This window comes from Amaranthus tricolor, chromosome 14 (assembly GCF_026212465.1).
Source record: "Amaranthus tricolor cultivar Red isolate AtriRed21 chromosome 14, ASM2621246v1, whole genome shotgun sequence".
NCBI classification, from domain to species: Eukaryota; Viridiplantae; Streptophyta; class Magnoliopsida; order Caryophyllales; family Amaranthaceae; genus Amaranthus; species Amaranthus tricolor.
The window spans coordinates 3,121,947-3,410,304 of record NC_080060.1 but is presented as its reverse complement, the minus strand read 5'-3'; the positions used below and the strand labels follow the sequence as shown (position 1 = coordinate 3,410,304).

The window sequence follows — 288,358 nt, the reverse complement described above, 5'->3', positions numbered from 1 at the left end:
AAGATACGATTCGGAGGAAAGAGATAGCGCCAGTAAACAGACCATACTCGTACCCCTCAAGAAAAAAATAGGAAAAAAGTGCAGAAACAATTAAACCCATAAGTAAACAATTCATAATCTAAATACTTTATATATACTACGTTTCAGAGTCGTCTTCAAACTTTTAAAGACCCTCACCAAAATTAAATATAATAATTTCATAATTTCATAATAATTACTTGATATCAACAATTTAGTCTAGAACTTTATTGTGTTCACCGACATAATTATTATATATTATTACATAAAAACAACCATTTGTATATATATTAAGCTTATTAATATCCATGTTGGACAAGTGAACATTGTACTTGTATAAGCAACTAAGAGGAGCCACTTGCAATTGAATATTAAATATAATGTAATTAAAATAAGTCATTAGAAGCATAATTAATAATAAATTATATATTATCATATATTCATATTCATTGAGAAGTTTAATATTTTCTCTTAAGAGCAACACAATCTTCACTATAATTTCTTGAAAAACTCATTAATCCTCGTGATGTCGAGCACGGTCTTCGCTGTCCACTTGATCTCAATCATGTGCTCCGAGATGCACGCTGCCAAAACCCTGCCTCTCATCTCATTTATTAATTAATCCCTAATTAAAATGCACTACTACTGATTAATGACGTATGACAATTTTTCATTTTATAATCACAAATTTTATGGAGAGATTGTCTTTTTTGAGAGATCATTTCTAATTTGGTAAACTTATTATTATTTTTTGATTTAATTAAACTTTAATGAATTGGGCTTGAAAGACGTCTCTCAAAAAGATAATCTCTTTAAAGATCGACTGTTTTATAATTATATCAAAATTTTTATAATATATAACATATATTCGGAGATTCAACTATACATTAACTTAAAGTTTTGATAGCGTATCTTCCTTGACATGATTCACAATTCTTAATTAAGTTTTATTCTTTAGTACAGTTGATTGTATTAGTATTAGTTTATCATTATATTACATAGGGCATTTTAAAATACTTGTAATTCATTTTAACATAAAGCTTATGATAGAATAACAAAGAAAAATGTTATGTGTAGAATTAAAACTTTTAGAATAAGAAAGATATATTGATCACAACAAGATTTGAAAAAATTTATTAGCCAGTCAACTGAATTAACCATTTAATTAGAACTCGTTAAAAAAGTAGACTATCATGCATGTCCATAGATATAGCAAGCTAAGTCACAATATATTCGAAATTTTAGTTATTTATTTTTTTAGTATAGGATGAGCGGATCAAGAAAGGATAGGATATATTTTGGAGACAGCGAGGATCGAACTAAGGATTTTATCTTAGAAAAAGTACATATATTAATCGAAATAAGACCCAATTCTTAATAATAGTCGAAATTAAAACTTTATGTAGTTTTATTGACTATATATAAAAAAAAATTTGGGTAGTCTTTATCAAATTTTTAATTTTAACTATTTTTAAAAGAAAGAGTGAAAATGGTTCAAATTAAAATTTGCATTTTAAATTTGCCAAACTCTAAATTTAAGTTAATTTTATATTTTTAAATAATATTAATCATGATTTTCAAACAAGACTATTGTAATTCATTAACAATAAATTAGTTAAATGTTCCCGTAGGTTTTATTTGGAAATTGCTAGTCTGTCCCAATGAATTAATTAGTAGCAAATAAAATTGGAAAAATGAATTAGAATTCAATCTTTTCATGATTTTCCATCAATAATTTCACCTATTGATTAGTCATTAATAATTTTAATTTTAAAGGTATTTTCCAAGAATAAACCTCGTAACCGGACGACTTGTTATAGCAAGTTTTACTTTTTTAGAAAAAAATAAATTAAAATAAATTGTTGAAAAAAATGTTAAAAAATAGAGTATTTAATAAGAATTTCGAGTTTTTAATTATTCAGAATTTTTTATGTAAATTTTTTAATTTTATCTATAATTTTATATTAATTTTTAATTTATTTTTTTTTGTGAATAAATTACCTTCTATAGCAGGTCTGGGGTTACCCAAGCTTACTCTAGGAAAATACCCTATAAATTTGGGATTATTTAAGATTAATCAATAGGTGAGATTATTATAGAAAAATCGTAAAAATGTTGGATTATTCTAAGTAATTTTTTCAAGAAAATATTTAAGAGTTTTAAGAAAAATATAGATAATTAGTTATAAATGAATAGAGTTTAAAGTATGTAAATGAAATTAAAAGAAAATTAAATTATATTAATGACCTAGATTAAAAGAATTAGATAAATCATTATCCAAACATATAGGGGGTGTTTGGCAATTAGCTGTTGGCTGTTGGCGGTTGACTTTTTAGTTGGCTTATTTGACCAGTTGGAAATATTGGTTTTTTTGTTGGCTTTTAAGCTATCTGAAAAAGCCAATTGTTTGTGAAGATGCTTGGTTAGTTTAAGTATTGGCTAATAGCTGTTTATTAGAGAAAAGTGGGCCAACAAGCGAAAAATCAACCAAAAAAAATAGCTAGAGTAACTTTTTCATTTTGACTTAAAATCTAGCTTTTCAGCTGCTTTAAAAGCCATTAACCAAACACGTTTTTTAATGTTTAACCAACCAACAAGTTAAAAACTAAAAACCAAGCAAAAAGCTGAACCAAAAAACATGAACCAAACATCCCATAAATGATGCTTAATAAATGACATAGAACATAATAGCCAAATCATACTAAAAATCTAAATAAGCTTTTCAAATGAAATAATTTTTCTATGTTTGACCAAATCTTATGTTTGATCAACTATTGGATGGTATATAAGCACGTGATCAGCCAGCAGGCTGCCTTTGATCTCTTGCAAGAAGAACACTGTAGATACTAATGGAAACATGGGGTATAATTTGGCTAATTAACAAAATTCTTTTTAATAGCATCTTATCGATTAATCGTTTTTTGTTCGTTATTTAACGAGTACCCAAGTTAATTAAAGAATGTAATCACATAAAGTATTTCAAAAGATAAGAATTTAAATGTAGCTAATGCTTGGTTAACTTAATTAAAATGGTTAAGAATTATAAATTTGTCTAATGATTAAATTTAAACACTTTCATTCTACTCTTGAAATGAGAGTTTGATTTTAAACGGGGGCAAATAGATATTGCCATATCGGGGCTGGAGAAGGCTCGACTCCCTAATTAAGACACACAACTGATTATAATTTTAACCTAACTCCATATATATATATATATATATATATATATATATATATGTATAATAAGCAAGTAAAATTTTATAGTTAAAGAAGTAGTATAAAAAAAAAACTTAAAATTTGCTTGTGGAATGTTCATACGCATATACTCCCTCCTATTATTCTTAGGAGTCCCATTTGACTTTTCACGGATTTTAAGGAGAGTTAAAAGTGAGACCCTATGGATAGGAAAGAAAATGGTATTATGGATTTTTTAATATAAGGGAGGAAAATTAGTATAGGTAATGAAGAGTATAATTGAAAATAGGATAAAGTTACTAAGGGTATAAAAGTCAAAAACCTATACCAAATACAGAAATGAGACAATTAAGATGACTTGACCATAAAAGGAAATTGGATACCTAAGCTGAATATGAAGGAGTATTATTTTTTCTTGAGAAACCTAAATTCATTTTTGCTACCCATTTTCTAACTAATCCAATCCTTCCTTTAGCCTACCAAAAAAATCTACAATCCTTCATGATCCGATAAGTGCAAATTTATGGTCATAAAGTTAGGAAAAAGGCGGTTAATAGATGACATAGTAATTGAAAGGGGTTTTGGAAGGTAATGGGAAGCATTAACATTCACAAAATTATACAATTGTTAAGTAAAAACTTACATTTCCAACAAGAAATTTCAAAAGAAGTGATATCACTTTTACGACCACAAACAAAAACAATATTATACTGTAATTAAAGTTTTGGTTTAAAAGAGAATTAAAAATTAAATGTTTTTTCAACTTAAATCTGACATTAAACCAACTTGAAAATGTATTTTATTATGTAATAACTGATGTAAATATAAAATTCGATTTTAAATCGACCCAAAATACTTAATCAAATGATTCGAATGAAAACGTCTAACTCTAGTGTAAAAGAAGCATTATTTACCGAGGAGGAGGTCGGCGAAACGTACGCTTTGAAAGTTGTATTTAGACGGTTAGAGGCACCACTATTCATGTTGTTGCTCCTTTTGGCTTGTTCGGATGAGGATGCCAAAACTTGGTGTTTCCACCGTTCCTTTAGACCAGTCAATTTTACTAACCGACCACATACTTCTTGTCCATTCGTATGTGAGAAAATTGTGATAAAAGTAGTGTGAAAAAATAGTAAGTATAATATTTTACTTGACAAGTACAATTAATTAGTAAGTATAATATTTTACTTAATAAATACAATTAAGTTATTTAGATCAGTCAATTATACTAACTAACTATATACTTGTCTATTCGTATACGAGAAAGTTTTACGTGGACTTGGTTTATTCTATTTTAATATGGACTGACCTATTCATTTACAAAAATAGTAAATATTTTACTTGATAAGTATAATTAAGTAAAAGTCATAAAAAATACTCGTTATTCTTAGGTTGGTCTATGCTAAAATAGTGTAGACTATATTTATAGAAAGTTTTTACTTTTTTTAAACTGTCAATTTTTGTGTACTTATATAATACTAGAGAAAGTCTTAGTAAATAACGGTGATTTGTGAAGTTAACAAATTATCCTGATGTGGTACAATTTGATAGGACAATAGTTTTGTTATTTTACTTTACTTCTTAGGTTTTATTTATTTTACTATTATTTTTTTTCTTTTTATAGTAATTTACAAAATTTTATCATTATATTGCACTTAGTTCGGAAATTTAATTTGGAAATTTGAAGATAAGGTTCTAACATTTCCTTCAATTTTGAGTAATTTTTTCGGCAAATGATGAAATTGAATGGTCACTAAATTGTCCTGCTAAAAAACTTCCTATATGTAAAATGTTTGTTAATCATACTTCCTATATGTCTTACTAGATTGGCAACAAGTACATTTTGTTTGTGCAATCCAAGAAAAGCGAGAAAGAAGTGAAAGATAAGTTAACTGTGTTTCTGCTCGTCGTTATCATCATTTAATCCAATATATCCTGCTCATAGAAAAAATTATGAATAGGATCTGTGTTTGCATATATGAAAATTATTAAAATGTAAAATATAGCAAACCCCGTAAAATAGAGGAAGTATAGGGTTATATAACTATCACTCTTACTATCATGGGCGGATATAGATAGGGGCACAGGATGACAGGAAGGCATACGTCCATAGGTAAGAAAAATAAAAAAAGTAAATTTCTTCTTAGACTTCCACTACAACATATCTTGCTTTTAGTGAGATATATTTAGTGACTTTTAATTTAAATGTCATTACTTTAATTTTCTAAAGGTATATATAGTAAATTTAATGGTTATTAGACCCTTTAACAGTATAATACAAAAAAGCTTTTCGCGATATTTATGAGAAATGTCATTAAAGATTATAGTAACAATTACATATACCACTAAAGGCCAAATAAAGTGTCACTAAATCACTTTATAGTGAAATTAAAAATAAAAATCAATAATTATTATATTAAAAATATAAATTAGTGTCAGTTTTTTAATACCACTAAATTGAATGTCACAAAAGTATAATTTGTTGTTGCATTTGCCGAAACCTGTTTCCTTTCTTTCTCAATTCTCATTTTGCAAAACGACAAACAAGGCACTACACTGAAGTCTGAACAGAGGTCGGAGAAAAGCCAAAACCCTAAACGTCCCTGCCCACAACATTGCTTGGCGCTCGCCGGATGCCAGTCTTGGAATTCGTGTGTTAGCCGGAGAAGCGAATTAGCGGAGACCCTATCTTGATGACTTGGAGTGTTGGCTACTTGGCTGGACTCTTGAAGACTAGTTGAAGTCTCTTTGAGTGGACCGTGGAATGTTGTCACTTACCCCTTGTCTATCGACCAAACCACAACCGATCACCACATCTTTGACCAGACCACCACCATACTAAGTATGATTTTGAGCTCTCAAAAATCAGGGTTTTTAATTTCTTGATTTGAAACTTCAATTCAATTACAAGTTACACTACTAAAATACTAGTTATTATTACAATATTAATTAATTGTAGGATGGATTGATTTATGAATGCGCTAAACTGTTTTATTTAATCTATTAATAAATTTGTGGAATATGGAGTGTGACGGTGAACGTTTTTATAAATTTGTAAATGTGTTTGGTAATGAGTTTAACAACCACCTTTATATGAGCTTGAAATTGATGATTGAGTGAGAGAACCTAAGATTTGCTTAACCCTAATAATAGTTTCTCATCTATTGATACGAAAAATTGCTTCAACTTGCTAAATTAATTTACATGAGTTTTCAGATGAAGATTTGATATTCTTTGAGGAATTAATTAAAAGTGTCATCGATGATGAGAATGACGAGCAATTCTTGAATGTGAAGACTTTCAATGAATTACAATTAATCTTTTCGTTACCACTATTTGAAGTGAAAATGATATTTAAATGACCGCTTTAATCTTTCTTTGGTCTTAACTTGAAATTAATGTGCTTGTAGATGTCATTATTGAAAGAATGAAAAAAAATTAGCTGTTCATTTTATAAATGAAATCTGTCAAAATTTCAGAAAAATTTGCTTAACATTTCTTATATATATATATATATATATATATATATATATATATATATATATATATATATATATATATATATATATATATATATATATTGTAGAATTAGTATAAACTTATGGCTATTTATTTATTTATTTATTTTTTTACCTTTATTAATCAATCAACTCCAATATATATACAAAGCTAACTCTAGAATTACCTTAACTTAGGCAACTAGAATTTTAAGAAACAAAATATAAAAGATAACAACCAAAAATATTCCCACACAATATATTATTCCAAAAATAAATTATACCCACAAAATATATTATTCCAATAATCCCCTCAAGTTGGAGCATGAGTGTCAAAAATGCCCAACTTGGAGAGAAGATAGTCAAACTGTGACTTCCTAAGAACCTTTGTGAAGATGTCAGCCAATTGAGAAGTAGCAGGGACATACGATGGAGAAATCAAGCCTTCAATAATCGCATCTCGAACAAAATGACAATCAACTTCAATGTGTTTGGTTCGTTCATGAAAAATGGGATTCTTTGCAATGTGCAAAGCAGATTGACTATCACAAAACAATTTGATTGCCTTTGGGTGGTGCACGCCCAAACTCAACAATAAGCCCTTAAGCCGCTTAAGCTCACAAGTAACTGCCGCCATGGAGCGGTATTCAGCCTCTGCAGAAGACATTGACACAGTGAGTTGCTTTTTAGTTTTTCAAGAGATAGGAAAATGCCCAAGAAACACCAACCAACCTGTGATAGAGCGACGAGTAAGAGGACAAGCCGCCCAATCCGAATCACACCAACCTTGCAAGGTGAGATCACTATCAGCACTCAATAAGATACCCTGACCCGGTGTACCTTTTAAATACCGAACTACACGCAGAGCTGCTTCCCAATGTTCACTGTGTGGTTATTGCATAAACTGGGACAAGATACGAACGGAGTATGCTAAATCAGGTCTAGTGACCGCAAGGTAAATCAAACGGCCAACAAGCCAATGATACGCCTGTAACATCAGTTTTTTTTAAATAATAATAATAATAATAAATAAATAAATAAATATATTTCAGAAATTTTTTTTAAAAAAAAAAAAATAATAATAACTCTCCATTAACAAATAACTTCCTACTTCTCCTTCTAAATCTTATAAATAACCTCACTTACCTATTATAAATTAAACCAATTACCCTTAATTCATTCACATTATTACTCACATTTCCTTTTTCTCCTACAAACTACTTCCTCCATCTCCCATTTGCTTAAAATTCAGTCAAGAAAACGCAAGATTTCGATATTAAAGACAGCGGATTCGTAGACCGAGATTATTAGGAGCGTACGTTGTCTAGGATCGCGTGACAAGGTAATTCTCAATGTCCATCTAATTAGGACTATCCCGTTAGTATTATGTGCTAAGTGATAATTAATGTGTTTAATAGGATGCATGATTTTATATGACATTATTTTTTATGATGTTATGTTTTATATATTCTCAAATTATATTTACTATTATTTTTGTCAAACTTGAATTTATAATTACTTTTTTTGATAAAATTTATATTTTTTTATTTATATAACGAAATTAGATACGGTTTAATTTGAAAGGGAAATACTTATAATATTATTATTTTGATGAAAGTTATATTACTATTTTAATGATGTTTTTAAATGTGATTGAATTTGGGGGAAAAATATTATGATATTAATATTGCAATTGAATATTCTTGAGATACATTTTTCTTGGAAAAACCTATGATCATAAAATAAAATGTATAATGTATGTTTGATTATATGTTTGTTTCCTCGCGACTAATTATTAAAATATATTAAATCACGTAAAGTGTAACACGAGGGAAATGAAGCTCTTATATTTGTTGTGATCCAAGTATAAGGGTGATGAACAGGTTGTCCTGTTTGGTTAGTATAGCTGCCGACAGGTATTATTATTTCTGATACTTGATACGATGTTTGGTCTTCCTTTTATTTGTTGTAATCCAAGTAGAAGGGTGTGCACACTAGGGTTCCCTGAGACTGCTCTGCTAGCCTTGAATTATTTGCGGTGACGACCTCTTGATGAAGTAGGTATAGGGGTAAAGCCTCGGCCTACTGGCGTTCTCGTTCTCTCAAAATTTAAAAATTTGATTATGTGTTTGTCATTATTAAATATCAAATTAATAAATTGGTTTATGTGATATTATATATATTGTTTTCTCAAATTGCTTTCATTTAAACTCAGCTATATATTATTTTTTTTCTAAAATTATTTTCAATTTGATTATTTTTTTTTATTTTCTTAAATCCTTTTCAAACTTAATCGTTTTACGGGATGGAGTTGGAATTACTCAATTTTCTGATTTTGGGAGTTTTTCCTTTTTTTTTTTTGCATTCTTATGTTGCAGGTTATTGATTGCATGGGAATCGTGGAGTGAGGATCACCTAGAAACATAGCTTTTGTTAGAGTCGTATTTCAGTATAAATTTTACCTTAACTCGTTTAAATTTTATATGGACATAGATTGCGTTTCAGTCTTCTCTTATGTTGTAAGACCCTTTGTTGGATTTAAAATTATTAAGTTATTTCTTAGTCGTTAAGCCGTACATTTATTTTATTAGAAATAGATGCGGCGGTAACACTCCCATGAGTATTGGCTCATGTTTTTCATTAAAGGTGTTTTTAAAAGTCCGACCTATTTTGACGGTGTTACAACACCTCCGGATCCGCAAGATGTTTGCCTGTGGCACGACCAAGCTTGTGATTTTGCTCCATTGGAAAACCACTCGGCTTTGCCCCTAATAAACCTGCTTCAGAAATGATATACAAAGTATATTTCCATTGGCACAAAACAAGGTTTGAAGCACTATGAGCAACTTCTATACCTAAGAAATACTTTAAAGGACCAAGATCATTCATTTTGAAACAATCTCCGAGATAAGCCTTGAAACCAACAAGTGCAGTGGAATGATTCCCAGAAATAAAATAAGATCATCAACATATACTAAGACATTAATCTGAACAATGCCTTTAGTATAAGTAAAGAGAGAATAATTAGAGTAAGATTGTAAGAAGCCGTCCTTTCAAGGCTGCTACGAGCCCTGAAAACCAATACCTCGGGGCTTGTTTCAACCCATACAAGGACTTTCTCAGACGACACACCAATGACAGATCTGAACTCTTAAACCCAGGAGGTAATTTCATGTACACCTTCTCATCAAGATCTCCATGAAAAACGGCGTTATGAAGTTGCAATAGCAAGAAATGCCCTAATAGTAGTCATCTTTGCGACTGGAGCAAACGTTTCACTATAATATATCTCTTCCTGCTGATGATTACCAAAAACGACCAAACAAGACTTGAGACGTCCAATATCACCCTTAGACAAATATTTTGTCTTGTACACCCATTGACTCCCTAGAGCACGTTTATCGACAGGAAGGTGCTTTAAGGTCCAAGTCCCATTATCCTCCAAGTCTTTAATTTCTTCCTGCATAGATTGTCGCCAACCTTCATGTTTCATTGCTTCTTTAAAAGATTTCAGATCATGACCACTAACAAGAGCTGCTAGAAACTTACAATAATTCACAGATAACCTGTCACAATTTACATAATATGCTAAAGGATAAGGCGTACCTGAAGAAGCATTGGAAGATGGAGTGGAAGGGGACGAATTTTTAGCAAACACTGAGTGAGTCACATAATCACGAAGAAGAACCGAGGAAACTTTTTCCCGAAACCCACGCCTCAAAGGCTGACCTGCTGCCTTTCTACCGGTGTCAATGGGCTGGTCCCAGTGCACTATGGCAGCTTCGGGCTGATGCTGTTGGGCAGAGGCGGCCTCATCCGGCGGGGAGGTTGTAGCAGGGTCACCAACACTACTCGTATCCTCACTGCCACCATTGTGCACATCATGCTCCACATTGTCAATGTACTCCTCACACTCCACAAAATCATCATGTATATCATAAGGCAACTCAAAACCATGAGACTCAATATGAACATCTTCCGGTGTAGCAAAAGTGTAACACCCGAACCGACCTCTTAACGAAACCAAAACCGTAAAGGACGGGAGAAAATTCAGGGGTGTTACAAAAAGGGAACACATCCTCAATAAATTTGACATTCCGAGACACAAAAAAACTTTAGATTCAAGATCATATAATCTCCACCCTTTCTTCCCAAACGGATAGCCCATAAAGACACATTTTCGACTCCGATTCGCAAACTTATCTCCATGAGTAATCTGATTATGTGCAAAAAATAAACACCCAAAAGTATGAATGGCACCAAACATAGGAGGTTTATTCAAGAGGATTTCAAATGGAGTTTTATTTTGTAGCAATGGAGCAGGAGTTCGACACTGTTGCACCATTTTGCAAACCAACCGGACACTCAAAGTTTTTGGTGTCAAAAAGCCAAGATTTTTCTCCGGTTACGTGATGATTAGCTCTCGTGTCAATAATCCAAGCGGTATCATCAAACTTACCATTCAAACGATTATCGAAAATTGTAGCGTTACCTATTTTTGATGGTGGTGCAGGTGATCTCTCACCGCCGATCATGGTGTAAAAAAAATTAACAAGGCTTGGATACCATGTAGATTTAGTATAAACTTATGGCTTTTTTTTTACCTTTATTAATCAATCAACTCCAATATATATACAAAGTTAACCCTATAATTACCTTAACTTAGGCAACTAGAATTTTAGGAAACAAAATATAAAAGATAACAACAAAAAATATTCCCGCACAATATATTATTCCCAAAATATATTATACCCACAATATATATATATATATGTATATATTAGTACCCTCTAAAAATTTAAACTCTAAATCTGCCACTGCAGTTACCACAAAAAGTAATTAGAATTTTTCTTATGTGATCCCCGAGTACGTATCTTATAACTTTTATAATCAATAATAATAATAATTAAACAAGCTACAGCACCTAGAATATGTTAATTAATTAAGTGAAAAACGTACGTCCCCTATTAAATAAGTATGGTATTGAATGAGACAGGACTAAAACACTTAAAAAGAGCTGGCTCACCTCAAGCAATATAGCATTTAAATGTACTTGATGTTTCCTTGAAATTTATAAAACTTTTAATCGTTTAATTGTTGGCAAAAGTAGTGGTAAAAATAAACTAATTAGATATATGCGTGAATAACATCAAAATTATTCAGAAAGAAAACAAATTTATAAATGATATAAATATTGAAAATTTATATAAATTACCAAATTTCAATGTGTATCCAAGTGAGAAAATAATTCAAAATAATAAATATAATAATTTTAAAGAAACAAATAAAGTATTTTCTCTGATTTTTATCCAAGTGAGAACGCCACTCTTTTCAAACTCACTAAGATTATAATTTTTTATTAAATAGAATCATCACTCATTTCAAACTCGCTAATACTCTCTAATTTTAAACATGAGATCACAATATAGGAAGAGTTCAACAAATAATAAGAAAAGAGCATATTATATTTTAAAATAAACAAAGTCGTAAAGTCCACTATCACTCCATAGATGAAAGCCCCCAAGTTGGGAACACAAGGTGAAGGGATTCCATCCCTGCAGTTAAGTTAATGGAGTATCTCTTGACTCTTGAATTCCTCCCTCTTTTTGTTTTCTTTTAACAAGTTTTATATGAAACCGTCTTATTATAAGACCGACTTATATAAATAGTCCATTAATAAAACAAAAATTAAAAAACAGTAAAATTTAAATCGACACTTCTATGGGAAACAATTTTTTTAAATAGTTTGGGCTGACCCAATTAAAATCGTCTCTTGATGAGACGAAATCAATAAAAAATTAATTTTTTTTTAATTTAAGTAGATCCAGATAAAAATCAAACTCAACGTCTAATTAATTATCTGTAATAGATGATATTTTTTACAAAGTGAGACAAAACCCAATTCTTTTATGTCTGTTTTAACCCTAACAAAACCCTATTTAAATACCAGCAAACTCTCACCCACTTATTTCTCCCATGCAATTGTCTTCTTCACACTATCTCTCCATTCACCTCCCAATAACCAAAAAAAAAAAATATAATTATTGTTGTAAATTAATCTTCTAATATTTCAAGCTCCATCATTTGTCTCATTCTCCTCCATACTTTGTCTCCAAATTTTTGTTGTTGGTAGCAATTTTTGCATTTGATAAATCCATATCCATATATATAATAATTAGAAACATTTTTACATAATATATATTGCATTTGATATATTATATATATAGTATAAAACCTAAGTTAAATATATATACAAGTATAATAATGTCTAGCAGAAGGTCACGATCAAGGCAATCTGGAGGTTCCAGAATTTCAGATGATCAAATTCAAGATCTTGTTTGTAAGTTGCAACAACTTCTTCCTGAGCTTCATAACACTCGTCGCCCTGATAAGGTCATTATGCTCTCATTTTTTTTTTTAAATGCATGCATTTTTCTTCAATAATATTTTCTAGTTTAATTATTAATTAACTTAATCAATCTGATAAAGTATATAACATATTTTTGAGTTTGAACTATAAATTTAGATAAAGTGTATTCTAACAACTCGTTAGTTTAAACTGATAATTATAATAACAATTAAGAAATCAATTTAACCAAAAATTAAAATTGATGGTTGAGGCGACCCAAAATATTCTTAACATATACTCTATCGTAATAATTATCGTAATAATTACCTATTTGTTATTAGAATAGATCTTATCTTAAATTTAAATCTTAATTTGATGTACTTCTCAATGATTTTTTTAATTTTATTATAATATTAATTGTTGAATAAAAGTAGATCTAACTTTTGAAGTTTAAGTTTATTTAACACAAAGAAGTATTCACCTTTTCGATATACACTCTTTTGTATCTTTTTCTTAGAGATCATATAATTAATTAGTACTCAGTTGGTATTTACACTAACTTTTTTTGTTTTACAATTTTGCCAAATTTCACTTTTCCGAACAAAAAATTGCTATAATACTTTTAGACTTATTTAGCTCTCAATATACCAAGTGATCTGAAATCGAACCTCAACTTCTCACCAGGTTTACTGAGAGCAAATACATATTAAAGATGAGATTATTAGAAAATAATCAATAAGTTTGGTTATTCATAAAATGTTGGATTATTATGTAAATTTTTCCTATTTTTATAAAATAATCCTAAATGAGTTTGTAAAATAATTTTAAACACTAGTATGTAAATTTTGAAAAATAACACTAATCTAGTGAATGGCAATTGGCAATGGCTTTAATTTGTGTTGGAATCTATTAATTTAAAGAAAATAAATTCTTGAGATTGATGTCGGCATAATCACATTTTTTAAACTAAAAATGTGAAAGCAATTTTTGACTTAGCTGAATACTAACAAGCTTAAAAACATGGACTATAATTCAAATATGTTTGTCATTTTTATGCACAATACCCTCTTCTTGTGTTCACTAATCACTTTAATATGTAAAAAAGCACAATTATTATAGTTTAGTCAAGCCTTAACCCCAACTTACTTTTAATTGAGAGAAAACAATTCTCAACCAAAACCATATTTGATTAAATAATGGGTTTTTATTAGATATATATTTTTTTATTATATGATATGAAAGGCGGAGGGAAGAAAAGGAAAAAAAATAGTAATTGCTCTTCAACTGAAATAAGACCTGATTTTCAATGTTTACATTACATTAGATACTTATATATTTCTAAATATAAGCCGTTTTATAAATAATGAATGTGTACTCTTTAATTATATACTTTCTTAGCTTATTAAAATATCTAAAATAGTAATTAAAGTACTTTTTTCATAAAAAAACAATATGAATTTTGTTACTTAATCTAATTTCTGTCTTAAAGTTTATATTAGATTTCATTTAGCCATTAGAAAGAAATCAGTTCAAATATCTGCACGATTGCATTTAGTAATTTAATTTTATTTAGTTTTTTATAATATGTTTGATGATAAGGTTCATATTAGGGGTAGGGCATGCAACAGTCACTGGTCATCCTAGACCACTCTATAGAAATTATAGAGCCCTTTGTTTAAGGAGAAAAACAAGTTATATAAGTAATTTAGCATCTTAATAAAATGTTTATAAAAAATATTTTCTGTGAATATCTAGGCATTTAATTAATTCTTTTACTAACTCTTAATATAGATGAGGAAAAACTTAAATTTGTGATTGAGGCCACATGATATATTATATACTCCATTTAAATACGCCTCCCACGAGAATTCTTTAGACTAGAAGTATAGATGCAGTATAGGGTTTGACTAAAAGATTAATTAAGTTGATGGTTGAGGTTCCATAATATGTTTTATATTCTAACGACACATATCTTTATATCAAGGGCTTTCCTGAGGGTAATTTTGAGATTCAACCGCTTAGGGCCTAGCTTATGAAGGGACCCAAATGAAGTTAGTCCTTATAATTAAAAATAAATATTTGTATAAGTAGCTTCTAGCATGAATCGAACTTGCAATATTAGGTTTTCAGTTAAGCACATAAATACTGAACTACATAGTTGGAGAAAAATAACTGAAAATTTACTTATATAAGGATCCTTTTTTAGTTTTCGCCTAGGACTGAAAAATTGCCAGAAATAGCATTTCAGTTTATAATTGAATATTTGTTATGTTAATATTATGCAGGTATCAGCAGCAACAGTATTGCAAGAGACTTGTAATTGCATAAGACGTTTGCATAGGGAAGCAGATGACTTGAGTGAAAGATTGTCTCAGCTGTTAGAAACAACTGATACTAATCAAGCAGCACTTATTAGAAGCTTACTTATGCAATAATAATTTTATCTATTTTTGTCTACTTTTCTCGCTTTTTTTATTTTTTTTATTGTCCCTTTTTATATATTTTTTTTAAATCATGCTCCTTAGTTTCCAAGTTAATTACTGTTTAGTTAATTTTGGCCCTAGGATTATGTTACTATCTAGCTAGATGCTAATGGAAGTTAAGTTCTAGTTTTACAAGTTAGATTTCTCGTTGTTAAGCAAAGGCCAAAGAATCATATAATAAAATGGAGCTTCTTTTTGTGTGTAAAAAAGGAGTGAAATTTTTTTTTAGTTAATGGCCGATGCAATCAAGGAAATAAATCATCCAAAAGTTACAGTGACGATAGACATATATTTTATCATTTCTACTTACACAAGAGTTATTTGAGCTCACAAAATCTTTTATTATATAAGTTAGCTCTAATACCAACTATATCAAAGAATCATTTTAATATATAAAACTAATTTGATTATTGAACAGAGCTCTACAAAATGTTATATATTCTATCAAGTTAAATCAAATGAATACTCTAATTCAACAAATATATGATGATCTAAATAGTTTAATAAATCACACGTCTTTGTGATCTATATATTTCTTAAAATTTGCATCAAAAATACTTAAATGCCCTAATATTAAGAGAATATATTAAGCAAATTAAACTCGAGGTGGTGGAGGTGCTATTATATATGAGTGAGATCCAATAAAAATGATATTAAAATAAGAAGGATAAAAATCATTACACGCTCTTGATTTTAATAAGATAAAAATTTGTTAGGGCAAATCGAACTAAAAACACTTAATTATAAATGTGATTTGTTAGGGCAAATCCTTTTTATTGTAATTTGCACATCTTGATTTAAATGTGATTTAAATGGGATGAGTTACATCACATGCGAATGGTGTTATCAACCATTACAGCTATTTATTAATGTAATGATGATTTTAGGTTGGAAATCATCATTGAAATTAGGGAGTTCGTGGAGTCAAATATATACATACAACACTATACTCATGCATGTTGACTAATATCAAAACAACAGTAATTTAACATTCAAATTAACTCGGGATTTGTTGAGTTTTACATCCTTGTTTCATGTATTCTGTTTCTCCAGTGTAAGTGCAATTATTATTATTATTATTATTATTATTATTATTATTTATATGTTCCTTTTGGGTTTTTAGTGGTGTTTTAGGAATATTTTAGGCATGTTTGCTCCATTTCGGTACTTCATGACTAAATTGTGGGAAATTAAGTAAATCATGACATTTTTGAGTCGTTTTTTTGGGTTTTTGTGGCTAATCATGTTTACAGGACTCAAGGAAACAATCGAGCCTTTGAATTCATCGTGCTTCGCGATATAAATATCCAATCACTAAGTTTTGCAAAAAATGTGTCACCAGAAGGTAACGGCTGAGGTGGGACCTTGGGCCTTGACGGCTCGGCGGTGAAAAGAAAGATCAAGAGTTTTTTCCAGTGACAAAAGCCGACTCGGCTGTGGGTGAGAAAAGATAACCGCCGACTCGGCGGTATATGCTGGATCAAATGACATTTTCCAGAAGCTACAGCCGACTCGGCGTTGGGGCATGAAGAGGTACCGCCGACTTGGCGGTGAAGACTGACCATAATCCATATTTTCCAAAAGCTACATCTGACTCGGCTGAGGATGCATAATCGTGAACGCCGACTCGACGGTTTGCCAGGTTTAGTTGTACGGCGCGTTTTATTCCGGTTTTCCATTAATCCCTTTAATTTCCCTCATTAGTATAAATAACCCCCTAATGACTGATTAGGGCTTCTTCTTATTCTTCTCTCCTTCTTCATTTCATTAGACTTAATTACTCTTTAGTTTACATTTAATTTTCAGTTTTTAATTTAGTCTTTCATCATTAATCTTCCTTCAAGTATTGTAAGTTTCCTCTGGTACTTAATTTTCTTAGTCTTTAATTCCTTGTATTAGTTTTAATCTTTTTTTAGTGAACTTTAACTTTTGTCATTAATCTTTCTTCAATAACAATTAGTTTGTTCTTCAATTATTGCTTTTTGATTTAATTGTGGTGTTCTTGGTATTTAATTATTGATTTTCTTGAATTTGTCATTTATTTCATTCTTAGTCATGTCTAGTATCATCTTAGGGTTTGTTTTTATTGCTTTTACCATGATTAGTGAGTAGATCCATTTCCTAGGGTTAGGGTTTGAATCTATAAGTCAAGTATGATTTGATTCTTGAATGTGTCTATGAAACTCGGATTAAAGTGGTTAAATTGTGCCAATTAGACCTAAATTAAATATGCTTTGTTGGTCTAGTTAATAGAACTAGCGTGTGAGATTAGGATCAACTTTGCTTTAGGGTATATTTTAATTAAATTCTTATTAATTCGTTCAATAAAACTAGCGTATGAGAATCGAATTAGTAGGGTCTAAATCTAATAGTTAATCAACAGAGCGAGAGTTTGAGATAACAAAATCATGTTTAACCACGTAATTAATCCGACTTTTCATAGACACTAATGAGAATTTGATCATAAAAGACTTTAGGGGATTCCCGACACCCTAGGTCTCTTCATCATATAGTTTTAATCCACTTTTTCATTGCATTATTAGCTTGTTAGTTAAAAACCAATCTATACGTACACCGTGCGCTTGCGGTTAAATAAAATTTGCACATCATCCAACAATTGAAGACCTCCTCAACCTCTATCATTATTGCATAGACTAAGCAGCTCCTCAGTCAGAAGCCTCAAGCAAGCCAACAGCAGCAGATCACTAGTATAAGTGTAAGCAGCATTTGTGTGCACTTGGTTTTTATTATAGCAGCTGGCAATCCGTGCTTCTCTTGATCTAAGGGTGTAGAATATTTGATCATCAACGGTGTAGATGTGTTGTCTTAGGATCCTGTGTAATGTAACCCCAGTAAGTTATAACAGAAAGTTGATATGTAGCTTATGTTCTTGATTATGCCTATATATAGGCATGTTTCTACATTTGTATTCATTCATTCAATTAATTCAATAAGAATTTGTCTCTTATCATCTATTCCCTGCATCCTTAGCTTCATTTTCTAACAGGATTTCTATACGGTGGAAAGACTAACTTAATATATTTTCATATTTAGTGATTACATGTTATTATATTAAATTTTTAATGGTATATTATATATATAAAGACTTTAATGATATTTATTAGCAGCATAATAAAAAATCATACTAAAATTTTTTCCGACATTAATGTTATATGCTATAGTGATATATTGACATTACATATTTCACTAAAGGGCAAATAAAGTGTCAATAAATCATTTTATAGTGGAATTCAAAATAAAAGCTACTAACAATTATAATACTAAAAATATAAATTAGTGATATATTTTTCAATGTCACTAATTATATGCCACTGAAAATTAATTTTATTACAGTAAAACGACTAACCAACTTATCAAACAAATTAACCGAACTAGCTAATAATCAACAATTATTTATCAAATAATTTTTACTAAATATGATGCGATTTATTTGAGTATTGACTAATTTGCTGATAATTGTTAAGTTAGCCTGGCAAATTAATGCTTATTGGATAGAATTGTTGGATGGTTTAACCTGCTGCAAGTATTGACTGATTTGTCAGTTGTTAAGTTAGTTATTTAAGTTGGTTACAATAGAAATGTTTAGTAATCATTACTTATTTATTATTAACTGTTTATTGAAGAAAAAATATTTTATAAGACTAAATGCCAATAAAAAACTATTTATACCAAATTAGTAGTTTTCTTCTCAGCTAAATTGAAAATCATTTACTTTTACCATTAGATCAATCAAAATTTAAAAATCTAACTAAAAAATTAACGATGAAATGAAGCTAATTATCAAATACACCCTAGCTATACTAGCTTTACATTCAAAGAGTCCATGGATCCCCACTCAAATTAATGGGGAAAAAGTTATCCTAATTGATCAGCATAGACTTATGGTCAATTGTAATGCACTCAAAAATATACTGAAAAGCTGTAAGAGATAACCAACAATATATTGACTTCTATGCCTACCACTCAACTCTGAAAAATTGCACGAATCATAGAATAATTTATTCACACTCCCATGCATGCAGCATTTTTTTGTTGTGTTTAAAGCTATATTTTAATAACCTAACACCTTGGGCTATGCAATTTGACTTCTTCAACATTTTCTTTGACAAAATTGTTGGAAATTATGAAGCAATAGATATCTCAATTCATCATTTTCTACATAACTTTTGTAAAAAAAAGCTTCAAAAGGTTGTTTTATGGTTATGTAATTAGAGTATTTTCATTTTTTATTTTACTTTAATGAATCCCATAAGAAATATTCTTTTGGAGGAGATAAAACTTGTACATGATATCACATTTACCTATGACTTAGGAGGTGCAAATCTGGCACTCTAGCTAGCATTGAATGAACCGAATATTTATCTCTGCATGTGTACTGACTTAGCTTACTTTCTCCTGTATTATTTACTATACAATTCAATGTTAATATGATTTTTAATCAAATGACCTCAATGATATCCTAGCTACCCGAGACTACATTCCCCTACCAATAAAACAAAAAACATTATATTGCTCACAAGCTCATTCATATGAGCTATCCTTATAAGATTCTAATCAGTGGTGGGTCGGTTTCTCTTTTGTGATCTTTGCAAAAGGCTCTTAAAAGTTTTACACTCAATTCTTACGCCAATTCGGTTATTTTATCCCTCTCAATTGATTTTAATTCTGGGCAAACTCACATCTGAAATTTCATAACATTTGCACTTGGATGAGCACATCATTTGTTCAATGAACAGTGACTCTCTACACAAGAACTCTGAAAATTTGTTTCTCATCCGAGAACCAATACTCATTCGAGAACATGGGCTGCTCGTTCAAGCAAATTAACGACCTTTCTACTTTTTTATTTTGCTACTTTATGATATCATGTAATCTCCTCATCTAAGAAGCTTCCATACTTCGGAAAGTTATACTTGTTCCTACATGTTTCATTTTTTTTCTTGAACACTTCTTACTCCTCATTACATCTCAGGACCTATAACATGCTAACTTAAAAGCTCTCCCATGACTAATTAATAACACTTGGTCGAATATGCAAGTTCTTTGTTCAAAAAAACAATGTTAAAAGATTTAATTCTAAAATATTATAATCAACGATGCAAGTACTTTGTTGATACATTATATCAAAGATATAATACATCGTTGAAAACTTACAAGTTTATGCTTGAAGCAAATTTAACAAGGTTGTAAATCCTCCTACAAACAGTTCTTTTAATTTAACATAAGATAATTCGAACACAGAAAAACAACACAACTAGCAACGCTTAACAGAATACTTATGAGCCACCTTAGCTCTTACAATCCAACCATCAGATTATTATTTTTCGCAAATACAAAATGTAAATTTTTAGAGCTACTATTATGAAGATCATCTCGTAGTGAAACGATCTCAAAACAAATAGTTCATATGCTAATAATTTATATTATTGAGCTATTTAACTTATATATGAAGCGTATTTTTATAGGCTACGAAGTAGAAGACCTTCGAAAGTAATTCCAGGCCCGAAAGCTAACCCAAGTCCCCATTCTTCTCCTCCACCTTCTTTGCTTTTAAACTCATCTCTCATATATTCCATCACATAAAATATAGTGTTACTACTAACATTCCCATAATCCATTAATGCCCTTCTACTACAATCCAACTTATGTCCTTCTAACTTAAGGGTATGCTCAATTTTGTTAAGAATAGCTGGCCCACCAGGATGAACAGCCCAAAACAAGTCATTATACTCCTTTATACCAGCCTTACTCATAAGCTTCAAGCAGAAATCTTCAATATTATTCTCAATTTTGATGGGTAAGTCCCTACCAAGCTTAAAATTGATGCCCTCTTCAGTAAGACACCCATCTATCACATTATGGGTCCCAGGCAAGAATTGTTGTACTGCATAATTGAGCTCCATAAATGGGCTTTCACGGGTAAAATCTGGGTCTGACCCGATGATTACAGCAGCTGCTCCATCCCCGAAAAGGGCCGCCCCGACAAGGTCATAAGGGCGGTCTTTGCTAGGTGGACGGAAACCCAAAATGGTGGTTTCTGATGTAGTTAAGAGTACTCTGCTTCCTGGGTTGTTTTCTGCTATGTCTTTGGCGACTCTTAGGCCCGTTACACCACCATAACAGCCCAAAAAGTAGAGCATGACCCGACCCACATCGGGCTTAAGCCCGAGTTTTGTGGCGAGGTATAAGTCACCACCAGGAAGTCTTATTTCACTAGAGGAAACGTAGACAATGTGGGTTATGTCTTGGGCTGATCTGCCCCATTCTTGTATGCAGGCATTGCTAGCTTCTAGGGCCATTTCTACTACTGCTGGGTTAGCTATTTCGAGCCTTTGCCTGATTGTTGGTGATCCCTCGGTTGCTAGTTCTGGATACTCGTTCAGAATCTCCCTCGACATTACGGTGTATCTTGTCTTAACTGTCGTGGTTTTGCCTAATCAAACAAACAAAAACAAAACAGTTGATAGAAAAGAACTATTGAAATCAACTGCTCGTACAACTGTCATACCACACTACAAAAACATAATGATATTGAGATAATTTCTCGTGGAGCTTGAACAGGATGGAGACAAGATAGTCTCGTCGCCAAGGTTGGCTACGGGCATCAACCGCCACTATAAAAATAACTCATATAATTAGCCAATTTCTTTAATTAATTACGTTGAAATTATAAGTGGTTATTTTAATAGATTAAATGTACAAGGGTCAATCTACTAGAAATGATCTCACCATGAAACTAAAAATTGAAGGACTATTGATTGTATGACTTGCTTGGCTAGGTTTCGAGCCGATGGACTCTTTGGTCTTATACTCCTTTATGGGTATGTGTATCCGCTTTCCTTCTCTCCCCATACCCTGATTATTATTCCTATGAACGAAAATTAGATACGATAATAATAACGACTTTCTTGGCTAAGTTGTTTCTCTTGCTAAAGGGGTTCTTAGAAATTTTGTTCACCTAAGCCAAAGGTCAGGTTTTATTTTTTGTGTTGATGAAACAAAACTTTTTCATTTACCAAAAAAGTTAACTGATAATTAATAAGAATGAGCGACTTTTTAAACATGAAGATATTTTACTTACATAAAAGATTGCATTACCTCAATGCTATTGACTTCTTTTTAAGTTGGGATTTTGGAGGTTCGGATGTACTTACCTTGCCTTTGTTAGTGGTAACAAAGAGGTTTTTTCCAATTAAAATAACAAATATCATCTGCAACTTCACGTAAATAAAAAATGCACGTAAATTAATGAGTCATTTAACTTACATAATCGCTCTAATTTCTCTTTGATGACCTGATCATGGCAATTGGTGTCTCGGATGAAGCCTTCCACCAAATGTGCCTGGGGAATGAGTTGCTTAGGAAAGGCCTTGCCGATAGCAAGCACTGTCGCCTTTCCTGGAGTCGCAGTGCGATAAAACTGATTGCTTGAAGCACCATTTCCACCATTTTTCAACATCATGACAAATGATGTTATTGATTGATGGTTCTCTAAGAGACAAATTCAAGATTGATCAGGGTATGTACTTACTTATAAATGGAAAGATGAGATTAAATCTTGGACAAAAGTAGGTGTGCAAGAAGTGCATGATAGGTGCAAAGATTTATCAACTTCTATTTGGTTCACAACAATTAGCATCTTAGGACTAAAAGGCGTGATAAGATTTTCTAAAATAGAAACAATCTTTTTCTCATGTCTATTTTCTACTGGTTAGGTGCAAAGATGTATGGCATATTACATTTACCAATCTTTTAGGCTTCCCTGTACTTATGGTTGTACTAAACAATCAGATTAAATTCGAACTCGTGAGCTCTTATCACGTTGACTTCTAATTCTTAAAGTTTCTCCAATTGAACCGAGATTCTATAAGCTTGATTAACATTGGGAAACAAAGAGTTGTGCTCAAAAGGATTGACATTAGCGGTATTTGTAGTTTATGTTAACTAACATTAACAAAACTTAATCTATTCTTTGCTGAAAGTGCAACTACATGGATCTCAATTCTATTCGAACTTCTTTTGTTTTTCCTGGAGTTGATGGACTCTTTGGCCGTGCTCTTCTTTATGGGTATAAATTGTCGCCTTCTTTTCCTCCCCAGATCCTAATTATAGTTTTTTAATTGGCAGAATACACTGAATATGATAATGATGATTTATCTTGCTTATTTGGTTAATCGTATACGTTGTCGTTATTAGGAAAAACCCAACAATTGGCAATTTGTTAGATTGTTTAACCCTTTAGTTGCATTGACTTTTTTTAGTTATCAATGATTAAAGCAAATTGTCATGGAGATGTTAGGGTAACAAATAATTGGTTGATACCAATGAAATGATGCAAATCTTATTAGAATTAGCAATAAAAAAAAATAGTTTTGAAAGTCAAGTCATATTCCAATTGAAGAATAAGTATCAACTTTCTGAAAAATAAAATTCATTAGGTTTTTATCTAATTTATTTTTTCTCCCAGCCTATCCAATAATGAAAAAAGTAAGAAGTATTTTATTCAAATTGGGCCATGGGCGTATTTTAATCTCACGTAATACAAAAATTTTCAAATGAGACGATTTTATAGTGAGATCATATCTATTAGGCTGACCCAATATGCTTTCATTGTCATAATGTGATTAATTATAATCTTAAAATGATTATTTATAATTTTAAATTGATTATCATAAGATTATCACTTATAATTTTAAAATGATTATTTACAATCTTAAAATAATCAATTAAAAAATAAAATAAAATATATAAATCTGTCTGATTGTTGTCACAATTTTATACTGCAAAACGAATTACACGTAATATGTCCAGATTGATCAGTGAGATAATGACGAATACTCCCTAATTTGACCATTATTTAAAATTTGAAATTCAAATCTTAAAAAAGAAAAATAAAGAAAATAGGAGCGTCTCCAACATAAGAAAAATAAAAAAGAAAAGAAAAGGGTCCCGCCAGAATCTAACCGTTTAAGTTTCATCATCACTCAAACTGTTCAATTTTTCACCGTTTTAACCAATCAGAAAACGACACGTCAAACAAAAGCACAATTATTCTTTATTTTCAACGTTTAAGAATTTTCAAATTAATAATAAATAAAAATCAGTCTAATTTTCCCGCTCAACTCAGATTAGGGCTGGCAAAAGCTGACCCGACCTGCTAACCTGATCTGAAACCGACCCGAAATTAGCGGGTTTGGGTTTAGATTTTTGACCCAATTAATTAAATGGGTCAACCCGACCTGATCTGTTTATTAAATGGGTTAGGTTCAGGTTGAATATTTAAACCCGAAAAAAACCTGTTTAACCCATTTATTAAATGGGTCAATCAGGTCAGGTCGACCCATATTTAACCCATTTAATAACCCATTGAAAATTTTAATTTTTAAATAACTTAATATTTAAAAGTAATGTCATAATGTGATCCAGCCTGGCGAGTGGCGGCAGCGTTGTACTGTGCAAGAAATGAAGAAAGGCATTGCAAATTTGAAATTGAAATCAGAAATTGAAATCCGGATCCCTACTAAACTAAACCCTAAAAGATAAAAGATAAAAGTTTTATCATAAAACCCTAAACGGCTCCTCACTTCCGCCTCCTTCCTCTTCCTAAACTGTGCAACTGCGACTCATTCATGTTCTTCGCCTCTTCGGTCTTCGTCTTCCTCAAACTGCGGCTGCGCCTTCTTCCTCTTTCTTCTTTCTTCTTCTTCCTCTTTCTTCTTCTTCTTCCTTCTGCCGAACTGCCGAAGTATCTTAGCTCCATTTCTCCAATCATCATCTTCTTCTTCATTCTTTCGGTGTAAACTGGGTTAGTTCATTTTGGTTTACAGTTATTTTGGTTTACTTTTTTTTTTTTGATAATTTTCGTTTTACAGTTATTTTGGTTTACAGTATCTTCGCCTCTTTGGTATTTACTTTCGTTTTACAGTATCCATTTCTGGGTTCGAGTTTTAGTTTTTGTGTTTGTTCTTTGTATTCTGAGTATACTGATATTCAATCAATTTTGTGTTTGTTCTTGGTGTTCTGTGTATTCATTTTGTGTTTGGTGTTTGTTCTGTTATTTCTGACTTCTGTGTATACTGATATTCAATGTATGATTGTATTCTGAGTATTGCTAAGTTATTTACTGTTTACATCTGTGAATTATTATGAAATGTGAATATAATATATGGGTCAAATGGGTCAAATGGATCAAATGACCTGAAATATATGGGTTGAATGACCTGAAAAAAAAAAGCAGGTTAAATGGGTCATTTTCAGGTTGACCCGACCTGAAACAGATCAGGTCGGGGTTTCAATTTTTGACCCATTTAATTAAATGGGTCAGGTTCAGGTCAAGGGTCTAGTGACCCATTTATATATGACCCGAACCTGAAAACGACCCAACCCGACCTGTTTGACACCCCTAACTCAGATAATAAAAGTCTGGTGGTTTCTCTCCTTGATCATCTATCTTAACCTTCAATTTTCTCTCCTTTCCATTCTCTCTCTACGACACTTCTCTCTTTAAAACTGCCATAACCAACGATGGAGGAACCTTTGAAGAATCAACCATCTTCTTCTTCTACATCTGTAATTGCTGGTAAAATTCTTTTTGTTTCTTGTCATTCATTTTCCAGGGTTCTGATTTATCCAATTTTTCATTTTTGCATTTTTTTATGGATTATGTAACTGATTATGGTTTGATTTAATTTTTGAATTTTGTGAAAAGGAAAATCGAAACTTAGGTATCCGTTGCGTTCTGCTTCTAAAGTGAAGGATCAAACTAACAAATCTCCTGAAATTCCTAATAATTCTTCCTCTGCTGCTTCCAAAAGGTGTTAATTCTTTCTGTTTCTGTCTATTTCTTACTTGAATTATGATGTTTCATTCGTAATGTGTTTCTCTATTTCTCTTTGATATGCCATTTTCGATTTTCAAGTCTAGAAGTTGGCATCAAGTGTCTGACCACATAAAGCCCTCTAAATTAAGTGGCATCAATTTTTAGTGTTTGCCTTTCATTTCAAAAAATTTAGTTTATGTTTGAGTTTAATTACTTGTTTCTGCTCCACCATTATTGAATTTGACATGGTTTTGATCATTTGGATTCAACTGATCAAATTTTTGTATTTAATTCTTTGTGATATGTTGGATGATAGTTTGATTGTTGTGCTGTCAAACTCTTCTGGATTTGGATGTCACGTTGAAAGTGTTATTTTCTTTCCTTTTAAATTTAGAGTTATGACTTGTAAAGTGTTATAGATGGAGTTATTCGAGGAGAATTAGTCAATTATTCTTCAAATTAGTTTAGTTGTGTAATGGCTGTCAATTTGGCTGTCATTTATCAGAATTTCATGTAATGTCCGGTTAATCTTTAGGAAATAGTCAAATGGTTTTATCTCTTCTAAATTATGTGAAAAATTGTTGTTACGTGCAACTTGGTTGAAAAATACTAAAGCTGGACTATTTTATGAAAAAATCCCAAGATTTTAAATCAAATTGAAGTATCCAAGTGTCTTACACATGTCTGAATGTCTCAAAGCAACATGGCAAATGACAGTCTATAAAACATGAAGTAGCTAAAGTTAAGAATCCCATTGATATCTTGACATACAGTAGAGTAAATGCTAATTAAATCCTGCTCGATACTTGTTATAATTTGGTGTTCTAACAGTCTTTCAGCATCAAGGGATAGTTTAAGTTTTACCTTTATATAATGCTGATGAGACTTTAAGTTTGATAAGAACATCATGAAGATTTTGCTTGTAATTTGAACTTCAATTGCATTTTTAAAAGCAAATGTGTGTTGTATTAATGCGATGATGTTGGGACTTCAGTTAAAAATAATCGTTTGTATGTCTTTGTTGTGCCTCAATATTTCTCTCATTGGGTTTACCCACATGTCTTCTTCAGAGGGAGGACTTCCAGTATGAGTAAAAGCGTCAGTGTTCTTGAGCTCTCTGCAAAGGACAAGCAGAAAACTACCAAGCCCCCTAGAAGGCTGTCAATTCCTGCAAAGTCGAGTGTGAGCCCTAGGCACAAATCTGCCACCAACATTACTCCAATTTCAGAAGCCAAGTCTAGGAGAATGGCTAATAGACAGGAAAGATGTGAGACTCCATTATCTGATGTGTCGAAGTCATCTGTACGTAGGAAATTCAACATTCTGTCATCAGCATCATATTGGCTATCACAAATTAAGCTCTCCGAGTCTGCCGCCAAACATTCTATTTCATTTGGTTTCTTCAAACTAGCTCTAGAGGCAGGATGTGAGGTATTTCTCTAGCTGTTTGATTATGCTTTGCTCATTGTTGTATGGGAAATGCTGTTTAATTAACATTGAAATTTTACAATTATTGTCTATAAGTGGTACTGTTTTTAGGAAAATTGTTATGTTTTAAGGTGGGTTTTTGAAAACCGAAATAGAAGGTGGTTTTCTGAATTGATCACTGATTCTGGTACAGCAGCATACCATTTTCAGTCTATTGGATACTGCCACATTCTGTTTAAGCCTAGTATCTCTGATAATCTAATTGTTTATCTGTTTCCTTATCAATATACCACAATTTGACTCAGTCTGTAATCTGTTTCCTTATGGTAACTTTTTTCTGATCTTTTATGTTCCTGTTCAGCCTCTGCAGCGACTGCGCGAGGAGCTGAAATTCTATGTGCAGAGGCACGACCTTGCTGAACTTGGAGACTCTATTAAAAGCTTATTTGAGAGCTATGAAATTCCCGAGACCCTGGAACAAGTGCAAGAGTCTATTATCTGCTCTCAAGTGTCTGAAGATGCGACTGCTCTCTCCAGTGACGATGTTCAAAGCACCTCTTCTATAGCTGCAACCAAAATGCCCAAACTGAAATCTCTGAACGCTCTCACTGTAGCTTCTGCAGCAAAGGCTTCTAGTAAGAAGGAAAATGTGCAGAGGATCACACCAGTGACCAAGAGTCGAGCATCTTTTAGCCGCGAACCTATTAAGCCAAAATTAATCACAGAAAGTGGAGGCAACAATATAAAGAAGAAAGTACAAAATCCAGCCAAACAAACTCCAAATAATGTGGATAAGATCAACAAGCAGGATCAAAAAACAGTTTCGGAAGAAGGTACTTTGCATACTGGCATTTTATATAAACTCGAATACTACCTGTGGAAGCTAACATTCCAGTTTATATTTTGTTTGCCTACGCCTGCAGTCACAGCCAAACAAGTGGACATCGAGGAACCACTCGAGGGAAACAAAGAAAACATGGTAACATTAATTTCTCTCCGTTTTTTATTTTTTACTCAAATCTAGTTATATTAGTAAGGCAAACAATACGTAAGGTTGTTCTTGCCTGCTCTAAGTGGTGATGATGAAGAGCCAATCGAACTAAGCTACCTTTGCGCTCAATTTCACCATTATTTAATCCGAGCTCAACTCAACCTAAGCCAATTTTCGAGCTCAATCTCATTGAAAGTTTACTCCTATTTTATTGTGGATCATAATTTCTGTAAAGCATGGAAAACAAGCCTTGTTTTTCTGAATACATTTGGCTCTTTATGCAGGATGCTCCGCTTATGGCAGAGGTGATGTGACACAAGAATGTTAGGGGGTATGAAGCACAAAATGGTCTCCTAAAAATGCTGTCTTTGATTCTATTAGTACTAGTAGAGGTTGTCTTCAAAGGTTTTAGTGGAGGGCTTTCCTGTGTGTAGAAAGAAAGGTTTAAACAATCAGTTTGTCCTGCAACAAATTTTTTATATTTTGTCTACAAGTGGGCTTGAGTATTTGGAATATTGTGTTGGTATCTATTATATATACAGTGCTATACTGCTTTGTTAATATTAGGATTATGTACGTATTCCGTTATCAATTTATTACGTGATGAAAGAAAAAGAAGTGTACCATTCTAGTAGTTAGAAACTTGTTCAATCCAACATTAACTCAAACTCAAATATATAAATCATTTTAGTAAGGCTAATTCAAAACCAAAGATTTAGATGAAGGGATCTAATTTTTTAAACTGATTCGCATAAAAATAGTCAAATATAACCTATAACCACTTTTGGATAAACAAAATTTAGCCCAAATTGCAAATCAAATTAGGAGTGTTTAAGGGTATGCAAGGTAATTGATTGCATAGGGCCTTCTTTGTCTCTTGTATATGAAAAAGTTAATTAGAAAAAAAAATATATGTTAAGTATATTAATAAAATAAATACATTTAATATAAATAAGACGGAAAATAAAAATTTTGCATAAGGTCCTCGAATTTTTAAAATGGCTATGAATCAAATTGAATTGAATTGTAATTTTGGTATTTAATCTAATCTTTGGTCTAAACAATTTAGTTCGGTTTTTTTAAAAAATAATTATGATTTTCGATCTGATTTCGGTTTTTTTTTATTATTTAGACCAGACCAAATTATAATCCGTACAATTACTAAAAATCATAATTTTTTTTAAAAAAATAGGTCGATACCTTGATATTTGGTGATTATAGGTGCGAAATAATTGCATAAATATATTAATTTAGAAAAAATCTAAATCGTAAACCAGGCCGTTTTCTGATTTAATGATTTAAACAGTTCAATCTAATAAAAAAAATTTCAAATCAAAATTTTTAATTTGGTTTTATTTTAGTGTCAAACTAAACCTAATTAGACTGTGTAGGGGTCCCCTATTCACAATACTACCTAAAACTCAATTTAATATGATTTCTTTTATGCTTTTAACCTTTTTGTGGAGTATTAAAAATTTGATTCTGAAAAAGTATTCTTTTGATTAAAAAAAAACCAACTAATACATGATTAGGTGGATATTTTTTAGTTAATATACGTGACCAAGCAAATAAATTTGTTGAATGTAAAATGATGTGTATATAAATGTTTAAACACAAGTAAACGAATTAACAAATAATTATCCATGATACCGTGTTGGGCGACTATTCAATCGAGTATTGATTTATTGACCAATTCTATCGTTCATCTATATTTTTCTTGCTTGGTTGATAGCTAGAGTTGATAAAGATTGGGCCGTGGACTTAGTAGAAAATGGTTGACAATAATCCATTTAATAATCATATGATTTTGAGAAACAATAAAATTGATCATGAGTTCTAGGTAAGTCAACACTTATTACATATAAGTCTGTGAGTCCGAAAAGTGGCGTATCCAGAGTTAAAAACGAGCATTATCAATTTAAGTAAAACGTCTCTATTGGATTTTCGACCCTGGTCACATATATGAAAGACAATACAATAATCAACTCATTTAGGATATAGTTATATTTAATATTTATTTTTATTTTGAATTTAATTAAGTGATGTCAACTAAACTCATAGGCGTGTCTACGCAAATAAAACAATGAAATACTCACATGACCAATTGCCACCACCTAATAAATAACTCATCTATGATCTATATAAACTCCCATCTCAACGACTTATTACTCATTCCATTTTCACTCTTATCAAATTATTTCTTTTCCCCCCTAAGAAAATTCCACAAAAAGATCTTAGCACGACCGTGCAAATTGAAATGGCGACGACCTTAGTAGACTCGAAAAGCAGAGAAAGAAGGTACAAGAGGTTCCTTGCAAAAGCTGAAGGATACATCAATAAGTATCAGGCTTCGCATTCGGACGCACCACCACCATCCGCCACCGCAAGTGGTGGCGAAGGTGGCGGTAATAATGGTATTGAAACCCGCCATCTTGAGTTTCTGAAAAAGGCTCATGGGTTTTTGAACAAAAAGGATAAGAATAAGAAAGATGGTGAAGTTAATGATCATGATCATAGAGAGTATATGTCATTGGCTCATGCCATGATGGAGAAGATTAAGAAACATAAACAAAAGAATAAAAATAAACATGGTTATAAATTTGGAAGTGGTAATCAGGAAGAACAAGCGGTTGAGGAGGAAGAAGAGGAAGAAGAAGTGGAAGTGGAAGAAGATGAAGAAGGTGGTTGGTTTTCTGAATTATTGTCTGGGATTGCCGAGGCATTTGAAGAATGATAATGACTTGTATACTCAAAGTGTTGATTAATGATTATTTACTTTATAATTAATTTCTGTTTTAAAAAAATATTTATAATTAATTTCTTATTTTTAGTTGGAGGATAATGAGGGTGTTTGGAAAATGGTTGATTATAGTAGTTGATTTTATTAAGTGGTTTGATCAATTGATTTTGAATCCGCTATTATAAGTAGCTTATTCAAAAACAGCTTAATCGTATCAATAAGCTGTTTCAATCAACTAATTCACCAAATACTAGCATTAGGTGGTTTGACCATCCAACCTTCTATTTATATCAAAATAAACTAAAATTGTTTAATAAGCTAATTTGTCAAACACCCCCAATATTTTGTTTTTTTTGCCTTTGAGAAGGTACTATTTTAATTTTTTATACATGTGTTTTTATTCCTAAATATGAATTTGTATGTTTTGTGTTAATGAATCCAATCCATTTACCTTCGTATATTAGTTTTCCCAAAAACTTGTTTGTGGCCGCCTCACCAATGCGACCAAAAAATTTTTATATGTTTTGAATTCAAGACTTGAAAACACTCATTTCATGCAAGATTTAAAAAGCCAAATTTTACATTTAAACCCCCTACCCCAATCCTCAATCTTCTTTCATTAGATGCTTAATTTAATTTTTTAGCTATCGACTTCAACCGTTAAAACACTCATTCCGCCACTTAAAATGCTAATTTTAACTCTTAAAATTAGTTTTATTTTTGGGCATGACAAGCTCAAATGACACACAAATTAGTTTTATTTTTTCAGCAACTCTTGTATGAGACTGTCTCACCGTAAGACGAGCCCATACAAGCAACTTATTAGAAAAAAACATTAATAAAAAAATGGAATTTGAGTTGAACAAAGCAACACTTTTTTTAAAGATTTAGACTGATCTAATTGAGGCCATCTCACAGTAAAACAGTCTCAATAAAAAAATTAGTGTTTTCATTGTAACAATATACTAGTATTAGTTAATTGTTCGATTAGTGCTATTATATAGTTTCCATTTCGAACTTAACTAGGTTACATGTAATCGTCGGCTATTCTTGTTTCAAAAAACTATTTTCTACTACGCACTTGATACTTTATGAGGAATAAGTAGGGATGCAGGGGGGGCGGGTCTAATAGGAGACCCGCCCCATCCCCGCCCCATCGGTGCAGGGATGGGTCTCGATTTGATGGGTCATGGGGCGGGTACGGGTATAAAATTCATACTTACCGCGGGGATAGGAATGGGTTTTAGGTGATACCCGCCTCAAGATATGTACAAATTTTGAGACTTTGGATATTTGTTTGAGACTTTGGATATGTGTTTGTTTGAGACTTTGGATATGTAATTGTTTGAGACTTTGAATGTGTGTTTGTTTGAGACTTTAGAGTTTGGATATGTATTATGGGTTTTAAGGCCCAAATTATTGAATATAAATATGTGGCACAGATGGGTATTAAGCAGGGATTTGACGGGTGGTGGGGCGGTAAAAATGGGTATTAGACATGGATGGATGCCCAGATGGATGGTGGGGCGGGGATAATTTTAGGTACAAACCTATCGGGGAGGGGACGAGGAAAAAAATTATACCCCCGCGGGGATGGGAATGGAGATGGATATTACATTAGGGGATGGGGATGGGGATGGGGATGGGGATGGGGGATGGGAATTCCAATCCCCACCCCGTTTGCATCCCTATCTGTTAGTATAGAAAAGATTGAATTAATGATATTCAGTCAAAAATATATGGAGAGAATGATACCATCTAAGTTTGCATTGTATGATATAAAAAACTCTCATACTTTTTAAGGTATATGGTGTTTTCACTAATATATTGTACAAATAACTGAATTTATCAAATTGTTTTTGTCTAGAGTTATACACAATTAAAAACAGAAATTTAACATTATGAAAATACGTGAGAAGCCGAATAAAATAAGATCTATATCATACCATAAAATGATGAAATTGCTAAATTGGGTTTCAATGCAAGTAAAAAAAGAGAATAGAAGAAAGTACATAGTAAAAGAAGAAATAAATTTCTCTAATAACTTCCCCCCTTTTATCTCTCTATATGAGATTTACAAAAATTCTCTTATTATTTTGTAATCTTGCTTCTCTACGTTCTTCTTCATCTTCGTTCTCCTAAAACATCAAAAATGTCAGATCAAGTTGCAGAATCAGTCCCAGGCCGTCTCCGAACCCGTTTACCCGACAATATGGTACGTCAAATCCTAATCCGTTTACCCGCAAAATCAATCTTTCGTTTCAAAACTGTCTCGAAACCCTGGAATTCAATCATCTCAGACCCATCTTTCTATTCTTCCTACATTTCAAGCAATCCTTCCTCATCGTGGTTCATTGTCGAACAAATGCAACCCGCATATCCCCGTTTTATGAATTTTCCACCCGAATTAAACTTCCAAGAACTGGAATTGAAGATTATTTATAAACCATTTGATAAACAAATTTACCCAAAATTGTTAGCCTCTAGTAATGGCTTATTACTCATTGCCATCACCTGGAATATAAAACAATCTAATCCGAATTTTTTTTTGATTAATCTTATAACTAATGAGACGATCCAACTTACAGAACCTCCACATAATCATATTGGTCGGACGGGTCTTGGATTAATCACCCAGATCAACAAAAACAATGGGGTTTTAGAAAAATTCAGGGTTGTAGATTATCAACCAAGAATCGAGACTCAATTTGCTTCTTTAATCTGTTTTTCATCGGAAACCACAAATTGGGAGGCGAAATCTGCCAAATGTATAAATCAGAATTGGATGATTATTGGAGGTGTAGGAGTATTTGAGTTTAATGGGAAATTAGTTTGGTTTGATTTAAGAGTTGGGTTGATGATTTGGGATGATCCTTTTACAGAAGAAGATGAAGTAGTATGCCGGTTTATAGATCTTCCATTGACTGAATTTGTTGAAGGTAGTGAGCGGATTATCGATGGCGGCGGTGGTTATATTCAATTTGGTGAAATTAGTAAGAAAGAAAGTCTTGGTGAGTTTAATATGTGGAGATTGAATGAAAATGAAAAATGGATTAAAATATTAACGTGTATGGTGCGTTTTCCTTGTAGTTTCCCAAAACCTATTTTAATCCACCCTTGTAATGCTGATTTTGTCTTCATTAATTTGGGAGACTGTATTTTTCATCTGGACGTAAAAACTCCATATGTGGATGATATTACTTCTAGAATCGATAATATCCTTACTAATGAAGAGAAAATCCTTCCGGTTCAGCTCCCGAGTTGGCCAATTTCGTTTCCTCCATGTTTCTGTAAGTGAATATTCCATCTCTTTTTTAATACTAACCATTGGTTTGGTTGTTGAAAAAAAGCTGATAATAAAAATAATTTGTATAATGTAGCTTTTTGATGACGTGTTATTGTTGTGGTAAACTGGTAATCGAACTTTGATTATAATAAAGCTTTTTTTTTTTACAAATTTTTGTTATTATCTATACCATATATATTTTTAAATGATAATGTATTGTAATAAATTTTATGAATAAAATGAGATAATTTAAAGTGATCAAGCATAACTATTTAATACTAAACACTGGTTTGGTTATAGTAATAAAATAATATTTAATTTAACTTTTTGATGACATATATCGTAACATTGTGTTATTCTAATGGTAATTGAACTTTGGTTATAATAAAGCTTTTTTTTTACCAATTTTTATTACCACCTGATATCATACACTTTTTTAAATTATAACGTATTGTGATGAATTTCACGAGGAAAATAAGGTGATTTAAAGAGGTTAAGCATAACTACTAAATTGCTAAAAGATTTTCCGACTACCAAACGGACTGTAAGTTTACAAAGTATCAATAACTTTAAATTAAATGAATCCAATTAACAAAAATCTATTTGGTTATATCTTAACATAATATAGATTTAAGAATAAACTTTTCATGAATGATTGTTAATTATAGTCTTTTTTAATTGGCTTATTTTACCAGCAAATTTTTTATTTGTTTTCAAACTAGCTCAAGATATTAATAGTTTTATTAAAGGAAAAGTGGGTTAATTAGCCAAATATATCAGTTGACTAAAAAATCATTTTACCTAATATTATAATTTTTTTTGGCTAAGTCACCCATAATTAAGATAGATCGATGACTTTGAATCGAAATGGAAGGAGAATTAATAAATTGGCTAAAAAGCCATTTATCCAACACGATAATATTAACAAAAATCCTAAGATTGATTGATAACTTTGTATCGAAACGGAAGGTGTATTAATTAATTAGTTATTGTATCCTAATTGACTTGTTGATGATATTGAAGTAAATTAGGCTTTCTTCAACGTGCAGATGCCAGTTTGCTGAATAAACATGGTCATGATAGTTTGATGAAACGTAAATTTGATATAGCCTTAGATTTCTACACGAATTGCATTGACTTACAATACGCCGCAACTTGTAATTGTGAGGGGCTACTTCACGAATTTATTAAAGCATATCAGGCCCGAGCATCTGCCAAAAAACAACTGTGTAATAATGAAGGTTATCTTGAAGATTTGAGTAGTTCCTTGAATTTGTTGAAGCTTAGCTGCCGAAACTTAATAAAAGAACTAGTAAGGCAACACAACAACAGGACAAGTGCTCGTTGAAGCAGATTAGTCAAGGATATTCCATTTAAAGCCCATTTCCTATTTTGTATGGCCCGGCCCGGCCCAATTCTACTAGCACTTGATCCGGCCCTTATCCGGCCATTGCACATGCCTAGTCAAGGGTATTCCATTAGCGCTTTCAGATTTGATGTGCAACTTTAATCGATATACATATATAGAGAGTAATTTTTTATTTTTTTTTGAAAGGAAGGAAGAAAAATAAAAAGTAATTGTTAAAATGTAGAAACAAAATGATACCTAAATCTTTACATTTTTTAAAGAAGTTGTTTTTGATTCAAAAATGTAACTCTTCTTTTTAGACTTACATGATCATCAAATATTATATCAATCCAAAATAAGATAATACTGAAAAAAAAAAAGTTCATTTCTCTTTTCTTATTAAAGCTAAATAGTAAATATATTTGCTTATTAAAGCAAAATACTTGAAAACAGGGGAGACCTCCCGGCTCTCTTTGTCGAAAATGTAATTCTTTATATTTTTAGTTTTGACCCCTCTTACTAATTTATGATATATAATTTAAAGAGTGTGAAAACTTAACAAAAATTACTATGGCTCTATGGATTGAGTAACAATTTTATAACATAAAGTTAAGAGATTAAATCCTAATCTAAACTATTCTTTTTCAATAAACTGATAAATTTTTATCATAGTGTCATTACTCTTTAGAGTATTTTTCATTATTTTACATATATCCCTTTTATTGTGTATATTTATTTTTTTTGCTATCTTAATTTTAATAGTATTTTTTAGAGACTTATTAGGAGAATAATATAGTAAAAAAAATTGTGTGTTTTTCAAAGTTATAATATTAGGAAAGCTTCAACTCTATTTATTTAATATAATTTTTACTACGATTTAAGTTCATTTCAGTCTATATGATATTAATATTTTCATAATTTAACTATTTTTAATTATATAATAAATAGTTTATTCGTATATTGACTATTAGACCCCCTAATTTCAAGTTCTGACTTCGTCCCAGTTTGAAAATACCGAAAAAAATTGAAATAAATCCAACAGAAAGCTAAACCGAGCATTTTAATTAATTCGTTTGCTTATTAGAGCTAAAAATAAGAAAACCAAGTAATGTAATTTTCCTTTCTTTTCTTTTCTTCTTTTGCTAATACTCACTTCTGTACAATATTTTAGTAGAATAAATGATTAATAAACTGAATTATTCCGTTGATATTTTCAGATATAATAGTACAAAATTCAAGAAGAAATTAATATCTCTCACAATATTTCCCCCTTTCATCTCTCTGTAAGAGATTTACAAGATTCTCTTTTACTTTTTAATCTTGATTCTGTACAATCAATCCTTCCTACATTTCTTGTTGATCCTTAATTCTCCACTTCTTGATTCTTTCTACTGAATATCTCTCAAGAATTAAAAATGGCGGATGATAATAACACAGTATCCAATATACTTCTAAGAGAAATAATCTACTATTTACCAGCAAAATCAGTCATTCGTTTCAAATCTGTCTCAACTTACTGGAATTCAATCATCTCCGAACCAGACTTTATTCGTTCCTACATTACTCGGAATCCACACCCATCATGGTTCGTTTTTGAACGAACACTAAATTTATCGTCAAATGGCCGGTTTCCGATCGAGTTTATCTTCAAAAGACCCCCAAATCTTTCAACACTTTCTATTGATTTCCATGGGTTCGATCCTTATCCCTTTTTGGGTCACCCCGTATTGGTAGCCTCTAGTGGTGAGTTATTACTCGTTGGCCCAAAAATATCAGACATGTCGCAATGGGCACTATCTGGATACAATTTCTTTGTAATCAATGCTATAACTAAAGAGTGGGTCGCACTTCCAAAACCCGGATTTGTTTTCGATCATTCAAATCTTGGGTTAATCACCCAAATCGACAGAAATAATATGGTTTTCAGAGAATTTAACGTTGTGGCATATCTACCAAGTATTACGGCTAATCGGGCTATATTGTTGTGTTTTTCGTCGGAAACAGCGAAATGGGAAATGAAATTGACTAATTACATGCTTGGAGATCATATTTGGGGATTGTCAGGTAGAGGAAATTTCGAATTTAACGGGAAATTGATTTGGTATGATTTAAATGTTGGGTTGATAATATGGGATGATCCATTTAGTACTGAAAAAATTGTTGAATGCCGTTTAATCAGGCTTCCATTACAACATGTCAGATCCAATGAGCATAGAAAAGATGATGAACGGCTTATAAACAATGGTGGTGGACTTATTCATTATTTACGGATTAGTGAAGATTCCATTGTGAGTCTATGGAGGTTGCATAATTTAGAAGAAGAAAATTGGAACTATCTGTATTCTTGGGATTTGAGCCTGGTATATCCCTATTTTGGGAAAGTAATGCCTGTTTTATTCCATCCTTTTAAATATGAAGTCGCCATTTTTAGAAGAGGTAACACCTTGATTTCTCTGGAGTTGAGAACAGCAAAATTAAAGAGTATTGCAACGATCCTTTCACATATAAGCATGCATTTTGTTCCAGTTGTGCTCCCGAGTTGGCCCAGGTTCTTTACTCCGATCATGCGTAAGTAAACGAATTTTTAATCCATTATGTGTTGTCCGAAATATTGGGTTGATGACTCTGGCTAGACAGTCGGCTTTAGGTTTTTAGGGGTCGGAATTTCATGGGAGTTTCTAACAATGTTCAATATGTACGACTGCATAGGCGCTGAAAAATTAGGGACCTCAATATTAAATTACTCGGTATATGTTAAGTGTCTAAATATATGAAGTTGTTAAAAAAATCATAATTTTTAAAATTGTAGAGAATTTTTATAGAAATTGTAAACTTTTGCTCCACCTCTCATAAATTTGGATGGTTTGACACTTTGCAGATGCAAGATTCTTGAAAGAACATGGTAATCAATGTTTTGGAGAAAGCAAATATGATGAAGCAATATATTTCTATACACGAAGCATTGAATTCACAGAAAATGTGCAAGTGTACATGTTGAGGGGTAAAACATATAATAAACTCCATAAAAGCCATGAAGCAAAGGAAGATTTTTTGAAGGCCATAGAGATTGATAGTTATATTTACCAAACATATCGGACTGAAGAGGTAGAAAGACTCAACAATCAACATTTGTCCCTTTGAATTTGTACTATTTGGTGTAAATGTTAGTTGTTTGTTATTAAAAAATGTAGCTAGTTTCCACTTCACATGCTTGCATTGTTGCTTTTATGAGTAATAAGTTTTCTTAATTCTACCAGAGTACTCTTGAAATTTCATATCGAAGGTTACGTTTAAAACGTATATATACGGTTGAAAAAGAAATTTAAATTTAATTTGTCATGAATAATATAAAAGCTAAATATATTGTTATATTCGTCTCAATGTTTAGAATTTTAATATTCACTTTTTATGATTATTTTCCAACGAATTTATAGATATTGAAATTTAAATCATACTTCCTCTTATTCTTTTTAAATTGTACTCCCTCTTCTTTCTAATTAAAGTACTCTTTTTTCATTTCATTCAAATTTGGAGGGAAAATTAAAGTATTAGTTTTCCATTTCATTCAAATTATAATATTACACTCTAATTTTTAATTAATGAACTAGAATTATGTTTCAACAATTACAAATAAGGAAATTGACATTCAAAAAAATAAACTAAATTAATTTTTCATTTCTTCAAAGTTTTTTGGATGGTTACCGACAATAAAAATCTTCTCGCCACATATACATACAAATACTAAATCTTTTATTGACGTCAGATTAAAAGAACAAAGAGAATATGCTTTTAGCTATAAATCTTATTAATTAGCTACAACCAAACAACAATTTTGATTTGAAATTAAGCCATAAAACTAATTAATCCATCCTAAATTTCCATTTAAAATAATTTCCCAACATTTTCAAATACCAGAACAGCAAAAGCAAGAGCAGTTTCCACCAACATATTTCAAAATACCCATACTGGCATCACAACAAAACAGAAGCCAAAAATATTTCAGAAATAGTGCCACAACAAAACAAAGCAAAAAAATCATACCAGCACCATAACAGAAGCCAAAAAGACAATATTTTTGCCTCCAAAAAATTCATTGATTCTCTTTATAAAGGGACAAGAGTATCTAGTTTATAGCACCTATAAAACAACTAACATTAATAGAAGCCTTGTTATCATACATATCAATAATTAAGTGGCGAATTCAAAACTCTGAGAGCATAATCGACATAAAAATAATTTAAAAACGAAAAAAAAATCATAACTTCAAAGAAATTTTGATCACAGTTGGTTAGTGTGCACACATTTTTTTTAACATTTGGTCCAAAGTCAATCCTCAATGTTTCCTAGAAACTTTATCAAATAAAAATATTAATGTTTAGTGCCCTCATTTGCGGTCATGGGAGCCAATCAGATGAGGCAATGGATATGGGGTTGGCCGAGTGGGTATAGGCCGGGTAGCGCCCCATACCCATCAGCTACTCACTATTCAAGATGAGTAGAACTTTTCATACCCATATCTACTTACTACTCACCAAATACATACTCATATAAAGTACTTTAAAATTATAACTGATAACTTTAAGGTTATAATTTATTACTTTGAAATTGTCGAACGTTATTCAGTAAAATAATTAATCTTAAAACAAGAACTTTATATCCTAAAATTTCCCTTTAATTAGCTATTTAAACTACATATAAGATGTATCTTTCGATTAGACCTTCTCGTACAAAAATTTGTGTAAAATTATAAATGACAATTTTTAAGAATATAAGTGTATTACATCACCTTAATAAAAATAATCTCGTAATAGAATTTGTGCTACTCTATATTATCTCTTAATAAAATTATGAAAAAAAAGAGTAAAACTCAGTTTCATCTTTTTCTTGAATCTTTTTCTAATTGATCCTTCTCCAGATCTTCTTGATTCTTTCTAATGAAAATCTCTCAAGAATCAGAAATGGCGGATGATAATACAGTACAAAACTCATGCGGTAATCTTGACAGTACTATTTCCGATGTACTTCTTCGAGAAATAATCAATTATTTACACCCAAAATCAGTCATTCGTTTCAAATCTGTCTCCAGAAACTGGAATTCAATCATCTCCGAACCAAACTTCATTCCTTCCTACATTTCCCGGAATTCAATCCCATCATGGTTCATTTTTGAACGAACCCTAAATACATCGTCAAATGCCCGATTTCCGATCGAGTTAGTCTTCCAAAAACCCCTAAATCTTTCTACACTTACTATTGATTTCCATAAGTTGGCTCCGTATCCCCTTTTGGATAACCCCACACTGATAGACTCTAGTGATGGGTTATTACTTGTTGGCTCAGAAATATCAAGCATGTCGCAATGGCGCAGGGCATCTGAATACCATTTCTTTGTAATCAATGCTGTAAATAATGAGTGGGTCGCACTTCCAAAACCTCCCGTATTAATTCTCAATCATTTCTGTCTTGGATTAATCACCCAAATTGATAGAAATAATAGGGTTTTTAAAAAGTTTATGGTTGTGGATTATCTACTACTTACTATCGCTGATAGATTTATTACATTGATCTGTTTTTCGTCGGAAACAGCGCAATGGGAATATAGATTGACTAACTACAGGCTTGGAAATCATATTTGGGGATTGTCAGGTGGAGGAAAATTTGAGTTTGATGGGAAATTGATTTGGTTTGATTTAAGTGTTGGGTTGATGATATGGGATGATCCATTCAGTACTGAATATGTGATTAAAAGCCGTTTAATCAGGCTTCCATTAGAACATGTCAGATTCAATGAACAAACAAGATTGGATGATGAACGGCGTATCGACAATGGTGGTGGACATATTCAGTATTTACACGTTAATAAGCTTTCAATTGTAAGTCTATGGAGGTTGGATAATTTAGAACAAGAAAATTGGAACTGTCTGTATACTTGGGATTTAAGGCAGCTATATCCCCATTTTGGGAAAGTAAGGCCTGTTTTAATCCATCCTTTTGAAGATCTTGTTGCCATTTTTAGAATGGAAGACACCATGTTTTCTCTGGATTTAAAAACAGCAAAACTCAAGAATAGTTCTCCAATCCTTTCACATATAAACATGCTTTTTGTTTCGGTTTTGCTCCCGAGTTGGCCGACGTTCTTTACTCCAAACATTCGTAAGTAAACAAATTTTGAAATACACTATATAGTGTGCGCACATTTCTCCTTGTGCTCACCTTAGAGGGGCAAGGGTATGATCTGTCCGTTACAATTTCCTCCGCAAATTCTACCTTGTGCGGGGTACTGCGTCGATAAGTGTGACTATAATTTTATCTCTAGTATTGTTAATTCTGTTATAAATGATGCATGAATTTGAATGGTTTGATACTTTGCAGATGCAAGATTCTTGGAAGAACATGGTAATCAATATTTTAGTGAAAGGAAATATGAAGAAGCAATAGATTTCTATACACAAAGCATTGAGTACACAGAAAACATGCAAGTGTATATGTTGAGGGGTAAAACATATAACAAACTCCATAAAAGCCATGAAGCAAACAAAGATTTTTTGAAGGTCTTAGAGATTGATAGTTATTTCTACAAAGAATATCGGAAGCAAGAGGTAATAAATAATGATATACTCTCTTATAAGTCAAGTAGACTCAACAATCAACATTTGTCTTCGTCCTGCTGAGTCTCTACTATATTGCTAATAAGGTTGCTTAATTCTACTATAGTACTCTCCAAAACTCCTTGTTCAATACTCCCTCCTTTTTATCTTAAGTGTCTTATTTACTTTATGCACTCTATTCAATGCACTTATTCAATTCTTAATATATCGAGTTATGTATAATTAAAAATTATAAAAAGTTGATATTAATAATCTTTACCTGAAAATGAATCAAATAAGATCCCATATGACTATGTTTTAACTTATATATTAATAATAAAATGCAATTTAAGAGTGATAGATATATAGTGTCCTAAAAGTAAATGGGACACCTAAGGTGAATTGAAAGGACTATTTCTTATGTAAGGCTGAAAAAGAAATTTAAATTTGGTTTTTCATGAATGTAAAAGCTATAATATTTTTATAAGATACTTTTAGGTTCGTCTCGATGTATAGAATTTTAATGCATCGTATTAATAGAATTAAAACTTGACTCATACTTAAAGCTGTGAAAAAGGAAATGTATTGAAAAAAAGGATACAAAAATATATTACGTAAATATTATCCATAATTTATTTAAGGATGATGATATTTTTATTCTACAATTGTTGGATTTTATTGTTTTATGGGTCACTATATTGATGATTTAAATATTGATTATTGTTTTACCAAATCTGAGTCATTTATTTTCTCACTAATAAGAAAAAACTAAAATACACTAAAGGAAAAAATTGATTATTAGAATTCCAACATCAGGTGTTTCATTTATAAAATTTTTAACTTCGAAATATTATTTAAAAATCCAAAGTTTTAAAGCATCTTTATCTTAAAATTTCAACTATAACATATTATTGTAAGATACTTATTTTATTTAAATATATATATATATATATATATATATATATATATATATATATATATATATATATATAAAAGTTAACGGTTTTGGACGATTTTAGACGGAAAAACTTAAAAATATTACGGTTGTAATATTAATAAAGTGTTAAAACTCAGAAGTACCATTAATATTTTCGCTAAAATTTATAAGTTTATTTCAAAATCCTTCCAATTTGTAACTTATCATTCCCATAAAACTTGAATTTTTCTCCAAAATCACTTAAAGATAAAAAGTGTCACCATTAAATTTCCCCTTATTTCTCTCGTCACTACTTTCAAATTAATTTCTATTTCCAACCACGAGGTTTGTTGAGGAATGTAATAACCGGTGATTTTCACTTTGAAAATTATATTATGATTATATTCGACTATTTAATATGATTTACACCTTTACAGGGGTATTAAAACCAATTTGTATTTCATATATAAAATAAGTAACAATTATGGGGTAAAAAAACGAGTGGATTATATAAGAACAGGAAAATTCGTAGTGAAATATTTTCCAAAATCGATAGGATGTTAAGAACTTTGATGAACGATACTAATATCAATGAACTAACAAATGTTTGATAATGTAAAACTTGATAAAAGAACACAAAGATTTAAGGAGGTTCACACAATAATGACTACATTCTCCGTCGTAGTTTCTTGTTATATTATATCAATGGAGTATAAAAACACTCTTACATATGAAGTATTACAATTGAATAAGAGATAAAATCAAAAGGCTATGTGGTTGGCTTAGAGGTTGTGTTTGATGTGTGTATGAGAGCTCTCTATTTATAAGAGAGATCACACTAAATAACATTAAGTACATTAAAGCTATGAATAAATGATGATGAAACATCTCCAAGTACTTGAAGAGTCAAAAACAGCATCCTAGGAGCATCAGAGACTTCGCTCGACAAAAACAGGGGCTCACTCGATCAAGCGGGCTACAGAAAGTTTCTGGTTACATTCTGTCTGCTCGCTCGACCCACCTTGGAGCTTGCTCGGTCGAACGAACTGGTCGAGCAGCACTTCAGAGAGCTTCTGACAATTTTGCTTGACCTTGCATAGTAGAGCATCTTGAATTAAACCTTAACATTTCTTCATTAAGTCCCATAACTCCCATGATTAACTCATACTTCATTACCTCATTATTCCATACTTTAATCACCATCATAAACCACAAACATTAAGACTAAACTTAATACACCCATATTAACACACTCATTGGATTCCATTCCAAGAGTTATACATGAATACACACATTAATTTGTGCACTCAAGTCACACCATTCTTAACACGTAGATAAGATGAAGAGAGAATTTTAGAGATAAATATTAATATAGAGCAAATAAATGAAACAATTCTAAGAAAAAACTGAATGCAAATTAAACGAAACAGATAAAGTAGTGTAATCAACATTGCTGTACAAAAAACAAATCTCTTCTAAGTTCTACCTATAGAGTCATAAAAAAATTAATTTTATTAACCGATAATAATTTAATTTGGCCCGAATTAATCACATGTAAAAAACAAATAATCGGATTCTCTAAATATTTACTTTACATACACACACAAAAAAATTAAAATAAATACAAACTAAAATATCATATCGAAAACTAACCAAACACCTAAATGTACGCCTTTCCCCGTCGTTGATTAATTAACAAGTATAGTATGGTTTTGTTAGTAATTTGTAATAGATTATATAATAATATAGATATTGATAGCCAACACAGTTACGAGTATATGTCTACAAACAGGGGGATTTTCTTGGAAAAATTAATGTGAATAATACAAATATTTACTAATTTCTCTATAATAATATCAATTTTTGATTAATCATAATTAATACTAACTTAGGGGGACTTTTGCCAAAAATAATATCAATTTTTTTTTATATATAGTAATTTATTTGATACAAAAACAAAGCTAAATTAATAATTAAACATAAGCCGGTAATATCTAAGGAAAACACGTCCCTAAATTAATATTATTCGTGGTTAATCAGAAATTGGTATTATTGTAGAGAAATTAGCGAAATTTTGTATTATTCATCGTAATTTTTCCAAAATTTTTTAATTTGTGTTATGGGGCATACTCTCTTTCTTATATTTTTTGCAAGTAGGAGTATGAAAAAAAAAGAAGAATGAAAATGTGCATGCTAATATCTTCTGTATCTACAATTGACTATAAGTTCTAATTTTTTTTTAAAAAAATCACCGTGAATAATACAAAATTTTACTGATTTTTCAATAATATTATCAATTTTTAATTAATTATAAATAATACCAATTTTTGAGGTGTTTGCCTAAAATAATACTAACTTTTGGTTATATTAGGCTATTAGACAAAAAACACAAAGGTAAATTAATGATTAATCAACAAAAGTTTGTATCATTAATAGTAATTTCCTTTTTTTTATTACACAAGAGACTAAGGGAAAGAAAGGACAAAGTAAGAATCAAACTTAAACTTTTCTAAAAAATGGTATTTACTTTTCAAGTAAGACAAAACTGAATTTTCTATTACATTATGTTCTCTATGTGAATATTGAATATAAGCTAGTTAAGTTGATAATGTTTTAGTCATATATAGATATCTAAGGTCAAGGATTCATTGAATTACATCAAATTTAATTGAGGATGATTGAAATTCGAATCCGTAATCTCTTGTTTTGCTGACTTATTGTAACACTCTTAAAATAGGTCAAACTTTTGAAAACACCCTTAATGAAAAACATGAACCAAACCTACTCATGGGGGTGTTACCCCCACATCTATTTCTAATAAAATAAAAGTAAGGCTTATCGACTAAGAAATAACTTAATAACTTTAAATCCAACAAAGGGTCTTACAACATAAGAAAAGACTGAAACGTAATTTGTATTCATATAAAATTTAAACAACTTAAGGTAAAATTTAAACTGAAATACGACTCTAATAAAAACTATGTTTCTAGGTGATTCTCACTCCACGATTCCCACGTAATCAATAACCTGCAACATAAGAATGCAAGAAAAACAAGGGAAAAACTTCCAAAATCAGAAAATCGAGTAATTCCAACTCCATCCCGTAAAATGATTAAGTTTGAAAAAAATGATTTAAGAAAATAAAATATAATCCACTGGAAAATAATTTTAGAAAATAATATATAGCTGAGTTTAAAAGAAAAACAATTTGAGAAAACAATATATATAATATCACATAAACCAATTTATTAATTTGATATTTAATAATGACAAACACATAATAAATTTTTAATTTGAAGGAACGAGAACGCCAGTAGGCCGAGGCTTTACCCCTATACCTACTTCATCAAGAGGTCGTCACCTCAAATAATTCAAGGCCAAACAAATATACTTGGATCACAACAAATAGAAGGAAGACCAAACATCGTATCAAGTATCAGAATTAATAATACCTGTCGGTGGCTATACTAACCAAACAGCACAACCTGTTCATCACCCTTATACTTGGATCACAACAAATATAAGAGCTTCATTTCGCTCGTGTTACACTTTACGTGATTTAATATATTTTAATAATTAGTCGCGTGCACACAAACATATAATCAAACATACATTATATATTTTATTTTATGATCATAAATTTCCCAATAAATATATCTCAATAATATTCAATTGCAATATTAATATCATAATATTTTCCTCCCAAATTCAATTGCATTTAAAATCATTATTAAAATAATAATATAACTTTCATCAAAATAATAATATTATAAGTATTTCTCTTTCAAATAAATCGTATCAAATTTTGTTATCAAAATAATAATATAAATTTTATCAAAATAGTAATTATAAATTCAAGTTTGACAAAAATAATAGTAAATATAATTCGAGAATATATAAAACATAATATCATACAAAATAATGTCTTATAAAATCATGCATCCTATTTAAACACATTAATTATCACTTAGCACATAATACTAACGGGATAGTCCTAATTAGATGGACATTAAGAATTACCTTGTCACGCGATCCTAGATAACATACGCTCCTAATAATCTCTGTCTACGAATCCGTTGTTTTTAATATCAAAATCTTGTCTTTTCTTGATTAAATTTTAAGCAATTGGAAGATGGAGAAAGTAGTTTGTAGGAGAAAAAGAAGGTGTGAGTAATAATGTGAATGAATTAAGGGTAATTGATTTAATTTATAATAGGTAAGTGAGGTTAGTTATAAGATTTAGAGGGAGAAGTGAGAAGTTATTTGTTAATGGGGAGTTATATATATATATATATATATATATATATATATATATATATATATATATATATATATATATATATATATATATATATATTTAAAAAAAATTTATTTATTTATTTATTTATTATTATTATTATTTTTTTCAAAAAAACGGATGTTACACTTATGATGCTATGTTAATAAATCAATTCAAAGAAGCTTAAACTTAAGGTTGAGGTCCCATAATATGTCATATACTCTAATAGATAATACTCTATAATCACTGTGCTAATGTCACCTTATAAAATGATAGCTAGGTAGTTGATGATTGGATGACTATAATCGACATTAGACGCAAAGATATAAATTACTTCTGATATATATTTATATAACCAAAAGTGAACACTCCAATTGATATGATAATCTAAGTTGAACCATGTTTGAGAATCGTGTTATTGCAGAGTGTATCGCTTTCTTCAGGTAAGAAAATTAGGTTTCATTGTCATCTAAACTTTTCCTTTCCTAAATCTACCACGAAACAAAAAAAAGTTTTTTAACTATATTTAAAATCTATAACTAAATAAATTTAAAATTGACTCGATTATTTTTATAATTTACATGAGGTAAGATGGACCCATCGAAGAACTAACTCAGATGAAAATTGTGAAAATATAGCGCATTCATCAAGCAATTAATTTTTTGCTTAGCTTGGAACGATAGTGAAAGAATCATCTATTTCAATAAAATTGCTTCATTTTCTTTTAAATTTTTCTTATGAAAAAATAAAAGATAACCGACTTTAAGCTCAAAGTCAAGTATTGATAAACCAATATATTGGTTCATATTTTGCTACATCATAGTAAAAAATGTTTTACAAATTAATTTTTTTAAGACATAATCGATTATGCTTAGATTCAAATGAAAACGACTTTAACCAATTTGTAATTGTCTTATTGACCAATAACTAATCTCAAAACGACTACAACCCAAAATCGAACACCTTATCATCTTGTTTTCAACTTAACCCAATGTTATCCCACATTCAACTCAAGTCAAATAGTAAAGACAAATCGAAAATGTTATCATAATAAGATATTATTTTTTAATATATTTGAAATATTGTTTGAATTTAAAAGTTACATAAGATTTTCAAAGAAAGTTTCTTAGAATGTATTTTTGCAGTTTTTATGTTAAAGTATATACTAATTAATAAAGTCTCTTCATTACAATTTTTATTTCTACAATATTTCATCAAAAATAATCAAAAATTATTCAGAGAATGGCAAAAAATCATTATGATAATATTGTTGAAAAATTATCCAGATGTGCCTTAAAAAGTATGAAAACTTTAAATAATACTTATATTACCAACCTAATTTTCATTAAAAGCCCGACTTTTATTTATTTTATATTATAAGAAGTACTATAATATGTGTCTATTTAAAATTGATATTTATATATACTTTCCTACTAACAATTCTTGCATGGCTCGAGTTTCAATATTAGTTTAGAAAAAAGAAAAGTAAAACTTTGTTTTGTCTTTTTCATGAATCTTGTTACAATTTTAAATAACAGTACCCAATGAACTTTTAATTGATTCTTCTTCATTTCTTCTTGATTCTTTCTGAATTATTCTGTTGAAATTCTCACATATATCATCGTACAAAATTCAAGAAGAAATTAATATCTCTAAATAATAATTACAAAATTCTCTTTTACTTTGTAATCTTGATTCTGTACAATCAATCCTTCCTACATTTCTAATTGATCCTTCTCCAGTTCTTCTTGAATCTTTCTACTGAATATCTCTCAAGAATTAGAAATGGCGGATGATAATAGAGTATCCAATTTACTTCTACGAGAAATATTCAATTATCTACCACCAAAATCACTCATTCGTTTCAAAGCTGTCTCAACTTACTGGAATTCAATCATCTCCGAACCAAACTTCATTCCTTCCTACATTTCCCGGAATTCAATCCCATCATGGTTCATTTTTGAACGAACCCTAAATTTATCGTCAATTAGCAAGTTACCGATCGAGTTAATCTTCCAAAAACCCCCAAATCTTTCTACACTTTCGATTGATTCCCATGAGTTGGGTCCTTATCCCCACTTGAGTCACCCCACATTGGTAGCCTCTAGTAATGGGTTATTACTTGTTGGCCCAGAAATATCAAACCGGTGGCACAGGGACAGGGCATCTGAAAACAATTTCTTTGTGATCAATGCTATAACTAATGAGTGGGTCGCACTTCCAAAACCTCAGGAACCAATTTTTGATCATTCCAGTCTTGGTTTAATCACCCAAATTGATAGAAATAATAGGATTTTCAAAATGTTTATGGTTGTGGAATATAAACCCAGTATGGTGCCTAATCTTGGTAAATTGTTGTGTTTTTCGTCGGAAACAGCTCAATGGCATTTGAAATATACTAATGACATGCTTGGAAATCATATTTGGGGATTGTCAGGTGGAGGAAATTTTGAGTTTGATGGGAAATTGATTTGGTTTGATTTAAGCGTTGGGTTGATAATATGGGATGATCCATTCAGTACTGAAAAATATGTTGAATGCCGTTTAATCAGGCTTCCATTAGAACATGTCAGATTCAATGAACATAGAAGATTAGATGATGAACGGCGTATCGACAATGGTGGTGGATATATTCAGTATTTACACGTTAATAAACTTTCCATTTTGAATCTATGGAGGTTAGATAATTTAGAAGAAGAAAATTGGAACTGTATTTATACTTTGGATTTAAGGCAGCTATTTCCCCATTTTGGGAAAGTACGGCCTGTTTTAATCCATCCTCTTGAAGATCTTGTTGCCATTTTTAGAATGGATAACACCTTGTTTTCTTTGGAATTAAAAACAGCAAAATTCAAGAGTAGTGTTCCAATCCTTTTACATATAAACATGCATTTTGTTCCGGTTATGCTCCCCAGTTGGCCGATGTTCTTTACTCCAAACTTGCGTAAGTAAACAAATTTTGGAATATATTTTTACTTACACATTAGCCGCATTATATAAAATAAGCTTGAACAACGAATAGTGCCCATAACCGAAATGTAACAAGTATTTCAAAACGGAAGAAGTAGTATTGAGTGCATGCATTTCTCATCGTCCTCTCCTTGGAGGAGGTACGGGTTTAATTTGTCCGCTACCCCTCCTCCAAATCCTGACTTGTGCAGATAGTGGGGGAATGACTCCGATTTTGACTTTAGTATTGTTAATTATGTGTTAAATGATGTATGAATTTGGATGGTTTGACACTTTGCAGATGCAAGATTCTTGAAAGAACATGGTATTGATTGTTACAGAGAAAAAAGATATGAAGAAGCAATAGATTTCTATACACGAAGCATTCAATTCACAGAAAATGTGCAAGTGTATATGTTGAGGGGTAAAACCTATAACAAACTCCATAGAAGCCATGAAGCAAACAAAGATTTTTTGAAGGCCATAGAGGTTGATAGTTATTTCTATAAAGTATATAGGAGTAAGGTCTATAAAGTTCGTCCTGTTTATCTTTTTGGTAGTTAAAAGAGACAACAAACTACTATAAGTTAGAGGTGATATTAAAATACGACTCTAAGTTTGCACCATATAATACAAAAATATTATATTTATGAGTTATATTGTGTTTACATATAAAGCCATGAGAAGTAATTGTTAATGATACCTCAAAATTGATACCCAAATGTTTTTTTTTGTGTTTTTCGTTCAAAGATTACATGTAATTGTTTAGTGGTTTGTGATTCAAAAAAGTAGCTAGTTTCCTCTTGATATACTTAATGCTTTTATGTGTAATTAGAATTCTTCTACTATGAGTAGTCTTGACAGTTTATTTCATATTAAAGGTTATATTTACAATGTTCTATATATAGCTGGAAGAGAAATTAAAGTCGATTTTTCTTGAATAAGTATAATATAAAATCTAAAATGCACTTTTGTAATATTTTATTAGATTCATCGCAATGTTTAGAATTTAAATTTTTAGTTTTTATGATTTTTTATGCTAACGTATATAGATATTGAGGTATAAATCATATTTAAAAGTTGTGAAAAAAAGGAAATGTAACAAACAGAATGATATGAAGAGATTACGTAAAAATTATCGAAAATTTATTCAAGGATCATGATATTTTTATTGTACAATTGTTGCCTTTTATTGTTTTACCAATTTATCACTATATTCATTTAAATAATAATTATTGTTTTACCAAATTTGAGTTATTTATTTTCTCACTAATAAGAAAATAAATTAAATGCACTAAAAGATAAAAGTTGATTATAAGAATTTCAACTTTGGGTGTTTTAATTCTAAAATTTTCAACTTTGAGATATTATTTAAAAATCCTAACTTTAATAAAAATTAAAAGAATATATATATATATATATATATATATATATATATATATATATATATATATATATATAACCCTAAAATGATGTCACTTATGTGTTTTTACATTTTATATTTATTAACAATATTTTAGGTGTTATAATCCTAAGAAAGCTGAATGTAAATTAAACAAGATAGATGAAGTATTGTTACCAACATTGCTAATTGCTATACAAAAAACAAATCTCTCCTACAAAGCCATAGAAAAATTGATCTAGTTAATAGCAACCAATAATAATTTGATTTTTCCCTCCAAATATTTGACTGACATACAGGCACACAAAAATCGAAATTAACACAAATTGAGATATAATACCGAAAATTGACCACATCCAAAAATACAAAGCTTGCGAAATAAAAGGGATAAAAAGTAACAATTATTAATAGAATAGAAATCCGCTAAATTCTCTCATACCATAATTTATGTCAGTGAATTACTTACAAATATTAAAAAGATGAAAAAAAAAAAAAAACAAAATTGTTATACAAAAATGGGAGGTTATAGACAAAAAATCCTAGAGAAAGCAGAGAAATACCTTCATAAACAACTGGCATCCGATCCTTCAAGTGTACCCTCGACTACGGCTGAGGAGAATGTGGAGGGTGGATACAAAAAATATTTGAATGAAGCCATGGAAATTATGCATAAAAAGGATGGTGAAAAGCAATTAGGCGAAGATGGAAAACCAAAAATTAGCGAAGAAGATAACGATAAATATAAAAAGTATATGACAATAGCTTCTGGCTTGTTGGTCAAACACATGCTTAAACGAAGGAAAAAAAAGAAAAGAGGAGGACAAAACGAAGAGGGCGAGGGCGAGGACGAAAGCGAAAGCGAAAGCGAGGAAGAGGATGATGAGGATGAGGATGAGGAGGATGAGGATGGATGGCTTTCTAAATTTATGGAAGAGATTTCATCCTTAATAGAGGATTGATTAAAGATATACTTCACATTTAGGCTTTGTCTCTTGGGTGTGTGTCCCACCATATATTTCCTATTTTAAAGTTTGAGTTTTTGCTAGTAATTTGTAATAGATTATATAATAATATATATATTGATAGTTAACATAGTTACAAGTATATGTCTACCAAAAAGCGGATTTTTTTGAAAAAATTAACGTGAATTAATACTTATTTCTCTATAATAATACCAAATTTTGATTAATTATAATTAATACTAACTTATGGGGACTTTTGTAAATAATAATATTAGCTTTTTGTTTATATATAGTATATTTTCTAATAAAAAAACAAAGGTTAATTAATAATTAAACATAAGTTGGTATTATTTTAAGGAAAACACATTTCCAAATCGGCATTATTTGTGGTTAATCAAAAATTGGTATTATTGTAGAGAAATTAGCAAACATTTGTATTATTCTTGATAATTTTTCCAGAATTTTTTAATTTGTGTAACGGGTACTCTCAAGTCTTTCTTCTATTTATCGCAAGTAGGAGTACGAAAAAAGAAAAAAGCTAGAAGAATGAAAGTGTGCATGCTAACATCATCTGTACCTAAAATTGACTATTAACATGTTTTTTTTAGAAAAATTATCGTGAATAATATAAAATTTCACTGATTTTCTATAATAATATCAACTTTTAATTAACTATAAACAATACCAATTTTTGAGGTGTTTACCTAAAATAATACTAACTTTTGGTTATATTGGACTATTTGACAAAAAAACAAAGGTAAATTCATGGTTAATCAACAAAAGATTGTATTACTAACAGTAATTTTCCCTTTCTTTATTACACAAGAGACTAAGCGAAAGAAAAGACTAAGTGACAATCAAACTTATTCTTTTCTAAAAAGTGGTATTTACTCTTTAATTAAGACAAAACTCGATTTTCTATTACATTATCTTCTCTACTTGGATATTAAATATAAGCTAGTTAAGTTGATAATGTTTTATAGTCAAATATATTATCTTCTCTACTTGGATATTAAATATAAGCTAGTTAAGTTGATAATGTTTTATAGTCAAATATAGATATCTAAGATCAAGGATTAAATATCATGTACGACAAAATTTAAATGAGGAGTGATTGGAATTCGAATAAGTGACCTTTTGTTACAATAGCTTCTAATACTATGTCAAGAAACTAACTCAAAGAAGCGTAAGATTATACTTGAGACCTTATGATATGTTATATACTTTAACAAATGATACTATATAATTATATAATCACTAGACTAATATCACCTTATAACTCAAAAAAAATTATCACCATATAAAATGATAACTAGGCAATTGATGATTGGATGACTAATAGACGCGAGATACGGAGATACACTAAGCGAAACCTAAATTACGTTTGATGTATATTTATATAACCAAAAATGAACACTCCAATTGATAATCCAAGTTGATCCTTGTTTGAGAATCAGAGTATCATCTTAGCTGCAGAGTACATCGCTTTCTTCAGGCAAAAAAATTAGATTCAATTCTCACCTAAATTTTCCCTTCCCTGAATCTACCATGTAATAAAATAAAGTTTAATCATGTTTAAAATCTATAACTAAATAAATTCAAAATTGACTCGATTGTTTCTATAATTTACTTTAGGTAAGATAGACCCGTTGAATGACCAACTCAAATGAAAATTGTACGTTTGATATAAAACCAACATGGAACTAAAGTGAAAATATAGCTCATTCATCAAGCAATATATTTTTTACTTGGAACGAAGATTGTGAAAGAATCATCTATTTCAATAAAATTGCTTCATTTTCTTTTGAAATTTATCCTATTTAAAAAATAAAGGATAACCCACTTTAAACTAGAAGTCAAGTGTTTGATAAATTAAGATATTGGTTCATGTTTTGCTACATCATAGTAAAAAATGTTTTACAAATTAATTTTTTTAAGACATAATCAGTTATGCTACGATTCAAATGAAAACGACTTTAAACAATTCATGATTGTCTTTTCAATCAATAACTAATCTCAAAACGACTACAACCCAAAATTAAACACCAAATGATCTTCTCAACTTAACCCAATATTATCCAACATTCAACTCAAATCAAATAATAAATACAAATCGAAAATTGAATGCAACTCAACTCGATCTTTAACTAACAAACTTAACTCGATCTTCACCTTAAATCAAAATTTGACTGCTCTAACCATAGCGGACAGTGACCAATCGACTCCTTACACCTCAAATTCACCAAGCTGAATTTCAACAAAACCAAATTGCAAATGATTCAAAAATAAACGAATGCATACCTCTCAATCATATAAGGTAAGCATGAAAATCATATTATACCATGCTCCCATGTAACTTTATGGAAGAAAAAATACTCAACAAAACTCTCTCCATCTCTAGACTCAGAGTTTGCTCTATATACTTTTCATAAGTTTTTCTTAAAGTTTCCAACTACCTATTTTAGTAAGTCAGCCATTTTTCTCTCGATCTCTTTAGTTTCAAACTCAATCCCTGTGTCCCCCAAAAAGTCGAAAACTCCAAGAACATGGGATTAGACAAATCTGCCAATATTGAAATGAGGATGTCAGGGATGCATGCTAACACAGTAACTCCGTAGGTGACCAAATTAGCCGGAGTGTATCACTGTTTGACAAAAGCCGATAGACCAATGCCATGAGCCAAAAATATCTTAGAATGCAACTGCTTGACTTGAACCTATCGTTCACCTTAAATTTGCGTGAGATTATATCCAAGATCGTTTCACACAGATTCATATAATCAACACTCATTACTGATCTACAAAATGCAAGAGATTGACAGTGTTATGTTACAAAAGAAGGGCAGCACATTGATCAACAGTTATACACAACCAAAGCAAATATTTGCAGTTGGACAGAATGCGTGAAATTGAATAAATACACGTGGTTCTAAAATGCATACATATAGAGAAAGGTAATAGCAACATGCCTCGAAGCATTTAAATGCTCTGCCATAGCACCAGAGGATGTTGTTAATCAGCTGTCCAGCTCTGCTCCACAATTTCGCGGACTCTTCGATTGTATTCTCGCTTATTCTCACTAAACAATCTGGCAGCTTCGGAATTTGCAGGAGAATTTGGGTTTGGATCACAGAGCAAGGACTACAGAAACAGGGTATAGCATCACTATAGTGTTAGACAAGACATCAACGTTAATCCAACCAAGAGGCAAAGGAAACAAAAACGAACTAACATACGATCATAAACATAGCCAAATATTACATATAAAAGACCAACGAAACTTTCAATGGAAATTGTTATGATTTCGATATCCCATAAAGACAATCCAGAAAACTATCAGAAAACCTATCTAATACAATACAATGCAACCTGGATGTTCATGTGATTTTGTCATATAATGTGAAAACCACTAAATGACCAAAACGCCAGCTTAAAACTCGGCCCCCTCCTGCTTCCGAACAACAAAGGGAGGAGAAGAGGGTCTTCACATCAGCAAAGATTAGATTGAAAAAAAAAAACAGCATAATTAAAGTCCAAACTAGATCATAATTACCCCTAAGTTTAACTTCAAGTTTATGGACTAAACCTAGTGATTATCTGTAATTCACAATTTCATTAACGTATTCTTTCTCTTGTATGTTTCAATAAGGAAAAATCATGCCCCCATTGAACAAGCCCATACTAAAGGGCATGTACGATTGTACGCCATACAGTCACAAGTCAACCCCTCTTGGCCTATACAATATTACCAGCACTAATCTTTAACAAAGCCAGCTGTCATACCCTTTGCTGCTCCTGCATTGCAAAGGATGACACACTCGGAAATCAATCTAGGGTATTCTGCAAGGGAAGGTAAGCAACATCACACTTGAGAAAACTACCATTGTAATATAAAATAAGAAGTCAGTCGATGGCTGTTCAACTAGACGTCCAGAGAGGGAAGACTCTATCAAGAAGTGTGCAAGCAATTAGCAATGCCAAAAACTTAGCCCACTCCCCACCCCATCCCGCACAACCTAGAACCGAGTAAAAGTCAGTAAACAGCCATTCAACTCTGAATCACACGAAGAATGGCAACAATTGAAATGGAAAAGCTCATCCAACCTTAAAGAATAATCACCCAGCCGGATGATACCTCATTCCATGTATTGAATGTGTGTGTGTGTGTGCGTGTGTGAAAATTGGAATAGGAGAAAGACACAGAAGCCTCAATTTCAGTACGTATTAGGCGGGACTTGAATCATTTGATTACTAATGCACCAAATATATTAATAGCCATTTAAACTGACCTGTATTGATGTAAGAATAGCTGCAACATCATAAATGGGACTCCATTGGTTTTGTAGGATGTCCAAGCAGATACTTCCATCAGCATAAACTGGATAATTTACAACATTAAGTTACAGCAAAGCATAAAATTGATAGCTGAGTGACAAAACATCTAAGAGTGGTGAGGACACATACTATTAGGATGAAACATTCGAGAAACAAATCGAACAGTGGGGGGCTTATTTGGGTAATCCTCAGTAAACTGAAGAGTCAACTTAAACGTACCTGAAGTAAAAAAGAAAGTCAGTAACAGAACTTAAAAAAATAAAAATAAAAATACAAAAAAAAAAGGACAAATGCCAGCACAAAATTCTAGACTAATTACTAACTTCAAACAGAGTATACGCTCAGAGAGCAAAGGTAGCCTGCATCACCATATCAAGATTACTAAGCTTACTGCAACAGAAATTTCAGCACTGGGGTTGTTACTGACCATATTTTTGGACTGTGAAGCTCACTCAACTCATTGAAGAGGAGGGAGAAGCAGGAATTCCCAACAAACAAATCCAAACTTCAAAAGGATTTGGCTTATTTAAAAAAAATTACCTTTCTACCAAGTCCAACCAAACATTGACTCTATGTTTGTATAGAAACATTGGAGAGAAAAGAAAAGAAATGAAGGGGAAGGGAGGGAATGAAAAAGGAAGGGAAGAAATTCTTATTTGTTTAGGAGGAAAGAGAAGGGAAAGGAAGGGATATAAGGATTCTCCCTTCAAATCTTTCCAACTTTGAAAAAATTGATATCTTAACAAAAAACCATCCATCCAATCCCTCCAAATCATTTCTCTTCAAACCCCTCCCCTCCCATTTAATTATCCTGATCCCTCATTCCTCCAAATCCCTTTCTTTCCTTTCTCTCCATTTCTTTCTATCCAAACACTCTAAAAGAAAGAAAAAACCACCTTCTCATCCTCCACATTTTCTCATCCAACGCATCGCCAAGAGGCTCCTTACATGCACATTTACTGGGAAAGGCATTTCAGCACTTGGATTGTGACCAGCTGTATTTTTGCACTACAATGCTCACTCAACTTATTTTAGAGGAGGGAGAAGTAAGAATTCCCAACAAATAAATCCAAAGTTATTGGGTTCATTAAAGAGAAAAATTCTATAATTTCCCTTTTTACCAAGTCCCAACTCACAGTAAAACAAAGAAAAACTACCTTCTCATTCTCACATATTCTCATCCAACACTTCGCCAGGATGGTCCTTACCACCCCCATCCCCACCCTCACCTCCTAATACCCAAAGTAAAATAAAAAATTACCAAAACAAATCTGCATTGGCAAACAAGTCACAAATATTGGTTTCAATTTGGCTTAGTTCAATTTTGGGTGATAATGATATAAATTAGTTCAACAAAATTATATTAAATTCATCAAAAACCAATAAATTGTTAAATAAGATTAAGGAGCTTTCCGTAATCGAGTGATGAGTCAAGTGAGTTTGGAACGAGTGGGGTTGTAAAATAAGGGCCGTGTCATAATCTGGTCCAACATAAATTAGTTTGCAATTAAAAATAGATTAAGTTGTCAAAAAATTTTTCAAGCAGGAATGGATTAATTATTTTTTATTCAAAATCAAGTTATCCAAATCCAGATTTAGTTAAGGTCGTTCATTCATTTAGTGGTTTTGGGCGGGGTAATCTTCTGTGTACAAAGTAAATTATAATTAAGAACCACCTACATGAAGCCCATTAAATTTAGAGTATAATTACTTAGCCCAGCCTTCCAATCCCAAACATACTAACTTATAGCCACAAGACAGGTTTCCCAAAAATACAGTAAATTTACAATCAATTCACGAAGCAAGAACTCACTTCCTATCACATCTAAGAGTAGCATGGAGATTGGACCTATTTTCCTCATGTTAGAAAATACAGCCAAACTCAGTTATAGTCGGTGAAAATCACTTATAGTCTTAGTTTTAAAAAATGTGTGGGGGAGCACCTAGAGTAAAGCACGCATAAAGCATCAATTTTGATAAATTTCCGGGAAATAAAAACAACATAAATTCAGCCGTGTTGCACCTCGCCTTGCACCTCCAGGGCTCACCATGCCTTAGGTGGTCCGAGAACCAGAAATGCTCCACGTGATGCACGCCTTTTAACAGAAAAATTTTGGTGATAATCAGCTTTGGTAGAAAGTACAATCAGAACTGGCAAAGAGGGAAAACAATAGGACATCGGCCAAATTCAGTTCTCATGAATAAAAATCAGTTTCAATAAGAAAATTCAGTGTAGATTAGTAAATTATCAGCTTTCTTCAATAAAATAAGTTGTGCCATTTAGAATTTAATTGATTTCAATTCAGCATAAACAAGGTCTAGTGAGCGGAAAAAGAATGGATTTTAAATGTAGAATGAAAAAGCATAAAGTGACGGGCCAAAAAAAAAATAAAAAAAAAAGAAAGTAATAAGAATGAAAGACAAAAATGCATCAATGAAAAAGAAAAGAAAAAAAGCCATAGCAATTATTTTTTGGGAAACATACAATGCAGTCAACTTCAAGAGGCTAGCAGGTAATTTGAATCATCAAACATATTCACATTAGCAGTTCAGCACAACAAAAAGGCAACATTATGCAACAAGTATTGTATGGGAAATAAGGTAGACAAGGTTTTATATAAAACATCAGAATCTTATTATTGGATCCTAGTGATCAGTCTCACCTGCACAGCAAACTTAGCATTTATAAAGCTCCGTGGCCCGAGGCCCTGACATACCACATTTCAGTCTCGGAGCCATTACCAAGACCCTAAAAGAACAAAATAGTCCCTCCATCCAAAGATATATTTCTATTGAATTAAAATAATAGATTCATTAATAAAAAGGTGAAAATTTTCTTTGGAACAAAGGTAGAAAAGTTGAGAAATGAAAACGGGAAACTTAGTGCCTGAACCCATCACTTCTAGAAAAATAAAGAAAAGGATTCTTAAGATAAATTGTAGCTTAAATTGACATCAAACTCTAGATATTCTTTGATCTAGTTTAGTGTAGAATAATTACAAAAACCCGAAGTCCAATTATCATTTTATTCTCACTCAAAATTTCTTTCGTCTTAAAATGCCATCACAAGAAAATTTCCTCATTTCGCATTGCTCCCAATTGTTTCGATTTCATAAATGCCACCGCATGGAACAAATAATGAAGGTACCATCACTCATGTCGAGTTTTTTTCTCTTTTTGCTCTCAGTGATGGAGGGACCAATGCAATCTAATATTATTTAACACAATAGAAATTCCTTTCCAGGCCCCCAATCCCAAGAAAGCCAAAATTGATCACAAATGATTTAGTAGAGGATTGTGGCCACCCACTCCGAAAGACATGCACATTTGCACAACATAAGCATTTGTGCCAGACATAACATATCACATGGACAAGATATCAAGAACACAAAATCTGGTTTCCAACACAAACAATGTCATAGGAAGTTCATTCAAAACTCAAAGATAAACACAGTCGAGCAATAACAAGCTCAAAACTGTAGGCTTAATTTTCCAAATTCCAACCTTGAGTTCTACCAAAACTATGATGGACCCATAGGTAAAACCAACCACCAAACAAGGTAGACCAACCAAGTATCATTCTAAAGTCATTACAACAACTCCTTCACCTATTCAAATTACAGACTTCACATAGAGAAATCTCCTAGGAACTAAATTCAATAGTCTTTCTACTTTGTGCCATTCAAACTTCAAACAACAATTATATTGAAATGGGAACACTACATGAACAAAGATGTCAACTTGCCATCTTATGAGTGCTAATCTCCTCCCACCTAGCTTCAGAATATCTTAATTGTAATCCTATTCCAATTCCAAGATTGATGCTCCCAACTAAATTTGATAATTCCGACCTAGACATGAACTAACAAAATAAGTGCAAATAACTGATATCTTCCACATTATGCGAATGTCAAGGGGAATCGACTAAATCCTTTTATCATAAACTGTAATAATTCAAATAAGCGTACATAATACAAGTATATGAACCCTTAAAAAAAGGCCAAATGATGTATACAAACTAATATTTCTGTCAATTACACCTCAAAAGGGCATATACAATTGTCTGACAAAACTCGAACACTTAATTTTCCTTAACCTTGGCCCCTGTTTGACGGAAAGAAAACCTCAACTTCAATGTGTGTTGTTCCCATATCTCAACTTCAATTCTCAAACACCTTTTTCTGAACAATTAGACCTAATTTCCTAATAACCTTTCAAAAGTATATTAATCTTATCGAACTATCATTAACCAACTTAAGTTGATGTAAACATCCACATTTCCTTGACCCTTAACAACTTAAGACTCCCTCCTACTCAAATTAGCTGTACTATTCATCAAATACTCTTAATCTGTATTTTATTTAATCTTTAAATTAAAACATAATCAATTTAGATCTTGTTCGATTTGTGTCAATGTAAATTTATTAATATCAACTATTTGTAATTTTTAACCATGCACAATTAGACATATTTAAGATTGAATTAGTGCATTAACAAACGTGCACAATGAAATTGGACAACTAATTTGAGTTGGAGGGAGTATCAAATGCTCCATCAAATGTTGTCAAATATGTGTAGCTTACCACCAAATTGTGACTTTTGAATATTTCCAAGACAAACAGACATCCTAAAGCACTATTTGAGTTGTATAATGACAATACACTCGATTAGAGGACATTAACAAGACGCAAAATGACTATTTGCATCAGTGTAATCGGTAAATCCAGGACCAACACTCACGCATACACAGCCAGCAGTCCAGCAATTTGGAACATAAATTTCAAAAAAATATCTCAAACATTTGAAGGGCATGGGTCATGGTATGACCCGACGCATGAGCTATAACTTTGAAGTTCTATTCTATAAATTACTCACCTCCATCCCACGGAGTGTCATCTGGACTGCAAAATTATAACAAAGCACAAAGAAATGTCTTATTTTTCATTCACATAAAGTCATAACCACCAGATAAATAACAGAAATAACATTCACAATAATTACCCAAATATAACTGCATTCCAAAGCATTATGTTGTTGTCTTGTGGGGCTCCACTAATTCCAGCAGGAGGGTCTTGTTGCAACCTCTTGAAGTCTCTCATAAGCCTCTTTCGAGCAGGAGTAGACATCGTGACTACCTGCAATCACCAACTCTGTAAGCTGGAATGGATTCGTTATTTAAAGATGTTCAAATAAGCCACCAACATAGTTTGATCACCCACTCTTAACTTAAAGCTGAAAAAAATTCCAAAAAATTATATATTTCACGCATATCATCAAAGTATCCTCTTGTATAAAATTGTATTCTCCTATTTATCATTCGCAAACTTACCCAAAAACAACAATGTCAACCACTTACCACATTAAAAAGACAGTGCCCCCAAAAAAGAGCACAAATTCAGCTAACTTTTCATCATCACAAAATTCAGCAAATATTCACACGATTTCCTCCCAACACAACCTAACACATCATCCCTTCCGTAAAACAATGAAATTGGAACCCTAAAACCTAAATTTTCACTTTGATCCAGCTAAATTATTTATACACAAAACATCAGCACTAAATCAAAGCAAAGCTTAAAAATTAAAGCAAGTTAATCAGAAATACACGACAATCATTCAATTCAATAAATTCTAAAGTTCAATCAACACAAAAAAAACTGACAAATAAACAGAAAAGAAGAAGGAGGGAAAAAATTACGTTCGAAAAGAATCGAGCAGAAAGATTCTACACAATTGCAGCTTGTAGAAAAAGAGAGAAAGGAGAGAGAGAAAATTAGGGTTTTGCGGGAGTGGAGGATCGAGCGTATGGAGAAATTTAGTCACGGAACAAATGATAATGGCATCATATAGAATAGAAGTACTGTGGTTTCTGATATTTTTAGGGGAATAACGCTATTTATGTGTACGAGTGATGAACAAAGATGATGATTGAAGTTATGAGAGGGTGACTTTTAAGCAACTTGGCAATTTTCAGATTATTATATATAGGGAAATTTGCAAAGAAACACCTTTTAAAACCCATTTTTTGTAAAGAAACACCTTTTATAATTTTTTTTTGTAAAAAAACACCTTTTAAGAGACTTTTTTTAAAAAAAAACACCTTAAATCAGTTTCCGGTGACTTTTGTCAACTTTCCGGCGTTGACTATGCCAGTCAACGCCGGAAAGTTGACAAAAGTCACCGGCAACTGATTTAAGGTGTTTTTTTAAAAAAAAGTCTCTTAAAAGGTGTTTTTTTACAAAATAAATTATAAAAGGTGTTTCTTTACAAAAAAAAATTTAAAAAATTATTATTTTTTTATTTTGTTATTATTATTATTATTATTATTATTATTATTATTATTATTATTATTATTATTATTATTATTATTATTGTTAATTTTTTTTAAAATTTTAAAATTTTTTTTTTTATATAATCATAAAAATAAAAATTTTTTTAAAAAATAATATTAATAATAAAAAGAAAAATAAAAACAAAAATTTTAAATATAGTTAAAAAAATTAATAATAAAAAAAAATAAAAAGTATAAAAAAATATAAAATAACAATAATAATAATTAAAAAATAATAATAATAATAAAATTAAAAATAAAAATAAAATTAAAATTAAAATTTTTTTTTAAAAAAAAAAAAAATAATAATAATAATAATAATAATAATAATAATAATAAATATTATTATTCTTTTTTTTAAAAAAAATATTTTTTAAATTTTATATTTATTTTTAATTTTATTATTATTATTATTTTTTTTAATTATTATTATTGTTATTTTATATTTTTTTGTACTTTTTATTTTTTTTTATTATTAATTTTTTTAAAAATTTTTTTTAATTATATTTAAAATTTTTGTTTTTATTTATTTTTATTTTTCTTTTTATTATTAATATTATTTTTTAAAAAAATTTTTATTTTTATGATTATATAAAAAAAATTTTAAAAATTTTAAAAAAAAATTAACAATAATAATAATAATAATAATAATAATAATAATAATAATAATAATAATAATAATAACAAAATAAAAAAATAATAATTTTTTTTAATTTTTTTTTTGTAAAGAAACACCTTTTATAATTTTTTTTTGTAAAAAAACACCTTTTAAGAGACTTTTTCAAAAAAAAAAACACCTTAAATCAGTTGCCGGTGACTTTTGTCAACTTTCCGGCGTTGACTATACTTTCCGGCGTTGACTGGCATAGTCAACGCCGGAAAGTTGACAAAAGTCACCGGAAACTGATTTAAGGTGTTTTTTTTAAAAAAAAGTCTCTTAAAAGGTGTTTTTTTACAAAAAAAATTATAAAAGGTGTTTCTTTACAAAAAAGGGTTTTAAAAGGTGTTTCTTTGCAAATTTCCCTTAAATATATCACTAATTTATAAGTTATGATTTGTCTAAATATAAATATTATTAATTTTAAATTTTAATAATATTTTATTATACGTAATTAGAGAATTAAAAATTAAATTTATGTATTAGATTGTGTGAAAATTTAAATGTTGTAAATATTTTGAAACGGTTGAAGTATATAAGGATATATTCATTAAATTGGTTGTTTATAAGTCACTTAGAGCAAGTGTAAATAATATCGTTGAAACGAGTAGAGTATAATCGCGTATAATTGACTAACGAATTTATAAACAAATTGAATGACGAATTAATTAGGGCAGCACGGATTACTAACCAAACATTGAAGAATACACCATTTATTGAAAATGATTTGTTCATCATCAATAAAATAAAAATAAAGTACATATTTTAAAAATTATTAAAACCTTTCCATCTATAGTCATATAATTTTAAAATAATAATCATTCTTTAACTTATAGGAGTATAAAGTATGTGCAATCTATATTTTCAACCCAATTTAATAATCAGTGATTTCATTAAATATTAATAACACTCTCTACCTTTAAACCTCATTATTCCGAAAAATAATTTATATGCAAAACCCATTTCAACATGAACGAAAATAGTCTATATGCTTTCTTTTTTGGGCATCAAAATCAAATAGAATACTTTAATGAGTTTAATCTAGTCAATGCCAAAAGGTGCATTTTATGAATGATTATTATTAAATAATACTTCTATATCAAACTGTTGTACTATTTTTTTCAAGGGAAAGACTAAATGATATTCGATTTATCATCTTGCTTGAAAAAAATTTTCTGTTTTACTACTTACGGAGTCTATTAATAGATTTTTTAATAACCAAAAACACGTCATATAATACCAAGTTATTTACTTCATATATTCCCTTTCTACTAGAAAAAAATTAGGATTAATTAATATTTTCTATTTTTATGTAAGTATCTTGTAACTCCTGTACCTTCATGCATTTGTTCACTATATTTATTATTATACTTCTTTCGTTTTTTTACTTGCATTATTTATACATTTATTACTATTTCTTATTCAGTCTAATTATTAAAAAAGAACATAATTATATAACATTTAATTTAATTCATTTAATTATAAATTTACATAATATTAATTTTTTATAAGCGGATTGAATTGTACACTACAATAGTATGAAAGTACAATACAATAGTATGAACAAGTCCACGCATACTTCATATAGCAAATAACATGGATTGCTTTAGATTCATCACATACTTCCCCCTTTCTACTAAACTAATTGATAGGTACATAAATGAAACGAAAAAAACATTTAGGACACAATAACTAGAGTTTTAGAGTAGATCGACAAAACAGATACAAGTATAATTAAAATAAATCGATTAGATATATACGTAAAACTTGATCAACTAGATATTTACAAAAAAACTAATTGTAGAATAAATTGAGCAGGCACGTATTATTAATTGTTGCCTCGCATAATGATCTTAGAGACTAGCAAGCTAACCCTAACAATTACTCCCTCTGTTTCTAAGAAATAACACTATTTAACTCAAAAACCTCTCATATATTTAAATTAAATGATGCAATTTTATAGAGACAGAGGGAGTATAATATTTAGTACAGAAAAATTATGTGGGTCCGGTAAAAATCGGGTAGTTAATTTAGCATCCTGATCCTTCAGAACACTTAAGGGCACCAGAAAAACGAGTGAGACGTGTAGCATAAGTTCCAGGCTTAGAAGTGATTACATCTTGGCGTGTATAGCCGAGTTCCTTGTGTTTATCACCAGATTGATTAAAGAAAGCTCCATTCAACATTAGATCTTCATCTGATGTCCATAGCCAATCTTTCCATACACTATATGGTGCATATTCCCTCTTCGTTACCTAAAATTACACACATATTTATCATTTTTACAAGTTTAATTTGTGAAAAAGGATGAACCTTTAAGAAATTGATAGAAGTTGTTGGCGCACGCGGGATTTGTAGTTAAACTCAAATAAATATTATATTACATTTACTGAATACAAATATTTAATTATAATATTTATAAGAATATTGGTGCGACTCTTATTCCGCACTGATACACTTTTCACTTATATTTTTATGAGAGCTCATGTCGCACTTATCTCTTGTAAATCGGTGCAATTCTTTTGCCATGCTATTGCCGACATTTACAACATACTAGAGTGTTCTATCTAGCATTTGATGCTAGATTATTCTAGATATCAATTATTTTGTTTTTTTATTATTATTTTAATAGAAATTAACTCGACTAAAATCTTGAGATGATGGTTGAATTCCTAATATATGTTATAAGTCTTTGATGCCTCTTCACACAAGAGTCTTTTGGAATAAAAATGTGGTTGCAGCACATTCCCTAAGCATATATGATGCTATGTATTTCACTTGAAATGAGTGGCGAATGAGATTTGAACTCATTTTTCTTCTATTATGTTGGATTCTGATACCATGTCAAAGAACCGACATAGAGAAGTGAACATTCTGGTCACCTTGTCAAAAAAGGATATTGGTGTTCATAATCATTAATCACGATACTTTTAGGTTTTGTACATACATAATGAAAAATTTCAATTTGATTCATGCTTATACTTTTGGCTCATTTTTGGATTAGATTAATTATGCTCCGATCAAATTTGGCTAGTTGCCTCATCTACACTAGAGAACTTTCATGTTAGGAAACTAAATTGAAAAAAATCAAAAGGATGCATTGAGGCGACACAAGTTGTACAGATACGTACGTATCTGAATACTTCCTTCGATTTTTAACACTTGTAATGTTCGATCAAATAAACTCTCATATAAAATGGTCAAACGTATGCGTTTTGATGAAAATATTGATAAAGAATTACCTCTTTAGCAAAAATATTAGGTGGTGCAATAAAACGATTGCCATGAGAAATGATAGTAGGATGTTGGCTGCCTCCAATGGCATACATTTCCCAATGAGTATAGTCATTGTTAATAACATGGAAGAATCCAAATCTACATCTTGGCATCCTTTGGATTAAACGTTTCCCAAAGTGGTTAAAGGCTATTGTTACTTGCATTATTTCGTCTTGTGTCGAAGAATCTCTTGCTCCAAACAACATTACCTAACACCAAAGAAAAAAATAAAAGCTAGATATACATACTAATTCTTTTATCAAAATCTAAGGTTAAAAATTAGGTTAAAAACTAAGGATGTTTGGCAAATCATTGATAGCCGATGGCTGATTACATTGGCTTATTTGACTAGTTAGTTTTATTGACTGGCTTAATCAGTTGATTTTAAACCCGCTGCTACGAGCCATTTGTTCAAAAACAATTTATTCATAATAATAAGTTGTTTCAACCAGCTAACTTACCACTCACTAGCATTGGATGGTATAATTAGTTGACTACCCAACCCTCAATTTGTTTAATAAATCAATTTATCTAACACCCCCTAAAATAAAAAGGTAAATGTGTTCAAATGTAACAGGCCGAATTCATATTTTTTATTGTGTGTACATAGTTGCGAGTGGACACATGTACCATATTGGGTAACGTAGTTTAAAATTAGTAATCCTAAGGCTTCATTATTGTTCAAGTTAATCTAACATCATTTAGTTTCAAGGAACTAACTCAACCAAAAACTCAAGTTGATGGTTGAGGTTCCAAGCTATGTTATATACTATTGAGCCAAGTTCCAAATCTCACCTTGATGGAGGTGAGTTTGATCACCTCATAGCGTACTCCTTGGCTTGCACGTTTGAGAATGAAGTTGTGAGTGCAAGGAAGTATGAGAGCATATGCTTTGGGTCAATCAATAAAGTGATTGATGAGGATCGTTTAGAGTGCCTCAATGATGGGAAGGCACGAAGATTGGGAGACTGTGAAGGCTGCTCGACAGGTCGAGCATCATGGCTCGATCGAGCCAAGCAGCAGTTACAAAACAGTGGGTTCTGAAGTCCTGCTTGACTGGTCGAGCGGCATGCAGGTCCTCGACAGTACACGATTTTGTATTGTTGCGGAAATGTTTTGGCTTTTAAGCCATTTGTCCTGGGGTTCCCTAATGTGTTGTATGACTATAAGGAGTCTTAGGGCATCATTAGGGTAGGGTGAGTGATTCTAATACACTAGAAGTAACTAGGGTTTACAACCAAGAGAGTTCTTCCTTATATTAGAGAGTTGTGAGAGACCACCATTAAAGGTGAGGTCCTTGCTTTGAGAGGTTGTTCTTGAAGCTTGTAACGTGAGTCATTAATCTATAGTTGAGTATATTAATGATAAGATACTTGTTTTGAGGGGGAGGTATCCTTAGATACCTCATATATTGTGTGTTTTGTGTTCTTCAATGTTGTGCTTTGTTTTTGTGGTTGTTCTTTGCATTTGTTTTGTTATTGTTTCTTCACCATTGCCATAGCCCATTCAACATATACTCTCACGTCTCCTCACACGAGAGCCCTTTGGGCTAGAAGTGTGGATGCGACGCAAGCTCTTCTCATACATGCGCTAAATATTCCACTTTAAATGTGAGGTGGTTGAGTTCGCACCCGTGACTTCTTGTCACGGTAGCTTCTAATACTATACCAAAAAACCAACTCAATAAAAAACTTAAATTGACCGTTAAGACACCAGATTATGTTAGAGATTAAACTTACATCATTATGATCAGTGAAGTGACAATTAGAGACAGTAATAGCAGTAGAAGCTTCAATTGCATCAACCAAACCATCCATACAATTAGACATAGAAACATGATCAACCCAAATATTAGTAGATCCAAATATAGAAATCCCATCACCATCACTAGCCGTTCTAAACCCGTAATGATTAACTGAATCTCGAATTAATCCTCCTTTTCCCACCTTAATATCATGTATATGTACATTATGTATAATCACATTATCCACAAATTGTAACATTAATCCGGCTCCCCCGGCAATATGTACGTGTCCGCCTCGCCCATCGATCGTCTTATTGCTTGATACTAAGAGTTCTTCACTAAGTCTAATGCTCATTCCATGCTTAAAAATGATCCAAAGTGGCCCATCTTGGATTACTGCATGACGTAGAGTTCCAGGTTTAGGGTTTAACATATCGTTATCTGAGTTATCGGTTACTACGTAGATTGGTCCGCCTTTTCCTCCCGACGTCTTATGGCCGAACCCTAGCACGCAATCGGCTAGCTTTTGACGATTTTTTGACCAATCGTCGTCGCATCTCCAACATCTGTCTATGGGGTTTGCTGCTAAGCAAGGGCCACTATATTTTCCTAAGCGTCTTCTTTTATGGTTGGTTTCCTCCAAGGCCCTATATTGAAAAAAATCATAAAGGCCACAATTTAGTATATGAGTTTACTCTTACAACTTATTACAAGTAATATACTTTTATATATTGACTATTGCAAACAATTAGCTACCTAGTAGGATGAACTTTGTCGGGTTGAATTTAGGATACTAGTATAATGTGGTCTTGTTGAATAAATTGAACTATTATATATTGTTATGCTTTATTTGTTATTTATACACGATTCAAATGAAACTTTGTTAGGATGCAAGAGGTAAGAATCCAACTTAAACTCTCATTTGAAGATAAATATATTGATATGTCTCTAAGAGGTGTAAAAATTCAAGTAGAGTGAAACCTTGATTTTTTATTATTTGGATAAGGTTAAAAAATTCCTATAAATATTGGAAAGAAAGAATTAAAAATTTTGAGTAGTTGTAAATTTAAACATTTCTGTCATAAGGGTTAAAAAAAAAAAGTAAATCTTCAACTACTAGTAACTTAATATGCCCCATAAATTTTAATCTATTTAATCATGTCTTTCATGCTTCAATAGACACAAAATTTGTATACCCATGTTAATTTAATTTGAAATACTTTAAAATTTTTCATTGAAAAGTTTACCCAAGGATATTTAACTCTGATTTTGTATTTGATTGGGTCAACTAGATTAATATATGATAATGTTACATAAAAAAATTCCAAAAAATGTGACAATATTATTATAGCAACCAAGCTAAAAAAATCACCCAATCCACCCCCAGTCTGACCCTTTATGTCAAAGCTCGATAATAATACAACCCGCTATCAATCTAACTTGTTAATGACGGGTTAAATGTGACCTGACCCTTGACCCTCGATTGACCCACCCCATTAACCCCTCTACACATGAATAGAACATACTTTCGAACTTCAAGATTAAGCTTGTTAACAACTCCATGAGGATTAGGATTGTATGCCTTAGCTGCATTCCACTTCGCAGCATCCTCTTTTTTTATCCAATGATCATCATAATCACCAATGTTAGCCTCAACATGTTGAAGGTTCATCATACATACCACAAATATGAACAATAACACAAATCTTAGCATTATGTCTCTCATTGTGTATCTCTTTATTTCCTTCTTTTATCTTCTAAACAAACTTTGGTTATTATTTTTTCTATAATTTAATTAATTTATTCATTTTTTGTTTTTTTCCTTTTTTGATGAATAATATCCATAGGGATGATTCAATCCATTGTTTGTTGTAAACTTTAGGTTTAAAGGATTTTCTAAATTATTTTTAAAATGAGGAAGGAAATGGGAAGTATAGAGAAAAGAGGGGGTGAATAATTGACAAAAATAATAAACTAAAAAACATAGGGTTGTAAATTCTTTTTTCTTTCTTTATTTCTATATTTTAGCTTTTTCTAGATATTTGGAGGTACTAGCTAGGTATATGTAATCCTATTTAATTGATGGATATCAAAGAAACCACAAATGCTTTGTGGATTTTCTAGTTATAGTCTAGGAATAAATTGATCGGACTCATGTGCTTATTATATTTGATCCATAATTGTAGTTTCAATCTTATATTTTCTCCATACACGGGATGTTAATTATTCCCTTCCTCTCTAAAATATGAACTTATTTGATCATTCAGCAAGTCTTGTACGCGACAGTCTCACCGTTAAACGGGCTCATATAAGCAGCTCAAAATTAAACTTACAAAGTCGTTAAGTAAATAAAAACGGTTTTTTTCATTAAATTTTAAGAAATTAAAAATTGGACCAGTTAATATTAAGTTATCTCACGATAAAACAGTCTTAATCAAAAATTTGCCTATTTGATTAAATAATAGATTTATATGATCAATTAAAAGTTAAACATGTTAAATATTATACATATACAAGTAAAAACATATAGTTATAACAAATCTAAATCACAAACTCATTGAAAACCTAATTTTTTTACGATTACTAGATACTTCAATATTATGATCTTGATATGTCAGACTTTAAAGATGAAGGAGATTCAATATTTTTTTGATAATCATTTAAATTTATCATATTAGGATTAGGATATTTCTCTTACATTATGCATTAGGTTATTTATTTCCACTATAAATTTTCACCCGTTCACCCGTTCCCTTTTGTAATATGTTGTCTCATCGTGAGACAAGTCCATACAAAAGGCTAATTATGCTAAAAGTTTTTATTATTGGGCTATATTTTACCCATATTAGACATGTCTCACCATGAGACTGTCTCATACAAGAATTTGTGATTTTCCCCAATCACAAGTAATCAAAAAGTCTTACAATTCTATTGCCACTTCGTTGCCAAACAATTCCAATATGAACTCACAAATTCTTTTCCTGAATTTTCTACATTCATTAATTTAATTAGAATTTTGATCGAATATTTAATGATTGGTAAAGATCTTTAGAAATTAAAATTTATTACGTAGGAATTTATGCCGATGTTTTACAGAATTTGGCCTACGTCTTTCTTTCCCACCATTTTCTTTAAAGAAGCAAACCAATTTAATATCAAAGTTTCCGTTACATTTGGCAGAGTAATACCTTGAAAATTATTCAAAGAATTAAACAAATATAATACCATACTTTAATTAATTTGATGGAGTAATACCTTGATAAATAAATTATAAAGTAATAAGTAGATTCACATATATAGTAATGAAGATTGAGGAAAAAAATTTCCGACCTGCCGGATTCGAACCATCGACCTAAGGATAGCAGAACTACAACCACCTTGTTGCATGTTTTATTGACGAATATGGATATGTAAATATATTCATTAAGAATTGGGCCTCCTGCTGACAAAAAAACCCTGAAATTAAAGCTTAGTCTCTAATTATTTGTAAACTTTGCCTGTTGCCCATCAGCCCAACGTTACTCTCTAATGTAAATAATGGACTTGTGAATTAATTTTCAGTGACACGGTCTCTTTTAAAAACCGTCTCTAATTGGTCTGACCCAAAAATAAAAATATAGAGTAAGTTTTTTGATAGACATTAGGAGTATAAGTAGGCATTTAGAATGCTATAAGTACTTACTCGATGAGCATTAAGTATTTGTAAGTAGGCATTAAAGATATTGTAAGTCGGCATTAACGATATGGTAAATAGAATAGTAGGCTAAGTTTCTCGGTAGGCATTAAAAATATTGTAAGTATGCATTTTAAATACTTTTTGGTGGGCATTAAGTATATTGTAAGTATGTATTTTAAGTACTTTTTCGGTGGGGATTAAGTGTATTGTAAGTAGGAATTAAGATAGTGTAAGTAGGCATTAAGGATAAAGTAAGTGGACATGAAGGTTTAATGGAATGAGCTTGAAGAGACGGTCTCTTAGGAGACCGGCTGATTAATTTTACAGCTCATTCATTCTATGAGACTGTTTTACTGCCATGAGATTAACCTATACAATTAGTCTATTTCTGTAATTGATCACTTTAAAATTGCAAACGATCACTTTAACACACTAAATATACATGGATCAGCTAAGTCACATTTAAGTTTTTGTGTTATTTGTTAGATCGGTTACTTTGATTGGTTTTTGTCTATTAGTTGATAAAAAAAAACAATTAAGTGTTTGGTTAAATGACCGTAAAACAAGTGAAAATTTTTTTTTTAAGTCAAAATGAAAAAACTATTTTGGTTAGCTTTATTGGTTGGCATTTGATTTGTTAATCCAGTAATTATGTAGTAAACAACCAATAGTCATTATCTAATTTTACAAATATCTCTTGAAATTATTAGCTTATTTAGCTAGTTTAAAAGTCAAAAGAAAATCCAACAAAAAAGTCAACAACTTCAACAAGCCAGACAAATTAACTCAAAAAAAAACTACAACCAACGGCTAATATTCATTTGCCACACATCCCTATAACTTTTATAAATATGATAATTTGATTGTTAACAAATCCAATTTAAGTCAACTTTTCTAGTAATTATATTAAATTTGTTTCTAGTATTAATATCAATTATTTAATTCTATCCGAGTACAAACATAATCCTTCAAAACTTAATACTAAGCAAGTCATGAAATTAATTAGCACTTATCTTTAATGTTAAAAATGGATGTCAATATCAAGAGTAGCATCAATTTGATATGTTTACAATATGAAAGTGACATAAAATAAGAGTATGACTTTGCTACATCATACGACTAATACAAGTATTGTATTGTTGGTAGTATTTGTTGTTTATTGGCTTTGTGTAGAGTAATCCACCAACCTTCTGATTTCTCCAAAGGATGGGTCGCATTAAACAATTCAAGCCTGCCTCTTCGTCATCATCTTCCACCTTTGTTTTTCTTTATACTTTTACGTGTCAAACAAATAATCTCCACTATAAATGATTTGAAAATCAAAAAAAATAATCTCAAGTACAAATGAATTGAAGATCAAGAAAAATGAATATTTATATAAAAAGGTTAGCTAAATACTTCTTTTGAACTTTATTAGTTGTTACAGTTCCTTTAGCAACTATTGTTCATCAACTGATGATCTTATTTGCTATATATTAGTCCATTTATAATGTAAAACAATATAATTGATTCGTTTTAATATGTATTTTCATAATATTAACTTTTTATAATTTTTAATCATATAAAATTAAAGACATTAAAGATTAAAAATTGTGCTTGGCTAGCGTGAAAAACAGAATTGTAGCAAATATTAAAAATCAGAGGAAGTATTTTGGGTGAAAATTAAAAAAATAAAAATATAAATTAGAACAAAAATAAAATGAGAAATATTCAATAACACAGACTGAAAAAGAAAAATAAGACATTATTTTGAAATTGTGGGGGTAACTATTAGCAATGTTTTTAGCATCACTTTTGGTGATGTATTATTAACTTGCACAATTGGTTCATCTCCTATTTCATTCTTTGAATATTTGACTCCTTCATTAATTATAGTCAAATTTTTCAAAAGATAATGAGGCATTTATTTGCCAATAGCATATCGATTATTGATTGTTGGTTAATACAATTACTTGTTTAATTAGTTCTACATTAACATTAGTATTTTTATCATATGTTTATTGACTCGTATAATAAACTAACAAATATTTTTTAAAAAAAATAAATAATCCATAGATATTCTATTTTTTTATATAGGATGTTCATAATAATAAATATATAACCTCTTTGTTAACATTTATACAGTTAATTTTAATTTCTTCAGTAATTTAAAATACAATACATTATTATTATTTTTTGGTTAGAATTTTATAAATCAACAAACTTACAACTATATATTTGTACGAACACATATACTAGTAATTTATAAAATAATTGTTTAAGTTGTAGGGATGACTAATTAATTAGGTAATACGTATAAGATGATTGTTGTTAGAAATGGAATTTTTAAAGAAGCTAGGATTAATTGACTAATTAAAAATGTTATAATTAGTTAATTTCCTAATGTTTATGATCGCCTTAGGTCATTATGAAGACTTTCTATCAATATGTTGAAGTATTGAAAAAGATTTATATAAATTAATACTCATATAAGAGGATACCTTTTCATCCTTAATTGTTTTATCATACTTTTTGATTATTTTGTTTTCTTTCAATCCAAAGCTATAGGAGCAGTTATATATGTATTTAGATTTATATTTAAAATAAAAATAGGCCAAGGATATGAGGCATATAATGTGGACGTATAGTGATTATTAGGCGAATATAAAGTGGGTATAATCATAATAACTAATAAGTATCCGGTTGGTCATAGTAGATGGTGTTAAATATAAATCTAAACTTTTATATGGAAAATACAAAAGACTTAATTAACAAACATATATATAAATGATCTAATTCCAAGTTAAAATGAGACTGTTTGATAAGGTGCCCAAAAATATATTTGTGCGGGTTTAGTCCAAAGGGAATAATATCATACTAAAGTAACTAGATTTGGTTGACTAAGCAATCGGTATCAAGAGCCAAATGTTTTACTGGGAAATAAGTGTACAATAGAATAGCATCGTGAGTGACATACGAGGTTGCTAGTTTACAAGTTTTGGGTTTTAAGAGTAACCCAAGTGCATAAATGTAGGTATGAAAATAGATTTTTAATTTTAACTAAATCTATTATATTAATTTTCAGTGTTTAAAGTGCATAAATGTGTTTGGGTTTTCAGTGTGACCCAAGAGCGTAGTTGTGAATGGAATTAATTTTATATCTATTATCTATTAATTTTTTTATTCAATATTTACTTATTTTACCGAAAACTTGTAGAAGTAGTTTTATGAAAATAAATAAATAAAGCCTTACATAAATCATCTAATGATTTTTTCATTTTACTCCCATACATATGTCAAAAAATAATCCTTCCCACACTCAAGTAAGAGTTGAAATTATGTAAATGTTCCTTACTTTATAATTGTAAAATGAAAGCTTAGTCAACAAAAACTCCCACATGATTCATGTTATGGCAAAGGCAATCAAGAATATATCCACATTTGTTGACAATATTAAGACATTTTTGGCTTTTTGTCAACTGCATTTTCCAATTAAATATTAAATCCATGTCTATTGGTTATGAAACACACACCAAATCATGCTACCCCTCCGTTAATTTCTTTAAAAATGTATAGAAGTTATATATTATAAAAAATAAAAAATAATAAAATTATTTAAATTGTGTGACTGATATTAATAAAAAGTTAAAAACTTAAAATGTGTAGTAAAAGTAAAAAGTTGATAAGATTAGGCATTTTTATAGAAAAAATTATAATAAAATTAAAATAACAAACTAAATAAAAAAATATGATAAAAAAATATGATAATCTCTTAAAAACAGAAATATGACTTGTCTAACATTATCTTCAAAAGTCCTCATGATGGGGAACAGGATAGCATAGGGATCGTTTGGTGAAGAAATTTTATAGATTATCATAATCCACAAGCATTAAGTACAATTAATTATTCAGCTAATGTTTACATCAACCTCAAATACCGTATTGAATTATTGATCAATACTCCAAATTGATTTATTCTACTGAGAAGAGTTTTATTATATTGGTTAAACTTTTCACTTTTTAGTTGAATATTCGTGTTCGACCCTTAATATTTGGATATAAATCCAATATTTATGTACTTAAAAATAGAAGTACTTGAATATATATTTTATGATCTATTGCACAAATACTTATTAGTTGGTTTAACTAATTGTAAGTATTGGCCGACAATTGAAAGTTTTAGTTGATTCACTTGCTATTAGCTAGTTGTTACGGACGTATTTGATCAACATTATTTATTGGTCATTTATCTAGAGAAAAAGTTTATCAAAATGCAAAAATTAATTACGAAAGATTTTTTTATTTAAAGCCAACTTTTCAGCATGCTTTAAAACATTTAATAAATATTTATTTTAACTTTTTAACCAATTAAAATGCCAAAAATCAAACACCAATCCAAAGAGTCATTTATAAAACACACTTTTTGTAAACTCAACCAATTCGGGTAACAATGGGGCAAGCAGAGTTATTCATTCGAGTATCTTTGAGTTGGATCGAAATCGGATTTTGTGTAAATACTTTTTTTTACATAATTGTAAATCATTTTTAAAGTCAGTCAAATCGAATTCAGTAACAAAGTCAAGTAAATTTCAAATTATCGGGTCTATTTTGAACAACTCTAGGGGAAAGTAACTTCATCTCATCAAAAGCTATGGATCAAATAACAACTTTTGTGCAAACTTTTCTACAAGAAATCAATATTATTTAATCGATCTTCATACACAAAAAGCATATCTAATTTAATCAACTTGAGATTCAAGTAAAGTTGATTGAAATCAAATAAAAGGAAAAAAAAAAAAGAAAAAGCGACAATTTTTCTCAACAACAATCAAAATGCACCAGCATGAACCTGATTAGGGATGCAACTGATTGGATCTCTCAACTGAAAACCTCTCAATTTAGCATGATTCATGATATATTACATATATTTTTACAAAGATTTCATTACATTTTCAAATTGATATCCCAATAATAAGGCCAATAAAGAGAAGCATGATCTTCACCAGAAAGTCCATAGTAACAAGAATTTGTAGGCCTATCAGGATAATCAACATCCCCAATCTCAGAGAAGACATGGGAAGAAGGCAGAAGGCTCTTATTCAAGTAGTCTTCATCATCTTGTGAGATATCAGAGTGATCTGCTTCGAATGGGTAGGAAGATTCACCCGGCTCAGCGAAGGTGGAATGGTGAGTAGCATCCACATATTGAGGGCTATCTGAATCAATTACGTCGCTCTTAGCTGAGCATAGATCTTCCTGTTTGCAGTTAAAGAGTGAAATTTGGTGATCTGAACTCCTTGAAGCAGATTCAATAATGGGTTCTTCTTCGACTGTTTTGGGTTCTATATATGTTTCTGATCCCTGTTTGTTCTCCTTCAGAAGCAGTTTGTCTGTGAGCTGGTGCACCTATAAACATGCCCATCAAAATTATTTTTTACTAAAATCTGTTAGAGTATATAACATATTCTGGAGCCTCAATTATTAGCTTAAGCTTTTGATTGAGTTGGTTTCTTGACATATATCAGAAGTTAGTGCGATAGGAGGTCGCGGGTTCAAATCTCAACCACCCCTCATCGAAGTGAAATATTTAGCGCTAAGTATGAGGAGGGCTTGTGTTACATCCATACTTTTAGCCCAAAGCACACTCTCGTGTGAGAAAGTGTGTTAAAGTATATAATATATTTTGAAACCTCAACCAACAGCTTAAGCTCTTGATTGAATTAGCTCTTGGTTGAATTAGTTCTTTGACAAAATCCCATCAAAAAGAATTTTCACATTTGAACTATGGCTAATCAATGTTGTATACATTGATATCCAACTAAAGGATGCTAATGATAAGTGATAGTGTATGATATTTGCTACTGAAAATCAATATGAAATCAATTTTTTGCAATCACTAATAAGGATCGGGTTGCATATATTTGACCTCCAGAGTCCACTTAGACGGGACCTAGTTAATTGCATTGGATAATGAACATTTATATTGCACCCATAAATAGTTTAAACGATTCATGTGTGAGGGATGTGATAATAAACGTAAAACATAAGACTCTAATCATCAGCTTAAGATTTTGACATAGTAAACAAGAATGATCATTATACCTCAGCTTGTAGCTTCTCCTTTTCCTGAAGAAGATTATCATAATCAGCCTTAAGGCTATTAAAACAAGATTGTAAACTATCAAAATCCTTCTCCAATTGCTTATTTTTCCACCTTGCTCTTCGGTTTTGGAACCAAATAGCAACCTGCCGAGGCTGCAACCCAAGCTCCTTAGCAAGCTGAATTTTCCTATCAGGTTCAAGCTTGTTTTCGACCTCGAAACTCTTCTCCAAGAACTGGACTTGCTCAATACTCAATCGTCGTTTCTTCTCTGATTGATGAAAGTAATCATCAAAATCTTCATCCCTATTTTCTTCTTGATCATAAAAGAATGGTCTTTCGGATCTTTTGCCTCTACAAGCATCTTCAAAACTCACCATTGAGCTTGAACCTACCAAAAATCATCACACATGAATAATCTAGACTCCAATCACAAATTCTATGAACGACATATATTGGCGATGGTAATGATAGATTTATAATAAGCTGGTATTATATGAGATTGTCTCATCATGAGACGTTTTGTATAAATTACTCATTTTTCTAATTGATCAATTTAAAATTGTAACTTTTATAATACGCATATTGTTTAATTTTAGACTTTAAAACAAAAAATGTACATCAGGTCAGCATCATAGAGAAAACATCTCTTGTGATTTATAATTTAGATCATATCCCATGTTAATAAAGCAAACCAATCCATTTTTGATCAAACAAACTAAAAGTTATGTTGCTTTGGTGTAGTTTCTGCTATAATTGTTCTAGTGTGGAAAAGAGGGAACACAAGAACCTTTCTAATTCATTTATGTACTTATATAACCACCAATAGGAAACATTCAACCAAAGGCAATTATGAATGATCCATATTAAACTCAAAAGACCCAAAAGTCCAAGTTCCCAATTATATAAATTTTATTTTCAAAATCTACAATTGATCAATGATTTAGTGAATAAAAGTAGAAGATATCATAACAAGAAGTTGACTTTAGAAGAACTTCAAGCTCATAGTAATAGTAAGTAACTTGAATCATAAAGTACACTTCCTTCGTTTCCTTTTTTAATTTTTTTTAAATTATAGGAGAGAGAAATTTAAATTTGATTTTTAAAGCATATATTAAAGGCAAATATATTCATGTAGTATCTTGTTAAATTCGTCTCGATGCAGAGAATTTTAATATAATTTTAATATATAATTTTACGATTTTTCATAACATGATATCAAAGCTCAAAATTTATTTTAAAATGCAGCTATCATCATTTTATCTTTCTATTATTATATATAAGATCACTAATTTAATCAAACAAATTATAATGGAAATTCAAAATATAGTATGGGGCGCAATTCCCCAAGGCCGAACAATCACCTCACCATAAGACAAGATCAAATAAAAAACTTACTACCTCTCTTTTTAAAATTTTGCATTATTCGACTTTCCTCTTCCCTCAATATATAACTTCGTTTTCAATTGTTAATATATTTATTTATGTTTATTAAAGCTTAATAGAAGCAACAAATAAATATATTTTCAATCGAGATGATTCAAATAAGATTTCATATATACGTTTTAACTTATAGATTAACAATAGAAAAGTCAAATTTTGCTAATAAATAGTGCTCGGTAGTCAAATGGAGCAAGTTTTAAAGAACGGACAAATTATATGATTATAATTTGTATTAATTGAGATATTTAAGTCAACTCATGGTGACCATCTCATAGGAGAATTAGTGATAAAAGTATTAGAAAAAAAGACAGATCCATGAACAAAACAATTAAAAGAAGAGATACCCAGAAAAGAAGAGGAAGACCCAGAAATGAAAAAGGGTTCCGGAGAGTGAGAAGAACGAGGAAGGCTTTGATTGAAGAGCAAAGAACCATTAAAGACCCTATCCGCCATAACTTCTGCCTTCTCCACTTACAAGTAAAATTAGCTAAAAATAGCAACTATCAAGAAGCCATATTTGGTAATAAAAGATGGGTTTTTTCTAAAAATCACTACTTGATTATAAAATGGTGGATTAAGAGAATTCTAAAGCTTATGACGAAAGAAACTGGTGATGATAAGTTCAGTGATGTGGGAAGTGTGTGAACCCCTAATTTTAACCCCCATCACTCAGAAAAAGAGAAAAAAGATGGGGTTTTTATGAAGATTGATCAAAATTTGAGTTATTTTGGGAAGAATTCAGAGAAAAAAAAGAGGGAGAAAGGAGAAATGTTTGATTTTGTTGGAAAGATGGAAGGGAAAGAAAAGGAAGAACCTCCTCCTTTTTGGGTTTGATTGAAAGGGGGATTATAATAGTAAGTGAAAAAGAATGGTGGGCCCAACTTTTTTTTGTAGGGGGAATGGACATGGTCTGCTTGTAATCTCTATTGTACCCTTTGATTGAATTAGAAGGAGGTGGGGACACTAGAGGAGGGAGTGGGAGTGGGGAGGGCCGGAGGGGTGAAAAATTATGCCAACACTCATTAGATTCCCCTTTTATTCTTGATTTTGGTATTCTTAATAGATAAGTTTAGAGCAGGGTTCATCATGGGTTGAGTTAGGATTGAGTTTAATTTTATTAATTATTTTTAGTGGATTCTCATTAATTTAGACTTTTACGATTTGAGAATTTTGAATTCAGACTCAGATTTATAGAATTTGATGGATTTAGGATTTTAAATGGGTTTTGATTTAATTATTCATATACTTAAACTTTTTACATTTCAAAGGTTTTATTAGTACTAAAATGTGACTATGAATTGTATATAAGTCAAATTGAGTCCAAATAATATATGTTTGAGTTTAGAATAAACTTACAATTGATTTTAAATTGGCGGGTTTGAGTCTGAAGACCTTAAACCGAAACACAAAATCATTATTTTTTGGATCTGAATCCGAACTAAAATATACAGGGTTTCAAAAAATTGAACCTAAATCCTAAAAATAGGGGGTACAATAGAGTTTTACACCATGATCATCCCTAGTGTAGAGCTATAAATGGGACCTTTTTTCAAGTACGGGTCAAATGGAGTTAAGGTGGAGGCAAAGATCTTGCAAAACATATTGATTTATATGACTCGATCCAATTGATTCAATCTATGGTGTAGATGGTTAGAAAAAGTGATGATTTCAACTTTAGAGGAGGTAAATTGAATTATATAACTAAATTAATCAAAAATAAATTTTTTTTGATGAGATTTGAATCGAGCTGTAGTTATAGAGGCTTAAGATAGAGAGTAGTAATAAAGTGAAGTTTGGTCAAAGCATGGAGAGGTAAGAGTAAGACCATTACATTTCCTAATCAATAACTCTTGTATTAACAAATAATTATAAAATAATAAAATACATAATATTAAGATAAACAAAATAAGAGAAAAATAAAATAAAAATCTTAGAAACCCTTTTATAAAATAGAGATAATAACTATTTTTTAAATAATTATTATTTACCTATACGAAGTCCATAAAATTACCTTAAAAGATTCAGTGGAGTTATCCACTCAACTCTCTCAAGCATCAGAAAAATATGATGAATATGTGTATTTTGTAAGAGGGCAAATTGGTAATTTGGAGAAGTCTAGAGTACACGATACATGTTTAGATTGACAACGAGGCAACAGATAGAGAAGGACTATACAAAGGAATCTGTCCAAATCAATCGCCATCACATTCACCATTCACTATAGCGCCATTGGTAGACCTCTTGGATAACTCATTTATCGGGCCCATTTTTATTCCATTCGAGTGATTGAGTCGGTTTTGAACGGGTGTTATTCGATTCGATTGTATTTCGAATCGGTTATTTTTCGGCTGTGTGTTATAACGGATCTCACTCGAGTCGAGTCAGTTAGTCACGGTTCAGTTGGAGATCGGTTATTCAAGCTATCGGGTTAGCATCGGTTCGGTGTCGGTTGAAGTTCGTGTCGAGTGTCAATCGGTCTCAGGTTGTCATGGGTTACTAATTGGTTCAGTTTTGTCGGGTACAGATCGGGTTTGGGTTTTTTTTTTACAGAATTCGGCTACGTATTATTAATTACTATTGATTGAATCAATATCAGTCATTTTTTAATTGATGACAAGATTCCCTTTACTTAAATCAAAATAGTTAAAATGCAAATCAATTAGTAATTATTATTACTTTGTTACTTTTACTTGTTTGACGGAAAATTAAAATTATAATGTTCTATCAATTTTCATCTAATTCGATTAAAAGTAGTTAAATAAACATTGATCATTGATTATTAACTCTAAACATATGAAACCATGTATTTATAAAATTTAATTTTTTAAAATATCTAACACTTTATTAGATTAACGAAAAAGATGATTAAATATGAGTCTAACATACTTCTATGTTAAAAATTGGTTCAGGTTTACAGCAGTTCGATCTAAAATTTGTTCGGGTTAAGTCAATTTTAGCCGGATAGAATTCGGTTTCAAGCATGATTCGGGTCGGATATGACTCGGGTCGGTCATTATTAGGTTCGGGTAATCTCGGTTAATGGTTATGTGTCGGTTACAAAAATCGATTACAACTCAGGTTCAGCATTTCCATTTTCGGTTGTCAACCGGTTCGATAAACCTAAAAAAGGAACACATTTTCAGATCGATTTACTTTCGGTTTCGGTTCGGGTTTTCGAGTCGGGTCACTTTTGAACAGCTCTAGTTTTTCCGTTTCAATCTGTACTTACCATCTCATTAAGAGACGTCTCATTTGGACCGACCCTAAATATATTATAAAAAAATTATTATTTCCACGTACACGCTTTGGATTGACGTGAATTGGTTTAAAACGAAATGAGATATGTGCTTTGAATTGGAGAGAGCACTAAAATATAATTTTTAAATACATTGAGTTTACAAGATAATAAATTGGTATTTATCAGTTAATAGGAGATGTTTTTATTAAATAAAGTAGGCATTTACAAAAATTCCATATTGCAAGAAATAAACGGTCATTTTAGCTACTAATAATAAGTGATTTACATGTTAAAACAAGTTTTCTGATACATTCATTTCACAAGATATGCATTTTAACTAGTGGTAGTATGCGTTTTTACATATCAAAATAAGTGGTTTCACTACTTACAAGATAAGAAGTAGGCACTTTAACTAGTAATAGTAGGTGACTATACATATTAAAGTAGGTTTTTTCAATACCTGCTTACAAGTAAATAGTATTGTTATCTTTATCAACATTTTTAATTTTCATCATTAAACTCGATCATCAACTTTGCAACATATTAGTTTTTCATGTATTTTTGTTGTGTTTTTGTGCTAAATTGTAAATAAATTACGAATGTCGAAAAATTGATTTGAGTGCAGTTTTAGAATAGAGTTTTTACGCAAGGAACTGAATTTGTTATTTTGACAAGCATGCGTGTATCAAAATGGTTTGTTTATTTCCTTTTCCCTTTTTTCAAAAAAATAGGTTGAACTGCTTGTTGAGCGATTTCACTTAGACAATCTCTCGCAAAACTTGTAGCTGAATTCGATATTTCTCCCTTTGGGTTTTGTCTAGTTTATGCAAACAAATGGAGTCCAAAAACGGTTGTTAAATGGTGTTAAACACTTAAACTACTTCTACCACTGCCCTCTTCTTTGATAGGGCTATTGACTCCTAACTTGTAAAGCCCACTCACTTTATTACAACTGATAAGTCCAACATGCCCTTTTGGGTCTTCTTACTCTTTAGGCTCTTAGGCAGCTCAACAAGAGGACTTATAGCCGATGTGCGTTTGAAAGAAAAGAATTGTATTCCTTCTTTTAAACAAATCCTCTTATATGAGATTGTAATGGGAAGAACCTGTAGCCTATTTTGCTAATTGATCAATTTAAATATATAAGTAGTCACTTTAACACACAAAATGTACGTGGATCAGCCTAAAAGAGATAGTCTCATCATAGAACTGTTTTATTTAGGAATTTTTGTATTTTAAATTAGTATCTAGTTTCATACGTACCCGTGTCATGTACGGTTATTATAAGTTATTATTGCAAATTCGTAAAAATCAAGAAAATAAAATTATTATTATTATTATTATTATTATTATTATTATTATTATTATTAGTTCAAATGAAATTTTTACTCTTTAGTGACACATTTTAAAATTTTAGCTTATGATCACAAATGTTTTCTAACAAACATTTAATGATGAATCAATTTTAAAAGAGAAATATACCTTAGTTTTATTGAAAGAAGTTGAGTTGTTTTATAGAAAAATAAATGAAATGATATTTATACTTTTTTCAGATACTTTAAATCAAGTATTTTTAAAAAATCATAAATAATCCAGTAAAAATAATAGTGTACTATTTGCTTCATAATTAGAATAAAATTTTCAAACACACCCTATATCTTCAGGATTTTATGATAAATTATACCTAATGTTAGAAATTATTCTTCTTTCTCTTTTGGTGTTATGTTGATTGTTACTCTCTCCTATTTATATTAATTGTGCCATTAAAATTTTCACCAATATTAAAAACATGGGAATGAAGACCACATGGTGAGAAAGAGTATAAGCAAATATTTGGAACATCAATAATTAGATGATATTTGTGTAAATAATTAGTGATCATTTAATATAAATATGTATATGCAATATTAAATATGCGGAAAGAGAAAATAAAAGATTTGGCGAAAATAGAAGGGAGTAAAATATTTGCATAAAAGGGTTTCCCTCTCTCTGAACTCATGTGTTCTAATTTTAACACAATCTATCAATTACTATTAATTCACATTTTACTCCTAATCTGAAAATTAAAACATAATCTGATCATACTAACTTGATTATGTCTCAAGTAGTAAGTAGTTGCAAAAACTTTAACATGCGACGGTCTTATTGAAAAATGTGCCTTATACATAATTAAATAATCCAAAAAATATAGATTATGAGAATATTATTTTTTTTTTAAGTCATCTCAGTAAGAGACAATTTCGCATAAAATAGATAAATTTCAAATTTGCAATCAATTATAAACCAAAATCTATGAAAGAGAACCAGATGAAAATGTTCTGCACCGACCAACTAGTGACCAAAGCTACCACCTTAATTACCAATCACTTTTGGTCGGTAGAATGAACCACTTGTGACTTTTTTTGGTCGACTGCTTCTAGTCTACTCAACATAAATTCTTGTATGAGATGTTCTTACTATGAGACATGTTTTATATTTGGACTAAATTCCCTATTAGTAGAAACTTTAGCTTATTGCCCTCTTGTTTAAAGGTCATCTTACCGTGAGACGGTCTCGTACAAGACGGGCTGCCTACTCAATGTTCTAGTCAGCAGGTAGTCAGTTTTTGTTATTATTTGACTATATATCGACTAAATATGGCCACGTGAACCCTTTTTTTTTTTTTGGTAATGACTAGTCTTCACCTTCAGCCCTAACTCTTTTGTACTCTAAAATCACCACTGTTGTAACCTACATTGAAGTTCTTCAAAATTTTAACAAATCTTTGATTAATAAACACAATAGGTTACTGTATGTTTCGTTGTCATAAATAATGTGAGATTGGTAATAAACTTTTGTGTAATTTTGATTGGAAAATCTTTTAACAAACTCAATAGTTATTTTTGTTTTATTTCAATCATCTTAATTTCTTCACAAACTATTTCATCTACATTAACAATCATTTTTCAATTTCTTATTCGCTATCATTTAATTCCAACAATCATTTGGATCATTAGAAATCGAATTGTGTAGATAAAATTGAAAACGAGATAAAATGTATAAATGAAATTAAAATAAAACAATTTATCCTTTAATAAATAATAATGATGCAAAGTGATTAAAACGAACCAAATTACTATTAATGCTTTATGAGTAGGACAATAGGTCCAACCGTCCAAAAGTACAATATCAAACTCAAAATTGAGTAACTCTAAGTTAATAACTGTTATTTATTAACTTAGCAAATTACACTCATGTGAAAAGGTTTAATAAGATAGCATTTAAAAAATTATAATTTATCTTTTTATATTTTATTTAATTTTTTTAGTATATTTTTTATCAATAATTAACAAATCACAGTTATTCATTCATATTTTCTACTCAAAATTTCATATCAGCCCACAGCCCACAGCCCACTTGCATGTCTGCAAAATCCTGACCATATAGAGAGTATTTTGATCACCTCAAATTTTGGTTGCTGCGTAAATTTAGCTGACAAGTCCAACATCGCCCAATCAATTGGGGCATTTAGCATTTAACTCACACCACGTACTAATTCCCCACTTTACAAGTCACTACTCTGTACTCTTCCCACCCGTACTGTGAGAAAAAACGCCGTTATTTTTTTCTTTACTTTCAAATCATTTCTAATTTTTTTTATCTTATTAGGTTAAGTATAAGAGTATATAAAATATTTTAAAATTTTAAACATTAATTAATGTTAAATATTTAATTGACTTGAATAATTTACAATTATAACTAACAAATTGTGTGAAACGTAGAGAATTTTTTCAACATGAGATAAACTCAGAGATAAATGAAAAAATAATAGTAAAATCAATTGTTGTCATACGGTCGAAAAGAAGATCAAATATAACGATGATCCTTTGTTTGACTATTATAACTTTTCTAATGCGTTTGTCATCGATTATATATGAGACTCTATTGTTGAATTTATATAGGACAATAAGCTTCTTTTACATAAACTAGACTTTAGGGCGTGAGCTCTAATTTGTTAAGTGTACATAAAACTTATCTTGAATAAGTATAAAAGTTAGATTTTTTCATCAACGGATTTTGATTTAGAGTAAAATTATATTTTATTTCAGTTGGTAAGCAAATATCACCTGTCAGAAAAGGTAATGGGTTCGATGTTACTTAGCTATTTTTGTCCTTCAACCTATTATATAATAAAAATAATATTAATAAATTGAAGGTGTTACTTTTTACCTGAGTGGGACAACAGGACTTCCCATTAAGCTTAGACAGGCGTAACTGCTCCTCTAAATTGACTACTTTCTAGTATAATCCTAACTCATAATTGCTTAAGATAAGCACATGTTCAATTGGATAGAGACTACCAAAATGTAAAGTATAATTCATTATCTAGCAGATGTGTATTGCATTATAAATAAACAAATAAAGTTTTGATTCATGAAAATAAATAAAGTTAAATATAAGGTGATTAGATTTTCGATTTATTTTCAATTCAATTCAATTTACTTAATATCAATTTTATTAATGATTTTTTTTTTCAGTTTTAATTGGGTGAACATATGCTTATTAGTGGAAACTCCAAAGGTAATATACAATGTAATTTAAAGGTGTTCAAAACAAACTTAACCAAACCTTTGCAACCAAATCTGATATTGATTCCCACACTAAAAATAGATTTACAATGATGTAAAAATCAATATGGACTCAAGATCGAAATAGACCCAACCTGAAATATCTAACTCAAAATCAATCAAATGACTCAAATGAACATTTCTAACAACTAGCATAAGATTGTCCGAATACTATCATATATATTATATATAGATACTGAATCAATTTAGGTACTAACTCTTTTTTTATATATATATTACACAGTTTAGCATTAATAGTTTTAAACAAATGATCAACTATGGTCCAAATCGAGCCAAAGCCTAAATTTTCGAATTACTAAGAACATGGAAAATAATTACCAAAAATAAGTTGTTGAGATACACAAATTATTATATGAGACGATTTTACTGTAAAAGTGTCTCATACATAAGTTAAATAGCTGTTATTTGATGGGTAGACTTTTGCAACACAAAGATTGGTGGGCGAAAAGGTCCAAGAGAATGTAAAGTCCTTTTCTAGGAGTCTAGATCTTTCTCTATAATAAATATAGGAATTATTACTCATTTATGCTTCTATAAATTCTTGTCATTCCAAACACTCCTATTTAGTGAAAGCATCCCATTGGCCAGCGAATCTCTTGTAGACAATATATTAAACAAGTGCATAAACAACAACTCTACTATGGTGAGTTTCTTTTGTCTTCATATTTGATATTGAAAACTTTTTTCAGCAATGATTTTCTTTTTGTAAAATGCATATATATAAAATTTTATGTAGGAAGAAGCATACAAACTAAGCAAATGGGAAGGTTACGTAGATTGGAGAAATCAATCTGCTATTAAAGGACGTCATGGTGGAATTCTTGCAGCATTTTTCATATTAGGTTCGTATTTGAGAGTTTAACCTAATTAAGTACCTGATCGAGTCTAATTGAAATGTCTAACTGTATTTGTTATATTACCTTGAAAGGCTACCAAGCCACAAAGTAAATGCTTGAAAAATAGTACTCCAATTATAAACTTTTCTTCTTGATTTTTGTTACCATTTAAAAGAAAATTATATATATAATAGGAAGATTTAACTAAGTACTCCTATTTCTATAAACATAAAAAAAATTCTCATTTCAAAAATATCATAAATATTTTTCATAAACAAAAAGAACATTATAATTAAAAAGCATCAAAATATAAAACCTAACGTATTTATGTGTGGGGACAAACTTTTAAAAAGACATCCCAACTAAAAGTACTCAAACAGATCACCCGACATATTTACAAAAACTGAACTCGACTTTAATCCAAAATAAATATAACCCCATTAACATGTTGCATCGCACACATACCTGGAGAATACAATTTGTGTCGTGCTCTTATCTTGCACAATTTGCGAATGCTAGGGCGGCATACTCTATGGGGATTGTGTGCTTTATAGCATAGATACGTAGATGATTTTGTGTATATGAAGATGTCTATCCGTACATAATTTTTTAATATAAAATCAGAAGGGGTCGTATGTAAAATATTTATTTTGCGCCTTATTTATAGTATATATATATATTTATTTTATTAATAAACTTAATAAATTTTTTTTATTAACTTTTACATATACGGGAGAAAGAGGGAGTCATGTGCAATTAATCACGTCGCACATCCGTATAGACCACTGTACAAGTTCTAAAACATTAAAATTGTTGTTTTATATAGCTCCTCTAAAAATTTGGGTAATATAATAGTATGAAATTAACTAATTAACTTGTTTTGCTGATAATTAGTTGTTGAAGTGCTGGAGAATCTAGCATATTTAGCAAATGCGAGTAATTTAGTACTTTATCTGTCAAAGTACATGCACTTTTCGCCGTCAAGATCAGCCATCATTGTCACTAATTTTATGGGCACCGCCTTCTTACTTGCACTCCTCGGTGGCTTTTTATCCGATGCTTATTTCACTACTTTTCATGTGTTTTTGATCAGTGCTGTTATTCAGTTCATGGTAAGACATCTATACTTTTCATTTTGAGTGTCATGCTCCAATTTTTATTTGTGCATTTATAATTATTTGTAATCTATCTGTTTTATATTGTTAGTTATAATTGATAAAAAAATATTTATAATTTTAGTTAAAATATAATAAATAAAATCAAACAGTGGCATAAAATATATTCCTTCATCACTTTAAATTTGTTGTATTGACAAAACTTTGCAAGGGTAAGTATAATAAAAATTGAAATATAAGAATGAGATGAGAAGTTGAAGACGGATTAAATGTATGGGTCAGAATATATGATAAAACATGGGTTCATTTTCAAAAAAAGGAAAATAGGAAATTTTGCGAGACCAATTTATGTAAGTAGATTTAGGAGAAAAAATTATTTCTAATATATAGGGTGTATTTGGTAATTGACTTTTATATTGAGTTTTTGATTGAGTTTTGGCTTGTTAGTTGGTCAAAAAGTAAAAAATGTGTTTGATAAATATCTTTTCAAACAACCGATAAACCAACTTTGAAGTCAAAATGATAAAAGTTGCTTTGATTTGCTTTTCTCATTACCTTTTGTCTTGTTGGCCCATTATTTCTTTGATAAAAAATTAATAATTAATATTTAATTTTACTACACATCTCTCTAAATAGCTAGCTTTAAAGCAACAAAAAAATCAAAGCTCCAACTAGCCAAACTAAATATCCATTTGCCAAAAACCACCTAAATTAGCATCAAAGTGAATGTTCCTTCACATTAGGTGATTAGGACATGAAAAAAACTTGTTGAATAACATTTTTGCCTTAATTAGTTACACCTACCAACTACGTTGACAATGATTAAGTAACCAATCTTCAAGATCGATTTCGTTAGGCCTTATGATTTTTGTTTTATCATATTAATTCATTGAATAATACGACATTCTTCTAGTCCTATCTTTAAAAGGAAGTACGGATATAGATTGTCCGTCATCTTTGCTCACCCAGACTCTGTTTTCAAGCAGAATATTTAGTTAATGATGATAAACGTTGAATAATGCATTGGTTTTGTAGGGACTTTTGGTACTCACAATACAAGCTCACATACCATCTCTTGAACCACCAACATGCTCACTGGCCGAAACCACCAATGTAAGATGCCATGAAGTCGGAGGGGCAAAAGCCGCAGTGTTATTTATAGGCCTTTATCTGGTTGCCCTTGGTGTTGGTGGGATCAAAGGATCACTCCCCTCACATGGGGCTGAACAATTTGATGAAAACAGCAAAGAAGGGAGAAAAAAGAGATCAACTTTTTTCAATTACTATGTTTTTTGTCTTTCTTGTGGTGCTTTAATTGCTGTTACATTTGTTGTTTGGATTGAAGATAACATAGGTTGGCAATGGGGCTTTGGGATCTCTACTCTCACTATATTGCTTGCTATACCTATTTTTCTACTTGGATCTTGTTATTACAGGATTAAAGTTCCTTCTGGTAGCCCGTTGACTATTATTCTCAAGGCAAGTACTTCTCATTAATTTCTTTTATGAATTCTGGGATGCAACCGGACGCTTAAGTTGATGGTTGAAAATTGAAATCCACTATCTCTTATATACTCCAGCGTGCTTCTCCTTTACATGATATAAAAAGTTAAATATAATAGAAGATCACGAGTTTAAATCTCATTAGCCCCTCATTTCAAGTTACATATTCAACACAAATTGTTGTGAGAGACAGTCTTTTCGAGAGAAACATTAGATATATGAGCTAAATAGCCCAATTAATACAAATTAAAGAAAAAATAAGAATATAGGCTTCTTGTTTGAAATTGTCTCTTTGAAAGACGGTCTCTCACAAGAGTGGCTGGATATTCAATAAGTGTGAGAATAGCTAGCTGACATATGTCAAGACACCAACTCAATCAAAAACTGAAGTTGGTGGTTGTAACCCCATGATATATTATATACTCTCACATTTCTTGGCGCGAGAACTTTTGGACTAAAACTAACTCAACCAAATATTCCATGTGAAATGGGTATGGATAAGATTTGAACTCGTGATCTCCTATACAAGAACCAACTCAACCAAAATCTTAAGTTGATGGTTGAAGCTCCATAATATGTTATATATTCAATCAGCATCCAAATTTTCTAGCTCAAACGGCTATCATGTGAAGGGCGCATGTTATGGTTTCAACTTTTAATCATCAGCTTAATCTTTTAGTTGAATCGGTCACTTGACGGCTACAAATTTTCCTTATCCTTACCAAATAATATGATCATTTCCCTTGACGATGGATCAGGTTTTGATAGCAGCAATTTGCAACAAATTCTCCTCAAGGAAACCAATCATTAACATGGAAACAAACCATCATACCAATCCAACTACACCTGCCCAAGAGAGCCAAGCTCAAGAAAATCCAACAACACAAACAACAGGACTAAAATTCCTAAACCAAGCAATAACAAACAATCCAATCCATCAAACACTAGAATGCACAAAAAAACAAGTAGAAGATGTCAAAATTGTAATGAAAACCATCCCAATTTTTGCATCCACCATTATGCTAAACTCATGTCTTGCTCAACTCTCAACCTTCTCAGTCCAACAAGCCGCAACCATGAACACAAAACTCGGTTCCTTAAAAGTCCCACCCGCTTCACTCCCTGTCTTCCCAGTCATCTTTATAATGATACTCGCGCCAGTCTATAACCACCTCATTCTCCCATTAGCCCGAAAGATAACCAACTCCGAGATGGGCATATCCCATCTTCAAAGAATCGGGTTAGGCCTATTTCTGTCCATCATCGCAATGGCAATTGCAGCATTAGTCGAAACAGAACGAAAAAAAGTTGCTGATAAACATCTTAAATTAGACTCTAATGAGCCTTTACCCATTACATTTCTTTGGATCGCGCTACAATACTTGTTTCTTGGCTCTGCCGATCTATTTAGCTTGGCGGGTTTGTTGGAGTTTTTCTTTACAGAAGCTCCTAGAAGTATGAAATCTTTGGCTACATCTTTTTCTTGGGCTTCATTGGCAATTGGGTATTACTTAAGTTCTGTTTTGGTAGCAGTTGTTAATAGAGTTACTGGTATTTTTGGTTCAATTCCTTGGCTTAAAGGAAGTAACTTGAATCATTATCACTTAGAAAGGTTTTACTGGTTGATGTGTGTGTTAAGTGGGTTGAACTTCTTGAATTACTTGTTTTGGGCTAGTAGATACAAGTATAGATCCTTGAATGAAGGTTAATGTAATGTATTTTGGTGGTAATTAGATCGATCAACAGTGGCGGATGTAACCTCATTTAATGTTGTCAATTAACGTCATTTTATAAGTTATATCTCTAAATATATTACTAAGTGTACTGGTTAAGTTGTTTAGAAATATTGGTATGTGACGGCATTATCCCAAGTTTAAGCGTTATTATCAACATTTTCTAAAAACTATAGTTAATACATTAACATTATTTGATTTTATTTTAAAGAGAAGGCCAGAAGAATGTGGTCAATTAATCAAGCAATCTTGTGCCATCAAAATAGTTATGTTAGGAAATGTTTAAGAAAAGTATAATCATGTTATGGAAAGAGCAAACTCTCCATGAGTATGCCAATTATTATAAATCGATAAGAGTTATCTTCAATAGATTTGTTGAGCTTATCGATGATATTCAATTATGTATGTTTTTTAAAATTGTAATTTGAATCATTACTGGCCCAAACTATTTAAGATATATTATATGTACAAGGTTTCTGAAAACGATCGCCAAATACTTACGATGTTAAGAACAAACAACAATGAGCAAAATTAAGTTTGACAAAGTAACAAACAAGGACACAAAGATTTAAGGAGGTTCACCCAATGATGGCTACGTCCTCCGTGGTGTGTAGTTTATGTTTATATTATATCAAATGAATACAAACAACACTTCAATATGAAGAATTACAATTGAGATAGAGATAACAACAATAGGCTATGTGTTTGGCTTAAGGGTTGTGTTTGATGTGTTTTGCATACTTGAAGTGTGGGTATGAGAGCCCTATTTATAGTGCTAGGTACTTGAAGATGAATGGCTCACATAAATACATAGTTAATTTAGGGTAATGAATACTATGAAATAACTCTAAGAACTTGAAAAGGCATTATCTCAAGAGTCACACACATGAGACTCTTCACCTTAATCTTCATTAACACCAATAATTCCCATGAATACTCTTCACCTTATTACACCCTTTTGGATTCCACAACTCAAGAGTCACACTCATGAATTCATCCCATTAAAGTGCACTCAAGTCACACAATAGTATACTCCCATAATCACATTAGTATACTACTATTCATAACAGTTTCTATTATTATTGATAATACTACTGTATAATTTTCTTTGGGTACTAAATATTGGTTTATCACCTCTTGTTAAGTTGTATAGACAGACACAATAATAACAGTAATGTCAGAGTTTTAATTCTAAAAAATTGAAATCGACTAATTAAATTAATATATCAATTTATATGGTTGTTTACATAAATTCTTCTTTTCTATTCATTCTGAATTTCTATCATCTTAATTTTCAATCTTAATGCTTCATATCATTTAAAACTCATTTCCTCTAATTAATCTCATAACCTACTAAAAATCCTAACACCCCTACATATCAAGAAACGAAGATTCATTACAAGTTTGTGAATAAAACAACACTGCACACTTTTTTCTTTGGTGATTTTAATTTTTTTCCTTCTAAAAAAATTAAAATTTTTAAAATATTGAATAATAATAATTATATAGTAAAATAATTTATCAAATAATATATACTTTTTATATTAACTAGCGGATGATATTTATTTACTATATAAAAATTCAATAGAAAAAACAATTTATTTGTCATCATATATAAGTTATTAACTGGAATGTAGTTTTTGATATTAAAATATTTTAAATACATTCCATCAGTAATATAACATGATTGGCTATTTGAGATTTAGAGGTAGTCTGATTAATGTACATTAAAAAAAGAATAAAATGATGCGATAAGTAACTTATATCAACATGGGGATGTAGCTCAGATGGTAGAGCGCTCGCTTAGCATGCGAGAGGTATGGGGATCGATACCCCACTTCTCCAATTTTGGAATTTTTATTTTTGGCAGTAATTGTTCGTTCAGAATTTAACATTTATCCTACCTTTCCCTAACAGGCCTATGATTCTCTTAGTTCTGCTTGTTACCTTCCTTAAACCAAGCTGAACATTATTAAATCATGAATTCATGATCCCTTTCACATCACAAATTATTGTATAATTTAAGGTGGTCTTAATGTAAAACGTTTCTTATAAAAAAAATAGAAATTAAATAATCAAACTAATATATATGAGAATGTGATCTCCTTGTTCTGAGGTTGTGTCTAATGTAAATAATGGTACATACTTTAACCGAGATAAATATGATTTTCTTATTATTTATACAATAGAATTTACACTGATTTAAATTGTACTAATTATTCTGAATCATTTGTGTGACATAATCTAAAATTTTTAGAATTTAAGAAATAAACCCATTCTTACTCATATAACAAATAAGTAAACTATATAAAAAAATCCTTCCTATAATATATAGTGGAAATATTCATACATAAAAATTACCATAATAGTTAAAAGGAGTCCTAGTTGTTGGAAGTGCCCAAAAATTCTTCACACTTTTTTTCTCAAATTGTCACACCATGTGCCTATAATATTCCAAAACCCCAACCACACTAGCATGTACATACATACTTGTACCAATTATACAAATTAATCAGCCTCTTGCAACCCATCCAAAACCACAGACCCCACCAACAACCCGGCAGCCCCGACAAAAAGAGTACCGGCAACCACCGCTTGAGCCACCACAAGGGCTGTCGAGTCGTCAGGGATGAGTACAACCGCTATAATCGCCCCCAATAGAAAAGGCAATGCAAGGGATGCTAAGGTTGCAGGATTAAGACTAGCTGATTTCTCCAATAAGCTTAGTAAACCCAATTCCTCTGCCTTAGAAAAGACACCAAGTTTCTCAATAGAAGAAAGTGTAAATCCAAGCTCTTCTGCTTTTGATAGTAATCCTGCTTTCTCAACATTGCTTAAAATCTTTCTTTTTTCTAACTTCTTGAATACATCTACTTCAACTTGTTCACTCCCTTCAAAAAACAGTCCTGCACCAAACCATTCTTTTTTCCATCCTGGGTCATATTTGTTCACCTGTTTTTAGGGCCCAAAAATTTGTCATATACCTATTTCATATGTTTTGAAATAAGCTTTAGGGTTGCTTCAAAATGCTACTCCAACATATCTCGGGGCCTCAACCACCAGTTTAAACTTTTGGTTGAGTTAGTTCCTTGACAGGCTCATTGCATAAGTTGTGCATCCTATGCTACAATATAGGGCCTCACATTAATGGGGGCCCTAAAATTATTCCAACAGCCCACACACTTTGCAAAAGAAAGTACAAAATTAGTCCAACAACCCAATTAATGCACCGAGAATCAAAATTAAAGATATTTTTATTAGCCCATAATTATTCAAACAGCCCATAATATGAGTTTTTGGTTATAAGGGAGCCTCATTTTGACATTGGCACAAGGCCTTCGAAATGTTTAAGATGGCCATGTTCCTTGACATGTTATCAAGAGCCAACTGGATAAGAGGTCACTGGTTCGAATCTCAACTTTCCCTTATTTAAAATGCAATATTTAACGCTAGGTATGAGGAGGGTCTGTGCTGCATCCACACTTCTTGTGTGAGGGGGCATGTTAATGTATATAACATATCATAGGGCCTCCACCATAAGCTTAAGCTTTTGATTGAGTTGATTCCTTGACGCCATTCTAATGCGTTTGCTATAATAATTTTTAAATTATGATTTTTGTACAAATAAAAATCAATTAAATTGAGGGTTGAATATGTAGTATTCACACAAACACATTCAACTCAATAGGCTATCATGTAAGGGGGTTTGATAGAGCATCTTAAGCTTTTTACTATAAAATAAAGCTTTACAACTCTATCATAATTCATAATTATCTCTTTGTATAATTGTGCATTCCACTTGTTGATAATACAGTTTAAATTTGATGCATTATATATTTTTGGTTAGTTTAATCAAACCAATAGTCTTCAGTCCCAAATTATCTCTCTTGGTTTCTTCATTTTGCTCTTGTATGTCCATCTCCATCACTACTTTTGTATATTAGTAAGTTTCACACAAACATATTTCCTAAAATTTATAGAAGCAATAAAATCATAAAATCCATTATCATAATTACAACCTTAATTTATATGATTGAAAATCTAGGGTATTTGAGTATATAACATATTTTGTATCCTTAATTATCAGCTGATGGTATGTTATATATTTTACCAGGTCAAGAAATCAACTCAATCGAAATTTAAGCTAATAGTTAAGGCCCAGAAGTATGTTATATACTCAATCTAAGACATGTGATTTTTAAAATATGACAACAACGATGACAAAGCCTTAATCCCAAAAAATTTGAGTCGATAAATTATGAAAATAAAGAAGAAAATAAAAATGAGGCATATATACCTTCTTTTTAGATGCCATAGCTAGGATTTTGGGAGATCTTGATGAGGTAGAAGTGCGAGACAATGAAGGTTTGGAAGAAAGATGGTCAATGTTTCCAAGATAAGCAGTAGAAGCAGCAGCTATTGCTGCCATCTTTGCTTAATTCTGAGTTCTGAGTGTTGCAGAATGTTACTCACTCTCTAGTTTGGTTTTGATTCTTGTGGTTTGATCCTAATTCCTACCCACAAATCACATAAATTGTAATATCTTTGCTCAATACCATCACCCAATCATGTGGTGGGAATCCTATCTATGTCCTCTATTGTTTGGGTACATGTGGCATTACATTATTGGATGTTGTATTATTTTTCCCTCTTGAGAATAGGTGATGTCTCAAATTGATTTGTCCAAATATTTTAGGCCAAGTCTCTCTCTATACCAAATCCAAACCCATTGTAGAACCGATTTATGATTATACTCATAAGCAAACATAAACTCATTTTAAATACATTTAGGCCAATTATACCTTAAAAAAAATTTTTAAATATATATATATATATATATATATATATATATATATATATATATATAAAATGATCCATTCGCTAGCCTGGACCCATCAGATCCTATGAGTCTGAAGCTTGGTCTAAAATTTTCTTACCCTTATAACACAAATTATTATGAGAGATGGTCTCTTAGACGTATTAAATATATAGGCTAAATAGCCCAATTAATACAAATTAAAGAGTAAATAAAAATATGGAATTTTTATTTTGAAGTCATCTCTTTAAAAGATAGTCTCTCACAAGAGTAGTTGCCTTTATTACAACATGAGTTTTGGGGTTGGATTTAATTAGACTCAATCCATAATCATCTCTAGTTTCAAAGTGGAAGTTTGATAACCCTCAAGTCTTGTATGGACTTAATACACTAAAATAATGTGTATGAACATACAATTAAAAGTAATGTACAATAATATTGTACTCTAAATTCATATTAAATTTATACATCATTGATTTGATTGATTTAACGGTTTAACCATATAAAACGTGAAATTTAAACCAAATAATATGTTTTTGTTTTTTATTTTTACCCAAACGTAAGAACTCTTTAACATGTAAGAAACTTAGTTTCATCCTTACATGCTGACAAATATATTAAATACCGATACAAATTTGATACACTTTATAAGTTCCATCCAAATTCATGTGACTAATTTACAGCTGAAGTCACCATTAAGTATTAATACTTTCACCATTAACCCCTCTAACTACAAGAATTATATTATATTATACATTTATATATACACAAATTCTCACCATGAAATGCATCTTAATATAACCGAATAATACAGATTATTATTAGCTTATAAATTTTTTTGTTTAAAAGTCGTCTCAACGAGAAACGGTCTCAAATACTATTATTATATATTATATATAATCTAATAACAATTAATTTTAATTTTATTTATTATAATTAATTTATTCTTGTTTAAGACTAGTTTCATCCTTGTTTGCATTAACAGTTGCATTATGTTCAGCTTCTTGAATAGATTTCAAGATCCCTTCTTTCTTAATTACCAAATCATGAATTTTTGTTTCAATTTTCTCTAATTTAATCTTTAATTTTGCAGGATCAGTTTTATCTTCAGGATTCTTCTTCTTCTCTTTCTTTTCTGATTTATCTTCAACTTGTTCGTCATTTTCATCACTTTTTTCTTTTTTCTTGTCTTTTTTCTTCTTTTCCTTTATTTTTTCTTCTACTTTCTCTTCTTTTATTTCCTCATCATGGTGCTTTTGATTTACCTCCTCTTCTGTTCCTCCCATGATGCTTGAAGAAAATTAAGATATGATTAATTGCTCGTTTTTGTTAATATTAATTTTGTTGAGATTTTTATGTTTGAACAAAAGTCTTGTTTATGTACAAAACAAAAGTACTATTATTGGTTTTTTTGTAATTTTTAGCATTGCATGAGATATGACTATATGAGATATATGCTAAATAAATAATGGTTTTCCAAGAAGTTTTATCCCGAAATTGGTGACTGCCCTTTGATTTAAAGTAAGAAAAAAATAACTCAAATAATTTAATTTTTTCGTGATTTTTCAATAATTATTTCACATATTAATTAATCATGAATAATCTAAATTTTAGAGGTATTTGTCTAAAGTAAATCTGGCACCAGATGACTTGCTATATATTAAGTGTTATCTTTTTTTAAAAAAAATAAATTAAAATAAAATGTCAAACAACAAGTAAAAAATGTTGAAATTTGTTGCTATTTTTTTATGGTTCAGATTCTTTTACGTAAATTTTCAAATTTTTTTTCAAATTTTATATTATTTTTCAGTTTATTTTTTAGGTAAATTTACTTTTGAGACACTATTTATTAATATCAACTTTTTATAATTTTTAGTTATACATAACTCGATATATTAAGGATTGAATAAGTACATTAGATAGAGTGCATAAAGTAAATGAGACATTTAAGATGAATAGGATGGAGTATTAAATCGTCCATTTTTAGAAAAGTATAGCTATTAAAAAATAAATGAAAATTAGTAAAGATTAAAAAACAAATTATAGGTTTAATTAATAATACAATATAAATCTCTTACAATTTATGAACAATAAAGGATCCATATTATCTATGATGATGACTTAAAACAAGAAACAAGGTTTTTGTCTTAATTTATTTATTTAGAAGGTGTTTGATGGTATTTTTGAGAAAATAAAACTCCAAGTGTAAAAGATATAATTGAAGCTAAAAAAATCCCTTTGTTCTCAATAATCTTCACAATTACAGTTTTCTCTGTCTTTTCCCCTTCTTTTCTATTCATTTTATCTCCCTTCAATTTCTTGCTCAAATCAGGTTTTTCAATGTCTTCCTTCTCCTTAATGTCCTTACTTAAAATTGCAGTTTCTGGTCTTTCACTTTCCTCTTTAATCGTATTACTTGAAGTTGCAGGTTTCTCAAATCGTTCCTTTTCCTTGATTTCCTTATCAGAAATTGCGGTCTCTGGTTTTTCACTTTCCTCTTTAATCGTTTTACTTGAAGTTGCAGGTTTCTCGAATCGTTCCTTTTCCTTGATTTCTTTACCGGAAACGGCGGTCTCTGGTTTTTCTTTTTCTTTTTCCTTCTCCTTGTTTTCATTTTCATGGCTTTGATTATTTGATGTTAAAGCTGTTTTAGTTTCTGGTTTTTCATTGGCTTGTTTGTCTAGTTTGGGGATGAATACTGTAAGTGCATCTCCATCAAATTTCATAGTAATGTTCTTAATATCTCCATTTTCTGGCACATCGAAAGTCCTTTCAAAATGCTTTTGTTTATCTTCCCCTATTTTTCGCCTTCCACTGATTATAATGGTGCCAGATTCATTTACATTAAACTTTATATCATCTTTCCTAAAATCTTCAAAATGCAACCCAAATAGAAAAATAATTTGTTAGTGTTCACATTTTGTTACTAGAATTAAGAACATGTACTTATCTTACTAATTAAAATTAATTTTTCTTAATTATAACATTTTTTATAGTTGAAGTTGTGAATGATTTTTACTAATTGTAATTGATCTTTAATTATAAATTATAACAAAATCATATCCATTAAAATTAATTTTTACTAATTTTAACAAATTTTGTAGCCTCTTTTTAACCTACAATTTTTGAATTATAAGATCTAAAATTAAATAATTAAATTTAAAGTAAAAGTATTTAAATTTAAAATTTGAAGAAAACTATAAGTTAGTCGAATTTTTCTTTTTAATCTTATAACAAAATTTCTATCTCTTTTTACGGATAGAATTAAATCCTCTTTTTTATTCAATACTGATTCAATAGCTTACCTAATAATCCAAAAACATTAATATTGAGAACTCTTTAATTCAGGTGTCATATAAACCGTGTGGTCAAGAACTTTGCGCATAAATCATGCCCCATTCCACCCCTAATGAACACCAATAGCTTTAAAGTGCATTATAAAGTTACATCGATTTTATAATTACAATATTTTTTATGTTTGAAAAATAAATTTAATCAAGATTTTATTTTGTTCATCTTAAATAATATTTTTATGCTATTTATGAATTATGCACAAATAAGTATATTAAAATAACATGAAACAAAAAATGTAGTAACTGATTTGAATGAGATGGATAAAATAGTATACCCGGGAGATCAAGAATAAGAAGATGGTGTTGAGGAGTCTGAGTCCAGCCAGAAGGTGGATTGACTTCCTCATCAATCATCCTTGGAGGAATGGACAGCCTGTTTCGCATCATCATACTTCGCCTTCTGAAATCAGCCATCTTTTGATCCGATCAAATCTATTATATTTTGACCCTTAGCTAGAAACAATCTGAGTTTGCCTGTATATATTTCTAATTGATGATGATGATGATGATGATGATGTTATATAGGAGTAGTACTTTTATGCATTACAATAAATGTAGTTTTATGTGCAATTCCAACATGTTCAAATTGCAGAGAACCCTTTCCTTTTAGTTTTATGCATTACTTTGTACCAAATTTTGGTTTTGGGATTTCAATACTTGAGCCTATTGTAAGAGAAAAGTGATGATTCCTTTCTTTTTTAATTCTTTGACTCCTTAACTTTCAAATAACTAGCTGAAAAACTCAAGAATCATACTAATTGTGTCTCCCATATAAAATATTGGAAATTTTCCAACAAAAAATCTTTTGTAACAAGTTTATTTAGAAATGAATTTTTTTTTCTTATTTTTTTTAAATAAATATTTTATATTCCCTCCTATTCTCTTTACTTGTCTCATTTGGGTTGGGCACGGATATTAAAAGTAGAAGAGGGATCACAATAAAGGTGGTAGCTGGGATATTTTAAATGGTTGGATTTAGTATCCATCCTTCCCTTCTTTTTTGTAAATAAAGTAGCTAGAATTGAATTTTAGAGGGAAAATTGAGTTTTATATTCCAATTTAATTAAATTAATAAACAATAATACATCATCGGGTTTTTTAATTAACATAGCATAAAAGTACTTAAATTAAATTACAAGAATTACATAAACTAAATTACACGTTATAAATTGAAAAAAAAAAAACTAAGTCTTCAATTCTTCCTTGATTTCTTCAACGTTTTTTGAACGGCAATCGATAACGAACAATCCTCTTGTCACATGTACATGCGGAAATTAAATCTTTCATTGACTTCAGATTTAAAAAAACAAAAACGGTATGCATTTAGTGTTTAAAATTGATTAATTAGCTACGAAAAATATAAACATTTTGATTTTGAAATAAAGCCATCATACAAACTGGAATCAGCTACCAAAATACACTGTACACATAGGAACAACAACAACAACCCAAATTAAGAAGCGCCAAATCCAAACAGGACAGAAGGGTACTGAAAACCCAAAAACTTCAGAATGGCGCCAAGAAAGACAACAAAAATGACAAAATTCAATTTAAGAGGCGCTAAATCCAAAACAGAGGAACAACACAAAGCCCATGTATACAAGGACAACATTAAATGATTAAATAAAGTTATGGGATTCATTAATTAATTTCCACCAACCAACTTCAAGTATGAACCGGAAATCCTAGACTGGTGGCAAAAGTTGTTGATTTAGGGTTAGAAAACTCGAAACACGCAGTGAAGGACGAAAATTAGTAATGGGGATAAAGGAGGAAGATGAAGATATGCATACTCAGGGATGAAGATGAGAAAGAGAAACAATTAAGGTTACAATGTTTGTTATGGGGGGGTTGATTTTAAAAGGGAGGGAATCATTAAGGGTATTAAGTAGGATTAGTGAAAAAATCAGTTTAGTTAAGTAGTGTAAGCGGAAGTATTTTCGTAATTACATGTGTTAAATAAGGCATTTAGATAAAAAAATTAGTGCCAAAAAAGGAAATTGGACAAGTAAGAGAATAGATGGGAAAATAATGTAAGACCAAATAGTACAGAATAAGCTTCAAAGGAGACAAACCAACCCACCTAAATTTACGTAAGTGTGTAAGAGAAATCTACCTTTTAGGAAGGGTTGCAACACTCTACCCTTAATATTTCTCATTGGTTCATAGATCTCGAATTGCACGTAATGCTCACGTGGCGCTTAAAAACTAATTTCTTTTTCTTAGGGCATCCTTACTCATGACCCAAAAAAAAGTCATGTTACTATTTCACAATTTTTCTCTCTCCTAAAATTTCATCTTTCAACTTAATTTTATTAACAATGACCTCTTTTAAAAGGTCATCATCTTCTCTTTCTTACTTTTTTTCTACCCCACTATAATTTCTCTTCCTTAATTTATCTAACATTTATCTTTATTTTTTTATAATAATATTATCATGTATAAAGTTAATATAATTTTTTATTTAATTAAAATAGATCTACTATTTGATAATTAAAAAAATTATTCTTTTAATAAAAATAATATTTTTTAATAAATATAAATATAAATATAATTTTTAATAAATATTTTTTTATATTTAAGAAAAATTCGTTAACTTCAAATAAATATTACAATGCACATACATAAAATAAATACACAAATTAAAAAACTAAAATTTTAAATGATACATTAATTGCGGTTCACTCTAAACTTTTGCCAGATATTTTCAACCAAGTCATCTTTTAAGAAGAATTTGGAGTATTTTGAGAAAATGGAGGATTGAACGGAGGATTTTGATACTGAATTTGAACACTTTGATTGTAAGAAGATTTTTTCCTTGGTTTTTTTTTACATGGATTTCTTCTATAATTTGGGTTATTCGAATCCATATTTTTTTTTGGGATTTTTGAAATGATTACTTTGGTATTTTTTTAACCAAAAAAAGTAGGAAAATATGAACAAAATATGTAAAAAAAAAATTATGTCAAAAAATATCAATATGGGTCTCATTTTATAGATCTCGAAAAAATATAACCGTTGGTAATTTTTTTAAAAAAATTATTTTAATACGAAAATAGCCGTTAAAGGCAAAAAACGGGTATTTTTTCTCACCCAATCAAAAGCCGCCAAGTGGCGTCAGCAGAGGGAAGCATGTCAGGCAGCAGGCTGTTGTTTTCCCCGCCCAATCACACAGCGACACGTGGCATTTTTTTTAAAAAGAAGGGGGTGACCGTTCACATGAACGGGTCGCCTATTGACCCATTTGTCCCACCTTTTCCCCAACCCACTCAATATTAGGTCACCATCATAATCATTTTTGCCATGATTTGGTCATATGACCTCTAAAAAGATCACCATTAATTATGCTGTTATAGACTTTTCCTCTATTTTTCACTCCAATCATATAAAACTTTTAAATTGAGTTTTTCAACATAACTATTAACCTAGGCCACCTTACGCTTTTGGTATCTTTTTTTTGTTTCTTCAAACAAAAAACAAAACGAAAATTGATTTGATAAAACATTTTTAAAAGCAGCATTAGTTTAATTTTTGTCAATTACAACAAAAAATAAAAACCACATTTTGTGATTTGTATAGTTTTGGTTTTAGTTTAATATGATTTGGTTCTATTTAGACAACAACTATTCTAATATATTATCTAATTTTTATGAATGGACGTTAGTAAGTCACAATACTTTTACAACTATTCTTATAACATATTGTCTCTAAATGAGATAACCTAAAAGCAAAGAGTATATATTGTTATAATTTGTATTAATTGCACTATTTTTATTTATATATGAAACGCATCTCATAATGAGCCCGTCTCATATAACTATTTGTTTATTTTTATTTGGTTCCACTAGAAAAATAATTTAGTAGGAGTATTACACAAAAGGAAATCATCATTTTTATCATCCCAGTGTATCCCGCTCATAGAAAAACTATGGACAGGGTCTGGGGTGGGAAAGACACCGACAACTCATACTCATAAAGGATAGCTAGACCAAAGGAGTCTCCCGACTCGAGACGATAAAGAGACGTAACTACACGAAAAAGATAACTTAAATGCTTGTAAATAAATAAAAGATGAAATAGTCATTGCTATTACTATGAATAAATAATAACAAAATCATAACTTCTCGACATCATAAATCTCAACTTTACTTTTTATAAATTTAATTAATTAACAACTCAAATTATTAACTATTAATTAATGATTAGGAAGTAAGATTGTAGCTAACTATGATCTATTTGATCTTTTCTTATTTCCTTTAATACTAAAGAGATTTAGAACTCGTTGATCAATTGTCCCAATCTCAATCAATGATCTCCTTATTCAAACTCCTGCAAGATAAAAAAGAGAAAAATCTCATTAATTAGTCGATTAATATCCAAACGACTGAGAAGAATCTATAAACAAAACTCATATTAAATTCAATAATTCTTTATTGAGGTTGTTTCAGACGACTTCAATAAAGACAACCCAAGCTATTTAAAAAAATTGCATTCTGCATAAGAATAAATTTATATTTTATTATTTTTTATGTTTTTTTATTAATGGACCTTTTATATAGACTCGTTTTACGGTAAGACGGTCGGATACATGACTAGTTGTACTAAATTAGCCCAAACTTGAACAACTAAATCAAGAAAACAACATTCTATCATTCTAATGTCATTCAAAATCTTAGTCCAAAATTGATTATGAATATGTTTTACAAATGCTTGTTGGCGGAAGACATTAGCTTATTTGTTAGTTATTAAGCCGGTTATTTTAGCTCTTTATTATGGAGATAAATAGTTACAATTAATTATTAATGTTTGTTTGTTAATCGGAGAAAAAGTTGGTCAAATGCCTAAAGCCCATAAAATTTTCTCATATTGCGAGTTTTGGCAATTGGTTGTGGGTGTTTGTTGGTTTATTTAATTGGCTTATTTGCTCGGCTTAACTTACAAATCGAGATGGTAGAAAATCAGAAATTAGAACTTACTTGCGTGTTTGATGTGTGACTTTTTTGGTAATTGCATTTGGATTATAAGCCTTAGCAGCATTTTTCTTGGCTCTTTTCTGTTGTTGTTTATAGTGATTATCAACATGAACAATGTTAGAATCAGCATCATCATCTTCATCTTCATCTTCATTACTAATCCTTGCTTCAAGTGCATTTACATTTTGAAGTTGGATCATTATTGAAATCACTATCATAAACAAGAATACTAATCTTACTATTTGGCTCCTCATTTCAAATTCCTAATTTTATTGCTTTATTAACTTTTCTTCTGTTTTTTTTTTTTTTTTTTTTGTTTTATTAAATAATATCCCTAGGATCTAATTAATTAATTGTTGAAAATGGAGTTTAAAATACACTCCTAAAAACTCTAAAATAGGGAAGATAGAAAATGGGAAGCAAGGAGACAAAAGGGGTGATTACTTGGCAAAAATAATGAGCTAAAAAATATAAGGTAGTAAGTTCCTTGGCTTTTTTAAGCTCCAATTTTAGCATATTTTTTAGGTATAATTCTTAAATACGGTAATTTTATTTTTGATAAAGTATTTGATTATGTTTAATATAAATCAAAATGCCAAAATCTTAATTCAAATAGGTGTGTACTTAGCCCTATCAAACAACTCAGATTGGATCAAGTTTGTGTTTGAATCATATATAAACAGGTCAAAAACCCCTTCACAAAAACTCACGCGGTCTAGTTAATTGGGACGCATGTTTTTGTACATCTTATTTCATTGTAAGCAGCAAATCACAGCACCAATAAGAAGTACTAAGGTTCAATATTAGCATATAGAAGAAGCTGATGTATTAAGACTAATAGCTCTCAGCAACCGATCTATGGAAGCTGTAACAGAACTCAACAATTACAACGCAATGAAGGTTTTATTGATTAGTTCATTGGTAGCATTAATCGATGCTCAACAGTGATGAGGAAGACGAAACCAAGGCTCCGACGATAGTTAGCTTATGCAATTATGTCGTACACTCTGATAGTGATTTGTCATAGAACGATCATCAATGAAAGAAAGTAGACGGTCTGAACCGTCATGAGAACTTTTCACTTCAAAAATAACGAAAGCATGATACATAATACGGAACTTGTTTTGTCAAAACAAAAAATTTTAAAGGAATAAAAAGGGCTAATTCACACCTACGTGCTGAACTAATCTTTACTCTCAGCATTTTATACTGCTATTTGTATAATACGGTGAACATGCTTTTGATCTTAGACGGTGTATGATCCTTGGATTGTCTCTATGTCGAGCCCCTTCAGCTTCACCACTGAATCCACATGTCCCTTCAGGGTAAGAAGTTCCCGCAACCTGAAACAACACAAGCAACATAACAAGTGAGCATAAATAAAAATCCAATTCGGGTCATATTCGGGTGAAATGGCTATCGGTTCGTTAATGGTTTCCATTAAATATTTCGAGTCATATTCGAGTGAAATGCCTATCGGTTTGTTAATGAATTCCATTAAATATTTTGGGTCATATTCGGGTGAAATGCCTATCGGTTAAATATGAGTTCCATTAAATATTTCAGGTCATATATTCAAATATCACATCAAGGGAAGCTGGACAGTGATTAGTATTTTTGTGCAAAAGAAGTGCTACACAATACCTCGCCATTTCGGCTCTCCTCTTGGCCTCCTCGGCCATTTGATTGAGCTCGTGGTAACTTGTTCGATCGGTGAACATCGAGGATTCCGGGGCTTGCAGTCCATGAAGGGTTCTTTGCGCGTGTGCCCATTTAAGCTCACGCTCTTCCTTTCCAAAATCTTTCTTCTTTGTGAAGGCAATCTGAGAAATGAAACGACAATTAGTTCCGTGCCTTAATAAAACGAAAACTACTAGTTCACATCGGCAATAACTTGCTACAGTCGTACCCTTTGTTCAATCATGAGATCCCAGGCTCTTCCACTAAGAACATACCGAACGAAGAATTTGACAAAATCTAGTGGGAAATAGAAGATAACGTTGTATAACCAAATCACACCGGCCCAACCCCAACCGATCCCTTCAATTGCGGCAAAGGCCCAATTTGCATATACTGCGATTAAAGTAGCGACCTGCAAGGTGGGAAAAAAATTTAAAGGACTCGACGTAAAATAAGAAGCAAGTGTCATCTAATTGGAATAACATACGGGTTTTCAGAATGAGATATAAAAAGGTTACCAGCTGAGCAATCACAAAAGCACCAACAAGAAATAAGCCGGGACGCTCCACAAAAGACCAACTTCGAGATCGAGTGACAAATATCAGAGCCTGACTAATTGTACTGACTTGAAGGTATATGGCAGATGCAAGTTTGTGTGTGATGATGGCTCTTGCTTCATCGGTTTGAGCTGATTGTCTGTTCAAGTGTGAAACCCCGAATACCCTCTACAAAATAATTAGGTTTTATCAACCCATTGAACTATGCGAACACATTAACGTTATGCAAGTATGTTTGGATGGGAGGAAACAAAGAAAATATGGGACGAGATTTCCTTCATTTGGATAGCAAAAAGGCCGGGAAATAAAGAAAAATCGGATTCACATTTTGTATAAAACAAATCCTTCCAACAATAGAAAGATTAGGAAGGAAAACTTGTCATTTTCCCTCCTCTCTCTTTCCGTCCATTCGCTAATTGTTATCTAAAATAATTAAAGAGAACTAATAAAGAAAAGTAGTTGCATCTATACTAGAAAAACTTCCGAAGAGTGTACATCGAAGAAGAAAAGCTTTCGGGAAATTTTGGGCGGGGGAGTACAAAAGTGGTATTGAATAGTATATTGTCAAAGAATAAACGCGTACCGGAAAGAAATCAGTTTCGTATGCTGCCCAGAAAAATATTACTGTCATCATAGCGAGGTAACTACCAATCACTATTCCAGTGGCAAAAATCTCAGCTAATTTCCAGCTATCGGGCATAGGTGATGGCTTCACTCTATCCTTCGATATAGTCATAATGGTACCTGAACGTCAGATTGATAAATAAAATAGACATAAGAATGCATGTAACCTAGAATAAAAAAATTGTCAATGGAGTGAATGACAAAACCTTTCTCAAAAAAAAAAAATTCCTAGCCAATCAAGTTCATGTTAAAACAAAAATTCAAAATGTTTCATATTTTCTAATCGGACAAACAGGAGTTCAGGGGTGGCACAGGAAATGCAGGGAGGAAAAGCTTCCCATAAACAGTCGCTGGTGAATGGAGGCCTTTTCCTTATCTCCTTATGAATTGCGAATCAAAAAAACAAATTATGATCACTTTTGGCTATTTAAGGGTCATTTTCAGCGAATCACGAATTCAAAAAGCAAATTAACATTCAATTTATGTTACACTGGTTTGCCAGTTAGAGAAAGACTTGCAAATAGAAAAGGAAAATAAATATAATCAGTAAAGAACTCTTTGCTACTGTAGCTTATACTTCGTGGATGAAATCTTGTTAAAAAAATGAACGTCGTTCCAAAATGAATAAAAACAACATAGAAGTCAACAAGTCATGTCACACGTGGACATCCTTAACAATAGATTGGGACATATGACTAAAAGCACCGACGAGCATTTAGCTCTTAGTCCCATTTCAATGGGGATGCCAAGATATGAAACCAATAAGTCCCATTCTTCAATATCCAAAACTCTTGGAATTATAATACCAATTTTGGCATGAGAGAGCACATCAAATAAAACACATACCGTCATTAAGAATGGCAATGATAAGAACCATGAAGGGCGGAAAATCAAACTTCCATATAAGAGCCAGTAGCATGAAGCCAAGCTGTCATTCGGAAATAATAAGGGTAAGGAATTGATTACGGAAGAATCAGACAAATACCAGCCATGACAACTGATAACACTAATAATGTCCTCACAAAGAGTAACTTACCACAATACGAATAGTGATAGAAACAGCATAGATCTGCAAGGAAAAAAAGACTAGTTAAGGTAAAGTTAAGTTCAAGTACAATTGCCCCATCTGTTGTCCAAGGGTCGTCCATTTATTCGCTTTGCGGGAGAAATCATCAACCTCAAAGTAATGGCAATAATGAAAATAACTAATTTAAACTACCGCTTTGACGATAAAACTTACAGTGTAATTTTTCATTCTTTGGAAGATCGCTCGACTTGTCAAAACAGCACTAATAATGACACTTAAACCAGGCTCAGTAAGAACAATATCCGAAGCACTACGAGCAGCATCTGTTGCATCAGCTACGGCTATACCGATATCGGCTTTCTTAAGAGCTGGGGCATCATTCACTCCATCACCAGTCATTCCGCAAATATGTTTACGGGCTTGCAATCTCTTTACAATTTCATATTTATGCTCTGGATCGAATAAAAATGTCAAACCCACAAATATAAGGCAAATCTGAAACCGAAACCATGACAGAAAAAACATTGAAAAGGCTGCAACAGCGGCTTATTACCAGGAAAGACGCCAGCAAACCCATCGGCTTTTTCAATCAGATCATCAATTGGTAACGAAGCAATTGATTCATCCTTACTCTGCCCAAGTAAAGATGATGACGGGTACATGTTGGTACCCATACCCAGTCGACGACCGGTTTCCTTTCCTATTGCCAGTTGATCACCTGACAGTATTATAAAACAAAGTGGCAATATTAGAATCTGGTGTACGAATCCCGAAAAAATGATCTTACAGTGTTGAGATCAGCTTACCTGTGATCATCTTCACATTTACTCCAAGATTCAAAGCCCTCCTTATAGTATCTGCACTGTCATGTCTTGGAGGGTCAAAAAGAGGCATTAAACCGATAAATTGCCATGGACCTCCGGGACTTTCTTTTCGTCCCTCCGGAACTTCCTGCAAAATCAGAGTATCAAAATTTGAACATTCTTGGCACCGATATATGACGGCTTCTTCATGGATGAAAGATCACCTGGTAAGCAACAGCAAGTGAACGCAAGCCACGTTCAGCAAACTTGTCAATAACAGCATGAACTCGTCGTTCTATGTCCGACTTATTGTGGGCCAAGTTCAGAATCTGTAAAGTTAAGATAATAAATTAAGTACGAAACACTCAAACTATATAAAGTAGAATACCAGTCATTAAAACCCAGACTTTATACCTGTTCTGGTGCACCTTTGCTGACCCTATGCATTTTTCCGTCTCTGTCGATGTAAGTCAATGCTGTTCTTTTGTCGGTTGGGTTGAAAGGTAGAAAGTGAACCTCTTGAATGCCAGCCCGAGCCTATAAATAGTGATGATATAATAACCAAACGGGAAACAGGAAGAACAATTAATATAGAATGAAACATAGTATAAGATATTCAATTTACCTCCTTAGGATCAGCCAGCATGCCGACTATTGCAGCATCTATTGCATCTTGGTTTTCCATCCTCGAGGCTTGAGCAGCCATCAACACAACAGTATCTGCATCGACTCCTTTGGCAAACACCTGCAATATAATATCATCATCATCACCCCGATATCCTGCTCGAAAAAAGGGTCTGGTTGAGGGAAGCTGACGAACAATCCATACCAGTACCCCTTGGAAGAGGGTATAAGAGGAATGCGGTCAAATTTACCCCAAAACGAGTAGCAATGCCAAAGAAACAAAAAAAGCCGAAGTACTTACCTCAATCAGATTTTTGTCTACTGTTAGTTTGTTTAATGTCAAGGTTCCAGTTTTATCACTGCAAAGAACATCCATACCAGCCATCTCTTCTATTGCAGTCATTCGTTTTGTAATGGCACCCTACAGAACGTTTTTAAAATCAGGAATTGATCAACGGAAAAATGCATTAAGCAGTCAATACGACCATCCATGACGGTAAAAACGAACCTGCTGTGCAAGGCGATGTGAACCGATTGCCATTGTCACAGAAAGAACAGTAGGCATAGCAATAGGAATTCCTCCAATGAGAAGGACAAGCAAATTGTCGATTCCAGGGCGATATTGGCGGTGTTGAATGGGATACATGACAACGATTTCAACTAACATTCCAACAGCGATAGAACAAATACAAAAGTTCCCTATAGCAGTTAAAACCTACATAATAGAAAACATTTCAGCATCCAACATAACAATCGAAGGAACAGTTCCAAAAAATCGAAATAATATCATAATTTATGTCCTTGCCTTTTGGAAATGACCAACTTGATTTGTCGAGTCAACGAGATGAGCAGCCTTGCCAAAAAACGTGTGCACGCCTGTTGCAATGACTATAGCTTCAATTTCTCCCTGTTTGCAAGTGGAACCCGAGTATACACCATCCCCGGGGCCTTTTGTAACAGGAAGAGACTCTCCTGTTAACGCAGACTGCAACGATTACAGCTTTCAGTTACAACTTATACTTATAATCAGTGAAACATAATTCAAACTTAGTTCGCCTTTTGGATTCGCGATTTGCTCAAAATGGTTCAAAAATAGCCTAAAACCGAGCATGATTCGCCTTTTTAGATTCAGTAAATTCGCAGGGCAATTGGCGAATCATGTGATACTGCTTATAATCTAACAAAACACTATTCCATATTCTTAACAATTAGTAATGAAGCTACCTGATCAATCTTTAAAGGATCCCCATCCAAAAGACGAGCATCAGCTGGGATGATATCCCCAAGTTTAATGCTGATGATATCACCGGGAACCAACACCGCTGCATCTTGCTCACTCCACCTTCCATCGCGCAAGACCTGAAAACACAAAAAGTTAGAACGCCTGCGTAACACGAAAACCGAAAATTATATCAGGAGCATCATTTCTAATCAATGATTTCACAAACATTGAATAGAATACCTTAGCTTTCGGAGCCAAACGTGCCATGAGAGCGGCCGCAGCATTTCCAGCATTGTTCTCCTCAATGAAACTAATTGTTGAGTTAATCACAAGTAGTGTAATAATCCCCACAAAATCTTGCCAATCAGGAGGTTTACCCTGAACATATTAGATGATAATTGATATGAATCACAATCCCAAAAAACAGTATACAATCTACGCCAGAATTTTCCTCAAATGATGGAATATTTAATTTACTGTATAATTAACACTCATGAAATAAGAAATTGTGAAAAATATTTCTTACCCCTCCATTAGCAAGAGCAATAGCCATTATGGCTGCAGCTTCCATAACCCATGAAAGAGGGTTCCACATAAACCCCAAAAACTTCAAGAATTTGCTCTCCTAAACAACATCCAAAACTCAAGATTATGAGCAACTATTAGAAATTAATCGTTCATAATAGTATCATCATAAAACTACAAAATTCCAAATAATTCAGCAAAAATTCAACTAAAAAACCAAAAAAAAATAAAAAATAACACAGTTGTAATATCTAATCATGAATGAAAAAGAATAATTAACCCAAATAAACAAACATCAAAAAGTTCACCTTTTTCTCCTCAAGTTTGTTTGGACCAAAAATTCCTAATCTTTCTTGAGCAGCTTCACTACTAAGACCCTCTTTGGTACATCTTAGATTCTCAAAAACTTCTTCAAGAGGTATATTCTCCTGCAACCCACAAAACAATTCAATAAACCCACAAAAAAATTCAATAAACCTACAAAAAATTCAATAAACCCACAATTCCAAATCAATAAAATATAAAAATTCAAAGCAAAAAATCTATAAAAAAAAAACCCAGAAAAGAAAACGAATTGACAAGTACAGATCCATTACCAAATCAACAGCTTCTTTCAAAACTGCCTCTAAAACTTCAGCCTTTTCACCCATCTTTTCTTCTCTATTCTTTTCACTCAAAACACTTTCTTTTACTCTAAAGATTCAATCTTTTACAGATCATAAGCATAAAAAAAAGCTGCAACAGAAAGACCATGAAAATAGTATAAGAAAGCAGAAAATTAGTAGGTAAGAGAAATACTTGAAATTCTAAAACTACCCATAAATAAATAAATAGAAGAATCAGATTTTTAGAGTATTAGTTAGGGTTTTGAAATAAAAATTGAAACTTTAAGTCATTACCCAACAAATCCCTAAAAAATTTCAAGAATTTGAAACGTTGGGTGCAGAAACAGTTACAGCTGATAACATTACTCAATAGAAGTAATGTTTATGTTTTCTATCTCATCGGCCCTCAATTTCTTTAAATAAAAAAATTTCTACTAATTTATAGGAGTATTTTTTTTTTTTTTTCTAAAAATAATTAAAATACATTGGAAAAGGCAAAAAAATAGACTAAAATTTCTGAATAGTAGTCATTAACTACAAAGAGCCATGTGCCTCTAGTCTTGTTCAATTATGGCCCAATTGATTGATTCTAATTCATCTTGTATAGATATTTTTATTTTATTTTTTTCACAAATTTCAATTTAAGATGGATTTATAGTAAATTAGACCTACATAATAATTCAACTACATGAATTAAAAGATTTACTTTTATACTTAAAAGAGAAATTTGCAAAAAAACACCTTTTAAAACCCCTTTTTTGCAAAGAAACACCTTTTATAATTTTTTTTGTAAAAAAACACCTTTTAAGAGACTTTTTTTAAAAAAAGACACCTTAAATCAGTTTCCGGTGACTTTTGTCAACTTTCCGGCGTTGACTATGCCAGTCAACGCCGGAAAGTTGACAAAAGTCACCGGAAACTGATTTAAGGTGTTTTTTTTAAAAAAAAAGTCAAGGTGTTTTTTTACAAAAAAAATTATAAAAGTGTTTCTTTACAAAAAAGAGTTTTAAAAGGTGTTTCTTTGCAAATTTTCCTTATTATTATTATTATTAATTTTTTTAAAATTTTTTTTTATTTTTTTTATATTATTAAAAATAAATTTTTTTAAAAAAATAATATTAATAATAAAAATAAAAATAAAAATAAAAACAAAAATTTTAAAAAAAGTTAAAAAAAATTTAAAAAATTTAATAATAATAAAAAAAATAAAAAGTATAAAAAAATATAAAATAACAATAATAATAATTAAAAAAATAATAATAATAATAAAATAAAAAATAAAAATTAAATTAAAAAAATATTTTTTTTAAAAAATAAGAATAATAATATTTATTATTATTATTATTATTATTAATTTTTTTAAATTTTTTTTAACTTTTTTTAAAATTTTTGTTTTTATTTTTATTTTTATTTTTATTATTAATATTATTTTTTTTTTAAAAAAATTATTTTTATTATTATATAAAAAAAAATAAAAAAAAAATTTTTTAAAAATTAATAATAATAATAATTAGGGAAATTTGCAAAGAAACACCTTTTAAAACCCTTTTTTGTAAAGAAAAAGCTTTTATAATTTTTTTTGTAAAAAAACACCTTTTAAGAGACTTTTTTTTAAAAAAAACACCTTAAATCAGTTTCCGGTGACTTTGGTCAACTTTCCGGCGTTGACTGGCATAGTCAACGTCGGAAAGTTGACAAAAGTCATCGGAAACTGATTTAAGGTGTTTTTTTTAAAAAAAAGTCTCTTAAAAGGTGTTTTTTTAAAAAAAAGTCTCTTAAAAGGTGTTTTTTTACAAAAAAAATTATAAAAGGTGTTTCTTTACAAAAAAATGGTTTTAAAAGGTGTTTCTTTGCAAATTTCCCTACTTAAAATTATCACTTTAGTTGCTTATTGTTTAATGTTTACTTAGTCAATTAGAATGTCAAAACTTACATTTTTCATATATTCTTCATCTTATCATATTTGCTATATTTGACATTTTATGCAATTAAAATTTTATTTTGATTATTTATATATTGAATTATGTATAATTAAGAATTATAAAAAAATATATAATGAAAAAATACGATTAGATGATTTAAACATGTATTTATTTGTCTGTGTTTTTTCTTACACATTAGGCATAATAATATATAAATAAGCTTAAATAATGAAATAATTGTAATGTAAAAAATATTTCATAATAGAAAAAATATTAAAATACTCACATTAGTTATTTAAAAAGTCACTTTATAACATGTCTTACTATGAAAGGGTTCATTTAACTTACTTATTAATTCATTATATAAAAAAAGGGGGGAGATTTTTGATTAATTTATAGAGGCAAACACTGATAAATTTGGCCTTTTTCTTGAGATTATCAGAACAATTAAGTGGGTTGTTTTACCTAATCTTATAAGATTAGTCTTATGCAATAAATTAAATAAACTAATTACACTTAGAAGTGGTCAAAATACAGTACAATTGCTGTCAAATTGGTCTGTAATAAAAATAAGGTATATAATTCCGTACAAAGTGGCACGTATAAGTTCAACATTGTCATTTAATTAATTATTATTATTATTATTACTCAATTTGGCCTAATTATGTGATTATACTCCCACCGAATATTAATAAACTGTGTGATGTAACTTGTAGAAGTATATATTGGGTACGGTCTACAAATGTACATATACTCTATTTTAAGGTATACTTCCTCCGTTCCATAATTGTTGCTACATTTGCATGGGCACGGGAATTAAGAAAAGTGATTGACCTACACTGTAGCTGATTGTTTACTTTATAAAGTATAGTATTTTATTATTGTTAATTGAAAAAGAATAAGGAAAAATAGGTTGTTAAGTTACTTTATAGAGTATAGTATATATTTTATTATAGAGTATAGAGTATAGAGTAGGATAAAAATAGGGATAGATAGAACTTTAAATGATTGTTTTATTACTAAAAACGGAAATGTAGCAAGTAATATGAAATTGCCAAAAATAGAAAATGTAGCAAGTATTATGGAACGGAGGAAGTATATTGGGTACGGTGTATACTCATTTTTGGAATTGGGGCTTTATCAAACCACCATGTATTTAGGACAATGGATGATAAGTATACCAATTTAAAATAAAAATTCAAGTTCCAAATATTTTACTTGGTTAATAACAACTTCCAAATCACAAGCCTTTAATTATATTTATACATATTTTGCATAAAACAATATCTAAAAATGACATTATTATTGAACTAAATGATAATATTAAAGATTCATTAAGTATAAATTCCCTTCACACACTCTCTCTGTCTCGATACTTTTTAGTTATGAACATCTTTCTCTTATTCTTAGATTCACAACTTAATTTATTTTTATTTAATTTAACTTAATTTTATAAGTAAAGGCCAAAAATTATAATTTCTATTCAAGAAGAAATATTCAAAAAGTAAGTATAGAGATGAAGCCACCTCTGATCGTCAGTTCCTTCCGCCCCTAACTAAGTTAAGGATGACCCAAACTTAAATCTTAATTATACTAAGTTAGAATTAGTTGACGTAATTACTGTAACAACATATTTTAAGGAATAAAATTTTGGACTAAAGTGCTCATAAAATAATTTTTAGTAATAAGCTAAAACAATGGAGCCTACATCTAACACAACACCTTTCAATAAAGATAAAATAATATGGTATTAAGATAAAAAAATATAGCAACTAAAAAATATTTTCATTCGAAAAAAACATACATAGAAGTATTTTTAATCAAAAAAATATATGATCGCTTATTATTTATGCGTTCTTCTAACTTCAACATAGATCAAAGAGAATCAAAAGAAGGGGTGGGCTTTCAAATGTTGCACCAAAGACCGAAAAGTACGATAATCGAAGGTTAGGCCATGAAGAACTTGAAGAGCCAATCCACTATCGGTAATAGTAGTACCAAGATTGTTAAGAGTAGTTGCAAGATTTTAAAGTTCATTACAATAAGCCTTAACATTAGAAAAGAGAGAAAGTTCTTTGAATTGAGACTCAAGATGAAGAATATGGGAAGTTTTATCGTTTTGAAAATTGTTTTCAATTTGGTTCCAAGCATCAAGAGCACAATCTTCGGGATGCACTATAGATTGGAGAAGAGTCGGACTAATAGACAATAGTACCATAAAGCCATGTGCGAACAATGTCATCAAGGCGTTGGCATTCGGAGTCCTGAGGAACCGATGCTTTAGAGAAGTCATCGGGAATAATATAATTATAATAAAGCGAGCTATAAAGGGCTCAATAAGAATCGAAAACGAGCGTATGTAAATAGAATAATTAATGAATGATTTAAATATTATAAATGACAATGTCGATGGGAATTAATATTTTTTTTCAATTTAATTATTATAAATGGTAATATAATTGTTTTAAATTGATATATGAGATTAAAATAATTTTTAGTAATAAAATGGGCCGAATTGGGCTGGGTCGGGCTTTGAAAGTCCGATCCATTTAAAACCCATATTAAATTTAAAAGACCCTTATCCAATCCGACTCATAATTACTTAGACCCAGCCCTTATCCGGTCCATTAAACATCCCTTGTGGTGGCAGAAAGGGAGGCCGAAGGAAAAAAAGGAGTAAAATGAAGACCTAGACAATGATACCATATTGAATATATTCGCCATTTATGAAGTATAACTTTACTCTACTCCAGCAAATTGCAATATTCCACCCTTATATAGCATTAAATTAAATTAAACACAACCATTATTATTTTAATTTCCATCAAATTTCCACCTACCGCCTGCTCACTTTAGAGTGGCAAATGACAGAAAGTTATTCAAGCTCTCATTGCAAGGGAATTCATGAAGTCGATCAGTTGTAGGCTTAAGTTATGGGTATTGGCTGTGCGAGAGGAATAAAATGTACAATAATTTTAAAAATTCTTTTTCATTTTTGTATTTTGAAACTTTGTGTCCTAATAATTATAATGAGTGATTTTATCAAAGAAATTAATATAAAATAATATTTAAATCACCTTATTGCAATACAGGTGGTGGATCTTAAGCAGTTTTTATAACGACACATTAAAGGTAAGGGGTGGAATAATAAGACTTTATTTAAATACTACAAAAAAATAAGTGGAGGGGGTTAGACTCCGATAGATATCAACAAAAATTTGGCATTATATCATAGTCAGAGACATTTACATGTGTTTAGAATCAATTCTCTATATGTACGTATGGATATGTTGATCGTATTATAGCAGACACTAGAAATCTAAGGAGAAGTCACATAGAGTCGCAAAGCCCTGCCCTCACAATCTACTTTTACAATCTATTTTTATGACTTATTTTTCTAATTGGACACCCACTATATATAATTTCTTGATCACCTTAATTTTATGAATTCTACCTTCTTTGTTATGAACTATTTATGGATTATATAGACATAGTTAGATAGTACTATGTTGGAGTTCACAATAATTGGAAGTAATAATCAACCTTTTTCCATGATGACTCACAAGCATGTATCCAAATTTAATTAGGATATGGGTTTTCATTTATTTCTATGAAGTGGTTTATTACTTACCTACCAAACTAGCTAGTTAGAGAATTTCTCAAGCAATGGTTCCCATTGGTTGCAATTTACGCAAATAGAATGATTATATGTAAAGGTGGCTAGCATTTATTTAACTAGTATGAGTATTAGTCTTGAAATAAAGCATTAAAAATAACTTTGAAATTCTTTTTCTTTTTTCTTTTTTTTTTTAAAATTATGATAGCATAGCCAACCTTTAAACACCTTCCTAGTACTACACAAGAGTTATTAATTTAAAGGATGTATTATTTAATTTTTTAAATAAGAGTTGTTAAACTTTTGAAACACTTTTAGTCTAATATTCGAGAAGATTTTGGTATAAGTGTCACTACCACATTAATGAGTTACTACTTCCCCAAAAACTCGTAGCAATAGGCTCAAAAACTGCTCCAATAGGTCTATAGCGAAGGTTCAATACCCGTCACATTTGTGGCCGTAGGTATAGGTCTACTGCAACGGTTGAGATATCTATTGCGACGGTCTCACTATAACCGTAGCAATAGGTTCTTATCACCGTCGCTATAGACCTATTGCGACGGTTACTTTGAAACTGTTGCAATAAGTCTATTGCGACGATCATTGCAACCTATTACAACCCCATGTTTTAACCGTTCCAATAGGTCTATTGCGACGGTCATGGCTCTCTATTGCAACGCCTTGTTAAAGCTATAAATTACATATGTATAATTAACTTTGATATAATTCATCAACTCAAATACAAAATAAAGCACTAACTCTAATTAGTTCAATTAGTGGATTTGATACATGCAACATTACAAAAGGACTTCAACATCAACAATCATCATCCAATAATGAACAACACGTACACTTCTAGCCGTGGCTTTACCTAGGTTTCTTCTTCTTCTTCTTCTTCTTCTTCTTCTTCTTCTTCTTCATTAGCTCCATCAAGTGCCTACATGAACAACACGATTCACTAAATTTAATGGTAAGATAAAATTAAAAACATAGTAAAATGGGAAGAAGAAAAAAACTTACAAATCGATTGTTAGAGTGCGCTCCAACAGAAGAATGTCCATTTGACTCAGTAGGTGGAGTTGTAGCATTACTTCCTATTTTTGATATATCTAGAAGCACAATATTGACCTCAGGATTGGCTTCAAGTAGTTTCTCTGGTTGGGGATTAGCTTCAAGTACTTGATCCATAACTTGCGATTGCATGTTCTGTAAGAACTCGGGAGGAAATATGTAGCTCGAGTTAGTGCTCACTTTCCTTAGAGAAGTTTTTGTCACACCTTTTCCATAGATTCGCACACGTCCACTATGCTCTGCTTTCTTTATCACTTCACTATAAGCATCTTTGTAGTTTGAACCTTGATGTTCTTGCGACTCTATTGCTTTCATTTTCTCATATTAACATTTTAAAACACCAGTGTACGCAAATTAAGTCAACAATACACTGTAAAACTCGAGCCATGATATCATGGCTTTCGTACACAAATAATAAGGGAAAATATGTACGGGAACATACAATATTTTGTTTTGCAACATCGAAGCTTGTTTTGTATGACTTTCCTGGCTTTCTTTTTCGAGAAGTGATGTAGACTTTTGCATTTGAAGGTTCTTCCTTATTTGGATCTTGTTGTTTCTATTCAAAAATAATTTCTTTAGTTAAGTTTATTTCGTATAAATAGATAAAAAATGAAAAAATAATCATCAATTCTTCACGCAACGTTGCATAGGATGTAGGACCCATAGTGTGAAAGTCATCCGCCATTTGTCGATTAGATTTATTCTTCTCACTTTCATTCTATTGGATGAAAAAGAAAAGAAATCGGTGAAATATATCTATAGGAGAGAAGACTAAAACAAAATAAATATAAGAAGAGGAATACATACTTTAACTTCCTCAGCATCCCAATACTTTAGAAGTAGTTCGAATTGGTAATCTGGAATTATTGGTGGACGCTTATTCCATCTTTCAGCATAAGTGTTATATTTGTAGTAGTATAATCTCTTACACCTACATTTCCAATCTTTCCACATGGCATTCATAGTGGTCAACGCCCATGTTTTGCCAGCATCGTGTACCACATACTTCTCCTATATATTTAATTTTTACTTAGTAAACATTTTATCATACATATAAAATAAAGTAGAAATGAGAAAATAATAATTTCATGCACTTACTTGGACATACTTCCACATTTTGTCGTGTGTGGTAAGCTTGGCTATTCACAATAATTCAGCGGTGCATACTCAGGATTCCTAGCCACAGTCCCTACAAATCGGCTGTATTCATTGCTAATTTTTTTTGTAGGACCAATTGGTTGTCCAACTGCGTTAAGGACGACCACTGGTCGTTCATGCATTGTACGAGCATGAGCCTCAACTAGCTTTGTGGGACCTCGATGCTTCTTCTTTTTTGGAGCTGAAAAAAATAGAAATACATTGACATGTGATGGACTTTAAAACTGAAGCATAATAATAATTTTTTAAAAAATAAGTTGTGTTGCAAATCAAACCTTGAACCACAATTCTATTTTCTTCTGCTTCTTGTTCTATATGTTCTTCATGTATTGGTTCAATATCACCTACGGTACAGCCTACTTCGTTTGCATTTGAGGGAGAAGGTTGATGATCACTCGAAAAGATTAGTTCATTTGCATTGTTAATTTCATTTTCAGGATCCTTTCTTTGCATTTGTTTCTTTCGAAGATCACGATGGTCAGACAATGCCCCTGGTGGGCAAAACTTGGTGTTCATTTTCTTGGGTTGTTGTGTTGTTGCATAGGCTGCTGCAACAAAGGTTGTTGCACAGAAAGCTTATGGTGATGTTCTTGGTGATGTTGTTCTTGTTCCACACCCTCTTGATGTTTTTGTCTGTTATGTTGTGCAACCTTTACTTGCTTAAGTTGTTCCTGTTCCATCTTCTAACTCTTTAATCTCTAACTCAGGAACCCAACGTAGGTCTTTCTGTTCTCGGAGGTCTTTTAGGTCTCGACGAGCAGCTAAATTATCTTTTGTCTTCCCAGGAATGGCTAACAATGTCGCAACAATATTATCAAACACATTCTTTTCTATGTGCATGACGTCCAAATTATGGGGATTAGAACAATGTTTCCAATAAGGCAACTTAAAAAGTATGGACATCTTTCTCCACGAATTAGGATCATCCTCTGCTTGTTTCATCTTAGGTTGCTTTTTTCCATAATCATTTGGAAAATCACAAAGCAATTCCTCAATCTCAATTCCCGTCAAAGGCACGGGTGCAATTCATTCATCAATTTTTCCATTGAAGTTTCTTTTATTAAAACACCACGGGTGATCAGTATCCAAAAATTTGCGATGACACATGTAACAATACTTGTGGCTATATGGTAACCACACTGAATCAATTTCATAATGAAAATATGGGCAAGTTGTTTTACCTTTTATGCTCCAACCAAATACCATTGCATAAGCAGGAAAATCACTAATAGTAGACGCCAAAGCTACTTGCATGTCAAACTTTGTATTTGTTGACGCATCATATGTTTCTAGGCCAAACTCCCACAAATCATTAAGATCTTTGATAAGTGGTTGCAAGTAGACATCAATATCTTTTTCAGGAGACAATGGGCCGGGAATAAGTAATGACAAAATTAGAAACTCTGACTTTGTGGCCAACCATAGAGGCAAGTTATAGTTGACCAAAATTACTGGCCATGTACTATGCACAATGCTCATTTAATTAAATGGGTTAAACCCCTCTGTGGCTAATGTAAGCCTCACATTACGAGGATCTTGAGCAATTTTTGGATACAATTTGTCAAAGTTCTTCAGAGCTTCACCGTCCACCGGATGTTGCAAAAGTCCAAGTCCGTCTTTTCCTCTACCATCTGCATGCCATTTCATGTAATTAGCAGTTTCGGCACACATATATAACCTTTGCAACCTTTTCTTAAGTGGAAAGTATCTTAGAATTTTTGTTGGAATTTTATGTGCCTTATCTGAGGTATATTCAGTGTGATCATTTTCGTTCGATTTCCACCTTGAGGCCCCACGAACATGACAACTTGTTGCAGTTGCATGCTCCTCCCAATATAGCATGCAGTCATTAGGGCATGCATCGATTTTTTTATAATCTAAACCTAAAACTTTCAACACTTTTTTTGCCTCATTCAACGATGTTGGCAATACAGAATCATCGAGTAGAACTTCCTTAAACAATGCTAGCAAAGCAGAAAATGCAACATTACTCAACTTATGATCACACTTATATATATAAAGGTGAATTGTAAACGCAAGTCTAGAGAATTTTTTGCAACTAGGATATAATTCTTGTTGGCCTTCTTCTATTAGACTTAGAAACTTCTTTGCCTCATCATTTGGCCCTTCTCTCAGAACATTTCTTGTATACCATCATTCATGTTCAATGGTTCTTCATGTGCCTTTAATTCTTTTTCATCACCCATCTTCCCAAACCCAAAAAATTCATCACTTTTTGGTACAAAACCATTGCAAATGATATGATCATTCACGTCATTCTGACCCATACCAATATCGATGATAACACATACAACATGGGCAACTAATTTGATTTCCTTGGGACCTTGTAGCAAAAGCTTTTTCAATGTATTCATCCGTTCCTTTTTGATAATCATAACTCCATGTAGGAAATTCCCACCACTTATCCATTTCCTAAAAGCAACTATTATAAGATTTTATACTAAAGGCAAAAACACTAGATCAATTAACAATTAATCAACTTGTATCAAGAAATCAAAGATTTGAATATGATTATATTACTAATAATAAGTCAAATAAAAAATAATTAACAATTTAATTAACAAATAGCAAGTAATAGCAGCAACTCAACCAATTACGATTAACTAGAGATTAAAATTATGATTATGATTAACCAGAGATTTGAATTATGAAATTGCCTCAACCAATTAATTAACAAATAGCAAAAAATAGCAGCAACTCAACAGCAATAGCGAACAACAGCCAGGACGGCGAACAACAGAGCAGCAACCACCAATAACAGTGGCAGCATCATCCCACGACCCAACAGCAGCTACCCACGACGCAACAGCACCGTCCCACGACCCAACAGAACCGTCCAACGGCAGCAACAACAACGACCACTTACGACAGCCCGCAGCGACCAACGAACACTAGAAGCGTTGACCAACCACAGTAGATGAGTGGAGCCAACGCGTAGCAGCCCCCGCCGCGCAACACTTCCGAACAGCCACGCAAAACAACTAAGTCGAAGTAGCAACAGTAGATCGAAATTCGCAAAAGAAGTAGAATTAAATTGATGTGTAAATGAGAAATTAAGTTAAGTTTTAGAGGAAATTACAATTTAGTTTGTGAAATTGGGTTTTTTGAGAAGTAAGAGTGAATGTATGGTATGAATCAGAATGTAAGTGAAGGTGGGAAAGTTGAAAGTAAGTGAAATTTTTATTTTTCATTTCCCGGCAAACACTGCCCTCCTTAATATAATTTCATCGATTGAAGGTCTATTGCGACGGTTAATACACAACCGTAGTAATAGGTATCTGTCTCATAGCAATAAGTAGTCTATTGCGACGGTTTTAAACTAACCGTAGCAATAGGGTCCTAACTGTGGCAATAGAGTATCTATTGCTACGGTTTAAGTCTAACCATCGTCCATCGCAATAGAGCGTCGCCATTGCTCGTTAATGAAGTAGTGTGTAAATTCTCTATTACATTAAAAAAGATTTCTATTTAAAAGATCTAGTGAAGTTAATTCCCTTATTTAACTTATTTTTACATATTAGAAGGATCCCTAATAATACTTTAAAGTGAATCTTTTAGACTTAATAATGAGTCTCACAATTGGAGCAACGAGTCTCATCATAAATTTCTAAAATTAGAATCATATTGTGTGTCAATATAGTGAAGAAAAAAATGTATACAAATATTGTAACAACCTAACTTACTTATAGAGTAAGTACGAAGAGTTGTCACGAATTTATATACCCAAAATGAAGACAAAGTCAAATAAACTCATATATAATCAGATCACAATTTCTAAATTATCAGTTATGACAACTAGTCACAAAACCAACGACTATACCAAAACCTCAATTAACATACTTGAAAATACGAAAGTCCACAAATTTACATAACCATACACAATTCTATAAAATTCTACAAACCTACTACATATATAACATCACAAAACTCAATCAAAGAAGTCTTCTATCCACACTCTCGTCACTTTGGGTTCCCATATATTTCTCATGTTTTAGTCCAATGCTACTTTTCAATTCAACCTATATTTGACCCAAAATATTCTCATTCTAATATTTACTTAAATTCCCAATTCTAAAACTATTAATTTCTAAATTGTTACCGTTAAATCCTTGAGAGAGAGCAAAAGTATTTTGCAATGAGGTAACTCCATTGTGGGTGAAATTGGAACCAAACTCTAGTAGGTGAGTTTGAGTGATGATTGAGATCTAAATTAATATTCATTAACTAATATTCCCTTCATTTCAGAGTATATATCTTATTTATTTTCGAACACTATTTATCACTTACTCTCAATTTGTATTCTCCTCAGTATATATTTTACTAATATCAACTCTTTTTAATTTTTAACCATATAAAATTAGATATATTTACCATTAGATCATTGGTAAATTGCAAAATGAATGGAAATTCTAATTGTACAATTCTTTGATCATGGTTGGGGGTACCTTAAGCTACTAATAAACATTTATCTTACTTCTTTTGCAATTGTTCTTACTTTGTGTTTTGTATGTTGTGCATTTTGTTCTTCCTTCCTCTTTCCATGTTTGTTGTTCAATTGTATGCCCTTAATCACAACAATTGGTATATGTGTTACATCCATGAATCTTTTTTGGATTTCTTTGTTAATTTTTATTAACTTTTTTTCACAATATTTTTATTTTGGACATTCTAAAATAAAAAATAATGTTAAATAAGAGGTAACAGATGAACAACTATTACAGTATTACTATTATGATTATTAGTATTAATTAGCAAAGAATAATTAAGGGAAGTGTAGGTTAATTAGATGCATGATTGAGAGAGTTGGAGAACATGGAATTGTGAAGCAACCAAATGAAATTAATAACAATAAATCAAGGGGACACAAATGGCCAAACCACAAGTGGCACATGTCTTTTGTTAGACATAATTATCTGGTTGGCTACATATAAAAGAGGGAAAGATTTGCCTCCACTTGGAAACTATCCAAATTATACAAATGACAGGCTATCATATTGATTTACACCACATGAAATTTGTCTCCGATTTGTCTCATCCAAACATCACTTTAAAGGTACCAATCCGTACCAGTACCACTACTCCGTCATTGAAATTTGCAACTTGCACAAATATATACTTAGGATTTTACATGTACCAGTGTTTTAAATAGACCCGACAGTTTAATATTTATCCGATCTCATAACTGAATCGATTTGACCCAATTTTCAAATGAATTTTAAGTCATGTCAAAATTAATGTAGACGCAAAACCTAAATTTTAAACGACCTGAAATACATTACTTGAAGTCAATCCGATAAATCAAGTAAACACACCTCTACCCATTGTTTGTTCGCCCAATGTTTGTTCAATCCGCATCTTATATTCTCCAAATGTAAGTTTAATAGGTTTTTCTACTATAATTTTTTATTTTGAGATATGTTTTTTTGGCTAAAATAATCTTAATTGCTTGATATACTTCTATTTTACTAAAATGAACATTATATATTATACAATTTAATAATAAAGCTGAAAAGTGCTAAATGATATCCTTATAGAGATTTGAAGATTATTGGCTGAATTGAGATTACATAATATCATAATATGTATATATCTCATCAATACATACTTCCTCTTTTCCATAATACTTACTACTGATAGTGATATTTTCCCACACAACATGTCACACTCAATAGCAAGTAATATAGGACGAAGAAAGTATCAAACAAAAATATTAGTATTTCCTACCAATGTGATATAGAATCAATATCTCAATTCTCTAACATAGTACTAAAACATTCATATGGACAAGTCTTATAAGTCGCGGAAAGAAGTTTATTTAAGGCAATCCCAATTCCTTCTTTACATCATATTTTTTTCGTTTTAAAATAATTGTTATATTACTATAACTTTTAGTTATGTATATATTTCAATATATAAATAATTAAAATAATATATTAAATTACGAAAAAAGAATCAAATATATTTAAATATAATAAATAGTATAATATAAAGGAGGAAGTAAGATCAAAAAAATTGAGCCTCTAGTTGGACTAGTGATTCACATTTAGGTCACAACGTCACCATCATATAAGTCATACAACCACAAAAAAAAAAAAAAAGAATCAAGCTATACTTGTCACATTGATAAATAAAGTGCACATAAGACATTTAGGAATTTACAACATATACAAAAGTTCAATTAAAAAGTTGAGGCAAAAAATAGAAAGCTATTTAGCTCAATGGTTTTAAGGAAACTAAATTGTACTTCCTCTGATTCTTTTTAATTGTTTTATTTGGGTTGAGCACGAATATTAAGTAAGTGGAGGAGGCCTCCTTAAATAGTATATTCATGTGATATAATGGGTATTGGAGGGTTAAATAGTGTAGTTTAGTAAAAAAATAAGAGTGTTTTGGTAATTACATGAATGTATAAGGACAATTTGATCCAAAAATTATATTTTAAAATAGAAATGAAACAATTGAAATAAATTGTCCAAATAAAAAAAATAAGACAATTAAAAAGAATTAAAGTATAAAACATCGTAAACGAACAATAAAATATCAACTTTCACAAAATTAATGTAAGAAAAGTTAAAAGATTCGATATTGAAAACATTACCCTTTTTTTTTCTTAGTTACTTTTATTTATTATTATTGTTTCATTTAGTTTTCACACATTTGTCAAAAACTAGTTCAATCTTAAACATCTCTAATTGTGTTCGAGTAAAATTATAAAAAATTGATATTAGTAAAATTTATATTAAGACGAATCAAATAAAATCACACTTGACTATATTTTTACTTATAGATTAAGAACAAAATATATATTAAGAGTTGTTGATTAACGATATTCAGAAAATAAATGGAATAATAATAATGAGTATGAGGGAGTAATAGTAAACATTTTGATACAGACAACATTAACATAAAAGTACTTGTAATAATATTACGTGGTTCGCATAATATTTTCAAAAGTTTCATTTTAGATCTAACATAGAAATTAAAACTCTTAACAACTAAGCTATTGTACTCTATGAAACTAGCTACTATACTTCATAGTATGGAATATAGATGTAGCATTTAATAATTTCATAGACTAGTGAGTAATGACTAGTGATTACATAGTCCAAATCTTTAATGTTATGATTAAAAAAAAATTAATTGGATATTGAGAAAGTTTTAGTAAATAAGAGTTATTTATGAGGGTAGTAAATTACCTTTATGTGGTAGGATATGATAGGGTGAGAGTTTTGTTGTTTTAATTTATCTTTTCTAATTTTGTTTATTTTAATATTATTCTTTTTGTCTTTTTTTGATGATTTGCAAATCACGGTTATTAATTGGAAATTTTTGATTGGATATATGCTATTTTTTCTATTCTTTAAATTTACACAGTAGAATTTAAAATCTCTTACATATTTAAGTTTTATAATGTAAATTCAAAGAAACATACATCATATATACATTTTCTGTTTCACTATATCTGCTATATTTAACTTTTTATGCAATTCAATGTATTATTTTGATCATTTATATATTAAATTATACACATCTAAAAATTATAAAAAGTTAATATTAAAAAGTATGCAATTAAATGGTTCAAATAAAATCCCACTTGACTATATTTTTCCAATATATTAGTCACAATATATAATTAATCTTAAATGATAAATAGTAAAAATATGATGTAGCCAGTATTTCAAAATAGTAAAAATAAGCTGTGATCGTAGGCTTTTAAAAGGAGAAGTTGGTGGTTGGTACTATTAAAAATGGAGCAAATTTAAAAGTTAGAAACAATATGATTGAACACCACTGTATACTTAGAAGAGAGAGATACTACATGTGTAGCTCTAGTCTGTAACTGAAAGGTGGGCTGATCCTTTAAAAGTAGTGTTTGCTGAGTAGGCATACCATTGATAGTAAATTTATTTTTGTTTGAGACTCTCTTATAATGAGACGACTTCAAATAACAAGTTTGTATGTTCAAATTTTTTATTATTAAACTATTAAATTTAAGTATGAGATTTGTCTCACAGTGAGACCGTTTCATACAAGATTTGTTTTAATTGTATTGTTAGGGATATGGGTAAAAAGATAAGAGGATTTTAATTTCTAATTTCTTAAAAATTACTTTTAAATTTTTCATTATATTTACAATATAATTTAAAAAGTTCTTACATATTTGATTCAAATATTGCAAATTCAAAGAAATAAAAAAATAATAAGAGTAATATAAATAATTCTTACTCCTACCAAATATTACAATAAAGTTGCATAAATGCTTAGGGATAAATTTAAAATAAAGACTACGAATATAGTGCTAAAATAATCTTTATTCCATTAATGTTGTTTTACCAGTCAATCTCTTTAGACATACCTCGTCGTATTTTACTAGTCCAAAAACATTATATTTGAATTTATCTTTAAATTACAGTTAAATGTATTTTCTCTACGAGCATGAGGGGGAGAATTAAACTATTATATATCATAAAGAAAAAGTAAAAGTCTTTAATTTTTAGACTAACTGATTATCTAAGTATTGTGAATTAATGAGTATTATTTTATCTTATGAAATTATATTTTGTACATAGAATTATATTAGGAATATTTAAGTAGAAGTATTTAACTACTTAGACATTGCTAGCTATATTATGATTGGCTGTGTATCAAAGAACTTGTTTTAGGAATTGAAATTTGTCAGTTAGACTGTTACATTAACTGATTACTGAGATCGCGGGATGCTTTCTTTGGTTTTATGAATAGAAGGATGAACCGTTTTTAACAGTTTGATTTAAGGGCCCGCAAATATAGAGTTAGGATCCTCGCCATTATTTCAAATGTAATGGAGAGTGCATTACTCAATCTAATGACTATAATTGCTTAATAGAATTTTAAAGAAAATTTTAACATTTTATTTTTTATTGTAAAATAGGTGTTAAAATTGTAATATGAGTAATAAAGAAAAGTAATGGAAAAAATCCTAATATGCAAATGTATGTAGGCTAGTAAATTGAACTACAGTTACAACCTACAAGTCTAACAACTCACAACCATATTGTTAACATATTCTGAAACCTCAATTGAATTTGTTATTTGACATGGTATCAGAGTCAGCATGATATTAGGTTACAGGTTCAAATTTAATACCCCTTATTTAAAGTGAAATATTTAACTTCAGGTATGAAGATGGTTTGTACTGCATCCACACTTCTAGCCTAAAAGCTCTCGTGTGAAGGTTGTGTTAAAATATATAACATATTATGACACCTCAACTGTCAATTTAAACTTTTGCTTAAATTGGTTCCTTGACACATACTTCTATAATAAGAGAATATTCTTAATCACTAAGCTAAACTAAAATTGTCATTGGGATTATATGTATGTCGATAGACATATAAAATAAATAGGTTAATAAAAATTATACTTTCTTTATTTCATTAATTGGAGTTTCTGGGTGTAAATAACACTTTTTATATTTTTTCTTTTTCGTTATTCTCATTTAAAATGTTTAATTTCCACGGATCGTTTGGTAGGTGGTATTAAGTGATGGTAATGGAAATGAAAACTAGTGTAATTTGGTTGAAAAATCACTTGACTATCTTGATTTTTATGCTTGTCTTAGTTGTCTAACTTCAATCATCTCATTTTTTTCATAAAATTCTAACTAATGCATTACCATTAGAAGAGGTGGCATTAGGTGGTAATGAAAATTTGTACACAAAAATATTCTTTTGTGATCAACGTTTCATTTATCATAGGAATGACATGAAACTTTTGATGAAATTTTACTCCATAAATTATTCCCATTATTGTTGATAGTGACAACTAAAGCATACCAAAACATAAATGAATATTTTATTTTCTCTTTTAAAATAGTGTTTTATATTAAGTAAAGATTCACCTTTAAATTTTTGTCTAAAAGTCAATAATGAATAATCATAAAGCAACGGAAGTAAATAACTTTTCTAAAATTTTAATTTATAAAGTTGATAGTGACAAATAATCGGAAAATTCTTGGGTTGAAAGTAAGATAAAAATGCATATTTGATGTCCCTCAAAGATTGGAAGATCCTAAAATAATCTAGAAAAATTAAAAATATCTAAACTAAAGAATTAAAAAAATAAAAATATCTAAGATAATATAATGGAAGATCCTAGAAAAGTAATTAAAAAATTAAAAATATCTAAGATATTTTAGTAAACTTGCACTATAAATACCCATTGATGTAATCAATTTTGTGCAATGAAGAACAATATCCATTCTACATATTCACTCATCTTCCTCTCCAAATAAATCCATTCACTATTTTACCATCTAAATTTTTCCTACATTTGGTATCAAGAGCTAATTAAAACCAAGACCTCCAAACAACCTAAACACATTAACCAACATACTCCACAATAAAATAAACCTCTAACCACAAAATAAAAAATGACCTCAACCACTAATTACCCCCAAGTTAATTGGGTTCCCACATTTAAGGGAGAAAAATATGAACAATGGGCTATGCAAATGAGGTCAATATTTATCTCCCAAGATTTATGGGAATTAGTACAAGAAAGTTACGAGCAACCACCCAAAGATGACACTAAAGAGTCATCTTGGGATGAAACAAAAATAAAACAATATAAACAAAATAGGATAAGGGATAACTATGCCCTATCCCTATTATATCGTGGAGTCGACGAGGCAATACTTACAACGATCATGCTTGCAAAAACAGCTACGGAGGCTTGGAGGATCCTGGAGACAAAATACAGAGGTTCCGAAGAGGTAATTCTTTTTAAACTCCAATCACTATGGAGAGAATTTGATAATCTATTAATGGCAGAAAATGAAACAATACATTCATTTTTTGACCGAGTCACTAATATAGTTTATCAAATAAGATCAAATGGTGGTAAAATAGAAGATGAAAATGTGATTCGAAAAATATTAAGGAGTCTTTCACAAAAATATAACATTATTGCCACAACAATAGAAGAAGTTAACAAGAAAAATTTATCTCAATTAAGTATGCCCGAATTAATGGGATCACTACTTGCACATGAAGATAGATTAAAAAGATTTAACGAAGAACCACTAGAACAAGCATTTCAAGCTAAATTAAAATTTTCTAATGGTGAAAATAAAAATAGTCATTGTAAAAATTATGAAAAAGGACAAACATCAACTAATTGTAGCAAGGGGAGAGGAAATTTTAAAAATCAAAGGAGTCGATTAAATAATCAAACTGACCTTTATTGTAAATTATGTAAGAAAACTAACCACAATACTAATGATTGTCGGTACAAATGTAAGAGGTGTAAAAAACACTCTCACCTCGAAAAAGATTGTTGGTATCGACAAAAAGAAGCAAACTATTCCGAAAATAATAATTCCGGAGAGCAAATATTTTATACTGGATTAAATGCACAAGAAAAAGTAAGTGACATATGGTATATTGATAGTGGTTGTTCTAACCACATGACTGGCAATAAAAATTATTTTGTCACTCTTGACGAAAATGTTAAAACACACATCACACTTGGCGACGGTAAAAAAGAAGATGTCGCCGGAAAAGGAACAATCGCCGTTAAAACAAAAAATGGCTCATCAAAATTAATTCATGAAGTTTTTTATGTTTCCGGACTTGCACAAAATTTATTAAGTGTAGGCCAATTAATTAAAAAAGGATATATGGTTAAATTTGACAATAACAAATGTCAAATCTATGATAAAAATAAGGGTCAGATAATAACAACGGTTGAAATGGCTCCTAACAAAATATTCCCATTAAAATTGCCATTTGAAGAAAAATTGGCTTTAAGCTCAATAAATGATGAATCCACCTTATGGCATTTGAGATTCGGGCATCTAAATTTTAACAGTCTAAAACTATTAAAACAAAAAGAAATGGTAATTGGACTACCATCAATAAAAAATGAAAGAAAAATTTGTGAAGGCTGTATATATGGCAAGATGCACAGATTGCCATTTCCTACCGCACCTTGGAGGGCCAAGGCTCCTTTAGAGCTTGTTCATGCAGATATCTGGGGTCCTACCAAGAATCCGTCTCTTGGTGGAAAAAGATATTTTCTTCTGTTCGTAGATGACTACTCCCGCATGATGTGGGTATATTTCCTGGAGAAAAAATCAGAAGCTTTTTCCCACTTCATGGAATTCAAAGCCCTCACAGAAAATCAAAGTGGGCATTCTCTTAAGATTCTTAGAACAGATCGTGGCGGAGAATTTACAAGCAACGAATTCAACAACTTCTGTAAGAAGCATGGGATTAAAAGAGAACTTACAGCAAGGCGTACACCACAACAAAATGGTGTCGCGGAAAGGAAAAACCGCACTATAGCAGAGATGGCCCGCAGCATGATGCAGGGTAAACATCTACCCAAAGGATACTGGGCCGAAGCTGTTCACACGGCAGTATATATCCTCAATAGATCTCCCACAAAAGCAGTTAGGGATTTAACGCCATATGAAGCCTGGCACAAGAGAAAGCCAAGAGTAGAACACCTCAAAGTGTTCGGATGCGTAGCTTATGCCCACATCCCAAAGGAGAATCGGGAAAAGCTCGACGAGAAGGGAGAAAAATGCATATTCATTGGATACAGTCACGAAACAAAAGGATATCGCCTTTACAAGCCTAAATCTAAACAATTAATCATCTCTAGAGACGTAATTTTCGACGAAGCAGTCGAATGGACGTGGAAAGAAAAAGAAACTGAAGCTCGCGAAGGAGATACTCTCCTAAGAGATCCAAGTGAAGAAGACGGAGCAGACCAACCAACAAACCCATCATCTCCGAGTCCAAGTACACCTGAAAGTACAAGATCATTCCCAAGCTCAAGAAGCCAAACATCACGTTCAACTCCTCAACCTCAAGAAGCCCGAAGATCAACACGAGATCGGCAACCGCCATCATGGTTACAAGATTACCATTGTGACCAAGCAATGATGGCTCTCTTCTCTAGTGAGCCACAAACATTTCAAGAAGCAGCACAAGAAGAAACCTGGATTGAGGCTATGAACGAAGAAATGAAAATGATCGAGAAGAATCACACATGGAAACTTGTAGACAAACCACAAGACAAGGAAGTCATCGGACTCAAGTGGGTCTACAAGGTGAAACATAATGATGATGGCTCCATCAACAAGTACAAAGCAAGGCTCGTAGCAAAGGGATATGCGCAACAACCAGGAATCGACTTCAACGAAACATATGCACCAATTGTCCGCATGGAGACAATCAGAACAATCCTGGCATTAGCAGCACAGCATCAGCTACCAGTCTTTCAACTCGATGTCAAATCAGCATTTCTAAATGGAGAACTCGAAGAAGAAGTGTACGTCGAGCAACCGCAGGGATACGTCATCAAAGGCCAAGAAGACAAAGTATATCGCCTTCGAAAAGCTCTGTACGGACTCAAACAAGCACCCCGAGCGTGGAACAGCAACATCGACAATTATCTTCTCCAGCATGGTTTCATCAAGAGTCCGAGTGAACCTTCACTATACATCAAGACACAAGGTAACAACTTTCTCATTTTATGCTTGTACGTGGATGAGCTAATCTATACAGGCACACACCCAACGATGATCGAAGAATTTAAAAAGGCTATGATGAAGGAGTACGAGATGACAGACCTTGGTACAATGAAATACTTCCTTGGCATACAAATCAAACAAAGCCCAGGAAAAATATTTCTATCACAAGAGAAATATGCAGAAGACCTTCTCAAGAAATTCAACATGGGTGAATGTAAACCGCTGGCTACACCAATGGCAATCAATGAGAAGTTATCAAAGTACGATGGCAAACCAAAAGTCGACGGAGCAATGTATCGAAGCTTGGTCGGCTCTCTTATCTATCTCACACATACAAGACCAGATATAGTCAACGCTGTCAGCATCGTATCCAGGTTCATGAGTGAACCGAGCAAGGATCATCTAACAGCAGCAAAGAGGATTCTCAGATACATTAAGGGAACAAAAAGCTATGGGATCATGTACGAAACTGAAAAAGATTTCAAGCTCACAGGATACACCGATAGCGACTGGGCTGGAAGCGTGGATGATAGAAAAAGTACAAGCGGGTACGTATTTCAGCTTGGAAACAAAGTGGTCTCATGGTCATCAAAAAAACAGGCAACAGTAGCTTTATCATCAGCAGAAGCAGAGTACATTGCAGCAACAAGTGCAGCATGTGAAGCAGTCTGGCTGAGAAGGATATTAATCGATCTACAACATAAGCAAGAGACACCAACTACAATGTTCTGCGACAACATGTCAACAATAGCAATGACGAAGAATCCAGTGTTTCATAGCAGATCAAAGCACATCGAGATACGACATCACTACATTCGTGAGTTAGTAGATAAGAAAGAGATCGAACTACAATTCTGCAAGACGGGGGAGCAGCTCGCAGACATTTTCACAAAACCCATATCAACTGATAGATTTATCGATTTCAGAAGACGACTTAGAGTTCAAGATTTTTCAGATTAGGGGGAGTGTTAAAATAATCTAGAAAAATCTAGGATTTTAATTAAATATAAAAATATCTAAACTAAAGAATTAAAAAAAATAAAAATATCTAAGATAATATAATGGAAGATCCTAGAAAAGTAATTAAAAAATAAAAAATATCTAAGATATTTTAGTAAACTTGCACTATAAATACCCATTGATGTAATCAATTTTGTGCAATGAAGAACAATATCCATTCTACATATTCACTCATCTTTTTCTCCAAATAAATCCATTTACTATTTTACCATCTAAATTTTTTCTACAATATTTTATTTTCTCTTTTAAAATAGTGTTTTATATTAAGTAAAGATTCACCTTTAAATTTTTGTCTAAAAGTCAATAATGAATAATCATAAAGCAACGGAAGTAAATAACTTTTCTAAAATTTTAATTTATAAAGTTGATAGTGACAAATAATCGGAAAATTCTTGGGTTGAAAGTAAGATAAAAATGCATATTTGATGTCCCTCAAAGATTGGATAGCCTTTGGCGTTGTTGTTAGATGATTGCCGTATTTTCCTTGCTTTCCTAAACCAAATTAGTGTTGCTGGCATTAAGCGTGCACCCAACAATGTCTCGCAAAAAGACATGCTTCTTTTATTCAAAATTTGTTAATAATGAATCTTAAGAAACATTATTTGTAATTAATTAGATGGCGTATATGTTTGTTTACTTAAAAAATCAAACATATTAATAATCAAAATGTTAATCATTTATACTTAAATTAGAATCATAGATATGGTCTGTTTGCTACACTCCTCTCCCTCGGATGCTAACTTATGCAGCCGCGTAGGATACTAAATCGATGATTCTGACTCCGATTTTAATGGTTTTATTTGGTAGATGACAATCAAATGAATACTAATACTACTATTAATAATGAGTATTTATTTTGAATTTGTATGTATTTTGAAACAAAATTAATATATTACGATCATCCATCATACATAAATTATAACTTTAAATATCTCTTCATTAGTAATAATAAAACAAGTTTAAAGATTTAATCAATAGCAATTGATAGGTAAAACTTCTAAATTTGATCCAATCAATCAATAAAAACCTTTTTTTTTGCAAATTACAATTAAGAAAAAAGAAAAAGTTTTGGAATACCGATAGGGAATATTGAAGGGGTGATGAGGAAGAAGTCTTAAAGTGTCATTTTCTGGCAAACTGTTGAAGGATCAAAATATTGTACATTCCTACATTTTATTTGAATACCCCAACAAATATATATCTACACACTCTAATGTCTACTTTCCATGTTTTAATTTTAGGGAAATTATTAATGGTACCCCTATATTTTTGCACTTTATCATTAACATTCTTGTGTTTTTTTCGATTGTTAATGCTAATTACAACCATGACATTATTTAAGTTTTAGCCGTTATCTTGCCGTTAAATCCTTTTAAAAACAAACCATAGTCAGTTTAATGGTAAAAATAAATAACAAATTAACCATGGTTTGTTTTTAAAAGGATTTAATGGCAAAAACTTGAATAATGTTACGGTTGGAATTAACATGAAATGCTAGGAGTACCATTGATAATCGAAAAAATAGAGTTACCAAAAATAAAATGCAAAAACACAGGGGTACCATTCATAATTCCAAACATAATAACACTTCCATTGCAATCCAGCCATGCACATCAATCAGACTAAATCTTTAAATTAAGAGATATTTATTAGATTGACGAAAAAATAAAATATTCGAATTTAGTTTGCTAATGTTGTTTTTCTGCAAGTAGTTTTGCTTTTGAGGCACCGATGTCATTTATATTTCTCTTTATGCAGGGCTCTAATTCTTTGAGGTATAATTGACCACATTCCTTTAGATCTTTGAAGGGGTACAAATATGTTTGTTGGTCACTTTCCCTTAGACCCTATTTTCGAGCGGAATATTGAGTTGATGATATGATGATGACGAAAAAAGTAATCGTATATGAAAGGAAAAATTGCATGTAACATGTCGAATTTTGACCAAAAGTAATTAACCGGTCAAATTTCAAGTATTGTATTCGCTGAAGCAAACTTTGAACTTGTTTTCACCTAATAGGCTTTTACTTGTTAATGACCTAAACATTAGGTCACTTGCTGACTGTTTGCCACATGTGCTCCCAAGTGTGCTACCACATGTACAACCACACTAGAAAATAAGATCACGTGACAACCACGTTAGCAAGTGACATTTGTAAAAATCCATAGTATGTTGGATAAAAAAGGTAAGCTTAATTAAAGTTTGGTTCCAAACTTCCAATAAACGCAATACTTTAATTTTATGCATATTAAGAAGTTAAAATATATTCGTATATTACATTGGCCTATAACAAAATTTTAATATATTTTTTAATAAGTTTTTATTAAATGAATTTATATACATTAAATCTTGATTCATAATCAAATACTATAGAAAAAGTCAAATGTAATCAATATCATGAAATGGATGAAATAAATTTTTTTAGAGGGTGGCCCCCTCCATTATATAAAATCCAAACCTACAACAAAAAAAATCCTACCTACTTAATCAAAGTATTAAAAATATTGGAACCATTCATTTAATCGATACTAATTTTTAGTGCACCATCATATTCAAAAAGGTAACGTTTTTCCATGTAAGTCACGCCATTTTTTTGGGTTGGTTAGATAAAAGAAGATAATTTTTGTTTTTTAAGATTGATTGTTGGATGAGTCTCAACATCTGACGCATGCCTACGAAAATAATGTAAAAGCCAACAAGTACGAAATTTCCAACATAAAATTAGACTCTCAATAGAGCAATTTCAAATATATTAGTACCAAATTGCCGTATATTGTACGAATACAATTATCATTTTTTTTTTTAATTAGATCCCGCTGATTGAATATAAATATTTAAGGATATAAATAAAAGTCAAAGTATGAAAATAAAGTTACTTAGATAGATGAAGAGAAATTTGATTGTTAGAGAGGTGGAAGAATTAGTTAGAATGTAATGAAAAATAAAGAAAATAGCAATTAATTCTCTTATTTTGGGTATAAATTTACCATAAAGGAGGATGGGGGAATACTTTCATCCAAATAATGGAAATAATCCTTCTTTTTTATTCATCTTTTTTTATCTCTATTTACCTTTATTCTATTAATTTGACTTTTTCTACTCCTATAAATATTACACTTAATTTAAGCGAACCCTTATATTTATTAATAGAATTTTTTATTTAATAGACAAGTCTAGTCCTAAATTCAACAGATTCTTAATTTTTATTGTCTTTTTGGGAATTTACATGGGTTTATAAGACTCAACTGGGGATATATTTTTCTGGATGATGTGTACTTTCTCTCTTTCAAAAATATTAAAAATTGAGATGAAATTTTTTAAACGAGTGATTATTTTTTTTAATTACATAATATTTAAGAAGAAATAATTTTTGAGTTAAAAAATGTTTTAAAAGCAATAATTTGCCTTGGAATAGAAAATCAGCCAAAATTAATTTCCAAACTAAGGGTATTAAAGTAAAAAATAAAATAAAATTCAAAACTAGATATAATTTCATTATGGGCAAACAATTACGAACTTTTAAAAATATAGAATAAATCCTTATTTATATCTTTTTGAATTAATTCTACATATTTCTGTTTCTTTATGGGAGATCCTATCCCAATTTTGGCGTGCATAACAAGTTTTTTTATTGGGTACACAAACGAAGATAATGAACAAGAATTAGATTATATTTAATTTCAAATTGAAAATCATCCTAAAATCTAATTAGTTATAAATGTTGAAACTTATTATGCTCACATCAAAAAATTGGTAGGTGTGTTATAACTTTGTGCATCATGTTGCACCTCGTTAATGGATGGGTGAGTATAACAAAAAAACTCATATTCATCATAAATATATTAGAATTTATATTTATATTTATCTGCTCTATATTTATAATATATTTTTAACTCTTATTTACTATATTAGAATTTTTTTTTTAAAATATTATTGCAAAATGTCTAAAAACAAACATAAAATTTTGACGTGTTACTTTATTTTGAAAGACTATATTTGTTATAAAGTTTGATTGCAATTTGAAAATTTAGTAATATGTATCAATAAAGCATTCAATAGTCAATTCGTTTTTATTGTGCTTTAATGTGCTTCTTATCTTGCATTTGGTGGGTATAGGGAGTTGGAGCGTATAAGTGATGGTATAGTTGTGATGGATATATACCCTAGGATGGTAGGTATTAAAATAGTTTGCTATACGTACATAAATAAATGTGTATATGTGTGAGTATAAGATTTTAGTCACTAACTACTCATTGTGAATGACGAGTAGATAGTGAATATGAATATATAAAGTGGGTATTGATGCGGAAGAGATACTTATGAGAAATGTGAAAAACATCATAGTTGATGAAAAGAGAAGTTGGAACAGGTCAAAGAAAACGTGGAAGGAGAAAGTTAAGAAGTTCCTGAACGAGTTGCACGACTATGAATAAAACTAGTTGGATATGCAGAACTTGAGTTCTTGACCATTGATAATTATATTTCCTTGTTTTTATTTGGGCCTTTATGATTTTTTAAATATTTTTTTGGTTTATGTTTGTAAACTCAATTTTTGTCTTGTCTTGTCCTGTCTTATCTTTATTTGCATTTGCAAGTTGATCTGGTTAATGATTTCATTGGTCGTAACCTTCTTTTCAAAGGTATGATATGCCATTTTCTAGCCCTCTACAGACTCTGATCATAATTTCTATAAGTGAGATATACTGAATATCATAATGATTCGACAGAAAGTTCACATATTCACTATTCATCTTGTCCCTTATCCCATCTTTTTATAATACCATACTATTTTAAACTTTTTTATACATTAAATTTATTTTAGTTTTAGGATAGGTTGTGGGAAGGAAAGTGTTAAGGTAATTGAGATATATAAAAACATTTCTATCAAGTGTTTGTATAATCAAAGGGGCATTTTCTCTTATATTATAATTTACTGTGACATTGTTTACAATTACTTTCTCATTCCTATTTGATTTGCCTCTCTTTTGAAAATGTATAAATATTAATTTATAGTTGGTATAAGATTAAGTAACAATCGAATGAGATTATAAAAGGGCTAAAAGGCAAACAAATGTAAAGTAAGTAGAGCTATCCAAAATAGAAATCAAAATACAAATTAATACGACGACAAGAGTAGCACAGAAAAATCACATGTTGTATGAAATGGTCTCGCCGTGACACATGCTTTATACATGGGTTAAATAGCCTATCTATGATCTAATAGAAGTACTTCATATTATAAGAATTTGAGATCCTTGATTAAAATCGTCTCATCAAGAAACGGTCTCTCACAAGACTACCTCATACAAATTTTTGTGCGAAACAGTCTCATCGTGAGACGTTCTTTATACATAGACTGAATAGCACAACTATTACAATTATTGATATATCAACTCCTTATTTTAAGGTCATCTAATCGAAAAACAATCTAATCAGAAGGAGTAGCAAAAAAAAATATGCACGACAGTCTACAGTCCACACGACCAAGTAATAACATACACGTGAAGGACAACGACAATGCATGTGGCTTTATCCACCTCAAGGCATAAAAAGCCCATTCTTTACGAGCTTTATTTAATTCTACATACATTCCAATAAAACAAACCAATACCAAAATTAAGGGGTAGGGAGAACCATTGGGTTCAAATAAATTAGTAAATTACTATTATATAATTTATGAACATAATTTCCAATTTCATTGAGACATTCTCGCCACACTTACAAGTTACAAGCACGACAATCCGGTGTCGAAAGTTTCGTTACGATCCTTCAAGAGTATCCACAGAGGAAACAACAATATTGCAAGCAGGAATGCACAAAATGTGTGGTAAAAATAATGTTCGGGTTAGAGTATCATCTCGTTTCATTCGAATCACGTACATATCGAGTTTCTCATGATAATACTACTAGTTCACTTAACCAGTGTAATATAATTCACTAGCTAATTCGCCTTTTGGATTCGCGATTTGCTTAAATATGTTCAAAAATAGCTCAAAACCGACCATAATTCGCTTTTTTCGATTCGCAATCCGCGAGGATATTACCAAATCACGTGACACTGCACCTAAGCTATTCTCCCTTCACTTACTTTCAGGCTAGTATTCACAATTTGCATTTGATTTATTTACACAGACGCGAGCAGTTGGGAGACGCAAGAAAGTCAAAAGCCTCAACCCAAAACTCTGCGCAGATCGGCCTTTTGTTCTTCTGTGAGCCTTGCCGGATACTTTACATCAAACTTAACTCTCAAATTGACTCCACAGTACAAAACGCGAACCCATTTTTCATTTTTCTCTATTCAGATTTGTAAAGTAAAAACGGAAACTCAAATTTATTTATAAGAAAGTTATACAAATCTTGTGTCGGGTATGTAAAATAAAAAGAAATTCCACAGACCCTGAGTTTTTTATTTTTCCACCAATATTTTTTAAATCCACGTGGTAATCTTGAGTTTTTAATTTTGGTATGTGATAGACAAAATATTAAGTTTTTGGTTAAATTAAGTACTTATTTCTACTGAATTTCAAAATATGTGATTAATTAGGATGATCACGACGTTTGGTTTTTGAAAAAAAATATCATTAGTTTGGTTCAAATAGCGTAAAATTAACAAAAAAAACTACTCTTTTGTTTACCACGTGAAAAAGTTGGAAGGTCAAAATCACCAAGTGAATTAAAAACATGTTTATCTACCACTTGAAAAAGCCAAAGATTCAGGGTTACCCCATAGAATTTGGTTAAAATAAAAGCTAACTAACCAGCGAAAACACGTTGATAGTATATAAATTAGGTACATTCGGGGGATGGTCTAACCCATCAAGGGGTTGGGTTTTGATGGCATTATGTAAAGAAAATGGAACATTGTGATGCTAGAATCTTAAACTCTCTAGTCTACCAATAACAAAGCACAAGTCTCATAACTACAATCAATCTCACTAAGACAGAGCATCAGGAGATTAGCAACGAAATTAAATGTCATATTTTTATGATCTGTACATGTATGAAATAAAAAAATATTAAAAATTTTTGAATCTCACATCGAGTTGCATAAAAACTCTAATGTTGCATATGAATAGAATGGGGAAGTAGTTTCTTCTGTCCTGATTAAATGCAACACTTGTACTTTTTACTTAGATTTAGTTTTCTCACTAATGTTTAAGAAATTATGTAGTCAAGTGGAATTTGGTTAAATTCATCTCAAAATATAATATTCAAATACTAATTTTTTTTATAAATTTTACACGTACGTAATTAAAGATATTAATTCATCTGATCAAAAAGAAAAAAGAAAGGTTTTGCTCTAGTTTGAGTACAATTTGAAGTTCATTGTGAAATTTCATGTTTTGATAACAATATACTAATGCCTAAGAAGTTATTGAGTAGCAGCACAATCCATTGGATTAAACCCAATTCTCTCATTCTCCAAATCATAAACAACCTCAATATTTTGTTGTTGAAAACTTCCAAATATTGCACTAGGCCCACCAATTTCATCATCCACACCTTGATATAACAAACACTTCACAACACTAAAATTACTAGGAGGACTAATAGCATAGAAATTGTTACCCTTTGGCAAAACCAACCTAACATCATCCACAAAGTGAAATGTAATTGAAGGAAGATCATCATTTTCCATACAAAAACTTCTATTATTATTAGGACATGGTACCTCATAACAAAGATCAAATCCACTTTGTTTCTCGAGTTTAGTAGCTCGTGGGTAAAGGATCATAGAATCAAGTTCTGATAGAAATTCTGAATAAAACGGTTCAGACAAATGTGTATATGTGGTTCCGGAATCAATCATCATACCTCCATTACCCTTAGAATCAATTTCTTGTAACTTGGATGGTACTTTTTTTAAGGTCATATTGCTTATTGTAATAGCTTCTAGGCCAATGTAATAGTAGTTAGGGTATGTAGGATTTGTTAATAATGAGGTGAATTTGGATGTTTCTTTGGAAGATATAGCCATTTCTCCTATGATTAGAGGGCTTGAAATATTAGGATTACTAGCAAATTTGAAGGAAACAAAACAATGGGAGAAACCCTTTTGAAGGAACCCTAATTGTGATGGTAATGAAAGTGAACCTCTTCCAAATCCGGCTATTCCTAAGGGTTCTTTATAAGTTGATCCTATACAACCAAACCGAAATCGTTCGATATCTTTGGTTGTACTAGGACTACTACTATGTATCCTCAGTAAATCGCTGGTTAATGTCCCTACGACAACTGCATCACCCCCGTATGTATAAGCAAAACCAGGGCATGGTCTAGAACAAGTGCCTTTAAGAAGGGTAATTAATGGGCACCCTGCCATAATACATGGATCATAAGGGTTATCAGAATTGTGGATTTGAGTGCAAAAAGAACTACCACAAGAAACCCTCAAAGATGAAGAAGAGTACAATGGAGAAAATGCATTTGTTAATTTGTTTGTCCTATAATATGCATCACATTCTATACAATCAAAGGACAAATTTCCACAAGGTACCCAAGCAAGGTCACTTCCGGTGTCCATATAGACTTGTATGACTTGTGGAGGTGTCCCTATGTTTAAGGACATCAAGTATCCATCCCTAATTGCTCTAAGTGGCTCTACCACATTGAATATCAAAGGATCAGATTGAAGACTTGAACTAATAGCGTAATTTTGAGAGATGACATTTCTCGAACGGCTTAAGTTGATGATTAAAGAACTAAGATTAGAACGGACATTATTGAGTCTTGCTAGGGATGGAACGGAACAAAATGTAAGAGCTAAGAGGAAAATAAGGGAAAGAGAAAATGATAAGATTATTTGTGGCATAATGGTTATAATAATACGTTTTCTTACACTTGATTAAGTACGTATGCATATGTGATATTATATAGAATGAGAGAATGATGGGCTATATTATGATTGATTAATTAAGGTTAATCATGATTTATGAACAAAAAATAGTGTTAAAGAGGGTGCTTAGCTTGTGTTGGCTCTTTGCGTGGATGAAGATGCAATACTATTATTGGCATGCAATGATTTGTTGATAATGGTAGTAACTTATCCCGCATGCTCCATTTGTACCCAATTAAGCTTATTTTTTACTTGATAGTATTGTTTTAACACAAAATTCTTAAATAAGTTGGTTTTCTAGTGAGACTATTTTTATTGGGCTAATATATGTATATTTAGTATGTTAAAGTAAATACTTACAATTTCAAAATGATTAATTACAAAAATGGCTAATTATATAAGTACGTTTCATAGTGAAAAAGTCTCATATAAGACAAGCCCTTGTTTTAAGGGGAAAAACATGAAATTATTATTTATTATTAATTAATTGTTCAAATTTCTTTCTTGATTCGAGTTAATTTTTATTCAGGATTTCAAGTTATTATTTGAGACTATCTTAATTATTACATAGAAATGTGCATCTTTGGAGCATAAGGAGTTATATTCACAAATTTTTGTGAATATGTTATTTTAATTAAATAGAAATGTATCTTTGGGATTGAAGGAATACATATTCTTAAATTTCTTGGTAAATTGCTATTTCATGTAAATAATTCCAATTATATGGAATTCAAGTCATTTTGGGCTATCGTAGTTTGAGTTAGAGCAAGTCATATGGTTGGTAGGCCATGTATAACTTTAAATTGTGTTTTATTGTGCCGACCACCCTCAAATAAAAATCTATGACATGACACAAACAAGTGAGCCATACATGCCATATTAGGACGTGTCGCGGGTCACAACACAAATTTATTTATTTATTACTTTTCACCATTCTAAGTCATCACATGATATACGCTTGATGGGCCATGCAAATATATCGTACTTACAAGACACATGTCATGCTAATTTTAAATGACAATTCATTTAAGAAGCTCCTAGTGCTTATCAATAACTCAAAATAAAAAAAAATATTCAACAAGCTTAGCTAGAAATGACGCAACATCCTCGAATCGTGGCTCTTCCTCTCTACATAATAATTTAATTTTATCATTACTTATTTTTTATTTTATTTTTTAAACCTATTTTCAGTCCATTAAATTTCACTTATATTGCAACCGAGGCAATATAAGTGGGGCAAAAGGAGTATCTTAGTACTAAGTGATGTGTTTTAGCCAATTATGGAAATACTTTTTTCTGTAAAGCAAGATTAATTAGTATTAGTTGTATTATTTTATCGATTTATAAGTAAATTAATTAAGGACAAGGTTTCTATTTAAAGCATTATATGTACATAATTTCTGTAAAGTGGGCGTGGGAATTAAGTGAAAAATCTAGCTGTACATCCATGAGAACATTCCCCTATTTTTATTGTCAAAAGGCAAGAATCATAACTGTCTGCGCCTACCAAATTCTTCAATCATATACTTTATCGTGATTCTTATGCACAAGCTTCACAACTTTTTACGCATAAGAAGATATTAATTTTATGTCCGTTTGGAATCAGTTGCTAGCTCACTTGCATGTATTTATACGTAATATAGTTGTAAAGGGAAACCTAATAAGTTGATATTTATCCGTTCATATAATCAAATTTGTTGATTCGAGTTGATCTGATTTCAAAATGAATTTATGAAAATGCCTTTGAGAAATAAAAAGGTGGTTACAACTTACAACAAATTAAATAACAAATGGTTTCTTTGATAATCGGTATTAAATGGTGGAAATGATAATGGAAAGATAGTGTAACTTTGTAGAAATATTTTTTGACATGTTTAATGGTCATGTCATGCTTATTCTCCTTAACAATCTCATTTCTTCGTAAATTCATTTCAATGCATTTTCATTTGAATACGTGGTGTTAGGTAGTAATAGAAAAATTATGAACTAAACTAACCATGGAAATGACATGATACATGTTATAAAAATTTACACTATAATTCATTCTCATTCTCACCATTTAATATTGATTATCAGACAAACCATAAGTGTTCACAATTACATCAGTTTGTGTTGGTTAACTTTTACAACTATCAATATCAATACAATCTATTTAAATAACGCTTACAATTCATACGTCATGTTACACGTTCCACAAACTAATGGCGATACAATGTTTTAATTGACAATTACAATTCAACAATAGACAATTATAAATACAAGTTATACTCCAAAAAGAACCTTGAATCTCTCTATACATAAAGTAGTATCCTATATTTGAAATATCGACAAGAAACCAAGCAAAAAAAATAAAGAAATGTACAAGAAAATTGGAGTACAATTGGAAAAGTAAATTTAAGTGCAAAATGTGAATAAAAAAACAGAAGTAAATGCAAATCTCAATTTCAGCAGCGTCCAAGTTAGTTCTCCCCCTTTTCATTAGTCAGAAGCTGCTATAACAAACCACATATTCCTGTATGAGTCAGTTTCACCGTGAGACATGTTCCATATTTGAATTCAATAGCCTAATATTTGAAAATTATAACTTATGAACTTCTTTTTAAGGTCGTCTCACCATGACACAGTCTATCACAAGAATAACCGTTCTTAAACCACTACAGCTTGGCCAGTCATCCCATCATGAAGCTGTAATGAACCATCTTTCATTAAGTTAAGACTCAAACTCTTGAATCTTTCTCTTGAGTATTGCCTTGAAGCCTTTCTCCAATCAGTCCCGGTTTTCATCATTGCTACGAATTCCTCGTAACTTATCCTACCATCCTGATAAAATTACACTTTCATGTGAGAAAATCTGACAGGAAACTAACCAAATGGGGTAGAAATTAAGGATCACAAGATACCTTGTCGGTATCAACTTCGCGCATGATCTCAGTTAGAACATCAGATTCTGTCTCAGCTGATTCGTCAGCCAAGGCATCTCGAAGCTCATCTAACTCGATGTAACCACTTCCGTCTTTGTCAAAGTACATGAACGCTCGATGGAAATGCTCATCGTTTTCCATTTTCTGCAAGTGAATCGTAACTGCTACAAACTCACCGTAGTCCAAGTAACCGTTCCCATCTACATCAGCCTGAATAGAGATTTGTAAAGGAAGTACACCAGAGGTAAGAAGGTTGTTTCTTGATAGATTTTTGCAATTCTTTTCTGTTTTAATGCTCATATCAAATAACTAATGTATTTTCTGCTGATTCAGAACCTAAAGTCCGCCTTGGACCGGAAACACACACAGGTTTATCTGAGTTGGCTCATAAGGCTAAGCAGCCCTTTGAAGGTAGGATGAGGATTAAAGGAGATCCCTATTTCCATACAAGAATAAACAACAATGCCGAAACTTTAAATCCCATAAGACTGCAATCAACTACATGAACCTGTAGATGATTTCCGATGATCGTCTACCTGAATTCTAAAATCCCTATTTCCAAAGTACCTCTAAATTTTTACCACTAGACCAAGCTAATTTGGTTGACGTCATTGTTATTAGAATCCCGATCCTAGTTTCTGATTCTACGATCCTACGATTGAAAAATAGGTGACCGATTCAGATCATAGGCAGGATCTTAATGTTGGTGGAATCGTACAATCCTCTTAGCTCAAGAATTTAGGTGGTAAAATCATAACATGATGCTACGATCAAAAGATCCGATCCTATAGGGTAGTTTCAATTGTAAAATATTTTCATATAATCCAGACTTCACTTATGCATCAATATATATATATTTATAATAATTATATCAATACCACTATAAAAGTAAAATTTTCGTGATTTGCAGTTTAAAGTGATTATTTTCATATAATCCAGACTTCACTCAATAAATGAAGTCAAATAAGATTTTTTTCACATCTTATCACTTAAAATAAACAAATATAATTGATGATTAGTAATTTAAAAGCAAATTAATGCATATATGTAGGATTACACGATCATACAATCCCATTATACCGATTTCGATCTATCCCCTCAATGATCCTAGATAAAATCGTCATTCTAACAACCTTGGTTGACGTCAAAAGGAATTAAGTCGTAGGGGTTAAAAAATATACAGAAAGAGTTCATGTTTATTGTAGTGCGAAACAATGAACAAAATACAACAAGTCCATAAGAATAAGTTTATTCAAGAAAACTTACGACGTCCATAAGGAGCTTTATCTCTGGTTCAGCAAGCTGGGAACCAACCTTTCGGAGACCAGCCCTTAATTCTTCGAATGTTATTTTTCCATCGCGGTCAGTATCCATCAACATAAACATATCTTTGATTATTTCTACCTCTTCAACTGATAAATGTTCAGCTATGACCTGCACAACATTTTAATCTGATTAGTCCATTCATGATTCAACAATCTAACACAAAATGAAGCTTACAATTCTATAAAAAAGTTTACCCTTAGAGCCTTCTTTTTGAATCTATTCATGCCAGCAAACTGCTTGAGTCTTGTCCTAACGATATCTCCCAACGGAACATTTGGAGCTTTCTTAGCATTCTGTATCCAAGGGTGTTCTACAAATAAACAATAGATGAACATTTGTTCGATTTAGACCCAATAAGTATTTCAGCAGTATTTAAGGGACAGAAATTGCAAGAGTAAACAGACTTTGAATACACCTCTAGGCTCTATGACATCCAAAGATAATATTAGACCGTGACAATTTGTCACATAGTTTCATCCTGACCCACTCGTGTGGACATGGGACACCAATGGGTTCGGACCCACAAACCCACGCGTCAAGGTGAGGTTCACTGTTTCCCAAAACCATAGGGTAAGAGGATTAGCTCATCTAATATATATGCAAATCTACTACCCACTGTGGGATCTTATCTCAGATATGAAGTATTTCCAACAGATAACTGATAGAAAGTATTTTTGTTCCTTGATGCATCAGCATCACAGTACTTCAAAATAGCATAGTTTTTTCCAAAGCTGAAAACTCCAAGCAAACTTATAAAGAGCAAGCATGAAATTGAAGACTCACCAAGAACTTGTTGAGCAGTCAATCTCTTGTTAGGGTCTGGATCCAACATCTGTTTGACAAGGCTCTTGGCACTTTCAGATATTTGAGGCCAAGGCTCCCTCTTAAAATCAATAACCCCCCGCAAAATCGCCAAAGCCACACCTTGCTCAGTTTCTGCAATCCACAATATTTTTACTAGTAGACTTCTAAGGTGAAACACCTATACTTTACAACACTAGTTATACATTGGTTATAAAATTTGAACTAATAATGTAACGATTGATCTGAACAGCAACTAGAGGGTGATTAGAAAACGGCTGATAGCTGGTGGTTGATAGCTAATTACAATGGCTAATTTGACCAACTGATTCTATTAACTAATTTGATCAACTGATTTTGAACCTGCTACTATGAGCAACCTGTTCAAAAATAACTTATTCATAACAAAAGTTGTTTTAATCAACTAGTTTATATCAAAATAAGCTAAAATTGCCCAATAAGCTATTTTGCCAAACACCTTCAATATGCTATGAAACCGCACTATCTCTCTTATCATTATGAGTCTCAATTCTACAAAATAACACAAGTCCTTTCGTATGTGAACTTAAGCTTTTCAAAATTTCTCGTGCTAACTAAAAGATTGTTTTCCTAACTTAAATTTTATTCAGTTCAGTATTGTTTATTAACTTTTACGCTTACATTATTAACCCTCTTTCGATATGTAACGAACAATTATGGTTAAAAGGAAAAATCTACATTAACCAACTACTGCTACCAGCCTACCACCCTCCCCAGCTCGTCTAAGCAAGCCTAGATGGAATCAATACCTAAGAAAGCAAAATTTAATCTCTTTATAGGATATTATTCAAAACATATCTATACATTCTTATTTCTTAATCATGTTTAAATAGCTAGCTAACCACCTATACTAGATGGAATCATTCAATTTATAATTGTTAAAGAGTAAATACCATATCTTGGGTCTTCAACCATCAAGCTTTTGGTTGAATTGGTTCCTTAACATGGTATCAGAAGCCAGCGTGACAAGAGGTTACAGGTTCAAATCTCAACCACTCCTCATTTAAAGTGGATATATATCGCCAGGTATAAGGAGAGTCTGTGTTGTATCCACATATCTAGCCCAACGGGCTCTCGTATGAGGAGCGTGTTAAAATATATAATATTATCTTGGAGCCTCAACTAACAACTTTAGCTTTGGGTTGAGTTGGTTTTGTTGACGGTAGCTATCCTTTTCGGTACTCCTCAACTCTTAAAAGCATTTTCCTATTTATTTTCAGCTATAATCTATAGTTTTTAGTTTCCAAGGAAAGTCAGTCATGTGCTTAAAGTTAAATGAGCAATGAACATGATGAAATAGGTGGCAAGCAATATACCTGCCCAAAAAGGAGGAACCCCACAAAGGAGGATGTACAATATAACTCCTGCACTCCACACATCCACCTCAGGCCCATAATTCCTCCTTAGTACTTCTGGGGCCATGTAATATGGGCTCCCTACTATTTCTGTGAACCTTTCCCCTGTTTCATAACCCAAAAACAATAACATACTTTAATTAGATGACAAATCAAACAGAAGTGATTCCTTTCACTATCCATTTGAAACAATCAACTATTCAAGTCAAAGACATTGTTCAAATCATAAAAATTAAGCAAAGTTTAGACTAAGCTACGGCTGACTCAATTCAGGATGATTTTTAAATTTAAGAAAAGATAATTATATGTACAAATTATTATAATTAAACATAGCGTCATCTTCTTGTGTCATAGAAATATGAGTTAAGACTTCACCAATCAATACAAAATTAGTCTTTTAGCAACCACCAAGTCTTGTACGAGACTGTCATATGAGATGAGCATATACAATCAGTCTATTTTTTTAATTGATTACTTTAAGACTATAAAAAATGATCACTTTAAGATAGTAAGTACAACCCAATAGATATAATAATATGATCGCTCAGTCATATAGTTTTTTTTGAGAATTTATATTTAACCACATCATATCAAAAACTATAATTGTCCGTAAAACAACACTCCCTCCATCTCATTGAAACATCTAAATTTTTACAATTGATAAATCCAACTGATTATGTTACGTTTTTCGTTTCAAAAAATTACCCAATATAATTCTCATCCACAAATTTTACATATTATGATGCACAACTTTTAAGTTTATCACAAATTTATGTGTTACAATTTGACTAGCACTTTCACCAAAACCATTAATCCTCTAGAATAGTCAAAATCCTACAATATTCCAAAATAAGAGTAGCATCAAGAAAAGTATGATGCTTTTTATTAAATGCTACATCAAATTATAATACTTAACTACAAATCCTCTACTTGTTTGATTAAAAAATCAACTAATATCTTAAAAAGGAGAAGGTTTAGCAATAATTAAACTCATATTAAAAAATAATAAATACTGTAAGCAAAAATATTTGAAATGATAAAAGTATCATGAAATAATATCAACATTTCTAAAGAATTAGTCAAAAAAATCTACACCTACAACAATTTATTATTTATTATTTATTATTATAATCTCTAATCCTTATCAAAAATTATAATGCAAGAAAAGAAAAACTCACCAGGACGAAAGAAAACAGAGAGACCAAAATCAATAGCTTTAAGAGCAGAATTTTCCTTCTTATTAGCAAACAAAAAATTCTCCGGTTTCAAATCTCTATGCATAACACCATTATCATGACACATTTTAACAACTTCTGCAACCGTTTTCGCAACCGTAGCCGCCGCCCGTTCCGAATAATGTCCACGAGCAACAATCCTATCAAACAATTCACCACCTTCACACAACTCCATAACTAAATGAACCGCTTCATTATCTTCATAAACCGCTTTAAGCCGGACTATATTTGAATGAACCGGAAGAGTAGACATAATAGCTACTTCTCTTCTTACATCTTCTACATCAATGGCAGTTCGAAGCTTTCTTTTGGAAATCGATTTTACAGCGAGCCGGTCTTTTGTTTCACGGTCTGTGCATAAGTATGTAACCCCGAATTCGCCGCGGCCCAATTCGCGGCCTATTATGTATTTATCGGTTATACGCGGGCCGACGGCGGGGATTATGTCTTTAAGGACACGGACTGGGGCGGGTTGATGGTGGTTTGTGGAGTATGGGTTGGGTCGGGTTAGTTTCTTTTTGGGTTTGGGCGTTTGTTTGGAAAGTTCTTCGGGTCTGATACAAGCGTTGCAGTTACCCATGATCAGGTGGAGTTGGGAAGATGAGGAGAGAGAGGGAAAATGAGTTGATAAGAGAAAAGGGAAAGAAGAGGGAAAAGCAATTAAAGTTGGTGAAGGTTTTTTAATATAATAACTTTTAATTAATAATGTAATTTTTAAAATTTTTTGTTTAAATGTTCTTTTAGTTAGTTAGCAACTTAGCATGGACCTGGCGCCCGACAATCTTAAATGTAAGTTAGAGAGCCTAATTAAGTAGGGTTTAGTATAAGATTTTGAAGTCATCTCTTTAAAAGACAGTCTCTCACAAGAGTAGTTGTTAAAGAAGTTTCACAATAAAAATATTGTAGACTAAATTTATTTTAGACTTATATTTTTTATTTCAATAATGATTTTAGATTAGTAATGGATTTTTAATTTGAGAATCGGGACTTATTTTATTTAAATAATATATATTATTTTATAGGAAGGGTTATGAATTTTTTTTCACATAATTCTTCCCCTTCACTAATACTACCTTGTAACAAAAAAATAATTAACAAATGGTTAATAGGTGACAGATAATTAATATAGATGCTTGACAAATGACTAATAACTAGTAAATGAAATAAGCGCCTGATTTTGATCAGTTAATCTTAAAAATCGTTATGACTTATGAGTATATGGTTAATTTTTCCATTGTATATATGATTTGATATTTTGATATATATATATATATATATATATATATATATATATATATATATATGATCCACTATAACAATTATAGAAAAAACGATATAATCTATATACTTATATTTGATTAAAATTTTAATTAATTATATATTTCAAAGTATTGATTTAATAATTAATACCACAATCGTATCTAATTTAACATGCTTAAATATTAATTTTACATGTGATAAATAAACATAATTTTTTATACAAATATTATGCTTGGATAATGTGATATGCATATAAAATTCCTGACTTACACACTTAAGTTTAACTTTTTAATTGAATTTGTTCATTTATAATGATTTGTTCCTTTTCTTTAAAATAAAATGGCAAATCCTTAAAACATATTTTAATTGGTTTTTAACCGCGAATTAGCATAATAATTAAATAAATGGACGAAAGAAATAATTAGATTGAAGAAATAGTGAGAATGGTTGATAAAGTTTCAATTGGTCAAAGAAGTGGGGCCTCCTAATATCCCTTAATATGGAATCAAAGTCATAAAATCAATGAATATTTGTTGAACTTTTCTAATTAGGGCACATAAAATCGCACTTTATCATTAATTAAAGAAAAATAGCTACCAAACAAAACAAATTTATTTCAAAACAAAATCTTATATGTTATTGTTTCGTAACATTCAATATGAAAGGCATCTAATGCTTTCGATTTAGAAATCATATAAAAGAAACTCATGTTTTAGAATTCATAATAAAATATTCATTTTAATATTATGTGTCACGTGATATTTAAGTCTGATACAGAACTAGTATATCAGGTCGTCTCTATTATTTTTAAATTTTTTTCATTTTAATAGAAAACAAAAACTTGATGAGTTGTGCGTATAAACCTCGTACCAGACATGCTATTTTTCAAACCATGCACGCGACATGCACGAGACACAAAAATTCCTACTTCATGCTAGACCAAACAAGGCACAAGCCATGTTGTGTTGTGCGGTGCCTTGAGTGGGTTGCCTAAAGTGGGTCTGCTCAATCTCTAAATAAGAGAAAACAAAAAAAATTAAAAAGATAAAAATAAAAAGTAGATGAAAGGATTATAAGTATGAGATTGAAAAAAATGAATTTGTAAATGTAATTAGGAGAAAATTCTTTCATTGCGACGAAAAATCTTTTAAAATTAGATAAATTAAAATTTGGATCAGCATAGCCTGCTTATTATAATGAAAAACGGGTAACACCATAAAAAACTAACTGCGGTCAAGTTCACCCATCCGTAATATAATTCTAAAATTTATTAATTATGGATAATTTCAAATAAAAAATTGTTTGAGAGAAACAATTGACAACTATAAGTAATTTAATTAGTTTAAAGAGAGCATAATTTAATGATAGAATTTTACAAGAAATAAGGTTGTACTTATTCCAAAAGATTCAAAATATGCTTGTAATATGTATATGTCATCCATATATTATGTTAGCATCAAGTTGAATTTGTTTGCATGGAAGTTTCGCATTTGTCAAAGTACATCATACATCTTCTAGAAACAAACACTGAAGACTAAGAAATTATTAAACGAGTTTCATTGAAGTTGTTCACCTATAAAACATTTTTTGGCTGAGAGTGTAGTACCATTATTTGATTAGCTAATTAGTATTATTCCATATAATTTGGTCAATCCGCAGTTTTTTAAGTTGATTTATTGAATTCAGGTAATCAACTATGTATTGTCGGGCTTGACATATACAAGTACTTTAATTTGTAGTGTAAGTCTATTATAGACTTAATTTATGATATTTATATTGTGCACCATTTCTTAATATTTCATTCTAACGTCTTTGTTTTGTAGTGTACGTCTATTATGGACTTCGTCTACGATATTTTTATCGTGCACCATTTCTTAATATTTCATTCTAAAGTCCAAACTCTTTACTCTCTACTCTACTTGATCAGACTCTTTAAATCACCCTTCTTATACCCACTTTTGTTTTTATGAATTTTTTATATTATTAATCCTAAATCCTAATAAAACTAAGTTCATTGAGTTATTAGGTACCTTATTTTGTTTGTTTCTCACCAACTCATTATTAATTAGATGGGTAATTGTTCATTTTTCTGTCACCAAACCATTCATTTAGCATTATAATTTTAAGCCATTGCCCATTGGCCATCCCTGGTTTATTTTGGTGTGTATGTCACCTAATGATATCCAAAGCTCCTTTTCTGTTCTTCCAACTAACCCATCAATTTTGAAGTCAATTATAATTAGTACTCACTCGCTTTTGTATCATTTACTATAAGGATAAAATTTGAGCAATAAAATAAAACGATAAAAATTGATAAATGGTGTGATTTATAGGAAAGTAGATGAAATGCGTGAATAAGATGAAAAAAAAAAATATTAAATCAATTCCTTAATAACGCTAAATACTGTAATTAAGTAACATTCAACGTTAAACTAAACATACTAATACTAAACTTAAGTATAAAAACGGTAACCGGATTAAGTTGAGAATAAGAAAAGAAGAACAAAACAACACCCAAAAAGTTTAAAATATTCGTAAAAGTACAATTGGGTGAATTCAAGATATTAATATAAGTTGGGTCGAACACTTACTTCTATATATATAGAACAAACTTTGCTATCACTGTTCTATTTTATACTTCTATATATATTTAAATAATTTAATATTAAATAGATTAATGACTTGGACCACGACCTAAGTAGGCATAGGCCTAAATTCCCCCGAGTACAAGTAAGAGGCCAAAAAAGGAATTTCAATGATTAAATTACTTGATAACAAAGTCTTTTATATTATAACAATTATCGATTCTCATCCAATCTTTCACTCTGTTCAGTCTAACAAGTAAAATATTGTAAAAATTATCGATTTAATTTTCACCGAGTCTTCCCCTCTATTAGTCTAGCGAGTAAAATATTGTAAAAATTGGTCCCAACTCCCAAGTGACAATATGTTGTGGAGCTTGCATTGGCCAATAACATGGAAATGAAGCTAAGAGATGCAAAGTTTTGGGTTTACAAGCTGTGTGTGGGACATAATAGAGATATTTATTGCTCCACTTTATTTTAAATATAAAACCTTGGCAAATGGCAATAAATTGGGATATTGGCTTAATCATTCCATCCAAAATTAAGGGGAAAATAAAGTTGTAAGACTCGTGTGTGCATAATTATGCTCCATTAATCATGATCATGGTATTATTATTGCTACTTAATTCAGCTTATGTTGCTTTCATCTCACTTTACAACTATTAACTATGTATTGATCTTTTTAGATTAAAGTTAAATTCATTACTAATGCTGCATTCCTTTCTATGATACATAAAAGGGTAATGTTATATATATATATACATAACTCCTAGCGTTGCACTACTTCGTCCCGAACTCCAATCATTTAGCTCACTCTATAGAGTAAAGGTAATAAGGTATTAAAAATAAGAGACAGATATAGAGTAAAAATAATAAGATTATGTTCAAAAATAAGAATGATAAATAGGATAAATTGAGTTGGATGGATGTAGTATATAAATTAGAAGTAGAAACACCCAGTGAAAAGTAAGTATTAATTATATCGGTATTTGTGTAATTTGCAATGAAAAATAGCTATAAATTTATATTGTAAAATTGTGTAATTAACATTAAAATTATAATATAATTCTATTTTAAGAAGCAAAAATTCTTGTATGAGACGGTCTTATCGTATGACGCACTTCATATATAAGTTAAATAGTTTAAATATACAAATTATTAGCATTAGAGATTCTTATTTTGAGTTCATCTCACCGATAAACCTTTAAAAAGATACTCCAATTCAATGCTTCAATGCAATCGTTATAGTATATCATCATAATTCATAACCCTACTCAAATATAGCTTTAGGGTATTTGGGCCGTTCAAGATCCTAAACAGCTTATAATCTAGCCCAAATCATCAGTGGTTGTTTGATTGATGGCTTTTTGCTTGAGTTTTTGGTTGACTTTTGGCTTATTGATTAGTCAAGCAGTCAAAAAAAGTATTTTATAAATGACTTTTAAGTCAAAATAAACAAGCTACTTCAGTTAGCTTTTGGCTTATTAATCCATTTTTTTCTAATAAACAGGCAATATCTAAATTTACCAAGCATCTCCATAAATATTTGACTTTTTTAGCTAGCTTAAAATCCAACATAAAAAATCAATATTTTCAACTGGTTAAACAAACCAACTAAAAAAGTTAATGACCAACAGCCAAACACCCCTAGAGTTGGATTATTAGCTATCAACCTCTGTCCTATGGCCTATGAAGTTGTTTCGACAATTAAGGCAAGATTAACAAGTTTTACACTTCTCAATACACTAACAAAAATCATCAGAATGTCACAAGGGATGCTCTATATTTCTAGCAAATGATTTTTTTATAACAAACATTTTTTATAAGCATTTTCGATGAAATGTACTTTTCATAGCAAATGAAATTTTCGATTAGTTCAGAATTTTGAACCAAACACAGCCTTGCACTTTCAGGAAGTGATCAATAATCACCAAAATGCATTTTAGCATCTAAGGTTAAATCAGAATGTCAAAAATCACGTTTTACACTTCTCAATACATTAACAAAAATCATCAACAAATTCCAAAACTGTATAGCTCTGCGTATGTGCCTTCGTTTAAGAACTACAGGTATATTCCTGTCGAGAAAACAACAATCTCCAGCTGCAAGAGTTGCCAGAACAGCAGAAAAGGTAAGTTTTGAAGTATATTTGAAGAAGACATACTGTTGATTGATGAAAAGGCGATAAAAATTAATCTTCTTTCCATTTGTGGCCACAACTCTCGTTCAAGCATGTGTAAAATATTGTCATTGGTTCATCAGCTGATCTCGTTTGCATTTGGTAAAAACTCGCTTTGCCATGATGACATTTTGGACATGGAGCTGAAGAGAAAAAAAAAATGCAAGTATTATAGTTGTGGTAAGACGAAGCTATCAATTAATGGAGAACAATTGAGCAAATCAATCACTAAAAATACTTCATTTTCGATAGCCATTGTACTCCCATCATTAGGATACTATTTTGAGATATTTAGAAAAAGTTGCAACATTTCTTGAATTAACAATATTTTATAAATGTATTTCTTGGAACGTCCTTGTTATGACTAAGACAAAGACATAGTAACAACAATATTAGTCCACGAATTTAAACAAATCAAAGAGTAAGGTAGCCGAATACAACTGTGGACAATCTCAATCTATGGTACCTATCGAAACTATTATATAAAACAAAATTTGTCAAGATTAACAGACTAATATTCTTATTTATTCTTTGTGTGAATTCCTTACAGTATGAATATCGCAACCTACTTCTACATTGACTAGCTCTAACAAGTTGGTGGATACTATCTTCTTTGTTAGATAGCTGTCCAACCACTTTGTTTCATTGAAAAGATCTAGGTCGATATAATAGTAGAAAACTCTTTGTATATATATTATCTTTTGTGTTGTTTAGTGTTTTGTATGAGATGAGAGAATAGAAGAAAGGTGCAAGTTACTGACTGAAGAAATTGTGTTTAATGAAGTGAGGTTGAGCCATGCAAACAACTCGAGATTGACTCGACTAGATTAAAACTTGATTCATGTTCATACAAATTTATCTAAACTTTGGTCAAAGTTAGATTCAAATGAAAACAGAATATTAATGAAGTGAGTTTGAGATATGCAAAACTCGAGTTGTTATCAACCTTAAGAGCACTAAGGAGCGCCTTTTGAACTAAGTTCATGTGATAATATTTCTTGACCATGTTAGATGACTTCTCTAAGGCTACTTGGACTGTTATGCTCGATAATAATAGCCTAATTGAGAAATTTGTTAGGAATTCTTGTGCATGAATGATTTTACTTCAGTAAATGCATAATGTGCATTAGAAGTGATAATCGTATTGAGATTGTTAGAAAAAGATTCAAAGACTTGTTTGTTGAGGACATTTTGCACCAAGCATACCTGAGAACTATCAACAAACAGACATTGAGATCGCTAGGAGTTTAAGATTGCAAGCAGGACATCCAAAGAAATTTTCAATTCCGTGTTTACACACTTGATAAACAAACAACCTATGATGTTTTGAAGTGCTTTCGGGTGGACAACTCATTATTAGGAACTAGGAAGTGTCTGGGAAAAGTCTGAGTATAATATGCTGAAACTATTTGGTTTTTGTGTTTTGCCTACAGCCCTGACAGAATGCAGAAAGGGTGATAGGTTTGAGGCCAAGAAAAAAATGCACTTTCTGAAAATATCCTCATTGCAAAAGGGTATATGAGGTTTATGAGCTAGAAAACAACTGTCATGTAAGTAGAGATGTTTTGACTCATGAGGAACATTTGCACTAAAACAAAACATTGAGAGAGCAAAATTTCAGGAGCAACCTATTATGATATATTATGATGACAATGCTGTTCATAAGGAAGGGAGAAGCTTCAAAGCACAATGATGACTAAAGACATGAATTACCTGTAAATAGAAGTTTGGGAGATGCATAACAACTATATAAAGAGATTAATGAGGATGAAGACCTAGAGTTGACTACAGAAGATCAAGAAATTGGGATTCATACACAGGTTTGTGATTTTAGTGTCAGACTATACCAAACCGAACCGTGTACACCCATAGGCATGAAGATATCATCCAAAATTCACACATCTTACCATCAAAATTCATAAACTAGTAACTACAATCCAGGTTTCTCACTGCATCAAAGCAGACTATATTTGTAACTTCATTTCAATTAAAAAAAAATAGTGCCATTAGCTTTGAAGACTACTAGTATGCTGAGATGAAATACTCTACAAGCCACTCAAATAAATAGAAAAGGATCAACATACCCTCGGTGGTTGGCCCTACATTCTTTTGCCCTACAGCAATTGGTGTTGCCTCTTTATGGGCAAGCTGCACTGATCTCTTAATTTTCACCTGGAACCAGTCACGAGTTGGTCTTTGTTCTTTTGAAACATTATGAATGAGCAGAATAAAATATCAGAACACTGAATCAAAAGGATGTACCTTCGGTTCTATAGCAGACACATATGGACATGTGCGACAGAAAAACCTAGCGGGATTACTCATTTCATATTGGAGTAAATTCGCACAACTGGGGCAAAATTCCATTTTCTAAAAAAATTTAGAGAAGAGAAGAACACCTGCAAATCAAAAAGAAAAAAGACAAAATCTCGTCAACAACACTAATTAAGACTAACCCTAAAACAAATAAAAATTGGCCTAAAATTAAAGATTTAAGTCAGCTAGTTAGCTTGGTAATGGCTGCGGCAATGACGGTGGCAGCGGTTGTGTTAGTCTTGATTACTTGACTCAATTATGTGCCCAATTACCCAAAATAAACCCTAATTAAACCCTTGATTACTTGACTGCACTGATTGAATTGTTTAGGAGAAGATTGGGATGATTCAACCCTAACAAATCCTACAATAATCAAGAAGAAAAATAAATGACAACAAAGGAGTACATACCCGGCGGGCGACGGTGGTTAGGGGAGCAACGAGAGTGCAGCAGGGGGGTGAATATGCGGTGTTTGTTTGGGAGCAGCAATGTGAGACAGAGAATGAGGTTTTGAGGGAGAAAGGAGCAGTGGGAGACGGGACAGAGAAAGAGAAACAGTGAAGTGAAGATGTTGGATGTCTGTTTTTGTTAAATGAGTACTCAACATCACTAGGGAATAAAGACATAGTGTTAAGAAGGAAATTAGAATAATTTTTTTATAATAATAAAATTGGGTTTTGGCTTATCGGATCCGGTCCAGATATTTTTTAAGACTTGGTGGTTAGCATATGTTGTCACTCCAAAGTTTGATTTTAATACGAGTAAAGGTGATTAGAAGTACCTTTGTTCTTATTTTTAGATGGTTAGGAGCTTTAAGCTAGTTGCAGCCTTGCAGGTTGCCAACGGTATTAAGAGAATCTTTTGTTTTGCAAGGTTCGTTTAATTAAGACACCTTTTAATAAACTGTCTAAAAAAGATTGGAATCTCATTGTAACTTATCTCTTCTTAGTGAGGTTTACTTACGCATCGTCTTATCATTTTATCCACTTAAAGGGGGATTGTGGAGTGATAAATGATTTTTAAGCGAGCTTGACCCTGCAAAGCTTTGTGGCATTTGTTTGTCCTTCTAGGCTTGCTCTTCCTAATGACACGTTCCGACTCGTTTTTCCGATTCAGCCCGCGTCATCAAGAGCTTTCTAGAGTTCTTTAGAAGTTTCTAGAATTCTCTTGTATACACTACAATAATGTAGAGTATTGTACATACTTGTAGAACTATCTAGAAACTAGTAGAAAAGCCTAAGAAGATGTCCTAAGAAATCTCTAGAGACAACCATGTAGAATAGCTAATGGAACTCTCTAGAATTATTTAGGGGCTTGGCTATCACTGTAAATATCCCAAGCCCCCTCATTTACAACTTACTCAAGTTGTGTACAAGCATTCAAGCAATACAAAGCCTTTCCACAAAAACACTCTTCTTCAAGTATTGCCTTTAGCTTTTTCAAGTTTAAGTCTCTAAGTTCTTTATATTTAGATATATTCTCAAGGCTGAGCTAGTGCAATCTATAGCCATTCTCACTAGTGCCGCACGGTTTTCACTAAGTCAATAAATAAGCCCGTGACACTAGGATGCAAAGTATTATAATTGTATTGAGTCCAAGGTAAAATCTTATGACCCCAAAGACTCTCATAGTGTTATCGAATAATCCTTCTTGAAAGTATTCTTCGCGATGTTCATCCCTTTTAAGAAAATGGGTTATAATCACTTATATATTTTAATCGATCTCTTACCACCCACTCTTTGAGGATGAACCTATGTTTCCTGTAGTCCCTCAAGGTTGTTGATACTTGCAAATTGCAAGGTGGTTTGTTGAGGACCAACATACGTACTAACCTCCGTTGATTAGCTTTTGCCTTTTAGAATTAACATATTTTATTTTGATTATACACTTCGTTTAATATTGTAATTTACTTGTATTCGACATAAAATAATTGTATCTAAATTATATACATTGTAAAAATGTAATTGATTTGTTTTTGAATCGACAACTTCGATATTTGGATTAATTGAAAATAATTATATATTGTGTGTGTTCTATAAGGGCTTATACCGGTATAGACCTAATCAACGTGACAAATTTTATCTTTAATAGGAGAGTAAGTCAAGTTGATAGATCACTAATACACAAATATAATCCTATTTGGCCCTACCCTTATCTCTTAACTTTTGGTTGAAATGCTTGTCTTAAATGTAATACTCATCCTCTTTTTGGTGAAAAATTTTGTATGAGAACATCTTACGGTAAAATGGATTAATAATTCTTGTATGAGACTGTCTCACCGTGACCGTACAAGCTGTTTAAATTATTTATATTAAAAAGATAATTTAAAACTACATCTAAATTGTTTTTTTTTAATAATTTAGAATTGAACCAGCCCATATTAAGCTATCTTACAATGAGACGATTTTAATACAAAATTTGTGCAAAAACCAAATTAAATATCCAAATTGTTAAATTGGATAGTCAAATTTAAAAATCATAAATTGTAACCTAATTTTTTAGTTTGTAACCCACATAAGAGTAAATCCCAAACTCACGTGTCCCATCCACTAAAATGACGATCATTAGAAAATCTGGAATTTGGGGGAAATTTGTAAATTGTGATTTGAATCATAAGAAATGAGGACCACAAGAAAACAACAGTTGCTAATTAGCCACGTAAAATCAAAGATCAAAGTAGGGAAAGCCAAAATTATGATTTTATAATAAATAAATATATTTATCTTTTGATGAAATAAATAAATATTTCAATATAGTAGCTGGTAACATATTTTTCTAGATTTCCAACTACTTGTAAATGGTAAATGATACATGGTAAATGTAAAAATGCCTTTACTTTGAATGTAAGATGTTGAAAAATTAATCTAGAATAATCCAATTTTTTTTATAATTTTCCTATAATAATCCAACTTATTGATTAACCATAAATAATTTTAATTTAGGGTATTTCTCTAGAGTAAACTTAGGTAACCTATTAACCTATAGTAGGTAATTCACCAGAAAAATAAATTGAAAATTATTATAAAATTAGAGAACAATTTTGAAAATTTTCTTAAAATATTTGAATGATAAAAAAATCAGAAATTTTTTTACATTTTATAATAGTTTTTAATATTTTATTTTAATTTATCTTTTTTTTTTAAAAAAATTTGTTATAGCAAGTCAACAGGTTACCTAAGTTTACTCTAGAAAAATACCCCTTAAAGTTAGAATTATTCATGGTTAATCAATAGGTGGGATATTATAGGAAAATCATGAAAAAGTTGCATTATTCTTGGTAATTTTTTCTTAAGATATTTTGTCAAATCTTTTTTTGTAGGTCGAGCAATAAGAAATAATAAGTAAGTAATAAGTGAATTTATATTTAACAATTGTATTCAATATATATCTGTTCATTTATAAAGAGAAAATAAGTAAATTTATTTGCAACGGAACAAGTTATATTAATTTTTTATTGACAATTTTACCATATTACTACAAAACTTTCTCATCAAAATTGTGGTTATCTCTTAAATTGTTTTTGTAAACTTGAGATTTTATAATCATCAATCAAATTTCCCATATAAATTAGAATATTATAAAAGAATATAACATATAACATACATATCATACATGTATGGCTGTATCCCTTCCTCCGTTTTTATTTAGTTGCATCTTGCGTTAAAAGTCCAAAAGTATTTTTTACACTATTCATCATTTGATAGTGTATTACATATTGCAATTATTAAACGAGAAAAAACATAATCATATGAGATTTTATTTTATTCATCTCGTCGTATACTTTTATAATATCAAATTTTTATAATTTTTAATTGGATATAATTCTAAATCTATGCAACTCGATAAATGCAATGAAATTCGTAAAAATATATTTAGTTGCAAGTAAAAAAAAAAAAATCCAGCACTCAAAAGTTGAGATTTTATACTCGTACCAAACAAGTTCGCATGGTAAGAAAAATAGGGCAAAGTACAAAAAATTGAGCCGAAAAGAAGCTCATAAGAACCTGTAACAAAGCAGGAAGAGGTTGTTTGTTTGACAGCCTCCTCCCATTTCCTTCCCCTGCTTGCTTGGAGAAAACTCCAGAGTTGACTGCTCTAAGGGCCAAGAACAAGAACAGCCGCCTTTCCTTTCATCCTCCTCATTTTGTCTCCTTTTTCAAATCATCATTTCTACATGCAATAAGGTATTTCTTCTTTATTCTCACTGTTTTTTGTTTGATTTTTCATTGTTCCGTTTTGACCTACATTATTCAATCTTTTATATAAAGTTTGAATCGTTTGGTTGATTTTGAGAATGTAATGAATTGGGTGTTTTTTATTTTTATAATTTTGTGTCAATTTGTAGATTTATTCCCTTTGATTGAAAAAGGGGGATTAGATCAATTGGATTTTCTGTTTAGTGCTCATTAATGGAGTTCGTTGTTTACCTTTGAATCATTTTTGGTGAATTGTATGATTTCATTTTTAAAGTCCTAATATTTTCCCAATTTGTTGTTAAAATGGTGAGAAATTAAGGTGGAAAAAGTCAAATTACTGATACCCTGTGTTTTTGCAACTCAGGGTCCATTTTTATAAGTTTTTTTCTTGGATTCAATTTGGTGACAATGGAAGATGTTCGTTGGTAGAAGCCGATTTTGAGAGCTGCTATCAACATACTGCTTGGATCTCTCTGTTTGGTCCAATGTAGAGATTCACTGACAAATTGTTGGTGGTGCCATTGAAATATGTGGATTATTGGACTCTTTCTTTGGCTATGTCTTCACGAGCTCAATATGAGCATTTGGATGAAATTAGCTCTAAAATGTTGGTTAACTTCATGTCTATTTTGATGTTCATTATGTATTTGTAGTAGTGACTAACTGGATTTTTCTTGTTACCTTAAAGTATCCGTGTTGGATCATCAACGTTCCAATGACTTAGAAATGGGTTTGTCCGGGTTCGTTTTAGACCCAATAACGTAAACCTTCTCATAAATTGATAGATTATATAACATGTCATGGCGTTACGAGTATCTCATGGTTGTAAGTTGTGACCTAAGGATATTTATATAGATTATCTGATAGATCCCTCCTTCCTTCGTTGACGAGTATCTCATGGTTCATCAAGGTTGCTGATCCTTAAGCAGTGTCAAGTGCTAGATAACCCAATCTTCCCTTACTCTTTTTCTGTAAGATGTTTGCTCTAGTTGTTTGATGTACATGGGAGCTTTTCCAATTGACTGCCTCCGTAAAAGTATGTTGATGAAATGAAAGTACCTCCTTAGTCCTCACTCACTTTGACTTTTTCCACTCCGAATTCTTACTCTTATTGGTCGATCAAGGTTTCCTTCTTCATGGAATTTTTTCATTTGTGTCCATCTCTTCTATTGGCATCTATACCGATAACTTATTAGAGTATAACTAGACAAATTTACCTATATCTCAACAACTTGTATACTATCACCCTATTTAAGGGTACTATGGGATCTAACATATTTATGTTGAGGTAACAATGGGAAGGCAATACTTCGATTTGCGCTATTCGGAAGTTAACAATAGGAAAATGGCATAGTAAAGAGGGTGAAGTGAGTTTTTAAAAGCTTTGAGTTATAACATGGGTGTATAATGTTTTTTTTTTGGAAGGACTGAGTGCCTCTAATTTAATCTGATTAGTGTGTGTAAGCCGGTTGAAGAGAGGCGGGATGATATCCATGAATACATGAGAAGCAAAGGAGGATAGTGTAATTAATTTTGAAGTTAATAACATTTCTATATCATTCTCAACATTCTTAAGGGCTTAGCTTGCACTTACGATGTGTGAACTTTGATATCAAATTTGAATGCCTTTAAATGCAATTTTTGTTGCAGGTTTGACTACATTTTGATGCTATGCTTCGAGCCAAGCAGCTAAGTAATTTTTCCAATACTGCTAGATCCATATTTTATAATGGGTCAAGATGTAGTGTTGGCGATGGGAGCTCGTGCTCATGTGCTGATGATGAAAAATGTGTTTCAAGGAGGCAGAACACTTTGGTTCGGCTTAACCCATCAGCTGCGGTACCTTCACCTGTTGCAAGGGTAGAATCTATAGTCTCAAAGGATGCTGGGAATGCTTCTCGAAAACCTGAAAATGTCAACGGTCCAACTTCTCGGCCACAGGTGGTCTCTCCTTCAAGTACTTTGGGGAAACCCGATTCTGTATGTTATTCAACTAGTATTATTTCTGATCAAACTGATGTAATGAATTCTTCTGCTCCCATAAAAGATCATTTAGTAAAGGTAGGTATTGCTGCAGTAGGCTTGTTTTCGGATATAGTTAATCAAAAGACTCCTTTGAAGGATGGAAGTGAAACAGTTTTTTCAGTACAAAACTATATGGTTGGTCGTAGAAGGACTCGAGCATCCATCAAACCATCAACCGTAATAACTGTACAGAAAGACGATTTTTATGATGTGCACGAAAAACCTTCTTCAAGTAAAGGAACTGCACCTAGTCCTTCAGTGAAATATCAGGGTCCTAAAGGTAAACCCGATTGTCGTAAACCTGCAGAAACTTTTAGCTATGAGACTAGTGACAAGGTAGGTGGTTCAGTAGGAAGTCAGAGTATAGCATCAGATAAGAAAAGCTACACAGGGCCTCAGGGTTTTTCTTCGGAGAAAAAGAGTTCAAATCAGAAACCGAAAGTTTATACGAATAGCTCTAATGTGCAGGCCTCGAAAACAAAGTTTACTGGTAGAGTTCCACAGTATATTAATCACTATGCTAGAGATTCTAAACCTCATGTCGGAGCTGCTCCATTTGGTAGGCAGTATATGAGCACCGGGCAAGTTGTCGAAAGTGTTTTGAAAATTATGGGGCGGCTGAAATGGGGTCCTGAAGCAGAAGCAGCACTTGAAAATCTCAATTTTTCGATGGATGCTTATCAAGCAAATCAAGTTCTGAAGCAGATTCCGGACTATGTTGCTGCACTTGGCTTCTTCTACTGGTTGAAGCGTCGAGTTGGTTTTAAGCATGATGGGCATACTTATACGACTATGGTGGGCATCTTGGGTCGTGCTAAACAGTTTGATGCAATTAATGTCTTGCTTGATCAGATGGCGGATGATGGATATGAGCCTAATGTAGTGACCTACAACCGTCTGATTCACAGTTACGGACGTGCAAACTATCTCAATGATGCCCTTGGTGTTTTCCACCAAATGCAGGAAGCTGGTTGCAAACCTGATCGAGTCACCTATTGCACGCTTATTGACATTCATGCAAAAGCAGGATTCCTCGATTTTGCCTTGAACATGTACCAGAAGATGCAGGTGGCAGGTCTTTCTCCGGACACATTCACTTACAGTGTTATGATCAATTGCTTAGGAAAGGCTGGCCATTTGGTTGCTGCCCACAAGCTGTTTCGTGAGATGGTAGATTTGGGTTGTATTCCAAATCTTGTTACATACAACATCATGATTGCCTTGCAGGCCAAGACAAGAAACTACCCTGTTGCCTTACAGTACTACCGTGACATGAAAAACGCAGGGTATGAACCCGATAAAGTTACATACAGCATTGTGATGGAAGTCCTTGGACATTGTGGATATCTCGAAGAGGCGGAAGCAATATTTTTCGAGATGAAAAGTAAGAACTGGGTCCCTGATGAGCCAGTTTATGGACTTCTGGTGGACTTGTGGGGCAAAGCCGGGAATGCTGAAAAAGCTCTACAGTGGTATCAGGCGATGCTCCAAGCTGGTTTATATCCTAATGTGCCCACTTGCAACTCTTTGCTGAGTGCTTTTCTTCGAGTTCACCGACTGTCAGATGCTTACAATTTGGTTTCGGGTATGGTTAGCATGGGACTCAATCCTTCACTGCAAACCTATACTTTACTTCTCAGTTGTTGCACTGAAGCCAAATCATCCTTCGACATGGGCTTTTGCGGGCAACTTATGGCCATCACCGGCCATCCAGCTCATGTATTTCTGCTGACTATGCCAGCATCAGGGCCTGATGGACAAAACGTACGGGATCACATGGGGAAGTTCCTGGACCTGATGCATAGTGAAGACAGAGAAAGCAAGCGTGGACTCATCGACGCTGTGGTGGATTTCCTTCACAAATCTGGCCTGAAAGAGGAAGCTGGTTCTGTATGGGAGGTTGCAGCTATGAAGAACGTGTACCCTGATGCTGTGAAGGAGAAAAGCTCGTGCTGTTGGCTAATAAACTTACACGTCATGTCAGACGGAACTGCAGTCACTGCTCTCTCAAGAACCCTCGCCTGGTTTCGTCGCCAGTTGCTGTTATCTGGCAACGGTCCCACCAGAATCGATATCGTAACTGGATGGGGCCGAAGGAGTCGAGTGACAGGAGCGTCTTTGGTGAGGCAAGCTGTTCAGGAGTTACTCGATATATTTAGCTTTCCATTCTTTACCGAAAATGGAAACTCCGGGTGCTTTGTTGGATGCGGGGAGTCCCTCAACCGATGGCTACAACACCCTTGTGTTGAAAGGATGCATTTGCTTTAGCTACCATCATACCGGGTAGATTGGTTGCATTTTTGTGGAAGATAGATCTTTTAGTACTATTTTGCAATAAAATTGAGTTGTATTAAGCTATGAATACTCTGCTAGCAAATTTTGCCGTGCATTTTGATGTTCTGGTACGATCAGTTAGTCTGATATTAGGATCTTGCTTTGTTCGAGTCGCAGGTTTCATGCGGGCATAAGATCCGATGATTTGTTTTTATATTAATGTAAAGCTATATAGAATGATGAATGTAGTGAGGAAATTTTCTGAGATGAGTCTTCCATTGTTCTGTATGAATTTTTTGATGTTAGCATTGATTTTAGCTTGGCAACAATATTTTGCATGCATTTGTGACAAAAAATTGTTCCCTCCATTCAAGGGCTTTTTTCTTTATTCATGACAAACACTCTTTGAGGTTTGTGTGTTTGTATGACTTTGGAACGTGCAAACGAGGCTTCGTATTTTAAGTTTCATCATAAATATCGTATTTTTTTTAGGGGATGTTTGGTAGGGATTTGAGTGAAGAAAAATGAAAATTTAGATAAAGTAAAATTAACGTTTGGTATAAATTTGTGAACAACGGATTTTTTTTTATGAAAAAAAGTGTTTTTTCTTTTCATGAGGTAATAATATTGATACTATGGAAAAAGATGATTACATTATAAATTGTTTTTGACAACTAAAAAATAAAAAACATGAATTGAATTTGTATCATATTTTAAAATTTTTTCATGTGAATCATGTTGAAAATCTCTTGTATTTCTCAATCAATCCATGTCAAGTATTGAAGGTAGTTTATAAATATCTCATAAATTCTTTAATGTTGTTGAATTAATTAAATATCAAGCTTTGTAGTCAAATCTATTACATAAGTTTGGATATATATGTGAACTATAACTTCGAGATCAAACTTATGGTTTCTTAACAAATGAATCAAGCTTCAATTACATTTTGATCAATGTTCAGTTATTTTCACTTGTTTTGCTTTAAATTTTTTTAATTAATATCTTATTAATGCGAAAAGGTTATTTCTATTATTGACAAGCTTATTTTTAACTTAAATCATTGACTTTTCAAACTCAAAACCTAACCTTAATGTTGTTATAAATTGTGAGATAGTTTGTTTTTTCAACTATTCGACACAAAATTTTGATTTTAATTCCAATACAAAGATATTTTCTTTCATCTAGTTTTCTATTTTAAATCGTACTTATAAATTGCTACAATTTTATTATATATTCCTTTCCATGACAATTGCTATAGTCTCTTTTAGGTTTGCCCAATATAAATTGTTACAACTATTTTTAGTAATAATTTCAATCATCACACATATTAGGAGTAATTAAGATGTTGGAAAATAAAAAATGTCATCTTTAAGCTTGACAAATAGAATTATTTTAGTAGATGATAGTTGATTACATAATAATATTTATTTAATTTAGAATTTGATTTTTAAAATTGGAGTCAAAATTAGGTAAAATATTAATATAATTTATTATAGCAATATGCACAACCTAGATTTTGATACATTTAATTGAATGATATAGTTATGTAGTCGATAAATAATTTTAAAAAACTATTATTTAATTTTTGCTTAAAAAAATCATGTACTATTTGATAAATTTAATCATGATAATATATGTTTGCATTATTTTTTAAAATTATATTTTTATATATAATTCACACTAATAAACTCGTACATTACACAAAGATCTATATTAATTTATCTTTAATTTTCATTACACATTTAACTTATCATTTTATCTCATTCAAACATTTTTTTTATTTTGATGGTCGAATATAAGACTCCTTCCAAAACCATAAACTCCTACTCGTAGTGATTCTTAATGAAACATTAGAGTATTTATCTTGACCATGAACAAGATTTTAGATTACCACCTAATTTCTTCACTTAACACACATAGTCTTCACTCACTCTAACATCTTCTTTGGTAGGTGAGAATTGAGGATTGAGATTTGAGATTATATTTGGTCGCAAGAAATTAAAAAAAAAAAAAAAAACTTTGGTACGTATAAAAACCTCACACTCCTCTTTTTTTTCTTCATTCATCTTTTTTCTTTCTCAAAAATCAAAATTGTCAAAATTTGATCTTAGTTTCCCCCAGTTTCTCTTTCATTTTCGTTTTTGTTATGCATCAATTAAGCAATTGATTCAATTTCTAAACACTACTCTGTGCCCTAGAAATGGGGCACCATAAAAAGCGTACCACCAACACTACGGCCACCACATCGAAAAAATCCTCGACAAGTTCGTTGCATCAATCGCTAAAACAATCGTTGGATTCATCGGTGGATAAGTTGGCTGATGCGTCGGCAGCGATTAAACAAGAATGCGAAAAAGCCCTAAATTCTATTCGAAGAGGTAATCATAATAAAGCGCTTCGATTGATGAAGGAATCGAGTCAGAAGTATGAGAATTCTGCGCTTTTTCATCGGGTTTATGGTACAATTTGTATGAAAGTTGCTGGGATTATTGATGATCCTAATACTAAACAGCGTCATTTAAGAAATGCGGTTGAATCGGCGCGAAAGGCGTCTGTTTTATCACCGGACTCGATTGAGTTTGCTCATTTTTATGCAAGTTTGTTGTTTGATACTGCTAATGATGGGAAGGATTATGATGGAGTGATTTCTGAGTGTTATAGAGCCTTGGCGATTGAAAATCCGATTGATCCTTTGAAAGATAACCTAAATAATCAGCAATTGGAGGAGAGTTCACCGGCGCTTTCAACACCTGAAGAGCGGATAGCGCAGGTGAAAGGAGAGCTTGAAGGACTTATTAACAAGTCGAATATAGCTTCGATTTCTACATGGATGAAGAATTTGGGAGGTCCACCAGGGGAGGAGAAGTTTAGGTTGATTCCTTTGAGGAGGCTTTCAGAGGATCCATTGGATTCTAGATACTTTTCTACGAGTAATTCGAACAACCGGAGGCCGAATGAGATTAAGAAGGCTACTAAGACGCCTGAGGAGAGGAGGAAAGAGATTGAGGTCAGGGTTGCTGCTGCTAGGTTGTTGCAGCAGAAATCTGAGCAGGGGGAGAATTCTGAAGAGGATAAAAATGGCGGTGGTTCGCAGTCTAGTAACTCGTTTTCTGGGAGTGGTTCGAGTAAGATTGGTGAAAGGAGAAGGCCTGGGATTGATAAGAGGCATTCCAGCTTTCGTGAGCGAAAAGATCAGGTAAATTTGTTATATCTGTATATACTATGATGAAAAATATTCAAACTCTTCATATAATTTATATTTTTTTAACGTGGTGTTACAAATGGAGTAGTGTTTAATGTTGTTAAGTAACGTATAATTATGTCTAATGTTTTTTTGAAATGATTTTTTTTTTCATGTTGGTGCAATGTTTTGTATGCTTGTTCTATTATCAACAGAAATTGACTGAAATAATAATTCTGAGTATTTTGGTTCAAGGATGTGTAGCTTTTTGTGACAGAATGTGGAAGAACACCCATGTGTTTTTCTGTTTCTTATGAGATTGAAGTGTTGAAAATGAATTTGTGGCAGGTGAGGTCATTTTGGAACTCAATGAGTAATGAAATGAAAAGGAGTTTGCTGAATGTTGGAATTAGTGATCTTAGGGCACATTTTAGTGGGTTGTCGAATAAAGATGGGGTGCAAGCTTGTGAGATTTTGTCTGAGGCTTTACAGTTCGTGGAAACGACTAACTCATGGAAGTTTTGGGCGTGTTGTCGTTGTGGGGAGAAGTTTTCGCTGCCTGATGCTCTTGTACAGCATGTGTTTCAAGAGCATATGGGGAACCTATTGCAGAAAGTCCAGTCTGCTGTGCCTCAGGCTGTTAGTAATGAGTGGGCTGAAATGCTTGTTACTTGTTCTTGGAAACCCTTGGATTTGACTGCGTCTGTAAGAATGCTTGAAGATCAGTTAAAATCTGAGGACTCTGAGTTTTCTGGCAGGAAGATCAATGAGGAAACTAATAATGGTTCCAGTGACAGTTTTGGCTCTGAGGAGTTTTTTCCAGAGAAGAAGATCCTGGCTGATGATTGTAATGGTGGTTTATGGGAGAGTAAAGGGGAAGATGGAGATTTTAAAATCAAATGTAAAACATGTGATAAAAATGAAGGTGCAGAGTTGTATACTCTCGGGAATAGCTGGCCTTTGTCGGATGATATTGAGCGAGCGAAGTTACTTGAGAAGGTCAGCTCTTTGTTTCACTTGCTGGTTAGGCACAAATGTCTTGCTATGACTCACCTGGAGAAGGTGATGCATTTTACCATGGAGGAGTTACACGGTGTTTATCCTGGAACACAGATTCTGAGCTCTGGTGTGGACAAGACTCCTCTATGCATTTGCTTTTTAGGAACTTCTCAGCTTGAGAAGATAATCAAGTTTCTACAGGAGGTGTCTCGTGCATGTGGTGTGGTTAGATATCCTGAGAAACTGACTCCGGCTGAGGCCAATAGCCACTCTGAAAATTCTGACTGTGAAGAAACAATCTTGCTTGACAAAGATGCATCGTCCCTGTTACTGGATGAAAGATTATTGGATTCTGAAGGCACAAGAACTGATGTGGGTTCAGGATATTCTGTTGGTGTCTCTGAGAAGGGTGTTCAACCTTGTTCTGATTCTTTTCTGTCCTGGATATACGGTGGATCTTCTTGTGGAGAACAGTTAGTGTCTTGGTGTAGGCTCAAAGATGAAAAGTTACAGCAAGGTACAGAATTACTGCAGATGCTTGAGAAGGAATTTCAACATCTTCAGAACCTATGTGAAAGGAAATACGAGCATATAGGTTTTGAAGAAGCATTGCAGGGAATGGAAGAGCTGTGTGTGGAAGAAAGCAAGAACAGGGAACACATTACTGAATTTTCTTACCGTAGCTATGATTCAATCCTCAGGAAGCACAGAGATGAGCTTGCTGATGGCGACACCGAACACTTGTTTGTCAGCAATGGGTTGGAGGATACTGCCATCTCAGTTGTTTTAAAGGAAGCTGAAACTCTCAGGGCTAATGATGCCTATACTTCACGTATGTGTGACCCCGAAGCTGGTGAAGATGAGTGGAGATCGAAGGATTATCTACATTCAATGGACACTTACATTGATCTTGCTATACGAGGACAAAAGGAACAAATGTCTTTAGAGGTTTGTGTCTGTTTTAGATTCTTGTCGAGTTGATATCTGGAAATTGATTTTGTGACTGTTATCTTACTTTCTTTAGCCACGCAGCTGTGCAAAATTGATGCAAGAATATTGCGGAATGTTGCCAGCATGCAGCAATTGGAGCTCAAGCTTGAACCTGTTTCTGCTCTTGATTATCGTTTTATATTATTGCCCCTTGTGAAGTCATTCATGCGGGTTTGTGCTGATCTTTATGTTTTGAGAAAGTGTTTTATGTTTTATTGTTAACCTCATAACTCGTAAGTCTTTGATTTTCTATAGGCACACTTGGAAGATCTTGCAGAAAAAGATGCCACAGTGAAATCTGACGCAGCAAGAGAAGCATTTTTAGCAGAACTTGCTCTTGATTCTAAGAAAGGTGCTGGAAATGGAAGTGATAGCTCAAGATCAATGCAAGATAAAATGAAGGACAAGAAAAAAAATAAAGACTTCAGGAGACACAAGGATATAAAGGTGTGATGCCTCATGCCTCTAACTAACTATAACATGCTACAACAAGGTTTTCAAGTTTCTATTCCATTATTTCTTTTTTATTGGAGTTATTCTTTAATTTATTATTTTCTTGTGTTCTTGCAGGCTAGAAGCTTTAATGGGCTGCTTGAGCATTCTGAACAATTGTATGTCTATGATTCTATGGCTAATATCTTCAGTTTTCATCTTGTCATCTGTCAAGAATCTTATTAGTAACTCGAGTGATTTTGAAGTTTATTATAATGAGTATATTTTCTGCTGCAGTTCTATTGTAGTTGCCTCTGAAAGTGATCATTTAGATTCCGACGTAGTGGCTTCAGAAAGTGGTGACAACCTGGAGGAGCTTCGAAGAAAGATTGAGCTTGAGGCAGAGGAAAGAAAGCTAGAAGAAAACCTGGAAAGTCAGAGACAGCTGGAAAACGAGGCAAAACAGAAGCTTCTTGCTGTGCAGCGTAGAAGGAATGCTGCTGCAGGTTTTCAAGATACTGAAAATTGCTTCAATGATGTTTCGTTTGAGCATGGCATCTCAGGCGCTGTACACTGTAAGCAAGTATGATTTTCCCCTTTTCTGGCTTTATTATTTCTGGTCTTGTAATGTTGAAAAACAATGTCATGCTGGTGCTTTCATTTTTTCACACTTGTTTTCAGTGGGAAACAATGCATTCAACTTTTTGGATGATATTTTCTAGTTTCATTAAATAACTCTGGACGCACTAACTCTTGATAACTTATATGCAGGAGCCTTTGTTATCAAATAGTGTTTGCACGGAAAATCTAGATGGTCTGGATAGAAACCTGAAAGAGGGCAGTGATTATGCTGTTATTGCAAATGATGAGTGTGATACAAGTGCTACCAGTTTTCTTAAACAAGGTAAACCTCTTGTTTTTGTTTCTTCAAGAGATTATACGTTGATTTCTTGGAGGATTTTTATTTGGACTACATAAAGAAATAAGAGAGCGAATTGGTATTGAAGTCTTTTAGGTTTCAAAAATGATGATTTGCGACTCCCATTGTGCAGGCTCATCTGATGGAGAAATTCCAAATGCAAATTTTCAATCTGAACAGCGAACCCGAAGGAAATGGAAGCGTAGGAGTTCTACAAAACAATCAGAAGGAATGTACCATGTTGTTTCAAATAGAAAGGAAGATGTTAAAACTGAAAATCCAAGTTCTGATCTAATGCAACAAGGCCAAGTCTGGAATCAGGGCGACGGTATTCATCACAGTGGTAAGATTCTTTAGGTTTACTTTTAACAAAGATGTATAGTGCAAAATCATAGATGCAACCACAGGTGCGATACCAGTCCCCAAATCACTTACGCGTTATTGCAGATAGTTTTGCGGTTATCGCAGCATGTATTGTGGTTGCGGTAACTCAAAAACAAATGTAGTCATGATGCAGTGATGTGGCTGTTGTGTTTCCCTATGCTTCGATGTCGTACTTATTCCTTTCATTTTCATTCTGCATGACTATGATGATTGCAAATGATGTGCCCTTTTAGTTCACACGAACTCAAGCATACCAAGTGCAGCATAGAATATTTAGGATTCTTTTCCTTTCGCAAACTGAATGAGTGTCAACTTCTTCAATCTTGTGGATGTTATCACACTTAAGTACCTCAGTAAAAAATCGAAACTGTGTGGGTTTTCTTCATTGAAGCTATTGTTTTGAGTCAAAATTTACATAACGTTTTGATCGAATTATGATGACAATGGAGCTATTTGGATCCTTCTTTCTCCATATTTTATTAGATTATCATGTAAAGCTGGGAAAAGGGTAATGTTGCTTAGCAGAAGGTGATGACTGGATGAGGATCTATGAAGAACATTGTAAAAGCCTTCAAAAGTGTAAGATGATATTGTATCTTTAGAAAAACCTTTGACCAATGGAGGACATTGATCTTGCTAGAAACTTGGGGTGTTTAGGATTTTCAAGCATGTAACTAGAATAGTGGTTCCTGTATCTTTAGTTTAGGTTTCAAAAAATATTTCCATTTTTCCCCTTTTCATTTTTCCTCTCCCCCTCTATCAACATATGTGCCTCTAGTTTTCATTCTTTGCCTGAGTTTCATTAGTTTATACCCATCTGTTATTACGATGCTTTTTATCTCTCCCATGTTTTGCTACTGGTAAGGGCTGTTTGGCGGCTGAATCTTACTATTGTAGGGTCAAATTATGACCATTTTTCTCAAACCTGCTGTTGTGCTTTGGTTATTGAGGTCGTCTACCTAGCTCTGTCACATCAAGTAGAAGGTATGAGCTATAATTTGATTGCGAATGTCCCATACTTACTGTGGTTTGTTTCTATGGAGCTGAACTTCCACGATTTTGATTGATTTTGGTTGCATTTTGTTCTTTTTCGCTCACATCTTGGTCGATCTAAAGGTAGTAGTTTCAATGATGCTGCTTAAGTGTCATGGTGCAGTTTGTGGGGGCAAGCCATGTCTTGAGCTTATGCATTGCAGTACTAATTCTTGGATGAGGTCTGAAGGAAGGGCTATGTGGTAGATATTGCAGATGACTTTGTGTTTGGGGGACAACGATGGTGTGTGAGTGCTTTGTGGTGTAGGCAAGGTGGGTGGATGCCTGGAAGGTAAAAGCTATGATATTGGTGGATCATAGATGGTTGGTGGCGTTGATGTTGTTGATGTTGTGAATCTGCACTGTGACTTTGGATCTGGTGCTGGACTTGGCTTTAAAGATTGATGTGTTTGAATTCATATTTTGCTTTGTGATGGTCATGTCAGATTGAGGTTTGATATAGTCCCTCCGTCCCATTGAATTTGCAGCATTTTCTATTTTGGTCCGTCTTACTTAATTTGCATCATTTTTAATTCTCTTTTAATTTCATCCACACAAAATTCATTCTCTCTCTTCATTTATTACCACTTACTAAAAAATAACTCTCTTTCTCTTTGATGTAAATCAAAGAGGACAGAGGGAGTATAATCAAGGAGGATAGCATTATTCTCAGCCCATAGGAGAAGAAAAGGAGAGCAGCAGCAGGGATTTGGAAGTTAATTTTCTTTAGAGTAAAGAGAAGGGTTTGAAGGATTAAGCAAGGAGTTTGAAGGTTTAAGCAATAGGAAGGGGGAGAGGAGATTAAAAAGTAGGTATTTCTTTCAAAAAACAGAAAGTTGTGAATATTAATTACTGTCAGTTTTTCCTTGGAAGTTTGATGAGTTTTTGTCAACTAGGGTTTATGTCAAGAACAAGGAAACATTGTAAATGTGGGGGCTTTGCTTTTGACTTCTTTTTTTTTGATGGCGTGAGACCTGCTATTCCTGGGTAAATGAAGATAGATGAACTAGAGATGAACTTTGTTCTATTTCTTTAGTATATTATGCTTTTTCATATCCTAGTTTCCACTTGAAGCTAGTTTGTCAGTTGGTTCAGGCTTGTCTTTTACCTTAATAATAAAAGAATACTTGGTGCATATGGTGTTTATTATTTGGAGAAGGAAAGTTGCAAGGTAGAGTAACCAATCCCTTGACATAACGAATTATGTTTCCTTAGTATGCAAGCAAGAAGATTTTGATCTTATTTAAATTACAATTCTATATATGCTCCATTTCACTGGAAAAGGAACCTAATTTTGTTTGTGTCTTGTAAATCAGTTGGAAATGGTGGGTCAAAAACACTACGACAATTACAGGCTGAAGAAGATGAGGAGGAAAGGTTTCAAGCAGACTTGAAGAAGGCTGTACTGCAAAGCCTAGGTAAAAACCATTTTTTTTGAATGCATAATGTTAACTACTCAGTCCAGTAAATTTGCCACATTGTAGCCTATTTACTTTCTTAATGTGATGGTAGATTTGTAGTGGGAATGAGACAAAAGGTTTTAATTTTGTGGATGGTATGAAAAGGAAAAATTGTGTAGAATCAAAGTGGTGGGGACTTCAAATATGAAAATGCAGCAAATTGATTTGGACCAACAAAAATAGAAAATGTAGCAAATTGATTGAGACAAATGAAGTATTTTTGCATAGAAAATGGTCACAATTCACCTTTTACAGAACTCTTTTTGGGGGAAACTACCTTCTAAAGAATAATACAAAAAATTACTTTTTAAGCTGTTTTTTTTGCCAGAACCATTTTTTGCAGACTTCATCAAGTTGACTGATTTTTATATCATGCTTTACTAAATAACACTTTTCAATCCATTTATATTGTGAAAAGCTACCGTTTTTACTATTTTCATTGTGATAAATTGTTGGTCAGCCTTCACATGCTACCGTCTTTACGATTCGGGAAGGTAGGACTTTATAGATTACCTAACTTGTAAAAATGAAGGCATTTGGTGAAAGGTAGAGACACAGGATGTTACAATTCATACATATTGCATTTTTGTTAGTTGTCACTTGTCATTAATGTGTAGACATCAGGTATTGAAATGCAGAAAGGAATGAGAGGTATATGGATTGATAGGTGAAATGTTATGTTTTTTTTTATTTTTTATTTTTTATTTTTATTTCATATAGGTGTACCGATTTGATTTAGCTGAAGCATGTGGATGAGCGTGACAGTTTTATGCAACTCTATCAGTTTTTCAAAAAGTCCTTTAATTATTGGAAATGAGATCTGCATTCGCATTTAAGTTTCTGGATGTTGGTTCCCCATCTAGTATTTGATGCATCTGTTTTAGAAAACCATTCCTAGAGACCTTCTACCACCATTTTTGATGGCCTAAATGCATGAAATTGATTTCTTTTTTCACTTCAAGTATGTTGCTCTATGAACACTTTCTGAGTTATACATTTCTGCTTTGTAGCAGAATCAAGGTCTTTGTTATTGAACATAGGTTTGAATAATTGTAGCATTACAGCATTTTTCTTTTTGTTTTACTTATTTTGGAGGAACCAAATATTGATGACGTATATAAAAGGCTGTTTTTGCTATGCCGTAATTGTGCATAGTAAATTCGTGTGTCTGATTTTTGGTCATGTCATGTGTTATAACTTATGGCTTTTTAAGACATACTGTGGCTACTTGTGGGGGGTTTTGGTGGTCAATATAAATCTTAGTCTTGAACGGCATAGTTTATTGAGATAATGAGTGATATGAAAACATAAAAAATATTAGGGATCATGAACGAACCGATTGACATGACAAGAATCATTTTAAGATGTGGCAGCACCGCAGCAGTATCTGGGTAACATTTTTTGGGTAGAGAATAAAATAATTGTTCTGAATGAATAATGTTTAACTTGCTTGTGGGACAAATAGTTGTATTTTGCTGCATATTTCTGAAACATGTAATTCACTTGGTTCATTTTGGTTAATATCTTGATCTCTTATCTTAGCTTCGACATTCTATGCTAGACACTTTCAAAGCTCGTCAGAAGTTTCCTCTAGTTCCCAATTCAAGGTTTATAAAACCGTGCTTGCAAATTGCAGATAGTTTGGGCACTGAAGCTGCTGATGTGTCAAGCGTAAATGTGAATGAATTGGATGTGTTCGGTGCAGGATTGCAGAATAAAATTGGTGAATACAATTGTTTTTTAAATGTGATCATCCAGGTCGGTGACAGCATTCATTGTTCTCCGCTTAATGTTTCAATCAACACTATTGACTTGATTTTTCAATGTGGTTTTGATAGTCGCTGTGGCATATAAGACGATTTCGCGAAGAGTTCTTGAGGAGATCACCGTCTGAGCACGTTCATGTGGGAGATCCTTGTGTTGTTTGTGCATTATTTGAGATCTTAACAGCATTAAGCGTGGCATCTGGAAATGCAAAAAGTGAACCAGTGGCTCCTACTACTTTAAGAATGGCTTTGAGTAATTTATATCCAGAAAGTAATTTCTTTCAAGAGGTAAGTGGATACTGATTTACTGACTCATCTTTTACTGGACATTTTTGGTTTCTTTTATCCGTTTAAAATGATTGTTAACCGGTTAGCTGATGCGAATTCCTGCAATATACAGGGGCAAATGAATGATGCTTCTGAAGTTCTTGCAGTAATATTTGAATGTTTGCATCAGTCATTTACTTCTGGTTACGGTAGCTCTGACTCATCAGTAGAAAGCACTTGCGTTGGATCTTGGGATTGTGTCAGCCCTTCTTGTATAGCACACACTCTTTTTGGAATGGACATTTTTGAACGAATGAATTGTTATCAATGTGGTTTGGAGTCCAGGCATCTGAAGTACACTTCATTCTTTCATAATATCAATGCCAGTGCCCTGCGAACAATGAAGGCATGTCTCATGTGGTGAACTCGTTTCTTACTATCAATATTTTATTTCATAGTGGTTTATTTCCGTTTTTGTACAAGGGATTAAGGTTTTAGTCTGTCCTTCAAAATAGCAGCTGTAAGTTTTCTATTTTGTTCAGGTAATGTGTCCAGAAAATTCATTTGATGAGCTGCTAAATTTAGTTGAGATGAATTATCAGCTAGCTTGTGACCTAGAAGGTGGTGGATGTGGGGAATCGAATCATATTCATCACATCCTTTCAAATCCTCCTCACATTTTTACAACAGGTACTTTTTGGATTTTCTTTAGACTGAGGAAACGATTTGAATTTAGCATCTTGGCATTGCAGCAGCTGTTTGTTACGAAATATATCAGTAAATTCTCTATGTTTTGCAGTTCTTGGTTGGCAAAATACATGTGAGAGTGTTGATGACATTAAAGCTACCTTGGGAGCATTGGCTATCGAGATAGACATAAGTGTACTTTACCGCGGTTTAGATCCTAAGAATGTGCATCGTCTGGTTTCTGTGGTATGTTTTTTGTCTTGATGAAAATTTTTGTATACTTTAGCAATATATGTGGTATGGACAAGATCATCTTAACCCCCCCCCCCCCCACCCAAAAAAAAAAGATGAGGTGGGATAGTTGTGTGTTGTTTTTCAAAGAAATCACTATTCTCCTATAGACAGGATGCCTTGAGAGGGATACGAAAGAGCCATTGTTAATTGTTATTCTAATTTTTGAGTGCTAAGTCATGGTTAGGATATGTTAATTTGGCCTTGTGATGTCCATATTGTGGGGTATTTACCTTAAAATAAGTCCATAATCTTTTCATTCAATGAAGTATAACCTAGTTTGTATATTTAGCTTTAATATCACTTATTTTTATGAATGGTCGTTGTTACTTGTTAGAGGAGAGCCTGATTTTTGTATGTTCTGCATTGTTTATATAAGGTGAAACTCAATAGTCATTTTTTTCTTTCCTGACTATTTCAAAAGATGGGGTTGGCTATTTCTTACGGATGTGACAAAGGTCCAGCTAGTTGTCACCTACCTACAAGAAGTCAAGAACCCTCTTTCATTTGGGCTTGACGTTGACAGTGAGTTGCAAAAAGGCTCACATGTGGCATTCAAACACAGGGACTTATAAAATGATATAGAAAGAACTTTTATTAGCTCAATTGCAAGTGTAGGATTTCATTTGTTATTTTTCTCTAGTAAAAAAAGGGAATACAAATCATAAAAATAGATATGAGGGAAATATTAATATTTTTTTATCTGTTTAAAACAGTAGGATTGTCATTGCTTCATTGAAATTGCCAACCACTTTGCTTAAAAAGGGTTTAGCTGTAAAAGATTTATGTTAGCTGAATCATATGACTTTTACAAGCTTCTCAAAATATGATATTATTATGATTCAGTTTACACTTTTTCACCTATAATTTTTTAAGGTACTTGCCAAAGTACGTACTCATTATTTTATTTGAGCATGTCTGTTCAGGCCGTCCTCTTTATTTCACCTACTTCAACCATTGGTTTTGTTCAACACTTTTACGTACAGTGTGCTTATTGGCTTTTCAAGGTGTGTTTGCGAAGTAGCTTTCTAGTGTGCCTTGATCCCTTTCAAATGTGTACGGTAATAACTACAGTTCCAAACTGTAGTGGCTTGCTTTGTTAAAGCACTTCTTTTTTCAAAATGTAGTGTGGCTAAGGATTAGCCGTTAGGTCTGCTATTGTGGCAATGTTGCGCAGAAGCAATCAAAGATTTCTTTTCTAGTAGTGTTGTGCTGAATTTAATGGCTAATGTGTGGTGAAACTAGCTGTGTTGATTGTTGTACAGGCCCTTAGTTCGTAATTTATGTGCAAGTCTTGAATAGTGAGTAGCATTTGCTTTGTTTGGATAAATCAATGGATAGGAAAAGTGAGTTTTGTCTAATTTATTTGAAACCAGTTGGATTGATTTTTGGCAAGTTGCTCATCAGTGAGTGACAACATCATCATCAAGCATCATGGGTATTCATGATATGGATTTTGAATGAGACCTACCAGCTTAAAGTATGTCTTTTATGATCTTAGTTCACATAAAAATAGTTTGCACCAAATTAAATTTAAAGAGTGTGACTAAATGACTTAGAAAATGAAGATTATGAGCTTGTGATTGGAAAATTAAAGAATGATGCACAATAAATTAATATGGATCATGCCCATATTAGATTTTACACCAACTTGGGGGTCGTTATTGAAACAGGGGCAATGTGTGGCGTCAGCTCGAGGACGAAGATTATATATTTTGAATTCTGTTAGGAACCTAAGATAGAATAATGTAGGATCGGGTGTGACAAATTGGATTCTACACTAAGTTTTTAGAGCTATGATGAGGGTTGAAAGCATAGTGAAAAAAAGAAGGCCGCATCGTGTTGGGTGCGTTGTAAAGGTTTTTTGAAATAAATGAACTTATATTTTTAGCATTGTAAAGGTGTATTTAGGCCGTATTAAGGAATATCTTTTGGTTTTGACCGACATTTAAGCTTATGATAAGCGCATTACTCCGCTGCTGCATCAGTGTTCCGTGACTGCATCACTCTTTTGTTACCGAAATCGCGACCGTTACCGTATTGCTGTGGTTGAAAGTGTGGGGTATGGCCCATCCACATGCTAAGGCTATCAGGGGAATTTGTATTTTATGATTTTGAGTGTAAAGGTGGAAGGTTTTTGGTATTTTAATGGTGGGAAAGGTTTTGAGATGTTTTTATGGATGTGGAAATGATAAAAATTTGATCTTTAATTAATTTCAGGATAGGCTATTTCGTGAGGTGCAATTTTGTGATGGAAGTTTGTAGATTTGGTTTGAGATGGACAAAATTTGATGTGGGGATATGTTCATGAATGGTTTGTGGTATTTGGGCTTTGGAGGTTTTGTGTGACAATAGACTTTTGAGTGTGTGAAATTATATTATCGGGATGGATATTTTATTTGTGGAATGAGGGATTAAAAATTGATGGAATTATCCAATTCGTTTTAGGCGTGTGAGATGAAGAAATTTAGGATATATTTGTTTGGTTGGCAAGAGTAAACACAACTTTTCAAATGAGACTGTCTTAAGGTGAATCTATCTCAACTGAGCTGATCCAATGTATACTCTCCAGTGATCACTTTTAATCTTAAAGTGATCATTTACAATCTCAAAGTTACCGATATAACCTAAAAGTGATCACTTACACTTTTGGATCATTTCACTTACTAATTATAAAATGATCACATACTAATCATAAAGTGATCACTTGCAGTTTTTAAGTGATCACTTTTTATTGTCTAAGTAATCACTTATAATTTTAAAGTGACCACTTACAATGATAAAGTGATCAATTAGATAAATATTAGCTGATTGTATGGGTCCGTCTCATGATGATACGGTCTCATGAACTTACATCTGTAAATTCTTACTCCCTCCGTTCCTTTTTGATCTTCTACATTACTATAACGGGTAGTTTCAAGAGTTCTTCCACTTTAGAATACTTTCTATTTTTAGAAAGTTTTTATCTCACTTTTACCCCTTAAAATCCCCCTTTTCTTTTAATGTACCCATTTTCTTTTATTTATAATTATTTTCTCTCTCATACTTCCAATACAATCATTACTTCACACTACTATTTAATTAAAATAATACCCACTACAACCTCATACTTCCAATACAATCATTACTTCCCACTATTATATAATTAAAATAATACCCACTACCACCAAAGATTCTCTTTTTCTTAATCTTTGTGAAATACCCAAATAGGAAGAACAAATAGGAACGGAGGGAGTATTTAAGATGGTTTCATCGTGAGACAATTTTAAATTTGGCTAAATAGCCCAACTAAATTAAATAAAGCATCCGTTTTATACTTAAAATACTCACTTTTAATTTTTCTATTGTTTTATACTGTCATTTTGGATGTCAAAATTGACACATTGATTGAACTCATTTTTTTGAATCTGATTTCTTGTATGGACCTGTCTCAAGACAATCTCATCTAAAAATTTCTTACTAATGCTTCTAGCCCTTGGTTATGCATCACTGTTTGGATAATTTTTTAGATTTTGGTTCATTGATTTGCAGGTTTGTTATTATGGTCAACATTATCATTGCTTTGCTTACAGTCATGACCAGGAGAAATGGATAATGTATGATGACAAGACAGTCAAGGTAAACATTTATTCTTTCGGCACGTGCAGCTCATTGCTTCTTTTTATTCTTGAACGTGCAACAGTAACATTTTGTTGCCTCAAATCCTCAATGCTATTAAGTGGCTCCCGCCTAGATGAGGTTTGGAGGTTAGATGTATACAACCTTACCATTATAGTAATAAAGAGGTTTTCCAATTGATTCTTGATTGCAGACACTATCAGCAACTTTACATAAAGAAGCATATGTAATTTCATGAGCCATTTTACTAGTCCATTATATATTTTAATCCAAAACCAAAGAATTAAAAATCTTTGACTCCATCGACAATGAACATTTATCCTTAAACTTGGTTTTTTCCTTGTCAGATAATTGGCACTTGGGAGGATGTCATTTCTATGTGCGAAAGAGGTCATTTACAACCGCAGGTTCTCTTTTATGAAGCTGGAATCTAAGTTGATGGAGGACTAATTTTCGTAGTTGCAGATTGGGAGGTGCAAGACATACTTGCCTACACTTAAATAATGTGTGGCTGCATATATTTTAGAGTTTTGGTATAGGATCAATTATCGCATTTGGAAAAAGTTCGATGATTTAAATCCTATTTATTGCTGGAAAGATAAATATAGAGGAACGTTATGCGTACAAAGATCATCTGACCCAGTATAATTTCCTGGACTGAAGCCTTTTGAAAACCGAGATCAATGTGCTTGAGACACAGTTTAGTGCTCTGATGCAGTATTATGTGCAGATGGAGGAGCATCAGTTATCTTTGACTCCCGAAAATGGAAATGGTTGGTGAAGGTTCAATAGTTTTTGCTACTATTTATAGGTAATTCCTGGGGAAGTTGGAAGACACGCCTAACTAGCTGGAATCAACATTACAGGTACGATTATCAACTGCATTTGAAAGTATTTTAAATAGCTATACAATAAGAGCAGATGTATCTTCAAAAAGTGTGGTTAATTCTTTTGCCCCCTTCACTCACCTGCACCAACAAAATAGAGGATCCTGCTTCCCCCAGAAAAACCGAACTATGTAGGTGTAATAGCCGGAAGTTTTTGTATAGGTGGCAGGTATGCTGTCGAACTTGTGGTAGTCTAGAGAACAATCAATTAGTATGAAAATTTTGACGGTGAAAAGATAGAATTGGTTCCTTATGTTTATTGCTTAGATTATATAGATTTGTTTTAGTAAATTTTGCAGTAAAGGGAAAAAAATTTGCAAAATGGATCGAGAAGTTTCCGGTGTTCCTTAATGCAGCAAATACGTGTATTTTGTTTTTCGGGCATTAGAGTGATGGAATGTTGTAGTTTCTAGTGTAGTCAACTTATTTCGCAGTGAAAGACTTGAGCAATATTACGGGTTTTAAATTGGAGCTTACATTTAAAGCTAAATACTAATGAGGGTTATTTGTCATTGTTCATAGTCATAATATGGTGTAAATGTGTAGTGTGTATGATCCATAGATGATTATGGGCAACTATTTGGCATCTGATTATACAAGGTTTACACAGATAAATAGTCTTAATTATTAATATATAATTATTTATATATAAAACTTGAGAAATATTTTTGAGTAGTTTTATTTCGATATTCATGGTTCAAAACTAAACACTCCAATTTGTGGCCCGCCAATTGCATTGTAGAAGTATTGTCAATATTTTTTTCTCAATCAATTTTTTTTCTTTTGCTTATATAATCATAGCAATTTCTGCATATCAACAAAGTGACCCAAAGATATGATGTTATAGTAAGAGCCAAATCACTTTATGTTGAAGATGATTCTAATCACATTGTAGCATGTCTCATTGAGGAAGACAATGAGAATGAAAAGGGGTTGAGTGCCTTGATGAAGGAGCTTTGAGAAAGCCGAGAGAGGGGGCTAGATCATAGTGCTCGAACAATGTGCTCGTTCGAGCAAACATCAACATAATAGTATGGGACAATTGTGAAGAGTTTGTTTGCGTGTTGTACTATTACAATGGGTTATATAAGGAGCTATTAAATCAGCTTAGAGTTAGAGTGGAGTAGTCTCGGGGTAAGTAAGAGAGGTTATATAACACTAGTGTGAGGTTTGTATTGTACATTCCATCATTGGAGGTAGTAAATTGGTGGATGAGCTTCGAATGGTGATAGATTTCACTAATGTATTGTAGAATTTTAATGAAATATAATTATTTTTGAGTGGAAGGGGCGGGTCTAAGACACAAATTATATTGTTGTATGTGATTTGTTCATTCAAAGCTTTAATCTTTTTGTTGGTGTGTGCGTCTGTTTTTCTTCATCCTTTTATACATTTTCTCATCTTTCTATTCAATCCATACAAATGGATACAAGACTTGCTAAAAACAAATATATATGCCGCATCACCATTCATGAGCTTTGCTTAATGTGTAAGTTGACATAATTATGGACAAATAAGCATTGTTTACTTTTAATAAAGAAGATGTGGCATATGAAATTATTAGCAAGCTCAATTATAAAAAATGCAGCCAATATACAAATTCAAGAACAAAGTATCAAGCTTTATAACCCAAATCCCACAGACGAATTAATATAATTAGAAAAACCAAAGCCACTTGAAATCTTTATGCAATCGACTTTATTCCTTCCTTACAACTTACAAGTACTCCTATCCATGAATTAGCATTAAACAAATGAACTCTTTAGATAAGACGAATATTTAATGATAAATAAAGAGAGAGATTCAATTGTGTAGATAAAACAGAAAATCAAAATATATGAATAAAAGTTTTTAAAAAAGTGATAGGCTTATTTCCATATATGAATGTGATGCAAAATAAGTAGGACAACTCAAAATAATAAATAATGCAAATTGAGTAGAACGACGATAATAATGTATGTATCCACCAAGAATTCCATTATCCATGAAGAATATTAGGCTTAGTTTAGTTTAATGATTTTCATTGATTTAACTAATTTTTTTTATTAAAATTGATTGTTACAGACTGAAATTAATTTTTTGTTGATTAAAATTTATGTTTACTAATTATTTTTTTTTATAGTGAATTAAACAATATTACTAAAAATGTGGTTGGATGTATTAAGAGTTACTCAGATATAGACAATTTATAATTTATATATGAAAGATTCTTTATGTTATTTTTATTATCTTTAAAAAACCGAGAATAAAAGTACAATACTTTTACATTTTCTATTTGTCAATTTTTTTTTTTCGATTTGTCATTTTTTTTTCTATTTGTCATAGTTGACTTACGATGATCCATGAGTAAATATTTTAATGTAAAAGAAAAGATGAAGAACCAAATCACTACGAAGAGTGGAACTAAAGACGAGCATGTGAAGAGCTCATCAAGAGGCAAAAGCGAAGAAAGTGAATGCTTGGACGTGCACATTAATGAACAAACGATCAATCCCTACGAAAAAAGATTTTTTAAATTGGCAACAAAAATTATATATTATCACCTTTAGCGATAAAGACTGCAATAATAGTTTTTTGACATAGAGAACTTTTGTCGTTAATATTATCGCTAACTTTAGACTGTCTATTTCAAATTTAAGCATATAAAAGTTGGATGGTACCTAATTATCAGTTTGAATTTATTGGAAAGTAATATTTCCTTTTACTTTTTGAAGAAATTATTATTTCTTCCATTTATCTAAAAGTTTAATGATTGTCTTATATTATAATTTTTTTTGAATTGTCTATATATTAGAATTTACTAACACTTAGTTAAATAAAATTTTGAAATAAGTCATACTGAATAGAAGTTATAATTTAATAGGTAGAGAATTAAGTCTTACCTTAATTAGAACAAGCTAATAATTTCTTTTAAATAAAGTTTTAAGATCATGAGCTTAATAGGTAAAGTGAAATATGATTGTCATTTATCACAACTTCTTAAGTAATGTGCACAAACTAATTTTTTTCAAAAATGATTGTGATTAATTAAGGATTTCCCATCTTAACTCATGATGATGAAATAATGGGGGCTATAATGTGTAACAATCTAACTAGTAGCTTAAAAGCAAAGCAAATTGAAAATATGGTACTTAAATTAATTGGATGGGAATCTTTTACGCGTTAGTTAAGGTCATACATTACTTCATCATCTTATCCCGTTAATTTCGCTCATAAAAATTATCATTATTATTTAAAGAGTGTTGGATGATAATAGATAGAGGTATTTAAAATAAAATTGACGATTCAATATTTACTTGACTTTCAACTCGATTTCAAAACTAAATATACAATTATGTAAAAATCAATATGGATACAAGACTTAATTTCAAATCAACTCAAAACATCTGATTCAAAATCGACTTGATGATTCTAATGAAAACCATCATACTTTGATTAAAGGAAAACCTCAACTCAAACAATTTCCAAACCAAGATAGAAAACTCAAAATACCCTATAAACAAGACAAGACAAGACAAATGGTCTACACTAGTTACCTTATATGATATGTATCGTATTCATGAATTATTTACGTGCCATTTGTTGATGGACAAACCTAGGCAGTACAAGCGTCATTACAATATGTAACACCACCTTGTCTTTTATAAATCCCATATCAATCAAAGATTTGCTTAGAAAAAAAATTAGGAGTATAAAAGTAAGTAGAACCAAATTTAGATGAAACAATAATTATTGTATCCTTGAATTTTCATGACTCATTGAATTGAAAAGTTAGTGTTTTACGTATAGGCACATGGCAAATCGTCAAACATGTAATACATTGGTGGGGTTAGTATCAAATAATATTCTTATTTACGGCCGACCTAATCAGAGATAATCTACCAAAGAGACCGTCTCTCACAAGAATTTATAAATAATTAGAAAGGGAGGTTTTTTTTTTTTTTTAAAAAGTTGATATTTCACAAGAATTTATGAATAATTAAAAAGGGAGGTGTTTTTTTTAAAAAAAGTTGATATTTGGTGATAAAAAAATTGCATTGCGTGAATGGAGTTAAAAGAAAGCTAGAATGTATAAATGAGATTAAAAGAAAATGATAAATTCATTTTCAAATTTAAAAATAATGCAAATAAAAAAACACATCAAAATAAAAATAATGTTAAATGAGAAGGACAGAGAATAAATATGCAATTTGGTAAGATTTTTATATAAAATATATAATATACTACTATATACTCTTATACAGTAAGGCCATCTTATATTGTAATAACTTTGTAGCCACGTTTTTAAGCTGATGAAGGTTACTTTCTTAAATCATGGAGTATAATGGAATAGCATAATAAGGGGAATTCAAGCCGAGATTTAATTTGAATGTGATTAAGAACCTATTAATAATATTTATTAATAATAAACTATGTAATATACACTACGAAAAAAAAAATAAAAATGGCAATAAGGATTATGTCATAGTTTTTGTCGCCAAAGCCTTTTAGTAACAAAAAATGCGACAAAAAAATTTTGTCGCTAAACGCATTTCGCCTATTTGACTACAAATAGATGTATATTTTATCGTCCTATTTCGTCACCATATAAATTTTGAATAAAAAAATAAATGAATATTTGTTATTATTATTTAATAATAATAATAACAAATATTCAAAAGTTTTATTACAAATAACATTTTATAATAGTCAATAAGAAGACAAAATTAATCATTAATAAAATAACATATTAAAAAAAATTATTTCAAATTAATCTCTACAAAATTTAATGTCCAAAAAATAAAAGAAAAGTTACCCCAATCCATCATGATAACCACCACGACTAGAGCGACCGTCAAATTCAGGAAACTACGAGATCCACGGGATCCATCCAATCTCCAATATCACTATCTTAACCACGATGAGCACCCAATCAGCATTACTACTTTCCCATCTTATGTACTCTGTAATTGTTGGCAGGTCTCTTCCACAGCTTGCAAACGTTCTTTCTTTGTGCGCATTGATTCTCATTTTTAATAGGCTACACTTTTAAAGGTCCTTACTTAAAACAACCCGTCTGCGTCTCACGGTGAGACGACCTTAAAATAAGAAGCACATGCGCTAAAAATTTCTTGCATGAGATTCTCTGATACAAAAATTTGTAAAATTAAAATTACTTAAATCGAGCTTAACTTGGGTGAGTTTTCTTTTTATTGTGATTACACTTTAATTAATTCAGTAATGGTGGGTGAGAAACCAACCAATGACTTATAATCACAAAAAAATCTCCAGCAATTAAGGCAGAAAATTAACTATTTTCATCACATTGACATCAAAAACTTGTTATCTTAAGTACCTTTGTCTCCTACATAGAAAATGACCCAAACCAAGCAACATAAATTCTTTTACTCCACCCCAAACAATCCTATTACTCTTTATATGGGCATCATAATCATTCCATGCATAAGGAAATCCCTACTTATAAGTAATCCAATATACCTATATAATCATATATAATATATCACTCTACCTTATTAATAAATATTCTTCCCTCCTTAAAAACATAACTTAAAGTTGTCGTAAAATCATCACAAAATCGAGTCTGATTTCAGTTAAAACTAAGTGTTCAGTACGTTTAATTTGTAAGTTCCTAAACTTTATTTTCGTAATCTCCAAATTTTTTTCTTCCATCAGTCTACACTATACTAAAAACCAGCAACAAACAACAAAATTCAACAGAAGATCGAGTTTTGTCTCAGGTAAAGCAAGTACCACTTTTCCAAATAAGATCTCGTGTTCAATTCCCTACCCCTTCCATCAACCTGCTTTGTACTCAAAAAACTAGCAATACGCAACAAAGCTAGCAGAAAATCGAATTTTATCTCAGGTGGAACAATATCTCTTTTTCAGATTCGCGCTAGCTTTTCTCTAGTCTCCTTTTCCTTGGCCTACCCTGTAGTCGATCAAAAACTAGCAATTAATTAAAAAAAAAATTCACATGGAAAACTCCAACAATAACAAAAACAAAAGCAGATGGATAGCAACAACAGCAAGTATATGGATCCAAGCATTAATTGGAGGAGCCTATACATTCAGCATATACTCCCCTGCATTGAAAAAATCCCAATCTTATGATCAGTTTACTCTTAACACTGTCTCAGTGTTCAAAGATATCGGCACCAATGCCGGTGTTTTATCGGGCTTATTATACAGTGCTGCCTCCTCGAGACGCCACCGGTCTGGTGTCCCATGGGTGGTGCATGCGGTGGGTGCAACGGAGGGGTTTTTGGGATACTTTTTGATATGGTTAGCTGTTGTTGGAGTCATACCTAAACCTCCTGTTCCTGTTATGTGTGTTTTTATGTTCCTTGCTGCACATTCTCAAACGTTTTTTAATACTTGGAATGTTGTTACGTCTGTTCAGAATTTTCCTGATTATAGTGGAACACTTGTTGGGCTTATGAAGGTACGTATACCCTTTATTTTCTTTTGTTCATTAATGCCCCTCCGATCCTTTTAAGTTAATTATGATCATCTCATCTTGTATGAGATCGTTTCAGACGGATTATATGCTTAATTAATTTTTCTAGATGATTATTTTAAAATTATAAGTGATCACTTTAATAGATTAAATGTACATAAATCAACTCAATAGAGATAGTCTCACCATAAGATTCTCTTATTTAAGAATTTGTGTTAAGTTATTTGATATTGTTCATTATTCAATTTTAATTTGTATTTTATTTTAATCATAAGTTGATAGTCAAGTGTAATTTTGTTAATTTTATCTTTATTGTCAATTTTATTAACGTTACTTATTTACAATTTTTAATAATTTATAATTAGAAATATTAGACACTTTTTAGAATCCCCTGATAGGAGGAAGGAAGTATATAATTGATAATTAATTGTGACATATACTTAGATTTCAACATGAGAACGAACATTTTGATGTTCTTTTTTGATTGCTTTTTTGTTGAATGACGAGAATTTGTGCGAGTTTTGGGTTGATTGTTTTTGGTTTTGTTCGGGTTTGAGTAGCTCCATCGAGTTAATTTTTTTTAAAATCTAAAAATAATGCAAAATAATTGTTCATAAAATATTTATTAAAAACGATGATCCATTTACTATTTTTAAGACTTCAAGTAACAAACATTGACTAGAAATATAGTGGCTTTCAACTAAGAAAAGATTATATGAAACATAGTTTTTTGACGATTTCGGGAGAACAAGTCCAATACATCAAACTCGAGCTATGGCTGGGTTTGACCTAATTTTCTCATGTATATTCGACTCGGGTTATTTTTATGTTAGGACTCTCAAACACGGTTTCCCAATATTCTCAAACACGGTTCTCGACTTTCGAGTCGAGTGATTCTGTGGCCGCACTCTTCTTTATGGGTATGAATTGTCGTTTTTCTTTTCTTTTCAGACTCTGATTAAAGTTTTCAATGAGCGAGATACACTGGATATGATAATGATGTAAATAGAGATCAAACACAGCTGTATTGCATTTGAGCAATGGTCCAAGCTCAATATGGGCTTCAGAGTTCAGGGTGTGTTTAAGCCAAGTTCTAACTACCCACCACCATATTGCATTGGACTTTGATTACTACTGTCAAAATTTAATCCGATCCGATCAATCGATCAAAACCCAATTGACAGAGACCCAACTCATACGATTCATTTTTCTAAAATATACTGAACTTTACTTGAGTTTTACATCAATATTATTTAGGAGTTATATTCTACTCTTTCTATTTCAATTCGTTGTTTTCATATTGAATGTTTATGGAAATTAAAAATGTTGAATTTTTTAAATGGTAGAGACATTATTTATTAAACAATAAAGTTAATGAAGAAAAATAAAGACCATAAATGTTAAAAATATAAATGTTAAAATATAGTTAGTGAAATATAACAAGAACCACAAACATAAAAAAGGTTAAAATAAATAAAGTTAGAGGAACATATGGACTATAATCATTATAAAAATGTAAAATAAATTTGTGGAAAATATATAAAAACTATATAAGCATTAAAAGTATTGATGACTAGAGCTAAAATAAAAAATATTTTTTTATGATAACAATAAATAAAACTACTTTAAATAAAAATAAAAAAATAAATAAAAGAATTATCATAAAAGAAAATTTAAGGGTTGATGCCAGCAAAAAAGGGTGGCCTTGCCTTTCGTATGGTTAATTTTGTTCATCTAAATAGGAAATTGGAATATAATTCAGATATGCTGCCCAGTCAGCACTCACATGGTTAGACGACACACCATACTACTAACTCGAGTTTTTCATTCGGATCATTGCATTGATATTGGTTTTGATTATCAGATCGGTTCAAAATTAACAAATCTTGTATTAATATTGTTTTGTAAATGATTGTAAATTTGTTTTGAAGTCAGATTAAAATCAAATTCGATTACAAAATTAGATAAATGTCAAATTGTCAAATTTATTTTGAACAACTATACGAATTAGGAATAACCAGTAGTCGAGTTACGTAGAGCATAATAATTCACCATTATCAGTTATATCCAAACATGCACCAACCAATCAAAATAGATTTATTATTTATGCAGGAAAACTTGAGCACTACTAACATTTTGTGTATCACCAGTTACGGTTTTCACCAGTTAATACCTTCATTTTCTGTTTGAAATCACACCAATAATTAGCATTTTTCACGTAGTATACTAAGCGTTTATTTGTCTGTATTTTCACTGGTGACCCATTGTCCATTGCCTTTGTCTAGTCTTGTTAATTATGAGGACCAGACTTGAACAAGTTTTACCACTATATTATTATATTATCATATTTTTCCGTCTCACTTAATTTACTGTATTGTGATTTTTAATGTAATTATGTGATATAAAAACTTTTTAACTTAGATGTAGAATTGAATGGGACGAAACAATATTATTATTTAATTAACAACTTATTAATCGTTACTAAATGGTGGTAATGATAATAAAAAGTTAATATAATTTTGGTATGAATATCTCTTGACTAGTTGAATGGTTATGTTTATTCTCTTTCAACAATCTCATTTTCTTCGTAAAATTTATTTTCTATAAGCGGAATATATTGGGTTGGATGATGATGATGCATTAGCATTGGAAAATATGGTATCATGTGGTAATGAAAAATTATGAACAAAAAAAACTTTTTTATGATCAAACTTTCATCAATTACCATAGGAATGACATAATATATATCATGAAAATTTACAAAGCAAATATTTCTCATTATCACCAGTTAGTATCGATAACCAAACGGGCCGTAAATGAATATATACTAGATAAGTATAGTTTTAAATTTTCTTTTTGCATATAACTTAATTAGTTTATGACATTCCCTTTATTTTTTTATATACAAAAATAGAGGTTTAAGTATTTAACTAATTTGGCGTCCAAGTGAAATTAGAAAAGTGTAAGTATTACTTTTAAATTTACAAAGAAGGTTACTTAGTATTTAGTAATATAGTACTTCCATAGAATTTCTCATGGACACCCTTTACTAAAAACGTACAATGAAGTTAAGAAAATGGGTATAATTAGGCTAATTTCCATAGAATTCGGAATATTTTGGTTCCTAGTTAAAAAAAATGGGAATATTATCGAAAGTCCGATAGAAAAGCAATCATGCATGAATGCATCAATAAAATTATTGCCAGAACAATATAAGAGTCTCAAATATTAATTTATATTACTTCTATTTTCCTTTAATTTCTTATAATTAATTTAAAAAGTAGTCTAATTGACTTTAATTAATTTTCACCCAACAATATTCAACCAATCAATTAATAATTCTATTTAACAAAGAAAATGACTAGAGTATGTCTCTAAGCCACTAAGGTCTTTTACTCAGAAGAAACCAAATCGAACAGAAATTCTTCAATCATAACAACAATAATAGTATTGATTTCATGTGTAAAATTAAAAGAGAGTTTGACTAATATATATGACTAATATATAAGTTTAATAGACTATTTATTTTTTAAAACTAATTGAAATTACAATGAAACCTTAACCTTATCAAATTTATGTACAGTTAACTCTCCTCTTATGTGAGTCTTATTGTATACACGTCAAATCATCATCACCATTATCATTATATCCAATATATCCCGGCCTTAGAAAAACTATGAGTAGGGTCTGGAAAGGGAAGAAAAACGGCAACTCATACCCATAAAAAAGAGTGCGATCAAAAAGTACCTCAACTCGAGAAAAATTAAGAAAATTTCCTACAATGGATAGAATTAAATGAAGCAAAATCAAAATTTATCAAATTGTACCAATTAGTAGGCCATATATGAACAAAAAATATCCTAACCATCTCTATTTATTAAGCTCTCTTTTCCTAGCTTTATCCTCACTCAAAAAAAATAATTCTTCTTAAAAAAAAAAGGTTGAAATCTAGCATATAAGCATGGAAAGTTCTAAAAATAGATGGATATCAACAGCTGCAAGTATATGGATACAAGCTATAATAGGTGCATCCTACACATTTAGTGTATATTCTCCTGTTCTTAAATCCTCTCAATCTTATGATCAAGCCACCCTAGACACAGTCTCGGTGTTTAAGGACATCGGCTCAAATGCTGGTGTCCTATCGGGTTTGCTCTATACATCAGTCATCGCAGGGCACGGTCGATATGACGTGCCCTGGATGGTTCACTTGCTGGGCGCGGCCGAGGGGTTTATAGGGTATTTTTTCATGTGGTTAGCTGTGGTTGGGCTGATTCCTAAACCACCTGTGGGGGTAATGTGTGGGTTTATGTTCTTAGCTGCACATTCTCAAACATTTTTCAATACATGGAATGTGGTTAATTCTGTTCAGAATTTTCCTGACTATAGTGGGACTGTGGTAGGGCTTATGAAGGTATGTTTTGTCACATTTTGTTTCATCCTAACTTATAAATTGTATTTTTATTGGCACAAATTGTGCATTTGATGATTGTCAAGTATGTTATTCGGATTTGGGTATTAGTGTTAAAACCATGATTTTAATTAAAAATAAAGTGTTCGGGTGCCATAAGCATGTACAAAAATTGAGAACTAAACATGAAATATATAAGTAGGTAAAATGAAGAGTCTAGTAATATGGCATGTGGACTGTGGAGGTTAATCTTTAATCTTTTGCCAGGGTGATTTTGAGCATGTTTAAGATTCTTAATCGTACAGAGCTCTCTAACTTAAAAAGTCTCAAATTCTTCCAATTCTTTTAGAGCACTTCGGTAGATCCAATGTACTAATTCAATTTTTAATATTTTTAATTATGTATAATTAAAAACTGAAAAAAATATTTTAAATTAAATTTACATGAAAACAAATCAATCAAAATCCTATTTAACTATATTTTAATTTTGAGATTAAAATAAAATGCAAAAAAAAGTGACAAATAAAGACCGGAAAAATGTAATAAATAGGACACTACTAAAGAATTGGAGGTGGTGTTAGTTTAAATTACTATTGTTTAGTTAAATTACTTGTTTTCAGCTCTAAAACATCAAAAAAATACTCCTTCCTGTTCAGTCTACTAGTCTCATTTAGCTTTTTCACATCTGTCGAGGTAATATTTTAACTCTTAACATCTGTAATAGTGCATAATTTAAAATTATGAAAGATTGATATTAATAATTTTTATATTAGACGAATCAAATAAGATCCTACTTAATCATGTTTTAATTTATAAATTTAAAACATTTAAAAGTGATATTGAATAGTGACCAAAAAGTGAATGAAACAAGTAGACAGAATCGGAGGGAGTATAAGAAGATAAACAGAGTCTCAAAAATTATTGTTTAATTTGCTGCCCTGCTCTTTTTGAGTCATTACTTAGTTGTTGTTGTTTGTCTAATTCTTGATGATTTTAAATGAGCAGGGATTTCTAGGACTGAGTGGAGCAATCTTAATTCAAATATTCAAAGTATTTTTCAGCGGAAATCCAAGCACATACATACTAATGCTAGCATTGTTACCAAGTATAGTCTCATTATCCCTAATGTCAATGGTAAGACTATGCCCAGAAAAAGGACCTGATGACAAGAAACACTTAAATGCAATGTCCATAGTTTCTATGCTTCTAGCTGCATATCTCATGATCATTCTCATAATGGAGGATGTTTTCGTCTTCCCTCAATGGGCGCGCCTTCTTGTCTTCGTACTCCTCCTACTCTTCCTCTCGTTGCCTCTAAAAATCGCAAATGAAGCAAAACTCAAAGAAAAATCGCAACCACTTCTCATAAAATCCGATCAGTTACCATTCAGTTTCGATTCAAATCAGCCTGACGAAAAAGTCCTAGACGAAGATCAAAACAACGAGTTAATATGTGAAGAAGTAAACATGAATCTCTTAGAAGCAATGAAAAATGTGAACTTTTGGCTTTTGTTTATAGCAATTCTATGTGGAATGGGATCGGGTCTAGCTACTATTAACAACATGAGCCAATTAGGCCAATCGTATGGATACGACACAACCAGAGTGAATACATTGGTTTCACTATGGTCGATATGGAACTTTTTTGGTCGGTTTGGTGCAGGATACATATCTGATACACTACTACGACAAAAGGGATGGGCGCGGCCATTAGTAATGGCTATCGCCCTAGGAGCTATGACAATCGGACATATAATAATCGGTGCAGGATTTATAGGAAATTTGTACATAGGAACTATCTTAGTAGGGATTTGTTATGGTGCATTATGGAGCTTAATGCCTACAATTGCTTCAGAAATATTTGGGGTTTTACATATGGGAACAATCTATAACGCCATTGCAATTGGGAATCCCTTAGGAACATATGTCCTATCAGTTTGGGTAATTGGGCATATCTACGATGAAGAAGCTGCTCAAGAAGGTCATAATTCTTGTATTGGTGTACGTTGCTTTATGATTTCCTTCTTTGTCATGGCTTTTGTTAGTTTCTTGGGTTTTCTTGTTGCTCTTGCCTTGTTCTTTAGGACAAGGGTGTTTTATAGATTTGTTGTGTTGAGAAGACTACATTTTTCACTAAGAAAGTAGCTAGCGCAAAAGGCAGGTTTAGGGATTTTTAAGAATCGAGTCTTGTTTCAGTAAAAAAAATAGTTTCTTATAAAGAATAATGACTTGGGTTCAATTCTCGCTGCCCCTCCTATGCTTACCCTATACTAAAAAAGGATCTTATGGCCAATGATTCCACCCTCCAGTTCAATGGAAACCTTTGAGCTTAGGTAGCTCATCGGAGAGTATGAATTGTTGTATAGGTTATTTTTTAAACGTATATAAGACGGATATTTTATCAGCATTCTATCTCGAAAGCAAGCTGGTTAGAGGTTAATTTGTATATGAATAAATATAGACGTATGTACTATTGTTTTAATTAATTATTAATGTGTAGAAAAGCTGTGCGATTTTTTGTTTGATTTGTGTACATTTTTTGAATTTGAAAAGTTATGCAATGATAATATCTTTGTAAATTAAACATATTATAGTGTCTCATAGTAATTCAAAAATATGTTGCTATCCATCCATTAATTTTTAATAATTTGTTTTTTTTTTATTGTAGATGATTTGACATTAAATGTTCCTTATCAAGTCGTACAATAATTAGTAGTTCTTGAATTGAAATAGTAACGACCACTTTAATTAGTTTTAAATAACTTATTAATTCATATGAATAATGTGAAGTTATATATGTATCACACTCATTGCTATGAATATAAGGTTTACTCCTAATTTTTTTCTCTAGCTTTTTATAGCGAGATAAAGTTGATCAAATTAAAATAATGTATTAGTTAAAATATTTTACTATATTAATCGCTGTAACACTCGAATTTCTCCCGTCTTTTACGGTTTTGGTTTCGTTAGGGGTCGGAAATTCGACCCCTAACGAAACCAAAGCCGTAAAGGACGGGAGAAAATTCGGGTGTTACAATTGCTTAGAAGGGTGTTTGAAAAAATAACTTGTACATAAAAATGTTTATAATTTATTTTTATATTCAAATTGATTAATAAAATCAAATAGTTAAATCGGACTATTATCCATTTGCTTCATTCGGTCGATATTCATCATCATCATATCCAATATCTCGCCCGAAAGCAGGATCTAAGTGAGAAAAAGTAACGGACAATCCGTTTGCTAAATTGGTCAATGTTATATATTTATATTCTTTAATTGACGACCCCTTCTTGCCATATGTTGTTAGTCGATTAGTGCAAGTAATGCAACACTATAGTGCCATTTGTTGAGAATTCCTTGTTAGGATCATTTACTACAGGGAAGTACCAAATTCGCCCCATCGGTTAGAAAATAAAAATAAAAATAAAGTTGTGATCGTGAAAGAGATGTATAAATGAGATGAAAAGAATATAAGTCATAATAAAAAAAATGAGACAAATTTAATGGAACAAACTAAAAAGAAAAACAACTACTTTCGTAAGAGACTGTCTCTCGGTGATATAACCTCAAATAAAAAGCCCACATATACTCATTTTGTATTAATTGGACAATTGAACTCATATATATAACGCATCTCACGAATAAACCGTCTCAAACAATAATTTGTAAAAGAAAAATGAGATGAATTTCGTGAAGTAGAGATTGTTTATAAATGGAAATAAGGAAAACCACGTGGAAGGTCATATTCAGTCCTTCTATGTTCTTTTAAAGTTTGATATTTAGGGATTTTAACTGACCTTTGATGAATGAAGCTTGGATGGATTGGCTTGGTATTAAAAAAAAGTCACTTCTCAAAGGACACTTCCCAAAGGTCAGATTTTTATTTTGGACTCCAAAGACATGCATGATATTAGACATGTTACTCTATCCACAAATCTTGGATAGAAATAAATGAAAGCTTTATCCTTTCCTGTCTTTTACATACTTCCAAGTAAGCAAGGTTGTCAAACCTTTGGAGGATAACGTCTCAAAATTTAGTCTCAAATTTATTAGGTCAAACGAATTCCGGATTTTAAAAAATGCTTAAAAGTTATTATTAGTTTTACATAATTACATGTTTTATGGGTTTAAAGTTCGAATATATAATATAGACTTAAATTGCTGTATTTGAATTTATAGTAATTTAAAATTCTATTAAGTAGGAATTATATTCAAGTTTAAGTATGAAAATAGTATGAAGACTATTTCAAAAGGAAAATCAAACATGTTTTAGTGCCAAAATAAGATGCACTCAGATTTATTTTGGCTATATATATCTATATATCAACTCTTTCAAAAATTCCCTTTTCACCTACTTGATTTCAATATAGGTACTACTTTAGTTTGTCAATATTTTTATTTTGTTGTATTGTTTTTAGTTTACAACATTTCAATTTTAAGTAATATATTCATCATTTTTTATTCTTATTTATCTAGTTTTTCTCAATTTCATTGTCTTTAATATTAGGGAAATTATCAATGGTACCCCTAAATTTTTGTACTTTATCAATGGTAACCCTAAGTTTTTTCGATTATCAATGGTACCCTCGAGTTTTTGAACATTTTACAATCGTAACCTTTTCTAATTTTTTCTGTCTAAAATCGTCCAAAATCGTTAATTTTTTTCTTTTTCTTTTATTTTTTTATTGTTTTAAATTGAAAAATAAAAGGAAAAAAGTTAAAGGTTTTGGATGATTTTGGACGGAAAAATTTAAAAAGATTACAGTTTAATAATACGAAGTACCATTGATAATCGAAAAAACTTAGGAATACCATTAATAAAGTACAAAAACTTAATAGTATTATTGATAATTTTTCTTAATATTATTTACCCAATTTAATTGTTCATACTTCATACCATATTTTAATCACCAACTTTATCTCCAATCTACCCTTGATAGCCAATGGTGACATCTTAGCCGGTTCACTTTATGCTGCCATCGCGTTTTACGGGGAAAATCATCACCACCATAAATAAAATAAAAAATTTAACAAAATAAACAAAATTAAAAAAAAAATCAACATCCTATCAAATTATTTATCGTAAGTATGATTTGTCAATATTACAAATAATCGTTATTTACTTAGACTATCTTATTAGCAGGGCATTCTTTGCCCTTTGGTGGGTCCAAAGTCTCCATTTTTAATGTAATGCTTTAATGCTGGGTATTTCTTGATTTGTTTGATTAACTAACTGGAAAGTGGATTCATTGACCGGTCAACGGTTCTGGCGGTTTGTTTGTTCTTGTTCTTGGCTATTCATGATTTCTGTATTTATGAAGGTCAATTCTTTTTATAATCGCCCTTAATCACTTTTATTGAGTCGCTGGTTGATCATATGTTTTGCCAATTGGGTTTATATTTCTATTATATTTGCGTAATTTTGTGGGTTTAAGTATGTGGGTTTTATATAATTTAGCATACTTGATCGATCATGATTCACGATGTTTGTTTGACTAACACCAGATTGTGATTTTTCCTTCCATTAATGGTGGCATGATTTGACCTTATTCCTATCTGATATATTTCCCCAAGTTCAGGTTTTAATAACTTTTTCATATTATGCTCTACTAGAAAATCATCGTCATCAACTCAATATCCCGCTCGAAAACAAAGTCTGGATGAGGGAAGGTGACGGACAATTCATACTCGTATTCCTTTGAGATGGAGTATTAGAGAAAAGCGGTCAATTTTACACCAAAAAGGTGAGAATCCTACATAGAGAGTAATGTTCATTAACACGCTTGCCTGGGATCAAAAACTACATGCAGAAAAACCAATTAGCCAAAACAAGCCAATTAGCCAATATAAGGGTTGGGATAATTTAATAGACCCGATGGAACAATGTAGGCAAGGAAAGTCGGGCAAAATGGATCCTCTACAAGAAAATATCTTTTTTAAAATTTAGTTTTTTTTAGTAGGATGGTGACCCAATCCGTTAAGTTGTTCTTAATATTTTAGAGCTATTTTATCTCTCGCTGAAACGACCTCAAAACAACGAACCCCATGTACTAATAATTGTATTAGTTGGACTATTTAGTTTAAGTATGGAGAGCGTCTCACAGTGAGATCGTCTCACACAAGAATTTGTGAATATTTTATTGGACAAAGTGTGTTGGAAGTGTAGGTAAGAGACTTAAAGTTGGTGTGAGTGAACTCTGATGTGAGTGAATCTTAACATTTTATGGAAAATGCACTTCAGTTGGATGCGTGTGAATTTTTTAGTTGGTATAAGTAATAAGGTTACATGAGTGTGAATTTTCACTCAAAGGTTGGCCAAGCTTGAGGTTCCACTAACATTTTATGGAAAATGCGCTTCAGTGGATGCGTCTGAAACTTACACTATGTTTGGATAACATTTTTAGAAGGAATGGAAAGGGAGGGACAGGAAGGAGATGGACGAGCAACACGTTTTTCTTCTAAATCTTTCTATTGTTAGAAGGATATGTTTTGTATAGAATGTGAAGGATTTCTCCGATTCCCTCCAATTCGCTTCCCTTGGCTTCCCTTTGTTCCCTCCTTTTTGGTATCCAAATAATGGAAATATATTCCCTCTGCTCAGAGATGAAGCAAAATTGATAAATTATTTGGAGGCCTTGTGCAATTTTAAAAGCTATGAATTTTTTTACTTATCATATACTACGTAATTTAATATCGATGCCCCTGCTTTATTGGGGCCATGTACGGTCAAACATGTTGAACATCCCATAACCTCCTCCACCTCTGTTTCCCTCCCCTTGATTTTCCTCAATTTCCATCCAGCCAAACATAACATTAGAGTTAGTGTGGATGTAAACTAAATTAGTGGATGAAGTTACATGGCCTAGCTACTAAATTAGTTGATATTGGTCTCTGATTGCTTGAGAAGCCATCTACTACAGTTCTGTGGAGACAATCAGTATGATAGTTAAGCACTAGAACAATTACTTCACTTCTCTTCGTAAAGAAAACATAATGCTATTATTAGATGTTCCTGGTCTTGTAACATAAACCGAATAATATACTATCCTTTGAACTACAATATTCTCTTAGAATTTCTAAGGTACAAAACCCATCTCTAATTTAAGTTTTCTTGTATTCTTTATAATACTGTTAGAATGAGCTAAATCCAAGCTTTTTCTTGGTTGTAATCGGGTCTTTCACATGCTGTGCTTATAACTATCTGAGTAAATCCGCCTGTCATCAGCTTACAGATTCCTAGCAAACTGATCGTTGTTGCTGAAGCAACAGAATTCATCATTCTGCTGGTATATTGCTTGCTGTTTCTGGCTTACATGTTAGCAGATGCACTGCTTCTGTCGGATGTACTCTAGTACTCTTGTATTCATGACTACATTATCGTTTTGCCCTTTTACTATCAATGGCCATCAGATTGGGCAGGCTGTATGAAGATGCATTCGGTTCACTGCATAGCTTGATGTCTAAAATGATTGGAATTTTCCATTTCAGGGTTTTCTATTTCTGAATGCAGCAATGTTGGTTCAGATTTATCGAACCATATTCCAGGACAATCATAGAATGTGTTTCCAATCACATTCTTCATACGAAAGGATGGGCGAGACTTCTTTTCAAGGCTACTAGTTTGGTGATGATGGGCATCGGGCACATAGTGATTGCTTCGGATGTGCGCAGGTCTCTTTATGCAGGATCCAATTTGGTGGGTACATATCATGGTTTCCCACAATTGCTTGTGATTTATTTGAGGTTGTAGATATGGAAACCACATTCAATACTATTAGCATACCAGGTCCTCTTGGATCATACCTTCTTTCAGTTAGGTTGGTTGACTTTATATATGATAAGGAAAAATCTGGTGAAAGCAACACTTGTGTAGGTGTACATTGCTTTATTTTGTGTTTATTAAGAGAACTCTGCATGTGAATGTTTGTCGCAGTACCAAGTCCAGGTAAAAGAGTAGGGTGAGCAGTAAGTTAGTGACAACTAATTCAGCAATACTTAGTTACAACCTATGATCCTAAACCAAGAATCAGACTGAGGATGACTTGGAGGACATGAGTGAAAAATAATATGAAAGATCTAGACTTACAAATTGAGATGATAGAAAATCGAAATGAATGAAGAAGATAAATATATGTGGACGACCATTAAAACTGATATATTGATTCATGTAGCCGACCCTAATCTTTTGGAATTAAGGCTCTGACATTGTTGTTGTGCCGTCTTTATTAAGAGAGAATCTTCAAACCTTTGTGATCTTAATAGAATTTCAAAATTATAGTAATGTAGCTGTTCTTTACTTCATTTCACACTAACATACAAACTTACCTCATCCTATTTATAGTGAAAAGAATAGACAGTATTCTGGTAGTGAGGAAGATCTTGTCCTATATGCAGACACTTTACAGGTTTCCTGGTTTCTCTTTCTTCCTTTGACTTTTTTTGCAGATTATTTAATTGTCAACTGTCCTATTGTTTTGACCCACTCTTGGGTATTAGGTGATTCTTAAATCGTTTTTTAGCATTATCTTATACAATTGTGATCTTGTGAACCTTCTGTCTCTTGTTATTTTACTGCTCTCCTGTCCTTTTCATTACTTTTAGCCATTTGCTGACTTGAATGATCAAGCTTTCACTTTGAAGCTCAAACAAATAATTTGTACAACTGGAAAAGGTCACCAACCCATATCTTCTTTTTGTTCATTTAGGGTAAAAAAAGCATTTGAGTTTGTCAGACTTGACCATTAGGCTTCATTGAACAAGACCCATATTATGATTTTTATTGTTTTCATCTAATTTATTTGATGTTAGTTTTACAAATATATATATTCCTTTTAATCTTAAATTGGGTTTTTATAGAACCTTTATGCCATTACTAATCTCAATTTTGATAAGGGTAAGACATCATACATTTAGAATTCCTCAAACACTGCAATCCGTAACCCTGGCTGACGACATAGTGCAAAAACAAGGCCACATTGACTGTGAATCCGTGTTATACCCATGATTGACACCGTATTTTCGCACTATTAGGTGATGGTGGTTGTTTTAGTTCTTGATGGCAATATAAAATTGAACTAGATTGTGTTAGACACATTGACACTATGTGAGTTGGTTAGCTATTTCTTCATTTTGACTATGGAAAATCAATGCCTACTTTATCTCCTTGTGCTAGGATATGCAAGTGGGCTTTTCTTCACATGAGTGGTTTGAATTCTGATCATATTCATGTATAATACCACTTGCAATATAGAAAATAATTAGATTTAATTATTATGACTTTAAGAACAGCATTTATTATCAGCAGAAAACACAGTAAACCAACCAAGATCCATACCTTTTGGTTTACAATTCTGAAAAACTGGATGAAGTCAACTTGTAAAGTTGGCTATTATCCTTTTATGCTATGATGTAAGATTGGTCAACTCTAACATTTGGTTAGGAGTTGTTGATTTGGTGGGCTAGAATTAAATAACAATTTCTTCTAAAAGCTGAGTTGTAAGAGGGAAATATGTTTTTTTTTTTAAATGCACCAATAATGAAAGATGATTCTATAATTGAATTGGCTGATCTTGGAAAAATTTTCAATACCCAGAAATTATTTTCCTGCAGATTGCAAGGAATGATGCCCTATTGATTTGGGTTTTAGAGATTTGGCATTTTTTGAGTTCTTTGTGTGATGGGTTTTCCTTATATTACTATTAGCTTTTATCTGTTTAGCTTGCTATGTCTTGCTGATAATTTGTCATCTCATCCTCTTTGCGTTGATTCAAGTAAGTTCGTCTGTTACCTCCTTCCTCGATTTCAAATTATTATGGTTTTTTGACTTGTCTCATTTGAGGAGCTTTGTTTTTCGGTAAAGGCTTTCCTATTACCTTGAAGAAACCCTTGAAGTTTTGTCCTTATAATGGGAGTTCATGTTGCAATTCAACACAAGATGTGCAGCTGCAGAAGGAATTTCAGTCTATGAATATATCTGATCCTGCTTGTGCCTCTGTTGTGAAATCAGTACTTTGTGCTGTAAGTCTATCTTTCCCTTCTATGATATTATCTATCATCTGTTTTTCGTGTTCAATGTCACATGATTTGCTAATCGCCTCACAAATTGTGAATCGAAAAACGGAAATTATGGTCGGTTTTAGGCATTTTTGAACCATTTTGAGCGAATCTCGAATTCAAAAGGCGAACTAACTAGCGAATTATGTTTCACTGTTCGTGTTATAAATGATAGTATAATACTTAAGCTTTTGATTGAGTTGGTTCCTTCACATGTTGTCAGAAGCCAACGTGACTAAAGGTCACGAGCTCAAATCTCACTCATATGTCAATATTTCGAGTAGAATATTTTGCGTCATGTACGAGGATAGCATGTGTTGAATCCACACTTCTAACCTAAAAGCTTTTGTGTGAGGAGGCGTGTTAGAGTATACAAAATATATTGATGCTAAACCATCAGCGTAAGCTTTTGGCTCAGCTGATTCCTTGACGGTGAGCAACCAAATATTAACTAGTGGATGAAGTTTTTGAAATAAAAATTTTGGGACCATAACATCAGCTAAATAAGTCATTCCTTAAGGCCATGTACTTGCATAAGCCAAACTGTCACATTCTTTGAGTTGTTTTACTCTGCAATGCATGACACATTTTCTTCTTATGTTGGGTTTTGACCATTACAGAAATGTGATCAATTCTCAGCAGAGTTGTTCAGAACAAACAGCGCACCGCGTTCAGTTCCTGTCCTGTGCAACTCTACTATGTCCTTAACTTCACCGCAATCCGATCAAGCAGCAAACAACTTCTGCTCGAAAGTGTGGGATACTTGTATGAATGTATCAGTGTTAAATTCACCATTTGCACCATCCTTACTCCGCCAAGCCGGATCATCTGTCGATTCGAATCAGACCAAAATAACAGATATGTGGCAGTCGAAAACTGATTTCTGTAAGGCCTTAGGTCAAGCTTCTAGTGATGGATTATTATGCTTTAGTGGTGAACCCGTATCTTTAAACAATACATCAGAGACCCTGGATAGCCCAGCCGGTTTGTGCCTTGAGAAAATCGGTAATGGGTCTTACCTTAGTATGGTGCCTCATCCTGATGGCTCAGACCGAGCTTTCTTCTCGAATCAACAAGGAAAGATTTGGTTGGCTACTCTGCCTCGCGAAGGATCAGCTGGAGTTATTGAGCTTGATGAATCAAGTCCCTTTCTTGATCTAAGTGATATAGTACATTTTGATGCTGAATTTGGATTAATGAGTATAGCTGTTCATCCTAGATTTACTGACAATGGTCGGTTTTTCACTTCATTCAACTGCGACAAGACAAAATGGGCTGGGTGTGAAGGACGTTGTGCATGTAATTCTGATGTTAACTGTGATCCCTCAAAGCTACCGCCTGATAACGGTGCACAAACGTGCCAATATCATAGTGTTGTTGCTGAGTTCACAGTGGGTGATACCAAGTCCAACCCATCTATGGTAAATTTAATGATGCAAAAGCAATTTCCCTAATGTTTCTTCGGGAGTGGGGGTGGTTTGATTGCTAATTGCTAGAGTATATAACTTATCCTAGACTTCAGCCATCAGCTTTAGTTTTTGGTTGAGTTTGTTCCTCGACATGGTATCAAATATCAACTCATAAGTCATCATGACAGAACGGTCACTAGATCGAACTCATGTATGAGGGGACACGCATTGCATTCGCACTTCTAGCCCTAAGGGCTCTCGTGCGAAGGGGTATGATAGAGTATATAACATATCATGGGTTTCAACCATCAGCTTAAGCTTTTGATTGTGTTGGTTTCTCGACACTAAATGTAAATCAACTATTGACTAATGTAATTTTTTCAGGCAACCTCGGCTAGCCCTATTGAAGTCAGAAGAATATTCACAATGGGATTGCCATTTACTTCTCATCATGGAGGACAAATTCTTTTCGGCCCAGATGGGTATTTGTACTTCATGATGGGAGACGGCGGAGGAAAAGGAGATCCTTACAATTTTTCTCAAAATCTGAAGTCTTTGCTTGGTAAAATCATGAGGTTTGATGTTAACAACTTCCCAAGTAAGTTCTTGCTGATATTCCTATGTGATTGTATAAAAAGCTTTCATTATGTATAGTGCTTGGATGTTGTGTGTGATGAACTAAGTTGTTCGAGAACAACTGATGTGGACGACCACTAAAACTGATCTATTGGCTCATGTAGCATGGAAACTGATTATAAATGTGGAGTGTGATTGAGTCGTAGAGGCGCATAAGCACATTCATTGTGCAATTATCTATAATGTCGATATTGGCACGTATGGCACTCAATTTCTTAAAATTTTCGATCTTCTGATAGAGTTTAACTGTCTTGCTTATCCAGGTGCAGCAGAAATAAGCACCGAGGGTTTATGGGGAAACTATTCTATCCCAAAAGACAACCCCTATATCAACGATAATCAGTCGCAACCCGAAATATGGGCTATTGGACTAAGAAATCCTTGGAGATGCAGTTTTGATGCTGAAAGGTCTTCATATTTTATGTGTACTGATGTCGGACAGGTTTGATTCTCTCTATACAATACCCATTATCACAATCTCCTTTCCTTTTTTAGTAAGTGATCGAGTAAAATAGAAGTATAGGTCATAGACTCACACCCGGTGCATGGACTCGAGTCCATATGCACCCATTGTTCCCTCCCAAACACGCTAATTGATAAGGGTCTCCCTACGTGCATCAGAAGCTCGAAAGAGCCCTAGTGTTTATTGTGCATTATACATGCTAACATGAGTTACAATTCAAGCTAATATTCGACAGGACAAGTTCGAAGAAGTGAACATAATCACAAAGGGAGGGAACTATGGTTGGCGAGCTTATGAAGGTCGCGATCCTTTTACTCCTCAAACATCACCCGGAGGCAATACATCCTTGAACTCCATAAACCCGATTTTCCCTGTGATGGGTTACAACCATTCTTCTGTGAGTTCAAAAGAAGGATCAGCATCAATCACTGGTGGTTACTTTTATCGTTCTGAAACCGACCCTTGCATGTATGGAAGGTAAGTATTCTTCTAGACAACTTCTAGCTTTTCTAGAACAGTGGTTGTGCCAATTGAACCCACTAAATCCGTACTAAAATCGCCTTCCTTTGAAATGATACTATAAATCGGAAAATCACATGTTTATTTTGTCATGCACCCTAGTTAATCATATTTATTTCATTAACACAATGCCGTTTAGTGGCTCCCACTTTGGATGGAGTTTAGGGCAGTTATATATACACAACCTTACCCTATTGGTGATAACAAAAAGGTTGTTTCATATTGACCCTTTGTAGCAAGTATTATTTACAACTTCATATAATTAAGAAATGCATAAGATTTACTAAGTTAAATCTTTAGCCCCATGAAATAAGGGATAAACCTTAGTTAATCACATCATTCCGATAAAAGATTATATTTATACTCTATTTCAATATATTGGCTCTAAATTTCAATGATCGTCCACATGATTTTTTTTTCATTTGTTTCGATTTTCTACTATCTCAACCTCAAAATCTAAATTTTACATATTATTTTCCACTCCTTCCCTAAAAGTCATCTTCAGTCTTCCTCAAGGGTGGATTCATGCCCCATCAATATTGTCAAACAACAGCATTCAACTTATGTATAAAATCATATACCTACAAATGCTAACATATGTACTGGTTAAGTTGCTATCTTAGATTCAAACCTCATCAACCACATTTTTTAAAATGCTATCGAGATCACTTAATTTTGTTCTTGATCCACTTTTAGTCTTCATCACCCTCTTTTTAAATCTCTCAAGTTTTAAATTTCAACTTTCTATTTTCCTTACCTGTTCTTCAAAACACTCATGTCCACTAATATGTGAAATCTTCATGATGTCCACTAATATGTGAAATCTTCATGATGTCCACTAATATGTGAAATCTTCATGATGGATTTTAGGTACTTATATGCTGATTTATATGGAGGTGCTATATGGGAAGGCACTGAATTCCCAAAAGATAGTGGAAATTTCACTACAAGCTTACTACCCTTTAGTTGTGCATCAGACTCTCCTATAAAGTGCAGCTCAGTTCCAGGAAGTTCAAGACCTGCTCTAGGCTATGTTTTTTCATTTGGGGAAGACCTTAAAAAAAATGTTTATGTATTAACTAGCAATGGAGTTTACAGAGTGGTTCGTCCTAGTCGTTGCAAGTATACTTGCTCGAAGGAAAACACCGTAAAAGCTTCAAACCCTTCTGCATCTCCGCCCTCGTCTACTTCGCCTTCACATGCCATACGGTTGAGCAAACACATATACATTAGTTTGATTTTGGTGCTGTCTTTGGCCTTGGCTTTGGTGGTTTAGGTGATCGTATCATCGTCATTATATCTGATATATCCCGCTCATAGAAACTATGATCAGAATCTGAGTTTGAAGAGGGTTGGGTGACAACAAAACGTATTCAATTTGCTCAATTGGTATATTAGAGCAATCAAATTAGAATTATTAGTGTAATTTTTGTTGATCATTGTTATTTGTTAAAAAATTTATAGAACTTTGTCATCTATTCATACTTCTTATTAAGAAAATGTGCCTAGCATTCTATTATGTTCATTGTGATTAACACAACTTATAAAACTTATCTATTCAATCAAGAATATAACTTTTATTTTGAAATTGAATAGCAAAAATAGTTAAAAATAAATCAATAAAAACTATTGCTAAGCTCAAAATAAAGGCCACGTGATCAAGGCGAAGCCAGAAAAAAAATTAGTAGGTGAAATAATATAAAGTAAAATTAATATGGAAATTTTTTTTTATCTCTTGTAATATGTTGAATCGAATACAAGATACTTCGCCATGATTCAACTTATTTTAACTCTCAAATGCTTATTTAAACAAGCATACATTATTTTGTACTTATAGCGACACTTAATTTGCACAGTTTTAAAGCTAGTTAGTCCTTTCCATTTTTATCTCTTTTGAATTCTCTTCATTTGATATATCAAATAGAATTTCTAAATTTTAGTTTTTATTATAAAATATACTCCCTCCACATCAATATAAATGTCCCATTTGCTTGGGCATGGATATTAAGAGTGGTGTGAGGTCTATTGAAAAGATGGTAATTTGGTAAATAGTAAAGGGTAAGTAGTGAAAGGTAGTTGGATAAGTAAGGTATATGGGGGTATATTCGTAATTACTTGTATAAACTAAGGATATTTAGATAAAAAAAAGATTGACAAAAATAGAAATGAGACAAATAATATGGTTTTGTCAAAAAAGGAAATGGGACATTTATATTGGTGTGGAGGGAGTATATTTTATTTGTTAAACATAAAAAACTTATATTTTTTGAGATTCATTTGTTTCTAGTTTGTCAATTAGAAATTAAAAAAAATTTGGAGATCTTCTCAATTATAAGATGATTATGGATAAAAGAAATGGGAGACATTGAAGGATAAGTAGATTGTCAAAAATCGAATTTATATTGGTCAGACTTCCACTTTAGATAAATTTTTTAGTACTTAATTATTAAAATCAATTATAAATTAGTGTTTACTCAATAATTGACAAAAAATGTTACAAGATACTAATTAATAAAATCCAAATCTTTTCTTTAGGGTTATTTGGTATATAGAAATGAGAATTTGGGAATAAAAATGTGAAATTAAGACTGAAATTTGATTGTTAAAAATTTGTATAATATATTTTCATTCCCTTATTTAGTATGTTAATGGGAATAAGTTGAAAATTGTGAATATATATTAAAAATAAAATATTAATTTATAATTTTACCCCATTAAAAATTGAAAAAAAAAACATGTGGAATTGTATACATAAGAGTAAAAAAGTCTTTTCCACCTAAAATCTAATTCCCACCCTCTAATACTTGTCCCTTTGATATTGAAACCCTGAGAATTCATGGGATATAATCCCATTTCCAATTCTCATTTTTAATTCCAATCTTATTTATCAAATATGGAATTTTATGAAATTTGGAAATTAAATTTCCATTCCCACCCCATAATCCCCCATGCCAAACACCCCTTCAAAGTTAGCAAAATCCAACTCTAAAAAAGAGGTAAAATACTTGTTCAAAAAGAATGACAATGTAGAAAAAAAAAATATAACAAGTCATTTTCTCACGATTCGTTAAAAATAAATTTATCTATTATTTATTTTTATATAAATTTACTTTTTAGATGAAAAATAAATATTTAAATATTACAAATAATTGAATTTATATGAATTTAAACAATATAAAAAACAGTGATTTATCATTGACAATTTCGCTTGACCAAAAAGAAATAAAGGGAAGAAGCAAGAAAGAAATACTACTACTCCAAGGCGTAGAAACAAGATTCTTTGTAGTCTTCTTTCTTCCTATTTCCGGTTTGTCGTCTGTGAACCCAATTCCTCCTTTTTTTTTTACCCAGTTGCCCTAATTACCAAACCCTTTCCCCCCTTCTTCAATACCCAAATTTTCAGCAAAGACAACAATTTAACTCTGGTAATACCCAAAACCCTTGAATTTTAAATTACGCATTAACAATCCTTGAAATAAATGGGTTTAATTTGAGCTTAGATACCATCAAAAATCCCAACAATTAAAAAGTTCTCAACTTTTCTTCCCAATAAATAAATAAATTGGGTATCCAAAACCCCTATTTTTTCTCCTTCTAGATTTTGTGTGACACGAAAAAGGGGCAGAAGAAGAGAAGATTAGTATGTAAATTGATGAAATTTTCTGGGGTTTTTTCACTTTTTCTTATGTGTTTTCAAGTACCCAAAAGCTTGAACTTAGTTTCTTTAATTTTTTTCAATGCAAAGCTATGATCTTTTGCCAAATCCCGCCTTGATTTGCCCTAATCTTCACCTTTTTGATCTTCCTGCAATGGACGACGCAGTTTCGGCCCCGATCCATAGATCTTCTGGTGAAACTGAGAGCAATGGGGATGCATCAAAATCTCTAACCACCAACAACCCAGAAATCAAAATCGAAACGGTAACCGAAAAAGCTAAAGAGACTTGCCCAATTGCGGAAGAAAGCAAGAAAAACTTGGGTAGTAATGAAGAAGCTGTAGGTAGTAAGAGTCATAGCAAGAATGGCGAGAAGGAGAGTAATAATAATAATGTTATAGTAAGAAGAGAAAGGCCCACTCGGGCTTGTACAGCACGGCCCGCTAAATACGTGGACCCACCAATAATTGAGCGGAGGCCGAGGCCACCGAAAAAAGAGAAAGTGGTGGTGGAGGACGAGGATGCGGAGGACGAGGAGGAGGATGAGCCTAAGGAGCAATGTAGTAAGGCTGTGATACCATTGGTGAACCCACCTACATTAGAGCAAATGCCGCGGTGGAAGTTGAGGTCTATGTGGGAATTGGCTTCAATACTTAATTTCTTCAATGTTAGTTAATTTATAAAAGAAATGGAATTTTGTTTATTTTTATTTTTTGGGTTTTTGATTTATTTGGTTTTTATTGAGTTTTGAGATTGATGCAACTGTTTTTGTTTGTGGGTCTTTTTTTAGGTATTTAGGGAAGTTTTGAATATTACAGCTGAGTTCAGTGCTGAGGAGTTGGAGACTGCATTGCTTACTCCCAATAGTACTTTGAATGATGTACATATACCATTGTTAAAGGTTGGTGCCTTGCATTTTAGTTCAGTTTTTGAAAAAAAATTCTCTATGGATTGTTAATTTCTCTATGTACTTACAAAACAATGTATGTGTTCTTCTGCGTTCATTTTGGTATTAAATTTATTCAAGGGGATTGAGCGTGGATAGTATACTATGAGAAGATTGATCCATGCTTATCTACATTGTCTAAGTGAACTAATCAATGGTTATATAAAAGTTGTATTATTCTAGGAAAACACCCTCCTAAGTTGGTATTGTTCATGATTAATCAAATGTTGGTATTATGGTAGGGAAATTAGAGAAAGTTTATATTATTCAGGGTAATTTTTCTTTCTTGTAATGAACTTAAGATAGATTTTATTGTATGGGCTTGCTAAATCATGCAATTGTATATGCTCCACTTAAATTTACGAAAGATGGACATAGGAGTACTACATAGTAGACGCTCAATTTGGTGGAATTTGGAGGATGGTTGAATGGCTAAAATCTAAACTTTGCGAACGTAGGTGTCATATTATTTGTGGTTATAGATAAGTTCAGTGAAATGAAATTTGGGACTTGTTTGAAAAGCTAAACTTGTTTGAACTTGGGACTCATTTATTCTGAACTTAGGAAACAAATCCAGAGAAATTGAAATGAATTTTGTGAGATTATTTCTTTCTAGATATGTTGGCGACTTCAAATGCTTGTCCCTAGTTCTCCCTGTTGATGATAACACACCTTTATAGTATTAAGATTAAGATATCATGCTGTAGTCCCTGAATCTGATTGAATTAGGGATGTTTATTTGGAATACAAATTGGGAAGAGCTTGATAAGATGCTTGTTTTGTTGTACTTTGAGCCTTGAGGTTCAAGTCAAGCTAATCTTTCTACAATATTGGAGTGTTTTTTTCTTGGATATCTAGAGCTGACATCTTGTAAGTAATAGGACAAGTAGTGTGGGTTAATGAATAAGTTGCTTTTGATGTCATTTGCATCTTGGAATGGCTCATTACGTCCTTTAATGTTTCAACGGAGATCGTATTGAAATATCATTGTCATAGGCAGTAGCTCTCTGATTTAGTTATTTGGAATTGTGAGTAAACTATGATTATGTTAGTAGAGGAGATTACTTTTGCGTTCCTTTCAAAAGAAAGCAATGTCGTTTTTGTTCTCATTTTGTGGGTTAGACTATCCTGAGAAACGCTCTCCCGAATTGGTTATTAAATGGGAAGCATTTGGAAGTTGGAACAATGGGAAGATATATTAATGATTGAGACTTGCACCTTTTCGGTAATGAATTGGAAGCTGGGCTACATAACTGGATTTTTGTAGTGGATAATCTAAAGCTATTCTATCATCTTAGCGAGATAAAAAGAGAACTTTGGTAATGTTGTAGATGAAAATTTATCCATAGCAGATTTTTTCAAATCTTTCTTGCTCACAATAAATCGCATGTGAAATGAGAAAGAAACAAACCAACTAATAAGTTAGCTAGAGTGAGTGATGTATATGGTGATCGGAGGAAATGTAGTTTGGACTAAGGAAATGCCTTTTGAAATTCTTTAATGCTAATGCTTCGATTTAAAACAAGTAATAAATGGAAGTGAATTCCAATGACTAAGGTCTCTATGAGCAGAAATATGTAGAAATCTACCATGGAGATAATGGGATATTCTTGAATGAGGCCTTGAGAGACAATGTTTGTACTTTGTAGAGGCTGGTTTAGTCTTTTGTTTTCAAAATTCTTGCACTCGTGTTTCTTGAGTCATTTATGGTGCTGTTGTCCTTTTTCCCCTTTCTGTTTAGTTGTATATTCCTATCTCTCCTTGCCCTTGCAATTTTTTCACTCGTCTCTTATAAGCCAACGTTGTTTTAGTAGACTTTTCACTCTTTTGAGATTAAGGCTCTGACATAGCTTATATCATAAAGCTAAAAGTTTGCATGTTCTCTCATGTGATTTTTGGATGACAATTGATTTTTCCCTTGCTTTTTTGGAATTAATTTATTGATTTCCCTTTTGTTAAGTGGTTGTTAGGGTTTTCATACTAAAGCATGTGCAAGCCCATGGTTCCCTAGTCCTTATTAGAAGTCGCAGCCACCATCAACATTATTGATTTCCAACTGCTCGTCTACCTCTATAAGAAAAATTTAGGTTCATATTGTAACAAAATGTTGTACCCTTGTCCAGAATTGGAACAGTGTCTCCATATCCTAAATTTTCAAAGTTGTAATTTGAACCATCGTCTTGTAATCCAGTGTGGTTCCGTAGTCGAAGATCATATGCAACATCGGATGGCATTTTTTGACCTTTTGAATTGACATACTCTTTCTCCCCAGTAGTTCATTTTCCCTTACTTTTGGTCACAACAACAATAATGTCAAAGCCCTAATCTCATGAAACAAGTTCGAGTAAATGAACCAAGACTTTAGTCTTGGTGATTGTTCACATTAGTACCCTTCCATGTATTTTTATCTCTGTTCTTGTGAACTTTTTCGCTTAGATTAGATGTCTCGCATCGTTCCTCATTCCTACCATCCATTTCATCTTTGACCTCTCTCTTCCTCTTTTGAAGTCTCATGATTACAATTTCCATCTTTGTTGTTTCAATCTTTGTGCACATGCCCAAACCTGCAAAGATGATTTTTTGTCATGTTATCTTAACATGGGAAACTTTTAACCCCATTTGTCTTTGTTCCTAATTTTATTTCCGAAGTATGGTTGCTCATCCATCATATTTTGTAGCATATGTTTCTTATGCTCTCAACTACCTTTATCTTCCATATTGGTTTAATGGATGTCCAATAAAATTTTCCTTTAGCCTTTGAGGAACTCTTGTTGATCACATAAAACCCCAATCACACTTCTCCACTTGAGGCAAACTCTGAATCCCATGCAACACATATTAGTCAATAACTTTGAAAGATTGACCCTGAATACTTGAAACATTCACTCAACGATAGTCATATCTCTCTGATTATGTATTGGAATTGGGCTGTTACAAAGTAGCAACTCGTTAAAATATTAAAAGGGTTACTAGCTTTCTTGGACTTCCTTGATAGTGTAGAAATTTTTCTGTTGTATTCACACTTCGCAGCCACCGTAACTCAACTTTTAGGGAAGTAGAAATTGTATGAAGATTCAACTCAAGCCTTTGAAGTTTATAAAAAATCTTCAAGTTCACCATACATGATTCCTCTAACAAATTTACGCTAAATCTTGATGCATCTGATTTCTGATACTCAAATAAAAGCAAGAAGCTCACCCTATTGCTTTTCTTATCTTGTTATACTTGTGGTCCAACATGGCAGAATCTTAAGTGAGAAGGATGTGTTAGCAATGAATAGTGCTAAAAAGGCCACATCAATGTACCGCGACTGTATGATGAAATTTTTTGAGTTTACCAAGACCGAAATATAGGCGACAGTAAAACCATCTGCATTGGCTGCAAAATCTGTTTCTTGCCGTTATCAAAACCGTATTTTTGCATTAAAGGGAAATTATTTGTTGTTCTCTTTATAACTTGAGCCATGCTAATTTAAGTCCATGAAATGATTGTTCTGTTAATTAAACGAAAAAAACTGAACAAAAAAAAAAGATGTGATGAGGAAATAGAAAAGCATTTATTCATTATTTGCTTCCTAGGATAAAAATTGTCTACTTGCCTGTCTGCAAGTTTTGTTTGTTTGACTTTGTTCTCTTGAGTGCATCAATTCATTAAATTATTTCTTAATTCTGCTAGGCAATTCCTCCGGTTATTCGAATGGCTTGTGGACCTGACACTTGGGTGACCGTGCTTTGTAGAAAGCTGCGAGACTGGTGGCATTGGGTAAATGTGACGCTAAGTTTTTTTTTTTTCTTTTTTTTTGTATTTAGTGACTTGCTGTCGCATTGTCTTCTGTTTGATATGAACTTTCGACTTTGTTGCAGGTTGCGGAAGGGGAGTTACCTATAGTCACCAATCATGGGTGTGTAACTCTGGATCTATTATTGCTTTTGGAGTTTGGTGGTTCTGTTTATGAGAGTTCTGACTGTTTTGTAGGGCTGAGATTGAAACATACAAGACACTTGATCCAGGGGTACGTGTGGTGATCCTAAAAGCCCTTTGTGACATTCGTGTTGAGGTATCTCCATTCTCTAGTGGCTCACCTTCTCATTGTATTGTTAAAAGTGACTTGCATATCATTCTGTTTTTGTTGATGTCCGTTTGCTACAAGGCTTGGTGAACTTAATTATATTATTTAATTTACCGAATGACTTTTTCTTTCATATTAGTATCACCATTATTCTCCATTTTCTGACTAGGAAGCAGATGAGGATGCTTTATGGTCATATGTACGGAGTCGGGTTTGAAGATATCTGTAGTCATTTATCTTTTTTTTTTTTTTTTCTGTAATCTGCAGCAAGATGATATCAGGGGTTATATTGAGAATTCGCTCAAACACGGTGGTCAGCTTTCAGCATTTCGAAAAGAGAGGATTGGTGGTGATTCACATGGAGTTTCTTATTGGTAATACAACTGCTCTCTTATCCTAGTTTCTAGCTGTCTTTCATGCTGTTACTTAAAGCGATTGAAGTGATCTTTCGTGATTTGTTTTTAGCTAATTTGCACCTTTAAAACAAGTAAATTTGATTTTCCATCAGGTTTTAAGTTAATGTTGGTTACTCTTTTCAGGTATGAAGATGATGAGTTTGTGGGCCATAGGCTATATCGGGAAACCAGGAAAGTTGAGTTGAAGGTTGAGGGGAAGAAGGGAAAGACTAAGGGTTCTCATGTTCTTCCTAGCACAATTTATGAGTGGGAAACAGTGGCGACTAATCTGGATGAATTCCTGGATGTTTCTGTAAGTCTTTGAATTTACCTTTTGCTTTTGAACTCCAATGACTATGAGTATGTTAAATGAAAAATCTAATGAATTGTTAGTCAAAAAAATTTTAATTTTCCAAATATTATTTTCATGGATGAGAAGGGTTCTTGTAAATTTAAAACCGGAAAACTAAATGTTTCTGGCCTCTACACTTCAGAAGAATAGCAGTTTCCTATTAACATCATTTCCACTTTCCAGTCCTTTGGACATTGCCCTTTTTTCGTTCCAAAATTCTGACTAAACACGACACGGCATGACCAAGACCCAATCAACCCCACTCATTTTCCTAAAATTTGGTATCTTTTTGTGATTCGCATCAATGTTTCTTACCCTGAGTTAGAACATACTACTTTTCCTTCAATTATCTATGATTTGTGTCCATACTCTACAACTAAGACTAGAAAAGCTCTTTTTAGCTCTATTATAAATTAATATCAAATTTTAACTAAAATATACTACCTACGTCTCTTTGATTTTGCTAAACAATACACAAAAAGCTCTTACTTGGATTTCCGCAATCTAGCAAAATCAAAGGGACATAGGAGTATGTCATGATTTTTTGATGTATAAAGAGATAAGAATACAATAATATACACACTTGCCCAGTTAGAGAAAACCTGATCAATTTGAAACCGACCGGGTCCACCTTTTTTCACTAGTTTATCCATGTTTAACGAGGGATGATTAGCTTGGCCTATATCATGCTCTCAGGCACCATATGTGTATAATATTTCTAAAAGTTGGACCCTTTTTTTCGTTTCCCTTAATTTTTCCATGCTCTTTTAGTTTTTACTTATATCTTATTATTAGAAGGTATCACTTGTTTTTTTTTTTTTTTTATGGTTTTCCCGAGCTCCTTCCATGGCTCTTACCGTAGTGCAAAATCAACCGCATCACCTTATCACGATGTATTTTAAACGTTTTTGAGTTTGGCATGATGGAAATATAGGTCGAGACAACCCCAACATGGACCGCGAAAGTTGTTTTACAGTCGTTACTGCCTGCACCCACATCTAAACTTTTGCACTATAGTCATGCGTTGATTTTGTTAATCTGATACATTTGCTGGTATAAATTTGGGGTTTCTTTCTACTTCTGGCTGAAGAGCTGATTGTTTGTTCACCTTAGTAAAAGAAACTCATAACATTTGAGGATGTAGAGAATCTAATTATTATGGGTACAAAGAATTTTTCGGATAAAGAATAACATTTATATTAGAAAGGAAAAATTACCGTGAATAATACTACCTTTTGTTAATTTCCCTACAATAATACAAACTTTTGATTAACCATAAATAATACCAACTTTGGGGGGTTTTTCCTAAAATAATACCAACTTTAGTTTATTAACTAATTTACTAAATTTTTTTTAATATAATCACCTATAGAACATGTTAGGTATACTCTAGGGAAACACCTTCATAAGTTGGTATTATTCATGGTTAATCAAAAGTTAGTATTATTATAGGAAAATAAGCAAAAGGTTGTATTATTCCTGATAATTTTTCCTATTAAAAATTTTCAAAATATTTGTTGGTACATTTTTTGGTTTAATGGTGAAAGGTTTGAAAGGTGGGCGGAAGGTTAATGGAAACATAAAGTGGAGATGAATCTGAAGTTTGCAATTAGAAAGGTTGCATAATTGAAAAAAAGTTTAGATCAGGTGAAAAATCCTAAAAGTGACATTAGATTAGGTGGCAATGTTCAAATAGTCGTTTAACTGCTATCGAATTATGTAATTGGCCTATAAGCAATCACACATAAAAGGAAAAGAAAAACAACGAACGAGATGCCCAAAGCTAATAAAACTATAAAAATTGTCTTTTAAAAAGGTACATCGGGTTTTTGAAAGTATATGCAACTTGTGAAGAAAACTCCGTATGAAGGATCGGTAAATCTTGCAATCATATGATGCTATAACTTGTGAAGGGAACTTCTTTCTTAGCATCCATTTTTCTGCTTGCAGGAGAAGCTTTTTGCTAGCAAGAACAGAACCGAAGCGTCCCTTGGAAAGAAGTTAAAGATCGATAAGCTTCCTGAGATCGAGAAAGTTCACAAGGTAAAAAAAATGTTTTCTCCTCACTGTTACTTGGATTCGCAGTTGCTTCCCTCATCGGATCTTGCTTCCCACTTTCACGTTTGGAAAATTTGACGTCTTCAAATTACCGTGCTATGCTTATGCATGTTGCCTTGTTTGGTGTTCTGCCTTTCTCAACAGAAAAAAGAAAAAATGCTGAAAAAGCAACAAAGGCAAGCTCTTCTTCTGGATAATTTTGTCACCATGGACGGACTTGGTGGTGGCCGCTCCCTTCGTGAAAGGAAATCTGTAACTTACACTTTTGGTAAGAACGTCCAAAATACTAATAGATGCTTTTGCATCTACCTTATGACGCGGGCATCTTTTTAGTTTTTTATACTTTGTTGATCTACCATTTTACCTATACATCTGGTAAGTGTGAAAAGACCTATCTTGGTGCAACTTGAAATCGCCCTAAAGACGAGCAATATTCCTTTTTAGCAGTTTCACATAGTGGCATAGACTCGTTGCAAATTAGGAATAGCATCTAGCATCTGCGAACATATGATTACTAAGAAGGCTGAAGTAGGATGAGAAATATAGTTCTTTTCATGCCCAAAGATATAGGACATGAGACAAATGTATAACAAATTTTTTAAAATTGGGTTTGGCTCAAGTTTTTAATTGTCAATTTTCTTTTTTTTTTTTATGAATTGTTACGCCAATTAATTTGCTTTTAAAATTTTTTTTAATTCGCGATTCGCAAGGAGATTAGTCCATCACGTGACAGTGGTTAATCTTAAAATTTGCGAACTGATTGCACCAAGTAGTGTACCAAGATACTTTTTGAGGAATTAGAAATGTTAATGATAAGATTTGGGATGAATTTATTTCTTATTTTATGTTTTTTCATTTAAATGAGATGGACTTAATGGTATGTCTTACAATTTTATTGGAATTCTTGCATTTATAGTTGTGATGAGCATCTTTGCTCTTTTTATGTAGCTGTGTCTTTAGTAGAATAGACCTCGAAGTTATATCTTACGATTATCCAGGAATAATCTCTTTTCGGGCCCTGCCTATGCTTTCGTACAAATATGTAAATTGTTGCTGGTGCGTGCCTTATGACTCGTTGGCTTTGTTGAACTTGTTGCGCAGATGATTTTGATCGTTCAATCAATGAGGCTATCAAGATTACCAAGTATGGGAAACTCTAGCGGGCATTATTCATATGAATTCTTGCTTTGTAGTTGTTGTTCGTACTAATTTAATTATTTGATTCTTTTGCATCTCATCAGGCGCAAGCAGCCATCACCAGAGCCTGGAATTAAAAGAGAAGCTGTCAGATCTGAGCCGTCTGCCAATGGTAGATGGAATGGCTCATCTCACACCTCTGATCACGTGTCATTTAGTCCCCCATCTCCCGATGATTTTGATGAAATGGATGTAGACGACAACTCTGAGCCATTGGATCGTAGGTTAGATCTCTAGATTTAAGCTTTTCTTTTTCAGGTTACTTCGTTCTTTTTAGTTATTTTGACAATTCAACAATTACTTTGATGCTTAGCAACCGGAGGAGACAGCGACCTCAGAGATATTCTATGAAAGATTTTGTTGAAGCAGTTTCAGACAATGATGAGGAATACTTCAACAGTGATGATGATATAGTTGGAGAAGCGGTTTATGATGAGGAATATTTGCAGCAGCGTAAACATAAGAAGAGACTAACGAGCAGCTCTGAAGGTGAAGGAGACGAGGAATATAATTGGAGCGAGGAAAATGGTGATGACGATGTGGAAGAAGAGGAGGAAGAAGATTCAATGAGCTTTAGTGATGATAGTGACCAACCACCCAGAAAAGGAAGGTTCAATAAACCCGAGGGCCGGACTAGGAGAGGAACAAAAATAAGGTCAGTTGATGACTTGGACTCGGGTTTAAGGCGCAGCAAACGGGCCACGAGGAACCGTATTGATTATCGGCAATTAGAGCTATCCGAATCTGAAACAGAGACATCGATGAAACACGGGAAGACAAATGCTGCATCCGAGAGCCAGTTTGAGGCAACCGATGATGCGGAGCCGGATTACTCAACCGAAAGTCAGAATTCTGATGATGAGGGTAATCCGGAAGATCAGCAGCGAAAAGGGTTTGGTCAGTTTACTCCCATGGATACAGAGAACGATGAAAATGGGCCCCCAGCAAAGTCCGAAAGTCCGAAACAAGATGATCCAGATGGGATTGGAGCTACAAGGCAATTTCTTGATCTTAACGAACTAGCACCTGGTTCCGGTTTTGATGATGGATCCAGTGCTTTCGTGAAGGATGATGATCCGAAAGGTGAGTAGGTGATGCCTTTTTTACGACACCAAAAGGTTCGAGTTTCCTCTTCTTTATCTCTTTTCCTCCTCTAGGGTGGTTAGTTGTATCATATATGGAAATTTCGAGAGCTTACTATCAAGCCCATGAAAGTTTACTTTCACTCAGAGGATTTTCTTTCGTGGCAATACTCGGGGAGTTCCTGGTATGCAATTTATTCTAGTTTTTTCCACAGTGGAGCAACACATTGCAGAAGAACGGTAGATTTGAGTAGTCAGTCATTTTACAGACTTCAAACATCAACAGAATTTAAGAGGGAGCCGAAATTGTCAAGTTCGTTTAGTGTATAATAGCATCTTGACCAGAAGGGTAGCCGAGGTTCAAATTTAAACGCCTGTTCTAAATTTTTGTTGAACGATAAATATCGATTGTACGATTATGTAGAAGGGCTGGTAGGGTTGGCTTATGAAAAAATTCGTAATTTTCTGATGGGATTCCTGCTGGTTCTCTGTATCTTAATAACACTAGTATTTTTGTTGCCCTGTAGCTGCTCCCTTTATAACATGCACATATGCTGGAATTCCTGTTATCTGTTTCTCTGTTTTTGATTGTCAACTTTGTATTACCTTTATTCTGAAATACTTGCAACCGATTGTGACATTTGTATGAAAATTTGTCGTCACTATCAGTTGCAAGTATAATAGAACGGAGAAAGTATCACGTTTCCTTCTGAGGTTCAGGCACGGTTAAGTTTCTACAAAGCATTAAAGCTACGAATTCAACGAATCCTTATTATAGGATTTGTTGCTACTATGGATAAAGTTGCGTGCAATGATAAAAGGCATAGCTCGGTGCACAAAGCGTCTTTGTAGAATGTACATTTCCAACAATTATGACTAGAGACGTATTATCTTAAGTGGTTTATTATTTGATTGGAGTGTTAGTCATAAAACATTCTTTGGTGTGGATCAGTTATTTATAAGTGTTTTTCACATCGTTAAATTACAGTTTAAGATTTTTTATTTTGTGATAAGGAGAATTCTGTACAAGCAAGAAATGAAAGGAGAACTAATATTCGAATAGATAATGAGAATTTAACTCGTAAAAGAGAAAACTTTCAACTATTAAGATAAGTTACAATTCTTAAACTTTTAGTGCTATAATTTGCGTTTTGGCATTGTTTAATAATCTTTCTTATAAATATTTAAATTTGATTAAGCTCATAAAAAGGTTGTTTAATCTTTCATTTTGCTTGGTTAAATATGAATATAGGGATTAACATTTAAGTTTTAGTTTGGAATTGAAATTCTTTTTCTCTCTAAATTATGTTGCTTTTTATGTTTAGATGATATATGTTTCTTCCATTTTGTAATGTTTTTATTTTTTGTAACATTTCCACTATTTTCTTCTTCATAATTTGAGTCCACACACATCATTTTTGTTTTTACTTTCTTTTAATTATATTCTGCAATTTTAATGTACACAAACTTTAGAGTACGATCATTCATTTGCTATTAATTTAATCTCACAACGATTGAGATAGTACAAAGATAGGATTAATATATAAAGATAAGAATTGAAGTAATAAATAGAGATGAATAATTCATACAGACTACCGTTTGAACTTATTTTTCCGATTATATAGTTGATTATAATTTTTTGAAGATTAATATTTTTATATTATTGTTGTGCATTTTAAATTTTTTATCTTATCTTATTTTAAAATTTAAAAAAATAAATAACCATAATTGTAAAAGTAACTATGTTACACAGAAAAGTAACTATGATATAAATTTTTAAAATGTTCTTACTTTATAACATAGTATTATTTTTTTATATATAATAACAAAATAAAATCAAACAAAAATCCTTCTCTTTCTCCTTTAATATATATATATATATATATATATATATATATATATATATATATATATATATATATATATATATATATATATATATATATTTATATATATATGCTAAAAATTAACTAACATAATTATTTTATAACCAGCTTCTTTATTTTCGGCAGATGAAACTGCTTTATTTTTAACTATTTCCTTTTCTTAATCCCACGGAATTTCACCCATCAAAATAATCGGAAAAGAATAAAGAAATAAAACCGCAATTCCGCGTTTAGATTACGTTCCAGAATCTGATTTGGACATTCCGTCAAGTTACGTTCGGCCTTTATAAATATTTAAACCCCTTTATCAATCTGGGGATTAGGGTTACTGGAAAAATTCTCAATTCCAATTTCAGATTGTGTGGTGAAGAAAAGAGAGAAGGAAAGATGATTGAGGTGGTGTTGAACGATAGGTTGGGGAAGAAAGTTCGAGTGAAGTGTAACGAAGATGATACTATTGGCGATCTTAAGAAGCTTGTAGCTGCTCAAACTGGTACTCGTTCCGATAAGATCAGAATTCAGAAGTGGTACAACATCTACAAAGATCATATCACTTTGAAGGATTATGAGATTCATGACGGCATGGGTCTTGAACTGTACTACAATTAATTTCTATCTTTCTGGTAGATTTCTCTCTTTTTCCCCTTTTATGTGAAATTTTATCGTGTTTATGTTTAATTTCTTGTTTTTGATGATCTTATTTCAGTTGTACGTGATGTTTTCAATTACTGAAGAATTTGGTATTTTTTTATTGATTTTTGGACAATGGATTTGATAAACAAATTGCAAACCTATACCCTATTTTTTATCTGACGGTAATCCGATATGTGATAAAGTTGTATGTATTGGGCGTTTCCTTAAATTCAGGTCTCTTTAGAAGTTTATTGGTACTATAGCCTATTGTATACTACTGTTTTCATATGTTTTTTTAAAATAGAATTAACCAATTTTAGGGTTTATGATTTCTCATTTATTCAATATATAATAAAACATTTGATAGTATTGTCTCATATATACTTCTATGATATCATTTTTTTTTTATAATTTTTAAAAACACATTATTAAAATTATTTGATTTTTAAGTTTGTATTAAATAAAGGGAGGATTAACACATCATGTATTTACTGTCAAATTAACACCAGGTTACATGAATTGAGTTTGTTAATATCACCAATTTATACTCAAAACTAATTATCAGAATGTTATAGAAGTGAAATACGGATGATCATCCTTTCATCACAATATTTCATTGCCCAATGTTATTAAGTGGCTTTCACCCGGGGTGGGGTTTAGCAGATTGAAGGTTTCATTCTGTCACAAAGACAGCACTGCTGATTGAAGATGGTGTGTGTACAATATGCATGAGATTGTTAAACTCAGCTCTTGACGACTATAATATGTATCTGTTATAAGTTTTAATTGTTTAACAGGCATCTATATGCAGATACACTCATCCCTCCAAATGAACCAGTACACCTATACTTCATCGCACACGGACTTGTTTTTTGTAGTCACTTACGAAGATTTTCCAGTAGATGAAGAGATCAATATTTAGAGCTTAGTTTTTATTAGTTCTTCAATTTTACCCACTTTATCCGTCAATGTGCATCGTATTTGATTGATTACTGTCCCCATTTCTACCCACCCCCAGCAGGATTTTCCAATAGATGAAGAGATCAATATTTGGTGCTTAGTTATTATTAGTTCTTCAATTTACAGTGTCTCTCCATCAATGTGCATCGCATTTGATTACTATCCCCATTTCTACCCCAACCCCAGCAAAATCATGCTTCTTTATTATATGATTGAACTTGAAAATTGAATCTATTAACTAGTAGGACTATTTATTGGAAAGGGTTTCTTGGGGCTCATCTACTAATTTAATAGTATGAGATAATTGCTCACCCTTGGGCCTCAATCTGCTTTATCTCTTACAAAACAACTCCTTTCATCCAAAAACAGTTCAGTGTTAACTTTTTACTCAGTATCAAAAGAAGTATGTTGTTGTTGCTTGAATTAGACGTTTGTTGTTTATAACCTTTCGGTTTAACTAACAACCCGTGTTTACTTATCTCACTGAATTTTTCGTGCAGGCTGAAGAGCTAATGGAGCTTATTGAGCAGGATGGCTGTTTCTTACTATTGTGTTTAGTGAGTGAATAAAATGTCAGGAGTGCAGGACCTCTTGTCTTGGTTCTTGATTGTGAAGCAACTGAGAAACACATTGTAAGATTTGTGGTTATCTAAAACATGTACTTCTGAATTCAAATTATCCATTTCAAAGTTGTACTTCTAATCGTCATTTGATCCTTTGTCACTTTGTTTTCCCTTCCGTACTTGAATGGATACATTATTTTAGTATGTAAGTGATTTGGAGTCTTATGGTTATTTTATTTCGTATATTATAAGCAACTGTGCAACTAAATTGATCCTGCAAACCATTTGTGTACATGGCGACCAGCATTTCTTGCCTTTTGATGGGATGAATGTAGTTCATCCTTCCAGATTCAAATTCCTTTGGGTGGGAATTAAATGGGGAATGTGCAATTCTGAACAATTTATTAATAATAATGGCATCTTGGATTGTTCATAATCATCACCCTCTGTCTCCTTAACTCAGCGTTCAATATGGTGATATGTTTGTGTTGGCGCATCAATTATCAATTTCAGCAGTGGTTCGTTTAGCAAGCAGTCGTAATACTAGAAAGCACACAGTAGGAGAGTTCGAGTATGAAAGGAGTGTACTCGTGCCCCTGATACATGTCTTTAGTACAACAAAACATTATGGCCAGAATGCTCAAGTAATCTAGTCATCACCAAAGAGAGTTTCTTTTTGATAAGTAGTTTATTTTATTAAGTTAAAAGACATATAAACAATTTAATCATTCGCTGGCATAAAAACTCTGTAGGAAAAGCCATAGAATAAGAAAATTGCAATGCAATCATATGTCAAAGATAGATACAAAATATCATCATTTCCACAACATTCCGAACACCAAAACACCAACTCCTAATTACCCCTATGTCTAATGCATAGTTACAGTAGCACCAAATTGAAATACAGGAATTTACATTCCTTTCCTCCAACTCAGACTTGCATCCAAATTTTTACATAACTGGAAATTATTGTAAGGAATTTCGGGAAATTATCAATGGTGCCCTTGAGTTTTAGCACTTTATCAATGGTACTCGTAAGTTTTTTTTATTATTAATGGTACCCTCGTAGTGAGCATTTTATAACCGTAAATTTTTAAAACTTTTTCCGTTCAAAATTGTCCAAAATCGTCAACTTTTTTCTATTTCTTTTATTTTTCAATTTAAAACATAAAAGAAAGTTAACGGTTTTGAACGATTTTGGACGGAAAAAGTTAAAAAAAAAATGTTATGGTTGTAAAACGCTCAGTAATACGAGAGCACCATTGATAATAAAAAAAACTTAGGGTACCATTGATAAAGTGTCAAAACTCAAGGGTACCATTGATAATTTTCCAAATTTTTCTCATAGCATTGAATCCACTCCCCTAGCTTGTGTTTAATTTACTCCATCATCTCGATTCTATTGGTTATTCAAAGCTCTTTCCTGAACTTTAATTTGGTTTCTTACCATCCAAATGGAGTTCACTAGCACGAAAAATAGGGAGTGTCAAACCTTCTTCCTAAATTTTCTATGTTTACTATTGGATCCTTGTGTAATGCTGTAGATAATCCCCACCATTGCATACATCCTGTCCATAAACTCCACGAAGCATAGTATGAGAAATAAAGGTGTGATGCAGTTTCTTCCTCCTATGATGCAGTTGCCCGTCATTTTTCAAATTGCACGCTTAGTCAAAATAAAATCATTTAATAATTCTATTTTCTAAATATTTTGAGGAGTATTCTTAGGAAGTTAGAAATTGAGAGGTTTATTAGTTAATAAAAAAATATTGCAAGAGTTTAGAATTCTGAGAAATGTAATCCAGAAATTCTATGGTGTTTTTAAATTTCCAAAAAATAGTTGGAATTGTTCAAAAAAATTAATGTGAAAATATATGAAGTATAACAAACAAGCTTGGGAAAATAAATCCTGGGAATTAAAATTCTTTGTGTTAAACAAATAATTTTGTTAAACTCCTGGGAATTCAAGTTTCAACAAAGGATGAAATAAACAAATAAGATTACCTTTTATAGTACTTGCTCCTCTAATCCGGCCTCCTTGTCCGATTCGTCTTCATCGTCTACGTCTAGTGTGCAACATGTCTATAAAATAGTTCATAATCAATGTAAAAACCTAGCAGTATCAATAAATAAGATGAAATAAACAGACTCACCTAATCACAAACCTTCGCCAATCCTCCTTCAGGGATTAATGAACTTCTTCCATATGCTAAAAAATGACTCGGATGAAGTAAATGACCTATTTTTGGACCACAAATAACTGGTCCAATGTATGGTTTGGAGTTTGGACCATTTATGCATTATTTCAACTTGAGACCAAATTTGGAAAACGGCGCATAGTTTGGACCTTTATTTGTCAATTTTCCAAAGAAATACGAAGCGACATATGTAAAACAATCTCGAAGCCAGACTTGGGTAAACTTGTTCAAGGATCAGCTAAGGTGCTAAGTGTCAAAAGATCTCTACTTTCATTTTGGGTGCAGTTAGATCTTTCAAGAATACATGTATACACAGCTACTGAGCTAACTTGCCAACTTTCCTGTCATTATATACTTTTCAGCTGTCGTCGTTGTCGTCGTCATCATCCCAAAGAATCCCGCCCAAGCAGAGTCTGGAAAGGGTGGAATAGAATGCAGACCAATACCCTCATCACGAGGAGGTCGCGATCTAAGGGAATACTTTTCAGCTGTCAATATGTTTAAATGAAATTCTAAAACATGAACCTTATGAGTGTCCATAAGCACATATTAAACGAATCTATGAGAGTGTATTAAGCACCAAATTTAGTGTTTTCACTATATCAGCATTTTGAATCATCTATTTCTATATAGCCTAGCAAATAAAGACATAAGCGCGGACATTAGCAGGGCCGGCCCTATGAGAGAGCAAGAGGGGCTTGTGCACCGGGCCCATCCCAAAAAACTAGAACAAGTCTAACCCGAATTCATATTTATCTAATCATGAGACTCCTACTCTCTCACTTCTATATAATAATTAGTCTCTCTTCTATATAATAATTAGGGGCCCACAATTGTTATCTTGCCCTAGGCCTCTTGAAACTCAGGGCCTACCCTAGACATTAGTATAACTAGAGGTGGATAAAAAATTGTTTGATGTTGACAAACTAAACCAACAAGTAGAAATGCGAAGATTATTTCCAAAGCTATCAACCACAAAACATTGTTTTATTCAGAATAACTATAAAGGAAAAAACAAGTAAAGAGAATGAAACATGGGTAAAGAAATCTTTACAGCGATTAACATTCATGTGCTCTGATCAACAGAATTACATTCTTCTCCTGCAGTTCCGAATCAGAGAATATTGAAACATGCTAGCATTTCTGAGTTCAATCATTGAGGCTTGTAAAGGCCCCGAAAATGTAATCCTATATGTATGACAGTAGTTTAAAGTAAATCACAATGTACAGAGAAAGCGATCCGAGGGCCAAAATATGCTGCCAAAACAGAAGTGCGGAAGCCTCTCTAACACCGTAGCCCCTCAAGCTAGCAATTGCTCCTAGTAAGATTGCACTTGGAGTGCTATATTGCAAGAAAAGCACGAACAGAAACATCGGATCACCAGAAATGATTAAGCTTAGATTATTAGCCAATGTGAGTATGCAAATTCCAAACAAAGGAAGAACCAAGAGTCGTGCCACTATGATACCAATTGTCGTTCGAAGTCCAAGTGTAGAGTCACTTGGTCCTTCGGAAAGCATACCGCCAAGAATAAGCATTACAGCCGGGATAGTAGCACCCGCTAAGATTTCAAGACTGTCGGTAATGAAAGACACAGGGCCATCGATTCCAAATATAAAGTCTTTAAGATGAGGTACTATACCGACAATTATAGCTAGTAATGAAGCAATGGTGGGTGGTTGGAGTATGTGCTGAATCGGGGTCTGCTCAGCGACAACTCTAATCTTTCTAACGACTCTAGGAGCAGCAAAACATCGAACTGACATTGGTGTATCGTCTCGAGTAATTGGTCCCTCTCTAGCCTCAATATCAGGCAAACTAGAAAGACTAGACAAACTATTAAAAACCCTAGCTATGAACGGGGTTTTACAAAGCTCGGTTGCTTTATCCTCGACTCCAGGCCACTCGGCTTCCACTAGAAGTGGTGCACTAACATCATCGTTTAAACTACGCTCTTCCTGAATCTCATTACCTTCCTGAACAATCTCATAATACTCCAAAGGAGGCTCCATCATATGATAAACAAGAGTATAAACAAGAATTACAGCAACCCATTGTGCAAATGAAACATAAGCAACTCCTTTTCGATGACAATCAGACCCGAAAGGATTATCAGAACTATGACATACTGAACTCACAATTGCAAGAGGAAGGTTTCCTGTATTTCCAAACCCAGTCATTATAATGGTGAATCTGTTAAATTCAGGAGGCGGGCGGCATATAAGTACAACCAAATACCCTAACATACACCCAATTAGGGTACTAACTACAACATTAACAGGAATAAACCACCATTGAATGAAATTTTGAAGGGTCATAGATTGACCCAAATCAGTAAAAATCAAGCAAGGCAAGAACAAAGCAAATACAAGCTTGCTAAGTAGCTTAAATGTAGCTCTTGGGATCATTTGAAAACGGGAAAGCAATAACCCTATCATAGTCAAGCTTAATAACTTCAACAATGGGATTATTGCACTCAATACACCATCACGTTGAGATTTCAATTGGGTTTCATACAACAATCTACCAATCTCAGCCATTTTTTCTTCTTAGGCAGGTCAAAAACTATGCATCTGCAGAAATTTAAAAAAAAAATTATATACATAAATTAATCAAATTCCCAAATGATTATAAAGCAGATTCATTGTAATTTGTAAAGATTAAAAACTTAAGTATCATAAAAGATACATAATTAACAGATTTATCAATGTACTATAAAAACCCAGAAAAGAAAAAGAAAAAAAAAAGCAATAATTAATGGGTATTTTGATTCAATAATTAACTAATTAATGGGTAAAAAAATTGAAAATGACAGGAATTGCAAGAGAATGAAAGATGCTTACAAACAGATCAGCTACGAAACCACAAGAAAGATGATAATTAGTATCAAAAGTTATTGAGAATTGAGGAAATGAAGAATTTGTGAGAAGATTCTTGCTAGAGAAATTTGTGTGAGAGAAGATCCGACAGATAATTCAAGCAACGATTACAACGAGAAACACCGAAGAAAATGAAGTCAAAACTAAATAATTGAGTTTGCAATATTCATTACAACAGTATTCTATTTGGAGAAATTAACAAGTGTAACAAATATTCCCTACTTTCACATCAAAATTTGATGTTAGGTAGTACATTTTTTCTAAGAGGGAGTATTAATTTTTTTAAGTTTGAATGGAGTTTTTTTTTTGAATTTGGCATGACTCGTGCACGAGGTACACACGACGGGATGATAGATCGGTTCGTAATATTAACTACAATATGATACGATTCGGTTTAATTTGGCCTGCTTAGACACTATTTGCCTCAGGCATCGATTTGTTCGCATCACATTTATGACCCACATCTATGTATCTCGTGTTATGTTTTGCCTCAAGGGGGTTGTGCCGTGCGAAGTCAATATCGACTGGTGCCCGTGTTGGCTAGCTTATGCCCATCTCTACCGATTGTTCTTTTATAGCTGTAAATTTTTATCTATTTTGAAAAAAAAATAAATATAAGTTAATTGTTAATTTAAAAAAAAATAATAAATTAAAGCTCTAATCCAATGATAAAGCTATGAAAGAAGTATGATGTTGCCGCGTTGTTTATTACCTTGTAATTTTGATTTTCAATGTTTATCCTACCCAACAAGTGAAGCGTACATCATTATCCTTAAAAGACCAAGGAAAAGGACATTATCATTAAGAAATTAAAACATATACTCTCTTTATCCTATTAAAATTGCATTATTTGACTTAATTATATGAGAGATTTTAGAGTCAAATCATGCTATTTTAAGGATATAGAGAAAATATTGGGTTTTATTAACGTACAATAGACCAATTATACTACCAAGTTCTCTACGCTTCTGAAATTGAAGTTGAAAATGACTTATAACAAATGAATCTTTATGTAAACTCTTAGATTTATACTTAAGGTACAATTACACATAGTTGATTTGACAGTGCTTGATTTATTCTTATCAGGGAACTTCCTTATGGCTCAATAATGTAGGTTTATTCAAGTTGAGGTAGATCTGTTACAGATTGTCAAGGTTCATGTAAATGTATTTTTCTTATTGGCTTTAACTTTGCAACATTTCTATTTTATTTAACCACTTTCTATAATTTTATGCACACGTCTTGTCTCACTTCTAATCTTACCCTCTCAATATAGTGGTTCTTACCATTTTCTTAATACTTTTGTCAATTGTTAGTGGTGCAATCTATTAGGGTAATTGTTTTTAAGGGTGTAAGTAATGAGAAAAAACTAACATCAAACAAAGCCAATATACAAAAATTGCCCATTGGAAAAAATAGAGTACTGTTAAAACTTAGAGAGATAAAGAGGAAGTAGAATGAGTAAAAGTTAGAAGATAGAAATATTTTTACTCATTGGTGTAGTTTTTACAATGGTGAACTTCCATATTTATAGGCAATTTCATCCACAATTACATTAAATGCATTCACATTAGGGTAAATTCATTAATTACCTTTCACACTATATTCATTAATTACCTTTCACACTATATCTCAACAAGTACCAAATAAGTAGGACAAACAAGTACAAAACCAAGACATGGTATGCTATGGTCATAAAATTGCGATATAGAGAAACCCTAAAATCCTCTTACAAGCAGACAGCCGTGTCCTCGCTCTCTGAAGCTCATAACCCTCAGTTGGCGACAACACCTCTTTCCTTTCCCAGATCCACACCCCTTTCTCATTTAGGTATTTTTCCTTAATTTTTTTTACAGTTTCCTGTATGTTGTATATAATTTTATGAATTCCAGAAATAAAATTAAGGTCATCTGTTACATGATTGAGAAGATTGTTATCAATTTTGTTAACTTCATATGGGTTTATTTATAAATCTAATGTCCTTTCGGTAATTTCGTAATCTCGTTTCTAATTGAAAAGTGAATACTAAATGAAACTGGTAATTGGATTGCAGTTTAGATTTATGGGATTTGAGGATTCTAGTTGTAGTGTTATATTGGGTATTTTTTCGTTTTGATTGGTGAATTGTGTATTATATTATTTGATCTTTTATTAGGTGTAAGAGAAATTTGTTTCTGGTTGAAAAAGTCTAAAAGAAACTGGTATTTAGATTGCTGTTAATTGTTGAGCCTTTATGTATGGGATTTGAGAATTCTGGCAGGAGTATTTTATTGGGTATCTCTTAGTTAGGAATTAGGATTTATGAATTGTCTATTATATGATTTGGGTCATTTTGAAAAAAAAAACAGTCCCTTTAATCTCTGGGAACAATCAATGAAGTTATAGAATATTTTGCCTTTTTGGTGATGAGAGAGGATTTAGATTTTAGAGAATTGATGAGTTGCTTTTCGCGTCCATGACGACCAGCACTGTGACTTAATTTCTTGTGTATGAATTTACAATTTGCAAGAATTTGGTTTGCTTTGATTTACATTTTTTTAGGGGATTTGTGATTTAGGTAACACCGCCTTTGAGTGAGCTAACAATTAGCACTTGTGGGCAAGGAAGATTTACTAGTAATTGGTAGCATTGAGCTGCATTAACTTCAAGGTTATTTATTAGGTTTGATTTATTTGTAGAGGACTCTTTCCATTTATGTTGAGGGCTTAAGGTGATGGAAGGGTATTCACCATTCAGTTGTAGAACCTGTGAATTAGGTAACACCAAATCTGGTGAGCTGATCAAAGGCTTTGCTTTGATCCAAAATACTGATTCCCCAGACAAAGATTTCAGGAAAATTGTTGGTTCGGTCGTGATTGCAGTGATTTGCAATGGGATAATGGGTTGATGCAGTTATCTTATTGCAAAACATTGGCCAAATCATGAGATATACCTTTTTACACCTTTACACTGATTTGAAAATATTTATGACTAGGCCGATTCAATATGATGCATTTTTGTTTTTGGCACTGTGAGTGGTATTGATCCATGGGATTTTCAAGATGTTGGTGGCAGATTGGGAAAGGTAATGTTTTGTCGAGGGAAATCTTGTTAATGAGAATAAACTATCACCTTCAATTTATTATGCTTATGCTTGAAGTTGTATAAATGAGGGTTAGTTTCCAATATTGGGGGTACGGCGGAGGCTAGTTTCTGTTCGGCCAAAATTACATTATGAACACAACATCGTAAAAGCTTATCATCGTAGAGGAGTATTATGCAGACATATGTCGATATGAGAGTTTCTTTTCTATATCATTCTATTATTCTATGTAATAGGCGATGCTTTTGTTGTAGCATTCTTGTTTACAGTATAATGTTAGAGTTAATTCTCAACATATTGATTCACCTGTGCCTCTATAGATTTGTTTGAAATGTTGTCGCTCGGATTCTCTTGGTCATAATGATGATCTTTTTCAAGAGTCTATGGAGATTAGTATATTGTCACCTGTTGCAAAAATCAACCTTTAGAAATAGTTTGCTACTTCTTAATCAAGTCAGAAGTTGTTTATCCACTTAATGATTCTTAGTTTTTTGGTTTTTATTTTAAGTCTACGCAATTATTTAAAGACAATACAACAACGAGCAATATTATTTTAATAGAAATCAGGAAGGAACTGATTGAAAGACACATAACTTTGGAAAGTTACATAAAAAGAAAAATTAGGTAAATCATCCTTGTTGAGGGGTGGAAGTATATGCCATATTGTTATGGTGGCATGGCCAACTGGTAAAGCCGAGGATTGTGCAGACTGATTTTATGAAGGTTCTCTCGGTTGCGCAAATGTGATGATTATGCAATACCATCTCACTTTTTCTATGTGTACAACTTATTTCATGTTAACTGCCAACTAATATTTTGATAAGCCATCAAATGTTAATAATCAGTCAAACGTTTTTTCTCCTGTTCCTGTTTTTCTATGGTTTATTCCTGCTCTGTGTTGGAGTGAAGCAACCGCATTACTTATTGCTGAAATGTTTTTTTGCAGCCAAATTTACTCTCATCTCTAGTTCCAGATGTCAGACGGCCAAGAGACTGACAAGAACATTGAAATATGGAAAATCAAGAAGTTAATTAAAGCCTTGGAAGCTGCCAGGGGAAATGGAACAAGCATGATCTCTCTCATCATGCCTCCAAAAGATCAAGTAGCTAGGGTTACTAAGATGTTGGGAGATGAATACGGTACAGCTTCGAACATCAAGAGTAGGGTGAACCGTCAATCTGTGCTGGCAGCTATTACATCTGCCCAACAGCGCTTGAAGCTGTATAATAAGGTACCTCCTAATGGATTGGTTCTTTACACTGGAACAATTGTGACCGAGGATGGCAAGGAAAAGAAAGTAACTATTGATTTTGAGCCATTCAGACCAATAAATGCTTCTCTCTATTTGTGTGACAACAAGTTCCATACCGAGGCACTAAATGAACTTCTGGAATCTGATGACAAGTTTGGCTTCATTGTCATGGATGGTAATGGGACCTTGTTTGGGACTCTGAGTGGGAACACCAGGGAGGTGCTTCATAAATTTACAGTCGATCTTCCAAAGAAACACGGTAGAGGAGGGCAATCTGCTCTACGTTTTGCTCGTCTTCGTATGGAGAAGAGGCATAATTATGTGAGGAAGACTGCAGAACTTGCCACTCAGTTTTTCATTAATCCAGCTACAAGTCAGCCTAATGTTTCAGGGCTTATACTTGCTGGATCAGCCGACTTCAAAACCGAGCTCAGTCAGTCCGACATGTTTGATCCTCGTCTTCAGGCGAAGATACTGAATGTTGTGGATGTTTCATATGGTGGTGAGAATGGTTTTAACCAAGCAATAGAGCTGTCTGCTGAAATTCTTGCCAACGTGAAGTTTATTCAGGAGAAGAAGTTGATAGGAAAGTATTTCGAGGAGATTAGTCAGGACACTGGTAAGTACGTCTTTGGTGTTGAGGACACGCTCAAGGCTTTGGAAATGGGGGCTGTCGAGATACTTATTGTCTGGGAGAATCTCGATATCAACAGGTATATGCTGAAAAACGGATCAACTGGGGAAATCGTTATAAAACATTTGAACAAGGAGCAAGAAACCGACCAGAGCCATTTCCGCGACGCAGACACTGCCGCTGAATTGGAGGTGCAGGAAAAGATGTCATTGTTGGAATGGTTTGCTAATGGGTACAAGAATTTTGGTTGCTCTCTTGAATTTGTCACTAACAAATCGCAAGAAGGATCACAGTTTTGCAGGGGATTCGGTGGCATTGGAGGAATTCTTCGTTATCAACTTGATATAAGATCCTTCGACGAGCTTTCTGATGATGGAGAAAATTATGACAATTCAGACTAGATCAATCATCAGTTTTCACATGCTCAACAACTTGATATCACGCAGATTTGAACAGTCCCTGAGATGATCATCATCAAGTTGCTGCCCAAACTGGTTTTCTGAGGACGTTTATGGAATTCTTTTTGGTTTAATTATTCGACTTCAAGCTATTTCATACCTATTTGTTGTGTGTAATACCTTCCTTTGAGAATTTCTGTTATCAGAGGATGCACCATTGTGTCTTGAGGTTTGACCATACCTTAAGTGGTTGTTTTGATTAAGCTGTTGACACAGATAGTATAAAAATAAGTGCCTTTTAAGTTTGCTCATTCTTTTATTCGTTATTACGTACTGAAATTTTTTCAGAGGTTTTATCCGTAGATCTTTCTCGAGTTGTTGAGGGACTCCTTGAGTCCATTTTTATAATGGATATGAGTTGTTATCTTTTTTTCTCTAAAATTCTGATCATAGTTGTTTACGAGCGAGATACATCGGATATGATAATAATAATGATTGCCTTTTAAAGTTTGCTATTTTTAAGCCTCAATAGCAAATTTGCTATGGATTGTGCATAGGGAAGACCACATGTTTTGGACGACACATCCGAATTCTATATCGACATTAAAGCTAAGAACTAACATGTGAGCAACATGACCAATCATTTGCCATAATAGTTTGAACTGCAATAATTTTGATTTTGTTTAGTTTATCTGACGATTGAAATTGATTTTTATTGCCATTAATTTTTAATGATTATAATTGATTTTTAATTATAAATTATAATTAGATTGTACTGATTAAAACTAAATTACACTGATTGTAACCGATTTTTACTCACTTTTCATCTTATATATACACTTTTACTCACTTTTGTTATAAATTCTCTATCGACATCCAACTTATATTTTCATCTCATTCTTATATTTTTCTCACTTTTAGTAAAATAACATTTTATTCATATATGTAGTAAATTAATTGCCAAAGAAACAATTTTGGAAAGTTTCATATGATGATCCCGAGTTTTTAGCCTTTTCACGTGGTGGATAAACATTTTATTATCTGCGTGATGATTCTAAAATTCTAAATTTTTCACTTGGTAGGCAAAATGTTAATATTTTTGTTAAATTTACGTTATTATTATTATTCATCATAACAACCTTTTTTAATAATTTTTCTACCACGTAAAAAATTAAAAGCTCAGAATCACAATACAAATAAAAAAAAATCATTTACCACGTCAAAAACAGTCAAATGTCAAAACTTTGGTTACATCCCACTTTGACAAACGGAGGAAAACTGCTCCATAGGGTCCAAAATAAGTAGGATATATAAAACCAAATTATCTTATGCATAGGTCATAAATTTGCGATATTGAGAAACCCTAAGATCCTTTTACTAGCAGGCAGCCGCGTCCTTGCTCTGTAAAGCTTACTTCCCCTCCGAGTCCGACGGCGGCAATCCCTTATCCTTTCCCAGATCCACACCCCTCCGCAATTTCAGGTATTTTTTCTCTTACTCTATCTTTTTACAATTCAATATGGAGTGTACTTTTTAATTTTGATGAACTTTAGAAATAAATTAAGGTTGTCTGTTACATGGTTGAGAAGATTATTGGTTTTATCACCTGGGTTGATTCATAAATCTACGATCTTTTGATTAATTTTTGGAGATTTTTGTTTCTGTTGTTAAAAAAAACTGGTATTTGGATTGCAGTTTAGTTTTGATGTATGGTATTTGAGAATTCTGGTTGGAATTGTTTTATTGGGTATTTCTTAGTTTTGATGGGTGAATTGTGTATCATATGATTTGAGATTTTTGAGTATAAAGTCCCCTTTTTAGTATTGATGATGAATTGTTTATTATGTGATTTGGGCCATTTTGAATTTTGAAATAAAAAATCCCCTTTGTATTTTTGATTGGTGAATTGTGTATTATATGATTTGGTCATTTTGAAAAGCAGTCCACTTAAATCTCTAGGAAAAATTGTGAAGTTACAGAATATTTCTTCCATTATGATTTGGTTTTGTTTGGTGAGAGCGGATTAGAAAATTGATGCGTTGCTTTATCGCTCCTTTACTACGAGCTATGTTACTTAATTCTTTGTGTATGAATTTACAACTTGCTCTATTTTGGCTTGCTTTGATTTACATTTGTAGGAGAATAGTAAATTAGATAACACCCACTGTGAGTGAGCAAATGAGTAAAACATGTGGCCGAATTGGGATTTGTGAACATTGAATTGCATGAACTTGGAGGATATTCATTAGCTTTGATTCATTTGTAGAGTATTCTTTCTATGTATGTTGAGGACTTCTGGTAATGAAAGGGTATTCAGTTTTAAAACTTGTGAATTAGGAAACACCAAAATTGGGAAGTTGATGAAAGATTTAGCTTTGATTTCAAATACTGATTTCAGATATAGATTTTCTTTGAGGAGATGATAAAGGTAATAAAGGGGAAGAGTTGTGGCATTGTAGTGGAAAAACGTGGTTTAATGGGTTGATAAACTTGTCATACCCCAAACTATTAAGGGTAATATAGGTGCGGTTGATTTGAAAACATTTACTGCTAGGATGATTCACCACAATGCAGTGTTGTTTCTGCACTATGAATGGTACATGTTCCATGGGAATTCTAGCTGTTGATGGCAGATAAGGAAAGTTAGTGCTTTGTTAAGGGGTAATGAGTAATATTGTTAAATGAAAATAAAGTATAAACTATATCCTTTGATTTTTATCATGCTTGAAGTTCTATAAATGAGGTTTAGTTTCCAATATCGAGGGTGGAGGTGGGGCAGGTTTTTGTTTGGCCAACATTACATTAAACATCACATGCTAAAAGCTTATCATCTTAGAGGAATATTATGAAGGCATGTATTGATATGAGATTTTAATTTCTGTATTATTCAATCTTTCTGTGGGATGAACGGATCTTTTGTTGTAGCCTTCTTGCTTACGGTATAATTATAATATTAAAAGTAAGTTCCTAACTTATTTATTCACCTGTCCTATCGATTGTTTGAATAGTTGTTGCTCGGATTCTTTTACTCAGGGAGAGATTGATCGAAAGGTGTATCATATGGAAAGTTAAAAAAAAGATAATGAGTTCAATCATCCTTGTTGAGGGGTTCAGCCTTTGTTTTCTGGCTGTAATAAATTTTTTCATTTCAACAAAAAAAAATGCTTATTGAGGGGTGGATGTATGTATAATTAATATGGCGGCCTGGCCTACTGGCCTTGCCAGAGGACTGCAAGTCTCTTGCTCCCAATTCAAATTCGCGTTTTGTTTAATACAGATATATGAGAAGTGCGCAAACCACTCTTATGAAGGTTCTCTCGGTTGCTTAAATGAACGAGTGCAAAAAATTTCTCAGTTTTTTCATGTTTCCGGCTTATTTTGTGTTAATTGTTGAATACAATTAAGGAGCCAGTAAAAGCTAATGAGTCAATCTTTTGGGATTAAGGCTTTTCATTGTTGATTTCTACACTGGACTGGAGTGAGGCAATGCCATATTTTTTCACGATACTTATTGCTGAAATTTTTTTTGCAGCCAATTTCGCTCTGATCAGCAGTTTTAGATGTCAGACGGCCAAGAGACTGACAAGAACATTGAAATATGGAAAATCAAGAAGTTAATTAAAGCCTTGGAAGCTGCCAGGGGAAATGGAACAAGCATGATCTCTCTCATCATGCCTCCAAAAGATCAAGTAGCTAGGGTTACTAAGATGTTGGGAGATGAATACGGTACAGCTTCGAACATCAAGAGTAGGGTGAACCGTCAATCTGTGCTGGCAGCTATTACATCTGCCCAACAGCGCTTGAAGCTGTATAATAAGGTACCTCCTAATGGATTGGTTCTTTACACTGGAACAATTGTGACCGAGGATGGCAAGGAAAAGAAAGTAACTATTGATTTTGAGCCATTCAGACCAATAAATGCTTCTCTCTATTTGTGTGACAACAAGTTTCATACCGAGGCACTAAATGAACTTCTGGAATCTGATGACAAGTTTGGCTTCATTGTCATGGATGGTAATGGGACCTTGTTTGGGACTCTGAGTGGGAACACCAGGGAGGTGCTTCATAAATTTACAGTCGATCTTCCAAAGAAACACGGTAGAGGAGGGCAATCTGCTCTACGTTTTGCTCGTCTTCGTATGGAGAAGAGGCATAATTATGTGAGGAAGACTGCAGAACTTGCCACTCAGTTTTTCATTAATCCAGCTACAAGTCAGCCTAATGTTTCAGGGCTTATACTTGCTGGATCAGCCGACTTCAAAACCGAGCTCAGTCAGTCCGACATGTTTGATCCTCGTCTTCAGGCGAAGATACTGAATGTTGTGGATGTTTCATATGGTGGTGAGAATGGTTTTAACCAAGCAATAGAGCTGTCTGCTGAAATTCTTGCCAACGTGAAGTTTATTCAGGAGAAGAAGTTGATAGGAAAGTATTTCGAGGAGATTAGTCAGGACACTGGTAAGTATGTCTTTGGTGTTGAGGACACGCTCAAAGCTTTGGAAATGGGGGCCGTCGAGATACTTATTGTCTGGGAGAATCTCGATATCAACAGATACGTGCTGAAAAACGGGTCAACGGGTGAAATTCTGATAAAACATTTGAACAAAGAGCAAGAGACTGACCAGAGCCAATTCCGAGATGCAGACACCGCTGCTGAACTGGAGGTGCAGGAAAAAATGTCATTGTTGGAATGGTTTGCTAATGGGTACAAAAATTTTGGTTGTTCCCTTGAATTTGTCACAAATAAATCGCAAGAAGGATCACAGTTTTGCAGGGGATTCGGTGGCATCGGAGGAATTCTTCGTTATCAACTTGATATAAGATCCTTTGATGAGCTTTCTGATGACGGGGAAAATTATGATTATTCTGACTAGATCAATCATCAGTTTTCCCATGCCCAACAACTCGACGTGATGCGACTTCAAGCTATTTCATACCTATTGTTGCCCAACGTCTTGCAGACGATTCAGACTTGAACATCGTCAAATTGCTGCCCAAATCGGTCCACTTTTACCGAGTTCTTTTAGGTTTAATTATTCGACTTCAAGCTATTTCATACCTATTGTGTGTAATACCTTTCTTGAGTTTTGACCATACCTGAAGTGGTTGTTTTGATTAAGCTGTTACAGAACATATTGTTGGCGTAGTGTAGATTGCAGAGTTTTCATGAATTGATAGTGTAAAGATATCTTCTTTAAGGTGTCGACTTTCCAAACTAAATCGGTAATCCAAACTAAATGGACTAGGCCACCCAAGAGTGGCACCTTTAAGACGAGAGTGCTGCCCCCTGCTCCTTTGCTCGAATCATTTTCAAAACCCATTTTAGTGACCTTGTTTGGATGATCAAAACGACTCTTGACGAAAAGTCATCAAGACTTGAAACATTTATCAAAAGTCTAGCCGATTTGAACCTATTACGGACTCTTGTATTCTAAGTTATGGCCCAGTCTTCTCTAGGGACAAGGCGTTGTCTTCTGCGATCCGCACAAAGGAGTCTTCGTTTAATTGTTTGCTCCCGTTCAAGCTCGTTGGATGAGTTACCCAACTCTTTAAATATCTAATATTTATTTCTATCAAAATAAATAATTGTTTAATAAGCTATTTTGCCACACCTGCAAATACTCTTTCATGTAAAGGCCATATTAGTAGGATTTTTTTTTCTATTTTTCTCTTTGAATTTAATCTTATTTAATATAGATCAACATTTTCACTACTTGAAAAATACCCATCTATCCCTCTAAATTTGCACATAAGATTCCAACATGTGAAAACTTTTTGAATCCTATGATGCAAACACAAGAGACAGAGAATAAGTACCTTATGAGTTTGCTATTTCTAATCAACAATAACTATTAGAAAGCACACAGCGGACAGCTCCATCTTCATTATTACAAAGCACCTACATCCCGCGATAGGAAACACATTAAGCCTCTCGGTTCTACTCATATTGCTACACTTTCACACACGTTTGTGAGTCGGATAAGGAGTTCTTGTCAGTGCCCTTATTAGACACAACTCAAATTACATAAACTTTAGAGATGAATCCGTTAAAAGGAGTGTTCATTTTAAATACACCAAATAAAATGATCGTCAAAGCATAAATCAGCAACTGGATGTTAGTGTTGGTACAAAAATCCTAAATGAACTTTACACAGCAAGCACTATAATAGCATCAACAAACAGAATTAGACAAAACCAAATGGATATAGATGCAAATCTTCCAAGGATAAATCTCAATAATCGGGAATGGCTGCAAACCGATATCCTGTAGCACCTCTCCATGAATAATATGCAATCCGAGTCTCGTAAAACCCTGCATCAACAAATGAACACCGGATATTAACTCATTAAAAGCAATATGAACATGAAGAACAGATACCAGAATGTTATACCAACTTCCACACTTATTTTCTAGCTAATTACCTTCCAAGGATTATTATAGACCACAGTTGCATGCCACAAGCAAGCAATCACAGAAGACTTTTTGCAAAGCTAGGCCAAGGAAGATGAAGCTACGGATACTTAACAGGTAGAGGAATGAGCACCATCCATCATTTTGAAACATTCAAACTAGGGTATCATTATCATCAGCTACTTTCTAATGTGTCGATTATGCGTCAAATTTAAGACTATGGGGTGTTCGACAAATGCTTAATAGTTGCTGCCTGTTGACCAACTGGTTTTCATAACTGACTTAGTCATGTGTTTATATTAGATGTTTATCTAGAAGTGTATAGTAAAATTTAGGTGATAGCTGAAAACTCGTAAATATAAATTTTTTGTGTACAATGACAGAAAAGAGCATTACCCGAAAGTTTATTTTGACCGATTCTAACGATTTTACAGCTGATTTTACCGAGGAACGATTTTGACCTCGATTCAACTCGGTGGGTGCAATTTGAATCGTAGAATCATACGATTCTACGATCCGGATCTGTCTCAAAACCCTAGTCACTTTTTGTAATTCAGATTATGAACATTTGTGAACCTTATGAACTGTCAACTATTAAAACTTAACACTGATCCCATATAACAAGGGAGAAAAAACTGAAGAAATAAAAGTAAACATAGATATAGAGGTACAACAGAAAAGAAAAACTCTTGATACCTGGAAGGAAGGTAAGAATTCCGAGAGCAAGGAGACCGTATGCCTGAGACCGCTCACCTCCCATATGACCAGAGAGAATGAAAAAAGACAAAAAGAGAAGGAGTGAACCAAGGATGAGAAGGAATAATGCAAGAAGTATTGATTTCCATGGAACTTTATCTAGAGATTTCGGTGTGTAATCAAACCGAGGATCATATTGTCTTCCCTTTACAAAGTTACCATCGCTGTAGTTGTAATCTCCATCATCCTCATCAGTGGCAAGGCGAGAATAATTCACATTGCGCCTCGACGCCATCAAAGCAATACCAGATTGGTAAAGTTTGTAAAATAGGATTGCAGCTAAACTTCAAAATGCTTACCAACTCCACTTGAATGGGAATTTCCTAATGAGTCAAAAGAATACAAGGTGCAATTAGTGAATTCCTCAAGCCAAATTAAATTGCAAGTCGATCCCTTTGTCCCCCTGATTTTGCCCCATATACTATTTTAGTCCGTTTCACCGAGTTTGTCCCATTATTATCTTTGGGCATAACCCCACTAAAACTTACAATCTAATTCTATTTACTACATTAAAACCAAATTCCCACCTACAATACCCCACCAAAATACTCATTGACCTACAACAGACCTACCTTCCCCTAAAACAGGGGAATAGAAAAGGAAATGAAGAACATAATTACCCTAATCCTTATTTTGCATATACTCAACAGAAGAGAACCCCTTGGAGCCCTTTTACACTATGTTTGGATAACAATTTTGGAGAGAAAAGAAAGGGATGGAAGGAAAGAAAGGGGAGAGAAGAGAAGGAAATTAGCTCTTGTTTGTATAGGAGGGAACGGAAGGGAAAGGAAGAAAGATGGGAATTTTCCCTTTAAATCTTTCCAATTTTGAAGAAATTGAAACCTTAACAAAAAATATCCATCAAATCCTTCCAATTTCCTCCCCTCCAAATCCCTTCCTGCCCATTTTGCTATCCAAACAAGGCATTCTTTCTCCCTCCAAATCCATCCCATTCCTTTCCTTCCATCCAAACACACCTTTAATATTTTCCTCCTCTATCAACTAATCTTGCCACGTTATCCTCAAAATCTCATCTCACAAAAAAATATATATATATATTCACTCCAAAACTTAAAAACTCTCAGAAGTGATAAGCCACAGTCTCTAGGCAATTCCCATGAAAAAACTTGAAATAGAAAAGGTAATCAAACAAGGTAAATGCTTTAAATTAATAAGTTAAGTCCGAGTAAGACCCCCAAAGAAAATCAGTCTCTTTTCCATCCATCTAACATCCAAAAAAATTAATCTTACAGCCTTACAGGACCTATAAACCACTAATAGATAATTTCTGCTAAATATACCAAAGAGAGGCAAATCAAGAATGAGAAATGAAATGCAAAAAATTTAAAGGACCCGATCATATGAAGTATACACAATTCACCAATCAAAACTAAGAAAACCCAATTTCTGCCAAAATTCTCAAATCCCATACAAATAAACTAGATTGCAATCCAAATATCAGTCTCTTTTAGTATTCACTTTTCAATCAAAAACAAAATTCTCCAACAAGTAATAAAAATACATTAGATTCATTATAAAACCCATATGAAAAAACCGATAATAAATTGATGATTTTCTGAATCATGTAACCGACAACCTTAATTTTTTGTCTGGAGTTCATTCAATCAGAAAAACATATGGAGAATTGCGAAAGAAAAAGAAGAGTAAGAGAGAAAAATTAAATACCTGAATAGGGAAGAGGAGGACGGGTATGGATCTTTGAAGGGAAAAGGTGTTACCACCGTAGGAGGATTATGAGCTTTGGAGAGTTAGGACTCAGCTTCCCGCTTGTAAAGGGATCTTATGACCATTGACCATTGACCATTGACCATTGACCATTGACGTTCGAAGTTTTTTACGAATCAGATTCGTTTTAATACTTTTAGTTTCAATTTTAATAAACTAAATTCTTAAAATTTAAAGTCATATATAACTATAGATGTTAACCCGAACAGCTTAAAATTGAGATGAGATTTGATTCTGAATGAGACTTTTGTTATCATGAATATGACATAGTACATCTCGTTAAAATTATACTATAAATTATTTTTATTATTACTATTTATAACTAGTTATCAAACGATTATTAGAGTTTAATTATCCTAGGTATTCCATCAACTTAGCCTTCACTTAAATAGTAAATTGCATCACAAATTCTTGTATGAGACGGTTTCAGCATGAGACGCGTCTCACATATGAGATTAATAGCCCAAGTACGCAACAAATAAGAGTATAAATTATTAACATATGAGCTTCTTGTTTTAAGATCGTCTTATCAAAAAATGGTCTTTTACAATAGTAGCTCAAATTGCATGATTGTGTTAAACAAGGACACTTGAGAGCTCATTAACCTGATGTGCCCTAGTATTCCGATCCATGAGCTTACACTTGGGTTAGAAGACAAATTTCAGTGTGGTTCAGATTCTAACACCTAGTGGCTCATTTAGCCAGGTGTCTAAATATTTCATCAACTTAGACCTTTGCATAAAAGCCCAACAGCATGGTTGTATCAGACTTCAGAAACTTGAGGGCTCTTACCATGATGAGCCCAATTGTTTCATCAATCTAGACTTGGCTCAAAAGCCAAGTTGCATGGTTTCATCAAACTCAATTAACATGGTTTTAGTTTGGATGCATATGTTTGGATTTGGTCTGAGGTGACACTAAAATTAGATCAAATCAAAATTTTGTTTTGGAAATTTTTCAAATTAGATTAGACCGTTTAAATCAACAAACCATGAGTCTGGTTTGGTATATAGGGTTTTAACTTTTTTTTCTAAATTAATATTAGATATGTTTTTATGTAAATATTTCGCACATTCAATCACCAAATATATAAATTTGTAATTAGTTGATTGAATCAACATATTTCAAGTATATATTATCATAAAAATAACTACATCTCGAAACACCTAAATAATAACGTATTTTTTTAAATGTAGTTTTCGGTCATAGTCAAATTTCCCGTGTGGTTTGGTTTGAACATAAAAAATCAAAACAGATTCAAAAATCATATTAAAAAAAAAACGGATTAGCCTGTTCAGTCTATGAACCATATCAAATACTATAACTAAGATTTGGTCCGATTTAATTTGCGTTAAGAGGTAATTTTGTTCAGACTTAGGTTAATTAGTCCCAAGTCAATATTTTACTTATTTATTGTTGTTACGTTGTTTGGGATTAGAATATCCGTACAAGGGAAAGGAGGGCAAGGAAATTAAACATTTATGTAGGTTAGACGGTTAGAGTCGAACCTTTATTACATATATGATAAAAGAAAGCTTTCAACCACTAGGTTAGACTGTAAATCTCAAGGTCTGAATCTCAAATCAACATAAACTTAGTTGAAAATAAAATTATACGACTATATAAGCTCGGTGGACTAATAAAAGGTAAATTTATTAAAATGAAAAAAACAAAATTAAAGCAATTTAAGTAGTACAAAGGATTACTTAAGCAACTCAAACAATGATAAAATTCAATACATTAATTTAAATGAAAAAGGAAGAGTTCAACCTATATAGTTATCTAATCTAAATTAACAAAGAGTTCAACATACTAAGAACTAAAACACCTAAGATAAACTATGATAACGAAAGAGCACATATTAAAAAAATAAGTTCGTTTTGTATGAGACCATCTCACGATAAGACGATATCAAAACAAGAAATTCATAAGCTGAACGTTTATATTATTAAACCATTGAACTCAAAAACGAAGCATGTCTTACAGTGAGACAGTATCATCCAAGAATTTTGTAAAATAAAAAACACAAATTAAGGAATTTAGGAGTAACCTAAAAGCACAGCCCATTCCTCATGATCCGTGTCATTCCAAATTTAAGCAAAATTAACCGTAGATTTATCCATCATCTAACGGAAACCATTTTTTAACTTTACGAGGATCACGATCCGCGCGCTCTCTTATCAACCAATTAGATAACTTCTTGTTAGTCAATATATACCGCTTAAATTCTTTTCAATTTCGCAAGTATTATCCATCACATTTCTTCCTTCGTACACTTTGCTAAAATTGTTCTTTCTCTAGAAATCTCTAATTTTCTCATTGGAGTAGAAGATATGGCCGTCGCTCAAGCAACCAAGTCTGTGAAGAAAGCTACTGGTGCGAAGAAATCCGCCGCTAAAACATCTCCATCTCATCCTCGTTACATCGAGGTAATTTTTCATCATCATATTTTGAATATTACGGTGTTTTGATTTGATTGAGTTTTAAAGATAGTTATTGTTGTGATTTTCCTTTGTCGATTGAAAATTTCAAAGTATTTTGTGATTCAACGATGATACTGATGGATTTCTGCTCGTTTTTGTAGATGATTACAGAGGCTTTGGTTTCGTTGAAGGAGAGAACAGGATCAAGTTCTTATGCAATTGCGAAACACATCGAAGAACAGCAGAAAGTTAAAGATCTTCCGCCAAACTTTAAGAAAATTCTATACAACCAATTAAAAAGGTTTGTGGAATCTGGCAAACTAGTAAAAGTGAAGAATTCATTCAAACTACCTCCTGGAGCATCAAAAAAGTCACCTGCAGCCGTTGAGAAGCCAAAACCTAAAACTAAGCAAGCCGCTGTGAAAGCTAAGAAGCCGAAGAAGGCTGCTACTACAAGTGCAGCCAAGCCGAAAAAGCCAAAGGTCGCCGTGAAGGTTACTAAATCTAAATCTCCAGCTAAAAAGGTCGCTCAAGTGAAAGCCAAGAAGCCGAAGAGCATCAAGTCCCCAATGAAGAAAGCAACGGCTGTGAAGAAGACTGTGCCGATGAAGAAAACTAAGAAGAAAAACTAAGGAAATTTGGAATTCAATCTTTTGAAAATTAGGGTTTTTGGTTTGTAAATTTGTTTATAGCTCCCTATTAGGGCTTTGATTTCGAGAAGATTACGAATGATGATAACTGATTAGTAGTAATTACAAGATTTATTTTAGATGTTTTATTTTTAAATTATGTTTTTATTTGGATACTTTTGACATCATTAGTAAGTCGATATGCAATGAAATTTTAGTTTTACTGATTTGAGTTTTCAATCATTTGATGCTTTTTAGTTTTTCGTTTGATAATATTCTTGGAATTAAAATAAGTGTCATTTATAAATATAATAGTATAATTGATGTGTGCATTTATGTGTGACTCTTGTGTGATTCTTAGGATGTAATTTTATAAGTGTGTTAATGTAGGTGTATTCAATTGAATATAGTTAGAAGCTTTTTGTAGTGTTGCTCAACCAGCTCGCTCGATTGAGCGACTTATGATGGGTCGAGCGAGCAAACAGAATACAATGAGAAACTTTCTGTAGCCTGTTCGATCAATCCGCTCGACCTAGCGAACTTCTGTTTTGGGTCGAGCGAAGTCTCTGATACTCCTAGGATGCTGTTTTTGACTCTTCAAGTACTTGGCAATGTTTCATTATCATTTATTAATGACTTTAATATATGTAATGTTATTTAATGTGATCTCTCCTATAAATAGAGAGCTCTCATTTACATATCAATATCATCAAACACAACCCTTAAGCCAAACACATAGCCTTTTGTTTTATTTCTTACACAATTGTAATACTTTATTTGTAAGAGGATTTTATACTCCATTGATACTACCTCCTATTCAGCTAAATTGTCCCATTTTTTTTTTGCACTATTCACTTATCACTCTTAATTTGTATTTTACTCTTAATCTATAAGTTAAAACATAGTCATATGGGATCTTGTTTGATTCGTCTCAATACAAGAATTATTAATATCAACTTTTTATAATTTTTAATTAAGCATAATTTGAGATATTAATAGTTAAAATATTGCCTCGGCAAGTGTGAAAAGTCAAATGGGACAGTTCAGCTGAATAGGAGGGAGTATAATAAAAGAGAAACTATACACGACGAATGACGTAGCTATCATTGGGTGAACCTCCTTAAATCTTTATGTCTCTTTGCAAGTTTACATTATCAAATGTTGTTTTATTCTTTGTTTTTTACATCGTTCATATAAATTCTTAGCATCGTATCGATCTTAGCAAATTATTTAAAAAGAAAATTAAAGGAGTTATAATGTATTATGTATATATAAAGATAAAGAGACGAGATAAGTTGTTAAAGTAGCATATGAGAATTCAAATCAATCGTATTCTGTTGACAAATTTAGGAATCCAATTGTAGACCGAGAATTACAACAAATTCTGTACTCCAAGTGAACCATACGGGTGGGCCATAGGAATAATGGGCAAGTGATAGCTCTTAAGAAACAGCAACATCAGCTTCAGATTTAAGGATGGCAGCATTAAGATCCATTTGAATGTTGGGCCTTAGAGGTGATAAGACCATCTCTTTCCAAACCGAACCAGAATTATAAAGTGGAGTATGGTCACTGTAAAGTTGGTTAATGGACTCGGCCTCTTCATTGAGGTCACTCAATATGTTAAGGCATTCAATTTCTTCTACATCTACTAGTAGCCTGCTATTTCCATCCTTCCATCCTATCAACTGCAAATTGTACAAGGGATTGAGATTATAATAAAATATTGCTAATGTTAAGAAATCATATAGGGTTTTTTTGGGAATTAGAAGTTTGCTAGTTTTGCCGGCTGAAAATATTAGTTGATTTGCTAATTGTTTGAATGTTAGTGTTAGATTAAAAATCAAAAACCAACAAAACAATCACTCATACCAGTTTTTTGGTTGACTTAAACATCAATAACTTAAAATATGATTTACATTACCACTATTTGTAGAAAATCCAATCCATTAATGGAAAAACAACTAACAATACATTTGCTAAACTTACACGTACTCGGTAAACAATTTTGTAAACAATTTTATTGAAACGAAGAAATACATTTCTTTACTTTACAACTAACACATATTCCATTACCTCGATGCTATTAAATGAATTTCACCTGGAGTGGGTTTTAAGAGGGTCAAATGTACGCAATTTTACCTTTATTAATGATAAACTAGCAAACAGGTTGATTACTATTGACCATTTGATGGCGAACTTTATGTACAACATAAATAAAAAATGAAATAATTTAACGAGCCATTTTACTTCACAACTTGTTTATGAAAAACTATTAAGTGAAGTATATGTGACCGTACAATATACAAATATATTCGTCTGTTTATAGAAAATCCTATGGATTAATGGAAAAAGTGCAAAAAAAAAGAAATAATACCCGAGGAGGACCACCGATGGCGTTGGTGCAATAGAGTCTGGCATTGTCAACAAGTTGACAGTAATTTCGAAAAGCACCTGCAAATATCTTGTGAGATCTTAGCTGCGAATTCACTCTCACTGCCCTTTTTATCATTATTGCTCTCCTGTTCATTTTCCAAATTTATCACTTAATTTGTTAGATGTTAGTCAGTCAATAAGATTATTGGAATTGACATTGAATTATACTGTCATATTTCAAAAGATTGGAGTAGGATATATGTACTAATAGATCAGTTTCAAACTTTTAATAGTCATTCACATGAATGCCCGTAGATTTTGGAGTGTTAGGTTCATGGGCCATGGCAGCTTAGGTTTTGGCTTTTGAGTTGTTGGTTGGTCAAACAGTAAAACAAAATTATTTGGTAAATGTTTTTTTAACCATTTGAAAGGTTAGGTTTTAGACTTTAGCCAAAATAAAAAAACTACTCCAATTAGCTTTTTTGGTTGTCTTTGACAATCGGCTTATTGATCCACTTTTTCTCTAAAAAATAACCAACAACCGATGCAAATTTACCAAATATCTCCATAAAAATTGGCTTTTTCAGCTAGCTTAAAAGCAAACAAAATAACCAACATTTACGGCTAGTCAAACAAGCCAACAACCAACAATCAATTGCCAAACAACCCTTTGAGGGTAGTACTCTTACTAGCACCCATTCTAGGCATTTTTAGCTGGTCGAACAAGTTGCCAACACCCAATTTGCCACACACTCCTTTATGTCTCGAGCAATTGCAAAAAATGTAAGAAGCTTGTGGGTAAAGGCCGGATAGAGTTGGGAGTAAAAAATACCTGATACCTCTTACAACAGCAAGATAAGCATCACAAACAACACCAACAAGCTCAATCCTGTAAGGTTTCATGTCCTTATCTTGTTTGGCATCATTTTCACCTTCAATTTTCTCCCAATATGTCTCTGTAACTTTTCCATCTGCTGCTACCTGATAGCCAGCTCCCATTCGGTATCGACATTTGTGAACATTCCGAGCCATGTTTATAGTTTGCTCCACAAATGGAACCCATGATAATGTTCCATCCATTATCACATCTCTTCCTTCATTTAGGGCTGTCACCAACAATGATGATGCTGCATCTGTCGAATTTTGGTGCACCTTTTGCGAGGGAGAGCCCGGTTATTCATAGGGAGTGTTTGGTTTGACGGAAAATATTTATAAAGGTAAGAAGAGAAGATTTATACCAATTCAGCAGTTGGAAGCATATCCCCATGATGACCACTTGAACTAAGCGCTTTATATATAACATCTGTCTCCTTAAATGCATCTGCTTCCACCACCACTGCGTTTGCTTCTGCCGCCGACCAAAATGGCCTGCATCAATCCAGGGTCATCTCTTAAAATTTGGCCCTCTTATATTAAATGTTAAGACCCTTACAAATAAGTGTACTTCCTAGTATTTTATGAGTCATAGACAAATTGAAAAAATACTTAAATACTGCAATTTTCAAGTGTCTACTTCAATAATCAGAATTTTTATGTTAGAGTTCTTTCTGATTCTAAACTCTAAATAAATGCCTACCTTGCTCAGAGTCATGACTTAGGAACGACCTTGATTACAATATAAGAAAACAAAAATACTAGTATATGATAATATCTCTCCATTAATTAAACTTATTATCCAACCATACAATAAATAGATTTTTAAACAGAAGCGAGTTATTGAAGAAGAGATATATTGGAAAAGTCCTATCAGTTCATAGATTTTAAAAAAACTAATATTATATTTAACTCTTTACTACTTAGTTACTCTCGTAAAATAATATAAATGAATTTTGTGATAATTAAAATAATAATAAAATAAGTATAAAAATAGATTTGTAGGGCCCATTATAGAGAGGAGAAGGATGAAATTACTCTTTAAGGATCTCTTTGAGGACAGTGCTCTTGCCAGCACCCATTCCGCCACCCATGAGAAGAAGAACAGGAGATCTCTTGTTATGAGCCACAGGCACCATAACCTCCGTGCATTTGACTTCATCGGCGCGGCTAGTAGACGGTGTTAAACCAATAGCCTTCATCTCTTCCACCAAGGTATTGAACACTCTTGTTACCTTTAAATTGTTTACCGCCATCTCAAATCTCCGTTTCCTGTTTTAGCATAGCTTAATTAGTCTACTCATCAAATACAAAAAAAAAAAAAAAAAAAGATTGATTACAACTTTAATTAGCATTATATTATGGAAAAATTTGTAAATAATACTCTCAACTATAAATTATTTATTGACTCAAAATCAAATACTCCCTCATATTCACCTTAGAAGTCCCATTTGACTTTTTATGGATTTTAAGGAGAGTAAAAAGTGGAACCCTAAGGTACAAAAGATAGTAGTATTATGGGTTTTTAATGTAAGGGAGAAAAATTAGTATGGGTAATGGAGGGTATAATTGAAAATAGGATAAAGCTACTAAGGGCATAAAAGTAAAAACTCATACCAAAAATAGAAATGAAACAATTAAGGTGACTTGACCATAAAAGAAAATAAGACACATAAGCTGAATAAGAGGGACTAATAGTTTGGGATATTATATTATAAGTTAATGAGCAATAGTTAAGAGTATTATTTATAAATTTTCCATTATTATATATAAATTTTAATAGGGATTAGTTTAATAGTTAGATAATAACTCAAAAGATAACATTCTTTACTATATATTTGTAAGTTTTCATATAGTCTAAAAAGTTTAATATATTAATAATTGAACATGATTCACAAGGATCTGTATCATATGGAGGTCAATAAGTCAAGATATTCTAATGTTCCCAATTATTTTGTCCTTATATTTTCTATTTTAAAATTTGAATGATTAATGATTGTATCGGCCACTTATTAAATTTACCACTTAATCAAAATTTTATATTTGCACTTACTTTTTAGGTTGTTGGAATTCTATAATTTGACTTGAATATTGTAATTATCAATACCTTTGATGGTTAAAGTTCGTATTTTTTCTGTTTTTTTCTTGTTTACATTTATACGGTTGTTAAAACAAATTTTAAACATTAATATTTATGATACATAATAAAACAGTATACATTCAGACGAATTTCACGAGATCTCACATAGACATATTTTATCTTCTAAATACTTCCTCTGTTTCAATTTACTTGCAACGTTTACTTTTTCACGCAATTCAATGTATTAATTCAATCTTTAATATATCTAATTATGAATAATAAAAAATTATAAAAATTTAATATTAATAATCTTTGCAATGAGACGTATCAAACAAGATCTCACTTAATTATATTTTAACCTGTAGATTAAAAACTAATCACAAATTGAGAGTGATGAATGAAGTGTCATTTTTGCCAATATTGTAATTAATTTGGAGCGGAGAAAGTATATGTCATAAATATTAATCAAGTTTCTCTGTCCTCAAGGTGAATTATTCAAAATAGGAAGAACATTAGAAAATGAAATGAGTTTAAAACAAACATTAAAACTATAATTCGCAAAAAAATTATTCAAACCCATTTATAAAAATTAAACTTCGAATTTATTCTTAAAACTAATAATTGTAATCATGACAACATTATAAAAGGAGGGAATAAATAAAAAAATGTTTAAAAATTACGAACCTTGTAGCTGTAAACACACAATCTTTTAATTTTGATTTCTTCTCATGATCATCATTGCACAGCACCTTCAATTTACAGATTGACAAATCAAATTTTCTTTAAAAAAAAAAAAAAAAAGCTAAGAATTGTTTTATAAAAAATAAAAAGTTGAAAATATAATTACTTACATAATTGATCATAGTATCAGTTTGAGTCCAATGAAAACAAAAATAGCTAAGAATGCAACGTTCAAATTCGTCAATTAGTTTGACATACAGATTGTCAGCTTCTGGCTCATTAGACAAATATTCATATATAGATGATTCACTTCCTTCACTTTTCTTCAAGTAATTGTTTACCAAATTGCATAGTTTGGGACACTTGTTCGGATCTTCAAACCCAATTTGTCTAGCTATAACATAACAATAATAAATAACAATTTATAATTCTAAATTATATAAGATTGCCAATATATACTTAAATCATAATAATAACATTAAACCCAAAATTTCTTATAATAATAACATACGTCAAAGTCTAATAATTCTTAATCATATAAGGTTGCCAATATATAACAAAATAACATGAGTATATTTATAACACCTCGAGATTTTAATGACGTAATTAATTAATATTATAATAACTTTTAAAGATTTTATAATTACATTAAATTATTTTTAGTTAATCTTAGTATATTACTTTCATACACGAATTTAAATGTCAACATGGTTACATAAAAAAAATAGAGTTGCGATTACAAAAATAAGAATGGTTCTAATTAAAATTATTACTTTATTTATTTTGTGAGCACATCAAATTTGGGTCTTACAAGGAGGTTAATCAAAAATAAATAAATAAATAAGTAAACAAATAAATATATAAGTAAATAAATATATAAATAGAATAAAAAAGAGGACTTAGGGTTTTAGGTTGATACTCCCTCATTTTCATAAATGAGCGAATGTAGGCCTGTAAAAAAGATTTTTGAACATAAGATGAAAGTTACAGAAAAGACTTTCGATCCATCAATCTATTTTCGCGTATTTTTTCAGAAATAGGGGCTACCCCTAGTTTGTCCATAAACTCTTGGTTTCTAATTCGATCCATCAATGTGTGATAAGTTATTTTTGGGTAATACGAACCGATATACTCAAAATTAGTTGATGAAAAGGAACGATTCACATATACTTTTACTTTTAAATTGGTGAAAAGACTTAGGTTGTGTTGAGTTAATGATTTTGATTTGTATTGAATGAGTTGTGTGCGTGCTAGAGTAATCGAAAACTAATGTTGAATGGGTGATAGTGGTTATTTAGGCATTTAGTTGGTATGACAAAGTAGTTAAGGGAACTTATTATTTTATTCCTAACTTGTATAGGTTCCCAGTTCATAAGAGGAAAGTAGAACCTTAGTTGGTGACTTTTGTAACTTTTGTTTGTGCAGTGATGCTTACAGATACGTACACGCAGTATTTAACCCTTATATACAATTTTTCTTTAAGACATCATTGTTTGTTGTTTATTGTGATAATATGCATTATATCGAAACTATGAGGTACTAATGAATACACTTTATATGAAGAGCTATCGACTGTGAAATCCTTGCTCTTAGAATAGTTTTGAGAATAAGAGTGTTAGTAGAAGGCGGGGACCACCCCTTTATTTATTTAAGAATAGAATTATGCCTTACTTGGAGTTAGAATAACTCCTTTATAGTTGAATTTCATATTTTATTTGAGTGGCGCAGTGGGTTTCGACGTTCTGCTATCCCAAGGCGCTCATTAATAGTCGAAAGGGGAGTTATTCCCATTTGATAAAGTATTAGATTATAATTAACTGGCGTGACTCAACTAGATTATGTCCGGTTGATTCTCATTTACCAGTATATTTTAGATAGGGCATATCTTTAAATAATTTTGATTGTGTTGTTGTTCTAATCGTCATATTTTTCTAGATTATAGAGTAAACTAAGGAAAGCGAAGCGTTAGTAAGAACTAAACCTAAAATATTATTTGAAATTAGTAGTAATTATTTTGAAACAAAACCTAATTTTTTATTTACGATTATATTTTAGGTAGGGGCATATCTTTAAATAATATTGATTGTGTTGTTGTTCTAATCATCAACAAAATAATTAATTTGATTGGTAGGTATTAGGTCATACTTTTGAGTGATTATTTTATTTAGGAGTATTATTTTGTTTAGGTGTATTATTTTATTTATAAGTTCATACTAATTGACCATTGTTATTGCGTGACAAATTTGGATAAAATTTAATAATTCTGATCCCATTAAAAATATGAGGGTATGACATGTCAACATTGCTGGAATTATTTTATTATTTTTATTAAAAATAATTTGAAGTTGATGTTTACATTTAATGTTAATTAATAATAAGGATGACAAAGAAATAATAATAACAGGTACTCCCTCCGTTCCTATTTGTTCTCCTATTTAGGTATTTCACAAAGATTAAGAAAAAGAGAATCTTTGGTGGTCGTGGGTATTATTTTAATTATATAATAGTGGGAAGTAATGATTGTATTGGAAGTATGAGGTTGTAGTGGGTATTATTTTAATTAAATAGTAGTGTGAAGTAATGATTGTATTGGAAGTATGAGAGAGAAAATAATTATAAATAAAAGAAAATGGGTACATTAAAAGAAAAGGGGATTTTAAGGAGTAAAAGTGAGATAAAAACTTTCTAAAAATAGAAAGTATTCTAAAGTGGAAGAACTTTTGAAACTACCCGTTTTAGTAATGTGGAAGATAAAAAAGGAACGGAGGGAGTATATGATAATATAAAGTAATATTTCTATGTATTTCTTGATAATTTGGGTCCCTATTTCACAATGCATACAATTTTTCGAGATTACGGATTTATGGTTTTAATATATAAGGATTTTGTTTTGCCAGTCAGCGGATTCGGATGTGATTCTTGATAAGCACCACAAATGGGTTTAGGTTTGGGTCGTGTCTCTGGGTCGTCTTCAAACTCAGAAGCTACCCATACCCACTAGGACTGTCTTAGAGGATTAGACTAGTTGTAAAGCTAATCATGCCATTAATGGATGCATGAAATTTATTTTCTCAACATTAAATCTGTACAAATAATCTCCATTGAAGACATTGAAAGAACACGAAACGTATAAAAAATCTTGAAAGATTTTCGACGTTTACCATGAACCTTACATCTTGAGAAAGAACTATGAACATACCAGTAAAATCATGAAAATAAATCAAAGAAAATCGAAGATTACTCACATAATACGACGCTAAAAAAGAAACGACAAATAAATAAAGAAAGAAGAATTACCAACATAATGGGAGAATCTCTCAAATCGTCCAACTCGACCTGACTCAGTTCTCTGATGAAATGGAATCAGCTTTTCATCCATTACTATATTCCTCAAAACTTCCTGAAGACTAAAGAGATTCTTCGAATCAGTGGAAATGAAATAAAGTGGTGATTGAGTGAGTTTAACCACAAAATTTGTATACCCAGAAAAAGATTGAATGAGAAGATTAATGGATGGTGATATGAGGAAGAAAAGGAGGAGATTTGAATGAAGGTGTAAAGTGAGTGAGATGGTTATATAACAGTACTGTTCTGGGTTTTATTGTGTAAGAAGGCAGGGAGAGAGCATTACTCATTAGCGTTATGGTTTGCCACTAACTCAGTACTATAATTTTTTTTTTAAATAATAGCTGAATCATTAATAAAAAGTCATATGATACATCAGAGATAAAAATTAGCAAGTACATAACATTTTTAACTAAATTTAATTCAAAATTAACAAAACTAAGATTATTGTGTATAAGATCTGACAATCATAAATATCTTCTTCTACATCGCTGTTTGATATAACTTTTTACGAAAGGATCTTTCGATTTATATCCTCCTCCACTACTCCTATCACCTAATACTATCATTCATCACATTTTACTCCTATCCCAAAAATGACCTTACTTTTAATTTTTTATTTGTTTAATTAAATTTGTCACATTTTTTAGCTTAACTACACATTTAAATAACTTATCCTTTCATTTTATGTATTTATTTTCCCACATTTATATAAAATACGGAGTATATTTTTTTCTAATTTAAATTACTTTCTTGAGTTTGGGACTATCCATGAATGAGATTTAGTGAGATATTAGGGTGTTCAGGAAATATTTTTGGATAATTTTAGTACAAATATATGTTTGGGTGGTCAAATATGCCATTTAATGCTAGTATGTCATAAATTAGTTGGCTAAAAATAAATTTTTGTTATGAATTGATTAATTTATAACAAATTATTCAAATCAGCGTGTTAAAAATAAACTGATAAAATCAGTTAGTCAAATCATCTATCAGACATATTGAATTTGACACCTGATTTCTAATCAATGCCTATGATTTATAAATCACTATTAAAAACAAAAAAAGGTAAATTAAAATCATAAAACTCTCACCTTATTAAATCGTACTACATAAGGGTGATTTGTTAACTTCAAAAAATCATAGTAATTTACTAAGTCCTCCTCAGTTGACACTTTGCAGATATTGTTTTGAGATAGAATATTTACGAGAAAGAGAAAGTCTCAAGGCTAGAGGTATTTTTTCAGTGTACATTGAGGCTATACAGGATATGTGTGACAGAGTTTCGACTAACATTCAAACACCGGTGGGGATAACAGAGCTTTTTCCGACTAAAGTTGGACTACATGAGGGATCGGCTCTAAGCCCTTTCATTTTTACTGTCATTATGGAAGAGATTTCTAAATCTATATGGGAGACGGTACCGTGGTGCATACTATTCGCTGATGACATAGTGCTGGTAGCAGAAACTAGAGAAGAGGTTAGTAATAAATTGGATGAGTGGAGGGAAGCTTTAGAAAGCAAAGGGTTGGCATTAGTCGTACGAAGACCGAGTATTTGCGCTACGACTTTAGTGGGACATCACCGGTAGGTGAACCGGTGTTGTCCATTAATGAAGCAGTTGTTAAAAGTACGACCAAGTACAAATATTTGGGATCGGTCATTCAAAGGGATGGGGAGATTGACGGAGATGTAAATCATCGTATACAAGCGGGTTGGCTCAAGTGGCGAGTAGCCACTACAGTGGTATGTGATAGGAAATTCCCAAGCAAGTTAAGAGAAAAATTCTACCGAGTGGCAATCAGACCTGCTCTGATATATGGGACCAAATGTTGGCCAGTAAAGAAGATTTTTGAACATAAGATGGAAATTACAGAAATGCGTATGCTGAGGTGGATGTGTGAGCACACATTGATGGATCGAATTAGGAACCAAGAGTTTAGGGACAAACTAGGGGTAGCCCCTATTTCTGGTTTAGACATGTGCAGAGAAAAACTTTCGACGCCCCTGTGAAGAGGGTAGAAAGCATTATAGTAGAGGGTAAGAGGAGTGGAGGAAGACTCAGGCAAACTTGGGATGAGTGAATAAAAGTTGACTTGCATGAGTTAAACCTCTTTGAGGGCCTGACTAGTGATAGGGGTAGTTGGAGGCGCCATATCCGTGTTTTAGATTATTAATGTCTTCTTAGATTACCTTTTGGTATTCCTGTCATCTTGCCTCTCTCGTTTCCTTTATTATTAGTTTTTTTTTTTTTCTTTTTTGTAGTTGGTTCTACTTAATTTTTATTTATAGGCTCTGTATTTATCTTTCTCGTGTAGTTACGTCTCTTTATCTTCCTCAAGCTTGGGGACTCCTTTGGTCGCGCTCTCCTTTATGGATATAATTTGCCGCCGTCCTTCCCTCCCAGACCCTGCCCATAATTTTTCTATGAGCGGGATACACTGGGTAGGATGATAATGATGAGAAAGTCTTGTATGGGCTTGATTCACTCTATTTATTTTGTACCAACCTTAAAATGTACGAAAGTAGTAAGAACTTTTGCATAACTAGTACAATCAAGTATAATTATTGGAAATTACTTGCTATTATTAGGTCGGCGTACTCTAAAATAATGTATCAAATCTAGACAAGACTTTTATAACAGAAAGTTAGAGGAAGGCATGACTAGACCTACTAAAATGATTAATAAAATCAATTTTAGATCCATTAGATGAATTAACTAGTTAAAATCTTTTATTGCTTTATATTTATCACAGTTAAATACTTCACATAGAAAATTATAAAACACTTTTTTCATTTGTTGAAAATGTTAAAATCATATAATTTTAATACAGTGGATCAGAAAGAGTTTTAAAAATGTTATTTGTGGAAAATAATATTCTTTTAAGCCAAAGCAAATTGATAATTGCATTCTCAAGTATTTATTTTCAATTAATGATAATTTGAAGCTAGGGGGTTCCTGTTTGATGGGCATCCATATGCATAAAAGAACGCAAATTATTATATGAAAAAACAATCTCATTATAAAACACAGCCAAGCATAAGTTATTATGATAATATAACTTTTTATTTTAAGAATGTCTCATTGGTGACGATCTATGGTTATAGTGCGTTTTAATGAGGTGGAAATTGGAATGAAATTTTCATTTACCTAAATAAATATTTACTGTCAATCTAAGTGTAAAAAAACTAAGGAAAAAGTAAAAAGATTCTTAATTAAAAACATTAACGAACAAAAATAAAACTAATACCCAAGTCTTTAAAAAAATGGGTCAACTAAATTGAGATTTATTTAATTAAATTCGATTATATTAATAAGTTGGGATAAAAGAATTAGCATATTTTAGTAGTGGGACCATGAGAAGAAAATCATTAACTGATCTTTGTGTTGTTACGGAAGGAGGGATTATCATTGGAGTATTATATAAGATCAATTGATTATATACCGTGAGACGCGCCTATATGATTAGTTTATTTTTTTAATTGATTACTTTAAGATCTTAAGTAATTGTTTTAATCACTCTAAGACTATAAAAATTATAAGTGATTACTTTAATATTATAAGTGATCAATTTAAAACTGAAAATATATATTGAGTTAACCCAATAAAAATGGTTTACTGTAAGATCGTCTCATTTAAGAATTATTGTAAGATAAAACTCTGCTAAAAGTTTAACCAACAACTCAATTAACCGTGTTGAATGTGTTGATTTTTATATTGGATGGACGGTTACATACTTACATTCCTAATTCAATTAAAATTTCGAAGAATATAATTATGAATGGGCTGAATGGGCCGAAAGAGCCGTGTCCAATTGAGCCCATTTATGTGGGACTGACCCAACTCAACCTATTTTACTTGGGACCAGTCCGACTTATATGGCCCATTGCACTGGTCTAGTTATACACATTTTTAATTTTGATAATGATGAGACTACTACTTAACTCCTAATCTTTATATATTTTATGTCTCTTTTAGCATTATTCTAAAAAAAATTGTTGTGAGAGACGGTCTCTTTGAGAGATGTATTAGATATATGGGGTAAATAGTCTAATTAATACAAATTAAAAATAAAATAAACATATGGACTTTTTATTTTGAAGTCGTCTCTTTAAGAGACGGTTCAACTGTTCTTCTAAGTTCTAATCACAAGTGGATACATAATATATGTAAGTGCATTTGTACATGAATTGCATCTCCAATTCTAAAAAAATATGTTTTCTTAATTAAAAGTATTATCTTGGATTTAATTTCCAAAGAGCTCTTCAATGTTTTCAGAATATCAAGAGATAAATTTAATAAATCTACGTAATATAAAGTTTGTCCTTTTTTTAGTCATACTAAACACAAAAATTGAAGTGACGAAATGAAAGACAAATTACTCAAAAGACTATACTCTTGTTGTTCTCTTTCATTTTACTATTTAGAATACTCCACACTATTTTGTTTTATTATGCACTGACGCTACGTTTAGTTAATAGTAATAACTTGTATGGAAACTCTTCGTTAGTATTAAGTTTATATTATCTTTATTAATTTTATCGAATATATGATTTTTTTAAAGCAAAAATTAAATATTGATCTTTTTTAGTTATTATTGAATATATTACTTTTTTATGCAATCAAATGATTGATGGTAAAATGAATGATTTATAGTGTAAATTTCATGATATGTATCATGTCATTCTCATGGTAATAATAATTTGATCATTAAAGAGTTTTTTTTCACAATTTTTTGTTATCATCTAATACCACATGTTCAAATGATAATGAATTGGAATGAATTTTAAAATAAAATTATTAAGGAAGAATAAACATGAACATCAAGTTTGTCGAGAGATATGTCTATCAAAATTATAATAATTTTCTACTACCATTTCCAATATTTTGTACGAATTACTAAATGATTTGCTCACTAATTCATAAGTAATGTTACATAAGTACATAAATTACTTCCTCCGTTATACTATACTTGCTACATTTGACTTTTTACATCATTCAATGTGTTATTTTAATCATTTATATAATCAATTATACACGTCTAAAAATTATAAAAGTTAATATTATGAAAACATGCGATTAAATGATTCAAAAAAGATTCCAATTGACTATATTTTTTCTTACACATTAGCGGTAATATATAAAATAAATTTAAACGATGAATAGTTTTAATAATAAAAATGCAGCTGGAGAAAGTATGTGGATAAAATATGGTATAAACTTAATCTTATGTCTGCCACTTGCTTTATGTCCAGCCCAGCTTAATGGAAATTGGTCAAGAGAGCACACAGAAATTGGGTTGGGCCTAAGTTTGGCAAAAATACGAACGCTTATTTTGGGAAATAAGTTTTCACAGAGCTTATTTTTGAAATTAAGTTGTTAAATAATCTTATTTTTTTCAAATTTTTCCCAAATTTGATCCCAAAACACTCATTGGAAAATTCGTAAAAAATAATTTCAAGAACGGCCTCTCTCTTGAGAGACCGTTTTTTCTAAAAATGATTCTCAAAAGTCCAACTCATTATCTTAATTTAAAAAAAAACTAATGAGCGTGTGTAAGTATAATGTGAAAAGTCACATAATATATTTGAATAATATATTTGGTGTTATACTAGCATATATTTGAGGATTATAACATAATTTATTTGGGTTATAATTTAATATATTTGAGGTTATAGTATAATATATATGAGGTTATAACAACATATATTTGTGGTTATAACATATTATATTTGGGGTTATACAATAATATATAGTTCAGTATATAATGGTCTGTGTTTGAGGGTATAGTATTTTTATAACACCAAATATATTATGTTATAACCCCAAATGTATATTGTTATAACTCCATATATATTATATTATTATTATTTCAAATATACGTTGTTACAACTCTAAATATATTATGTTATAACCCCAAGTATATTAGTTATGACCACAAATATATGTTGTTATAACCCCATATATATTATGTTATCAAATATATATATATATATATATATATATATATATATATATATATATATATATATATATATATATATTTTGTTATAACTACAAATATATTATGTTATAATCCAAAATAAATTATGTTACAAACCTCAAATATATGCTGGTATAACACCAAATATATTATGTTATAACTCCAAATAAATGTTGTTATAACCCCAAATATATTATGTGACTTTTCACATTACACTTACACGCGCACGTCAGTTTTTTTTTTTTTTTTTTAATTTAACATAATGACTGGGCTTTTAAGAACTATCTTTAGAAAAGACGGTCTCAAGTAAGAATTGTTGTTTCAAGAATAACTCATTTATACAATTGAAGAGTATTCAAATAATAATCAGAAGTATGTATTTTTTTAGTTAAAACACAAGAGTTAAATAGAACTTTAAATTATTATGAGAAGATTATTAATTACAGCATTATAAATTGTTTTTGAGTTAAATAATAGTTTTTATATTAATCGAAGGAGCTATATTTAGGATTATTTTTTTAACAAATTTTCGTATTCCATACAATCCAAATAATAGTTACCATTAAACAATGACATATGCTAATACATACACCGTCTTATCAATCAAAACTTATCTTAATTGATTTTTTGATCTTATTATCTCTATCACTATTTACTTTAATTTTCATTCATATTATTTTTATATTTTTAGTATTATTAACAAAATTCATTTTCAAACAATTACACTACATTAATATGAATATATTTCGATTTTTTAGTCATATTTCATTAGAGTCCATCTGATCCTATAATATTACATCTCAAAGGATATAATTGCACAATTTTTTTAAGAAACTAGTGGTAATATTAAAATTATATGATATTGATTAAAAGTGAAAATGAAAGTAGGAAATATATGCGAAAATGAATTAAAAAATACGACGAAGAAATTATGAAAAATAAAAATGTTATAAAATAAAAACATATAGACCAATATAAAATGTTGGCATGGTATAGGGACAAAAAGAGTATTATTAGTCTTCTTAGATAATAAATGTGGTTTTGAATTTGATCCCAATTTTAATTTTAAGAAGAAAAAAACAAGAAAAGCTTAAGAGCATGGGTTAATAGAAGACAAAAGCCAAACAGCAAATTAACATCAAACCCATAATTAACGAATTAGAAAGAGTACAAAAGGTAAACACTAATTCTTAATCACAAATTCTGATGAGAGAGGGTTTTACGGTGAAATCATCTTTATTGAGCTGGCCCAATATTTATTTTTTATGTTAAAATGATCACTTATAATGTTAAAGTGATCACTCATAATTTTAATATAATGACATTTTATAGTTTTAGAGTGATTATTGATAACCTTAAAACGATTACTTATGATCTTAAAATAATCAATTGAAGAAATGAGCTATTATATGAATTGGTCTCATGGTGAGAGGGTCTCATACAAGACGAATTGTATAGGTAAAAGCCGAGAAAACAGTGTGGTTTTTATAAACCAATTCGGAAAAGACAACCAAAATCAAACGATAGATGCAACACATATCCTCATTTAAATTGTTAGGCAGTCTCATGGTGAGATATGAAAAATTAGGCTAAATAGTCTAACTAAATTGAGATTTTAAATATTAAAATAATTTTTTAAAGGAAGAATTAGTATTAAAAGTAAAATAACATATATTTTAATTAAAGTTTGACTATTTAGTCTAATTTAAAATGTTTTATAATGAGACCTTTAATAATAAAATTTTGATAAATATTTAGCTTTGGAACTTACAAGTTCCCTTATTATTTGTATCATAATGTGCACTCCTTGTCTCCAACATGTTTGTATCTTTTTTGATTGGTTGTCATTGGAAGAACTAAAATAAATAGATGGGTGAAAAAATTGTGATCAACATGAAGAAATAGATTCACTTTGTAAATGAAATAAAGAGAGATTAAGTTTGAAGATGTAAAACAAAAAATGGGAGAGCTATCAACAAAATGGAAAACCTAACAAATTTGATGGGACAACTTAAAAAAATATAGTGAATTAAATTTTTGTTCATCCAAATTTGTATGTAATTTAAACACTTAGATTTTTAGTCATGATCTAATCCTTTCTTTAATTCTGCATATTTAATTTATCTTTTTATCTTATTCTTATATTTCTTTTATTTTTCGTGTTTCAAATTCTATTACCCACTTCTATAGGTGTTCATTCGGGTTCAAGTCATCAGATCGATTTCAGGTCTCTTCACGTTAGTTTTTACATAATTTAAAATTCATTATAACGTCTAATCAAAGTCAAATTTAATTGTAGATATTTATTTAGGTTCAAATCTATTTTAAAAACTCTATTTTCTTTTTGCTAAAATTTTATCCTTATAAGCTACGCTGAGAGCTACGGGACATAAGAAGTATTTCATAGGAGGCAATTGTACATGCACCTCTACTAGTTCAGAGAAGGCACAATCCATGTTTCCATAGACTACAAATCTCTCGCTCAAGGGAACATATTCATGTGCAAGTAGGCTCATTTTTGAACAAGTTGTATCCATAATTCTATACTATATTATTGTACAACAATCACCAAATAATCTTATAGAAGTACTAATTCGTTAACCCCGTTCTTTAACTATTGAGTTGTAAGATGACTTTCATATAAGGCCAATCCATAATCCTAGCATAATTAAGTTGAACACGTATCTACACATTTTCATTTGGTCTTTTTCGAGGTATGAACCTCTTTTTATAAAGATTTTTCTAATGATTTTTTTCAGGGCTCTTTGGCTGCATCCTTTTTATAGGTTTGAGTTTCTGTATTCCTTTTCACCCAAAACTCTAATCCTAGTTTCTATGAGCGAAATACACTATATAAGATGATGATAACATATCTCTACACATGTACAAAATTCTAAGTCAATTGTCATATTTTGTGTTATACTAAACAACGTTTACGGTTTAAATCATTAGTTCAATTACTAATATTTCTAATTATGTATGATAAAAAAAATTTAAAATTTGATATTAATAATCTTTATATTCAGATGAGTCAAACAAGATCACACTTGACTATATTTTAAACTATAAATTCAAATATCAACAGAATTTTAAATCGAATAACCGAGTCATAACTACCGGATGATGATCTTATATTGCCAAAATTGAAGAGTTAACATTAACAAATACAAAAAAGGATAAAGAACAATTTCCTGGTTCCCAAACTAAAACTCACTACCAGTCATTCACATGGCCTATAAACATAGCAAAAACAGGAAAGTTCTTCAGGTAATGTAAGGAAGAATCTTCTAATTAAATAGTCATTAGATGGTTCCATACTTATAATTATACACCTGGAATGTTGAGGATTCTATTCCATTTTTATGCTTTCTTTACATTATTTTACAAAACCCTCCAACTGGTTAAGGCTGTTTGTCGTCAATCATCCGGTTTCATCGATCATCATCGTCATCGTCATCGTCATCGTCATCATCTTCATCTTCTTCAAGGCTCGTTCATCGCACAAAAACTTCAATAATCGGCGAGATAGAGGAAGTAGAACAGTTAATGAATGAATATGGAACCTATAAAGACCGAACCTTTCGAGGAATATACAGAGAAGGAAAACTGATTCCGGGTTTCAAAACTTGCTCTATCAGTTTGTTTTGGCAAATGGGAAACTGGGTTCATGGGAAATTCACGAAACGATTATCTCATGTTACAGCAAACAGGGCGGCCGTGTTGTTGCAACTTGTTCCATAAACAGATCATTTGTTTCGGAGATTGATAATGAGCAGTGTAATAGTCGTCTATACATCCAAACTGGCAGAACTTGAGGCTGTGAATGTATTCCACTGGTTTCGAGCTGTTAAAGCGCTCAACCCACATTCCTACGCTCACATCTTCCATCTTGAATAACTGCGTGAGATAAAGGGGAAACTAATTACAAATTTAAAGTTGAGATTGGATTCTTGATTCTAATGTTTTTACTTTATAAGGAGAGCGGGGGTATGGAAATGCATCTCACCCTTAGTTTATGCTTCTCAAACTCGGAAACAATAAATTGTGCGACATCGGTTGACAATATGTAACCTGGCCCATTTGCATACGGTGGATAATCTTCCTCCGGCCACTCCTGAAAGAGACAATGGGAACAAAAGGTGGGAACTTGATTGGATGATCAAGATGAATTTAACAAAAAAATATATGTTTTTCCCAGTTAACCCCCCTCTTTCCATCACACATCTATGCTTTTTCTTGGTTACCAAAACATATAAGACGGGTGTCCTACTGTCTCAAACTCAAAATGCACGGAAGCATAAAACTCAAGGTTGGTACCAAATTACAAAAAGAAAGATGACATTCACCACAAACAACCCTGAATCGGTAGATAATGATAACATAAGACAATCGGAAAGGGCTTTACTCTTATAATATTAAGAACAAGATAAACATGAACAATAACAAGCATCATTTAGCGGGGGTGGGGGGCGGGGGCGATCATGGCTCCAATCATACCTCATATGTGACGGCCCATTTACCACTACGCAAAGGTTTGTGATAGTAGTTAATGTTACCCACATACAAGCTGCTACCCTCAGGAATCTTGTTTGCTTCCTTAATAACAGCATCAACCCGAACAAAGGTATCATCATCACACTTCATGATGCGCTTTGCATACACAGTGCGAACCTGCAAACAAATGTAGTAGGTTTTATAGGATCAGATTTGCCTAACTCCTGTAAAGAAGATCAAGAGGCTGGATCCAACTTTAAAAACTCACCCCATATTCACAAATCGCGACGGTTTTAACCACGACTAGGTCATAGCTGTCCATGTAAGGGACTATAACAATATCGCCAAAAAACTCCGCTTCTTTTTTCAATTCCACATTCACTTCCTTTCTAGCATGCTGAAATAAAAAAAAATGGTGCTATTTTAGAAAACAAACTACTGAACTAGATTACTAAAACTCTAGAGCAACATAAGAATGTCGTCTACACGAACCAATGCTACAAAAAAGCGCGCCACAACTTTTGAAGACTTTATTAGTCTATGCTGCATCCATGACTTCCTCACAGCCATTCTCTCGGCAAAATGATTGCCGGCAGAAAGAATGCCTATAAAGAGCTCCACAGGACCATTTGGAAGAGGTGCAGCTTGCCATCTACTAGACATCTCGAGGTGCCTTTGAGGAGCAAAACTAGGATGAGATGACGGCAAAGAAGCAGCAAATAGAGAATGAACGTCTATGTCTCCCTTTAATGTGAGCCCAGTAGCATCTTCAAGTGAAAAGCCCTGAAAACATCGGAAAATTTACATCATACAAAGCACTACAGCAGATGATCTTAAAAGGATCACACGTAAATACTCACTGTTCGATAAGGAAAGGATGTGAAATGCCTCCCATCCACATTGACATGGTAACCTTCCAAACCAGCACTGAGGGTCATAACAAACAACTTTTCCTCAGCAAACGGAAATGGCCAGTCCACGGTCACCTTCTTTGGCCTGCTTAACAACCGACTCAACCACCACGTTGCCCTGGAATCTTCGGTATTACTATCATCATCACGGATCCATTTCTCACACTTAATCAACCCATCAACTACAATGCCAAACAAGCATACATATAAAAAGATTAGCACTAGGTATTACCGTATTAGAGACAAAAATAAAGGTGATCAAAACTTAAGGACAAATAGGGTCATAGTACCCGATGACCTAAATTTACACGACTTTGTAACCGAACCCATTTTCAAAAATGATTTACAATTATGCAAAACTCAATATGGACACAAACCCGATTTCAAACCAACCCAAAACACCTAATCAAAATTTAACCCAATGACCCGAGTGAACACCTCCCATCCGTCATAGTATTAAGATGATATTGTGTTACAACCAATGCCCTAGCAGGAAAACCCTCAGCTCGATTTTCCTTCAATTTTTTCTGACACAACTATTCAGTGGCCAATTCCAGGATATTCAATCAAATAGCAACATACATTAGTCCATTAAGCATAACATAACATGTAAAACCATCACAACAAGTCAACAACCCCCCTTCTATCAGGTTGGCAACATTCCAAATTCCTCCTTATCAGGGACCCTGCCTCAAATTTTTGCACTAACACCAAAACAAATATTAATTTCACATGGCAACAAAAACAAAAAAAGATTATCCTTTTTGAAAGTTTAATCAATTTAAGCAAGATCAATCCAATACACAAAAGAAAAACACTAAAAATAATCATATTGAGGGAAGAAAAGAGATCTTTGAAGCTCACCAGTCTCTTCATCAGGCTTAGACTTCCATCCTTCACAACGAACGGAGGTCCCCCATTGTTGTCTATAGCAAGTATTCTGCTCAATTACAGGTTTTCCACTCCAATCCCCTTTCAATCTTGGATTATAATGCAAAATCCTTGGTGGGTCTTCACCATCAACAGTTTTTAATCCAATTAACTCTAACATAAACTGAGAGACCATCACACTTTGATCCCCATTTCTCAAAATTGATATTTTAGGATCATATTCAACATGAGCAGCTCTTGGTTTACCAACCAAAGTAATGTGGGACCCCAATGTCAATCCACAGGGCAACACCATTACCTTCCCCTTCTCCATAAATTGAGCACCAGATAACGAAACCGAGTTCGGGCAAGATGATTCATTCCGATTTTCTGCCGCCTTTTCGACATCAAGTTTCACCTTCCCTGACTTCAGATCTTCCCAAAGTTTATCACCTAATTGAAATGCAGTTATTGCAGATTTGTGTAAACCTGAAAACCCATCTTTTTCAGTACTAATCAAAGCTCTCCAATCAAAAATCAACCCAGAAAGGGTTTTATATTCCCTCATTTGACGTTGGGGTTTCGGAGAAACTGATGAAATCATTAACGACTCTTTCAACGGTCGGATCGGAGCAACTTTCTCTTGTAATTCTTCTTCACTATCTAACTGTTGTAGTCTCACAAACGCATCGTTTTGAAAAGAAACGCTTGAAGTATCCCGTGAAACACTCTTAAATACAAAAGGTACCTCAAAAGTCATGAACATCATGTACAGTAACCCAATTAAAGCAAGAATTTGAACCAATCTAGCTCGTGTTAGACCCATGTAAGTCTCTAATTTGCCCCCTCCTCTCTTCATAATTTTAATTTTTTCCCCAAACACAAATGTTTGAACCCTAACCCTAAAATTATTCAATTTTGTAAAAGGTACCCAGGAAAATCAGGATAAATTAAGATATGGGTTTTGAAATTGGGAATAAAGTCTCAAATCCCTTTAATTCTCGAGGTGTGAAATTAAAGGGCTGTAGAGATTTTGAAAAAAGAGAAAGGGAAACTGCTTCTAGAAAAAGAGTTTTGAGCTTGGGTTTTTAGTTAGGTCATCAACAAATCACACAAACCCTTTTGAGAATGCAAGAGATTGTAAGCAGTTTAACGGTTTATTTATTTAAGACAGAATGAAAGAAAAATAGAGAGAATACAAAAGGGAGTGGATGGAAGGAAAGATGACCTCAACAGCTTTCTTTTACTTTCTCTCTCTAGCTTTCAGGGGGAATAATAGAGAATCTTATAAAGCCACCATATAGGTAGACTTTTCAAATTTAATTTAACATTGAATTTTCAATGACAATTATAGAAATTTGAATGAAATAATAGAGTACTATTTAGAAATAAGTATTTCATTTTAAATTATGGATTTTAATTATGAAATTATAAATAAATAATTTGAAAAATGATAAGATTTCTCAATTTTTTAATTTTAACTACTTTAACAACAATGGTGAAATTTGATCTAAATTCAAATTTGAAAATTTTAATTTATCAAAGCCAATTTTAAATTTTCAAATGAAATCATCACTTCTAAACATGACATTGATTTTGGAGGTTGTTCTGTAGTCTTTTCCTCTTTCTCAAATTCTGATCATCAAGCTCTCCTGATAATCTATATAAATAGAATACACAGAAAATGTGTTTCGTAGAAGGGATTAAAAAATGACAATGGGATTAAAAATTTGAAAATGTAGATATCTCATGTTGAGTTCATCAAAATAAGATTAAAATTAAATTTGAAAATGTGATAAAATTTAGGTCAATTCTCATTAAATTATTTCCCAAGTGGGTGATATTAGATTGGTGAGTATTGTCTTTAAAATGTTAAAAAATATTAATAATGAAAAGATGTCACAATTCTCAAATTATTCACATTAACAAATCAAACAAGGGAATTGAGTTGTATTTTAATATTTTTCAATAATTAATTTACAATCTCAATTTCTATCCCGCTTTTTTATTCTCAAATTCAGATTTCCACATATGATGATGGGTGTAATTTGCCTAATTGATGTTAAGGACAAAAGATGGAGAAAATAATGAAACTTGTAAGTTGTGGGGGTATGGAGGATGGTGAGTAATTAAGGAGTTAGGGAGAGATGTAATTACTAATTAAGGCAGTAATGTAATTAACTGAGATGAAAGAAAGGTTGTGGACGCTAGAGTATAATCAAATTAAATTAATTGGAGTATATATTTGTTTCGGCTGTGGAGAGAACAATCAACATTCTCAACAAAGATAAAGAGAATATCTTTTAGGGTTCATAATGTATATGAACTACTAGAGAGTTCTGAGTTGCTTGTCCGACTGTTTTACTGTGTTTTCCTGCACAAAGTAGCAAACGAGGGCCGGAAGGGTCCTCCTCCGATAATTAAGTCAGTAAGGGTACTGAAGTGATTGCTAGTAAAGCTTGTAAGGAATCAGAGTTTTTTTGTATGAGAGTATAATACTTGGGTTTCAGTGCCAAAAGTTACGTTACCCTTGATGATGCATAACATCATATATTTATAGTGGTGGGCCTTATGAGAGGTTCCCAAAACTCTAATGGCAGTTTTGGCTTTTACCTTGAATTGAATCTTTTTGAGATCAGTGGAGAGAGAAATAAAATATTTTGTAAGCCTATGTGGCGTCCGTGATTTGCTGGCCTTTATACCATGGTCCCTAGTCTCTGTCTTTTAGTACACTTAACTAGGTAGGGTACAAAGTAGGTGTGGTGCATTGCCTCCTGCCACGTCATCGTTTCCGTTATTATCATTCTACAGGGGTAACCATCCTGTAGGTATTTATGTTCTTCTATCTCTGCCAGGGTCCTTTTGATATGCCCTTGTTGCCTCTAAGAGTCATGTTGTCCTAACTCTTAGCTGGGGAGCAGGTTTAGTCCTCTAAGGGGCTAGGTTGTCTTTCCCAAGGAGCTAGGACCTCTAAAGGGGTCCCGATTGCTTTTAGAGATCCTAACTGTTTCGTCCTATCCTTTATTCATGATGGTGATTGAATTTTCTCCCCTTTTAGAATCTTAGAATTAAAAATCCTATTCCAGCACATACAACATTTATTTAAATGAAAGTGGATGTTAGTCATATACTCATATTCAGTGTTTAGATTGGAGTATTTCTTTGACAGATGGTTGAATTGGCTTTGCAAATGGGAAAGCAATACTAGCCAACTTTTGGAGCAGGGATGCATGATGTTTCTTTTTCTAGGATTTCATTAAAAATTAAGAAAAATAGATAAAAGTAACATTAAAAAGAGGGGAAAAAATGTATGGTTGAATTATACTTAAAAAGTAGTCATTATTATACCTAGTGTATTCCGTTTATAGACAGCTATGGTCAGGGTATGGGAAGGGAAGAGAGACGACAGCTTATACCTATGTAGGAAAGTGCGGTCAAAGAGTTCCTCGGTTCAAGAAAGGTCTTCAAAGAGACATGAACCTACAACTATCCGAAAGCATGTAACTTACACTCACGTTAACCATGAATAGTAATCAACTAACTAAATATACACAACAAATAGAGTACATATAAATAATTAAAGTTACGATAACGGTAAGAGAGGTAGTAAAAAACAATAAGTAGAGGCAAAAAACAGTAACAAATAGTGGATAAGAGGGACATGTCTATGTATAGGATAAATTTTAAAAAGTAATGTAATATATTTCAAATGTAAAAACGTTCATTTTAAATAATAAAATCAAGATCCATTCAAGACTAGTTTAGGACTCTAGACCCGTCAGATACGATAAATTTAAATCCGGATCCCAAATTTTCAAATTCTTCTACTAAGGATTTGGGTCCAGAAACGGGTCTACGAAAAAAATAATAGGTCTGGGTGGTATAATTGGATTTGATCCAGACCATCATATCTAATATGTTGGAAAATAAAAACATATTTAGTCTCACATTTAAATATTTAAAAGAGATTAATTAACATATAAACTTAATGAATGACTTTTCAATAATACCAATTAGTTAATAGGATGAAACCTCGACAATTTATGTATAGTTTAATCTTTTGTTTGGGTATTTTAGCGTACAAGCTAATAACAAAATATCATACTCGACACATCTTGAAATTTTAATAGTTAAACTTTTAATTGAATTTATTTTTAACATTAAGAACTTGGACTCTAGAAGCTAGTGGGGTTGTGGTTGTGGTTGTGGAAGTGACTAATTGTGTAATTACATAAGTAAACTTCAAAGCAAAATACAGGATTATTGATTATCATACATCGGTCAAATTTGGCAAGCTAAAAAGAATTTAATTGATACGAACTTGTGAAAAAATCGGACACGTTATTAATTGGTCATGGCAAGCTCTACAAGGGCAAGGAGTACAAAGTTTGAATAGTTATTTTGCATTTTAATAAAAAAAAAAAAAAAACTAATTTGAAATGATATAAAAGGAAAGAGTAAAAATTTATGGGAAAAAGTTAAATTATACAAATAAAGAGGAAGATGAAGAAAAAAAAGATGATCAATCTTATTTTGGTAAAAAAGAGAGAAATATGTCCTCTCCATCCCACCCGTGGCGGATTGTCAAGAAACCAACTCAACCAAAAGCTTAAGTTTATGGTTGAGGCCCCAGGATATGTTATATACTCTAACACGCCCCCTCACACGAGACCCCATTGGGATAGAAGTGTGGATGCGCATAGGCGCTAAACATTCCACTTTAAATGAGGAGTGGTTGAGATTCGAACCCGTGACCTCTCACGTTGGCTTCTGATACCATGTCAAGGAACCAACTCAACCAAAAGCTTAAGCTTATGGTTGAGGCCCCAGGATATGTTATATACGCTACATGAGTTGGTTAATGTATTGTCTTCAACACATGTGACCAAAGATCAAAACTCAGTAGACATGTTTTAATTAAAATAACATTACTCGTTTAATATTCTTTTAGTTTTCTATTCCATTAACATTATTTACTTAGTTTAATGTTTATTTACCATACATATTTACATAAAACTACAATTAATGGCATAATATGTCACAATCATGAGAAGGACGAGCATGAAGCTTACAATTCAAATTAGGTCTAGCTGATGATTTGGTTGACGAGTTAAAAGTGCAAAAGTGGAAATTAATATCCATTATTAGAAATGTTACTTTCAAGCAAGTAGTACCTCACACAATTAAAAATGATAATTTAATGATGGTTGTTTAAATAGCAAATCTCAAGAAAGCTTAAATAAGAAAAACAAAATATTATTAAATAAGAAAATAAGACATTAGATATGATCATATGAGAACTGCATAAAATACTCACGGACACTGAGTTGATAGAGAAGGCATTTTTAATTCACAAATTCTTGTGAAAGACGGTATCTTTGAGAGACTATTTCTAATTGGGTACTGCAAATCTCTAAAAGGCATCAAGAATGATATAAATAGTCATTTAAGATATTAAAAGTAGGCATTAAAAGTACATTAAGTAAGCATTAAGGATAATGTAAATAGACATTGATAATACGATAGGTAGGTATTAATTTTTAATGGATACGTCTCTCAAAAAGACGATCTCGCAAGAGACTAGTTGTTTCCAATTAGAGCTAGTTCCTTGGAGAAGAGGGTATGGTATCAGGAGATGAGTGTTCCCCTCTTTGGTTTGTACCTTTTCGTTGGTGATTAATTGAATTTTTTATTTTTATTGCAAAAAAATAAATAATGAAATGTCTTTTATTAAAGACGTAAATTTTTAAATGAGGTGGCTTCATGGTAAAATCATCTCTATTGGGTTGACCACGTATATTTAGTAGATTTAAGTGATCACTTATAATTTTAAATTAATCAATTAAATAAATTGACTAACATCTCTTGATAAGACAGTCTCATAAATTTGTATAAATAGACATTCAAATCATTTGGGCCATGGACCAAACAAAAATAGATAACGTTTGGGTCATAATCCAAAAACAATTTAATGTTATTTCCATGACATTAACACATGATCAACATTTTGTTTGGGCCATGGTCCAAGGGTAACGTAGAATGTTGTAATTATTTTATATAAGACCGTTTTACGGTGGGACGATCTCAAAACAAAAAGCTCATAAATTAAAAGTTTCTATTATTTTAGGCTATTTGATTTAAATATGAGACATGTCTCACGGTGACCGTCTCATAAAAGTATTTGTGTTAATTGTGTAGAATGTTTAGTAAAGTAAAGGACAAAATTGAAAAAAGAAAGAATAAATAACATCGTCATTAGAAAATTGATTTACAACTTACAAGGTAGTTTTGACCTAGTTTCTTTTATAAATAATGCATATTGTTTCGTCCCTTTGAATTTATCCCCTTTAATAATTTTAAAAGAGAGTTTTATTATTTAAGAAAAATTATTGTGGATAATAAAAAAAATTATCATGAATAATAAAAACTGAATTTTCTACAATAATATCATTTTTTCATTAACTACAAATATATCCAACTTAGATGTATTTGCCTAGAATAATACCAAATTTTGTTAATAGTAAGTTATTCGACAAAAAACTAAGCTAAATCACTTATTAAATAAAAATTGATACTCTTATTATTTTAGGAAAAAACCCTTTAAGTTGAAATTATTAATTAATAATTAAAAAATTAGTATTTTTATAATCAAATCAGCAAGAGTTTATATCATTTACTGGAATTTTTATATTATTTATATGGGGCAAACTCTAAGTGACAAAAAGAGTAAATGATTACGAACTATTCTTGTGAAAGAATATCTCTCAGTAAAATAAATTCAAAACAAAAAGGCTATATATTAAAGATTAGTATTAGTTGTGCTTTTTAATCTATATATGAAGTACACATCACATTGAGACGGTCTAATACAGAGAAAGTATGGACCTCATGATTAGAAGAGATAGCACCAAGAAATTGTAAACGGAAATACATAGGTTTGTTTATCCGTGGAAATTTGCTATTTTGTCTTCTTAGTTGTTAGCCACATGTGTTGGGGCTTGTATACAACTTATGCCTACAATAAGTTAAATGAATTGCATTATTACTTAGCTGCTATACAACTAAATGATTACTTAGCTTGCACACCAATATTTATATCCTACATAAGTGGAATTGCATTATAAACAACATTTTGCATGTTATTTTTGGTTGGCATTCGGCTCAAGTTTTTATATTTGACTTGTCTATAATTTTGGTGTAAGTGGGTTGTAACAATCATTATACAATTGTTTATACAATGAATAGCATGCTAACTTTGTGTTTCTTAATAAACTGTTTGAAAAATATGATTAATAATTGATAGCTGATTCAAATAGTTAATTTAATTTGCTGATTTTATTAACTTATTTGAGTCAAAAGTAACTTTGTATAATTAGCTTATTTCCCTTAACAAGCTCCTCAAATCGGTTGATTTGTGATTATTATAATAAATAAAAATTATTTAGAGCATAATATATAATATTCAAGTTATACTTCGGGGTATTCAACTATACTATTTGTGATTCTATGCTCGTTGAACAACTCATGATTTGTATTATTTGAATTATCAACTATTCAATCCATATATATAAAATACGTCTCACAATAAGACTGTCTGATACAACAATTTATAATAAGTCACTAGGCATTTTCTTCATTGAAAGCACATAAACTGCTGTATGAAAGTCTTATTGTAAAACACAAGTCATATATACGTTAAATAACCCAATTAAAATAAAAATTATGAAAACATAAGGTCCATGTTTTGAGTATGTTTTATTAAGAAACGGTTCCGCACAAGTTAGAAACAATCTGATGGTCATACGCAAACCCAAATGGATTGGGCCAAGCTGCTTTTTTAGCTATTTGGCGGAACGGGATATTCGATTTTGGAATTAGTTGGGCCAGTCTTCCTTCTATTAATCGGCGATAAAGCCCTTTAAACTCGGTATAAAAATCCAATTTATTCAATTGTTTAACTAAAATTGTTTTATTACTTTATATTTTTTCACAAATTTTGTATGAGATGGTCTTACTACCATTTAGTAATAAAATCTCATATATGAGTTGAATAGTTCAACTAATACTAAATAATATTAGTGGGAAAACGACTATAGCTGATTGTTGATATTAAATTGTCTAATTCGACTAAATGATTTGTCATATTGATGGCACGAAACAATTTGTTATAAATTAGTCGAATAATAATAAATTAGCTGATTCATAACAAAGTGTTTCAACTAACTAATCTTTAAAACAGTTCATTTAATGATTTGACAAACTAACCATATATTTATATACCTAACTTTAATAAGCTAAATTTCTCCAATGAATTAAGAAGCTATTCTGCACACTCTATTAAAGATATTAAAACTTTTGTATCATCTGCAAGTAGATATTGAATATTACTTCTGAGTCTTTTGAGTTATTGTATTTAGTTTTGGACAATTTTTAATGCACTAATATATTTCTAAAATATTTCTAATCGTGTATAATTAAAAATTATAAAAATTTAGTATTAATAAAATTTACATTGAGATGAATCAAACAAGATCCACTTGACTATATTTATTTTAACATCTAAAGTAAGAATAAAATAAATTAAAAGTGATCGATGAATAGTATTAAAAAATTATATAGGAATATTAATTATTTGGTCCAATATATATAGAAGCCTACACATGATACACATACATATAGGTAACTGCCTAACTTGAACCACAGAAATGGAGTAGCTGCAGATGATGCACAATTCTGACTCGAAAATTCATTCTGTTATTAATTGAGGAATTGTAGTAGCTCAGCTTAAGTCTAAGGTAATAAAGGTCCCTTTGCTTGGACGACTTTCAGGACCATTAGTTTATTCATTGCATTCTGTTTGCTGAAATTGGCATTCTTACCAATTTCACCTTAGTCATGATGATATCCTTGTTTAGGAAGCTCTAAATTTGACTACTTGAAATTCTCGGGTTCATATAACACGGCACGACACGACAAGTGTATATGAAATTTAGATTCAACACAAGTTTGTGCACTGGAACACGACAATCGAAACATAATTTAGGCTTCTTCAGGCAACGACAACAAGGAGAAATTTAAAAGACATGTCTATCACGCATCGCAAGCATTTGTGTGACTTAGAGCTGCAATATAAATCACTACAATAAATTTTATCTTTAGTGACATTTGATTAAAATGTCACTAAATCATAGTTTTAGTTGTAGTGAAATTTGTATTTTTATTACTAAATGTTCAAGAAATAAAAAAGGAAATCTATATATTCCATGTTTTAGAAAACTGTGGCCTTAAGAAAATTAGAAAATTCACTTATTTTTTAACACTCTAAATATTTTCTAAAATAAAGAAAAAAATTCCAGAAAATAGATAAAAGAAAAAAAAATCATTTGAAAGACTTGCTTTTTAATTGTCTCCTCAAAAACCGAATTTCAGGAAATTGTAATAAACCCATCACATTGCTCACGAAATTCATCGAAAATCATCTTGCTCCCGTTAACCTCTCAACTTCTACTATCCCTGACCCATTCTCTCTCCTCAAATACTAGAAATTGATCTTGAAGCTGCATTATCTACTCAAAATTTATCTTTGAAAATCAAAATTATGAAGAAATTAGTCCTCGAAAATCAAGGTTTTTGTATCTGATTAAAAGGTAGTGTTCTTCACTCAAATTCGATTATTTGAGTTACATTTTGTATCTTCATCACTCAAATTCTATTATTTGTATCTTTTTCACTCAAATTCGATTATTTGATTCTTTGTTCTCAGCTTGTACAAGATCGGTTTAGCAACATTTTTCGACTTCAAAAAAGTCACTATTTGAGAGCTGACTTTTTTTTGGCATTGATTATGTGTTGGATTGGAAATTGTGATTGAATGTTGAAGAGTGACCACAAATTAGAGAAAAATATGTATACAGTTTGTTGCTTGTAGACCGGTTTAGAATGCCTCAAAAGCCTCAAATGTAGGTTATGACGTTTTTTATTACACATATAGATTGTGTTGTGTTGTGGTGTTATTGATTTAGATTGTGTGAATGTAAATTGATAAGAAAAGTAATTTAGGAACGTAAAAATTACCAGCAGGTTATAAGCCTTTGGTCTTTTGGTTTTTCCAGACTATCTTAAGTTAGGAAAGATCATCAACAAGGTATCAAGAAGCAAGCTATTGTCTATTTGAGAGTTTAGATATTGGAAATCTGGATTGAAAAATCTTCAATTTTCTTAAAATAAGAATCAAAGAATTATCTAGTCCACATATTCACACTGTAGTTACGATTCAGCTATCTCTCCTTTTGACACCATGTTCTACAATTGTTGGATAACATTGCCAACCTATAATCTTCATCTATAATTCTATGCCTAATTGGTTTTTTTTAGGATAAACAACAATTTGTGTGCTCTCTACTTCTATAGTGAAGATTCAAGGGCATTTGACCTAATGTTTTCACTCATAATTCATCCAATTAAGGGTTGGTTATACAGGGATTTATAGGTGACAACATTAGGTTTGACACCCTTTTGTTCCTGCAATAGGTGATAAGATCAGCAGAGGATTTCCGCAGTATTTGGTTCAACGTTGTTGGGTATGAACAATTGTACTACAATTCTTCCTTACTGTATTTTCACTAGTTGTGCTTTCCTCAATTCCTTAAACTTTGTGAACCAAATGGTGCAACCCAATTTTAAAGCTTTTTCTTAATGATCCCATGAACTGATTTGGTATAGCTTTCTTATCTTCTTACGATGTATTTTATTCCTTTTCTTTTCATGGAGTATGATGTCACGTATCAATTTGGGCACAAAAAAGAATATATGGAACTAAATTTGGTCCAACAATTTTTTCATAAAGAAAATGAGATAGGTCAAAATCTGAAAGATTACAAAATAAGTTGATTGGCAAAATATTAGTTAATATTAAATTAAAGTTTTTAATGAAGATCTCTGTTGTTTAAGAGCAATTTTTTTATCTTTTGATTTTATAGTGCCTCTTGTTATTTCGTTCATACTAAAGGTACATTTCATATACTCTATCTTACTCCGCTTTAATTTGTACCGTCGGCACTCCAACTCTTGTCTTTGTGTTAGAGTATATAACATATCTTGGGGCCTCAACTATCAGCTTAAGCTTTTGGTTGAGTTGGTTCCTTGACATGGTATCAGAAGCCAACGTGAGAGGCCACGGGTTCGAATCTCAACCACCCCTCATTTAAAGTGGAATATTCAGCGCCTATGCGCATCCACACTTCTACCCCAATGGGGTCTCGTGTGAGGGGGCGTGTTAGAGTATATAACATATCTTGGGGCCTCAACCATCAGCTTAAGCTTTTGGTTGAGTTGGTTCCTTGACACTTTGTCATTTTAACTTTAACATACGCCCTCTCCTTGGTCTCATCTATCAAAACAATGTCATCAACAATACTTTATTGATTGAGTATCTCATTAAAATAAAACAATTATCCTTATCTCAGCTGTTTTATTTAAACCTATCTCATCTATAAACCATTGACTTACGGTTGTCATATTGTCCTAGTTTGATGGTTTCCAAAGATGTCTCGTATATGGCATCTAAACCCAATTTTATAAAAGGGAATATGCAAAGTTTTGTTCTATTTCTGACATAAACTTCTAAATATATGATATAGATCAAAACAAAGCAAATTCATTCAAAATAGGACAAGATTTTGAAAGAAAACTATCTAGCAAGAACCGGTACACAAACATTGAAGAATAGGAAATTCAAGCCAACGAATCCTAAACGGTTTTTCAGGCCGCGCACTGATGTGAGTACAAACAATCTTTAATCTTTACCCAAGTTACCAGAGCTTGCTTTTTTGATAGTTCGATATCTCATTGAAATTGCTTTGATTCAAGAAAGAGGCGTTTTAAAAGAGGCAACTCTAGAGAGAAAAATTACTTCTCTTTAAAATTTATCTCATACAAGGGAAAATTCACAGGTGAACTTTTACAGTCGGTCATTGCATATGGAGTTTGTTCATTATTGTTTTACAGTTAATGTCTTAACAATAGATATGTTGACGTCAATGATTCTTACTTTCATCAGGGCACAGAAAATGGAGTAAATGAGAACAAAGAAAAGGGAAGCAAGAAAGATGAGAGTAAAGGTATCTAAAAGGATCGACCAGTAAGTCAAAAACCTGTTTATTACCTGTTAAAATAGTAATTTCTGTTCATAATTTCTTCAACGAGTTTTTCTCTTAAACAGGCATTTGCAAGGCCAATAAAAAGCAGATACAAGAACTTAAAAGAAGTAGAATCGAAATCAGAGAAGAGCTCCGGAAATACCAAATCTTCTATCTTGCAGAAGAAATTAAAAGTGTCTAAGAGGTGAGCAGAATTCACAATGCAGTAATTCTATCATAATAAGAATCGGTTTATAAGTGTAAGTGTGTAACACTTTACAGTAACATTGGATTTATCTACAGGGAAGTTGTCTGGGGTAAAATCTCGGGGACTTGAGGCAACGGAGAAAACTGAAGCAATTTTATCAAAACGAAAGGAACCCAGGAAACAAGGAAAAGATGTTGAATTAAGGAATAAAGCTTCAGTAGCTTAGAAATCAGCAGCACAGGGAAAAATTGTAACTACCTCTAGTTCCAGAGACTAAAGATGTTGGGATACACCATGTCAATCTATAAATTTTTATTTTTTTTAATTTTTTTTGAATATATGACATTCTTATCAAATATTAAAAGTTTGTATAGTAATCCTTAATGTGATTGTGATGTGAATCTTTAATGTTATATTAATAGAAAGGAAAATATTTTGCCTCAATTAGTTTTATAAGTTCAATCAAAGCATGATCAAACATGTCATTCGATGAAAAGAGGGTTAAGATATTTGGTTTGGAAATAAGGCTTTAGTGGCATTTTTGCAAGTTATAGTGGCATAAACTCAATTGCCACTATTAGCTTTCGTGACATAGAATCTAATGGCTTTGTCTAAATGTCGCAACAACCTTTAGTGGTATTTACAAATGCCACTAAATCCTAAAATATATGCCATTAAAGTCTAGGTTTATTATTTATAGTGAATCTCCACTTTCTATATTAATTTGTCTCGTTTAATTTGTTAATATATTTTTTTTAAAACAGTTAATAGAAGCTAAGTATTATTTTTTTAATTCACTTCCACACAATTTTTTATTTCTCAGTATTTTCGATACAAAATTTGTAATTTGATTCCCAGACAATTAAACTATGTATATAAACTATTTATATTTAGATGATAGGCACAAATGAGTATGAGTCAATGTTGTACTCGAGAGAGGTTGTTATGCACATTAAATTTTACAGATATATGCAATAAAAGCTAATGTGTACTTGTATTAATCTCGTGAAGTTTGATATGTCACCTAGGTATCGTCATCTCTAGGGTTTAGCTGGATTCGATTCACCAAACTCATTTCAACTCTTATCTATATATACATTGGTTTCAAAATACTGATTTTACGCAGTTTAATATACTAATTTAATTATTAATATCTTTAATTAGATATACTAAAAAATTATAAAAATTTGATGTTAATCTTGGTGTTGAGACGAATTAAACAAGATTTTACTTGACTATGTTTTAACTTAATGAATAAAAACTAATCACAAATTGAGGGTGATGAATGAATAATGCATTATCTTATAATGTTGCAAGTAAATGAAATAAAGGTAGTACACAAGGTCTATTTGCTCGATCTCTTTCAATTTGCTCTGTTTCTTTCAAAAAATTTTGGTACAAAATACCTAAAACACTTTTACTTTCATTTGCATTATGTAGAAAATTCAACAAAACAATGTCAGTTTTACAATTTAAATGTCCAAATTAGAATAAAAATATGTCCAAAGTTGAGGCTTGGTCTGGATTAAATTTAGGCGTATTAATCGAGTCTAGGTTTACGATAAATCGGATTTAGGTGGAATTTGAAAACATCCTACTTAAAACCCAGACTAGACCTATTTGTGTCCAAAAATAAGATTAGAGCCCATTAAAATAGGTTAGATCTAAGACGGGTCCTATCAATTATTAGATTTGTGAACGTATCTACTACATGATAATTAATATTGTTACCTGAGACCACCTTTTGTCGGACTTATTTTAAATCCTTAGTCCTAGATATGTGGTTACTCAAATTGCCCTAACCAGGGACCAATGTGGTCACTAACTTCTCTTCAGGACCATTTCATCAAGTGCCATGGTTTCACCATTAATGCTAGCTTCGTGGCTATTTGAGGCATCAAAGCTAAGAAAAGATCGAAATAAGAAGCACTGACGCTGAATATTCCACTTTAAATAAGAGGTGGTTGAGATTCGAATCTGTGACCTCTTATCACACTGGTTTTGATACCATGTCAGGAAACCAACTCAACCAAAAGCTTAAGTCTATGGTTAAGACCTCAGAATATGTTATATACTCAACAGATTTAACTGAAAATTATCCTTTTCCTATAAGAATATACTCAAATTTCTTGTCAAAATGACTTATTGACACTGACATATGTAAACCGTCATTATCTGTTGCAAGTATAATGAAACAGAAGAAACATATATATGAAATTTATACTGTACATAGTTTTCATATTTAAAAGAATTTTGTTTACAGTATACGATTGCTTGACTAAAGTCGGGAAAAAAATACAATATGATACATACACAGATGATTGGGATGCTACTATTAAGCAAAATAAGTCAAGAATCAAAACTGGTCTTAATCGAAATATATACCATTTTTTAAAAGTAAAGTCACAAATTCAATTTTCATTATACTTTTTTCATTCTACCTTATACTCATATTTAAAATAAAATCTCAATTAGTCTTCAATTAGTCATGAGACAATCAAGTAGGTTATGATGAGTAAATTAAATTCACGTTCATGTTAAGATCGAGTATAAGAGCAAAGTATGTTGACTGCAATCTAATCCTTTTCAACAAAGGGCTTGCAAGTTGTATACTTGTATGATTGTATTTATAGATGTGTCAATTTATTTCCAATTATTACATTGAGTCGAAACCCAATTAAAATAGTAGCTCTTAGATCCAAAAATATCGAATTATGACCCAAAATGACCCGACTTAGAGGTCAAAAAATTATAAATGCCTAGTCAACGACTCAACACCAACCGTAATTTGAACCAAACAGTTTTGACTTGCTAATATTTTTAATTTAATTATTTCCTCATTTATTTTGATGGGAAACCCTATATATTTAGTCAAATTTTGTATTTTGAATTGATATTTCTTTATTCAAACAACATAACATATTTTTTTCATTTTAGTATACTTGTTATATTTAAATTTTTATACATCTTAA

General features: G+C 31.9%; 30 protein-coding genes, 1 long non-coding RNA gene and 1 other non-coding gene across 47 annotated transcripts; 18 read left to right on the top strand and 14 right to left on the bottom strand.

The window, feature by feature from the left end:
- Positions 1-12,717: 12,717 nt before the first annotated feature.
- LOC130800372 (transcription factor PRE3-like) lies at positions 12,718-15,820 on the top strand. Its single transcript, XM_057663857.1, has 2 exons — positions 12,718-13,103; positions 15,345-15,820. The coding sequence occupies exons 1-2, from the start codon at positions 12,975-12,977 to the stop codon at positions 15,492-15,494; spliced, it is 279 nt and encodes a 92-aa protein (XP_057519840.1). The 5' UTR covers positions 12,718-12,974; the 3' UTR covers positions 15,495-15,820.
- Positions 15,821-20,756: 4,936 nt separating this feature from the next.
- LOC130800371 (type III polyketide synthase A-like) lies at positions 20,757-23,131 on the bottom strand. Its single transcript, XM_057663856.1, has 2 exons — positions 22,830-23,131; positions 20,757-21,996 (listed from the first exon to the last, which is right to left on the bottom strand). Exons 1-2 carry the CDS (start codon positions 23,023-23,025, stop codon positions 21,023-21,025), a joined length of 1,170 nt encoding a protein of 389 aa, XP_057519839.1. The 5' UTR covers positions 23,026-23,131; the 3' UTR covers positions 20,757-21,022.
- A 2,853-nt stretch (positions 23,132-25,984) lies between these two features.
- LOC130800370 (uncharacterized) lies at positions 25,985-29,458 on the top strand. The gene is made up of 6 exons (XM_057663854.1): positions 25,985-26,142; positions 26,272-26,377; positions 27,453-27,813; positions 28,172-28,643; positions 28,734-28,789; positions 29,086-29,458. The coding sequence occupies exons 1-6, from the start codon at positions 26,088-26,090 to the stop codon at positions 29,113-29,115; spliced, it is 1,080 nt and encodes a 359-aa protein (XP_057519837.1). The 5' UTR covers positions 25,985-26,087; the 3' UTR covers positions 29,116-29,458.
- A 4,071-nt stretch (positions 29,459-33,529) lies between these two features.
- LOC130800369 (F-box protein At3g26010-like) lies at positions 33,530-36,429 on the top strand. Its single transcript, XM_057663853.1, has 2 exons — positions 33,530-34,831; positions 35,877-36,429. The coding sequence occupies exons 1-2, from the start codon at positions 33,694-33,696 to the stop codon at positions 36,173-36,175; spliced, it is 1,437 nt and encodes a 478-aa protein (XP_057519836.1). The 5' UTR covers positions 33,530-33,693; the 3' UTR covers positions 36,176-36,429.
- Positions 36,430-37,420: 991 nt separating this feature from the next.
- Positions 37,421-39,478, top strand: LOC130800368 (F-box protein At1g49990-like). The gene is made up of 2 exons (XM_057663852.1): positions 37,421-38,743; positions 39,054-39,478. The coding sequence occupies exons 1-2, from the start codon at positions 37,591-37,593 to the stop codon at positions 39,314-39,316; spliced, it is 1,416 nt and encodes a 471-aa protein (XP_057519835.1). The 5' UTR covers positions 37,421-37,590; the 3' UTR covers positions 39,317-39,478.
- A 1,534-nt stretch (positions 39,479-41,012) lies between these two features.
- Positions 41,013-42,962, top strand: LOC130800366 (F-box protein At1g49990-like). The gene is made up of 2 exons (XM_057663851.1): positions 41,013-42,328; positions 42,548-42,962. Exons 1-2 carry the CDS (start codon positions 41,110-41,112, stop codon positions 42,844-42,846), a joined length of 1,518 nt encoding a protein of 505 aa, XP_057519834.1. The 5' UTR covers positions 41,013-41,109; the 3' UTR covers positions 42,847-42,962.
- Positions 42,963-52,823: 9,861 nt separating this feature from the next.
- On the top strand, positions 52,824-53,267 carry LOC130799188 (uncharacterized). The gene has a single exon (XM_057662295.1). The coding sequence runs from the start codon at positions 52,824-52,826 to the stop codon at positions 53,265-53,267; it is 444 nt and encodes a 147-aa protein (XP_057518278.1).
- A 2,773-nt stretch (positions 53,268-56,040) lies between these two features.
- Positions 56,041-63,547, bottom strand: LOC130800365 (ubiquitin-conjugating enzyme E2 2-like). Of its 2 annotated transcripts, XM_057663849.1 has the most exons (7): positions 63,303-63,547; positions 62,606-62,739; positions 62,480-62,505; positions 59,653-59,700; positions 57,734-57,823; positions 57,559-57,647; positions 56,041-56,410 (listed from the first exon to the last, which is right to left on the bottom strand). In XM_057663849.1, the coding sequence occupies exons 2-7, from the start codon at positions 62,728-62,730 to the stop codon at positions 56,282-56,284; spliced, it is 507 nt and encodes a 168-aa protein (XP_057519832.1). In that variant the 5' UTR covers positions 62,731-62,739; positions 63,303-63,547; the 3' UTR covers positions 56,041-56,281. The 2 variants fall into 2 exon arrangements, with proteins under 2 accessions (XP_057519832.1, XP_057519833.1); XM_057663850.1 differs by lacking the exon at positions 59,653-59,700 and having other exon boundaries at positions 63,303-63,514.
- Positions 63,548-66,280: 2,733 nt separating this feature from the next.
- Positions 66,281-71,428, bottom strand: LOC130800364 (pectate lyase-like). Its single transcript, XM_057663848.1, has 4 exons — positions 71,140-71,428; positions 69,609-70,260; positions 67,836-68,078; positions 66,281-66,848 (listed from the first exon to the last, which is right to left on the bottom strand). Exons 1-4 carry the CDS (start codon positions 71,337-71,339, stop codon positions 66,624-66,626), a joined length of 1,320 nt encoding a protein of 439 aa, XP_057519831.1. The 5' UTR covers positions 71,340-71,428; the 3' UTR covers positions 66,281-66,623.
- A 6,508-nt stretch (positions 71,429-77,936) lies between these two features.
- Positions 77,937-81,651, bottom strand: LOC130800363 (homeobox-leucine zipper protein HAT5-like). Its single transcript, XM_057663847.1, has 3 exons — positions 81,156-81,651; positions 79,371-79,759; positions 77,937-78,674 (listed from the first exon to the last, which is right to left on the bottom strand). Exons 1-3 carry the CDS (start codon positions 81,262-81,264, stop codon positions 78,213-78,215), a joined length of 960 nt encoding a protein of 319 aa, XP_057519830.1. The 5' UTR covers positions 81,265-81,651; the 3' UTR covers positions 77,937-78,212.
- Positions 81,652-89,220: 7,569 nt separating this feature from the next.
- On the top strand, positions 89,221-94,807 carry LOC130800362 (protein NRT1/ PTR FAMILY 4.6-like). Its single transcript, XM_057663846.1, has 5 exons — positions 89,221-89,320; positions 89,414-89,519; positions 90,408-90,625; positions 91,664-92,107; positions 92,890-94,807. Exons 1-5 carry the CDS (start codon positions 89,318-89,320, stop codon positions 93,838-93,840), a joined length of 1,722 nt encoding a protein of 573 aa, XP_057519829.1. The 5' UTR covers positions 89,221-89,317; the 3' UTR covers positions 93,841-94,807.
- Positions 94,808-95,636: 829 nt separating this feature from the next.
- TRNAA-AGC (transfer RNA alanine (anticodon AGC)) lies at positions 95,637-95,709 on the top strand. Its single transcript has one exon. It is a non-coding gene; the product is annotated as a tRNA-Ala (tRNA).
- Positions 95,710-96,123: 414 nt separating this feature from the next.
- LOC130800361 (uncharacterized) lies at positions 96,124-98,528 on the bottom strand. The gene is made up of 2 exons (XM_057663845.1): positions 98,162-98,528; positions 96,124-96,816 (listed from the first exon to the last, which is right to left on the bottom strand). The coding sequence occupies exons 1-2, from the start codon at positions 98,291-98,293 to the stop codon at positions 96,373-96,375; spliced, it is 576 nt and encodes a 191-aa protein (XP_057519828.1). The 5' UTR covers positions 98,294-98,528; the 3' UTR covers positions 96,124-96,372.
- Positions 98,529-100,723: 2,195 nt separating this feature from the next.
- Positions 100,724-102,796, bottom strand: LOC130800360 (uncharacterized). The gene is made up of 2 exons (XM_057663844.1): positions 102,309-102,796; positions 100,724-101,552 (listed from the first exon to the last, which is right to left on the bottom strand). The coding sequence occupies exons 1-2, from the start codon at positions 102,445-102,447 to the stop codon at positions 100,837-100,839; spliced, it is 855 nt and encodes a 284-aa protein (XP_057519827.1). The 5' UTR covers positions 102,448-102,796; the 3' UTR covers positions 100,724-100,836.
- A 5,249-nt stretch (positions 102,797-108,045) lies between these two features.
- LOC130800359 (plasma membrane ATPase 3) lies at positions 108,046-115,123 on the bottom strand. Its single transcript, XM_057663843.1, has 22 exons — positions 114,968-115,123; positions 114,665-114,803; positions 114,377-114,496; positions 114,070-114,168; positions 113,784-113,921; positions 113,546-113,680; positions 113,127-113,306; positions 112,830-113,036; positions 112,623-112,742; positions 112,323-112,442; positions 112,112-112,234; positions 111,922-112,026; positions 111,701-111,845; positions 111,448-111,612; positions 111,108-111,346; positions 110,904-110,936; positions 110,714-110,795; positions 109,827-109,987; positions 109,205-109,411; positions 108,916-109,098; positions 108,651-108,829; positions 108,046-108,349 (listed from the first exon to the last, which is right to left on the bottom strand). Exons 2-22 carry the CDS (start codon positions 114,716-114,718, stop codon positions 108,253-108,255), a joined length of 2,892 nt encoding a protein of 963 aa, XP_057519826.1. The 5' UTR covers positions 114,719-114,803; positions 114,968-115,123; the 3' UTR covers positions 108,046-108,252.
- Positions 115,124-144,379: 29,256 nt separating this feature from the next.
- Positions 144,380-145,819, bottom strand: LOC130799186 (probable aspartyl protease At4g16563). The gene has a single exon (XM_057662294.1). The coding sequence runs from the start codon at positions 145,817-145,819 to the stop codon at positions 144,380-144,382; it is 1,440 nt and encodes a 479-aa protein (XP_057518277.1).
- A 2,051-nt stretch (positions 145,820-147,870) lies between these two features.
- Positions 147,871-154,220, bottom strand: LOC130800358 (calcium-dependent protein kinase 10-like). 2 transcript variants are annotated; one of them, XM_057663842.1, is made up of 8 exons: positions 153,464-154,220; positions 152,247-152,390; positions 150,874-151,026; positions 150,285-150,400; positions 150,031-150,198; positions 148,744-148,974; positions 148,458-148,663; positions 147,871-148,355 (listed from the first exon to the last, which is right to left on the bottom strand). In XM_057663842.1, exons 1-7 carry the CDS (start codon positions 154,098-154,100, stop codon positions 148,490-148,492), a joined length of 1,623 nt encoding a protein of 540 aa, XP_057519825.1. In that variant the 5' UTR covers positions 154,101-154,220; the 3' UTR covers positions 147,871-148,355; positions 148,458-148,489. The 2 variants fall into 2 exon arrangements, with proteins under 2 accessions (XP_057519825.1, XP_057519824.1); XM_057663841.1 differs by having other exon boundaries at positions 147,871-148,663.
- Positions 154,221-159,272: 5,052 nt separating this feature from the next.
- On the bottom strand, positions 159,273-162,468 carry LOC130800357 (uncharacterized). The gene is made up of 4 exons (XM_057663840.1): positions 162,271-162,468; positions 161,807-161,943; positions 161,629-161,716; positions 159,273-159,687 (listed from the first exon to the last, which is right to left on the bottom strand). Exons 2-4 carry the CDS (start codon positions 161,909-161,911, stop codon positions 159,557-159,559), a joined length of 324 nt encoding a protein of 107 aa, XP_057519823.1. The 5' UTR covers positions 161,912-161,943; positions 162,271-162,468; the 3' UTR covers positions 159,273-159,556.
- A 3,329-nt stretch (positions 162,469-165,797) lies between these two features.
- LOC130800356 (pentatricopeptide repeat-containing protein At1g18900-like) lies at positions 165,798-170,707 on the top strand. 2 transcript variants are annotated; one of them, XM_057663839.1, is made up of 3 exons: positions 165,798-166,044; positions 166,421-166,663; positions 167,707-170,707. In XM_057663839.1, exon 3 carries the CDS (start codon positions 167,728-167,730, stop codon positions 170,347-170,349), a length of 2,622 nt encoding a protein of 873 aa, XP_057519822.1. In that variant the 5' UTR covers positions 165,798-166,044; positions 166,421-166,663; positions 167,707-167,727; the 3' UTR covers positions 170,350-170,707. The 2 variants fall into 2 exon arrangements, with proteins under 2 accessions (XP_057519822.1, XP_057519821.1); XM_057663838.1 differs by lacking the exon at positions 166,421-166,663 and having other exon boundaries at positions 165,799-166,044; positions 167,707-170,706.
- Positions 170,708-172,249: 1,542 nt separating this feature from the next.
- On the top strand, positions 172,250-188,977 carry LOC130800355 (uncharacterized). Of its 2 annotated transcripts, none has more exons than XM_057663836.1 (16): positions 172,250-173,551; positions 173,885-175,483; positions 175,568-175,696; positions 175,781-175,972; positions 176,096-176,136; positions 176,255-176,540; positions 176,729-176,861; positions 177,010-177,219; positions 179,609-179,710; positions 181,314-181,510; positions 181,591-181,806; positions 181,919-182,191; positions 182,328-182,475; positions 182,585-182,718; positions 186,295-186,381; positions 186,729-188,977. In XM_057663836.1, exons 1-16 carry the CDS (start codon positions 172,556-172,558, stop codon positions 186,813-186,815), a joined length of 4,830 nt encoding a protein of 1,609 aa, XP_057519819.1. In that variant the 5' UTR covers positions 172,250-172,555; the 3' UTR covers positions 186,816-188,977. The 2 variants fall into 2 exon arrangements, with proteins under 2 accessions (XP_057519819.1, XP_057519820.1); XM_057663837.1 differs by having other exon boundaries at positions 172,279-173,551; positions 181,389-181,510; positions 186,729-188,975.
- Positions 188,978-192,843: 3,866 nt separating this feature from the next.
- Positions 192,844-200,652, top strand: LOC130800354 (protein NUCLEAR FUSION DEFECTIVE 4-like). Of its 2 annotated transcripts, none has more exons than XM_057663835.1 (2): positions 192,844-193,713; positions 199,145-200,652. In XM_057663835.1, exons 1-2 carry the CDS (start codon positions 193,246-193,248, stop codon positions 200,282-200,284), a joined length of 1,608 nt encoding a protein of 535 aa, XP_057519818.1. In that variant the 5' UTR covers positions 192,844-193,245; the 3' UTR covers positions 200,285-200,652. The 2 variants fall into 2 exon arrangements, with proteins under 2 accessions (XP_057519818.1, XP_057519816.1); XM_057663833.1 differs by lacking the exon at positions 192,844-193,713 and adding an exon at positions 197,584-198,142.
- Positions 200,653-203,025: 2,373 nt separating this feature from the next.
- On the top strand, positions 203,026-212,803 carry LOC130800353 (HIPL1 protein). 2 transcript variants are annotated; one of them, XM_057663831.1, is made up of 8 exons: positions 203,026-203,222; positions 203,754-207,910; positions 208,000-208,157; positions 208,814-209,614; positions 209,987-210,200; positions 210,502-210,680; positions 210,937-211,178; positions 212,091-212,803. In XM_057663831.1, the coding sequence occupies exons 2-8, from the start codon at positions 207,817-207,819 to the stop codon at positions 212,494-212,496; spliced, it is 2,094 nt and encodes a 697-aa protein (XP_057519814.1). In that variant the 5' UTR covers positions 203,026-203,222; positions 203,754-207,816; the 3' UTR covers positions 212,497-212,803. The 2 variants fall into 2 exon arrangements, with proteins under 2 accessions (XP_057519814.1, XP_057519815.1); XM_057663832.1 differs by lacking the exon at positions 203,026-203,222 and having other exon boundaries at positions 203,356-203,884; positions 205,629-205,836; positions 212,091-212,769.
- A 1,646-nt stretch (positions 212,804-214,449) lies between these two features.
- Positions 214,450-225,543, top strand: LOC130800352 (DDT domain-containing protein DDR4-like). Its single transcript, XM_057663830.1, has 12 exons — positions 214,450-215,542; positions 215,666-215,776; positions 219,497-219,583; positions 219,685-219,722; positions 219,797-219,878; positions 220,158-220,264; positions 220,430-220,598; positions 222,588-222,680; positions 222,840-222,963; positions 223,797-223,839; positions 223,937-224,116; positions 224,206-225,543. Exons 1-12 carry the CDS (start codon positions 214,958-214,960, stop codon positions 224,981-224,983), a joined length of 2,397 nt encoding a protein of 798 aa, XP_057519813.1. The 5' UTR covers positions 214,450-214,957; the 3' UTR covers positions 224,984-225,543.
- Positions 225,544-227,092: 1,549 nt separating this feature from the next.
- On the top strand, positions 227,093-229,161 carry LOC130800351 (ubiquitin-like protein 5). The gene is made up of 2 exons (XM_057663829.1): positions 227,093-227,483; positions 228,954-229,161. Exon 1 carries the CDS (start codon positions 227,248-227,250, stop codon positions 227,467-227,469), a length of 222 nt encoding a protein of 73 aa, XP_057519812.1. The 5' UTR covers positions 227,093-227,247; the 3' UTR covers positions 227,470-227,483; positions 228,954-229,161.
- Positions 229,162-232,253: 3,092 nt separating this feature from the next.
- Positions 232,254-234,309, bottom strand: LOC130800350 (protein PIN-LIKES 2). Its single transcript, XM_057663828.1, has 2 exons — positions 234,059-234,309; positions 232,254-233,788 (listed from the first exon to the last, which is right to left on the bottom strand). Exon 2 carries the CDS (start codon positions 233,753-233,755, stop codon positions 232,403-232,405), a length of 1,353 nt encoding a protein of 450 aa, XP_057519811.1. The 5' UTR covers positions 233,756-233,788; positions 234,059-234,309; the 3' UTR covers positions 232,254-232,402.
- Positions 234,310-235,768: 1,459 nt separating this feature from the next.
- Positions 235,769-239,775, top strand: LOC130800349 (eukaryotic peptide chain release factor subunit 1-3). Its single transcript, XM_057663827.1, has 2 exons — positions 235,769-235,924; positions 238,123-239,775. The coding sequence occupies exon 2, from the start codon at positions 238,151-238,153 to the stop codon at positions 239,462-239,464; it is 1,314 nt and encodes a 437-aa protein (XP_057519810.1). The 5' UTR covers positions 235,769-235,924; positions 238,123-238,150; the 3' UTR covers positions 239,465-239,775.
- Positions 239,776-240,785: 1,010 nt separating this feature from the next.
- Positions 240,786-244,659, top strand: LOC130800346 (eukaryotic peptide chain release factor subunit 1-3-like). The gene is made up of 2 exons (XM_057663823.1): positions 240,786-240,943; positions 242,994-244,659. The coding sequence occupies exon 2, from the start codon at positions 243,022-243,024 to the stop codon at positions 244,333-244,335; it is 1,314 nt and encodes a 437-aa protein (XP_057519806.1). The 5' UTR covers positions 240,786-240,943; positions 242,994-243,021; the 3' UTR covers positions 244,336-244,659.
- Positions 244,660-245,448: 789 nt separating this feature from the next.
- On the bottom strand, positions 245,449-248,463 carry LOC130800348 (uncharacterized). Its single transcript, XM_057663825.1, has 3 exons — positions 248,316-248,463; positions 246,570-246,952; positions 245,449-245,774 (listed from the first exon to the last, which is right to left on the bottom strand). Exons 2-3 carry the CDS (start codon positions 246,862-246,864, stop codon positions 245,695-245,697), a joined length of 375 nt encoding a protein of 124 aa, XP_057519808.1. The 5' UTR covers positions 246,865-246,952; positions 248,316-248,463; the 3' UTR covers positions 245,449-245,694.
- A 2,142-nt stretch (positions 248,464-250,605) lies between these two features.
- On the top strand, positions 250,606-251,654 carry LOC130800347 (histone H1-like). Its single transcript, XM_057663824.1, has 2 exons — positions 250,606-250,804; positions 250,960-251,654. Exons 1-2 carry the CDS (start codon positions 250,709-250,711, stop codon positions 251,428-251,430), a joined length of 567 nt encoding a protein of 188 aa, XP_057519807.1. The 5' UTR covers positions 250,606-250,708; the 3' UTR covers positions 251,431-251,654.
- Positions 251,655-252,669: 1,015 nt separating this feature from the next.
- LOC130800344 (calmodulin calcium-dependent NAD kinase-like) lies at positions 252,670-261,089 on the bottom strand. Its single transcript, XM_057663822.1, has 8 exons — positions 260,735-261,089; positions 257,608-257,831; positions 257,441-257,505; positions 255,715-255,948; positions 255,042-255,171; positions 254,636-254,955; positions 253,805-253,949; positions 252,670-253,115 (listed from the first exon to the last, which is right to left on the bottom strand). The coding sequence occupies exons 1-8, from the start codon at positions 260,814-260,816 to the stop codon at positions 252,870-252,872; spliced, it is 1,446 nt and encodes a 481-aa protein (XP_057519805.1). The 5' UTR covers positions 260,817-261,089; the 3' UTR covers positions 252,670-252,869.
- Positions 261,090-269,853: 8,764 nt separating this feature from the next.
- LOC130800343 (hydroxyproline O-galactosyltransferase GALT6-like) lies at positions 269,854-274,341 on the bottom strand. Its single transcript, XM_057663821.1, has 7 exons — positions 273,036-274,341; positions 272,121-272,353; positions 271,753-272,043; positions 271,529-271,657; positions 271,264-271,437; positions 270,773-270,880; positions 269,854-270,663 (listed from the first exon to the last, which is right to left on the bottom strand). Exons 1-7 carry the CDS (start codon positions 273,898-273,900, stop codon positions 270,454-270,456), a joined length of 2,010 nt encoding a protein of 669 aa, XP_057519804.1. The 5' UTR covers positions 273,901-274,341; the 3' UTR covers positions 269,854-270,453.
- An 8,000-nt stretch (positions 274,342-282,341) lies between these two features.
- LOC130800342 (uncharacterized) lies at positions 282,342-285,823 on the top strand. 10 transcript variants are annotated; one of them, XR_009039408.1, is made up of 7 exons: positions 282,342-282,688; positions 283,572-283,621; positions 284,681-284,818; positions 284,910-284,992; positions 285,100-285,160; positions 285,262-285,383; positions 285,482-285,823. It is a non-coding gene; the product is annotated as an uncharacterized LOC130800342 (long non-coding RNA). The 10 variants fall into 10 exon arrangements; XR_009039405.1 differs by having other exon boundaries at positions 285,100-285,180; XR_009039409.1 differs by having other exon boundaries at positions 283,521-283,621; positions 285,100-285,180.
- Positions 285,824-288,358: the final 2,535 nt, after the last annotated feature.

What these genes read in the sequence shown, in the direction of transcription:
- LOC130800372 (XM_057663857.1), top strand. Translation starts at nt 12,975, where the DNA reads ATGTCTAGCAGAAGGTCACGATCAAGGCAATCTGGAGGTTCCAGAATT. An exon ending in ACACTCGTCGCCCTGATAAG is followed by an intron (nt 13,104 to 15,344) that starts GTCATTATGCTC and finishes AATATTATGCAG; the next exon opens with GTATCAGCAGCAACAGTATT.
- LOC130800371 (XM_057663856.1), bottom strand. Translation starts at nt 23,025, where the DNA reads ATGATGTTGAAAAATGGTGGAAATGGTGCTTCAAGCAATCAGTTTTAT. An exon ending in AGAGAAATTAGAGCGATTAT is followed by an intron (nt 21,997 to 22,829) that starts GTAAGTTAAATG and finishes TTGTTTGATTAG; the next exon opens with GCAAAACCACGACAGTTAAG.
- LOC130800370 (XM_057663854.1), top strand. Translation starts at nt 26,088, where the DNA reads ATGGAGGAACCTTTGAAGAATCAACCATCTTCTTCTTCTACATCTGTA. An exon ending in CTCTAGAGGCAGGATGTGAG is followed by an intron (nt 27,814 to 28,171) that starts GTATTTCTCTAG and finishes GTTCCTGTTCAG; the next exon opens with CCTCTGCAGCGACTGCGCGA. An exon ending in AGGGAAACAAAGAAAACATG is followed by an intron (nt 28,790 to 29,085) that starts GTAACATTAATT and finishes CTCTTTATGCAG; the next exon opens with GATGCTCCGCTTATGGCAGA.
- LOC130800369 (XM_057663853.1), top strand. Translation starts at nt 33,694, where the DNA reads ATGTCAGATCAAGTTGCAGAATCAGTCCCAGGCCGTCTCCGAACCCGT. An exon ending in TTCGTTTCCTCCATGTTTCT is followed by an intron (nt 34,832 to 35,876) that starts GTAAGTGAATAT and finishes TTCAACGTGCAG; the next exon opens with ATGCCAGTTTGCTGAATAAA.
- LOC130800368 (XM_057663852.1), top strand. Translation starts at nt 37,591, where the DNA reads ATGGCGGATGATAATAACACAGTATCCAATATACTTCTAAGAGAAATA. An exon ending in GTTCTTTACTCCGATCATGC is followed by an intron (nt 38,744 to 39,053) that starts GTAAGTAAACGA and finishes GACACTTTGCAG; the next exon opens with ATGCAAGATTCTTGAAAGAA.
- LOC130800366 (XM_057663851.1), top strand. Translation starts at nt 41,110, where the DNA reads ATGAAAATCTCTCAAGAATCAGAAATGGCGGATGATAATACAGTACAA. An exon ending in GTTCTTTACTCCAAACATTC is followed by an intron (nt 42,329 to 42,547) that starts GTAAGTAAACAA and finishes GATACTTTGCAG; the next exon opens with ATGCAAGATTCTTGGAAGAA.
- LOC130799188 (XM_057662295.1), top strand. Translation starts at nt 52,824, where the DNA reads ATGGGAGGTTATAGACAAAAAATCCTAGAGAAAGCAGAGAAATACCTT.
- LOC130800365 (XM_057663849.1), bottom strand. Translation starts at nt 62,730, where the DNA reads ATGTCTACTCCTGCTCGAAAGAGGCTTATGAGAGACTTCAAGAGGTTG. An exon ending in TGGAATGCAGTTATATTTGG is followed by an intron (nt 62,506 to 62,605) that starts GTAATTATTGTG and finishes ATAATTTTGCAG; the next exon opens with TCCAGATGACACTCCGTGGG. An exon ending in TGACACTCCGTGGGATGGAG is followed by an intron (nt 59,701 to 62,479) that starts GTGAGTAATTTA and finishes TTCTGTTAAAAG; the next exon opens with GCGTGCATCACGTGGAGCAT.
- LOC130800364 (XM_057663848.1), bottom strand. Translation starts at nt 71,339, where the DNA reads ATGAGAGACATAATGCTAAGATTTGTGTTATTGTTCATATTTGTGGTA. An exon ending in CTTAATCTTGAAGTTCGAAA is followed by an intron (nt 70,261 to 71,139) that starts GTATGTTCTATT and finishes TTTTCAATATAG; the next exon opens with GGCCTTGGAGGAAACCAACC. An exon ending in CTAATATTTTTGCTAAAGAG is followed by an intron (nt 66,849 to 67,835) that starts GTAATTCTTTAT and finishes GTGTAATTTTAG; the next exon opens with GTAACGAAGAGGGAATATGC.
- LOC130800363 (XM_057663847.1), bottom strand. Translation starts at nt 81,264, where the DNA reads ATGGCGGATAGGGTCTTTAATGGTTCTTTGCTCTTCAATCAAAGCCTT. An exon ending in GTCTTCCTCTTCTTTTCTGG is followed by an intron (nt 79,760 to 81,155) that starts GTATCTCTTCTT and finishes GATTTTTGGTAG; the next exon opens with GTTCAAGCTCAATGGTGAGT. An exon ending in AGGAGAAGCTACAAGCTGAG is followed by an intron (nt 78,675 to 79,370) that starts GTATAATGATCA and finishes GCATGTTTATAG; the next exon opens with GTGCACCAGCTCACAGACAA.
- LOC130800362 (XM_057663846.1), top strand. An exon ending in TGCAGCATTTTTCATATTAG is followed by an intron (nt 89,520 to 90,407) that starts GTTCGTATTTGA and finishes GCTGATAATTAG; the next exon opens with TTGTTGAAGTGCTGGAGAAT. An exon ending in GTGCTGTTATTCAGTTCATG is followed by an intron (nt 90,626 to 91,663) that starts GTAAGACATCTA and finishes TTGGTTTTGTAG; the next exon opens with GGACTTTTGGTACTCACAAT.
- LOC130800361 (XM_057663845.1), bottom strand. Translation starts at nt 98,293, where the DNA reads ATGGCAGCAATAGCTGCTGCTTCTACTGCTTATCTTGGAAACATTGAC. An exon ending in CTATGGCATCTAAAAAGAAG is followed by an intron (nt 96,817 to 98,161) that starts GTATATATGCCT and finishes CCCTAAAAACAG; the next exon opens with GTGAACAAATATGACCCAGG.
- LOC130800360 (XM_057663844.1), bottom strand. Translation starts at nt 102,447, where the DNA reads ATGGCTGATTTCAGAAGGCGAAGTATGATGATGCGAAACAGGCTGTCC. An exon ending in TCTTATTCTTGATCTCCCGG is followed by an intron (nt 101,553 to 102,308) that starts GTATACTATTTT and finishes TGCATTTTGAAG; the next exon opens with ATTTTAGGAAAGATGATATA.
- LOC130800359 (XM_057663843.1), bottom strand. Translation starts at nt 114,718, where the DNA reads ATGGGTGAAAAGGCTGAAGTTTTAGAGGCAGTTTTGAAAGAAGCTGTT. An exon ending in GTTTGGCTCCGAAAGCTAAG is followed by an intron (nt 113,681 to 113,783) that starts GTATTCTATTCA and finishes TTGTGTTTTCAG; the next exon opens with GTCTTGCGCGATGGAAGGTG. An exon ending in CTATCACTATTCGTATTGTG is followed by an intron (nt 110,796 to 110,903) that starts GTAAGTTACTCT and finishes TCCGAATGACAG; the next exon opens with CTTGGCTTCATGCTACTGGC.
- LOC130799186 (XM_057662294.1), bottom strand. Translation starts at nt 145,819, where the DNA reads ATGCCACAAATAATCTTATCATTTTCTCTTTCCCTTATTTTCCTCTTA.
- LOC130800358 (XM_057663841.1), bottom strand. Translation starts at nt 154,100, where the DNA reads ATGGGTAACTGCAACGCTTGTATCAGACCCGAAGAACTTTCCAAACAA. An exon ending in GGTTCCTCCTTTTTGGGCAG is followed by an intron (nt 151,027 to 152,246) that starts GTATATTGCTTG and finishes TGTGGATTGCAG; the next exon opens with AAACTGAGCAAGGTGTGGCT. An exon ending in TCAAAAAGAAGGCTCTAAGG is followed by an intron (nt 150,199 to 150,284) that starts GTAAACTTTTTT and finishes AATGTTGTGCAG; the next exon opens with GTCATAGCTGAACATTTATC.
- LOC130800357 (XM_057663840.1), bottom strand. Translation starts at nt 161,911, where the DNA reads ATGGAATTTTGCCCCAGTTGTGCGAATTTACTCCAATATGAAATGAGT. An exon ending in TGTCTGCTATAGAACCGAAG is followed by an intron (nt 161,717 to 161,806) that starts GTACATCCTTTT and finishes GACTGGTTCCAG; the next exon opens with GTGAAAATTAAGAGATCAGT. An exon ending in TGTAGGGCCAACCACCGAGG is followed by an intron (nt 159,688 to 161,628) that starts GTATGTTGATCC and finishes TTTTCTCTTCAG; the next exon opens with CTCCATGTCCAAAATGTCAT.
- LOC130800356 (XM_057663839.1), top strand. Translation starts at nt 167,728, where the DNA reads ATGCTTCGAGCCAAGCAGCTAAGTAATTTTTCCAATACTGCTAGATCC.
- LOC130800355 (XM_057663836.1), top strand. Translation starts at nt 172,556, where the DNA reads ATGGGGCACCATAAAAAGCGTACCACCAACACTACGGCCACCACATCG. An exon ending in CGACGGTATTCATCACAGTG is followed by an intron (nt 177,220 to 179,608) that starts GTAAGATTCTTT and finishes CTTGTAAATCAG; the next exon opens with TTGGAAATGGTGGGTCAAAA. An exon ending in TCCTCACATTTTTACAACAG is followed by an intron (nt 182,476 to 182,584) that starts GTACTTTTTGGA and finishes TATGTTTTGCAG; the next exon opens with TTCTTGGTTGGCAAAATACA.
- LOC130800354 (XM_057663835.1), top strand. Translation starts at nt 193,246, where the DNA reads ATGGAAAACTCCAACAATAACAAAAACAAAAGCAGATGGATAGCAACA. An exon ending in CACTTGTTGGGCTTATGAAG is followed by an intron (nt 193,714 to 199,144) that starts GTACGTATACCC and finishes TTAAATGAGCAG; the next exon opens with GGATTTCTAGGACTGAGTGG.
- LOC130800353 (XM_057663831.1), top strand. Translation starts at nt 207,817, where the DNA reads ATGGGTTTTCCTTATATTACTATTAGCTTTTATCTGTTTAGCTTGCTA. An exon ending in TCCTCTTTGCGTTGATTCAA is followed by an intron (nt 207,911 to 207,999) that starts GTAAGTTCGTCT and finishes TTTTCGGTAAAG; the next exon opens with GCTTTCCTATTACCTTGAAG. An exon ending in CCAAGTCCAACCCATCTATG is followed by an intron (nt 209,615 to 209,986) that starts GTAAATTTAATG and finishes TAATTTTTTCAG; the next exon opens with GCAACCTCGGCTAGCCCTAT.
- LOC130800352 (XM_057663830.1), top strand. Translation starts at nt 214,958, where the DNA reads ATGCAAAGCTATGATCTTTTGCCAAATCCCGCCTTGATTTGCCCTAAT. An exon ending in TACATATACCATTGTTAAAG is followed by an intron (nt 215,777 to 219,496) that starts GTTGGTGCCTTG and finishes TAATTCTGCTAG; the next exon opens with GCAATTCCTCCGGTTATTCG. An exon ending in CCTATAGTCACCAATCATGG is followed by an intron (nt 219,723 to 219,796) that starts GTGTGTAACTCT and finishes ACTGTTTTGTAG; the next exon opens with GGCTGAGATTGAAACATACA.
- LOC130800351 (XM_057663829.1), top strand. Translation starts at nt 227,248, where the DNA reads ATGATTGAGGTGGTGTTGAACGATAGGTTGGGGAAGAAAGTTCGAGTG.
- LOC130800350 (XM_057663828.1), bottom strand. Translation starts at nt 233,755, where the DNA reads ATGGCTGAGATTGGTAGATTGTTGTATGAAACCCAATTGAAATCTCAA.
- LOC130800349 (XM_057663827.1), top strand. Translation starts at nt 238,151, where the DNA reads ATGTCAGACGGCCAAGAGACTGACAAGAACATTGAAATATGGAAAATC.
- LOC130800346 (XM_057663823.1), top strand. Translation starts at nt 243,022, where the DNA reads ATGTCAGACGGCCAAGAGACTGACAAGAACATTGAAATATGGAAAATC.
- LOC130800348 (XM_057663825.1), bottom strand. Translation starts at nt 246,864, where the DNA reads ATGGCGTCGAGGCGCAATGTGAATTATTCTCGCCTTGCCACTGATGAG. An exon ending in AATTCTTACCTTCCTTCCAG is followed by an intron (nt 245,775 to 246,569) that starts GTATCAAGAGTT and finishes TTGTTGATGCAG; the next exon opens with GGTTTTACGAGACTCGGATT.
- LOC130800347 (XM_057663824.1), top strand. Translation starts at nt 250,709, where the DNA reads ATGGCCGTCGCTCAAGCAACCAAGTCTGTGAAGAAAGCTACTGGTGCG. An exon ending in CTCATCCTCGTTACATCGAG is followed by an intron (nt 250,805 to 250,959) that starts GTAATTTTTCAT and finishes TCGTTTTTGTAG; the next exon opens with ATGATTACAGAGGCTTTGGT.
- LOC130800344 (XM_057663822.1), bottom strand. Translation starts at nt 260,816, where the DNA reads ATGGATGAAAAGCTGATTCCATTTCATCAGAGAACTGAGTCAGGTCGA. An exon ending in TGCTTCCAACTGCTGAATTG is followed by an intron (nt 254,956 to 255,041) that starts GTATAAATCTTC and finishes CCCTCGCAAAAG; the next exon opens with GTGCACCAAAATTCGACAGA. An exon ending in CCATCGGTGGTCCTCCTCGG is followed by an intron (nt 253,116 to 253,804) that starts GTATTATTTCTT and finishes TACAATTTGCAG; the next exon opens with TTGATAGGATGGAAGGATGG.
- LOC130800343 (XM_057663821.1), bottom strand. Translation starts at nt 273,900, where the DNA reads ATGAAGAGAGGAGGGGGCAAATTAGAGACTTACATGGGTCTAACACGA. An exon ending in CATCCTTTCCTTATCGAACA is followed by an intron (nt 272,044 to 272,120) that starts GTGAGTATTTAC and finishes CGATGTTTTCAG; the next exon opens with GGCTTTTCACTTGAAGATGC. An exon ending in CGCGCTTTTTTGTAGCATTG is followed by an intron (nt 271,658 to 271,752) that starts GTTCGTGTAGAC and finishes TTTTTATTTCAG; the next exon opens with CATGCTAGAAAGGAAGTGAA.